General features: G+C 43.3%; 16 protein-coding genes across 26 annotated transcripts; 6 read left to right on the top strand and 10 right to left on the bottom strand.

Annotated features, from left to right (window-relative positions):
• Positions 1-8,776: 8,776 nt before the first annotated feature.
• LOC142950666 (cytosolic sulfotransferase 2-like) lies at positions 8,777-11,889 on the bottom strand. Its single transcript, XM_076092228.1, has 7 exons — positions 11,751-11,889; positions 11,486-11,611; positions 11,003-11,103; positions 10,773-10,899; positions 10,583-10,680; positions 9,017-9,191; positions 8,777-8,889 (listed from the first exon to the last, which is right to left on the bottom strand). The coding sequence occupies exons 1-7, from the start codon at positions 11,887-11,889 to the stop codon at positions 8,777-8,779; spliced, it is 879 nt and encodes a 292-aa protein (XP_075948343.1).
• A 4,637-nt stretch (positions 11,890-16,526) lies between these two features.
• Positions 16,527-19,996, bottom strand: LOC142950645 (cytosolic sulfotransferase 3-like). The gene is made up of 7 exons (XM_076092207.1): positions 19,831-19,996; positions 19,566-19,691; positions 19,083-19,183; positions 18,853-18,979; positions 18,663-18,760; positions 17,097-17,271; positions 16,527-16,969 (listed from the first exon to the last, which is right to left on the bottom strand). Exons 1-7 carry the CDS (start codon positions 19,994-19,996, stop codon positions 16,857-16,859), a joined length of 906 nt encoding a protein of 301 aa, XP_075948322.1. The 3' UTR covers positions 16,527-16,856.
• A 3,631-nt stretch (positions 19,997-23,627) lies between these two features.
• On the bottom strand, positions 23,628-27,601 carry LOC142959081 (cytosolic sulfotransferase 3-like). Its single transcript, XM_076100249.1, has 8 exons — positions 27,491-27,601; positions 26,910-27,042; positions 26,668-26,790; positions 26,481-26,581; positions 24,990-25,116; positions 24,801-24,898; positions 24,533-24,707; positions 23,628-24,433 (listed from the first exon to the last, which is right to left on the bottom strand). The coding sequence occupies exons 1-8, from the start codon at positions 27,542-27,544 to the stop codon at positions 24,321-24,323; spliced, it is 924 nt and encodes a 307-aa protein (XP_075956364.1). The 5' UTR covers positions 27,545-27,601; the 3' UTR covers positions 23,628-24,320.
• A 1,396-nt stretch (positions 27,602-28,997) lies between these two features.
• On the top strand, positions 28,998-35,897 carry wdr46 (WD repeat domain 46). The gene is made up of 14 exons (XM_076100237.1): positions 28,998-29,155; positions 29,433-29,582; positions 30,345-30,425; positions 30,526-30,638; positions 30,763-30,850; positions 30,961-31,022; positions 31,438-31,542; positions 31,640-31,790; positions 32,599-32,834; positions 33,367-33,520; positions 34,510-34,657; positions 34,792-34,982; positions 35,119-35,232; positions 35,335-35,897. The coding sequence occupies exons 1-14, from the start codon at positions 29,099-29,101 to the stop codon at positions 35,452-35,454; spliced, it is 1,770 nt and encodes a 589-aa protein (XP_075956352.1). The 5' UTR covers positions 28,998-29,098; the 3' UTR covers positions 35,455-35,897.
• A 964-nt stretch (positions 35,898-36,861) lies between these two features.
• On the bottom strand, positions 36,862-42,465 carry b3galt4 (UDP-Gal:betaGlcNAc beta 1,3-galactosyltransferase, polypeptide 4). Its single transcript, XM_076100209.1, has one exon. It carries the CDS (start codon positions 38,871-38,873, stop codon positions 37,758-37,760), a length of 1,116 nt encoding a protein of 371 aa, XP_075956324.1. The 5' UTR covers positions 38,874-42,465; the 3' UTR covers positions 36,862-37,757.
• On the top strand, positions 40,990-50,818 carry nr2c2 (nuclear receptor subfamily 2, group C, member 2). 5 transcript variants are annotated; one of them, XM_076100167.1, is made up of 15 exons: positions 41,006-41,295; positions 42,698-42,782; positions 43,054-43,130; positions 43,301-43,501; positions 43,590-43,695; positions 43,840-44,052; positions 44,233-44,389; positions 44,508-44,598; positions 45,314-45,459; positions 45,720-45,897; positions 46,314-46,435; positions 46,530-46,669; positions 47,275-47,412; positions 47,511-47,616; positions 48,529-50,818. In XM_076100167.1, exons 3-15 carry the CDS (start codon positions 43,059-43,061, stop codon positions 48,701-48,703), a joined length of 1,845 nt encoding a protein of 614 aa, XP_075956282.1. In that variant the 5' UTR covers positions 41,006-41,295; positions 42,698-42,782; positions 43,054-43,058; the 3' UTR covers positions 48,704-50,818. The 5 variants fall into 5 exon arrangements, 4 of the variants coding, with proteins under 4 accessions (XP_075956310.1, XP_075956301.1, XP_075956282.1 ...); XM_076100177.1 differs by having other exon boundaries at positions 41,056-41,295; positions 43,840-44,019; XR_012956192.1 differs by lacking the exon at positions 48,529-50,818 and having other exon boundaries at positions 40,992-41,295; positions 46,530-46,701.
• A 915-nt stretch (positions 50,819-51,733) lies between these two features.
• On the top strand, positions 51,734-53,835 carry mrps25 (mitochondrial ribosomal protein S25). Its single transcript, XM_076100224.1, has 4 exons — positions 51,734-51,961; positions 52,633-52,739; positions 52,987-53,074; positions 53,330-53,835. The coding sequence occupies exons 1-4, from the start codon at positions 51,828-51,830 to the stop codon at positions 53,517-53,519; spliced, it is 519 nt and encodes a 172-aa protein (XP_075956339.1). The 5' UTR covers positions 51,734-51,827; the 3' UTR covers positions 53,520-53,835.
• A 106-nt stretch (positions 53,836-53,941) lies between these two features.
• On the bottom strand, positions 53,942-60,322 carry rbsn (rabenosyn, RAB effector). Its single transcript, XM_076100157.1, has 12 exons — positions 60,198-60,322; positions 59,374-59,666; positions 58,856-58,990; positions 58,617-58,717; positions 58,469-58,514; positions 58,221-58,382; positions 57,867-58,129; positions 57,614-57,684; positions 57,431-57,517; positions 57,239-57,341; positions 57,008-57,112; positions 53,942-56,925 (listed from the first exon to the last, which is right to left on the bottom strand). The coding sequence occupies exons 1-12, from the start codon at positions 60,290-60,292 to the stop codon at positions 55,825-55,827; spliced, it is 2,562 nt and encodes an 853-aa protein (XP_075956272.1). The 5' UTR covers positions 60,293-60,322; the 3' UTR covers positions 53,942-55,824.
• An 8,065-nt stretch (positions 60,323-68,387) lies between these two features.
• trh (thyrotropin-releasing hormone) lies at positions 68,388-69,573 on the bottom strand. The gene is made up of 2 exons (XM_076092199.1): positions 69,384-69,573; positions 68,388-69,001 (listed from the first exon to the last, which is right to left on the bottom strand). Exons 1-2 carry the CDS (start codon positions 69,571-69,573, stop codon positions 68,388-68,390), a joined length of 804 nt encoding a protein of 267 aa, XP_075948314.1.
• A 29,630-nt stretch (positions 69,574-99,203) lies between these two features.
• tmcc1a (transmembrane and coiled-coil domain family 1a) lies at positions 99,204-139,703 on the top strand. Of its 6 annotated transcripts, none has more exons than XM_076100100.1 (8): positions 99,204-99,407; positions 100,455-100,535; positions 109,535-109,572; positions 110,644-111,550; positions 133,220-133,477; positions 133,709-134,400; positions 136,039-136,174; positions 137,453-139,703. In XM_076100100.1, exons 4-8 carry the CDS (start codon positions 110,912-110,914, stop codon positions 137,765-137,767), a joined length of 2,040 nt encoding a protein of 679 aa, XP_075956215.1. In that variant the 5' UTR covers positions 99,204-99,407; positions 100,455-100,535; positions 109,535-109,572; positions 110,644-110,911; the 3' UTR covers positions 137,768-139,703. The 6 variants fall into 6 exon arrangements, with proteins under 6 accessions (XP_075956215.1, XP_075956233.1, XP_075956243.1 ...); XM_076100118.1 differs by having other exon boundaries at positions 99,213-99,407; positions 111,270-111,550; XM_076100128.1 differs by having other exon boundaries at positions 99,213-99,407; positions 111,177-111,550.
• A 2,043-nt stretch (positions 139,704-141,746) lies between these two features.
• Positions 141,747-203,063, top strand: plxnd1 (plexin D1). The gene is made up of 36 exons (XM_076100076.1): positions 141,747-143,056; positions 145,022-145,198; positions 149,670-149,801; positions 150,335-150,435; positions 154,530-154,659; positions 158,679-158,856; positions 159,077-159,185; positions 163,924-164,023; positions 165,343-165,441; positions 167,224-167,313; positions 167,562-167,670; positions 168,765-168,922; positions 172,466-172,611; positions 177,500-177,605; positions 178,957-179,096; positions 179,826-180,005; positions 180,394-180,478; positions 182,200-182,469; positions 185,171-185,320; positions 187,334-187,448; positions 188,035-188,142; positions 189,679-189,791; positions 190,768-190,872; positions 191,964-192,094; positions 193,626-193,824; positions 193,926-194,072; positions 194,251-194,407; positions 194,770-194,873; positions 195,760-195,823; positions 197,136-197,170; positions 197,802-197,906; positions 198,095-198,258; positions 198,353-198,500; positions 200,835-200,975; positions 201,092-201,166; positions 202,052-203,063. Exons 1-36 carry the CDS (start codon positions 141,845-141,847, stop codon positions 202,166-202,168), a joined length of 5,700 nt encoding a protein of 1,899 aa, XP_075956191.1. The 5' UTR covers positions 141,747-141,844; the 3' UTR covers positions 202,169-203,063.
• On the bottom strand, positions 202,447-206,718 carry exorh (extra-ocular rhodopsin). The gene is made up of 5 exons (XM_076100088.1): positions 206,260-206,718; positions 205,977-206,145; positions 205,629-205,794; positions 204,734-204,973; positions 202,447-204,153 (listed from the first exon to the last, which is right to left on the bottom strand). Exons 1-5 carry the CDS (start codon positions 206,618-206,620, stop codon positions 204,025-204,027), a joined length of 1,065 nt encoding a protein of 354 aa, XP_075956203.1. The 5' UTR covers positions 206,621-206,718; the 3' UTR covers positions 202,447-204,024.
• Positions 206,719-207,329: 611 nt separating this feature from the next.
• On the bottom strand, positions 207,330-227,462 carry ift122 (intraflagellar transport 122 homolog (Chlamydomonas)). Of its 2 annotated transcripts, XM_076100057.1 has the most exons (30): positions 227,330-227,462; positions 226,523-226,589; positions 226,355-226,439; positions 226,193-226,271; positions 226,037-226,113; positions 225,835-225,901; positions 225,599-225,745; positions 225,297-225,425; positions 224,699-224,774; positions 223,640-223,831; positions 223,099-223,237; positions 222,764-222,966; positions 221,651-221,788; positions 221,322-221,486; positions 220,925-221,122; positions 220,562-220,702; positions 220,160-220,213; positions 219,331-219,492; positions 217,927-218,093; positions 215,953-216,124; positions 214,616-214,718; positions 212,626-212,766; positions 212,440-212,537; positions 210,835-210,935; positions 209,529-209,694; positions 209,269-209,386; positions 209,052-209,180; positions 208,387-208,463; positions 208,116-208,280; positions 207,330-207,968 (listed from the first exon to the last, which is right to left on the bottom strand). In XM_076100057.1, the coding sequence occupies exons 1-30, from the start codon at positions 227,371-227,373 to the stop codon at positions 207,882-207,884; spliced, it is 3,687 nt and encodes a 1,228-aa protein (XP_075956172.1). In that variant the 5' UTR covers positions 227,374-227,462; the 3' UTR covers positions 207,330-207,881. The 2 variants fall into 2 exon arrangements, with proteins under 2 accessions (XP_075956172.1, XP_075956180.1); XM_076100065.1 differs by lacking the exon at positions 225,297-225,425.
• A 63-nt stretch (positions 227,463-227,525) lies between these two features.
• On the top strand, positions 227,526-231,251 carry mbd4 (methyl-CpG binding domain protein 4). Its single transcript, XM_076092188.1, has 8 exons — positions 227,526-227,668; positions 228,109-228,376; positions 228,477-229,129; positions 230,052-230,117; positions 230,232-230,366; positions 230,452-230,601; positions 230,746-230,849; positions 230,941-231,251. The coding sequence occupies exons 2-8, from the start codon at positions 228,204-228,206 to the stop codon at positions 231,013-231,015; spliced, it is 1,356 nt and encodes a 451-aa protein (XP_075948303.1). The 5' UTR covers positions 227,526-227,668; positions 228,109-228,203; the 3' UTR covers positions 231,016-231,251.
• A 2,365-nt stretch (positions 231,252-233,616) lies between these two features.
• creld1b (CRELD disulfide isomerase 1b) lies at positions 233,617-238,581 on the bottom strand. Its single transcript, XM_076092177.1, has 11 exons — positions 238,365-238,581; positions 237,356-237,476; positions 237,185-237,267; positions 236,696-236,806; positions 236,483-236,574; positions 236,145-236,324; positions 235,953-236,048; positions 235,768-235,851; positions 235,271-235,366; positions 235,033-235,173; positions 233,617-234,947 (listed from the first exon to the last, which is right to left on the bottom strand). Exons 2-11 carry the CDS (start codon positions 237,470-237,472, stop codon positions 234,727-234,729), a joined length of 1,221 nt encoding a protein of 406 aa, XP_075948292.1. The 5' UTR covers positions 237,473-237,476; positions 238,365-238,581; the 3' UTR covers positions 233,617-234,726.
• Positions 238,582-240,898: 2,317 nt separating this feature from the next.
• LOC142950601 (interleukin-17 receptor C) lies at positions 240,899-248,989 on the bottom strand. The gene is made up of 16 exons (XM_076092167.1): positions 248,858-248,989; positions 246,875-246,902; positions 246,651-246,785; positions 246,273-246,389; positions 246,050-246,159; positions 245,080-245,194; positions 244,924-244,965; positions 244,038-244,159; positions 243,883-243,939; positions 243,746-243,803; positions 243,419-243,651; positions 242,766-242,813; positions 242,512-242,563; positions 242,229-242,324; positions 242,104-242,142; positions 240,899-241,692 (listed from the first exon to the last, which is right to left on the bottom strand). The coding sequence occupies exons 1-16, from the start codon at positions 248,987-248,989 to the stop codon at positions 240,899-240,901; spliced, it is 2,178 nt and encodes a 725-aa protein (XP_075948282.1).
• Between the last annotated feature and the right edge of the window lie 1,670 nt (positions 248,990-250,659).

Genomic DNA, 250,659 nt, shown 5'->3' with positions numbered 1-250,659 from the left:
TCAGCACGAAACTGCAGTGTAGGATTCTTCATTTTCAAAACGCTTGCATTATATAAAGAGCAATATTGCATAAAATACATGTAATTTGTGTAACATGTGTTTATGAACAACAGATCATAACTCAGCTGTACTTGTAGTTGGAGGCATTGGATGTCGCTGTTTTGTAGCGATTTTGTAGGCCGGTCCTAAGTTGAACAGTTATTTTTAAATAACTTAATGACAAGAAGGTAAGAGTTAGAGAGATATCAAAATTGTGAAAAATCTGTAGTCAGTCCTTTGATAATTTCAAAAATCCTCATTATAAAGTTTGATTTGAACCAGTATAAAATGCCTCATGTAAGAAAACAAACTGTGGGCCATTTGAATGATCTCCCTGTGTTATGATCCCTGTCTGCTCCTAGTTTGTGCTCCTCTGTTTTCCCCCCTGTCTGTTTTGTTATTGTGGCCCATTTGCTTATGTTTTGTTTTTGTGTCAGCCTACAGTTTCCACCCCCGTGTTCCGCCCACTTCACGCCTCTCTCATAGGCTCAGCTGTGGCTCATTCCAGTGATCGCCGCTGGCTGACTTAAATACCTCGGCGTTTCACCGGCGCGTCGTCAGTCCGCCCGGTTACCAGTCTGGTCACGTAAGTCTGAACACCCATTTCAGTGAAGATCGTCACCTGTTTGTTTTCTGTTCCTTCAGTTTTGAGTGCGGTTGAGCTTCCCTCCCGACTCCGGTGGAGGTTATAGGAGTGACTTTAATTTGCTGGACAGTTAGTCTTTGTTTTTTGTTTGTTCTTTCTGTGACTCCTCCTGCACAGTTAAATAAAGTCTTGGCTGGAGTAAACCTGCTGTGTGCTTGCGTTTGGGTCCACTAACTACACTACCACATAACACCCTGGCTTTAAATCCTAAGGAACTTATTTTCTTAACTTAATTTACTGAAGTACAATTGTCAACTATTGCTGTTGCACTTAAACAGTATTAGTGACCTTGCAGTTTTGCTCCAAAAAGGACTTCGGCAGAAACTGGACTGGAAGATGAGTCCTGATGATGCGAGGAGATGTGGAGAGGTTATCTACCTGGTCTGTTCCATAGACTATGGGTCGAGAAGGCCCTGATCCTGCACATGATAAAACAGTTTACATGTCGGTGAATCATGTGGTAAATACAACACAATACAAATACAACATTTAAATATCACAATGATTATAAATGCACCAATTTTCATGAAGTTGTTGCACACTCCCTGGCACACAAGCTCTATGATACAACACAATGAAGTGTAATTCATTGTGAGGAATTTTGTTTACTGATTTATGCAAAAGGCTGAAAATGATCACCATGGTATAAAAATGTTTGCATGTTTGAGTGACATAAAATATGATGAGTATGTGATTGTTAATTCAACCTTGCTCCAGAGAAGGGAAGGCAATCTCCAGATTGAACACCCTCGAATAGAGAGGGATGGATTTCTCGCGCTCTGGAAGTGTCTGACCAAAGTACAGCAGGTCAAGGATGTAGAGGCCGATCACTGGGATGATGCATGTTTGGGTGCTTTGAATGTAATATACCCAGAATAAAAATAACTAAAACACTGTTATACAGGAGTGTATTAGAAATTATTATGTAATACAAATGGTTGTTGACTTTTCGACAGCTGGTGAGCGATAGCCTGTGGTCCTGGCTCCTCATCCTGCAGGATCACAGCTCTTTCCAGTCGCCTGGACTTTGTTGCACCTCTTACTATCAAAACAAGACAGTCCGAGAGAGAGACAGAGCAAGACAGAGAGATACTGAGAGAGTTGTGACTTCTCACACGACTGGCCGGGGTTCCTCTTCACAGTACATGAAAATACACAGACAATTAAAAAAAAATACAGTGAATAAAACTAAGACATACAACATTTATTTTACTGCTGTAACAACGGAATTTCCCTGCTGGGGATTAATAAATGTTTATTTTATGTTAATGTTTGAAAATAGGCCAAGAATCTTTATGTACTTAGAACGTCATCTCACCATAGATAAAATATACTTTAATTTGCCAGTACAGAATGTTATATGTTATTATTGTATACTGTAAAGTATTTCTATGATAAATAGAAGCTGGACAGAAAAGCACGTAAAAGACAGAAAAAATATAGTCTGCACACTAGATAATGCTTTTACATTTCAGCATTTAAGTGACTTTTCGAGCATCTAGCTGGTCTTCAGACAAGGATTGTAAAGCAGAGACAAACCGACAAATACATAGTAGGCCAGGTATCCTAACAGAGCACGAGACAGGTCACCTGCGGCTCCCTTGGATACAATACATGATATAAATATACATAGATAAATATGCACTGAAGTGCATGAACATAGTCACCGTGTGACTCTATATAAAGACCATAATGCAGAATCGACAGGAAATGCACAAAATATACACAAGATCTGTGTAAAGCTACATACAACTTAAATGTGCGTGTATAAAGAGCATTGTTTTCATAATTTTGTAGTTGCATCAAGAGAAATCTCATATTTGGTTTGTCATTGTCTGAAAGGACACTAAAAAATTTAAATATCAATTCAGTAAAAGAGACGAGGCACAGATGTCCTCACTTTGTTTGATTATTGTAGGAAATTTAGGTTTAGAAGTGTGTTTTAAGATTATAATTAGAAGTGTTTAATGATTCATAATTAGTAATATAATTAGAAGTGTTTTTGGATTCATAATTAGAAGATTCATAATTAGAGGTGTGTTTTAGAATTTATAGTTAGAAGTGTTTCTTAGTACCACCAAACTTGTGAAGTTTTTGCCAAAAGTTGCAAATCCTTATCTTTATATAGTATGTTTACCATAGAAGTGTTAAGCCATAAAAGACCATTTAAGCCATTGAATGTATTAAACTGATGAGTAGGCAAGGGTCAGACAGGGATTTTCAGACAGGCATTTACAGGTCACACCCGTGCGAGGGTCTTTTCAGCTGGCTGATGCGAGAAGGAGGAGCCAGCTGGATTTAGCCAATAGGAACTAAGACGGACATTATGGGATGTTTTCAACTATGTAAGGGGGGGGGGGGGGGGGGGGCGTTCTCTTTCTCTCGTTTCAACGTGTGGGCGGTTGTGCTTCCAGGTTGAGGCGCGGGTAAATGCTTTTCTGCGTGGATCATATTTCTATATATTCTGTAAATAATGTACTTTAGCTTCTGTAGTATTAAATACTTTTGTTTATAATTGAAACCGGCTGACTTTGTAGCAGAGGCCGGACCATGTGCGATTTCCCCACAGTTTAAGAGGTCCTTGAATATAACATTATCCAAGTTGTACAATGAAAATAGAAGAAGGAAGTTAATTAAATTGGAACTGGCCCTGAGAATTTCATGACTTTAACGACTTGACACCTCCAAACAAACACTGTTTAAACTGTTTATACCTTTCCATAAGCATAACTAAAATATTAACTTCAAAAATGTACCATCTTGGTTCTGAGAGTGAAGCCAAGCCAAGTGCCTTAAACTTGCATTCTCTCTAGTGTCCATCAGGGGGCGACTCCTCTGGTTGTATAGAAGTCTATGAGAAAATGACTCTACTTCTCTCTTGATTTATTACCTCAGTAAACATTGTAAACATGAGTTTATGGTCTCAATCTCTAGTTTCAAGTCTTCTTCAATACAGCATGATGTTCATTTAGTAGATGATGGTCCATTTAGAGTCAAATAAAGCAGGGTATGCTTTAGGGCGGGGCTACGTTGTGAATGATGTATACGGCGTCTCTATGTCACTCCGAAGTCGATATACGGTCACTTCTGTTCACTGGTTGCAAAAAAAGAAGATGGCAACGGACTAAATCCAAGATAGCGACGGCCAAAATGCCGAACTCAAGGCTTCAAAACCGCAGTCCACAAACCAATGGGTGACGTCACGACGACTTATAAACTTCACATTTACAGTCTATAGTAGTGAAGTGAGTCTTTAGTCTGTCAAGTTAAATTGCTCTTTTCCTTAACCAACTAAGTGGTTTTGTTGCCAAAACCCAGTGGCCGGCCGTGCATTTTATACCTGGGCCTTCACTGCTGTCCTGCAGCTGAACCTCATTATGACGCCACAGCTACGGTTATTATTTGTTTTGTGTAAAAATGAAGCTCAACACCTAAAAATACACTAACTGCAGAGTGCAGATACATGAATACGCCGAGAGTGTGTCTCCTCTCTTCTCTGACTGCAGCTGGGACTGCTGCGCGAGAGAGTGGCCGCCTGTGAGTGCTTTGGGGCGGCGGAGGGGCTCACGGCAGCACCCGCTGCTCGTTCACGGCAGTAACTGTAGAACGGTACGTGCTTTCACGTCAGAGTCAAAACACCAGAAAAGTCTCCAACAACACCAGAAAAAGTCACTAGATTTGTCGCTAGTAGCTTTTGACAAAAAAAGTCGCCATGAGGGTTTGGAAAGTCGCCAGATTTAACGAGAAAGTCGCCAAGTTGTTAATCTCACAGTTGTTCAGTACATCCGTGCCTTTTAGTTCCAGTAAGAAGTCCTTCTCGATTCATGGACGCCAGTGAAGACAGTCGAGTCTCCCCAGTTGTATTTCTTCAATACGTTTTAATGGTGTGAGGCTGAAAATGTCCGCTCGACAGACGAAGCAGATATTGGGATTGTCACCGCCCAACATGTCAGGCTAGCCCACTGACCAATCACGTACTTGTAGGCCAGCTAGCAGGCTCTGGCACGTCAAAGAATACGCCCAACATGTCAAACTAAAGATCTGATTGGTTGAACACTATGACAATCAACAATATCGTCCCCATTCACTTAAACTGCACATGGATGCACTTGTGAGCATCAGGCCTCGGGCCTCTCTTCTTACTTAGGGACACAGAGGTAAAATCTGATTGGATAGAAGCTCTACTTAAAACAATCTGCACTGGAAGCAGAGCAACTGAGGAAGACAGTAGCTTCTTCTTCTTTTCGTTTCACTGAAGCGTGATGGTTATATGACAGTTTCCCATTTCTTTACACAGCCCTTTGCATTTTTATTGAACACTGCAAGGTCTTTTGAGTTGCAAGGGTTGGGTAGTAGAGGGCAGACAAGGCAATGCTCCATAGTATGGTCTGCTTCTCCACATTCACATGTGGTTGGGCCAGCCTTGTAGCCCCATCTGACCAGAGCAGCTTTTGATCGTCCCGTTCTTGTTCTGAGGCGGTTTAGTGTTTTCCATTGAGCCCATGGTGCTTCTGGGCCAGGGGGAATGTTTTCAGTGGGGGGTATTCCCATGAGAGTTGGAGGAGGGTCATTCTCAAGCTTTTCCCTCCAGAATTGGAGTCTGGTTTCTTCCCGAGACTTTATTAGGGGCTGGACATGGCTGAGAAAGCTTCTTCTTGTTTTTAGCCGTTGGGCCGGAGGGTGACATCCATGGAGGAGATGGCGTTCATCACTCGTAGATTTTGTTTTCTCGACTCGGCTGGCAACTTCCCATCTAATATCAGCAGGGGCAATACCAGCGAGGAGGTGAAGGTTGCTTGCGTTGGTCGGTTTCAAGCAGCCAGTGATCATGCGGCAGGCGTTGTTCAGTGCTGGGTCAAGTTTCTTGGCAAGGGTTGACCTCTCCCAAACTGGACTTGCATATTCCGCAGAGGAATAGCACAGGGCGAGAGCAGTAGATCTTAATGTGTGTGCTGTGGCTCCCCATTTGGAGTTGGTCAGTTTCCGTAGGATGTTGTTTTTCGGGAACCGACTTTGGATTTTGTGTTGTTGATGTGCTCCTTAATTAAAGGAGAGAGTACGATCCAGGGTTAATCCAAGGTAGACAGGGTGGGTACAGTGCTCAAGTGGTGTTCCGGACCATTTGATGTTAAGTGTTCGGTTGGCTTCACGGTTCCTGAGATGGAAGGAGCAGACTTGGGACAGTAGCTGTGCAATGAGAAAATAAGCTAATGGGGGAAAAAAATCATAATACATGTAGTGTATTTATGAAAAATTATTAAATTATAAAATAGCTATAACTTTGTGATTCTGTCTAGGCCAGCAGAGAAGGCCCTGACGGCCCACCACTGATTTCAACAGATCTATTTCTGTTGACCACAGTGAGGGGGATTAGCCTATGAATTATGAGTGTGAACACAGCATTAACCAATAGAGAGGTGAACACAGCATTAACCAATAGAGAGGAGTGAAGGTCCTGATCACGCCTTCATGTTGTCAGGTAGTTGTGCAACAAGCCACAGTATAAAAAACACAACAAACTGACTTCATTGTGGATGATTCAGACACAGACACTGTTTTGGACCAAACGCTCTCAGCAGGGTAAGTGGGCTACTTTAAACTGAAAAAGTCACAAACAATATATGTTTTAAAATGTGCTTCACTTTAAAGTTATTTGGCAAATTCTTACTGTTTGACTTGAGTTCATATTTTCTAAGCTATTTGAACTGCCAACTGGGATTAACTGGTAAAACATTTAGGCACATACCTCAACTGGACAATATTTGACAGAAGTGAACCAGAAATGCAAAGAAACTATTGGGTATAATTGCTTTTTCTTTTTTTTTGACAATTTGTATTGGTTTTCTATTAAACATATACATTTATTTGCAGCACTTGTCAGAAGTGAAAGTCTACACAACAGCTGCATTAAACCTAACTTCCTGTGAAGAAGGAAGTTTATTTTAAGAACTAATGCTGGAGGGCGACTACAGAGCATCATTGTTTGAAGCTAAGGGCCACTGCTAGCGTCTGTATTAGAGGAGTCTGGAGTGAGAATGTGTTGATTTGGAGCTAGTCATTGTTAAACGTTGTGTAATAGTGATACTCGTTACCCGGAGAGGTTGGAAGGAGATATATGTTTCTAAACTGTTATATTTTTTCGTAAAACTTGTGGAGCTAACATTAGCAGAGGACGTTGGCACATGATTAACTCACGTTAGCACGTCTATGCTACACTAGCTGTTGAAGCTACAGACACAACAAACGCACTTCATTGTGGATGATTCAGACACAGACACCATTTTGGGAAATACGCTCTCAGCAGGTTAAGTGGGCTACTTTAAACTGGAAAAGTGACAAAAAATACTTGAGTTATACTTGAGTGAATGTTTTCCAAGCAATTTTAACTGTGTGCTGGGATTAACTGGTAAAACATTTCGGCACTTACCTCAACTAGACAATATTTGACAGAAGTGAACCAGAAAGGCAAAGAACACATAGGCCAGAAATGCTTTTTCTTTTTTTTGTTTGAAAATGTTTATTGGTTTTCTATCAAACTCACCATACATTCCTTTGCAGCACTTGTCGGAAATTAAAGTGTACATAACAGCTGCATTATTCAGATTATTACAGTTGTGGTTATTTTTGCTCTATTTTGTATTTAAATGTGTATTTTATTTGGTTTTACTCTGGAACACCTTTAGCTGAAATTGAAATGTCCTTTTCTGCTGCTACTGTATAGTTCAGTACATTTTACTATTGAAACATTTTTTTGTAAATATTGTTCTAGAGCAGCATTTACTACAGCAAAGTCACTATATCAATTCATAAAGGTCTCACTGGAAACAAATCTAAAACGTCAATAACATAAATAACATCTGAGTGAAGTTTAGAATGAAGAACACAGACGTCCGTCAGCATCAGTCACTCCTCCTGTCTTCTGTCCACCTGGCTGCTTTGTCTCAGCCAGTAGGGAAGTTTACCAAAAACAAGCTTTTGGTCGATGGTGCATGCAGTGCTTGTGTAAACATATTCGATAGTTTGGCACCGGGCCCTTTTATTATCGGGTTTCAGTCAGTCTATGGATTCTGTACGCATTACTGCCTTTAGATGATTTAAAACACAAATGGCTCTCGTCAGTCAGTGTTCGTTCTCGGCTGCTGTAGAAACACTTCTGCTGTTATTACTAGTAATCGTAATGTTTCCATCATTATTATGCTTACTACTCATTATATGAATCATTTATGTCAAATGCATTGAATGTGTTGTAACTCTGTTATGTTGTTCATTCTGTACACATGACATCACACTTCTGTCCATCCTGGGAGAGGGATCCCTCCTCTGTTCCTCTCCCTGAGGTTTCTTCCTCTTTTTGTGATTTAGGGCTATACAAAATAAATTGAATTGAATTTAATTGCTTATGGCGGACTCCATGGAAGACGACCCGCTCCCTGAAGATATAAAGAGCTTTTTCTAAGATATTGAAAACACTATTCTTACTTTCTGGTTGTTATACACTGATTCAAATATAGTTATGAATGTTATATTCCATTGCTGCTTAATTGTACATTTTAAGATTATTTGTAGAAGCACAATCTTCAATGTTCTCAGACAATCTGACATAGTTTTTAAATACACAATGATCGTGTGTTTTGTATGTTTTCAGTCCTTTCTTTTTTTATCTCATATATTTTAAAGATGGATGCAATTTCTCGACCAGAACTATTTGATTTCCACGGAGTCGGGATGACACACTTTTATACAGATAATTGGGAGAATACTCAAAACTTTCAGGCCAGGCCAGATGATATACTTCTTGCAACATACCCCAAAGCAGGTCAGTTCACATGAACAGGATGTTCTTTGCTTTATACAGTAGGATCAATAATTAAACATTTGGGTTATTACATCATCTATTTTATTTTCCTCCGTCTTTCCTTTAGGAACCACCTAGGTCTCCTGATGCCATCAATTAAACAAGGGTTATACATATGAAAGTCATCAATGAACATCACAATAAGAACAGTTTAGACGTTATTTTTGTTAACCAAATTTAACATCTGACTCCGTAAACACAACAAATGAACCACAGTGACAAGGGTGCACAGGCCTCTAAACTTCAGAACGAAACTGCAGTGTACTAGTCTTCATTTTCTGCTTGTAGTCCTCATCAAACTTTTCATCCTGGGCCACAGTGAAGTGATTCTTCCAGTCACCAACTTTCCCTGGAGAAACAGAGAATCATTCACGTAATTAATAAATAAAAACAGAGATATTAATGAGCAGCTTTTGGTGCAAACTGAAATCATGTTCCCAAGGAATTTCTTTCACGGTAGACATGTTTCACTGTACCTTTTCTCATGAAAGGAGACACTTTTTGATTCATACTTTGGGCAGTGGAATAGTTGACCATCTGGTTTTGTTTCATATTGTCAAACTTCACTTCACTTGTGACTCTTTCCTTCTCCTCAGCTGAAGGAGACAAACCAAGGAAGGAGCAGAGTCTGTCTATCTCTCGTCCCGTGTCCTGCAGAAAATGCAAGAATCTCAGCCTTGTTACACATAAATTAAAGATACATAATAGTTATCTTTCTGACCAATATCCAGTCTAAAAAAGGCTACATTGTTCAAACACATCTCTATGTAACATTGATTTATGTCAGCACATTGTACTAAACGTACTAAAGGTCTATGTCAGGAGAGTAGTTTGACATTTCAGCTTACACTCTTTCTTGTCGAGAGCTAGATAAGAAATGCCACTCTCATTTCTGTATGATGAATATGAAACTGGAGTCAGTTAGTTTAGCTCAGCATCAAGACCTCTAAGAGGAAGAAACAGCTACCCCTAGCTTTAAAGTCTCTTTGTTGTTTAGCCTGGCCTGGATTTCTGTCCCTGTCTTCAGCTCTGACCCTCGTCTCACTTCCTGGACCTGCCATGCTATAACTATCCACCAGAGGCTCTCACACTGTCAGGCCATTCCTGCTCCCCTACATCCCTTCCACCTACACATCTCACTCAGCACAGTATCATGGCAGTTCGTGAAATAGTGAAGAAATGCAACGTATTGGTTTTGTACAGGGACACGAATTGTCTGTTTTTTTATGTTGTTTAGCATGAAAATAATGCCAATGGAAAGTCAAGTAGGAGTCTTATTCGTTGTGGACACACAAATTAAATGCATTCGTGTGACAATGTGAAACTCAGACCAAGTGACGTACTTTATAATATCCAAAAAGATGACTATTGGTGGGCAGGAGGGGGGGTGGATAGGTCCTAAACCTAATATTGTGGTTTTGTTGCCTTAACCAAACGTTTGTTTTTAACGTAACGTCATCCCAAAAAAAACTCCGAACAATTCGTGTTCCTGCACATGAAAGCAATAGTTTGCATTTGGTGACAATTTCACGAACTGCCTTGAGACTGTGCTCTGCCTGTCCTACTCCGCCCACCTGCATCTCATACAATGGTGACACCAAAGGTAAAGAGAATTTGCCTGCTAAGCACCTCCAAAGCTCACTAAATTACACGTAATATCTTATTTGATTAATCCGTACAATCCCTCACTTCAGCCGCTGCTCACTTCTCCCAGGCCCCTAACTTTATCTGGAACTGTTTCCCTCTGTTATGCTAAGCTAACCATCTTCTGACTGTAGCTTCATATTTACAGTACAGACATGAGAGTGGTATACATCTTTTCATCCAACCTTCCACAATATGGTGAATAAGCATAATTCCCAAAAATGTCAAACTACTCCTTTTATTATACAACATGTTGCAATGTTTCAAACAACCAACATGAACGACCAGCAAGCGTAAATTGTTTTCTTGAGGACAGGATTGATAACTCAACGATCAGGACCGTTTGGAAGGTTAGCTCTCTTGAAAACATGCCCACATACCAACACACCTCAGCTCACCTGAATCAGATCTTCATAGAACATATGGTGGATTTTTGGATACGTCTGTTTCTTCTCCCACCAGCCGTTCACATGGTCATGCCAGGATCCATACACCACTTAAGCAAAACGATTATATGTAGATGAGGTGGTGACATAGGAAATGACAAGACTGTGTGCCTCCCTTACACTAAAACTCCTTTGAACTCACCTTTTCCCTCCATGAAGTTCTGTAGAAAGGTGCTCCAGTCTCCAGGTTCTGGCATGGCGGTGCTCATGCGGCAAAAATGGTAATAGGACACCGCGCTGTCCTTTGCATTACGAAACACGTTGACTATCTACAGAAAGAGAAAACATAAGAATATAATCCGCATCATAATTAAGTGTGGTTCGTAACTCACATATTTCAAAGGCTACATATTGTATGTGCATGGCTTTCACCCTGACGTTCTGCTCCCAGAAGGACTTTGGCACAAACTGGAGTGGTAGATGAGTTTTGATGAGACGAGGAGTGGTGGGAAGTTGGTCTGCCAAGTCTTTACCTTTTGTGAAGAGAAGCATTAGTCAGTGGCTTAACTGCATGCATAGCGTACTATAGTTGCTGTGCGTGTTGTTCAGTGTAAATCATATATGTTTATGTGTACTGGCTCTGAAATATTTGATCATGTGATGAGATTATACGGTAATCCTGATACCTTCCTACTAACTATATTTAGTCATATCTAAATGATCAATAACTTCTAATTCTGTTATGAATACATTTGTTTTTAAAATTCTATATATAGTATTGGAATCAAAGGGTTGTCTCATACTGGTATATTATAAGCAAGTTTAAAAGCTGTGTCAATCCTGTACAACTGGGTTTAGTTAGCACACAAAATGTTTTTTTTCATGCGTGCGGCGACCCTGATCACATGATTCAACCTGTGGGTAGAGACGGTTTGATGATCTCTAGAAACGGCACTCTCTGATCAAGAGGGATGGACGCCTGACGCTCTGGACATGTCCCAAAATACAGAAGATCCAGGATGTAGCAGACCCATGTTGTTCCTGAGGTTAAATAAACACATGGGTACATTCTGTTCAGTGGCATGAGCATAGGTAACATATTGACCCAGGGCATTCATTAACATTAAATTATGAATTAAAAGTAGAACAATGATGCCAAAAGCTCCACACACAACCCCACCTGCTTTAGGATAAGTAGCTATGAGAATATCATCTGGTCTCGCTTTAAACTTCTGTATCTCGTCCCAGTTGTTAGTGAAGTGTTGGGACATGGAGACTCCGTGGAAGTCAAACAGTGTTTGCCGATGAATCGCCTCCATCTGTGAGAATAAATCATTTTGAATCATCAATTATAATCCATGCTGTCAGAGCTACTAAACATACTTAAATACATTAACAAAGTCTAGATAAGAAATGATCAGATTTGAACTGGTATTACCAATAACGATTAGTGGTCAGTGCAATATTTCATGTTATTCATTTTATGTTCTTGCTTTTGAGGGAAATAAATGCAGTGGTGATAGAAGTACTCAGATCTTTTACTTAAAGGAACAGTGTGTAACATTTAGCAGGATTTAATAGCAGAAATGGAATATAATATGCAATATAATGACCTGAGAATCGTTATGAAATGTAGAGTAAAAAGTACAATATTTCCATCTGACATGTAACGAGGTAAAAGTATAAAGTAGCAGAACATGGAATTACTAAAGTAAAGTACAATTAATTCAAAATCGTACTTAAGTACAGTAATTGAGTAGAATCAGCTTTATTGGCCAAGTATCCGTGCACATATACAAGCAATTTGTAAAAGGTACTGTAGTGTACAGTAGTAGAGGAAAAAAACATTTCAATTTCAGCTTAAAGTGTCCCCTAAAACCAAATAAAAAACACTATTAAATGCAAGTAAAAATAACCACAACTGTAATAATCTGAATAATGCAGCTGTTTTGTACACTTTAATTTCCGACAACTACTGCAAATAAATGTATCGAAGGTTTAATAGAAAACCAGTAAGAATTGCCAAACAAAAAAAGCAGAAGCAAATAGCCCAGGGGTGTCAAACTAATTTTCACTCTGGGCCACATCAGCATCGCGGTCACCCTCAAAGGTGTGTAAATATGTGTAAATATAACTACTCCTAACATATTGGTAAATAACTCTCTCTGCATTTGATTATTGTTTATTCAAGTGTAAAAATATTGTACATGCAGTTATATAAATGTAAAAATATACTTAAGCACATTTCTGTTATTATAACTTAAATCCTTTTAATTTAGGGTTAAGAAACTCACATTACTCTATCAAAGATCGAACTATTAAAGAAAATATCAAAGACAAATATCAAACACAATTTATAACAATAACTTTGTTCAAAGCTTAAAATCCTTTCAAGGGTGCGTTTGCACAATCCCACATGAAGTATTTCATGTGTTTTAAAGCCACGTTTAAAGTAGTCTTCAATATACTCACAATACATTTCCATTTCAAGTGTACAGTAACCAGCCAAAGAGCTGCTTCTGTGACTGTATCTCATAATTTTGACTTTCTATCTCATCACTTCGACTATGGGGTTATTTTTATTATCAAGTCTAACTTTAAATTATTATAAATAAAAAAAATAAAAAAGATTTTATCTGACGGATTCGCGGGCCACATAAACGTCATATTTGAAATAGCCTATGGTTTCTTTGCCTTTCTTCTCAAATATTCTGCAGTTGAGGTATGTGCCTAAATGTGTTACCAGTTAATCCCAGTTGGCAGTTCAAATGGTTTAGAATAACTTTAAAGTGAACCACATTTTAAAACATGTATTTTTTGTCCCTATTCCAGTTTAAAGTAGCCCACTTACCCTGCTGAGAGCGTTTTTCCCAAAACAGTGTCTGAATCATCCACAATGAAGTCAGTTTGTTGTGTTTTTTATACTGTGGCTTGTTGCACAACTACCTGACAACATAAAGGCGTGATCAGGACCTTCACTCCTCTCTATTGGTTAATGCTGTGTTCACACTGTGAATAATTCATAGGCTAACTCCCCTCACTATGGTCAACAGAAAGAGATCTGTTGATCTGAGAGCTGAGTCATCGCTGAGCAATATGACTGTTGTGAGTAGCATAAAGGGACGGCAACTATAACATTTTGTTTTGCAATCCTGTGTTTTAAAATAATAAATAAATGGAACTTGGACCTCGTACCTTGAAAATAAATGCATTATAGTCCAGTTCGCCGCCTACATTTTGTCCTTTGGCAGCTTTAGGTAGCGACCCCTGGTAGTTCAAAGAACAACTGTGTTCCTGTAAAGACGGATAGGTCTTTATTTACTTCATTTAAAGCTAAATCAGCATGTGTAGACATTAAGTAAATCTGATAGTAATGATAGTAATGTAACACAGTTATGTAGGTTGGGCTTTTTAAAGGCTAAATGTGTGGCCTTGATGTTTAGCTAGCTTAACAGTTTCCCCAGTCTGTTTTGCCCGCGAACATTTTTAAGGAAAAATGGTGGACCTATTTAATCTGTCGTGCTTTTGATAAAAGCTATTTAATGTAGAAGTATAAACTATTGGTTCATTCTTAATGTGACCGCAATATTAGTTTAGTCAGTGTTTGGTTGAAGTCGTCCGGACTCCTCTGGTCCTGGTGGTCTCTGCAATGCCTGTCTCTAAATCCCTGTCTGTCCCTTGGCTATTCTTCACAGTTTAATACATTCAATGATTGTCTTTTATGGCTTAACACTTCTATGGTAAACATATTATACATTCCATATGTAAATATATGTGACTTAACATATTTTGACATTCTCATTATTGTGACACTTCTACTCACCACTTGGGGTGTTAATCATACTAATAATGTTTTTAATACTGAAATCCTTCACACTAGCTCCAAATCAACACATTCACGTTTGTGGTGGAAAAAACTATTCAATAGTACCGAGTGAGTCCTATAATACTGAAACAAGAAACATTGAGGAAAGAAGTTTGTCTATAAAGTATTTATTCTCTGGCCAGAGAAGGCTTCATCGTCGTACAAACTGCAGCGCAGGAGGATGGGACAAGAATCCAGTTTCTGAGGCCATGTCCACACTACTCCGTTTTCCGTCCACACGGGCGTTTCAGCATCGTTTTCGAAATGATCTGCATCCACACGGCAACCTTAGAAAACGCATATCACATGACCATTAACGTACACTGGGCAATGCATTATAGTCCAGTTCGCTGCCTACATTTTGTCCTTTGGCAGCTTTAGGTAGCGACCCCTGGTAGTCCAAAGAACAACTGTGTTCCTATAAAGACAGATAGGTCTTTATTTACTTCATTTTAAGCTAAATCAGCATGTGTAGACATTAAGTAAATCTTCAATAGCTAGTGAAGCATAGATGTGATAACATCCTCTGCAAATGTTAGCTCAACAGGTTTTAACCATAAATATATCGCTTTAGAAACATATATCTCCTTCCAACCTGTCCGGGTAACGAGTATCACTATTACACAACGTTTAACAATGACTAGCTCCAAATCAACACATTCTCAGTCCAGACTCCTCTAATACAGACGCTATCAGTGGCCCTTAGCTTCAAACAATGATGCTCTAGAGTCGCCCTCTAGCATTAGTTCTTAAAATAAACTTCCTTCTTTACAGGAAGTTAGTTTTTGGCAAAGAAACCACTTAGTTGGTTAAGGAAAAGAGCAATTTAACTTGACTGACTAAAGACTCACTTCACTACTATAGACTGTAAATGTGAAGTTTATAAGTCATCGTGACGTCACCCATTGGTTTGTGGACTGCGGTTTTGAAGCCTTGAGTTCGGCATTTTGGCCGTCGCTATCTTGGATTTAGTCCATTGCCATCTTCTTTTTTTGCAGCCAGTGAACAGAAGTGACCATATATGGACTTCGGAGTGACATAGAGACGCCGTATACATCATTCACAACGTAGCCCCGCCCTAAAGCATACCCTGCTTTATTTGACTCTAAATGGACATCATTTACTAAATGAACATCATGCTGTATTGAAGAAGACTTGAAACTAGAGATTGAGACCATAAACTCATGTTTACAATGTTTACTGAGGTAATAAATCAAGAGAGAAGTAGAGTCATTTTCTCATAGACTTCTATACAACCAGAGGAGTCGCCCCTGGTGGACATTAGAGAGAATGCACGTTTAAGGCACTTGGCTTGGCTTCACTCTCAGAACCAAGATGGTCAATTTTTGAAGTTAATATTTTAGTTATGCTTATGGGAAGGTATAAACTGTTTAAACATTGTTTGTTTGGAGGTGTCAAGTCGTTAAAGTCATGAAATCCTCAGGGCCAGTTCCAACTTAACTTCCTTCTATTTTCATTGTACAACTTGGATCATCAACATGGACATCTGTGCCTCTATGGTGAGACGACCTTCTAAGTAGATAAAGATTCTTGGCCTATTTTCAAACATTAATATGAAATAAACATTTATTAATCCCCAGCAGGGACATTCCGTTGTTACAGCGGTAAAGAAATGTTGTATCTCTTAGTTTTATTCACTGTATTTTTTTTTTTTTTTTCTTTGTGTATTTTTGCCAGCTCTGTGTAACAGAAACCTCTGTGGAAGCTATTTTACATTGATTAACAGATCTCTATGAGTGAAACCTTTCATGGGGAAGAAGAACCCCGGCCAGTCCTGTGAGGAGTCACAACTCTCTCAGTCTCTCTCTGTCTCTCTTTGTCTCTCTATCTCTCTCTCTCAGTCTCTCTCAGTCTCTCGGTCTGTTTGCAAACAACTTAAAGGTTCTTTTTGGACAGTTTGGGACGTTACTTACTCCTATAAAAAAAATCAATAGCAGTAAAGGGTGAGCAACTAACAGACCTCTTGGACTGTCTTGTTTTGATAGTAAGAGGTGCAACAAAGTCCAGGCGACTGGAAAGAGCTGTGTTTAAGTCACTGATACAATTTTCAGTGGAGCCTGTTCCTGCAGGATGAGGAGCCAGGACCACAGGCTATCACTCACCAGCTGTCGAAAAGTCAACAACCATTTGTATTACATAATCATTTCGAATACACTCCTGTATAACACAGTGTTTTAGTTATTTTTATTCTGGGTATATTACATTCAAAGCACCCAAACATGTATCATCCCAGTGATCGGCCTCTGGGTGATGCCATCGATTCAACAAGGGTTAAACATATGAAAGTCATCAATGAACATCACAATAAGAACAATTTAGACAATATTTCTGTCAACCAAATTTAACATCTGACTCCGTAAACTCAACAAATGAACCACAGTGACAAGGGTGCACAGGCCTCTAAACTTCAGAACGAAACTGCAGTGTACTAGTCTTCATTTTCTGCTTGTAGTCCTCATCAAACTTTTCATCCTGGGCCACAGTGAAATGATTCTTCCAGTCACCAACTTTCCCTGGAGAAACAGAGAATCATTCACGTAATTAATAAATAAAAACAGAGATATTAATGAGCAGCTTTTGGTGCAAACTGAAATCATGTTCCCAAGGAATTTCTTTCACGGTAGACATGTTTCACTGTACCTTTTCTCATGAAAGGAGACACTTTTTGATTCATACTTTGGGCAGTGGAATAGTTGACCATCTGGTTTTGTTTCATATTGTCAAACTTCACTTCACTTGTGACTCTTTCCTTCTCCTCAGCTGAAGGAGACAAACCAAGGAAGGAGCAGAGTCTGTCTATCTCTCGTCCCGTGTCCTGCAGAAAATGCAAGAATCTCAGCCTTGTTACACATAAATTAAAGATACATAATAGTTATCTTTCTGACCAATATCCAGTCTAAAAAAGGCTACATTGTTCAAACACATCTCTATGTAACATTGATTTATGTCAGCACATTGTACTAAACGTACTAAAGGTCTATGTCAGGAGAGTAGTTTGACATTTCAGCTTACACTCTTTCTTGTCGAGAGCTAGATAAGAAATGCCACTCTCATTTCTGTATGATGAATATGAAACTGGAGTCAGTTAGTTTAGCTCAGCATCAAGACCTCTAAGAGGAAGAAACAGCTACCCCTAGCTTTAAAGTCTCTTTGTTGTTTAGCCTGGCCTGGATTTCTGTCCCTGTCTTCAGCTCTGACCCTCGTCTCACTTCCTGGACCTGCCATGCAATAACTATCCACCAGAGGCCCTCACACTGTCAGGCCATTCCTGCTCCCCTACATCCCTTCCACCTACACATCTCACTCAGCACAGTATCATGGCAGTTCGTGAAATAGTGAAGAAATGCAACGTATTGGTTTTGTACAGGGACACGAATTGTCTGTTTTTTTATGTTGTTTAGCATGAAAATAATGCCAATGGAAAGTCAAGTAGGAGTCTTATTCGTTGTGGACACACAAATTAAATGCATTCGTGTGACAATGTGAAACTCAGACCAAGTGACGTACTTTATAATATCCAAAAAGATGACTATTGGTGGGCAGGAGGGGGGGTGGATAGGTCCTAAACCTAATATTGTGGTTTTGTTGCCTTAACCAAACGTTTGTTTTTAACGTAACGTCATCCCAAAAAAAACTCCGAACAATTCGTGTTCCTGCACATGAAAGCAATAGTTTGCATTTGGTGACAATTTCACGAACTGCCTTGAGACTGTGCTCTGCCTGTCCTACTCCGCCCACCTGCATCTCATACAATGGTGACACCAAAGGTAAAGAGAATTTGCCTGCTAAGCACCTCCAAAGCTCACTAAATTACACGTAATATCTTATTTGATTAATCCGTACAATCCCTCACTTCAGCCACTGCTCACTTCTCCCAGGCCCCTAACTTTATCTGGAACTGTTTCCCTCTGTTATGCTAAGCTAACCATCTTCTGACTGTAGCTTCATATTTACAGTACAGACATGAGAGTGGTATACATCTTTTCATCCAACCTTCCACAATATGGTGAATAAGCATAATTCCCAAAAATGTCAAACTACTCCTTTTATTATACAACATGTTGCAATGTTTCAAACAACCAACATGAACAACCAGCAAGCGTAAATTGTTTTCTTGAGGACAGGATTGATAACTCAAGGATCAGGACCGTTTGGAAGGTTAGCTCTCTTGAAAACATGCCCACATACCAACACACCTCAGCTCACCTGAATCAGATCTTCATAGAACATATGGTGGATTTTTGGATACGTCTGTTTCTTCTCCCACCAGCCGTTCACATGGTCATGCCAGGATCCATACACCACTGAAGCAAAACGATTATATGTAGATGAGGTGGTGACATAGGAAATGACAAGACTGTGTGCCTCCCTTACACTAAAACTCCTTTGAACTCACCTTTTCCCTCCATGAAGTTCTGTAGAAAGGTGCTCCAGTCTCCAGGTTCTGGCATGGCGTTGCTCATGCGGCAAAAATGGTAATAGGACACCGCGCTGTCCTTTGCATTACGAAACACGTTGACTATCTACAGAAAGAGAAAACATAAGAATATAATCCGCATCATAATTAAGTGTGGTTCGTAACTCACATATTTCAAAGGCTACATATTGTATGTGCATGGCTTTCACCCTGACGTTCTGCTCCCAGAAGGACTTTGGCACAAACTGGAGTGGTAGATGAGTTTTGATGAGACGAGGAGTGGTGGGAAGTTGGTCTGCCAAGTCTTTACCTTTTGTGAAGAGAAGCATTAGTCAGTGGCTTAACTGCATGCATAGCGTACTATAGTTGCTGTGCGTGTTGTTCAGTGTAAATCATATATGTTTATGTGTACTGGCTCTGAAATATTTGATCATGTGATGAGATTATACGGTAATCCTGATATCTTCCTACTAACTATATTTTGTCATATCTAAATGATCAATAACTTCTAATTCTGTTTTGAATACATTTGTTTTTAAAATTCTATATATAGTCTTGGAATCAAAGGGTTGTCTCATACTGGTATATTATAAGCAAGTTTAAAAGCTGTGTCAATCCTGTACAACTGGGTTTAGTTAGCACACAAAATGTTTTTTTTCATGCGTGCGGCGACCCTGATCACATGATTCAACCTGTGGGTAGAGACGGTTTGATGATCTCTAGAAACGGCACTCTCTGATCAAGAGGGATGGACGCCTGACGCTCTGGACATGTCCCAAAATACAGAAGATCCAGGATGTAGCAGACCCATGTTGTTCCTGAGGTTAAATAAACACATGGGTACATTCTGTTCAGTGGCATGAGCATAGGTAACATATTGACCCAGGGCATTCATTAACATTAAATTATGAATTAAAAGTAGAACAATGATGCCAAAAGCTCCACACACAACCCCACCTGCTTTAGGATAAGTAGCTATGAGAATATCATCTGGTCTCGCTTTAAACTTCTGTATCTCGTCCCAGTTGTTAGTGAAGCATTGGGACATGGAGACTCCGTGGAAGTCAAACAGTGTTTGCTGACGAATCACCTCCATCTGTGAGAATAAATCATTTTGAATCATCGATTATAATCCATGCTGTCAGAGCTACTAAACATACTTAAAGACATTAACCCAGTATAGAAAAGAAATGATCACATTTGAACTGGTATTACCAATAACGATTAGTGGTCAGAGCAATATTTCATGTTATTCATTTTATGTTCTTGCTTTTGAGGGAAATAAATGCAGTGGTGATAGAAGTACTCAGATCTTTTACTTAAAGGAACAGTGTGTAACATTTAGCAGGATTTAATAGCAGAAATAGAATATAATATGCAATATAATGACCTGAGAATCGTTATGAAATGGAGAGTAAAAAGTACAATATTTCCATCTGACGAGGTAAAAGTATAAAGTAGCAGAACATGGAATTACTAAAGTGAAGTACAATTAATTGAAAATCGCACTTAAGTACAGTAATTGAGTAGAATCAGCTTTATTGGCCAAGTATCCGTGCACATATACAAGCAATTTGTAAAAGGTACTGTAGTGTACAGTAGTAGAGGAAAAAAACATTTCAATTTCAGCTTAAAGTGTCCCCTAAAACCAAATAAAAAACACTATTAAATGCAAATAAAAATAACCACAACTGTAATAATCTGAATAATGCAGCTGTTTTGTACACTTTCATTTCCGACAACTGCTGCAAATAAATGTATCGTAGGTTTAATAGAAAACCAGTAAGAATTGCCAAACAAAAAAAGCAGAAGCAAATAGCCTATGGTTTCTTTGACTTTCTTCTCAAATATTCTGCAGTTGAGGTATGTGCCTAAATGTGTTACCAGTTAATCCCAGTTGGCAGTTCAAATGGTTTAGAATAACTTTAAAGTGAACCACATTTTAAAACATGTATTTTTTGTCCCTATTTCAGTTTAAAGTAGCCCACTTACCCTGCTGAGAGCGTTTTTCCCAAAACAGTGTCTGAATCATCCACAATGAAGTCAGTTTGTTGTGTTTTTTATACTGTGGCTTGTTGCACAACTACCTGACAACATGAAGGCGTGATCAGGACCTTCGCTCCTGCTTCTCTGTTGGTTAATGCTGTGTTCACACTGTGAATAATTCATAGGCTAACCCCCCTCACTGTGGTCAACAGAAAGAGATCTGTTGATCTGCATCAGACTTTAGATTTGCTTGATGACCTGAGTGAGGAAGAGTCTGATGGGGGGGGTTCATCGCTGAGCAATGTGACTGTTGTGAGTAGCATTAAGGGACGACAACTATAAAACTTTGTTTTACAATCCTGTGTTTTAAAATAATAAATAAATGGAACTTGGACCTCGTACCTTGAAAATAAATGCTTTATAGATCGGTTCGCCACCTACATTTTGTCCTTTGTTAGCTTTAGGTAGCGACCCCTGGTAGTTCAAAGAACAACTGTGTTTCTGTAAAGACGGATAGGTCTTTATTTACTTCATTTCATACTAAAGCAGCAAGTGTAGACATTAAGCATAGCTTCAATAGCTAGTGTAGAATAGACGTGCTAACGCGAGTTAATTATGTGCTATAACGTCCTCTGCTAATGTTAGCTCCACAAGTTTTACAAAAAAATATAACGGTTTCGAAACATGTATCTCCTTCCAACCTCTCCGGGTAACGAGTATCACTATTACACAACGTTTAACAATGACTAGCTCCAAATCAAAACATTCACGTTTGTGGTGGAAAAAACTATTCAATAGTACCGAGTGAGTCCTATAATACTGTAGAATAGAAGTTTTTCTGTAAAGTATTTATTCTCTGGCCAGAGACGGCTTCATCGTCACACAAACTGCAGCGCAGGAGGATGGGCCAAGAATCCAGTTTCTGAGGCCATGTCCACACTACTCCATTTTACGGCCACACGGGCGTTTCAGCATCGTTTTCGAAATGATCTGCATCCACACGGCAACCTTAGAAAACGCATATCACATGACCATTAACGTACACTGGGCATGCGCGTGACGGCGTAAACAGGAAGAAGATGATCTACACACTGCAGTTGGTTTAGTTGCAGAAAATTCGGCGCTCCATGTAGGGCTGATAACGCTTCTGGACACGGGAATTGTCGCACAGCGCTCGAATAATAGCTTGCCTCCTCCGCGTGTCGGCAGTAGTAGCATTATAAAATGCAGAATTTAACTGCAGAACAGCTGCTAGTATAGACAACAAAGCAAGTAACGCTTGAAATTTGTTATCCGTGTTGAAATTAATCACTGGTAGCCCGGCTGTCTGTTTTCTTCCGGGTAAGGGTCACATGATAGGGGTGTGACGAATCAGGGAAGGACACTGCTAAGCACCAATCAAGTAGCGAACGCGGGTGTGGGCGTCATCGTTTCCAAACTTATCCGTTTTCGAACGTCCACACGAATACGCAACCCCGGCGTTGTCAAACTTATCCGGCCTCGGGATCGTTTTCAAACTCCTCCGTTTTCGGCGGCGTAGTGTGGACGCTCAGTGTAAACGTAGCAAAACATATGCGTTTTCAAATGGAAACGGAGTGCACACAGTGGGGGGGAACATCAGGTATTTACATTATAACAATTGGTCAACAGTTTCAAGCTCCCCATTGACCCCTCCAGTCATCCCCTTCCTCTTCTGAGCCTTGTCACACAAAGAGATCTGTCTTTATTACCCTTGATTACCCCTGGGAATCTTAACATCTAAACATTCTCTGGTTAAACTGCGCCCCCATTCAGTTACTTCCTCTTATCAAAGCAAAGGCAGAAATACCCCATATGGTCCTGTTACCATTCTGCTTGGTACACAATCATATGTCACATGTGTAGTTTTGTTAGTGAGTAAGGCGCATAAACTAAGTCACAGTAGAAATGTACTAGCACAGGGAAAATTCTCCATCACACACTCCAGAATCCTCTCAGAGTGCACTCATGTCCTCCACTGAGTGCACTCTGATACACACACACACACACACACACAGTCACCATGAATGGTCAAATTTCGAATACAACCAGTGATTTCAAAACACACACAAAGACGATTGGCAAAGATGATCGATCAGGTTCAGTCTGAGGCCTCTTAGTTCCTCTTGTTGGGTTCTTCTTTTGTGGATATTTCATAATCAAAAAGAGTAATCTAAGGGTTAATGAATGCGTTAACACGATAATAATGCGTTAACTTGCCCAGCACTAAATAATATATAAATCCTAAACAGGGAAATTGTTGTTACAGCAGTTTAATGGCAGTGTGGAAGAAAAAGTTGTATCTCTTAGTTTAATTAAGTGTATTCATTTTTTATTGTGTATTTCTGCCTGTAATCCTGCGCAGTGAATAAAACTCATCTGAACCAGCCACAGAATTGGACCTGAAAGAATTTCTTCTTCAACAGCAGCAATAGTACAGATAAATAGAGTAAAATAACTAAGTAATGAGGGTATATAAATAGAAAACAAATTAGAAAATATACAAGGACATTTGGAGAAAACACATCACAAAGTAAAGTGACGGTGAGGTTGAATTTAAAATAGTTTACCGTTAGTTTTAGGTGCAAGTAAAGGGGGAAAAAACAAATTAAACTGACGCGCCTACTGGTGGAAAGTAACTAAGAACATTACATTGTATTGTGTTTATAGTGCAACTTTCATACCAACTATCTCTTCAGCTATTTCCTGAATATTTTGTTTAACATCTCACACATGAAGAAAACAATAGGAACGATATGAATGAGCTGTTTTATTGCAAATATAAAGATGAAAACCTTTAGATTTCATAAATTCTAATGATCACACTCATGTAAACAGTGAAGTCATACAGCTGCTCTTTAATTACACATGAACTTTTAATGGGTAATTACATCATTGTCTAGTTTACACATTCTCTTATAAAACAAATATTCACCTTCAGACATGATCAGCCATTTCATTTCAGTCATCCTTCATAATCAACGTATCCTCAACAGCTTGTATATCTGAAGACAAGTTACTCCTCATTTTTCAGGCATTTTCCTACTAAAGCCAGCGAAATGTGTCATTTTATGCTCGTCACATGCATACAGTTAGTTTCACATGGGGAACGAATAGCAGTCTCTCTCCTGGGTCAAACTCGTCCACCTCCCCTCCGGCCTGCTCTGACTTGCATTTTGCAATCCTTATACTTCCTTGTTTATGATTACGTGAATATCATACAAAATATTTCTGTGGGATACGTATTATTTTTCGTAGGTATAGCTACGAATGCTGGATGAGACCAACCGCTCGTAATATATAGTTCTTATTCTTAATTCTGATACAAATAGCAAGAAGATGAACTCCACACTTCCACTATACCATTCTAGGCAAATTGATTTTCTCACAGGAATGCTGCATTTCCAGTCAGACCATCTCCTCATAGACACAGACATTCTTTATCAAATTTCAGTGCGGAACTGAAGAGTGACATCCGTCATCTTTTTCTTGTAGTCTTCATCAAACGTTTCACTCTGGGCCACAGAAAAGTGGTTCTTCCAGTCACCAACTTTCCCTGCAAAACCACAGAGAATCACTCGGCTATGTTAGTTTAAAGTGGAGGATCAGATTTTAGTTTTTTTCATGTCACACACACATTTATTAATCAGGTTACCTTTTCTCATGAAAGGAGAAATTTTGAAATCCATAACTGCGTTGGTAGAGTAGTTGGCCATGTCGTCCTTTTTCATGTTATCAAAATGTGCTCCATCGGTAACTCTTCTCTTCTCCTCGTCCGAACGAGACAAACCAAGAAAGCAGCAGAGTTTGTCTATTTCCCGTCCAGTGTCCTGGAAACAATCAGATATCATTGTTGCATTATTACCAGCTAGAGGAGAGAAGTAGCCTGAATAGGAAGAGCCTCACAATAACGACTAGATTACCTCGACCAGATCTTCGTAGAACATGTAGTGGAGTTTCGGGTAAGTCTGTTTCTTCTTCCACCAGTCGTTCACATGGTCGTACCAGGATCCAAACGCCACTGAGGCCACAGAACGAACCGTTAAAGCACCTCAGTATTGTTCATTGGAAATCTGTGCGTCTCATCTATTGTTATTGTGTTTGACGCATACCTTTTCCCTCTATGAATCTGGGGATGTAGCTGCTCCAGTCTCCGGCCTCTGGCTGAACCATGTTCATGCGATCAAAGTGAAAATAAGACACCATGTTGTCTTTGGCATTGCGGGCCACGTAGACGATCTACAGAAGAAGAAAACACTTCAATGATTGGAAGACCAGCATTACATGAGACATAATATACTGTTACACATCTACGTGTTTGGGTATAAAAGACATAAAACATCCTTGGTTGTTCAGTCAACCCAAAGGTTAGCACATAAAAGGGTAATGCAACACTTACTACCGTCTCTGCCAGGAAGATCATGAGACTGAGAGAGTGTGCACCTCTGTCTCTGTCCACGGCTAATCTCGCATTCTGCTGCATCAGACTGCATTAAATTTTGGGGGGGCAGTTATGGCTGCTTGCTCAAGAACACCTCTTGGTTGCTGTGACTCAGACTTTCTCAAAACCCACTGACTCACTACTCATAAGCTTAGTTTATGCTCGCCGGTAGTGAAGCAAACACGAGGTGCGCGCGCCAGAAATTGATGTAACCACGGCCTGAGGATTTTACAAATAAGGCCCATTTGTTTTTAGATGTTTTAGAAACCGGAAGTCTTACAAATCTACATTTAAGTTAATATTTTGCAAGCCAAATCAAATTGTTTACACGATATAGAACATTTGTTTCTTTATAATGTATCTAATACTTGACTTCTTTCTTTACAGTGCTTGTATAAAGGCAATTAAGATTCCATGAATACGGGTTCACAGTAATTACAATTCCTCCTCGGCATTGCGGATGTTGGTTTATAGTGTTTTGCTGGGCCTCTTCTTTTTGATTGAGCAGCTAATGGAACCGTTACAGCACACACTCTCAGCCGCTAAGATGTCTTCATTGAACGGACTTTTCCCAAATGATAGCTTCACATTTGTATTTAAGTCACTAAGTAGGTCACACTCCCTTCGCGTGAACACATTTTGATTCAACAATCCGTTTCAAGTAACTTGTATAATCATTCTGTTTGGAGGTTCCAAAACATAATTTTACTAATATGGGTCTAGTCTTAGGGAGAAGAATGTCACTTGATTCAGATTTATCTAAATTTGGCCAATATTGAACTGCAAACCCAATGAAAAAACACAGACACCGCCCCAGTTACGATTGCGGTCACATCGGTATATGGTGTAGCAGGGGATCTCCCCCTCGTGTCTCTAGCTGATTGGTCCAACCAAGTCTTCATTACATCAATCACTGCCACTTTGGTTTTGACTGCAAGCAATTTCATTTCCTCGAGTTTCCCCATTTCCTGTTCTGGTAACAGGCTTCGAGCATTCAGATGAAAGAAGGGAAACGCCCTCTGATTAAAACAGCCAAACGCACAGTTTTGCATCTCTGATAACCAGTAACTGTTGGTAGACATGCCTCAAGTGTCACTTTGTCATCTGTTTCAGCATTTTGCATGTACATTGATATACTGCAAGTAACACACAAACTACTGACCCTGCAGTTTTGCTCCCAAAAGGACTTTGGCACAAACTGGACAGGATAGTGAGTTTTAATGAGTCGAGGAGAGGTGGGGAGGTTGTCCACCAGGTCTTTTCCTGTATGAAGAGGTAAAGATGGAGTAAGCAAAGCATTGAACCTGTACAGTGCTTCAATAGTTTGACAGCTACAGTGAGGTAAATACCTGAATATGAAGATGGGAGGATGATCTCTAAGAAAGGCACTCTATCAAATATTGGGACGGATGTCTGGCGCTCTGTCTGACCAAAATGCAGCAGGTCAAGGATGTAGGAGGCCCATGTGGTTCCTAAAAGACCGGAAGAGAGAGACAGAGAGGAAAATCAAACAATCCCAACCCCTGACCTCTATACACACAGCATCTACACCGGCTGTTCATGTTTATGAGTTTATGGGTTCATGGGTCACCTGCTTTGGGGTATGTTGCAATGAGTATATCATCCGGCCTGGCCTGAAAGTTTTGAATGTTCTCCCAGTTGTCTGTAAAGTAGTGGGTCATTGAGACTCCGTGGAAATCAAAGATTTCTGGTCGAGAAGGTAACTGAAAAGAAAATAATCATTACATACAAAGCATGTGTAATTGAACTGCAGCAAATTGATTGTGTGGAAAAAATGCAAAAACATTGTTCACTGTTGCAGACACTGAAGTCACTCTTAAAAGGAAACTTCCACACATCTATTTATATCTGCATAGAGCTAGATGTATTTGTTAATTATGCATGCATTTTAAAAATACATAACAAGAAATTACATAACAAGAAATGAACCCAATGTGAGAGAAGTAGCCCTTTGAATAAAGATGCTTAAACTTAATAGTATATAATATACATATTGACATTTAATTATATGTGTACTTTTGTCTTGTTTTTTACACTAACTTATTTGTATGTATAACTCAATAGCTTTCCTTCCTTGCTTCTTTGACTACTGAGCTGCTGTAACAATTGCATTTTCCTCTTAACTTATCTTAGATTAATAGAGACACGTACCTTGCCCGGACCAAAAGACATGCTGACTGCTGCTGGTTCCTCTGCCTTAGACATTTCTCTTCTCCTACTGTAGTGTTTTACCAGACAAGCAAACTGTTTTCCTTCCTCGCTCTTCTTGTTGCGCAACACTTTACCCGTTAGCCTCAGCTCCAGATGTGATATGGAACTCCCGCCCCTCCGCTTTCCCTTTTGTCTTCTTGTGTGTAAAAGGTTTCTCTGATAAGAGTCAGCTCCAGCAATCGCAATCGAGTCTTGAAAATAAGTTTTATTACTTCCATACCCTGATTTCGTTCTTTTCAAGCATTACAAAGTGAAAATACAGTCATTTTCCCCAAAAAGCTTTGGGCTTGAACATACTGCATGCATATTCAAACAACGTCAGCCATCTCAGGAAATGTCTACACAGTGTGCATGGGTTCAACTTAAAACATATTATTGTCCTTTAAAGTGCATCACATGGGGAGAAGAACTAGAAAGCTACTTTCTAGCTATGTTATTCTGGTTTGTTCTGGCAAATGAAAGACATAGTTCACTTGGCAAACACTCCTTTCCTGATATGTGGAGATAAAAAAATCTTGGCCCATTTTCAGAAATAGTTTCAGAGGAAGTTCAAAAAAAAAAAACTGACCCAAGGGCAATGTACAGCTGTGAATGTGTTGCAACCTGTTAGTGACAAGATTTATTGTGTGTCATGACACATTTAAAGATCAAGTAAAACTGGATATCTTTCAACAGTAGCTTTAACTGGAGGTCAGTGAGATCCCCTGCAAAACTGTGTGAGAAGATGTTTGTTGACCGCTTTATTTGAAACGCCGCCTCTTTTCACAGCTAGGTTTAACATTACCTGAAGGCCCTGCAGGTACGCGGATGATTTCTCACCAGCATCTTGAAATGTATCCAGGAATTTGGCATAGAGCTCATCGCCATCTTGAACTGCCCCGTAAGCAGAATCAAGCAACTGGAGATAAGCAGCAGGCAAACTAGTAGGGCTCAAGTGTTTGACCACATCAGCTGCTGGAGGTAAGAGACTTTCCAGTATTTTCTTTGACTGGTGAAGGTCTGATATGGCAGTATTAGTTATAGTTCAACTCCAGATCGCCAGGAATCATAGTCTGGTTCATGAGTAGATCTTCCCTTTTCACAATAGAAGACGTTATTGTGCAATGTCAGAAATATGAAACAATAGAACACATTATTGTGCAATGTCAGAAATATGAAACAATAGTACACGTTATTGTGCAATGTCAGAAACATGAGCAGGAAAGAGGGCAGCTGATTGGAGACCTCGGCAAGATGGAGGTACGGTTATATATAGTGGATATTCTGCAAAAAGTGAGTGTTATCAAGTATTATTTCAATATCTTAGATTCATTAATATTATTAAGAAAATATGAGCCCGTTGTTTTGTGTTTTTTGTTTATTTTTTATTTTATTTTTGAATTTAAATTTTTATATAAGTACTATACAGCCTGATCCACACTCCATACCAGCTGGTGGCGGTAACGTACCAATTCATTGTTTGCCAACCGCCAATAAACCTCAAAGAAGAAGAAGAAGTGAAGCATTCAGAAGTGACGTCACAGGAAGTTAAAAACGTATACAACAAAGATGGCGTCTCCCAGCGACGAAGCGTTGAGTGTTACACACGTGGAGAAAAAGAAGAAGGTAACCACGATTAAATCATTATTCAGAGTTTCTAACTTTTTGTGTCACTAGCTGAGAGAGAGAGAGAATAGCGCGGTGCTTCTCTAACTGACGCACACGACGTAAGCGTTAGCTTTGCTAGCATCACGCAGCTAACGCTAGCAGCGCGCGTGTGTGCTGGGGTCCGTCAGGAGGCGAGGCTGAACCCACCGTTCCTGGGGCACAGATGGAGACACTCTGTCTTGTTGTCAAAGTTGCTGCTGTGTTAACCTGCTGCCCGTTTTCTCCTCTGCGACAGCCTCCAGCTCGTTACTGGGACGGTCCGAAAGATGGAAACAAAGTGGGGAAAGACGGAGAGCAGACTGAACAGAAGGAGCAACAGACACAGAGAGCAACGAAACGAAAACAAAGTGAAGACCAAGCAGATGGAAAAGACATCATATCAGGGGTGAGAGAATGGAAGCGCCTGTCATTAAGAGAGGTTGGAAATATATCTATATAATATCACTTTTTATATATATATATATATATATATATATATATATATATATATATATATATATATATATATATATAACTTTGTTTTTCCTGGACATTACAAAGCAAGAAAAAGTGCATGCATGAAATAACAATGAGGTGCAAATTACACGTAATGCCAAAACACAAGTTAGCAGTATGGGTCATTTAATATTAGCTGGTACGGTAAGGATCAGTCTATGTTGCATATGGACGTGTATGCACAATATCACACCTAGTTTGTGTGTCAGGTTAATAAAGGTATAGGTTGTATGTTGGTAGATGTATTTTTAACAACTCATGAAATCCACGGTTTGATGAAATATTTGTACCCTTTTGGTTTTACTTGAGTAACTTTAAGCTTGTAAAAATCAATTTTATTCCACGCCTGCTTACAGTGTTATACAAAATTCAGTTTCATCCTGTTCCAGCTCTTAATTGAGGCAATATATTAACATCGAGTGAGACTCTGTACTGTACTGAATGTACAGTTGTGTGTCCCTTTAACTGAAGCAGGCGTTGCGACCAAAGGATGATGATATTTAATCTATACTGCAATATCGCAGAGCCCCAAAAATATCTATTTTCACCCTCAGATGTTGACATCACATTAATATATCTCTAATTTCTACATTCATTTCCCTTCATCTTAATGTTTCACAAAGTAAATCCAGTGTATTTCTTCTGATCTCAGAAACCAGACCCTTTCCCTGGAACTGCTCCTATTCCAGAAGACAGGTTGCAGAAGTTCAAGAGGAAAGAAAAAACTAAGAAGGTAACCCCCCCCCCCCCCCCCCCGGCTGTCTCTTATTTACTAAGTCTAGTAGTTAGATGGAGTTGGCCAGCATCTCATTCCTTTGTTGTTCTCGTCACAGCCTCGCTGCCGGAATTACAAGCTGAAGGACATGATCGCTCGCTCAGAAGAAACTTCAGAAATGGCCCAGAAACAAGCGGCTCGTCTTGACCTCCTACTCCCAGAGGATGCTGGGTAATTTCTTCTAAATGTTGTCTGGCTGCTTCATGTCACAGTGTATGACGTGAGAGAGATTAAATGATGACAAATGTAACTTTACGGTGTTGCTGGTGGTGACGTTGTTTTCCTCTAATCTCAGGTTTCTAGAAGGAGATGAAGACGAGGACACTTGTACCATCTCACAGGAGGACATTGCAGATTCTGTTGATATATCATCTGGGACAAAGGTGGGACGCAAACTCGATGTAGAAATATGTCACTTCTGACGTATAAGTGCTGGATGGTCTTGGTTTTAAAAAAAGTCTATATTAATTTCTTCTCTCCCTCCCCTCCTCAGTATTTTAATCTGAAACTGTCTCAGTTTGGACCATATCGAGCGGATTACAGCAAGACTGGACGGTCAGTATCTCACTCTCCGTACTCGTAGAAAACAATGTGTGACGTGTTTGTTTTAGGGTTTGCTGCCATAGCTGATAACATGAGTCAGTTAGCGCATCATTGGATACAATGTTCTCCAGATTTTTCTATATTTAAACATGTACTTAGCTTTTTTTTGCCACTTGGGGCAAGAAGCCTATAAACCCTCCATATCCAAATGGACAATAATCTCTAAGGACGGAGGGTTTCGTATGCTGTACAGATTGTAAAGCCCCTTGAGGGATATTTGTGGTATCGGGCTTTATAGATAATATAAATTTATATGGTCCTTAGAGCTGAAGGAAGCGGCACACTTTATCACGACAAGCGAGTCCTTTCCTCTTCATATAGAAATATTGATTTAAATGTTTGAATCGTGTGTTTTTCTTCCCTTCAGTCAGCTGCTGCTTGGTGGGAGGAGAGGCCATGTTGCTTGTATCGACTGGCAGTCCAAACAGCTGATGTGTGAGATAAACGTGATGGAGACTGTCAATGATGTAAAGTAAGTCATCTACCACACAGCTTTATAATCACGCTTCACCTACCAGCGATCCTGTCTCTAAATAATCCCAAATCATTTCCTGTGTTTCTGTGTGTAGGTGGCTCCACAGTGAGGCCATGTATGCGGTGGCTCAGAAGAAGTGGCTGCACATCTACGACTCCCATGGAATCGAGCTTCACTGCATCCGCAAATTCAACGACGTCCTCCGTATGCAGTTTCTCCCCTACCACTTCCTGCTCGCAACGGCGGTGTGTCCATTAAAACCGTTCTCATAGGTTTTGAACACGATGTCATGAATGTTTAATATTAATGTATTATCAGCATAACAATGTCACAGTTTGCCACAAACCCCTGGTGTGACGTATCGCACGCACAGTTGATAGCGGTTGTCTTTTGGTTAAAAGATTCAGACGAAATAGAGACGGTTTCCAAGCTTATATTTGGTTGTTATAAGTTTGACAACTATCACTGAATTTCTTTCATACTGAAGAAAACTTAATGATTTTCAGGCGAGTTCTGGAGTTAGAACGTCTTCGTCTTCATAAAGGACACCAGAGATATAACAAAAACAAAAAAATACAAATCTTAGAAGAAAATCAGCGTGATTTACTGATTTAGCGTATCAATCGAGTTGGTCTTTTCAAACAAACTATTTAATGAATAAAACTTAAAGATAGTGATGGCTTCTTGACAGATTTTACTTTTAGACTTTGCAACGCTCTGGAGTTATTGGAAATGTCTGAAAAATCACTGGAATTTGATTCTTCAAATAGTGAAACAATAATAACATCAGTGTAAACCTGATCTTTATCTGCAACTGTGCAGAAAAACATCTATCTCTTTTAATAGTCTGTACACAGACTTTTGTGTAAATTATACAGAAAGTGTGTTGTTAATATTTTAGTTTTAAATGTGCAAATCAAATTTTTAAACCTCAGATCGAGAAAATACAAACAATAAATTACGCATTGACCCAGAGTGTTGTATTCCAGATGCTTTACCGCAGACTTCCCTTCACCAACAGTAATCATCTCTGACTAACCTTCCTGTCTTCAGAGTGCTACCGGTTTCCTGCAGTACCTGGACGTGTCCGTGGGGAAGGAGGTGGCAGCCATCTGCACCAAGGGGGGCCGGCTTGACGTGATGTGCCAGAACCCTCACAACGCCATCATCCACCTCGGCCACTCCAACGGCACGGTGACTCTCTGGTCGCCCAATCAGAAAGAAGCCCTCGTCAAGATGCTGTGTCACCAGGGCGGCGTGCGCTCTGTCGCTGTGGACAAGACGGGCACGTGAGTCACCTTAAACCTTTTACTCTTCTTGTGTAAGACAGCATGCATATTGGATCTCTTTTTGAGGCTGGACGCTGTGGGTAATTATGGAGAAAAAGAAAATTATAGCACAGACGGATGCAACTAAACCATTAGATACGATCTGTGTCATTTGAGCTAGTTTGGATTAGTGCCAGATTGATCGGAGCACATTTAAACGTCTTTGAGATTGTAATTAGTCGTTGTATTAAATCCCCAAATAGGTACGTCCTTTTGAAAATTACTACAAAGACAAACAGACTCTAATCTATTGATGCATGCGGTGTATCACATGTTGGTATTAATGCAGCGTTCCATTGTAATAGTCTATGAATTATACATAGTGCAAGTGTCCCCCAGGAACAATAGTGAGTGGTTGAAAGTTAACAATTTGTCGGAAGAAATCCATAAACAGTTAAGAGCTTTATTATCAGGCTGAATAACTTTTTCATAAACTGCAGTTTCCTCAGTGTCCACCAGAGAGCGATCTGTTGTTGTGTTCTCCTCTTGGCAGATACATGGTGACATCTGGTATGGATAAAAAGCTGAAAGTGTACGACGTTCGAGCCTTCAAGGTCCTCAAGTCCTACTTCCTCCCCGCCGGAGCATCCTGCTTGTCGCTGAGCCAGAGGGGGCTGCTGTCTGCGGCCACGGGGGACATTGTTCAGGTCACTATGCCCTCCTCACTGCATGATTCATGGTTTATTAAAAAACAAAAAAACATCTGGCACACAGGAAGTGGGGCATTTGGAGAACTTGCTATGATTGAACACAGCTGGATATTTACCACGGCCAGCAAAAACACCCTTGTTTAGTGGAGAAAGTGGTAACCTGAGACGCATTGAATATATAATATTGAAAAACAAAAGACACAGTATTGTATTGGTAACAATCGCATACGTTTTCTAATAAATGGCTATCTGATAAGACAAACTCTGATCTGAGACAGATGAATTTTGTTGCATCATTCATCTTATTTAACATTGAAAACTGCACAGTTGACCTGCTGTTTTGTCAAGAGTTCCTTCTTAAGACAATGACGGGCGTGTTTCCACAATACTTTCTGTCCCGCCCGTCGTTTCGTTTCGTCACAGCTGAAATAGAACCAGTGAAACGAACATCTGCTCGGGTCCCGTCACATTCCTAGAAAACCAGTTATTGAAGATGAGAGAAACTGATCTCGGCTATGTTGTTGAAACACTGAACAGGCCTCCAAGTCACGGGGCATGCTAGCAATAAGTAGGTGGGGTGACTTTACACGTTGTTTTGAGTAATATTAAATCGGTTAGCATGTTTGCTTCAAGTTAACGTGCCTGCTAGCTTGTTTTACCTCCATCTGCAGGCGTGTTTGCCTTTTTTTCCTCATAGCTTTTAAGCATTTTGGCAATGATTTCAGAGAGAAGTTGTCGCCATAGACTGCATGTCTTTTCACACTTTCCATAGAGAGGAACATATTAGTGTATGACAAGAGAGATCATTTTCAAGGAACCTGTGCTTTTCCTCGTACGAGGATTCAAAACGTCTGCAGTGACTTCTTCTGGCCAAATAAAACAAGCGTTTTGCACATTGTTGATTTGAATTACCCATGACTGTACACTTTTTCTTTTTTTTAACCTGGCGATAAATAAGACTTCTGTGGAAAACTGTCTCCCTGCAGGTGTACAGAGACGTGTGGAGCACCCCAGTGACTAAACCCTACATGGCTCACCGAGTTCAGAGAACGGTGTGGGGGATGCACTTCTGTCCCTTTGAGGACGTCCTTGGGGTGGGACACGGAGACGGTTTCACCAGCATGCTCATACCAGGTATTTTAAAAGTAGACTGAATAACGAGGTTGCACTTCAGCTCACAACCGCCGCCGTCAGAAAGCCCTTCATTGGTCTGCTCTAATTTGCATTTAGCACTATTTCCATCTCCGTCTGCCTCGTTACGTTCACAGGGGCAGGAGAACCCAACTTCGACGGTCTGGATGCAAATCCGTACCGCAGCACAAAGCAGAGACAGGAGTGGGAGGTTAAAGCGCTGCTGGAGAAGATCCAGCCGGAGCTCATCAGCCTCGACCCCACCGAGCTGGGGAGGGTCGACCGCGCCACCTTTGACATGAAGCACCAAGACAGGGTCCAAGCTCTGGTCAGTGTCTGGGAGCATCCATTTTTATTATAGGAAACAGATCTAAACATTTAGAAATACTGACTCATATATATATATATATAGGTATGTTACTGTTCACACCTTTCTAAAAGCTTCTTTTTTTTTGTCTTCCCAGGGCTTTGACCCACTTGCCAAAGAGAAATTTATTCCCAGGTATAAGAAAAAAGGTCGCAGTTCGGCCGGCAATGTTGAAAGGCGCAAGAGAAAAGTGGCCCATGAGGATCTGAGGGTAAGTAATCCAGAATACAAGATAAAAAAGTGATGAATTGTGATCTTTCTTGCCACATCGCCAGTGTTTGGCTCATCTCCCTTGACTTATTTAACCCACCAGGAGGATATCCAGAAAACTGCAGAGGACAAAATGGAGATTGAAAAAGAGAGAAAGCAGAGGGAGGAGAAGAAGGCGGTGTTATCGAGCCAGAAATCTGCTCTGGACAGATTCAAGAAATAGAAGAGGACCCTTTGTGTAGCCCAAAACCATGACATTCTGTGGGCGTGACCCTTGAACTTCATATAAAGGAGACATTTCTCCACTGGGGGAAACAAAAAAAAAACAAAATGCAGATATTCTGAATGTTGCGTGCTAATGAAGACTCATTGTAATGGGTGGCAGATCATCTGTAATCAATGTTGAGTGCATTGAAAGAGCAATTCTGTCGAATGCCTGTAGCCTGAATCACTTCCTGTCTACATGGGTGGATAATGTGAGGTGCCCTGGCTCGCGTGGGTGTCATCCACAATTTGTGTGAAGTTGTTTCCTTTTAACCGATAAAACGCATTTTTCACAAATTTATGAACTTGTCGAATGGATCGCTTCTGTGGCCGGACTGACTTGAGCGTGTGTCAAATGTTTTCTATACATATGTTCTATTAATAATAAACAAAGCCTCTGAATTCAGAGTGTTATTTAATATTACAACTGACTGTAAAATATGCTCATGCATACATTGTCAACACCGGGTAACTCAGAACAACTCTTGAGTTTAAGAAATGATTTTTGCACAGATTTTTTAATACCTCCTAAATTCGTTAGGAGGGACAATCCGTAAAAATTCCTTTCCGGTAAAGTCATATTTCTGAGTCATATAAGATAATCCGCTCCAGCAATTATAAGGGCTGTGGCAACCGCATCTTCATTGTCTAACAGAAGTTTGCAATGTTGTACAAGAAAACCCTGATTTTAATACAGGTTGCCTCTGACGGTTCCTCATACCATCTCTGACCTGGTTTCCAGTCAGACGCTGTAATTGATATGAGCTGCTAAAAAGAACAGTGAGAGACGCTCTTCATTCCTCTTTAATAAGATCTCATCACTGAAAGGCTCCTTTAGACTTGAAGCTTAATCACGAGCTGACTGCCAAACGGTCGCAAACATTTAAGAGAACAGTGTGTTGCAGTATTTTTTAATTGGGAAACGACATGGAATTTAAACACTTTCTCTAAACTGAAATTGAATCTAGATTGTTTTCGTGTGAGTTTCCTGGTATTAAAGATATCTGTCTCCCTTTCTCTCTGAAATATGGCACTCTGCTTGTGCTCAAAGCTGCAGAAAAACCAAATACATTTGAGCGGTTTCATTTAGGAACCATTTTCTTTCCACCGTAGCTCCCACATGAAACTGCTCACATCAAGGTTTTTTTGATCATCTTGAGGAAGTGGGTCATGATCCCTATAAAGAGACATTACGGTTGAGTTTAACAAATGTATTCTTGCCGCGTTGAGGGCGGTTAGGAGGCAATGGCTTCACTCACATCCTCTTTTCTGTTTTTGACCAAAATGATGAAGCCCCACCTAGTGAAACGTTGAGAAAAGCAGACCTGTGTGCTCATGTATGCAAAAAGAGGACATCAGGCAAACGTAATACAGAGCAGTTTATTTGTGACAGCGGTTGATTCAAATAGGTTTTCCTGACTTTTTCCTCTGTGCACATTGTGTGTGGAGCACAGGCATTATTTTAACATATACTCACTCTGTCGTTCACACTCTACTTCCTGTTTAATCTCACTATTACAGCGAAAAAGGGAAATAAATAGTACAATTCTAGCTGTGCATCACATCAGTTATATTTTCTCGTTGACGTGAGGCAGCAGAATAACCGAGCCTCTAAATGCAGAAGAGCAAAGTCCTGCTTGTTCCCAGAACTGCCTTCAGTCTCCAAACTGTGCAGTTGATGGCGGGTTGCTCTTATCCTCATGTCATTATTATTACTAAAAAAAAAACACAATACAGAAAATTCCTCAGTTTTCTGTTTTGAACATTATTAAAAGGTTTCAGCGAATAGATAATGTGTTATTCCTACCGGGTATATCACGCCTGTGGTTTCGTAATCTATTGTACTATTTGGAGCATCATGCATTTAGGCGTCTTAATGGACTAACATCTACACTTTTAGTACCTGCATGGTCAATAGGGCAGCAGCCTAGAAATCTCAGACTTGGTGTGTAGGTGCTCCGATGTGCGTTCATCACATAAGTGGCTATATATCCTCACTGTAGCTATAAGATCAGCATGCCGGTGTTTGTTCTACATCTACAACATGTGTCAGTAACAATGAAGGATGCTGTAACAGTCTAAAGACCACTGTGACAATTCTTCATACTGCCATCTTTTCTGCAAAAAGAAAAAAAGCTGATTAACATAAGTGTTTAAAAAAAATAAAGCTCTAAAAAAACAACAACCCAAAGAGCACTTGTGCTGTTCACAGTATTTGAAGCAAGGCACGGCCCCAGTGAGTCCACCTCTCATCAGCCCCCCTCACAAGCCCTGCTCCAGGCCCAGAGCTGACCCCAGCATCGCCCTGACCTTGCAGAGCCCCAGAGAAGCGCGTAGACTCAGCCAGGAGCAAGGGTGCGATGTGTGGACCTCAGCCCAGTAGTGCAGCATCTCCCTGGGTGGGACGTGGTGGACGGACACCATGGCCTGATAGCAGCAGCGCCCGTACGGCACACCTGGGCCGCCAGAGAAGAGCGGGCAGTGCGAGGGCAGCACTCCGGCCGTCCGGGCACACAAGCCAACAAACACGTCCTCGGGGGGCAGAGGTGTGGATAAAGGTGACGCAGAGGCTGCCAGGGAAATCTTGAGCAGTGCGGAGCGGGACAGGACATAGGCTGTGCCGCTGCAGTAGTCTGGGAAGACGGAAGGAGGGTAGGCCCCTGAAGGAAGGTAGTGCTTGCTCTCCGGGTCACGTTCCGGGGCCACATGGAGGTGCACCCTGCCGAGGTACAGGTCGCCCTGTTCGTAGGGGTTTCGGCTCTTGTTCAGGAAGTGAAGGAGGGCGCTGGGGTTGAACAGGATGTCGTCGTCCACCTTGGCCATGAAGTGGGCCTGAGGGCAGAACCGGCGGGCCCAGCCCAGCATGGACAGGGTCTTCAGGGTGAGGTTGGAGTAGGTGTCCAGAAAACGGCCCTGGATCAGATCTGCTCGCTCTCTGGCCTCCTCTATCATCAGCTTGGCCAGCCCAGGGTCAGACGCCACGCCCACCATGAAGAGGGTCATGACCCGCAGGCCCCTCACCTCCACCTCCCCCCCCCAGGTGTCCCTGATGGCCTGGCGCGCCCTCTGGTTGGCAGGCGCCGAGGTAACCATGGTGATGAGGTAAGGCTTAGCACGCTGGCAGACGAGCGGGCTGGGCATGAGCAGGAACTCCTCGGGACGGGTGGGGGGGACGCTCTGCGGGGGGATGATGCCCGCGTGCGGTTCCACCGCCGTGTTCATGCCGATGGAGGTGGCCCAGGACTCGATGAAGTCCACGAAGAGCAGAGCCAACAGGGCCGCGCTCGCTACCGCCGCGCACAGATAAGGCAGAACACCGAGCCTGCTCCCTCGCTTCCCAAACCGGGGCTTACATGCCCGTAGTCCCCGTCCGACCATGACCTACCTCCACTACCGCTGCGCAGCTCCGAAGACCGCCGCAGCTGCTGCTGTCGGCTACAACTCGCCCTTGTCTCACCGGTCCTCCTAAATGTCTCCACGGTTAAAATCCATGCGCCATCATTATACGCGTCTTCTGCTCTCGATCTCCTTTAACGCTGCTTGCTCAGACCTGCAGGTAACGCGCAGCAGCTGGAGCTGGAGCAGAGCTACCGGCCTCGGGTGAGGATGCGGTGAAAGGAGCTGGTATTCTTGTGTTGATGCTGCAGCCCAGTCTGGTTTTCACAAAAGCGGGACATTCAGCTGCGCAAATAAAACGGTCGATTCGGCAGCAGCCCCGGGGCTACATCTGCCCTGATTCTTTACAATGTAATGTCAAAGGTCGATTGCGTCAGAAAAAATAAAATGTGACAAACGATCGGTAGTAGCCTATAGATTCTGAACTTGTAAACCACGTTCCGACGCTCTCTGATCAGCGGGTTTCCTGTCATCAAGCTGAGGATCACATATAGCTCACATAGGCAAATTATCGGTTAGATATTTGCCTATGTGAACGTCGTTTGTATTTTAGCAACGTTTCGTTCACGATTTATTGAACCGGGATGTCCTAATCTGTCAATATCTTTCTAACTTTACCTCAGTCAAATTATCAAATTATTATTAAATTTATAGATGTGAAACCTTATTATTATACTCTAGCTAAAAGCCTCAGATTCTGATTATAGAGCTGCAATATGGGCAAATAATGGCGACGCATCTATTCTATACAGGGATCTAGATGATCGATGAACTGTAGCCAATAATGCAATCAATGTACAAACCTTAAATCAAATGAGGGGAAACATGACCAACCCAAGTGTTTTTTATTTTAGTAAGTGTTGGGATTATTGTTCACCACGGTCATTTGAATATGAATCTCTGCTGTGCGCCGATTGTTCTCCTGCACAGCCACACCTAGTGGTGCAGGGCGACATCTAGTGGTCATTCAGAGGTACTTTATATTTTTTGCTGAGGTTGGACCATAAAGTCCTAATATTTCCATAAAATATTAGAGATGTTTATGTAAATGCAGGCACATAGGAAGTAATTCTCTACTGCAGAGATCTAACTCAATGCACCACTGGAAATAAACGTAGAAAAGTGACTAATCTGTTTATTGAATATGTTATTTAGATGTTGATCAGTGTTAACACAACCACGTTATCCCAATTTGTTTAAATACAAAAGATCTTGAGGCAAATAGGTAAGCTGTTTTTACACATGTGAATAAAGTTGGAGACTTCAGACAGTAAATTTAGGGCGAAGATACTCTGCTTTGTGCAATGATCTGTGTCTGATGTGTTTTTCCACACACAAAAAAACTACTCTTTTACCGTCACTATTAAAAAAAATAAAAATAAAACACTATTAACACACTGATTTTTGGAACCAGATTGCATTTGTATTTTCTTAACATTTAAATGCATGAATACAAGTTATAATGTGCCTTCTTTTTCCTACTGGCATAAACATATTGTTTATTTTATATATATATATATATATATATATATTACGCTTACACTTATAGATCTATCTCTTGGAAAACTGCATGGCACAACCATGACAGAGAAATGTATGTATATATGTGTATGTTGTAGCATAACGGGGCAAATGTCTTGTAAATTAATTGTAAATTGTCTTAAATTAGTATGAATAAAGGTGAGGGTCTGTGCTTTTATTGTACTGTAAATTGCTTGGATTGAATCACTGTGATTACAAACCTGTAGCAAACATCTGGTAATTATGGAACTTGACATCATTTTTAGAATCTTTGTTATAGAAATACACAGTATATAATACGTCAAAATAACCTAAAAAAAGTGAAACTTGAAGACATGACAACATAATAAACTATTTAAATTGCATCAGAATCAGAATCAGAACCGTTTATTGCCATGTATGTTGAACATACAAGGAATTTGGCATGTGGTCTTAACTGCCAATTAAAATCCTTATAGAATTAAACAAAAATAGACTTCTAAATGAGTCCAATGTGAATAAAAAGGTATATTTTATACATCTTTCGAGTAACATCTTATCAGGATAAATGTGTCTGTTTTGTATTTTCATTGAATCATAAATACACGTCTTTAAGTATGCTATGCTTTTTCTTTTATGTTAATTTCATAAACTGACAACAAAGTCGATAGACAGTCAGACACGATGACGTCAGTCCAGTCTGGCTCGCGCCAAGGGCGGGTGGGGGGATTGTTGGAGGCGCGCGGGGATGCGAGAGAGAGGAAGGAGAAAAAAAACAAAAAAAAAACTCAACCATCATCAACGCGCTGGCGGTGCGGGGGTCACGAACTATGACCTTTAACAGAAGAAAACCAAAACAAATATTTTATAATATTTATAAATCTGTGTCCGCCGTGTCCCGGAGGTAAGTCTCAGTCCACGGATTGAAAACCGTAGAAAGCTCTCTTGAGATACCGGATGATAAAAGATCGAAGCTAATTCTTCCTGCTCGCTTGTTAGCTTGTTAGCTAGCCGATGCGGAGCTCTCTTCCTGCCTGACTCCGGCAGCTCGGGATCCGGGCAAGGACCGTGAAACGACTAACGCTGATGTGCCTTAACAGACTGTTACTAATGATGAGTTTGTGACACTACTGTCGACTTGCGAGAGACGTGTGCAGTCGGCTCGTGCTGCAGACGTTGAGAGAGACGGGTGCAGTCGTTATCGTGCTGCAGCCGTTGATTGCAGTTTGCTTGTGTTAAAGTAGCTAGTTAGCTTAAACGGCTAGCTAATGCAGGAAAGCTACAGATGAACTCGACCCTTTTACCTTTGCCTTCTCGGGGACTTAATACGTGTGTTGAAATCACTATTACTTTATTCAACAACGCTGCATTTTTTTACATTTACCACCAGGATGTCGACAGTCGTCTTGGCTCTGCCACCTGGAAAAAGAGAATTGCTCCCCCAATATATTTATCATAAGATTCGTCTCTCCAGTGTTATTATTGGCTGTCAGCCAGATTGTCCATTTTGTTCGGTGTTGTGACGCGTTGGTGGAGGGAGGAGTTGATGGGCACTCTGTTAGACCAACCCGTGAAGAATACGAGGCAGCAGGCTCCGCCCCTTTGGTCTGAGCATGTGGAGCTGCAGCAGGCTCCGCCCCTTTGGTCTGAGCATATGGAGCTGCTGCTGCAGGCACATCAATCAGTTTACTCACTTATGCTGTCAAAATGTGTTCCTTTTATTATAATTACAAACCAACAAAGACAGAGCCTATCTGTGCTAGGAGGTAATTGATGAGTAGGAGTATATGTCATAGACTCCACTTCAGGTGACATCCCTGCAGTCATGCGGAGGCTGGATTTAACAGATAAACTATTTACCAACGCTAGAATATTAAAGTAGGTTAGATGTGGGAGAAAAAATATGAAGGTAATGACACAATATAGATATTTGTTTAATTAAATTTTCTCTTTTATTCATCACAATTAAATGATGGCTTGTGCAAACTTCTGATTTGATGTTCTATATTGTTTTTATTTTGCGGTCTTGAGTGACATTTTTTTTGTGTGTTTTTAACAGTGTGTTAAAGCAATGGAGAAAAACTGTAATCCCAACAACAAATGTCTGTGCTACAGCACATAAATTCACATAAATCAGACAGAACGTCCCGTCTAAACATCATGGAGAAGATTCGTCACATACAAAACTTTGTATTTCAATCAACATCATCATGCGTCATTTCTAAAGCCTTCGTAGCGTCGGCCATGCTCCTCTGTGACAGTTTGCACCTTTTGTGGTTGATTATCTGTGGCATCTTTCCAAACAGACCTCACTAATGACCTTACATCATCATGACGACCAACCTCAATCTGCTCTCTCAGCAGAAAGTGGACTCTGAGCACGAGGCCGAGGTGAGCGGTGCAGAGGAGGACGTTCACGACATATGTCTGAGTTGTCCCATGTAACCCACATGAAGTGTACAATACTGGGTTGCTGCTTTTCTTGTCCGTGGATAGAGACAAACCTTCTATAGACAAGTTCTCCAGACAGTTAGACAAATGTTTATGCCTTACACAAACTCAAGTAAAATACATGTGCGTCGCAGACTTATTAATCATAAGTTGTATGTGTTTAAGCTTGTTAAAATGTGTTTCAAACTGTAGGTGTCTTCCTCTCCTTCAGACTCCATGATGAGCGAGTCTCCACAGCGCTTTCAGGTCGTCTCCACTGAGCCTGCTGCAACACCACAGCGAATACAGGTAACAGCTCCAGAGAACGTGACACTGACGAGCAAGTTGATGTTACGACGCGTGACGTATCTCTTCCACCGTCAATGTCACTCTCTTCTCTTTTTTACTTCGACCCCCATGTCGGTGGCTGTTGATTTCCACCTCTCCCTATCTCTCTTTCCGTCTCCATCAATCCTCAGATTGTAACTGACCAGCAGACAGGTCAGAAGATCCAGATAGTGACGGCGATGAAGCCGTCCAGCGCCCCCAAGCAGCAGTTCATTCTGACTACGACTGACGGCTCGGGGGCCGGCAAGGTCATCCTGGCCTCACCGGACAGCCACAACACCAAGCAGCTCATCTTCACTGCTGCAGACAGCCTGATGCCAGGAAGGATACAGGTACAGACGCCCCATAACATCACCCCCTGGTTCATACCAGGATGCTATTGGCAATATCGTGGTCTTGATATTTGTGTTTGCTTCTCAGATCGTCACAGATCCAGTGTCAATGGAACGGTTGTTGGGGCAGTCAGGGGACCTGAGCCGACCGCAGCCGGTGGAGTACTGTCTGGTGTGTGGGGACAAGGCCTCAGGTACCACAGCTTACAGTTGCATCGCCTGTTGATGTGAGGATCTGGGTGTTTCATTTTTGGCTCATGTATCCGGATGTGTTTTGTTTCACCCACACGCACACAGTGACTCACACCGTCTTGACTAGTTTTTCTCTCTGTGTTCAGGGCGTCACTACGGAGCGGTGAGCTGTGAGGGATGTAAAGGCTTCTTCAAGCGGAGCGTGAGGAAGCACCTGACGTACAGCTGCCGCAGTAAACAGGACTGCGTCATCAACAAACACCACCGCAACCGCTGCCAGTTCTGTCGGTTGAAGAAATGCCTTAACATGGGGATGAAGACTGACTGTGAGTTTGAGTCCAAATCCAGAAAGAAAACAGGTATTTTTAAGTTATCTGCAGGTTTTGAAAAGTAAAGAAACATTCAGTTCCCCTCCAAAAAAAACAACCTTAAAAGGTAGTCTTGATTATTTTTCATTGACAAAGTGCACTGGGGTCGTTTTTCTCGCCTGCCACAGACAGTAACAGTCGTCGTAACGGTTTCTCTTTGTTTCTTCTCAGCTGTCCAGAGTGAGAGAAAGCCCATCGACGTAGTGCCCAGAGAGAGGCACGCCAACTGTGCTGCCTCCACCCAAAAGATCTACATTCGCAAGGACCTGAACAGTCCGCTCATCGCAACGCCAACTTTTATCTCCGACACAGAGACAGACGGGTCCAGGTCAGTGGGACTCAGACCTGCAGACGAACCTCAGGATCTGTTGTTCTGTCTCTCAGCTGATGATGTTGTTGTTGTTGTGTGAACTGGTTTTTGATGATGCTCTGTGTCTGGTGTGCAGGTCCAGCCTGCTGGACCAGGGCATGCTGGTTAATATCCAGCAGCCGGTCATCCAGAGTGATGGAACTTTGCTGCTGGCCACTGACTCAAAGGTACAGCTGTTACTGCAGCTACAGTGAATATAACATCTGCCTGTGTGTTCTGCTGCTGTTCTCAGACGGGCGTGTTGCATTGTGAGGCTGTTTTTATTTGGTGCTTTCTAGTATTATGGGGTCAACAAAATAAAAGGGTTTTAGCTTAAAAATCTGTAAACCTGTTTTTATTCATCACGTACTGTGTATTAACTCGCAGTACACATTTTAATCTCTTTCTGCCAGAACATGCAACTTTTATGTTTACACTCTATGTCAGCACGGAGCCTCTAGAGAAAGGCAGCATTGCTTGCAATTCTACTATGAACAGAAAGTATGAAGAGAGGAGCTGCAGATGGCTGGAAGATGTCTGCTCCACAGTGAAGCTCAGGTTTATATCACAGCAGTCCTGAGTCATCACTACAGATTAAGCCACAACATGTAAAACTCCAATGATAATAGAATAAACTCCCTAAAGTTTATAATGGATCTTTAGACAGCATCCATGAGGGAATCAGGACCGTGGAACTGCTCAAACTGCAACAGAGACGACAGATTCCACCCTAAAATCTGGCTTAATCTGTACAGTGTTTGCACTTTTAATACATTTTAAGAAGCATCTGTTCATCCCATGTGATAGCAGGCAACACATTATTATGATTTGCCCCAGTTTAGGATCACCTATTTTGTGTCTGTAGTGTTTGCCGGTTCAGCTGACGTATTTGATTGTCTTCAGATGGACCCTGGCCAGGGGGACTTGGGGACACTTGCCAATGTCGTGACATCACTCGCCAACCTGAGCGACTCACTGAGAGAGAATCTAAACAACGGTGATACCTCAGACAGCCAGCACGAGGAGCAGTCCGCCAGCGAGATAACACGGTCAGTGAGCGGTGCACAACGAGGAGAGGAGGTCGTTGTGTGAAATATCTTTAACGCTCAATGAATTCTCATCTTTTCTTGGTCGCTCTTGGCACCTTGTGTCAAGCTAGGGGCCTCTTTAGGAGCAGATTATTTAAAATTGAGCATGTTTGTCTCTACAGAGGCATAACAACATTATTTAAGACACATTTGTATTTATGTTGCAGAGAGTTTTCTATCATTTAAAGGTGTGTGTGTGTGTGTGTGTGTGTGTGTCACAGTGCCTTTGACACCCTGGCCAAAGTCTTCAACCCGCCTGACGTAGGTGTCGGACAGAGTCTGGCCGATAAGCCGCAGTGTGTCAGTGGAACAACCATCCAGCTGATTGGTCGAGACCAGGAGACGCCCATCATTGAGGTGGAAGGACCGCTGCTCACAGACAGCCATGTCGGCTTTAAGGTGGGTGGAGTCAACTCATACGACTGTTGTTAAATAACACACACACACACACTTGAGATTTATTGTTAATGAGTTGACTGAGTTGTCCACAAGAGAGGTAAAGGGCTCAGCTTGCACGGCAGCTGGGCTCTCACGATGTCACGAGATCACACAAGATCACATTATCACACGAAATTCCAAGTGAGCGGACCAATCAGCATCCTGTGACAATCAAAACAACAATGGCGGCTCCCAAAGAGGTTAGCGTAGATGCTGCAATAGCATCAATAATATCTGAACTAGAGAATATTTCTTTATTTAAAGAAGAGCAAAGAACGACACTAAAAGCTTCTCGATGGAAAATAGGCTTCAGCTCTCCTCCCAACTCGCATCATTTTCTCTCATATGTCCTCTTTGGTCTTTTCCTCTTCGTCCAGCTGACCATGCCCAGCCCCATGCCCGAGTATCTGAACGTACACTACATCTGTGAGTCAGCATCCAGACTTCTCTTCCTCTCCATGCACTGGGCGAGGTCCATCCCTGCCTTCTCAGCTCTTGGGTAAGAATGCGTTGGACACAGGGAGACGTAACGCCGCTGTCTGTCTATACGTGCTCACACTTTTCTATTTTTTTCCCGCCTTTGTCGCTCTCAGTCAGGAGGCAAACACCAGCTTGGTGCGAGCCTGCTGGAATGAGCTGTTCACTCTGGGTCTCGCTCAGTGCGCTCACGATATGAACCTGTCGACCATCCTCGCTGCCATCATCAACCACCTCCAGAGCAGCATCCAGGACGGTATGGACCTCAGACCTCGCCATCATTTCTCAGTAGGACACACACGCATACATTGGAAACGGGAGTAAAGAAATGTGATTTTTTTTTTTTTTTTTTTGCTGTGGCAGTCTTAAACTTGCATTCTCTCTATTGGCCAGCAGGGGGCGACTCCTGTTATGAGAAAATGACTCTCCTTCTCGCTTGATTTATTACCTCAGTAAACATGAGTTTATGGTCTCAATCTCTAGTTTCAAGTCTTCTTCAATACAGCATGATGTTCATTTAGTAAATGATACGACATCTCTACGTCACTCCTCCGTTTTCCAAATATAACTTCTGTTCACTGGTTGTAAAAAGCCAAGATGGCGACGGCCAAAATGCCGAACTCGAGGCTTCAAAACGTCAGACCACAAACCAATAGGTGACGTCACGATGACTACGTCCACTTCTTACATACAGTCTGTGGTCTCATAGGATAAAATGATGAAGTTATGACATACTGCAACTTTGAGGAGGCATACAACCTCGAGGCGGTGATTCTAGTTTGTTGAAGAGACTTTCCTGGTTAGATTGAGCTTTGAGTAAATTATGAATCTTAGTACCTCAAACATTTTCTTCTCTCTCAGACAAGCTTTCGGGGGAGAGGGTGAAGCAGGTGATGGAGCACATTTGGAAGTTCCAGGAGTTCTGTAACAGCATGACGAGGTTGGAGACTGACAGCTACGAATATGCCTACCTGAAAGCAATAGTGTTGTTCAGCCCGGGTGAGTTAATCATACACACTCAAGCTTTTTATTGGTCAAATAAAAATAATTGAAAGTGATTTGAATGAATGACCTGTGTGTGTGTGTGTGTTTGACAGATCATCCCGGTGTGGACAGCAGCGGGCAGATTGAGAAGTTCCAGGAGAAAGCCTTGATGGAGCTGCAGGACTACGTGCAGAAAACGTACCCAGACGACAGCTACAGGTACACTCACACCTCCAATCCAACCAGTCAGCTCAACCTCCCACCGTACTGATGGTAGTTAAAGAGGTTTCACCATATATGTAGTTTAATCTTCACAATAATAAAGAGTATTAGATATTATGAGTTGGTAAAAATGTATCCACATATTTGTTTAAAGTGGTGTGAGGACCAATAAACTACCCGTTACTGAATACTAGCTGTACTTTATTACTGTGCTAGTCCCTATATGACATGTTTAACTTTTGTAGAAGTAGTTTCAAGATAAAGTGAAGTGCTGAAAATCTGCGGGTGTGTTTGCATTATTCTTCTGATCCATTTCATTTCTAAGCACGTCAGAAGGGATGATATCGATGTCAGTTCAGGTCTTTATCTTTAAGAACAGATTAGAATTCATTTATATTTAAAATATTACTAAATGTTTCTAGAGCAACAACAGTAATGTTTAGGATTTTACTCGGTTCTTTTTCATGATTTAACACATATGTATCATTTTAAAAACAGGAGAACAATTTATTTATAATGTAGATATTTACTAAATATTTTGTCTAGAACAGCATCGACAAAGTCACGATATAAAGTCATTAATATCTCACTGAAACAAATCTCAAGAAGGAAAAATAAATAACAATCCTGAGTGAAGTTTGTAAAGAAAGGAAAAAAAACAGACTCACTCAGTGTCACTCTTGTCCTCCTGTCCTCTAGTCCTCCACCCTCTTGTCCACCTGTCTCCTCCTGTCCTCTAGTCCTCCACCCTCCTGTCCTCCTATCCCCTGTCCTACTAGCTAGATCACTGAATATGGAAAACAATCTCTAGAAGAGAGTGAGAATCCTGCGCTTACAAGAAAACCTTATTTTCAAAAGACGAGATATCAGTCTGTCTTTGCCTGACTCGAGGTGTGCTCGTGTCTCCAGGTTGACCCGTATCCTGACTCGTCTCCCGGCCCTGCGCCTCATGAACTCGGGCATCACGGAGGAACTCTTCTTCACCGGCCTGATAGGTAACGTCTCTATTGACAGCATCATTCCTTACATCCTCAAGATGGAGACGGCTGAGTACAACAGCCAGGATTGTGACCCTGCAGAATGACCCCCCCCCCCCCCTCACCCCAGGGTTCACTTCAGGTACTCTTCTTCTTCGTCTCGGGGTTCACCGTTGAACACCGGTCCGAAACCCTGCAGAGGCCCCTTGTTTTTTTTTTTAAACGATGCACGGTGCGAAGTCCTTCAGGACTCCTTGGTAGATTAAGATAATCCAGGATCGAAAAGCCAGGCTGACGGTTGGAATGTGTTCTGGAGCGGACGCAGTGTGGTGCTCTTGAACTTGTGGCTCTGAACTCAGTCGCTCTGAGCTGAACGGAGAAGGAATCCTCTGCAGCTGTGCTCGTCTCCTTTAATGTCTTTAATGGCACTTCAGGCTGATCAGCCTTTCACATGGTTGTAGTCTTTTCTAAGCCTTCCCACGCGCTCATGTTGATCACATACATAGTTTAGCTTCAGCTTGCAGATACCCGATGAGCCGTATCAACAAGTTCAAACAGAAATCTAACACGTGGAAGTGAAAGTTCAGCTTTTTAAAGTCTCAACATTAAAGTACTTACTTTTCAAGTGTACTTTAAATCTGTAAATTATTAGTTTATGTTTGTATTTGGTAATATTGGCGCGTAAAATAAAACAGGTATTTTAGTGGCCGTGCTGTTAAAAATTGAGAATTCAGGCTTTTACAAAGTAGAGTATGACTGTTCATTCATTGAAACATCAAAATCATTTTCTCTTTTTTTCCAATTCTGAGGCCGACACCACTTCTTCAGAGGCGTTGAGACATTAATGTACAGCTCTTGACTTTAAATACGTTTAAATAATAGTTGGAATGAGAACTCCAATCAGGTACAAACACAATCTCAAACCTCAATGAATTGATCCGGAATCTGCTCTCATGGCATTTATCGACCACACAGTGCATTACGACACGACCGACATCCCATTTCATCCAGTTCCACGTCAGCCGCATGATGACATCTCGGAGATTTAAACTTTGGGAGTGTTTCCATGTTTAGGTACATTTATTTCTTGACATTATCACGGATATGTTGCTAATATAACCGGTGCAATCGCCTCATCACTTTCCCCTTTACGACAATCAGTTATATGTGTTTTCATTCTGTCCCGCCAGTTTCAATCTGCATTTTCTATACGTGTATTTATCGATGGCATTTATTTCTTTTAAAGGAACTAGATTATCTTAAAGATTTTGGTTCATAAATGTTGCGTATGTGTAGCCACGCTACTGTTTTTGTACTTTGTGTTTACATTTGTACTCCGCTAACTGCACATCAATCAGCTTCTGTTCCGCTGTGTTCATGCTGACTAAGACTTTGTGTTTTGTATGTTTTCTAAAATGTTTGATTTGTTGTGAACAAATTTGCTCGTTGCATACTAAGTGTACTTAAAGTACTTTTGGGCAGGTTTCCCCGATTTTAAAAGAAAACAAAGAAGATTTTCTGGGAAGCGTCGATGTCTCGACTCACCCGATTAATGCTTCAGAATATCTGCAGCATCGTGAATGATAACGGGAATGTAAAGAAGGATTATGTCTCGTGAAATATATATGTCTCTTGTAATATTTGGGATTTAAAACCCACACAGACTGTTTGTAACGGCGCTGTTGTGAGATGACCTTTGTACATGTAGTTTCATTAAAATGAGTGCATGATGTTTCTAAGCCGGGTTTTATAATCTTGTCGCCGTCTGCCCTGATAAGGAGCATTGTTATCAATTTTATAGTGCATTGCAGTGCATGAAGAAGTTGCTTAAGTGCATTTTATTAAATGCTGTATGACAAAATGTTAATTTAAATGTTGTGGCTTTAAAATATTAACCATGAGCAGCTAACACATTAGAGGATATTAGATGAGAAAACGTCAGCTCGGTGGAGTATCCTATGGTTTAAATTTTATACTATGTAAATATACTTTGTTTTTTTTTTGCTCATGTACAATGTCATTTCTTCAAACGTTGAGATTGAGAAACAACATCCATGTTTTGCTGAAGTTTGTCACAACCCCACATTTCTACCTCACACCGATGAAGATATAAAACAGATGTAATAACGACGGAGCTCCTGTATCAGCATTCCAGTCTCTGAGGCTGGCTTCTCCGAGGCCGCACGCTATTCAAGAAATAAACAATTAAGTATGAAACATGACACGACTGAGTCTCTTGTTTAATACCTGTATGTTAAAGCTAAAAGGAAACTATGAATCACAATCCTCACTCTTAAATACAGCTTTGGTAACAACATGGACAACATCACACCACAAAGAAATGTAGCTTTTGTAATATAGAAACTATAAACCTCTCATTCTCTCAAAGGACTCGCTGACAACATGTACTACTGCTCTCTGAACTACTCAAAACTTCAACTCATTTCAACCAGTGTAGACTTACTAGCATAAGTCCTAGTAAAAGTATAAAACTGTTGGCATCAAAAGGTACTTAAAGTACACAAAGTGAGAGTATTCAGTATGGACATCATAAGGACGGAGGACGTCGTATGTTGTACAGACTGTAAAGACCCCCTGAGGAAAATATGTGATTTGAGAAATTGGGGTAATACTAAAAAACTTTAATTTAAAGTGAATTATCCAGAATTTTTAATGTAAATTATACAACTGGATTATGATAGTTGAACTTGACTGTATAACTTTTCATTTAAATTTAATTAATTTATCATATTGTTTATTTTTATTATCTATAATTGATTTATTTTCTTATTTCAGATTTCAATAAAGGAGAGGAAACAATTTAAAGCAGTTAAAAAACAATAGAAGTAAGAACTACGAATTTTAACTATTTATTGTTCTTGTTTTTGCAACAATTCATTGTTTTATTTTGTTTCTCATGTGCATATTGTGTCTAATTGAGATAAACAAACGTTTTAAATAAAGTTGTTTTCATTAATATGAGATAACCTTGTTTTTATTTATATACTTTATTGTTTTATTAGTTTTCTGAGGCAGAATATATGTTTTATTAATAAAACATAAAAACACATGTAAGTATGACTTGTTTTATTTGTACTGCTCATGTCAACAACAAAAAAACCTGCCATTCGCCTGGTCGCTCATCTGACGTCATCAACAGGCGCCTCTCCTCTCCTGGTTCTCTGGTTGTGGTGGTTTTGTAAATACAAACTGAAAAGAGGGACTTTAAACATGCCGATGAAAGGACGGTTTCCGATCAGGAGGACTCTGGAGTACCTGCAGAAGGGAGACATCATCTTTAAGAACCGAGTAAAGATCATGACGGTGAACTACAACACGCACGGAGAGCTCAGCGACGGAGCAAGGTCAGAGCTAACGGCTAAAACACGGCTCACAAGTCCTCAGAGCTAACGGCTAAAACACGGCTCTATTATGTGTATTTTTCATATATATAAATATTTATATTGTTTGATAAATAGTGAAAAATGACCAGAATATATATAGGAATAAGAAGTTGGAACCAGAGAATTGTTTTGACATAAGCAATAAATTGATAATGAAAAGATAATTTCCTGTTATTTGACTAATAGATCAATCATGTCGGCTTCACTTTGTTTAGTTCCTTCAGATTTAAGCCTTTTTATTTATGTAATTTCTAATTTCATGCGCAAGTTCCAGCATTTTTGTTTTCTCGTAAAATAATAACACTTAAAACGGTGAACATACATAATTCTGTGAATCTTTAAAGTATAGAATCAATGTTTAGCAACTATAGCTATTACAGAAGATAAACACACGAGTCATGTGGACTTATTTCTTCAGTTTCAGTTAAAACTATTACAACTAACAATGATAAAATAGTACGGAATAGTGTAAATTAAACATTCTCATGCTTTGGTCCATTCAGAACAAGAGGAATATATAATTTAGGATTAAAAGAAAATGTACCGCCTGTGTTTCTTTATGTACTTAGAGATTCAGCCCACCTGTCTTGTTCTGTTCTTAAACGTTTACTTTCTCGTTGTTTTTTTTGCAGAAAGTTTGTGTTCTTCAATATTCCTCGGATTCAGTACAAAAACCAGTGGCTCCAAATAATGATGTTCAAAAATATGACACCATCACCGTTCCTGAAGTTCTACCTGGGTGTGTATTGTTCTGTTTGATGCACACAGGAGACGTTTTCCATCAGAGCGTTCTGCCATAAAAGGGTTCATTTTAACTCAAAACATCTTCTCTGAAAGCTAAACTAAGTATGTTTGAAGCCTAAACTAAAAGGAGAAAACCACGAAGGCAAAACCTCTCCCATGTGCTCCTTTGACCCGCGTTATTACCATCATTATTATGATGTATTGTATCACGCTTGTGCTGATATGCTTTCTCTCCTTTGCAGATGATGGGGAGCAAGTTCTGGTGGATGTGGAAGGAAAGGACCACAAAGAAATCTCACAACATGTGAAGAAGATTCTGGGAAAATCAGAGTAAGATATTCTAGAATATTCAGCAGTGTCTCCTGGTTCAGATACGTTTGACTGTTTGTGTTGATAGATTTCAATTCAGAGATTACACATCAATAGTATTTTACTCAAATGAATTATGAAAGCTGGATCACTTAACTGAAATATAGCTGATAATACTTTAACAATGGCTGTTATTTACACCTGTGATTCTCTGCCCGTCCCTGCATCGACCAGACAATCCATAAAAGTACCGATGTTATCTGCTCTGTTTTACAGAGAAGTGTTACAAGCCGAGGCTCAAGCCAAGATGCAGGCCTCCAACCCCGCCAACTTCGGGCCCAGAAAGTACTGTCTGAGGGAGTGCATGTGCGAGGTGGAGGGCCAGGTGCCGTGTCCCGGCAGCACGCCGCTGCCCAAAGAGATGACGGGGAAATATCGCGCCCAGATGGCAGCGTCACAGGAGTGAGACGCCCGAGGACCGAGGAGGAGAGCCGAGTGCTGTAGATTCACGGGACAATGCTGAGCCACGGTTTGATTTTGTACGATTGCATAAAAAAGAAGAAAAAAAAAAAAAAAGGACTACGCCGTTGCAGATTTAGCTGTAAATATGAGTAACTAAATGGATCCCGCTGTGCTGTGCGTTGTGGGAACGTCGCTGGCTGGACTCTCCAGTCCAGCGAGAGCAGCAGGAAACGACCGACACACAACAGGATGAGATTTACACATCGAGCAAAGTGTCAACACTGCAATGTAAACATTCAAATAAAACTGATTTGCCTGCCCATGTGGCTGCAGTCGTCGCTGTGTGAACATTAACGAAATCTGAACCTTAAGTGAGCATAACCACAATGTTTAATGCGAGAGGCAGAAACATCTTAGAGAGACAACTTTTTATTTCTTTTTCTTTTTTTATTGGTGCTGAGATGGAATTTTCCAAAGTTTGTGCATCAAAATAGTTTTAGCAAATTCGCTAAAAATCAACTGCTAATACACATGAAGAAGCTGCTGGAGTTATTCACGCCCACAAAACACTTAGTGTCTTCTGTGGACGTCAGACGTTAGTGTGAGATCAACAGACGACAAACACATCACGGACATCCTGACTGACTGGAAAGCAGCGCTGTGAGTGATAATACTGCATTCATGTAGTGTTCATTTATCTGACAAAACCAAAACCTGTTTAAAATGTTGCACTGATCCTAAGAATTTAGTTTGATCTTCTCAAATGCACACGGGGGTTTTAGTGACTCCTGGCGTCTTGTTTGAAGATGTGCCTCTGCAGATAGTGTTATGCTGGTTGGATGATGAATGGACTTCTTGGTTGAAACTACTGCTTCGGATTTTGGCCGACAGCACGGAACAGAAGCGATTCCATCAGTCCAAATGTATAAAAGAAAAGCAGGAAGACGGGCGTGGCCTCTAGTTCTTTAGAAGGAGCAGCGGCGTAAAGAAGCCGGACACAACTCGTGCAGCCCGAGTGCTCCGTTGGATCTGTAGTGCCTCTGTTAACCAGATCACGGCCTGGAAGGGGTCCCTCAGTCGGTCAGGGGGAAACGTTTTGCTCCACTTGGTTCAATGCTTTAAAAATAATAAAGGTCTAAAAAAAGCCAATGTGACAAGATGCACAAAATAAAAGATCACTGAACTGAATCTGCTCGAGGACGACCTTCAGACCGAACAGAGACATGGTTCACACTTAAATTCAGTTTTACAGAAAAAAAAAAGCAACTTCCACTGAAACAGAAATGAACAGTAATACTGATTCAAAGCCTGTGGTGGACATTGTATCGCAGATGTACATGTGGTTATTTATAGTATGATTAAGTATTAGAAGCATTTCTCCCTGAAACGTCATGAGTGAAAGTCACAGAACGACGCGGGGAGAAAGTCATGTGACTGATTTAATATTTCAAGCCTGTGAGGACCTCTTACTGAATGATCATAGGCTGGTCGTAAAAGCCTAAATTCATTAGTTTCTAATTAAATCATCAGATGGTGTTTGTTGTTCATGGCCCAGTTAGAACAGTAATATATGGTTCGGTTCAGGAGTTACCACAAATAAACTAGAGTTGGTGGTACAACAAGGTGGCACTAATGTCAATGAAGGTAAAGGGAGGCTCCACCGATTCTACACATCAAAGTCTGAGGTTCTTTAAGGACTACAAGTCTGAAATTTAAAACAATTCTGTAAAGTAGTGAGCATCAGACCGCGTGAGGCTACTAGGATCAAACGCACTGGTGGTGGAGTTACATTTTGGGTAATGTAGATGTTTTACTGTCCATCATGAATCTGACAATGCTATAAGAGTGCAATGCTATTTCAGTGGACTACTCTTAAGATAATTTGGCAAAAGACCCCACATAGTATTCAACTATAGATCTCTAAATGTGCATCGTCAGCTTCATGGCTCCCTTTTGTTCACAATGCCGTTTTGAAAGTGTTTGAAATCCATTCCTCTGTGTTCCTGATGCAACAGCGTTAACATCTACAGCAACATGCAAACTGTACAAATGGACTTTTTCTTGCAGTGCTTAAAAAGTGTGCATGCTGAAACAGACTCCAGCCCTCTGCGACCCTGTACAGGATGAGTGGTTTAGAAAGTAAGGGAGTCACTCCAGACTGCTGAGCTTTAGTACATATTTAATTTTGGGACTTACCAAATCTTTTTGTGGTGCAGCAGACCTCGCCCAAACTAAAACCAGTGGGCTCATTAGTCATGTAAAGTGAGCTAGCCTTGCAGGACTTGGTAAGTAGCAGGTAATCAGGGGGGTCAGTGCTTCTTTTTCTTCTGCTCTTGGAGGGTGTGCTGTAGCTCTCCGAGGTTCTCCGACAGGAGCTCCACCTCGTCGAGGCGGCCGCTGAGCTTGGCGTCAAAAATGTAGGCCCTAATGTTGTCAATCTGCTGCAGCAGCAGCTCCTCCTCGATCATGTCCACGTCGGGCAAATCCCCGGCGTCATCGTCCCTGTCGAAGGGGTTGGTCGAGACTCCCGGAGAGTTCCTGGAGGCTTCCAGGAACGGGTTACCCGTGTCTGTGTCGCCGTCTTCAAAGGGGTTACCGGCCACGGCCGGTTTGTCTTCGTCGGCCGGTTTGTCTTCATTGAACGGGTTGTACTCTTTCTTCTCGTTGCGGACCTCTTTGTGTTCCCTCTTTATGTCCTCAGAGAAGGGATTGGATGGATCCTCCTCAACGGGAGTAGAGTCCTCTTCGTCGAAAGGGTTAAGGGAGGCGTTGTTCTGTCCGTCGCCACCAGGGGGGGTCACATGCCCCCCTAAGCTCCTCAGCCTGGGAGGCGACTCCTCCTGGCTTGTGAGAACAGGGAGTGCTCTCGCAGGGGATGGACTCCTCTCAGCTTTGGGAGTCAGGTCCCCTGCTTCAGTGTTCTCCTCTCCTTGGCAGCCGACTGCCGGACTAATATCCGGAGACATCCCCCACGTGAGGGCAGGCTGAGTGCTGCCCACAGCGGGGCCCCAGTGCTCCCAGTCCTCCCTCTCCCGGGCCTCCAGACGATCAAGCTCCCCCTGCTGCAGGCTCTCCTCCTGGGCCAGCTTCTGGGAGAGCGAGATGGCCAGGCTGGTCTGCTGCTGGTCGTACTCGTCCTGCAGCTGACGCAGGTTCTCCTCCAACATGGCCACCTCGTCTGCCCTCTTGGCCTCCCGCGCCTGACGGAGGAACGACTGGATGTTCTCAATCTGCTGCAGGAGGGGGTCCTCCAGCTCGCTGCGCGTGTGGACGGCGTCTGCGGAGGGCAACCATCCTCCGGCTTTGGTCATGTGCGGAGCTCTCGGGGCCCGCGGCAGCTCTCCGTTGGTGCTGGGAGGCGGACGGTTCTTCTCAGACTCCTGCCTCCTCTTCAGGGTCTCCTGGGTTACCTGTTGGAAATAAATGATGTATAAACATTTAGTAACTAGTTCCGAATGAAGAAGAAAGAGAAGTATCGGTACACAATCTCACCAGTCTCTCTTGTTGGAGTCTCTTCTCTTGCTCCTGTTTTCTCTTTTCCTTCAGTGCTTCATATTTATCCTTGGTGGGTAAAGACATGAGACCTAACAGCTTCTCCTAAAACAAGGACGACACGGAGAATGAGTGAATTCAGGGAAACAAAGGATGACGCTGGAGAGACATATGTGACAGTGAGGATTGGAAAGACACCGAAGCCCCGTAAGTCTTTTCTCTGAACGTCACCTGGACAAACAGCGTGGCTGTGTAACGGATCATCTTCTGCAGCTGGAGGGCCTTCGGATGCGGTGGTGGATCATCTTTTGCTCCTAGTGTTAAAATCTTCTTACTGAGAAGAAAACACAGATTTGATCTTTTTAAAAACTCCATATTTGACAAAGATGACAGAAGACTTTGACATTTAGGACCGACATCTACCTCAGGGCGTCGATTAGTTGGTAGTATTTCTGCACTTCCAGTCTCAGTCCACCAGCAGTGTCTAGATTGTACGTGGTTTCTCCGGCACTGTGAGATCACACAGCCACGACGATGAGCAAGCAGTCTCTCATATCAAAGATTATTTCTCACATCAGAAATGCTTCTTAAATAACTGGTACTTACGTCAGCGACTCTGCCATTCTGATGTATTCTGGAGCCTTTTCATCCACCTTCTCCATGCACATCCTCAGCCGCTGACAGGAAGACAAGTTTGGAGCAAAGTGAACAACAGGAAACCCCAAAAGACAAACACTGAATGACGGGAAGGATACAACAGAGCAAACTGCACTACTAGTGGGACCAGAAGAAGGGACAGACTGTAAAATGTATCGAACCTTTTTGTAATTTGAACTACGACATTGTTTGATGTGCAAACCTCGTAAAGTTTCACTACATCCGGCATGTGGTCCTTCTCTTCCAGCTTCTGCTGCCTCTTCAGCAGCGTGTCCATACAGTGGCGACAGCAGCGGATCTTCTCGTCGTCCTTCTCCTCCAGCATGGACGTCACGCTGCTCAGGCTGCTGATGCTGCCTCTTCTGGAACCCATCCCACCGCCGCCGCCTCCGACCGGGGGAGACTGGGACTGAATGGGGCTTCCAGGTACACACAGGGCCTCTCTTGTCCCATTAATCAGCTTTTCTGTGAACACAGAATAGGCAGTCTTGAGACACGTACTTTACTTCACCTGGATGTCCGATGATAATTTGCAGGAGATTTGTTTCATACGTACGGGCCAGAGGTAAGGTGACAAAGTCCATGCACTTCCTACACATGATGGACCCACAGAGGCGGCAGTGGTGCCGCCTGTTCCGGATGTTGAACTTGTTTCCGCAGTCGGGACAGAACGGGACATCCGAGTCGTTCACCCATGACACCACGGACTTCTCAATGGCTGTGAAAGGAGGATGAGAACACTCATTCATTTAGAATATCAACTCATTGACGCACACCGAGAGGAGTTGTAATGAAAACACAAACCTCTGATTCTGGCAGCATCGGAGTTGATCCTGTCAAACGATGTCAACTAAAAAAAAAAAAAAGGACAAATGAGTCGGCAGAGTTACGCCCTATCTTAAGTGTGATTTAAGATTCATGGTGCGAGTGATTTGTGCTGCTGTAAGCAAACCTTTTCCAGTCTAATGATAAGCTTGTTGACCTCAATGACGTAGTGATCTATGCGAGCAGCCCGGTGTTTTTTAAAGAAGTCCAGGTGACTTCTGGTTGCTCCTACAGAAGCAAAGAGAAAGGAAACCACAAGAGTTCAGCCTGTGGTTGCTGCTTAACGGCGTTCTTAGTAAATCCCATTAATACTTGTCTAATTCTATCCAAAGATAGATTCATTTCCTCCCAGTTTCACAGACTCACCCAGTTCCTGAGGCTCCCACATGTAGGGGTCCACTCCGCCGTAGTAAAAGGACTCATAGCTGCCTGTGTCCAGCCGGTCGTCTCCATCCCTCTTCAGCAGCTTGTCTGTGGCTTTCTTTGCCTTCTGAACCAAAACTGCGCACAAAGAAAATTAGGACACCACTGCCTCCAAGTCCACGAGAACATCCAGTAATATTCAGTTCTTGATCTGAACAACGAAATACTAATCAGAGAGCAAACTCCCTTGTGTGCCTCCGTTTTCAACCAGGAGTCTTCCTCTCTGCAGCTCATCAGTTTTATCTACGTTCCCTCCCTGCAGCAGAAAATGTTGCCAATTCATCTTGGCAACAATTTCCACCAAGTCAAACACTGCAGTGCCATTATATCAAACTCAATTTGTAACCCTTAAACTGCTTTAAGGCCACACTGTCTCCTTTGCTAAACTAGTTATTTTTATTCTTAAGACTTTACAATAAAACACAAGACTGGAATTGCATCGTAGAATTAACGCGACTCACGTTTGAGCTGCCCCCTCACGTGGCGGTCGTCCCCAGAGTGCTCCTCTTCATAGTGGTCTTGGAGTTGGTAGAAGGACTGAAGGTCCTTGAGGCACAGTGGGCAAAGGAAGCCCTCCTTCACTTCACCTGTGCCCTCAAAGGGGGGTGGATAGCTGGAGGCCATGACCGAGGCAGGCTGTGTTCTGGGAGAAGAGAGACGCAAGGTGGGAGATTCTTGCTTCGGGCCACATGTCATGGGGTGTGCAACCCCCACAATGATGGTGCCATCGCACCTGAGAAAGGTCCTGGGACACCTGAAGAGCAATGAAGATTGAGGCTACTAATAATATTTCACCAAATTCACATGAAATTCAACTGTCAATAATGTGACTTTTAGGTGATTAAAGTATAAGTGTGACAGACACTAAATTAAAGAGCTATATTATGTCTTACTTGGCTATTACTGCTGCACATGTTTAAGCTAATGATTGTGCAATATAGCTCTTAACAAAAGGTTTACACCCACTCTAGTCCCTCATAAAGAGCTAACATGCTAATGCTACTGCAGACAGTTCTGTGAGTTGCACAAATCTATTATACACCTTTTAAATCAATTTGTGATGTTTGTGTGTTAACCACCCGACGGCTTAAGTTACGCTGTTTAAACAGTTATGTAAGTTTGGCCGCCTTTATGCTGTAAATGTAACGTTAGCTGCAGAATGCTAACAGGGTTAGCTTTCTTTAGCTATCGATTCTCTAATCGTTTTGTTTAAAAACACGGAGGACAAATAACTTCAAACTTCTCAAACACAAATACTACAACACGATGGATGCGGTGTACTTACAAATGAATCCAATAACAAATGTGTGGTTGACAGTCAGTGTTCTCTTTGACAGCTCGACAACACCAGCTGCAGCAGCAGCAGCCCTGCCTGGTCATGTGATTAGCATTCGACCGGTACGGGAAGAGAAGAGGGACAAACGACACGAGACACACACACGCACGAACTGGAGCAGCCTTATCAGAACAATTCTGTTTTCTTTCTTTCTTTTGTTCAAACATGTGATTTTAACGGTGGATTAGTTTAGTAGTGTGTTATGTGCATTTAGGCCACCTTCTGCTTTGGAATGTGGACCAGATTTTCAAGCCTACCAATTAATTAATTAAAGCCTCCTTCCATGCATTAATTTACTAACTAAACCAGTTCCATAAAGTTTATATCTTCAAGAGTTGTCAACATTGTGTGATACATTTGATCTTTCCCATCGGACATCGGCTATTATCTGATTACAAAGGTCTTTTCATGTCTTCTAAACTAAATAGAAAATTGACTGGATGATAACAAGGATTCAAGGATTATTTATTGTAATTATGCAACACATGGATGCACATCGAAATTCAGTTGTAGCCCATTTGCTACACAACAAACACATGACAAACAAAACAAAAGCAGTCGTAGATTCCTGTCGTGCATTTTTTTATTTTGCATCCTAAGGAATGTAAACGGCAGCAACAAAAACAATCCTCTGGCCGGATAATATGGCCGACATCTTCACATTAAAAATTCAACATGAGGAAAACATTCTCCATCAACTTTGACTGTGTTTGAGCACCAAGCATCATCACATAAACACAGAGTCCACCTCCTCTCATCCCACCGGAGACTGTTCTCTGTCCTGTTGTCCGCCTGTCAAGTGCAGCTTGATTCGGGATAAGGAGCCCTGGTCTACATCCAATGCTGGGTGCTCTCTCTCTCTCTCTCTGTGTTAATTCTCCCCTGCTTCCTTCTTCAGTCAGACATGCTGAACTATGTTGCTATCAAATGCTTTCACCATCATTTTGGATATCCCTGTCTTCAGCCGACTCACTACTTCTGCTTCAGACTCTAAAGACTTCTTCTGTTCCCGCTCATCCTCTTAATCACACTCCACACTTCTGCTATTGAGGCAGTCCTCCCAGTTTCACTGTCAACATCTCTCTTGTATGCAACTAAATTATCACATATCAGACAAACCAACTGTCTTTCCTCTAGAGAGCTTTATACCACTTCTGCATTTACATCAATGTGCCATCTCGACTGACATATACCACAACATACTCCTGACCTTCACCGTTTGTGCTCTATCAGTCTTCTTCAACAGGTTCCTCCCATCATCCCCCTCCTCCCTTTATTGCCATTAAAAGGCATGTAGCACAGTATTACAAAAATGCAAATAATGTTTCAACGAAGTGTCTTGTTCACACATCACATCAGTGTCTCCGCCATTAAAAGTATTAATCACATGGTGGTTCTTGATTTCGTCTGCAGATTGTCTCCCAAGTCAACCCCAGATAGTGAACTGCTGCTTTTAATATTAACTAAATCCGCACTCTTGCAATGAAGGTGTTTCTGTAATATATATATATATATACAGTATATGTATATATCCATGGATAACTCTGTCAAGCTAGCCATATTCAGCAAAGTGAACATCTTTTCTTCTACATAGTTGTCCTCAGTCTCATCTGCTTAACTTGGTCATGGAGGCATCAACATTTAATTGAGATGGTAAATTAACAGTGAAAACTCTTCATAGCTTAATTTAACACCAGTATTCATAATTACACTTCATGTTTACTTCTCCTGATCTTTACCTCATTATAACAAGGTCCATAGGGGCATCTCAATAAATAAACATGTTCTATTATATTATATTAAATTATATATACGTGTGTGTTTTATATTATACTGAATATTATTATATGATATATATATATTATTATATTATACTGAATTGCCTGTGAGGGTGGCAAAAATAAGATGTCCTGACGTGTTTGTCAAAGTGTTATTTACTGCTTGTTTTCGTCTTGGAATAAATGTTAAATATTTAACTGCAAAGTAGTAATGCGTGTTTGATACCTTAATTTTTTGTCTAAAAGTAATAAACCTACCGTGAGAAGGAGAGTACAAAGTGAATGTAGCATACACAGAGTGAGTCGATTCGAGCAGCAAAGCGATGTAGCAAAGACAAGGAAAAACCTCAGGCAGGAAATATGGGCATCATTTTATTGATATGCTTTATCTTTTCAGAACATCAAATCTCAACATAGTCTCCACAGGTTTTGACATGTTCAGTTAACATCCGGACAGACTTGGGTTTGTGACAAAAACAAGGTTAATTGTGAGAGGGGGCATTTCTTCTTTTGGTGTTGGGAAGAAACTCCTTGGCACCCTCAGAACTACTTTGCCGCGGTACGTTTTCACCATGTTTGGCATGAGGGTTTCGTCCTTAGCCACTGCCCTGTTCACTTGCTTTCCCACGATTTGGGACAACTCCTCGAACGGGATGCCCACTGGGTTGACCACCTGCCCCTTCATCATTATCGGAGTCAGGGCAGTATTTATGGGGATCAGCTGGGTGGCCACCACGGACTGACCGTTGAAGAATGGAAAATAAAAGGTCAGACATTATTATTGTTCTCATGGCACAGTTGAAAAAAACAATTCAAAAATGTTTTCTTAAAGGTTCTCTGTCTTTCTAAACAGAAAACTATTGAATTTTACTGTGGCTCACATTTTTGAATATTTTTTTGTGGAGCAAGAATATCTCACCTGGCTGGCTGAACTCATGTGGTCGACACAAAGGAGGACGAAAAGCAAACCGGTTAAAATAGCTGACTTCATGGCTGTGGCTGAGACTTAATTAATTAGTAATTAATTAATTAGCGGAGAAAGAAGTGAAAGCTGTAGCTGAGACTTCTGAAGGACAGGTTCATGTGCTGCATCTAATATACAGTATGTGGGAGGACTTAACCAGCATATCCCGTTTCCTATTGGCCTGAAAGTAGGTCACTGTGTCAAACCTCCTTAAGTCAATTGTAATTGCTCTCATACATCTGCCAATACATCTGCCAATCACTCCTCACGCATGCACACTTGTTGTTTGGGGCTGTTCTCAAGCTCAATAAGTTATTAACATGACTGCATCCAGCGAGCCAAACCTGTCAGGTGTACCAGCTAGTAGAGAAGCTTTGCATGTACTGCTTACCTTTCCCCATAGTCTGCTGTCTGATTGTGAGGTCAGGTTGATCTGGGATCAGCTCTTTCACTGTAGTTTCTCCGCCAAAGTTCTCCTCTCAAATGGGTCTTTTGAGCTCACGCTCGCCTGTAGAGACTAGTTCTGACGAGCATGCGCAATTTGGGGCTAAACTGCTTCATAGACCCGCCTCCTGCGGGCACTTCCTCCAGAGCCCCAGCGCTGCTGAGAGATGGAGACAGGCGGAGAGGACGTGCAGGAAATGTATATATTTTGAGCAGATATCATATTTTACACATATTACTGGGTGCATTCCATATTTCAAAAACACAAATATTGACAATTTGTATAGTTTTTTTATTCATCGCTGCTCGCAGCTTTAATTAGATTGTAATTACATTGTAATTTATCACCTGACTGCACATCCCATTGGTTGTGCTCTTTTTTCCCTCCACTTTCTTCTTCTGTACCTCACCTCACCTGTAGGGGGCGCTGTGAGCCTCTCCAACGCCTCCATACTTCTTTTCTCCCACATTCATGACTCACTTCACAACGTTTCCTCACCTGGTTACAGAGAATTCCCCATAAATAGAGATAATATCTTCCTTAGTCTATTATTCCGAGGTATCATTAATGTTTTCTCCTCGATTATAATATCACTTTCCTTTATGTTTTATTTCACTTTTTGACTTCTGTCATTATCAACCCAATCAGAAACTCCCCTCCGGTCCATTCCGGAAGTAGTTTCCTCATCTGCTGACGCCCTCATGACAACACTAGACCACTTTGTAAGTATATCACTAGCTATGTCCCAATTCAGGGTCTGCATCCTTCGGAGGACCCAGCCTTCGCGGTCTACGTGGGCCGCGTCCTTTGAGGACCGCGTAGGCTAGACCGTGCGGTCTACGGAATGAGACGGCCTACGCCACAGAGGACTTCCTGTTTGCGTCAACAGCTGTTCCCGTCCCCCTCTTGCTGCTCCCATCGCCTAGAATCCCTGCTCAACAGGATTATATATATTTTAAAATATATTTATAGTGTATATACCTGTATATATATTGATAGTGTATATATAGATGTATAGTGTGTGTGTATATATATAATCCCTGCTCAGGATTATAAATATATACACATAAATACATTAAACTAAAATATTTTCATATACTTTGAAGTTTTTAGTTTAGTGTTTTTAATCATATATTCAAAAAATAATTCATAGTTTATTTTCATAATATTGTTTTTCTAAATTAATAATCAGTTACTATGTTAAATAACACATTTTCAGTTATAGTTCTTGCAATTAAAACAATGTATTTATCAATAACTTTATTTTATTTCATTCACACATACACATGTATATATATATACCTGTACATATATAGCAATCCTAAGGCAGAGGAAATCAATGAAGACAGTTAATATTAACAGCAGCAAAACAAATGTCAGAAAACGTGTTTATTAAACTTAGAGTAACACATGTGCATATACTTTATATTTTTTTTAATAAGTTGCCCCCACCCCTGCAGGCACATTTTCTCCAAAATTGTCCAAATCACATTTAGAAAATTATGAAAAGAGAAACATTTATCAATAATGTTCACACAGGGATGCAAATTTAGAAGATTGACAATTTTTACACAGCAGAATATATACATAGTCACATAGAAATCATTTACATGGATGTCTTATTTAAATTTAAATAAATAAAAGAAAAAGGTGACATCACAACTGTCATCTCTGTGACAGCAACATGAACACATGAGAAGGATCTACTGGTTGTGTTATTAGTGAAGGCTTTGTACAGGATGAGAGCTAATGTAACTCTAACCTTAAGTACAGGATGGTCAAATGGAGATATTACAAATGGACTAATGTCTTAATTCAAGCCATGGTTGCTGAATGTTTGTCCATCGTTCTCAACTCAGCTCCTGGCTCTCTGTAACAAAACAAGAACAGAATCAGCAAAATACTCAAGTTCAGTTTATCTGTGTAAATAATCTCAACCGTATTAACGTTATTGAATTTATCCACCTCAGGTGGATGACAGGAGCTCAGGTAGACGGGTTATCCACCTGCTATTACCGCCGCGGCTTGTTAGCTTGTCAGTTACGAACGTCACGTAATTTAACGGATCATTTTAACACACATGTGATGTTATAAGATCTCTTGTTTTGTTTTAACATTAGTATCAGTGACATTCGAGTGAGTTGAAACCCAATACTTACATTTAAAAGTGAACGATGTCGATTCACTCGCTCCCGCATCACTTGCTGCCATGTTCGATACAAATAAAATCTTCACCGGCACGCAATGCATCTCGGGATGTGCTGGAAGGATACATCAGATGTGTCCTCCAAATCTGGGGTCTGAAGGCTGCATTCGTCGGCTGCATTTGAAGGAGTCTTCAGCAAACATGCGAATTGGGACAGCCTAGTCGCCGCGCTGTGACGCAACCGGTCTACGAATGCAGCCTTCGAAGGATGCAGCCCCTGAATTGAGACACAGCTGTGTTTCTTCTTGTACTCTTGCTTCCTGTCTGCTGTTTAGGCCCACGAGTGAACTCAATGATCTCAGTGTCATTGAAACAATAGGCCCCTTTCACAGCAGCCTTATCCACGTGATCGTTGCAGGACAACACACACAGGTGTAATTAATAACATTAATTACGGCACCGTTCCATTTAGGTGGGTCAGTGCCCTGGTATTGAGCATGCTGGCTCACTAGAATGGATGCGACACACAAAATAGAACAGGGCCATAATTAATTAAATTAATTGCACCTGTGTTTACGCTGTTAAGACATAAACATGGCTGCTCTGGAAAAAGGGGCCTATTATGTTGGCTATAGTGCCTCATCAAGTTCACCTTGCGTCAGTTGGTTCAGGACAATTTCATTAATTGCTGATTTGTTCAGGAATATGTGACGTGGAATGATAAAAGCTTTGGGTTTCTGCATTATCACCTTGAGGCATGTTGTAGAGTGGAGACCATAAGACCATTCGATTCGACTAACTCAATAGTTTATAGTTTTATAAACTTTATATTTTAGCCTACAGTTCACTTTCTGGGGCTCTAAAACACAATTAAGATGCCACGTGTAGTATTAAAGCCTCGAGGTCAATGGGGGCCCAAAACTCATTTATGCCCCGAGGCCCCCTAGTTAGTCAGTCATGGGCAAATTAAAGTATAATTGGTTGGACTGCCTCAGCCGTTCTCAGTCTTGTGGGTCAGGAACATGAATCTATTGAATGTAGCTATAAGAATGAAAAAAGTATATATTTTTTTGCTGTGTAAAATTATGTTTAATGTAAATCTTTTTCTCTGACTTTTGCTTTTGTATTGTAAAATCTGTTGATATACTTTGCACCTTTTGTTAACAAATTCCTAACCATTGAGAAACTAATATTGCCTGTTAAGGATTATTAATATGCACTTTTGTGTGTTTTATTTATCTTGGATATTTTCAGATTTTTTTTTCACAGTACAATCCAATGTCTAAATGTTCTTAAGAATTAAAAGTTATTAAGATGTTCTTGCATAATTATGCTATTATATTATAATTATATCAATGACATAAAATTGTCTTAAAATTGCAATAATATTTCTGGGACAATACCGTTCAACAAAAGTAGTTATTGTGACAGGACAGTAGACGCTGCTTCACTTTGTAGGGCTCACAAACCAAAAATGTTGGAAACCATAAACTAAAGACAGAGTAGTGTGTGTGTGTGTGTGTGTGTGTGTGTGTGTGTGTGTGTGTGTGTTGGGTTGTGTGCGTATCACTGTTACATTATCAATAGGCTTGTGCTCTTTATACAGCTTGACCTAGACAAAGAAACTCCAAAGCCACAAACCTTTCAGCTAAATTATATGTAAATGTCATATGTATTTTATATATATGCCTCGCCTTCTCGCCTTGAGGTAATTCAAGTTGGCTCAAATATTTTTGTGCATGAGATAAGTATATTTATTCGTCTGAAATGTCTCATCCAGTGCAGACAATGTGCATTTGTTTCCTCCCTGCTTGACGGTTTGTCAAATCCACTGCATATTACTACTGGAGTTGAAAGTTGTGTGTGCGTCCCAGTGGAGCTTCTCCACCATGAAGTCTCCATCTCTAACTCACGTGCTTGATGACTAATCTGCATATTGATCAGGCCTGTGGGCAGCCGCTGGGATGGAATGAGCCCAATTAACGTGAGGAGAGGAGATACCTGACACACTCTGTCTGCTATCGCACTTAATCATTGTTGATGAGGCTAAAGCAGAGTGACTGCTGTGTTGGACTACACACTAATTAGACCTGTTGGGTTGGATAAACAGTTTAATAGACTTTAATAGTGCACAACTGAAGCAAACCATACATTTTTACCAATGCGTTTTATTGTCCAACAAAAACATTGGTGGTTGACTTTAAGGCAAAGGCGTTTTATAATTTAGCTTAAATAAACTTAATCCATGCAATAATATAGAAAAATAATCAGACATATTTTATTTTGCGGTGGTATTCATTATATTTTACATAAGTAGAAAATAATGAAACACAAATCAAATCAATGAAGGGATTTCCTCTGCAAAGCTGTAAACGCTGGCCACTTTCATTGATCATATTTCAAGCTGGACCTATACTGGACTGAAGAGCGCGCCGCTTCACAGAGGCAACATCGCAAAAAGCCAGTAGACTAATGCTTTCATTCTTGGACTTGATAAAGTAGCCTAATCAACGGAATAAATACTAAATCATTTGAATTAATTCAAATCAAGATAGGGCACGCACTCTTGCGAAACCCATATTTACAGCGATATAACCAGTCTGGAGGACAATTACGCACAAGCTCTCCAAACAAAACAAACAGCAGATACACGTTTTTGCGACGATGATACAGTGACTGTCGGTGGAACAACAGATTAAATGGTTTAAATTATTTTTTCGTTTTTAATAATTAATTGTGGTCACTTCGTTTACACATGTATTTGTTTACAATACAGCAGTACACGCGCTCCGGACTTCTGTTTAACCTACTCTCCTTCCACTAAGTCCTCCTCGGGTGCAAACCTTTTACCCGGGTGTTGTCGCTTCTCCTCGCCATGACTCTTGTTAATGTTGTCTAAAAAGTCGAGCAGCAAACTGGTCTTGCTGCAGCTCGTAGGGTCCAATACGTCACACGGACTGTTTGTGCCCAAATCTTGACTGGAGTTATCCCAAAACCGTTTCCCGGGGTGTTGACGCTTTTCCAACTCAGCGAGGTCGTCGTCTCCTTCTCCGTCCGCATCCCAGTCCCCATCGTCGTCCCCATCGCGCTTACCTGGGTGCTGGCGCTTGCTGTGCACCACCAGGTAGCGCTTCCCCGGGTGCTGTCGTTTTGAAAGTTCACCCAGGAGCGTCACGGGGTTTTCAGAAACGCGTCCCAACGCGAAGCGCTTTCCCGGGTGCTGCCTCTTCTGGAGCTCCATGAACGAGTGCATTTCTTCTTCGCGTTTACCCGGGTGCTGTCTCTTTTGAACATCGAAGTACTGTTCATCCCCGTCTTCTTCTCTCCGCCCCGGATGCTGCCGCTTCTCCAAGCCCTCGCCGTATCTCTTACCGGGATGCTGTCGTTTTGTCATCCATTCTGTCTGAGAGGAAGATCCCTCTGGAGAAAGGAAAACATTATTTAGATTACTTCAAGTAGCCCCAAGTATAAAAATTCCCGTTTCCCTAGTTTGTATGCCGTGCGTAAATTGCGCACAAACAAGTGTAGTTGGTCGTCCATATCCCTTCTATCATCTTTTCCATTTTCATGTTTTAAAACAAATGTTTTGAAATATTATTTATAATTGTCTAACTGGAAACACCAACATGCCCAAAACTCTAGAACATGTTTTCACTTTAAATATTTTCAATTTAAAAACGAGACAAATATTCCTTTCATCAATGTCATGGCAGTGGCTAATTACATTTTATGACTGAGAAACAAAAAAAAGTGTCAACTACTTTATGTTACCATTTTGCACCAACACACGTATTTTACGCACCGTTTCTGGCGTCTTCGTTTTGTATCTTTTTGAGAATGGACCGTATCAGGAGACTTTCTGCTCTCTGTAGAATGATGTCGTCTATGGTCCTCCCGTCCGTCTCGTCCTCAGCGGGGATGCCCTGTCCTCCAGACACAGTGAAGTTGCAGACCACGAGAAAAGCCAAGATGAGCAGACATATCGACTTCATGGTAATTTAGTTGGTCCTCTGATGAAGAAACAGATTAGGGTCGATGGGGAATATATCAGATAAGAGATTAACAATTTGTTCAGTGCAACTTGGTTCACTTGAGGGCAATTTTCTTGACGACTGACACAATACATTCTGACCAGTTAAGGTTCTTATAAAATCCTTAAACCAGTAAATGTGCACGGGAGAATCATTTCACCGCAGCAGCATTTTTAAACCAGTTTTACAGAAAAAAAAGATGGAAACTGAACGTCAAGCTGTTTAAAAACTTCTGAAATTAATTTGAATAACGCGAAGGCCTTATAATAAAAATACATTTGAACTACCCAGATGTGATGAAGCAGCTCCACTAACACTAAAGACAGACATCTTTACTTAGCTTAAAGGTTTGTTCTGAAGTGCGCTAGACTCACCTGAAGTATCCAAGCTCTCCTCTCCCTCTGACTCTGTTGAGCGCACAGAGATGATCGTTGCTCTCAGCCTCTGCAGCAGCGGTTGGCGACCCGTATGGACCAAGTCTGGAGGAATGAGCAGATAACATTGCTGTGTCAGCATTTATACTTTCCGGTCACTGTCGTCACACCGACGCTGAGAGTCATTTTTCAGGATCGCTTGTCACCGCTGATGTCACCAAGTCGTGCACAACTGGATGAGGTGAACGATCGTCCTATAGGGGCCGATGTGATTTGAAAAAAACAAACCCGAGTGTGAGATAAACAGAAGGCACTAGTAGATGACTGGATAAGATGAATTCACTCTCAGAAAATGTGAATTTTAAGTTTTCTAATCCATTTTCTATTGAAGTTGAAAATCTTTCATTTTGTTGGATAAATATATTGTTTACTTAATTAGGTTTTTTAAATACACTGAGTATGAAAATATGTTTTCTTCTCAGACCAAATAAGTCGTGTAAGTGAAGGTCTCCAGAAAGGGCTGCAGAGAGATGCATTCATATTCTCTTCAGAAACACCCTCAGGTGACAGGAGTCAAAAGTGAGAGCTGAATCCATCTGCTTCTTTGAGCACAAATAATGCAACAGCTGAATGTGTCAGAGGAGAATCTAACAAGTCTTACAGTGTGAGCAAAAGAGATTTTGACTTGGTATGTTTATAAAGCAGCCAAAACCCCCAAAATGTTGTGATCTTTGGTGTCAGTTTGAGTACAAATCAACATTTGTACTCAAACTGGCCGCTGGAGTTACTTACTTTGTATTTACAATTAGAACTGATGATTTGATGATGGATTAGTCAATTATCAGAACATAAATGACAACTGTTTTGATAGTTGACCATTTTGTAATATTTTATAGTTTCTGCTTCTCAAATGTGAGAATGGTAAAAACACACAGCGTTCTCCTCAGCTGGACATCAGGTCAGTGGTATTTGGAGAATTTACTGAAGTGTTATGATGTCATGAGTTGGCTACTCGTTCCACACCCCTTTTTTGCAGGTGGCAGGTTACTTACAATTTAAACTGTTGACAACTGTAACTGTGGATGCAACTGTCTGGAAAATAAGTATTTTTTTAGGAGATTTGGCCCTCAAAAACTTTATGTTGTTGAGCACTGCGAGACTTCTCAACCCAAATCTCACCAAAACTATATCTTTTGTTCATTATGCAGAGTCAAATCACTCCACTGTCTGGAGGAACTCCTGCATATGTGGTTATCTGCTGTTCACTATGTTTAACATTTATATACTGCACTATTTCATATTTTATATATAATGTAATGTTAAGTAAGTAGTAGTAGTAAGACCCATATCAATTATTTATAGGTGCAAAAAAGGTGTTTAAAAAAATGATGGTTCTCACTCATATGACATGCAACAACACCCTAGCTTTGGTCTGCTAAGTATTAGCAGTGACAATCGTTTCAGTTGAGTAACGTCAAAAAACAGTTTTTTTGTGAGTTGCCAGCATTCAGAATTCAAGCTAAGCTAACGTTAGCTGGTTTGCCGACACGTGTTGCCATCGCAACGATAAACAGTCACGTTACCGGCTCAGGCGGGATTGAAACAAGTGCAGGAATATAAAACATTGTACAAAGCAGAGAATACTTTATTCAAATACTTGGTCAACTCGTAAATGAGAGATACGATTTACTAGTTGACACTAACTGTATTTATGGCAACCATTTTGTTTGTTTGTTTATTGTTGTCTACATAAGTGCTACATAGTCTTATTTTTACTTGTCTTCAGTCGGCAGTCCAACTACTCTGAATTTTAAAAATATTTTCTGAATAAATTCTTCTTTCAAATATTTCACTGTGAGTATTTCTACTCTACTCTCTAAGTGCAACACATACTCACATTCAATCAGTGGTGAATCTCGGCGTGAATTGAATGGACCGTGTAATTACTTGCTTTCACTGAGCTGTCATGTCCAATACTTCAAGCGGGTTTTAGACTCCTACAGAGCCTCCATTCAAAAACATAAATACCACGGTGGAAATGATTCTGTACAGTGTGCTTTATGACAGACTTTTTATTGCATGGTATCAAACATCTGTAGCTCATCTTTAGCTCTAATATGATGTGTCCTTTTTCCTTTGTGAGGAAACGTAGCAATTTCTCTCTAATGTTAAGATTAAAATGAAATTGGATAGATATTGAGATTATTAACATTGTAGTGCAGGTAAAACATTTATTTAAATAAAGAATGTTTTGGTAAAGTTCTCTTAATCCTCATTCTACCAACATTATTAACATCCAAGGATGACCCACTGGGGACCCCAAGAATAAACCCCCATCGTAGCAAAATGTTCTTCTTAAAACATTATTAGTTATGTAAGAAATGTCACCTGAAGAAAATAAAACAGATTATCATTATAATGGAAAATCAAATTAGCATATTGTGTAAAATTAAGATCAGGAAATCTGTCTGTCTCCTTCAAAATGACAGTGTGTCAGAACAAAGACCCATGGCAAACATTGAATCTATCTTTTCTATATATTGTTGCTTTTATCCAAAGTCAACATTTTTAGTTTGCATCGCTTTTGTTGGACCTAACTGTTTGGCTTTCTGTTGTTGTATTTCTTTGCTTTTCCTTTGGTTTGTCTGTCAAAGCTCTTTGTGAACTCTGTTTTTAAAGGTGCTGTATAAATAAAGTTATTATTATAACCCCTGTGACCCTGTGTGAAGGAGGACGAGTAATTCCCTGTGAGCCAAAGACGCTCTCTGTCTGGCTGTGATTTGTTTCTGCGCTGCTTTGCTTCAGACAAAAACAGGAAGTATTGAGACATATCTGATCTGATCTGGAATCCTTCTGCTTTTGTCCCGTCCTTCCTATTAGGCCAAGTGTGTAACGACATGCTCAAAGGATTGTCTTATAGAATCTATGAATGTTTGATTTTAAGCAGTTAAAAAGTCCAGCATGCAGCTGAGTGAAATCTTTTGAATCTGTTCGGTGAAAGTGGCGTCCTGATACTGAAGCTATAAGATATGTAGATATAGAACAACTAAAGCAGATGGAATGATCGCTGCAGGTGTAGCAACATCGCTGTGAGGCTGTGATTAACATACGCCCTCCTATCTCTTGATTCACTCTCACTCAACCTGCACAAAGAAAAAGCTTGCTATCAGAGTCCTTCAGAGCTGGGAAATCATAACAATTAGTATTCCGGTCAGGATGATGTACCTCATGTACTGAGGAAGAGGACAGGTTAAGTATACACCCTGTGCGCGAGGAGAAAATAATGAGACTCATTAGCCTCCGTCCATTGTTTACTCTTGCTGGTTTTAATTATATATCTTTTTTTAAAGTCTTGGTGAACTTCTTCAATGTGTGAGAGAAGTTTCTGAAATGCATGGTTTTGAAGATTAGTGCGTGAGCAGCTTTCTTTGGGTTTTCGAGTGTCGTGAAGCAAGCTTTCTCTTAACAAGGTTAGATCAACGTGGTAACCGATGCTGCACAGCTAACCAGCTCCGGAGCAGGCTAACCTCAGAGGATCAGGGGCCAGTTTCATGAAGATAGACTTTGACCAGGGGATGCAACGGATCTCAAAACTCACCGTTCGCATCGCATCACGGTTTGAGTCATGGGTCAGATCAGCAGAAAAAATAGGGAGCAAATATAACTTTTAGAGAAGCCCTGATCATGATTTATTTACCGTTTGTCGATGAGCCATATCGGCCGATACAGATCGTTGTTTTGTTTTATTATAGCAGCTGGTATGCAACACTCCAGACTTTTTTCACCACCGTCCCGAAAAATTATTTCAACCACCCCAAAGTCAGTGTAAACCGTCAACAATTGTAAATGTAATCCTTTAACTTTGTTATAGTCATCTATTGTGTTTATTTCCATGAAAACATATTAGGAAATAGTATTTTATTTTGTCAAAGCGCCATGCACCAAAGGGTGCCCAGCACACATGGGCTTACAAGACAATACAGACAGAACAAGCAGGAGCAATTACATCGAGAGAGCGAAAGAACAAATACAATACACCTCCATGCATGTCAAATATCTTCCATGTTACAGCTATTTAGACTTGTAGTACAGTAAATGTTTTTCAGACGAAAATACATTGCTGACTGAGCAACCGCGTCAAACTGCTCTGAAAACCCAGAGTTAACCGAACCTGTTTTTATCAAAAATGATAGAGTGAAGCAAGGTAACACAAAGACCAAGCAGGAACTTGTTTCGATACAAGACCCCGATCCTGTTGCCTGTCTCCCCAGTGTGCCGCTCATGAAATGGTGCTTAATGGCGCCTTCAGTGTAATCCTCCCTCCTTCAGTACACAGAAGTCAAAGGCAGCTGTGGAGAGGAAATGCCTTCAAATAGAAAACACCCCACAACAGTATAATACCACCATGAACATCACATCACACACAACCAATGAGCTGGAGACACGAGCTTTATTGAAACTTTATTGCTCTCAGAGTGGAAACTGGTTCCTACGAAGCAGCAAAAACAAGACAGAGAATTGACCTTATTGCACTCTTGTTAAATTATACTCAAATTGCTCCAAATGCTTTCTTCTCACAAACATCTGCAATATATTACTCTGATCATCTCCAGTTACACAGAGACGATATTCACATTCATCTTGGATTTCAGTCAGGTGTTACTGAGTGTCAGGCTGACTGGGATTTCATCACCTGGGATCTGAATCTAGTTTGTGATGTGTATTTTTTGTGACTCACTGAAGTGCAATAATCCAAAGTCAAACGTGGTAACGTGGGATGCTACGTCGGTGATTGGCGGACAAAAACACGTCGTCCCTGCACCAACTCTTATTATCATTCATTTAGAGTCGTGTTTCTCTCCTTTTAGCTCTGTTTTTGGGCTCAACTCCTGTGGGAAATATCTGTCTCTTTAGCTGTTAAATGCTCCACTATGTTCACCAGCTATAGTTGCTAACTTAGCAGGTCGTGTACTGTGGAATTCAAGAGCTTCTTCTCTGAAAACAGCTGCCGGCTGGACACTGTGCTGCTGAAGAAAACGACAAAATCAGTAGTTTCAGCGAGTGCCACATTACATATCTTTTACATTCAGTTGATAAAGCTCTAGCAGCCGTATAGTAATTATAATGTTGGTCTAAACAAAACAATGTTGACTCTGGGTCAGAAACACCAATCAAAGTACTTATTTTAAACCCAAATTAATGAGCTGTAGAGCTGAGGGGAACTGCGAAGTCGTGATAATTATCTGTGGGTTCGTCACAAAGAGTTTCACATCACATAGAGTCATCTGACCCATTAAAATATGTATTACAGCTGGTTTAAATGAACAGTTATGTGGTGATAACAGTGATGTTTATACTGTGAACAATGCCTCTTAGCAGCTCTGAAATCACACGGAGACGCATCCTCTCATGACTTACTGCTTGATAATTATCCAGTATTTCTTTCAGTGCTCGGAATGAAGGATGTTCTGGTTGCACAAAAAGAGATGAGTTCAGAAAAAAGACACAAAGTCCTCACAAAGTTGCTGTGAAACTCAATGAAAGTGGAGAGTGGATCTTCAGACAGGTGAAATCAAACACCTCTCTGTTCATTGACACTTCGGGGGCAAAGCAGCCAGAGGTGGCGGATTAAAAGACAAGACATCTGAAGGGGCGTGCAGGACGTCGCAGAGCAGAAGACGGACAGGATGAGGGCAGACACCGGGAAACGAGGCGACACAAACAAATAAATAAACAGATAGAGGAGTGAGTGCGTATGGATGGCGTGATAACCCCGTCCCCTAGTGACACAGGCCTGACAGGGGTCACCGGGGCGGGGACTGAGTGACAGTTTACAGGGTGCGCTGGTGGAGACGGCTGGCTGGAAGTGTGTGTGTGTGTGTGTGTGTGTGTGTGTGTGTGTGTGTGTGGAGGGGGAGTGTGTCACAGGTCAGGAAGACAGACTGGTGGCCAGCTTGCTGGCTTGGTCTTGCATGTTAATGTTAATATCGTGCAGAAATTCAAAGCCTTTCAGGAGTGATTCTTTCCAGATAAAATATTTCTTCTGTGTGCATGATCGGTTTTGAATTCATTTCTTACTACTGGAGCTGTTGGTTGATAAGCTAAGACCATGCTGTGCTTATAGGTATCCAGGGAAATTCAAATGAAGGATGAGGGATGACGGACAGTCGCAATTTGCGTCAGAGAGTGAATATTCCCGGCAATATACTGAAAGTAAACATCAAAATGGGTCCTTAAAGGGCTCACGCAGTGGGTGATTTTACAGAAAGCCCCTGCAGCTGTTTGTACAAAAACAACTCTGTCAACAGACCTCGATCCATCACAGTGGGGACAATCCTGCACACTGCACCTACAGAATGGCTGTGCAGAGGGGGTGGCATCAAGTGAACCCATGTTTGGCACAGAACAAACACTGCAATCACATGGTATGATGTCAACAATGTGGGAAAACTATCTTTTTATAAAGGCTGCAAGTGAAGCTCCTCTCGTTGTAGGATATTCATATTTTGCATATTTAGGCTTCACATGCACATTTAATCGTTTCTCAAAAGTGCCAAATCCAGAAGTTGCGGTCATGAGTGTCGTTTGATATCAGAAAATTCTTCTATTGTGATTTTTATTTTGTGCCCAAGAATCTAAAATCAGTACTCAGACTCTGAAAGCTGGGTTTGTTTCCGTTCCGATATTGACTAATGCCTTATTTCCTCATTTTTCATCACTCACAACAGTTAGTTGTAGTCACAATATACACTCACACATAGACACACACACAGCAAGAGAGAGAGATTATTTTGCATAATTTATTTTCAAATTCCATCTATCTTTAGCTGTGTGTCTGTTGCCCTGAGAATCCCATTATCTCTCAATAACCTGTGAGGCGCCTGTGTGTTTCTTCAGCCGGAGACCGTGATTAGTGCACTACTACCACATGCTACAACTCACTTATCATCACGCTCCCTCTCTCTCCCTCCGTGTCTGCCCTCCCTCGTCTTCGCAGCCCTCCATCACAGTCAGGTAGTGTCTGGGACCGGCCGTAATCCTGCTAGATTGAACTGATCTTTCAGTCTCACGACCGGCTCAAATGGCAGATGTGAGGTTTGAAATATTTCAGTCCTTCAGGAGTGATGAAAAGGAAAATATTCCAAGGGGGGGAAAAAAGTTCTATAAAGTGTCCCTAAAATATTCTCCATCTTATCCATTCATTTTGCCTATAATTGAGTCCAAAAACCCCTATTTTCTTATAAGAAATGGAGATGTATGAGTTATACTCATACTTGTAGTGATGAATCCACTGAGAACTAGAAAGGTGCACTCAGCAGAGTGCAGATCCCCTCCAGGTATGTCTGTAACAACCAATGCTGGATTTTGTGATTGAAAGAATAAAACCCACAACTGGCTAACTGGCTAACCACGCGTCTGGACATGGATGAGCTGTAAGGTGTCGTAAAACACATTTCATTCAAACTTAAAAACAAGCGACGATGAAAGCAGGCCATCGGCAGCTACGACATTTCATACAATCGTGCCTGATACACAAATATTCACCAAAGTTTTTTTGAGAAAGTGCGAGTCACCACAAGCACGAGATGTCCTTGAGCACGCAGCCATAACTGGGCCCCCAAAATATTATGCAGTTTGCTGCAGCGGAATGTGAGATTAACTCTGGACAGACACGGAGGTGCACACTCACTCCAATAACTTCTACAATATTAGTATTCATTTATGTTCATAAAAGAACATGAAAGAACGTGTTTGTGTATCTTTCAGGACCTTTCCCTCTCCACTATTTTTTGGCAAATTATTTCTCTTAAATTTATGACTTTATAATCTTGCAAACTTCTGATATTTTTTTCTCGTAAATTTGCCACTTTAATCTTTGACAAAATCCAATATTTTTTTCTCATAAATATGCGACCTTAATTGTTTTTTTTTCTCAGAATATTACCCCCTCTCCCAGCTCCGTAATTACAAAAAAGTCCCCTTCAATACGTTACAACACGCCGCTGTAGATTTCTGCTGCCCTCAAGTGGCCAAAAACAAATCTGTTATTGGAGGTTGAAAAGCGGTATTGACAGACAGTATTTCTGAGACCCTGCACTATCACTATCATGTCTAACTAACATCAATCATATTTAGATTTTGTCTTTTTTGTTTGTGAGAGGAAAATATTGTGAAATATTGCCATTGTGCTCCGAATTGAGAGATGTGATCCATTATCAAGGCTCTTATATTCTCATTTGTTAGTCCAGGTTTCTGTGTCTTCAGTCATTCCCATGTACTTCATATCTAACTTCAGATACCTTAAAGCACTAACTAATCCATCACGAGGTTGTACTACCCTCAGAATGTTTTACATGCATCTCAGTGTGATCCGGTACTTCTTAGCCTTTAGTGGTCCTCGGTGTCTGTGTGGGAATGTAGCAGGATAAGGATGTGCTGCTGGAGTATCACTATCAGCACATGTAGAAAGCTGAAGCTGTGAAGTGTTTAGTCGTTACATGCAAACCATCCATCTTGTGTGTAACCAGGAGGGATCGCAGACACGCACAGAATCCTCCTCTCGTATCCCACTCTGAACATCCTTCAGCTTACTTCATCTAATAGGGTGGAATTGTAGGCAGCTGAAAAGCATATTAAAAGATTATATATCACCGAATGTAAATGCCACAACATGCAAATGCTGTTTTCTTCCTCACCGTCGTATTCCCCTGCACAGGACAGAGCAGTTATGTTGTTTTTATTGCACACGTTCTGAAAAAACACTTAGGAAACACAGTAGTAGACAGTATTACCGTCTGGGAGCTGCAGCTGAATCACATTGTTCTCTGTCGGTTCTCAGTCATCAATTTACAATGGACTGGATGTTCAGGTGAATTGGGAAAATAAGGTGGAGAGTTAAATGAAACTATAGTCCTTGTAAGAAGACATCCCCAAAAACACATTTAGGTGTTTATTTGACTATTTGCATGGTGATATTACTGGTACTGGCTAACTAATAACTGGGGAAGTTTCATTGTGATATTAGTAAATTAGTTTCATACCCTATTCAGCTGGGGCGTCTCCCCTTCAAACCAGCTGGGATACATGATCCCTCGGTCTCTCCCAGGTTCTCCTCCTGGTTAAATGTGCCCACAATACCTGCACAGTGAGGTCTCCTGAGTTTGAGTTCACTTAATCAGTAATTGCTTCCCATGAATCATAAAGGGCAGACGATTAAAGGGGGTGATTGTTGATGGCGAAACAAGCTTTATTTTCATGCTCAATGATTGCGAGTACAATGTAAGACTCCACAAGTGAAAGTGAACTTGAGAGAGACTATTGGTTTGAGGCAGAGAGGCGGTGTGATTCAAACCCAAATAGTGTGATATATTGGTGTGGAGAGAGGTGTGCATGAGTTCACGGGCAGCACAGTTTCGGGCATGCTGGAGCTTATCGACGTACTTTGCAGGAGTCCAGAGGAGAGAGAGTTACACCAATCGCTTCTTGATTTTATGACGAGTACAGACTTGTATACTTTATGCTGTTATTCATTTTTCTAACTGCAAAACACAAAAAAAAGAGCAGGACAAGCGCACACGTCACACCTGTTTTTGTGGCTTTTTTGGAGCTCTCAATCAGAAGGTGGCTTTTAAGGAGGCCCGCTACGGACTGCTTGATTGTGTGTTTGTAGAGCAGAGTGCGAGCAGCTCTTTATGTGACACCAAAGGGTGGAGCGAAGTACAACTGAACGCTCAATGAGACATTTTTAGGCGACCAAACTGTAACAATTAACTTTCATGAAGTGAAAACACACAATGCCATTGTAGTGACCTGTCAATCACAATGTAGCCCCGCCCTAAAGCATACTCTGCTTTATGGTCTGTTTGACTCTAAATGGACCATAATGTACTAAATGAACATCATGCTGTTTTGAAGAAGACTTGAAACTAGAGATTGAGACCATAAACTCATGTTTACAATGTTTACTGAGGTAATAAATCAAGAGAGAAGTAGAGTCATTTTCTCATAGACGTCTATACAACCAGAGGAGTCGCCCCCTGGTGGACATTAAAGAGAAAGAAAGTTTAAGGTCACTTTTCAGATCACAACGTTGCCGCCTGCTCAGGCTTAGAGGGTAAAGATGTCTCAGGTTAGATAAGCTGAAGAATGACAGAAACAATCAGAGAAAGCCAAGAAAAGACTCCCATGTGAAACCAATCCAAGAAGCGAAAATGAACCTCTGGACAACCTGTATAATAAGTTCTACTCTCTCATGTGAAATCTTACATCGCTTGATAAAAACATACTGATTTGATTCAAGACAGAATTAACGTCAAGTCTTGTAACTTTCTTTTTTGGCATATAGAGACATATACAAGAGTATTATCCTCATTCTTGGAGAGACCACCTGGGCGGTGAATAGAGTGACAGAAGAACCTCCTTAGATATGTGACTGCAGCAGCAGGTGGTGATTCCCACTATTGACCTTATCCCAGGAGACAGCAGAGGGGAAGGTGCTGTCTGCTCTGTCAGTTGTGGTGAAGCCGTATAGCCGGAAAACAATACCCCACGTCTTCATTTGCTGTAACTGCAGAGAGAGACGCGCCCGTGTCGGTACTAATAGCGTTGTTTTCATTACGTTAGGGTCAAACAAAAGCACAACCCATTAGGTCACAACTATTGTTCTCCTGCTTTGTCTTTGCAAATGAGGTTGTGTTCCGTTTAGGCTCGCTGCCATTTCGTTTGCTATTGTCATTTCATCTGAGTTTGGACCATGTTGTTGTCCCATCGGACAGGTCTGTGGTCTCCTGAGACGACCATCTGTCCCACCAACCTAATTGTCCGCGTGGCATGGATGAAGATACACTGTTCCCTCTCTGCGATGTTTGGAGAGGTTGTAAAGGTCAGACTGCGAAGAGTTGATCTAAGGGGCCGAGAATCGTGTTTTGTTGCGATTGAACTTTTTGACCACAGCTCCGTCAGATGCCGACAGAGTCGCGCGGCCTCGGAAGTCAGACGCAGGCGGGACAGTATTCATCAGAAGTGCCACGCTGCTTTATCTGAAGCCATTTTCTCCAGAGTGAAGCACTATGTTTCTAATTCAAAGGCATTCGATTGTGTTGTTTTCCTGCCCAGAGGCTTCAAAATGTGCGATGGAGGAAAAATGTATCTCCTGCAAAAAAACTCAGCTTTTTATTGGCATTAGCGAGCTAGTCATTAGCAACATGTTTCTTGAAATTTGATATTAGACAAATGGAATAACATAATGGTCTTCCATCAATGGATGTTTGACTCATGTAATTGACGAGTGTTTGCAGTAAGGGCCACCACTCTGTTCTCCCTGCTTTACAGCGTTAAAGGATAAGTGGTGTTTTCCATATCTTTCTTTCTTGACAAGACTACACTTGGACTTGTATCGACTCACTTGAGAACTGACTTGAACTTGGGTGCAAAAGAGGAAGTCTGAAAGTAAACAAAAACTTTTTTTATACAGATTTTGGTATAAGTGATTTATCTATACTGTATGGAGCACCAGGTATTCAGCAATTTCCTTTTTCCTCGACCTTGTTCTGCCTTCTTGTCTTTCTGACAAGCAAACAAGCCCATGGCGTCACACCTGTTTTTGTGGCTTTTTTGAGCTCTCAATCAGACGGTGGCTTTTAGGGAGGCCCGCCAGGACTACTTGATTGTGTGTTTTGTAGAGCAGAGTGTGAGCAGCTATTTATGTCTGCCACGGGGATCGATGGGAGAGGCAGTGCCATTGATGAGCTTGATGACCTACACATAGATCTAACATCTGATGTCAGATCAGCAAAGATGTTCAAAACATTTATAAAGTCTGTATATAAAAAGTGGACATAGTTACCGTGACGTAACCCATTGGTGTGTTGGTTTTGAAGCCTTGAGTTTAACATTTTGGCCGTCGCTATCTTGGTTTTTGGCAACCAGAAGTGACATGAGAGGGTTGAGTTGAATACAACCAAATAAATACCAATTAACGTTGTCATTGACACGACATTTACATTGCCCCCGTTTTTTTTCACCATTGTGAAGATGCTCTAACTTTTGTTTCACTGGGACTATATCTCACTGATTAATTGTGCTCATAGGGACCATGTCCTGGCCGGTCGCGGTGGCTTCCCGTAGTCTTGTAGTCACCACAAAGTTACCAGGTAACTCGCTCAGACTCCTGGAAGTCTCTGCACTTGGCCAAAAAATAGTCGCCCCTGATAGAACCACGACCTGCAGTTTTTACACTTTGTTTTTTGTGTGGATCAAACGTAAATAAAATAAAATAGTTAGTGAGCTTTAGAGGTGCTGGTAGGCAGATTTTGTGACCTGAGTAATGAGAGAAACAGTGTATGTGACTCAAAATAAACAAGTTCCCATCTTAATGAAGGAATATCTCACCTAGAGCAAGAGTGTGGCTCAGTCTTGTGTTTCAATAGTTTTGGGACATCAATGGAAGTCTACGGCACAAAGGAATAAACTATATCAAGCTTTAACGACAAGGGAAGTTGTTGTTAGTAAGTACAGCTCATTGTTGATTTTCATGGGAGTATCGGTTTCCTGCTTTTTGAATTTGAACAATATCAAATCAATCATCTGCATATTCAGGACGTCAGATAGCACCTGCATGTGTGAAACAACATCATTCAAAGATGGCTACTCATAATAAAGACTGATTATTTCAGAGACGGGCATGCTGTTGTTAGGAACAGGAAGTTAAGAGGGGGACAGATGGCATCTCATCACGTATGAGTCAACTGAATCACAAAATCATTTCTACTCAGGCCCTTTGTCGCTCCTTAAAACACTATTGAGCCGCACAGAAAGTAAGCTGATTTAACTAAAGGAGCCACTAAAGAAAACATAATGGTGTGGTGATTGTAGTGTGGGTGGCTTCCTTATTGTTCACTCTAGCAGCAATACACTACAGTTTTCCACAGGCGTGCTCATAAAGCAACACACACACCATTTCGTGAGATTGATGTTATAAATGGGATCGGGTTTTTCGATCTTTTAAAAAAAAATAACCTCGGGATCAATCGGTTGGCTCAAACTCAAAAGCTCAAAATCAATTATGTCTGTGGTGTCTTGTTTACATGTGGCTGACCTATTCCCCTGTCTATGGATGATGCAGTTATTCCCATGAGGAAAAGGGTTCAAATGTCACATTAAAGATATATCCTGAATCTGTCAGAAGGACCTTTTAATATGCCTTCCATGTTTTACCTCCTTCATCATTGTTTTCCTCCTGCTTCCAAACTGAGGGGTTAAAATCAGTTTGTATTGAAGGGACATAAGCACTCCGGCTGTAAAGTTAAGGACACATAGGGCAGGACAGTTGATTCTCTGCAGTTGATGTGCTTTCACTGATAATAGCTTTGCGATCGGGTCCAGTGCTCAAAGAACGGAGACGTCCAAGTCTTTCACCGAGGCCACGCTCCGCACACACGACCACAGAGATTGACTCTCGCTCTGCCGTCAAAACTCTGATGGACTTTTGTTAAGAGCAGTAGGAGAGTTGAGATGATGGGTTTCAAAAACGCACGTAATTATTTTAAACGAATGACTGAAATAGAGAAAACACTAAAACAGAAATTGAGTATTTTCTACTAACTTTTAGTCACCTTAAAGGGACAGTTCACCCCAAAATCAAAAATACAAATATTCCTCAGTCTCTGCAGCCCTCTGCACCATCCTCCTCCTCGTCTCTGGCCTCGTGTCTGTGCTCCCTGTCAGACGCCCCTGTCACTGTCCTGCCGCCCCGCCACACTGATGGAGCTGAGAAACAACGAGGCTGACAGACGTGCTGACTCACCAGCCCCAAATGAGTTCTCTAAAGACACCCTTAACCTCTGAATGAACAGTACGAACACGATCAACACCCCCCGTTTTGCCTCCACAAATAGGAACAATACCGTATTTGGAGACTAATGCAATAGAAGGTTTGTGTTTTATCCGCCTTGTGACACGACTCACTTCATATACACTGAATTCAGGGCTCAAAGATTCAAACCTCAATATTGTTTCGGCTGTTCTCACACAGTTTGTAGTTACACTTATGGAAAGTAATGCTTTGTAATACGAATCCCATTATATACCTATATATTCCACAAAATCAATTTTTATTTATTCCACGTAATCGCGAACAAGGAAGTATAAAAAAGCGACAAACGCTGCGTAGGAATGAGGATCGGGTGGATGGGTGGCTAAACACTTTCATACAGGAGACAGCTGTTTGTGTTATTTTAACCGAAACCTTGAATGGCATTAGTGTAACGCCAGAAACATAACGTCCCTAATGTTACGACACTAGTGCAACGCAACGGCAGTAACGTAAAGCCACTAGCGTAACGCCACTAGCGTAACGCCACTAGCGTAACGCCACTAGCGTAAAGCCACTAGCGTAAAGCCACTAGCGTAACTGCAGTAACGTAAAGCCACTAGCGTAAAGCCACTAGCGTAAAGCCACTAGCATAAAGCCACTAGCGTAACGGCAGTAACGTAAAGCCACTAGCGTAACGCCACTAGCGTAACGCCACTAGCGTAACACCACTAGCGTAACGCCACTAGCGTAAAGCCACTAGCGTAAAGCCACTAGCGTAACTGCAGTAACGTAAAGCCACTAGCGTAAAGCCACTAGCGTAAAGCCACTAGCGTAACGCCACTAGCATAACGACAGTAACGTAACGACAGTAACGTAACGGCAGTAACGTAAGGCCACTAGCGTAACGGCAGTAACGTAAGGCCACTAGCGTAATGCCAGTAAAGTAACGCCAGTAAAGCAACATATTTTAACAAAACCCTGATTTCCTAAACCTCCCCAAGTAGTTTTGTTGCCTAAATCTAATTAAGTTATTTCCTGAGTACAGAAGTTTATAGACCATATGCACGTAACGAGCGGAAATTGGCACATGTTGCTCGACATTTGTTGAAAAACAACAAAAAATGAGAACTAACTTTTCACAAGTTGCACGAGGATACATTCTATGTGGATTCTGGCTTCATAAAGGTTCAGATTACCAGTTTAAGGTCTGGGATTTCAAGTACTCAAGGATTGTAATTGTTCTCCGTATGGTTTCAAATTGGTGCAAATGGATTTCCAATGGTCAGTGATACATTTCTTAAATACAATTAATGGCAAAATAATAATCCAACTCTCATATGTCACTGTGTCCGGGGCGTTTGCGTGATCAAACACACACAGATCTCACAGCGGGTGCAGGTGTACCTGAGTGTTTTTATATGAGCACATTGGGCTAGACGCTTGCGGTGCATGGGCGGAATAAAGGAGATCGTGATTTTGTGTGCTGTCTGCTGAATCATTTCACATAGATTCCCATAATGGATATTTGAAAGCAAAAGACACTTCTTGATTTTGTATTAGAATCCACTCTTTTGAATCTCTTTCTCGATGTATAAATAAATGATTAAGAAGAGATTAATAAAATAATGTAATCCTCTCGATGGTTGTGAGGTTTGTGATTACCACCAGGAAATGAAAGTATGTGACTGATTAATGCATGAGGCATGTAAGTGTGTGCGCTGCTCCTGTTCACAGTCTTCACTGTGGATGAAAATGTGCCTTTAATTAACTTTCAGCCTCCTTCAGTCTTCTACTGGCTGTAGGAGGAAGTTGTGTGTTTAAGCAGAGATGTAACATTCTGCTCACACACACACACGGACACAACAGACATCCATAAATCTGTGATTTAAGAGCATCATCTATACAAGCATGCAGTGATCTTGAGTCTCCGCAGAAGAAAGTTTCCCTTTCCTAATACACGAGCAGTAATTGAGGGTCTTCACCAATAGCGTAACTATTAATTAACAGGGGTTTGCTGACAGCTATTGCCACCCACATATCGCTTTACATTAACTACAGCGGGAAAGAGATCTCGTATCGTTTGCAGGCAGTGTGACATCTGCAGGAGAAGAGATAAAGATAGCAAGGGGTTGTTGTTCCATGTGTGTGTGTGTGTGTGTGTGTGAGTGTGTGTCTGTGGGCTGTAATAGAGAGGAGAGAGCATTAGGCACACTCAACACTGAGGCAGCAGGAACTTGCAGCAGAACTCCACAGAGTCCTCTCCATCTGTAATCAGCGGAGTGAGAGGGGAGTCACACCTTCTTTTTCCTCCACACAAACAATCCCTGCTTCTCTCCCGCCTGTCCTCTCTCATGCACTAACTGCTGATTTCCTTTTCTTTTGTAGCTCAGTTTATTAAATACATACAGCTAGCTTAAAATGTGCAGAAGAATAAACAAAAAAATGCATCAATAACAAGCAGGAATCTGCATGGAAATTCTTTATTGTGAGGCCAATTTACAAATGACTGCTTTTCCAGATGCACACATCTGTCTGCTGTGTGACATCATTCAAAAAAGACTCGTGACCGATATCTGTGGACTTCACCTTTAAACATTTAACAATAAGCCTGCCCCTTTAAACTCCTCCATGCGCTTTCCATCCCACCTCTTCTTCTCATCTAACTCTTCACCACTTGCTGAGTCCTATATAACCAGAAATGGCCCTCGGTAAAATGACCTGCTGTCTCTCCCCCCCCCCCCCCCAACCTCCGTCACTCCACTGCTCCACAGGGTTTTCTCTATTAAAGGATTCATCGCTGATAGACCTATGGTCGTCCCCTAGCCCCCTTAAGGAGCCAATTCATGAATAAATGAATAGAACGGGCAAATGATAACAAGATTGTTCATTTTGTTGCACAGCATTGTTTGTGTGCGTGTGTGTGTGTGTGTGTGTGTGTGTGTGTGTGTGTGTGTGTGTGTGTGTGTGTGTGTGTGTGTGTGTGTGCGTGAGAGAGACAGGGAGAGAAAAAAGATACTCCCAATTACCTGAACTGTACAACTACCTCCAAAATATGTGATCACGATTTTGTGTCAAAGGCACGTCTCAAACGTTCACTTTAATTTAACTGATTTAACTCCTGATTGGCAGATAAGACAGAACACGTATGTCCTCAAGTAATTATCAATTATAATATTCTTTCCTTTCTATGTATGTATGTATGTCCATTTTAACCAAAGTTAAATGTCCTGCTGGCCCACCTCGCTTTGCTATATCCACGTACCTACAGTTACCCCGGTCTGTAGGGACAAACTAGGTGGACGTTTCCATTGATTTATCTTTTACTTATCAACCGACATTGTCGTCAGGGGACAACTTTTTTTGGCATTTATTGCTTAGCTAAGGAGAGGAAAGAAAGATGGGGGATTAAATGCAACGAAGGCAACCTCCACACTTTAAGACAACTTTGTTGTGGCTTGAGTTTAGTTTTTACTAAAACATCCCTGAGAGGAGAATAAACACACGCAACCACAAGAACAAAAACCAAAGTGACTTCAAATAACAACATAACAATACTTAAAGGAATAGTGTGTCATTTAGGGAAACATCTATTGACAGAAACGTAATATATTATTAATAAGTATGTTTTCTTTAGTGTATAATCGCCTACATACGGAGCGGGTCCTCTTCACAAAGTCAGCCGCCATGTTTCTACAGTAGCCCAGGAGGGACAAACCAAACACCGCACCTCGATAGTGCTATTCATATTTTCCTGTCGGCCACCGTAGTTCTCCTACATGCTTGGCACACGGGAAAAGTTTCAGTTGGTTGCAGTCTGCAGCATCACCACTAGATGACGCCAAATCCCACACACTGCAATTTAAAGAGTCGGCAGCAATGCTAGTGGCTCTGTGTTGCTGTACTGTCACTGTGATTATTAGTGAGCTAAGCTAACTAGCTGCTGGCTGTAGCTTCTTATTCAAAAGATAGATAAAGTGGAAGGCTGTACTTGATGGCAGAGCTATGCTTTGAGCTAAATACCGACGTAAGCTTGCTATTACTCACAGCGACATCGCTAACACTCTAATGTTTAGCAGCTTACCAAGTTCACCATCTTAGTTTTGGGGGTGAGCACGGTAATATTTAATAATTGGTGCAAACCTCAAAGTACAGCTGAGGCTGATGGGAATGTCATTCGTTGTGCAGGTTTTAGTGGTTGATTTAGGGGCTGCAAATCCATTGTTTGTCAATGTAGACGTGCAGAAGGTGCGCTCAAAAGCGAGAGTGTTGTGGCATGCAAGTGTTCCCGAATGCCTATTTTTCAGTGTTCAACTTTTGGAACGCTGCAGAACGCACCACATGTCGGACTATTTTACTTACATCGTCTCAGCATTCGGTTTAAAGGTCAGACAAACTGACAACTGACAAATAGGGCAGTAAAGCTACAGTGACTGATTTACGGTGCTGGAAATCCATTTATCTTTGTTTTGACTTTGTTTAGTTTAGTCAGTGAGGCTTACTGCTCCATCGCTGCAACATCATCGTTATGGCAGCATGTCCACACACACACACACACACACACACACACACACACACCATTTAGTGCCAAAGGAATCTAATTTAGGGAGCTTTGCTACCTTCTCCTCCTGTTCTTTTCTCTCTTGTCTGTTCTTACTGCCACTTTCATGTGTGAAAGGCGCGACTGCTCTCTCCTCTTACAGATGTGCTCAGCTCGACAGATTTTTTTCGCCTCTAACTAGTTGACGCACATCGTATCGTCTGGTCACATGATCAAATAGAGACATGGCATTGGACAAAATCAACATATCATTTTGTCTGTATGGCAAAAATTCCAAGTAAAATATTTAAGATTATTACAATTAAAATTATCAATTGAATTTAATCGTTTTGTTTTGTATTGCTTTTGTAAAATAAGCATGTCATGTGTTATAGATTGCTACTGACTACCACAGGTTTATTTACTAGGTGGCAATCTGAATTACTCGCAAAGGCCCGACACATCATTGGAGTACCTTGCTCCCTCTATGGACCCCCCAACCCCACCTGCACCAGGGGAACCACATAAATAACTGTCGTCTTGATGGAAATCTCTCCTCTTTAATGTGAATCCCGGGATGACGAGCAGACTGATAGGACCCAGGACAGCCACTGTGGTGTCTGTGTAGACTTTTGTAACTCTCCTCTGGGGATTCTGGGATTGCTGTCGAATTTACAAATAAAACCTAAACTGTGAGGTTTGCAAGGTAGAAAGGTGACATAGATCTGCATGTCATTAAAAGTACAAACACACATGTAAGCACTTGCTGTAATTGCTGACTGGTGGAGCCTCCTACTCTCTTCCCATTAATTGACCAATTAATAAGGCACTGAATGTAGCAGGTGTTAGGCTGCTGTCATTGGGAAGGTCAGAGCTGTCACGCGTGTGTTAGCAATCGTGTGTGTGTGTGTGTGTATGTACGGACACATACATGTTTTTGTTGTGCTGTGTTTCTCTTTGTGTGTGTGTGTGTGTGTGTGTGTGTGTGTGTGTGTGTGTGTGTGTGCAAGAACTGCTCAGTTCTGGAGTCTCTGTATGAATTACGTTGTGAATATGAAGACAAAAGCCAGGGAGCTCCACCATCCCGATATGCACAAACTTTATATTTATTCAGAGACTGAATACATCAGAACAAACGAGATTCATGGAGAAGATATTCACGTCCTGTGAAGCTTTTCTCATTGAGAGTGAAAAAAACACAAGCCTACAGCCAGGCGCCAGCTGTATTAGTTACATAATGATCCATAATCTCTATTTATACATGAATATAAATTTTGTGTGAAGACACATTTGCATCATGCTGTCGTTCATGCACTCAGCTTGAAGCAGTAGTAGTAGTAGTAAAGAAGTCATGGTGAATGTTAGAAATAAAGTAGCTAAGACATCCTCAGAGAGGCCTTCTCCTCCAATAGACTGTGTCTTTTAATTGCTCTCACCATTATGTCCTAAAAGGACTTGCAAGACTTCAGCCGAGAACTTTAATAAGACCGAAGAATATGGCTGAAACCCAAAGTGGCAGGTCATTAGCACACCGCAAAGAGAATGTGAAATCTCAGTGTCACTGCCACGTTAAGCTTGTCGGCCTGTCGACCAGGCAATCACCCGGAAATTGTAAAGGGGACCCGAAGCAGGTATTATCCTCTTCCCTGCTCATTTCCTCAGTGTTTGACTTCTACGTTTAGCCTATATTTAATTTTATCAGTGTATGATTTAAATAAGATAAATTGCCAGCCAGCTCACAGCTTGGCATTAGTTTGTTAAAAATGCTCGCTTGCTGTTACGTTTTCTTTTTTTTAGTAAATGAAAACAGAACAATGACAAATAAGAGGTAAAAGAGGATGACTTCTGGGCGATTTGTTTTTCTACCAATGTTACCAAACATTACCAAAGTAATAGTTCGACATAAGAAATCAGCTTCTTTGCTTTCTGATTTCTGATTGAGACCAAAGATGCTCTTTGACAAAGAAGAAGCACTACAAGCTTCGCCAATGGTTTGAAATGGTACACGCTTCCTGCCTCCTCCCATCTCCTACCTTGTGTGGAGGTGTTGGGTGATAGCAGATTGGGTTATATTTGCATAATGTATTTATATTTTATTTTGCTAAAATGTGATATTTGAAAATTAGATATTTGCAAAGCCATCAGCTATTTTGCATTACGAAATTAGTTAGCGAAGGCGTTCGCGTTCGTTAGTCGCCAAATCTAGCAAGATTTTCTCCTGATTTGTGTCTGAAGAATGCCATTTTAGCTTTGAGTTTACAGGAAACTGACTCTCAGTACGTCGTCTTACTTAACTGTCTCTACCACTGTCATGAATGTCTGTTAAATCTGAAGCTACAGCTAAGCATTAGTTAGCGTATCTTAGCATAAAGGCTGGAAACTGAGAAACAGCTAACCAAAGAATCAGCCTGTTTTTAAACTTAATTTTGTGTACAGATTAAACAAATGAGATGCTGTCTTCATTATTTAGCTTTAGAGCTGCTTGTAGGGGGATTTTTTAAATTACTTTTAGACAAAGCCAGATAAAATCAGGTTGGTCTAACAGGTATTTCAAATAAGTGATAGAGAGTGTTAAACTCAACTTTTCTGCAAATTTATGCCAATTTAGATCCCTGGAATCCCTATTTATACTTAATCCTTGACCCAGGCTTGCAGATTACACCCACGCAGTTCAGTGACGTTCCCCTAAATACAGTCTAGTCTATAACTCTATGCTGATCTGTGGTTTCATATCTGGTAATGAGGAGTTCACACTGATATGTTGTCGGATTAGGTGAGACAAAAAGACCTTCATTAAAAGTAGAAGGTAATATCTGAACCTCCATCTGGGTTATGCGTCCCTAATTAATCTCTCTTTTTCTTTCTCGGTCGAATACTCTCTGTGTTGTTTCGGATCAAATGACTAAATACTGTTTTTTGAAAAGTGAGATGACTGATAACAAATGTTTGTAATCTTATACAGTCTTTTTTTCTGTTAATTTCTTTTGCTTCTCTCCATCGATTAAATAATCCATACAATTAGAATTTGACCACACCTTGGCGACCATCGGCACACAAGTTCATTATATTGGTCTGATGCCATATAGATCACTTCTGTTCTTCCACAATGTCTCTCATTAAATTATCTCAGATCAATAATGCATGCCGCTGCTCATTGTAACCCACACCAGCAACTTTTGTTCTTGCTTTGCATTTAGGGGTTAAAAGCCCATTTAAACCATGTTGGCCAGTCGCTATGTGATACTAACAATATTAACAACAATGAAACATGTTAACAAATGAACTTATGCTGCCATCCACAAAGAAAACCAATGCTACATTTGTTTTCTATAGCTTTTAAAGGGAGATTATTGCATCTTGCACATAGTAGCTTTACAGCTTCGTTTTGGTTAATCTTTCTTGTTCATCTCATGTAGTCAAAGATACCTCTGGAGCTATAGGGACTCATTAATGGTACGCCCTCTTGTCGAACTTCAGGTATAATATAACTCATACCGTGACTCATGCTGTATCGTGAAGTATTTGTATCACAGCCCACCACTATTCCCTGATGATGAGGACACCTATAAGAGCCCATGTCTGTAAATCAGGTTCAAAGAAAAGCAATTAGCCCTCATCTTTACAGCTTTTCTCAAAGTATCTCACAAGGCTCTCCTCCTCCATTCCTTGACTATCAATGACTCTACATCTACCTTGAGAATATTATAGAAAAAACTCCTGATTCCTTAGATGTAATTCATTTTCTATTTAAGCTGGTATCAATACAATTTTAAGCTATGTGTTGAATATTGTGCTTTTTTTTCCCAGAGCTAAAACTCATGCAGAAATTTCCACACATGCAGAAGTATTGTATAAAGATAGTAATGTAACACAGATGCCGCTAGCATGGCGGATAAAAATGATTCAAACATCAAAGAAATAGAGTACTTTTAGTCAGTCTGAATTGTCCTGTAATTGCCATTTCGACAGGTGTTTCTGGAGGTAATTTTGGCAATTGAATAGCTGGTGAAATGGGTCTGGCAGTGGCCATTGTGAACTGCTGTAGTCCACATTGTAGACTTGTATCAAACAGAAATAGTTGGAACATCTGATCTAGTGTTAGCATTAGCCATAACAGCTGTCAGCCCTGCTGGCTAGCTCTTCCCTCTGAATGCTAATCCAAAACTAGAAATGGCAATTAGCTCTATTAGCATGCTGATCATCGTAGAGATGGGGAAACATTGAGGGGGAGGTAAAGGGTCTTGACCTTATCAAAGACTGAGCGGCAGTGGACATGATCAGAATATAGAGTGAGTTTCTGTTTATTTTTTATAAAAAGTGAAAACTGTGCTTAGAAATGCAGTATTTCTTTAGGGGGTTTTAGGAGTCCCTGATTTCCAGGTACTTAGTGTCAAATACAATGTAATAATGGATGCATTTAAGGGATACGGCTGGTGGTATTTCAGCTTTTTGTTTCAAACAAATGCCTTAAACAAACATAAAAAGACATAGTGTACCATTTCCATGCTCAGGTATTACTCCAATATATCTTCACATAGCAAATAGTTGTTTGCAGCTATTTTCATGTTCTTAATCCTGTATATTCCACAAAATGTATGAGAGTGAATCGCAGATTTTTATTATTGCTTTAAATTGCACTTGCCATGTTTGTTATGAAACCCATAGAATGATGACACCTAAAGCAAATGTATAGCTTTTTAAATGTGTTTGTGGATGACACTGGGGTGGCATGGGGCTGTATGTCTTATGGCCCCATGGCAGCAATGTGGCAACACAGACAAAATATTGTTATATAAGTTAGAATAAGTTATAGCTGGTTTATTCAGGGTAATAGTTGTTAAAAAGAAGAGTATGCCAATGCTGAATTGCCTTAAACTTGCATTCTCTCTAATGTCCATCAGGGGGCGACTCCTCTGGTTGTATAGAAGTCTATGAGAAAATGACTCTACTTCTCTCTTGATTTATTACCTCAGTAAACATTGTAAACATGAGTTTATGGTCTCAATCATAAACTCATGATTGAGTTTATGATTGTATTCATGCTGTATTGTCTTCTACAATACAGCATGATGTTCATGTAGTAAATTATGGTCCATTTAGAGTCCAATAGACCATAAAGCAGGGGATTCTTTAGAGCGGGGCTACCTTGTGGTTTACTGGTCGCTACCAGAGCCGGAGACGGTGTCTCTACTACGGCTTCACACCTCTGCTGTCCAAATATGGTCACTTCTGGTCACTGGTTGCAAAAAAACAAGATGGCGATGGCCAAAATGCTGAACTCAAGGCTTCAAACCCGTTGTCCACAAACCAATGGATGCCGTCACAATGATCGTCAACTTCTTATATACAGTCTATGTTTCAGGATCGTGACTGACTTTACCACATTTCATGGCAATCAATTCAGTCTGGACAGACAGGCTTTGCCATAGCACTGTACTGCTAGTATGGCTATTAAAAATACAAAATAACTCGAGCTTCATCCTTTAAGTTGCCCCACATATACTACAGTCTCTGATGTACCAACAGTATATGCTTAAAACTAAAATTACAGGTTATTGACAACCTGACATTCATAGAATAGAGCTCGTTAAATCTCACTGTGAAAAGGAGAAGCTGAAATATCGCCCACTCCGGACGAACAATTACCGCTCTGGGAGGATTATTCTAAAGAAACGTAGGCTTGAAAAACTCAATTTCAGTTTGATACAACGAAGCTGGAGGCATGAGAGACTAACAGCGAGACGCACCAGCATCCACCTCAGACTTTTGCATTAATGCACAGCAGCACAAGACGCTTGGAGATCAAGAGGGGGAACAATGTAAAACATGTGAAAAGGAGTGAGTGTAATGAAGTTGAGAGGTCAAACGGGGGAACATAGACAAAGATGTAGCCACATCTCCCCCAGGGCGACCTATGTATGATAGAGGGAAGAGATGCGGTCCTTCAGTCCCCAGGCTTTCCCATGTCGGCGCCCCACCTGCGCCCTCACCAGGCTGGGGATCGATCCCAGGCCGCCCGCCTCCACTCCCGTGCTCCGGCCTCTTCATTAGTCCCGGCCCCGCTAGAATGGATGCTCTAATTGGCGAGGGCCACTGAGAGCCAGCATCCTCGTCTTTCTCTCTCAGAGAAAGGGCCGCCTGGCATCAGCCGCTCACACTAATCTTTCCCATTATCCTCTGCTCTACTCTGGGAGCAGGAAAAAAACAGCCTGCCATGTGGTCGGGTGTGTTTTTTGTGAGCCTGTATAGTGTACGTTTCTGCGTGTTTCTGTTTTGGCTAATGGGAGCAAAGGTCTGTACAGATCATGTGAAAAACAGAGAATCCTCACATCCCATCTACGACACTTGCTGACAGCTTACTCTTCGAGGACATTGCTGTGAGAAAATACTCAAGCTATTTTTTCTTGTTCTCCAGGATGCTTTTTACTGCTCTTCCTGTTTTCTGAACAACAACTCTGACACAACCATTAAGAGCTCTTACAGCCGAGTGTCATAGATACTGAAAACTTCACCTGTCTGCTATATGTGTCTCTCCATTGAACTGTCACTAGTTCTCAGTTCCTCTGATGATTCATACCTCTCATAGGGCTAATTTCAGTCCTTAATTGTTATGATTAAACATTTTAATTTAGAAATTAAAGCCATTTAAAGCATGGCAATAATCATTTGCAGGTCAGTTACGATATTTGACGGCCTAATGAGAAATTAAACTATTTTTACTTCCTCCATCCAACGGCGGTGTGATGACTCGTTTTGGGTGGAGGGTCAGGGCAAGACTCAAAGGTACTAGGAGGGACGGAGGGGGTATAAACAATGTAAAAATGTTTTGCAGATTTTGTTTCTCCACGTTTATTTGTCTTCCACTTTAAGCAGTTACTAAAATTGCATAATTTATCATAATATTTGTTTTTCTGACTGAATTCCAAGTCTCTCAAGTCAAAGACACACTTAGGATTAGGTGTTTGCATGCAGCAGTTTGCTAGTTGTTTTCACAATAATACGGTTTGCATGTCCAAATTATTATTATTTGCATGTTTCTGTAACTAGATTATAATGTTGACATTATAGCGAATCTGTGATGTCGTAACATTTGTTAATTAACAAAGTGCAGGGGACACTGGGTGTGTTTTGCAGGAATTTGGTCCTAAATCAATTTTTTTTACAGGACAAAATGATCATTTAACCTGATGACGGCACTCGCTGATGAATCAAAGTTAGTCCATCCTATGGTGACCATGATTTCTTTTGTTTTTACTAAATTTCACAGCAATCCATCCAACTAAAAAAGGATAAATCCAGTGTTTGTTGAAATGTGTCAATAAAAAATGTAACTTTCAACCTTGTGGCGGCTCTAGAGTCGAAGTCTTCAGGAGTTATCCTTTGGGGACTATGAATGTTTGCACAAACTTTCAGTTCGATCCATCCATTAGTTGTTGAGATATTTCTGGATCAAAGGGTTCTTATATGAGAACCTTATGGGATGGTAATGACTGTTCCAGGTATTATTAAGCCATGAGGGTTACCAGAGAACAGAGTGAATGGCTTGTGGAAAACTTGTTTTTAGTTGCAAAACTCCTGAAAATATGAGTTAATGGTCTTCATTTGTTTTCTTAGACAGGTGACCATGGTATAAGCGGGTTAATGCCCTTTAAGGTGTCTATGATCAGGAATTAATAGCTCTACAACCGCGTGGTCCATTGATTCCTGATTATGGACACCTCGTTGGGTATTATCCCACGCTTACACCTTGTATGGATGTCACAACTAGAGTTGCACTGTATGTACACAATAACCTCACACATCCTAATAAAAGAAGTGAAGCAGGAGTCTGTGATTTATTTTTTAGATGAGTGAATTATGGCGTCCGGCACAGTCTCATTCGAAGCAGAGGCACAGCTCACTGGTACTGAAACAGGATAGTGCAATATGTCTCCTACAATATTAAGACTGGAGTACAACTACATTCGGTATTTACTGCTATACAAAGAGGCGTTTGTTAATTTTATCCTTTGCTTTTTAAATAAGTGCTTGAAGGTTTTTTTAAGCCATGGTTGTTATTACTTACATACAATAATATGGGATTGCATAGCTTCAATCTTTTTTTTCTCTAGCTCTTTTCTCTTTCATCTGTCTCACTTTTTGTTACAGTTCTTGTCAAATTGATTTCAGCTTGTTGAATTCTCCTTGTTTACTTGAATGACAGAACATTCAGTGGCTCACACTCTCACCTTTCCTAAACTTATAAAGCCTTTTTATCATATTTTAAAATCCAAGTGATTGCAGTTAAGTTGTATCGTTTTTCTACAAAATAAATAAAGAATGTGAGAAAAATCTAAACTCTACTACTTTTTTTTCCGCCACTAATGAGCAATGAGGTTAAAGCCAACCCAATAACACTGCCTGGTCCAGCTGTTTAGGTTAAAATGGCATATACGTGTGCAGAACAATTCGTGGGATTTTGGATTATTAGCAACATAACAACAAAAAAATGAAAAGGAAAATAGTTCAAAATGATATGACAATTCAACCAAAATGTATTTTTGATGAAGGAACAGGCAAAAATCATTATAAGTCAAAAATGAAGTGCACACAGAGACGACTTGTCCAAAGAGAAAAGACACAAACACCCATCCTCACACACTCTCCCTTCTCAGACCCTCACGTATCCCTTTATTCACTTCCCTCCACTTTCCCCATCAGACTCTCCGGTTCAGGTTGTATCATCACCTGCAGCCATTCACAGGTACACGGTTCAAGTGCAGAGCAGTCAGTGTGGTTTTCATATCAGACAAAATCACAGTGAAGTTTGAATTTTGTCTAAAAGAGCTGAACAACATGAGAACAGACAAATATTTTGAGTCAGACCACTTTTAAAACCTACAGCTGCTCTGACTTCCATGTCTGTGGCAATGTTGCCATCTGGTGGAGAGAAGTTAGAGCAACACATGCCATCTCAGCTAATTTTAATTTTCAGATGAATGAAACATGCAGATACATATGGAAGCCCATTTCCGGGAAAAAAAAAAAAAAGTTAACTAAAAAAAAGAAATCCACCCCCCGAAAAAAAGAAAAAGATTAAAATGTGTTTTTTTGCTGGCGGAAAAAAGGGAAAAAATGATTATTTAAATTTATTTTACTTTTTTTCTGCCAAAAAAAAAAAAGTTACAGTTGCTGTTTATTGAAGGTCGCCACCTCAGCCACATTGGTTTTATTCTTTATACTCCAGAGCTGCTTCTTGCTTAAAATTCTATTCAAGGGTGTTTGCTCAGTGCAATCCATGTGAAACAGCAAGCAATTTAAGTATTTCATCTGTTGTAAAGCCACGTTTAAAGAAGTCTTCAATGTAGTCACAATCCATTTATATGTCAAATGTAGGGTAACCTATGAAGAGCTGCTTCTATGACTCATAATTTCGACTTTCTATCTCATAATTTCGACTTTCTATAGCAACTGGAAACATCTGGTCAGTGTTATGGTTACAGATGGATGCACCAAAAATCCTGTTTTTTTATGCTGGTGAAAAAATAAAAAATAAAAAATTTAAATCCACCCCAAAAAAAAAAAAGAATTCGAATTATTAGATTTTTTTTATGCTGGTGGAAAAAATGTAAAAAAAAAATTTAAATCCACCCAAAAAAAAAAAGAATTATAATTATTATTATTATTTTTATATATATATATTTTTTTAAATCTAAAAAAAAAGTTTTTTTTTACATTTTTTCCGCCAGCAAAAAAAATAAATAATTAGAATTTTTTTTTTTTTTTGGTGACTTTCTTTTTTTATGCTGGTGGAAATGGGCTTCCATAGCTTTACTACACTGCAGGTTTAGGTCTATATGTTTTGAGGAGTAGCAATCTATGACACGGATTGTGGAGGAATTGTGTCAAACTGGTATTTACATAATTTATTTGTGGGGATAAACAATGAATATGTGACAAACATTTTATGTTTCCTTAGCTACCGAGGCTACGAGAGGGAGACCTTGCACTTATTATCCAGAAATGAAACGCTCCTCCGAGCAGGCGAGAGAACAGGGAGACTGACGTATTGAATTAGGTTTGATGTGGAACTGGAGAGAGATTAACTAAAATGTCAAGCTGGAGAGAGTGATCTTGTTTTCAGGACTCAATGAAGCTTATTGAATTTAGCCAAACAGTACAATGTGTAAACATTTGATTATTTCAGCTAAGAAAGTAGTTTTTCATCATTTAGGTCCATCTCTTGGGTAGCTTTAGGATTAGGTTTTGACAACTACTGTGCTGTAAATCACTGGCTCACTGTCCAAACGGTATGAACTAGGTCAGCCATGTCAGTATGTTCGACCAGAAAATAGAACACACATTTTGCTCACTGTCTCTCGGTTTTATTCATTGTATTCTTTTACATTGTCTGCATATTTAGTTAAGATAAATAAAATCATTAAAATGAGTTCCTCACTGCAACTGTTCCATAAATGAACTCCCTTCACTGTTCTTTTTACACATTTGGTCTTACCCTTTTCATTTCACACATTTGTTTTCAAGAAATAATGTCTGTCTCTTACAGTAGGTGCTCTACTTCTCACTTTAGACTTTAGTTGTTAGTTGACTGACTTATGATGTGTCGTAATCTACTGTAAGCTTTAAAAGGCACATTTACCCACTATTATTGTCTGTTCTACATGTCTTTAATTGGAAACATTAATTAAAGGTCTGGATTACTTTAACAGCTGACTTCCTGATTTCATTTTAATTTCCCAGTTATCTTGCCCTCAAAACATTTTGTAATAATGTGCATACTTTAATTTAGCTTCCTAGATAGACTAAACACACATGTATGTGGTAATTACTGACTGAAAGTGTTTTTATTTTTATTTTTCATGTCTGTACCAGAGGTGTTGGTATCTGTTTTTATACACGAGTGATGCCTCTTTATCACGACACAATCTTCGGCCTCTTCCGGTTTAGCTTTTACGTCCTACGTCATGACGTCATAAACTGGGCGTTGGGCGGACCGTTTGCTTCGGAGGAGGGAGGGCACCGCTCGTTAAACGTCTGTCAAGCTCCAACAGTTTGCTATCACCCACTCAGTGTAAGTGTGAAATGTACATTTCTTCTTAGTTTGCTTTTTTTTTTCCTTTCCGTTCCGGTAGTTTAACCGTCAGTTTGCGCCTCTGTGCCGCGAGGAAGAGCTGTTAAAGAGTGTCGATGTAGACATCTCACCGACACTCTTTAACAGCTCTGTGTGCAATGACACACACGGACGGGACTGTCAACCTGAGTCCGTTATCGGACAACACTGACCGGCACTCAACGAACATTTCAACGGTTGGTTTTTTGGGGTTTCTTTGTTTTTTTTATCCCTTTAGACACATCGCTTCACGCAATTTCACAACGTGCAGGACGACTCGTCTGTTTGTTATTTAACGCTTTATAGCGCTTAAAAGTACGCTTGTTGCTCAACTTATCTTTCGTAACGGTCGCTATATTTCATCTCCCGTGACGTCATCGTAGCGCGTTAACATGCGGGTGTTTTGCTGCAGTAGCTATTTAAATCTTAAATCTTTTTTTTTTTTTTTTTTTTACAATTTTGTAGAATTTTGTATTGATCTACAACAGGTTTGTATCGTTGCTGTGTATAGTAGGAAATACATAGTAAAAACATGTATTTATTTATATCTGGAAATGTATTTATTAACTTTGCTATAGCTAGTGATGGACTCTGGTGAATTAAAGTTGTGTGTAGCTTGTTTTTTCTCCAGTTAATTCTTCAAACTTTGCTTTACTTTACTAAGATGCTTCCATAGTAATCTTGTCTCTTATGATATTAACCAGGGCCCTGCCAGTTTCAACCTACTACAAGTTTTAATAAACCTTCAGCAGCGTTTATTTCAGTCTCCACTGGCTAATGCAATCTGATGGGCTAAATACATTTGACATCTGCAGCCTCATTACATCTGATGCCTGTTATGCTTCACAGAGGAGCAATTTCTTTTCTTTTTTCCCGCAACCTATTATCAGTGTCCTGGACACAGACAGACTCCCACACACCGGCAGGAGAAACAGAGTACAATGTGCCAAGAGAAGCATGTAGAGGCTCACGGTTTCCATCTCACTCTTTCTTCTTCTTTCCTTGTAGACCTGTGGGCCTGATGGAGCAGGTTGTCGTCTCCTCTGCAATGAAGGAAATCCACTCCAGCGTCGTGACTATGGACTGAAGGTTTGCTTTTCACCCACTTGCTCATCTATTCTGAGTGTTTCCATCTCCGGTTAGACCATAATTCAATACGATAATGTACCGTCTTTCAGTGGAATCGTATCGTGATACACAATTACGTCGTCTAAATTGATAATAACAAGCACATACTAACTTGAATATCTCATAAAAGTCTCATCAATCTTTTAAACGGATTACTCCGTATTTGTGTGCATGCGTGTAGACATAGTCAGAGTATAGCTTGAAATATTTCTTTATTTTGTCTTTTAAAATTCCACTTTAAACTGTAGTGTTCATTTTGCACTATAATAATACGTATTTTTTATTTGTCATCTATTGAATTCACACAGAAGTATACAAAAATAGGCTTTATTTATTCATTGAACTACCAGAAAACGAGAGTCATCGAGATATGACATGAATTATATCGGGATGGAGGATTCTGGCCGTATCATACCAGCACTAACTGGCCATTTTTGGTAACCTGGTGGTTTTGACACTGCACTGCACGTACAGTGTATATATATATAGATAGATAGATAGAGGGTTAATTGTCCGGTATGACATGATGTATCCCACTATCTTCAGCATACTCTGCTAAGTGGCTGAGAGCTTGGCTGCCCCTTCAGGGCTCTGCTAACGCAGCCATTCATGTCTCACTCCGACAGTCAGACCACCAAGATGACGCTTCCCTCCTCCTCCTCCTCCCGCTGCACTCACGTTATGCCTTCCCGGTTGTGAGCCGAGCTGAGAATTGAGAATCTTTGTATGGGTGCAATGTGTTTATGTGTGTGTGTGTGTGTGTGTGTGTTTGCGTGCGCGGTGCTTACAAAACAGAACTCAGTGGTCCCTAAAGATGGAGTTCCCTCTTCCTCTGACTTGTGATCAGCTTCATGTAACACTTCGGCATCGGACGTGGTGAAGATGTGCTTATCCTAGATCAGATCACAAGATTAACGCAGCTCTCTCTCTCTGTGTGTGTGTGTGCCTGACTGTCACAGGGGCTGATTAATTGGCTGTAGAGGGGAGCTGGAATTTCTCTCAACAGAGCTGCACACTGACACTGGATTAGAAAGATGACCTGAAGTAGATTATAGTTAAAGGTATACATGTGATGCTTTCATGTGTTAACCAAATTGGTAGAGACTTCTATTGTATAGAGACATAAGATGTTTTGATGGGTAAAGAAGACAAAAAGTAAAGAAAGTAAGACATGTGTCTATTTGGCAATTTAGAGTTTGGCTGTGATAGATAAAGCAGTGAGATTAAGTGAAATGTCGTGCATTACGTTCTGCATGCCAGAAGTATTGTTTATGAATTTGTAATGTTTGGTTACATCTCCTTTGGGTGCTCCCATTTCATAGTTCAAAGCGGTTCGGTGAACTGGCCTCTAAATTGTCTGTGGATGTGAGCGTGAATGTCACTGTGTTTGTGGATTTGTCCGCCCACACTGTGACAGACCGTGTCCAGAACATACTAGACTTCCCACACAATGTGTGCCATGCGAAGGCTTCAGCTCCCTGCACCCCTGAATAGCATGATAGAAGATGGGGGAATAGATGCTTTATTTGGTGTTACTGTTACAGAATATGTGACCACGTTTAATAATTCAATAAGGAAAAGGAAACATTGAGGAGAAACAAACACATTTCTCTTGTTTTCTTCCTTATGCGTGGTTGCTCTGCTCTGCTGCAGATTTTAAAAAATGATATGTGTTGTAGCGAGAGACGTATACGGCAAAGACCTGAGCGGAGTTCTTGGCAGCGGTGCAGTACCTCCGGCGGTGTTTGAGACCGGGAAGGTCGATGTTTCATGTCTTTGTTGCTGCGCCACAGTCCTTCTGGTTGGTGAGGGCACCTGAACGGATGTGTGCGGCTCAGGAGGCACACTGTGCACATCCAGGTCCGACCGGTGGCATTGGCCACAGAACTAAAGGAAGCTGTGGGTGAAAGGGGGGTGAACATAACATAGCACTTATCAGCTAAATGGTAAACGGCCTTGTATTTATAAGGCGCCTTTCTAGCCTTCAGAAAACTCAAAGCACTACACTACATGTCAGCATTTACCCGTTCACACACACACACACACACACTGATTTCACAGCCTTTTTTTGGGTTCAGTATCTTGCCCAAGGACACTTCGACATGCGGACAGGAGGAGCTGGATCTCCTGATTAGTGGACTAATTCAGATTCAGTTTCTCCTTCAGTTCTTTTGGAGTTCAAACAGACAGTCTCAGCATCATTCAGGCAGAACTGACTTGGCTCTGTTCTCTCCACTAAAGGTCGGCCGTGGCTAAAGAGGAAGTGTTGTATCTCAGAGAGGAAACACACTTTTTCCTTTTTCCCTCTGTCACCCTCACCCTCTCTCTTTCTCTCACTCTCTCTCTCACCCTCTCTCTCACGTCGTCCCTCCTCCAGCAGGGCTTTACTGTGAGGTGTCATAGTGCAGCTTAATGCCACAGCTGGAAATCATTCTTTATCTCTGCTGCAATCAGAGTTGTTTTCAAACCAATGCCATTAAGAAACATTTACAAGTAAGAAGCCGTACCATCCTACGTATCTTGTAACTGTGGACAGAGTGGGCTCATTCTTTCCAGCAGGACTTCCAGAATGAAGGTGACATTCCTTTATGAGAGCTGTGGTTTCTATTGGCAGCGAGCTGCCTGCTCCTCTCTTATCCCTCCATGTTTGAAGACAGAGGCAGAAAAGAAGCAAGGGTCACACAGCGTCTCAAGACTTTCACCACAAAATAGGACTGAGGTCCATTTTATTCTTTGCCTTTGGCATCAAACTGCATCATTTCGATCAGTCCTTTGTTTCAGTTTGTTTACTTCTTCTTATCTTTTGTTGGCGGGCTTTAGATGAAGTTTGAAACTCATGATTAATACCTTCTTTCAACTTGAATCCTCTCCCAGAGCGTATAGACTTGACATCGTTGACCCACAGCCTTCGCGTTGAGCCCGATGTCTCGCTCATAGTAAGAGCTTTTAGACCAGAGCTTGGATGTGCTGATCCCCGCTAACCCCCCCCAGTGGGCTGTAGAGGTGTCTGGTTACCTGAGCTCAGAAATCTGACTGAAGAGTTATTTAAATAGGTGACGATGTGGATGATTTATATCTGACTGCGTAAAAGTTGTTCTCACCTGCTGGCTCCACAAAGAGCCAGATGCCCCCTTGCCTGATAACCTGGCCGGGTTCTCTTCCGAGTTGTGTTGACCCTGACTTGCATTCCCTTTTTCTCATTACGGTCGTGCTCCTTTAACACAATCTCTGGTTTGAGATTTCAGCCGGTGTGTAGGTGGTTTCCAGCCCGTTGACAGGTGATGATTCCTTGCCAGAGCTGGTGGAACCTGAGCTGTGTTGGCCCAGTCGGCCTAGCCACTGTTCAACACCTATCAGGTTAATACGTGAGGCTTAAAATGTATCGCATACGCTCATAACTTCCACTGGGAACCCCCCTCTGAGGACATCCGTCTTACTAGTAAACAGCAAGGGAACGAGATCCTCACTACCAACTCTCTCCATCAGCTCAGACACATTCGAGCTGGACCAGGGTCAGTTCCATGCACATGGTGAATTATTCACCGGGACACTTGCTGTGGTGTTGAGCACAGATGCAGAGACGTGCCTTTAAGCAAGGTTTAAACCTATAGCCCCAGCCGGCCGTCGGTGATGTTTGACTTCAGTGCGCTGCTTCATAGATTTGTTCTCTGTTCAAGCTAAACCTCAGAGGTACTTACAGCCTTGTGCATCCATAATAGATCATCAACATAATATCTCCTGTGTGGAGGTTAAATTAAATGTGTAAAGTCTCTCTGTTGCTTTGTCTCTGCAGCTTCCCACCTCACAGTTTGGGTAGTCTTAGATGACTCAGACATTTTTCACACCCAATATATCACTTCTTGTTCCGTTTGTATGTGTGTGTATGTGTGTGTTTGTGTGTATGCTGAGTATACGTGCACATGTGTGTTTCTATTAGTTGTTTTGTGATGAACATGTTGTGTTGGTTTCTCACAGCGTTGTGAGTGGGGAGGTAATGAGAGGTGTAGTTACAGATGGTCTCCGGTTGCCTGAGAGATGAAATAATGGCAGAAATATTAAGCCGGCTAAGGCAGGCTTCCACCTCCATAGTGGTCCCATATATTCAAGATTAAAGGAGCATTATACGACGTTCAGAGCAATAGTATATCAGCAAATGACTCTTTGCTGTGTAAAGATATATAGTGGAGTAATGTCTCCCTCTGAGTGTTGTCATTTTTCAGCTTGTCCTTGCTTTGTTGACACAGCCCGGCCGGCCGTGCTTTTAGTGCACGTCTTCGTGGAATCGTAGCACCCACCCTCTGGTTCCCCCGCAGGTAACATTTTTCACACGTCAACTTTTGAGTACAAGTCTGTGGTGTCATTAAGAAAACCCAGATATCTGGTTGTGTGTTTGTTATGTGTGTAGAAGTAAATGATTGCGTGTGTTCTGGTTTGTCTTGTTCCTGGAAAGCTGAAGGCAACTCTGGCAGCGGGGCCTCCCTGTGGGTGTCATCTTGCACAATAGGGCATTGTGGCCGCCGCTGTCAGGGAACTACCTGCCATTCACCTCCTCATTCATTCAGCTCTCTGTGCCGAGCGCCCCGGCTGAACCCGACACGGCCAGGCGAACCGCTCCGTGGACGGGATGCCTTTGATCCAGTCTGGCCTCTTTCACGCCCTCCGTCTCTCTCCTCTCACTCGCTCGCTCTCCCCGTCTCATACAAAGAGTTGTGTCTCCTATCACACTCTTTGCAGTATGCTGAAGTCATCTCCTGCACTGTCAGAGCTGACACAACTGTGCTATTCTCTGCCCGCCCTACACACACACACACACACGTATAAATACAATAACGATTGTTCCTGCTTCCTGCCTATGCTGTCATTATGCAGCTGCTGAATGAGATATGGTCCGATTTTCATCGGTCAAAGACAGCTCACACAAACGCGTAAACGTATGTACACAGATGCACATTTCCACGCAAAATAATTCCGACAATTTCTCTCTTACTCTTTCCTTTTTCTGTCTTTGTCCGATTAAAAACACACTCGCACGCATATTCGTGCATGCGCTCGCACACGAGCGTCGCTGCCAGAACTCTCTGGCCTAATTCCCCTCTTATTGATGTGTGTCTGTCAGTGAAAGAGGCGCAGCACAAAGAGCAGCGACGGGCCTGTGTGTGGCTCCGAGCGAACAAAGAGGGGTCTATTCCACGCCGGCTCTCAGACTCCTCTGGAAACACTGCATGGGCTTGTTTAAGCTATGGCCATATTTTGAGTTAAGCTACTGTATGTTCAGCAATGAGCAACAACATGGATGCTTCAGTGGCAAAGAGCACGGGCCAGATGGACCCCCACTTGTGTTGGTTAATGCCCAGTTGTCCAACTTTACTTATGTCGAGAGTAGAATTAAATAAAACAGTCAAAAAGAGATGGCGATCAGGTCATTGTGCAGTACTGTAACTATGGTGGAAATTTGCATGAAAAGACATAAATGACCTCCCGTTGTGCTAGATTGCACATTATTTGCTTCATCACTTAGCTAGTTGAGCTGTAACTCTGGGGCTTAATCTCCTCTTTAATAATCACCTTTGGTTGTTGTCTTTGTTCAATAATGATAGTGGATGTCATTTTAGAACACCTCAGTGCCACAGCTTAATCAATATAACCTTTCAGTCTGAACGGAGCTGCAGTAGTTCTCTATCCACAGGGCTAAAGGGAACATTTCCTGTTGGCTGTGATGTTGTAATTTGTTGTTAAACACTTGCAGTTAACACTTATTATTCATCACCGTACTGAATCTTGGATCTATTCTATTAAAGACGTGCTCCAAACGATTTTGGGGGGGGGGGAAGCATTTCACCTTCTCCCACCCTCCTCTTCCTCCTAAAGTACATGTAACAAACCTTGCAATGTCCTCAAAAATGTTAAGCAAACTTTCCATTCTTCCATTCTTGCCTCATCTCATAGCTTTAATGCCAAGTGGTTACAGTATAGTGTTTGACACAACATCATAAATGTTACTTCTTCACATGCTGTTGATAATATTTGTTACTTTTTGAATGTTTTAAACAGAACTTCTTGCCATATCTTACACGTTGCACCTTTTGATTCTCACATGCTTGTCACCAAGTGACAAATTGTCAGCTTGAGATGTTTATTATGCCGGCGACAGCCGAGGCCGGAGGATTTATGGTTTTGGGTTGTCTGTCCGTAATTACGTCTGCAAGTCCGTCCATCTGGTCCATTCTCTGGAATGTGATACCTCAGGAACGCCTGGAGGGTATTTCTTCATATTTGGCACAAACATCCACCTGTACTCAAAGATTAAGTGATTAGAATTTTGGTGGTCAACGGTCAAGATCACTCTGAACTCACGTTCGACCTCACGTCCGTCCCATACTCGAGATATCTATAGAACGCCTTGAGCGAATAAAATGGTGAAAAGATGACATTTTAGGCTTACATAGACGTCAACACATGATGAGACGGTAGTTCTAGTTGGTCCAGCCAGCCAGTGCCTGAGCTCTGCTGAGCTTTCACCGTCTCTCCAAAGACAATGGACGACTGGCAGCGCGCTGAATGGAATGAGGCACAGAGCTGAGGACGTGTGTGTGTGTGCGTGTGCGTGTGCGTGCGTGCGTGCGTGCGTGCGTGCGTGCGTGCGTGCGCATTTATACAAGGACACGTGTGAGGGAGACACAGCTCCAGAGAGGCCATTGTCCATGTGGTTGTCTGTAATTCACCTTTGACAGTATTGTGCCGTTTCTGAGAAACATGCTGACTCACTGAGGCTGCCCATCCCGGCTGTCACTGACGCCTGATAATCGCTGACCACTGTTTCTGCAGCTTAAATACACCAAAAGACATCCACACACTGGCATGTTTCTGATGAGTGAAGGGAGAATGTCCCTAAGAGGATCACCAAAGTATCGCGTCTTTGTTTAATTTGACATTTTTTGTTTAGAGGGGAAAAATATTTCTTGCTTTAAGTTTAAGTATTTTTTCTTAAATACAGAATACTACTAGCTGGTGCAGTCTTTCAGTATGTAGGCGCTCTGTCAGAGTCGTATAATGCGGTGAACGGAAGTAATTTGGGTCAGAACGTGACAGTCGTCATTCAGAGATCCATCTGGTGTTCTTTTGCGTCATCACCTCATCAAGGTGGAACCAAAGGCCTTTGCCTAAATTAAACAAAGACGCAGGACCTCTCACGCGTACACAAACATCCCCTACCAAGTCCGACAATAAACCGTTGTCCTCTAAAAGCTCCTGAAAGAGGATTTAGTTTGAATATAAAACCAGAGGCAATCAAGAAAACGTCCAATCCAGTGCTGGGATCATCCTGTGGATGAAGGAGGGGATTTAGAGACGCAGAGGGAGGGATGGGCCCCGGGGTCGGTGCAGGGCTTCAGCTCCAGGACAGGATTAACTAAGGTTTACCAGCGGCGAAACAACAGCACAGAGCTCCGTCGCAATCAATTACACTTCACTGTGACTGCCAGAAAATGCCACTAAGTGTGAGGGTGCATGCATAATCAAGTATACTTGATTATGATACACATGTATGCATGACTCTCCACCTTCTATGATCATACGGGAAGTTCACATCGCAGTCATCATATGTTGTCTTTTAGTTTTTACTTATTCCTACAGGAAGGAAGGAAGGAAGAGAGAAAGAAAAATAACTAAAATTAGATTAAATCAAAAGTATAAAGAAATTGCTCACTCATGTTAAATAAGAATGTTTGCATTGCATTGCTCTCAATGGTAACATTGATTTTAGAGATGGATGTAGTTGAGCATGAACAGAATTGTGTATTATAACTTCCTGTCATTATTTCATCATGATGAATTGTATTTTTACTGAAGAAATTGTTAAAATATGATCAGTCACTGCCCAGCTGTTATCAGTGAAACCACCGGGTTAAAGCTGTGTTGTTAATATTATGGAAGGTTGACCGCACAGTATCTTCACTCATCTTATTGGTGCAACCAAATGAGCACACTGCCTCTACATTAAGCACATCAGTATCTGCTGGTCTGAATCTGCCTGTTGAGCAGAAAAGATTAAACCAGATCTGATTCAAGATCAGCTTGTGGAGGAAGTAAAAGCTGCCGTGCGAATGTGTTGATGTGCATGAATGCGCCTCTTCTTGGCAGTGACAGCGTCGCCGTTGTGATTAGCGATATGCTAACTGCGAGCACCTTCATGCTCATTCTCCGTGTGTGTGTGTGTGTGTGTGTGTGTGTGTGTGTGTGTGTGTGTGTGTGTGTGTGTGTGTGTGTGTGTGTGTGTGTGTGTGTGTGTGTGTGTGTGTGTGTGTGTGTGTGTGTGTGTGTGTGTGTGTGTGTGTGTGTGTGTGTGTGTGTGTGTGTGTGTGTGTGTGTGTGTGTGTGTGTGTGTGTGTGTGTATTCTTCTTCATGACCTGACAGTGTAGCTGAAGGAATATAGTTTGAGTGTTCATCCCCAGGGCTCCCAATGTTCCCGCCTCGCTTGTTTTGCTGCTCTCAATGGGAGCAGCTATTGATGCTGCAGGGAGGCTCTGTCTGTCTCTGAGGTGATCACTGTTCCACCAATAAGGTTCCTCCTTGAGGAAGACAGCCTGTATGTCATCAGGTGTCCGCTCTGGTTTTGTCTCTAGCTTAGAGTCAGCAAGGTTGACACTGTGTTAGTGACAACGAAGGTTGTTTCTAGTGCGTCTTGATCCCGCCACAGGAAGAGGAAGGGTTGCCTTTGGGGATACTAAATGAGCCCCTGAAGGAACATGCACACTGAGTCGTATCGCACAATACAGCACATGTTCTGTTCAGTATGCCCAGCGTGTTCACAGCTCACAGAAAAAAACGATTATCGATTGCAAAACCGAATGATATGCCAGATTGTTTGAGTATCTTAAGGTCAGTGGAGATTGAAGAATGATCTTAAGAATGACAGCTTTTCTTTCTTTGGTCTCCTTCCATCCATCCACCTCCCTCTCAGGTAATCCAGAGTGAGTCACGCTGACAGTTGGGCTGATGGTAAGTGGGTTTTTTTCTTCTTCTTCTGACGTGAGTCATTATTTCTCTTCCCCGCTCTCACCCCTCCAGTGTTCTCTGCATCCTTTCCTTTACTCTACCAGCCTCTGGTGCCTTTCTGACTCCACCCCCTTCAGGCTGTTGTTTATTTTCTTACCCTTCATGTACCTGCTTATACTTTTGAATTAATTCATGCTTTGTGTTGTGATCCTGGAGCAAACCTGGATCCATCTTCTTTTCCTTTTAATCCTTTGTATTTGCTCATGAAACGTTGGTCTGTTTGAATGTAGAATGATTCAAGGGCCTGGCACAGCTGTCACTGATGATACAGTATTTATCCTCAAATATTTTTAAATCACAATCGCATATTTATTTTGGTCAGTGTGCAAAATTCCCATACTCAATGCTAGAGTATTATGCTGACGTCGTACGCAGACTCAATACGCAACAAGATTTAATGGATGCGAGCCAATCGACTAGGACACCGAGGCTAATATCGTTAACAAGAAGCCCGCTCACACAACCACAATGAATCCACACGGCACACTCGCCTCTCTCTAACCCGACACACAGACCTTGGCTCGGCTCGTTGCCGTCCTAATCCAAGAAGAAGAGAGGCGATGTCCCGCTTTAGTCCAGGTTCTCACGCATTGGATCAAATTTGTCCACCGGGGTCCGTTTAGGACCACAAACAGAAGTGAAGACTGACTCTCTTTTCGCTCAACCTGTTGGGTCTCAGGCTGACTGTGTCATATTTGTAGATCAATGTTTTGCAATTTGATTAATGAATACTGCTGCACACAGTAAGCTTTTAAAAGACATTTTTAGTGCCAATTGCAAGAGAGTCTCAAGTGTCAAACAAGGTATTTTGCACACTGATTTTGGTACCTAGGTGCAGATGAATGCTGTTTACCCCGCAGACTGTTTAGTATGCATTCACACTTTCGACCATTTGCATTATATTTCAAAGAAGCAAATGTCACGAGTTAAAAGGAAAATGAGTGATTTAATTTCACTGGATCTACGCAACATTCCATCCTCTCATAATCCATCTCCTCTTTCTGTCTGTGCTAGACCGGCAGGCCTACTTGTTCCTGAATCAAAGATGCATGCTCCCAATTTGGATTCATCCCTCTGACCGCCACTGAGCCGATCCAACCCTCCACCAGACAGTCCCATCTCCACTTCCGCTGTTCTCTACTGTTCTCTACTGTACTCTGCTGTTTTATAGTCCTCTCTGCTTCAGTCGTTGTCCTGGTCTGACCCTCTGCGTGTCCCACTGATAGAGAGGGACGTGTTTGCTGACCGCTTGATAGGACAATTCCTCCCTCAGCAGGGCCACATGCAGCAGGGCGATGACACTCAAAGGGAGCCAGAGGGGGTGGGCCCCAGTTCAGGTCCTGGAACTAGAAGAGAGGCAGGGGGGTCAGGGGCCTCATCCCAGTCAGAGCACCCCTCCTTCAGTAAGATGAGCCAAAACGCTAGGGAGAGCATAGGGGTTCTTGGCCAGGGACTGAAACAGCTGTTCCAGCAGCAGCGTAAACGCCTCTACCCCTCTCACTCCACCATCCCCTCTTCATCTTCCTCCTCCTCGTCTTCTTCTGTAGTGTCGGCAGGTGGCCCCTCCCCCCCAGAGGAAGCCTTGGAGCCCTGCTGTCCCGACTTTGACCACCTCTCTGCTCCTGTGGTTCCCTCTGCAGCTGGCCGGGGCTCAGGCGCCACGGGCACGATGAGGCGTGGGACCAGCCTGCAGAGCCGGCGCAGCAAAGGGTCGGGATCTGGGAACGGAGACCGGGATCCTCTCCTGAGAGGTAGCCCCCAGGCCCCGCACCGCCGCTACACTCACGATCCGCAGCAGCACGTCAGCCGCCCGCGCTCCTCCTCCACCACTGACACCATGCCCAGCAGCCCCACACCCGGGTACACTGGAGGCGATGTGGTGCTGTCATCGGGGTACCAGTCCACGGAGGAGACGGACAGGGTAAGTGATGGCAGCCGTGAATCAGCTGATCTCGTCTCCTTTACCCTTTTACCGGTGTCAGGCCTTCAATCACGAGCTGAGGTTCACCTTGCTGCTGATGTCATTCCCTTCTGTATCAGAGAGAAGGTCTACTGCTGTCTGTCATAGATCCATGGTGCAGCTTGCTAATGAGACACGCCAGCATGAGCACACATATAGATTCACAATAAACTAATGCACAGCGGTGCAGGCAATTTTCAGGATAGGTTCACAACTTTTTAAAGTCGGTGTTAAAGAACAGTCGGCCATGTGAACATTGAAACTAATTTTCCCTGCTTTACACATTCCTCCTGTTCACACCGGCCTTGTGTTACCATCCCTTCACTGCAGCTCAGCACTGTGACTCTGTCTGCAGAAACAAGGAAGGAATGTTGTGCTAAAACGATTAAGTTTGGAAGATATTTACTGACTCAGACTTCTGAAACATTGTGAATCCAACCTTTAAAAGCAAATATACTCTTTGAATAGTTTTGCCTCAGGCTTACAATAAATGCTGCAATATATCAAGGGGCTTTCAAAATCCAATCTTTTGTAGTGTGCTTTGATGATCATCTATTTGTGTAGTACGTATGAAGTCATATAACTGTTTTGTGAAAAGTTCTGCCTTTTTTGTTTGTTAAATCCAGAGAATGTATTAAAAGTAGTATTTACGGGGTGCTTGTGTAATGGGAAATACTCAGCATAGATTTGTATGTGTGTCGCTCTTGGTTTGTTAAAACCTCACAGCCCTTTACAACCTACTCTTTTACCTCAAGTTCATATTTTGAGCCTCCCCACCAGCAGACTTCAGCTGGTCCTGTCTGCCACCAGAGGTCACTGTCCGATCAGCTAACCTGCTGTGAGCAGCACTGGGCTTGGTTCATGTGGAGGTTGTGTTTGCATTGTGAGCTCATGATTGCTGCGGAGCCGACTGATCTTTTGGCTTAATGAAATGAGCCGTGCCAAAAGAGTCGGTATCGGTGTGTCACAGATAGAGTGATGCGTGGCTATCACTTCAGCAGTGGGAAGTAAGTCTAGACCAGTAGGCATTAATATCCAATTTCCCTGACAGCTTCTATCTGTGAGCTACATTTAGAACACACCTTCCCCCCTTTCTTCATCCTCCAGTCGTATGTGAGTGACCTCACCTGGGATGACGGACATCTGTGCTCCGTCAGTCCTGCTGCTGAGACAGACCACTATCAACCACGATAACCTGTCTCGCCCGTCTCTAGCTATCAACCACGATAACCTGTCTCGCCCGTCTCTAGCTATCAACCACGATAACCTGTCTCGCCCGTCCCTAGCTAACCCCCCCCCCCGTGGTTGACCTTGGAGGTGTGTCACATCCTGTTGTGAGTGGAGGTCGAGGGTCGCATAGCTTGTCAAAATGTGTGAGTGTATCAGGAATGGTGATTCATTTCTTTCTTTATTTCCCTTTTTGTTTTTCTAAGAATTCCCCCCCCCCCCCCCCCCCCCCACATGTTCCTCTTTCTCTCTCTCCTTCCCTGTCCCCATCCCTATGTCCCTGGAGATAGTTAGTATAGACAGTCAGCTGGTCCCTCCTCCTCTCCCATCTCCCCCTTCTCCTCCTCCTCCTCCTCGCCCCACCCTTCGGCTCTCTGACAGGAAGCAGGAGGCAACCTTGCCTCGTCCTAGATGAGTGAGAGCCGAGTGCTGAGGCTGTGTGTGGTTGTGTGACAGAGGATGTGGAGGGGTGTGTGACTAGAGGTAGCAAACTGTGTGTGTGTGTGTGTGTATACTGGAAGTCATTTGACAGCCATGTGGTGTGAGGATCTTGTGTGAGCGTCTGAGAGACGGAGCTCAGGGGATCACTGTGAATATGAGTAGAGGGCAATGCAGCTGAGCTGTCTTTATCTCTGCTTGCTCTTCCTCCCTTCTTTGTTTTCATCTCCCTCTTTCTCTCTCTCTCTCTGTCTCCTCACTTGTGTTTGCATAGTAGACGAAAGCGGTGTGGACTAGAAGCGTGTGTGCTCATGGCTGTTTGGAGAGGAGGGTAGCGTGTGTACCTTCCATATGTATGTGTGTGAATGTAGACTCTGCAATGTAAGGCGTTCTGCACTCTGAAGAGATATCAGTGTAGAGGAGTAGAACAGGGGTTCCAGCTGTGAACACATCAGTCAGGATGGTGCAGCGCTTCAATCTCCGTAGACAGTACTCCAAGGTAAGCTTAATACACACACAAGCTCGTTCAGACTGTAAAACCCATCTCCACGCTGCAGCTCCATTCATGGGTAAAGGAACAGTTGTCTTGAAGCCCTGTGTGGTGGCTTTGCATGTCATCTTTCTGTCTCTCTGTCTCCCATCTATTGTGTCAAGAGTTTGTGTCTTTGGCTGCTTGATCAGTGCTTTGTTCAGGGCAGCAGTCACAATGTTAAAGATTGACTTTCTTGTTTGCACAGCTCCTGCATATCACCTTTGTTTTTTGAGCTTCTATTCACTTTTAGGTAGTTCGATCAATACAGTAACTGAGTGGTCTGTCTTTGCACACTTTATCTCAACTCTTGTTAAACAGTAACTCGTGTTGCGGCAGTAACGGTGGTCGGTGGGAGCCGTCGCCAGGGGATGTAATTATTGGTAAATATTATGTTTTAATTGTGGCTGATTGGGGAGAGTTTATGACTCGTTTGCAATAAAAGGCTGGTTTATTGCCCTGCAGCTGTCTGTGAGTTTGATATATCCATCCTCTGGTGCTGTTAAAGAGAGTAGAGGGGCTGTATAAACCTCAGCATTAGGTCTGTTAAGAGCCCGCTGCTCTGCAGCTGGTGCTCAGCCTGTGGGATTAATTGATTGACTGCGTGCATGTTCAAATGCCTGGAAGTAGCAACATGACACCTTCAGTTGCACAGTTGCACCTTCAGACTGGAAGGCCTGATCCCAGACTAATGGAGATGAGACAGAGAGTAGTCTGGTCTTTCCTCTCTTCTCCGAGAGATGGAGAGTAAAACCAAATAGAAGAAGTGAAGCGCTGCAAGGGGCCAAATGTTTTGTGTCGGAAACGAAGACGGGAGAACCGAGGAGGAGGCTCTGGTGGGATTTGAGCTGCAGAGAGATGAAACAGCAGCTAAACCTTGAGGCTAGTCCTCTCACACCACAGCGTTGTTTGCGTGTGAGAGAGTCTGAAGAAGAGAAAACCTCCTCCAGGGCCTGTCTGAGGATTCACTGACCTCGGGTAGATTTGACCCTGTGTCTTTCCCCCAGGCTGCATCTCCACATGTCTTCCTGCTCATCCTTTGTCTTCTTTCATCTGCCACCATATTTTGTTTTCCATATCGAGATTGCCTCCCGTGTTCTCCTGCAGTACTTCCTAACAAAATGAAACAAGATGCCTTACATTTAAACAACATCCAGCCGATGCTGCGGAATCACGCAGCTGAACGCAGACTAAAACTGAAACGCATTCTCAATAAGGTGTGGTTTGATTTTCAATGCCTGCATGTTTTAAAACAAATGTTTTATTGTACCTAGAATTAAAGGTAAATCTATTATGTCAGGGCCATTGATCGGGTTGGTTTTGTAGATTTATTAGAGTAACATTTATTAATTTAGGTCTATTAATCCTAAAAATGATAGATTTTGATTATAATGTGGGTTAATGATTTGTAATTTGGGTACATTATGAAAGAATAGTATTCATTATTGCATACTGGATGCATGTAGGTTTGTTGGATGGATTAAATATATTAATTGCATTATCAGGGCCTCAAACCCGACTTAAGGTGCCGGGTTTCGAGCCTTCATACAAAGGATTTATGTTCCATCACTTACAGTTTCCATGTTTTGTGTGAGGAATTAGTTTTGTACCTTCAGACGCTTAATGGCTGATTAATAGGAGAATTAATTTCTCCCTTTCTTGACAACACCCACTCACTTATGAAGGGTTCGGTCCTCTTTGGTAATCCCACTGGTTCTGTCCTGTAAGAAGAAGAAGTGTCCGTGGGAGGAGCCGGACATCACCTGGTCCCCCGAGGCTTGTTCTGTCCCCGCTAGTTTAATGTCCTCACCATTGCTCTCGGGTCGTCTCTCACCCCCCCGGCTGCAGGCTGTGTGTTGATGAAAGCGTTTGTGCTCTTTGCAGCAGGACACCACTGCTCGTCCTGAGACTGTTAGTGACATTGAGTTATTTAAAAAGCTGCAAAAGACAACACGGGGTATTGCTTGGTCACATTCACTGAGATACAACAAACGCTGCAGATGCATGTGATACCGAACACTTCGTGACATCATTCATTGCGTTGACATTTGAATTAGAAATCTAAATTTAAACGCAGTCTGTTTAAACCCTGTATTTCTGTACAGTTTCCGATAAAGATTAGGCTACAGTAATATTATCAGAGCGTTTGTAACGTCCAAAAGTCAAACTTTATAGGAAAAAGCTAGTTAGTAATCATTTCCAAATTGATAACATGTGTCTATCTAACACAACATTCTGCTTCATTTCATATTTGTTGGTGTATGGTCTTTCAAAAACATTTTCACTGAGGTCAAAAAACGTTTTCCTCTCCCGCTCACAAAGAGAAGCAAGCACTGCCGAGTTATGTTCATTAACAAAGTTGATTTAATCTAAAAGACTTGCTCATTTAATCCAATGAATCACTTTATTCAAATTTAGTTTTGAGGATTTTCATCATGAAATTCAAAGCTTCAATCGAAAACCTTAACAGAAGCTTTGAAAGACTTTGGGTTCAGCTCTAATGAGTCCTACCAAAGCTCTGCCTCCGCAGACTGTCCTCTAGTCACATTACCGCTGTGTCACAGAGGCACACAGACAAACCTGTGTACAACCAAACAACTGAGTTTCGATTGACTTTCCACCGGGATGATGAAGCATGTGCTCTTTACTCCACACTGGAGGTGATGTCACCGCACTGCTGTGTTTGCCAACTAGCACCCTGTGTGTGTGTGTGTGTGTGTGTGTGTGTGTGTGTGTGTGTGTGTGTGTGTGTGTGTGTGTGTGTGTGTGTGTGTGTGTGTGTGTGTGTGTGTGTGTGTGTGTGTGTGTGTGTGTGTGTGTGTGTGTGTGTGTGTGTGTGTGTGTGTAATGGGTTTGGCAGATCCGCGGCTTGTGGTCTTGCGTGTTCTTTTCTAACGTGTTTGCGTCCCGTCTCTGCCGTGTAGTTCCCCCCCCCCCCCTCTCCTGTCCTTGGCGTCTTATCTACCCATTGGTCATTTTCACTCCCTGTCTTCTCTCATTAGTCTTCTATCACTCATCTCAGACAAACCAACTACTCCTTTCTTTCATTTCTTTTTCACAAGTGCAAATATCGCCTTGCCTTTTCTTTGTTGTTGCGGTGTGTTAGTGTGGTAAACAATGTGTATTCTACAGCGTTGGGATACGTGTGTGGCTAAGAGACAGCCATTGATCAGAAGAGCTAACACCATTATCGACTGTGAATTAAACGCAATGGCTCTCCTGTTCTCTGCTCTGTCCTTACTTACATTACTTTAAGCTTAGCTTAGCTTCCGTCTCAGCTTTCAGTGGCGTTTGGTCCGGCAGGTCTGGCTGGGTGGACGGCCGTGGGCGGTGATCGTCTCAAGGTCCGCTCCCCACTAATGAATCCACTCCCCACGCTTCCTTCTTCGATGTTGATGAGTGTATTCTATCAGGTGACATAACTGCTCCAGTCATGGGAGCTACCGGCATGTACGTGCTCCGCTGTCAGTCGGGTGTCAAATTAAGTTGGGTGTTAGGCCGACATGAGGCACCAGAAGAGCTTCAAAGCTCCTTGGCAAAGATTCAACAAGTATCCAAACTCTACTGAAGAGATCAAACACTCTACTTCTGAAAGACATTCCCCCTCATGTACTGTTGTAATGGTCCTAGACTTTACTGTAATGTGCAGCGGTGCTAACAATCGTCGTGCTTTCCTCTGACACACACACCGACTCCGGCTCAGTACAGCGTGAGAAACACATCATGGTCCAGTGTGGAGCTACACTTAACTCCAATTATTATTATTTACCTCCAAACTCCGATTAAAGTTCCTTTCTGAGGGAGGCGAGTCAGATCTTGTCTCTGATGAATGAGACTTGTGATATCCAGAGCTTTATTTTAGGTATTCAGTACATGCCGGCCGCTTAGTCGCCATCTGTGGTTTCTCTAGATTACCGCCTGTGTTAACCGTTCTTGACAGTTTCTCTTTACTTTTGACATTCAAGTGTCCGTACCAAACGTCCATGTTCAAAGACCTGATATTTGTACACCGTCTCAACAGCGTTCTTGCTCACCCCGAAGCCATTTAGCTCCCTGAGGAGCTGCAACCTCTGAAAAAACAAAATATGTGTAATCTATAAAACAAAGGTGCTATTGATACAAGTTAAGTTATTTTAAACAACAAACCTTTTCAACAATGTGCCCAATGATTGTTGGAGGTTGACATGAGTCTGGACTAATGTTCACTGGATGCAACCATTTCTGTCTGTCTGTCTCTCTCTCTGTCTTTGTCTCTTTCTGTCTCTGTCTCTCTCACTCTGTCTGTCTGTCTCTCTCTCTGTGTCGCTCTCTCTTTGGCTCTGTCTCTCTCTCCTCTCTCTGTCTCTCTCATTGTCTGTCTGTCTGTCTGTGTCTCTCTCTCTCCTCTCTCTCTCCCCCCCTCTCATCTGTGTCCAATGCTCAGACCGTGGAGCGGCTTGCCCATCTCCATGGTAACAGGGTGATGTTCAAAGATGGCCGTGTCGGCTTCACCCGGCTGAATGGTCACCGGTTCACCGTCTGATCTCTCAGCCTCCTCATCAGCCTGTCTGGTGGAATAACAACCTCTGAGAGCGGGGAACAAGGTGTCCTCTAGAATTAGACTTCGGTGCATTTCACCAAATGTGCCGACTTAGTCTGAAATGGAGTTTGTTCTTAACGTAATTAGGCTTTCAGTTTCGTCACAGGAGACGTGTTGGAATGGCACCTTATCGCTGTTTTCTGTTCCTCTTCACACATATGTTTAAATTACGTCCTCTGAATGATTTACAATGAGAGTCGTGAATTGTGTGCTTGAAGGTTGACAAACCTCAACGGGAATCCCGTCTTCCATTTCAAAGAGAATGAACAAAACAAAGTAAATACATGCAATTTAAATGCTTTGTTGTACCATGTAAAATCAAACGCTCATCTCCTGTATGTGTGTGTGTGTGTGTGTGTGTGTGTGTGTGTGTGTGTGTGTGCGCGCATCACGTGCGCGTGCCTTTGTGTGTGTTTGAACTCTCCACCCAACTGTTTGTGCTCCCTTTGAAGCGTAGCCCCAGCCTCTTTAATTAGGTTGTTGAATATTCATATGTGATTATACATATAGGCCAACGCCCTCATCCGGTGCTGCTTGCTATTAGCATTCACAACTACTACACACACACACTCGTACTAACACACATCAGGGCTTGACTGTTGATGCATAACAAGATAATTTGTGTGTGAAACCATTAAGGCGGGTGTGATGCTGTGAAAGGAAGAGCTCAAAAGAGAGATGGGGTGTGTGTGTGTGTGTGTGTTTGAGGGCGGCGGTTGATCGGTAGGATGGACAGAGTCACAGGGAAAGAGGGGGGGGGGATGTGTTTGAAGCTCACTCGTCCCTCTGTCACTCGTCCCTCTGTCAGTTTTATAGGTTTTTCTAATCTGGGTGTGAATGAGGAAGGACTCTGCTGCAGCGCTCTTCACTCACGCTATTAATAGACGTCTGAACCTGAGCTGGTCAAGTTCACTTTTGAAGGGCATTTAAATGTTTTAATATATTTTGGGAAAAAAATAAAAAGTCAGAGGTTTATTACTAATATTCCACCCCCTGAGAAGGTGTGTTTCCTCATCTGATCCTCTCTAAGGGAGAATACCAGCTGATTGACTTCTCTTTTTTTGTAAACAACTTCATGATTTAACAACATTCTACTTTAAGTGGTTATTATAATACTTATAATGCACTTGCATCCTTAAATAAAATTTTTTTTAAAGTTTGTTGTGTGTGCATGAGGTCATGTGCATTTAAGTGTGTGTGTCAGCAGTGAGTCACTATCGGTCATCCTTTGTGTATTTATTTTTGGCCTGCAGCTGGTCCTTCCTCTTTGGGCTGGTGTGTGTGTGTGTGTGTGTGTGTGTGTGTGTGTGTGTGTGTGTGTGTGTGTGTGTGTGTGTGTGTGTGTGTGTGTGTGTGTGTGTGTGTGTGTGTGTGTGTGTGTGTGTGTGTGTGTGTGTGTGTGTGTGTGTGTGTGTGTGTGTGTGTGTGTGTGTGTGTGTGTGTGTGTGTGTGAGAGAAAGAAGACAGTGTGGGCATGCACGTGTATCTGTGCTGTTTTCTCAGCCGTTGCCACATACGTGGTCAGCCAGTCACTGAGGATGTTCTGCTCACCCTTGACCCACATGTCTGTTCCTCCTCCGCTGGATCCATTTCTACCATCTTCAATGCTCGCTGTCAGTTCCAAGCACGAAAATGAGCTTCTTGACTTGTGTTGCCAAAGTACACAACTGTGCACCTTCATGAAAAAATGATGTTTGGTTTTCCTCTCTTTGCTCAGAGAGGTCAGCGGATTGTTTTCAAAGGGAAATTGCTCATTCTGAGTGAGGGAGAGCAGAGAAAACAGTGTGACGGACTGAGACGAGGCATCCCTGCCACTCCCTGCTCAGTCTATATCGTTTGTGGGATTCTGATGAATTATGGATGAGGCTATAGATCGCTGAGCTCAGCTCTGCTCCACTGACCCACTTAGCACACACATGCGCACACACACACACACACACACACACACACACACACACAATTCAAATCTGATCACAACCTCTAGAGAGATATCGTCATATTTTGTCTCCACTAATATCCATAACCAATCCTCTTATTCTCATGTGTGTCAGCCGGTAGGAATCCTACTGTTTGCATCCCATCAGAAAGGCTCACAAATGACCTCTAGGCCACTGAAATAACATTGGCAGTATGTTTGCAAATAATGCAGCTGGTTGAAAATGTTCCATCTGAAACAATAAAGCATCATAAATTGGCATTTTCTGCATGCTGACATCGACATGCATTTTTCATGACTTTCTCTAATCCCCTGTCTTTGAAATATTGTTCAACCACAAGAGCTAAACCGTTTTCCGCCCTCACTCTTGCCATGTCCTCCTCCCTTCCTCCCTGATCTCGGTACCTGTTAGCCTTCATGTTACTGCCACATCAGGTCTGCATTATGCTACATTAAAGGCTGCATGTCTGTCAATAGGAGTGATAAGAGAAGAATGCAATAATAGCGGGGTTATGCACAGGAAACATGTTAGGAAATGTGCAGTCAAAGACAGGCCAGTGACAGAATCAACCGTCCACACAGCAGTTGGATATTCTGTGCTCTAGCTCCCACTTGTGGATTAAGGCTGTAGTTGGTTTTTGTACTCATTTCGTGGAATATTCAGTTTCTCTTTTAATGGTATGATAATCCACATTCATCTCTGGAATAGAAATACACAAAGCCTTGTACAAGGGGAAGTCTTATGGACGGTTACACTTTGGAAGTAGATCTGTTTACCTTCTGTGTTCAGTATGGACAAAGATGCTCTATAACAAAAATAATGCATAAAGCTCTACCTATGGTGTGAAATGGTTCCTGTCTCCTTAGTGGGTGTGGTCTCTCCCTCCATCTCCCCACCTCATTTGGATATGTTGTGTGGATGGACGAACGCAGATTGGGTTATATTTGCATAATGTATTTAATATATGTTTTTCCTAACATAAGATACTTACACAACCAACAGCCATATTTAGCATTACAAAAATTTATTTTCTACAGCATTAGAACGTTAGTTGCCAGATCTCCAGGGACTTTGTTGCTGAACAACATAAATCTTCTGATTTGTGCGTTCGAAAAAAAACATTTTAGTATCGAAATGTTTGGAAGATATGTGGCTTGTGAAGAATGGGTTCATCGTTTCCTTCGGTGACTATGGAGCCAAAGAATCGGGTCATAGTCTGTGTTCACGTTCACTTCTCCCATTGGAGGTAATAGACTCAGGACCTGCCGCTACCCTGCTAAAGGGGCGGGGCGAAACCGAAACCCACGTGACACAGATACAGGAAGCTGACTCGCAGTACGCCGTCTCTGGTGTTTGATCTGGTCTCAACTCTGATCTTAACTGATCATTGTGAGCTCAGTTTTGAGCTGTCAGTACAGGAGGCAGTCCATTGCATTGTTAGATCATCTGAATGGGCATTGCCCTCCAAAGTTGTCATTAGGTAATAGCTGTCAAGCACTGATGAGAACTTCCTATTAGTGAAATAACAATCCTCATTATCTGTCCCCCTGTTATGAAATCTAGTGCTTCCTAGTGGCCTAATTCACACAGTGAAATCTTGCTTAAACTTCCCCAAAACAGTCCCCAGGCCCCCGACCATCCAACAGGTCTGCTCCATTGTGGGGTCAGCCTGGGGCCACAGTGAGTGAGTGGTGCAGGGTTTGGGTGGAGGGAAACAAGAAAACGGAGAAGGAGCCAGACCAAATAATCTTTCAGGGCCAAAACGCTTTGGTCTGTTTGTTCTAGATTCTTCATCTTCCTGCTTATGAATAGGCTGGCAGTGTGTTTGGTTCTGCATTCTGCCCCATGGTACTCTGGGTATTGTACAGCATCCAGCCAGATAAACTTGCACATTTTGGGCCAGTGCCCTTTCTGTCTTCATGTTGCATAACCAGAAGCAGCTCCAACAAATACCAACCACCACCAGTGGACGAGCATTGTCTCTGCTTATCCACTGTTTCCCTTCACGTACACACACACACACACACACACACTATCTGTCCCCACACTGTCTCTTAAACGTCACTCCATCACCTGCAAATTCATACATAGACATATACTGGGAACAAACTAATACTGGATTTTTAAGGCTGATGCGACATCACTATCAGTTTATTTTACACAAGTAAATAACATAAACAATATTGATAAACATCATATGTATAATTGATGGCACAATTCAAACAATAAAAAAAAAAAGAATATATATTTTTTGCCATTGACTGCTTTTTCTGAAATAAGCTCCCATAGGGGACACCGGAAGGGGCGGGACCTCTCCTCTCTATATTAGCTTACTGTATATAAAGGACCTATTTATTTAACATATGTACTTCATTCATTGTCAAAGGTTCAAGCATTGTACTGTACCTTAGCAAACCCTCATACTGTGCAACACTGACCTGTGACCAGCTGTACGTTGTTTCTTTAGTAGAAAGTTGTTCCAATGAAAACATTCAACATGCGGTTCTCCGGTATGTGTCCACTCCAGGCTCCTCTTATTGTTTGGGTTGTTGTTGTTGATGTTTGTTTGTTTTACTTCCTGCCTGGCTCTTGTAGATGCCAGTATTGGAGTTGGCTTCCAAGATGTTTCACGCTCTCTGCCCTCGCCAGTCATAATGGCCCCTGTGTGTAAAGCGCCCAGTGGTTTATGTAACGGCTAATAGGGCCATTGATTATACTGGAGCTTAGACTAGGGAGGACTGGACAGCCAGCGTTGGACAGGGGGCTTCTTTTTATGGGTACGGTATTGTTCTGCAGGGCCTGAGCCCCGAGTCATGGTTGTCTCCTCTCTCAGGCTTGAATTACCCTCATTCCATGCAGACAAAGCTCTCGCTCTTCTGCCTTTACATAACCCCTCACACCCACAAACCATGCCACGCCATAACGCTTCACAATTTATGATCACACGGAGGAGACTGTGCTGTTGGTTTGGTTATTTCTACACATAGAAGGATAATTAATGGGAAAATAAATCCTCAGAAAACCTTAGAACGTCACATAGTCCCATGGCAATGGCTCTGTAATTGAATTCCAGTTTTATGTTTTACTCTCACTATCTGTTACTCAATCCACCCGTTCTCCGGTCCCAGTCCAGTTACATCAGAGCCGGGCTCTTCCCTCTGTCTTCTGGATTCTTCCACAACCTTTTGGCAGCGTAGCGCCCGCCTGGCCTCAGTTCAGCACCAGGCTCTGTCCTCCGAATGACAACGAGTTTTACGTTTTATGTATTATGAGAATGTTGAGGAAACTTCTCCACACAAGTTGTTCTGCATGACTTCATGTGTGAGCTCATCAGTTAGAGCATTGTTCATTAAATAACATGCGGAGCAGCCAGGGGTGACGCTTGCTATTGTTGTGTTGCTACATGTGTTGCACAACTTGCTGCATCATCGTCGTCTTCTTAGGTCCTTTATTTGTTTATATCAGTAGTGTAAGGAAATGTTCACGTCATGTAACATAATAAATCATATTTTCTCATTCCTCATGTATTCTGAAGTAAAATGCAGTCAAACAAGGCCGTAGAACTACAATTTATAAAGAGAGTGAGAACATTCTTTGTCGTGTGCTCAAACCCATATGCTTTATTTATGTCTGAAAGCAAAATGAAGGTAATAAGATCAATGTACTATATTAAATTTGCCTAACAGACATTAGCCTTCAAAGTTTAATGTGGCTCAGTTACTCGGTTGCATTTTTGCGTGATTGTCATGCATGTTCTGTGTTCCCATTCATTGCAATAGGAGCCACTCACCTATAGGTGACATGATACTGTCGTAGCCTAAAGTCCTGCTGCCGGCTGTGTCATATAACTAGATAAGCATTCCATCTCTGGATTGGTTCCCAACATCACCAGCTCAGCAGGTCTTGTCCCCTTAACACATGCGTAAAATGCACCTGTGAGTGACAAAGAAAGATGTGTTCATCACATTGGGCCATTGTTTTGTTCTGTCTCAAACCTATTCAATTAGACACAAAAAGATCTCAACAGTGTTGTTGTTTTTACTGAACCCATTTGTATCCGCTCACAGTTGTACATGAACATTCATTTATTGTAAATTCTATGAATCAACTTAATTGCCAGTGCAACTCTAATTCACCTGTTGGAACTAGGAAGCAACTCTGATCTCTGTAGAAAATGTCTACGTTTAACTCTGTTCTTAAAGAAATGGATATTAATATATATATTAATAAGTATGTTTTCTTAACTGTGTAATCGCCTGAAAATCATTGCGTTTTTGTTACCATAGAATGAGCCGTTTATGTCTACATGAAGAGATGCTCCTCTTCACGGAGTAAAAAAATGCAAATCTCGCCCTCAAATTGGACCACAGTCTCCAAGAAATCCTATTTGAGTTTAAAATGTAATTTTGAATATCATTTTAATAACACCAGCAGAGATAAATCATGTTTTTGCAATAATTCTACCCCCATCTTAGTTAACGTGAAGCAAACATTCATTTCTGTCATTGTAAAAAAACACCAGGTCACAGCTGTTCTTCCTCTTCCCTAATTCTGACCAGCTAATGTGGCACTAATAAGGTAAAACAGCCCTGGAGGCCAACAAACTCCGTTTACTCTTTGTCCTCCGGCATCAGTCACTTGTCAGGGCATGAGTATACCCCCCCCCCCCCTCTCTGTGTGACTTTGTCATTGCGCAGCCAGTCTGCTATTCGAGGTATGTTATTAAGACATGCTACCAGTGAGTGCGTAAACCGTAAAGACGTGCTGAGTCACCCTGAAAGAGTATTCCTGGACTGACGGGAGCTGCTGGGGCCCACATGGCCTAGACTTCATGAGAGCAGAAGCAGAGAATGATTGTGATGCATTCGTGTCTGAAAGGAACTTGTCAGTTGGAAGATCCAGTGTGGGTTTCCCATAAGTGACTAATGATTGACCGTCAAGCCATCTGTAAGAAAAACGGAACTAATCAGCTGTTCCTTTTATAAGTCTTGACTAAGTAGCAATATACCCATCACTAAATAAATATTAGCTTATAGCGTTGATTAAATATTTCTTTCAAAGCACACATATTTCTCCATGTTCCTCTTATGTTCCAGCTTGTGATGCTACAGTGACTTCCTGTTTACATAGTTGATTGCTCTTGATCATACGATGTTTTCCAGCAACCAATTTACATGATATTCAGCCTTAACTTTCTTTTGCCATGTTAAGCCTGCTCAGACTTTAAATGGCTGCATGGCTGCCTCCGTGTGTCACATCGATTTGATACCGGGGTCAAACCTACGCGTCACACTTACATTCCCACCCGAGCAACTTGGGTTTGTCCTTCTTTACATAAGCAGCCTTTTCCCTAAATCCTACCCTCTCCTCCCGCGCTCTCATTAAAGCCTGTATTCATGCTCCCCTCTCGCCCCCCCCTCTCCTCAGCTTCTGCACTGAAGTCTTTAGCGGCCCTTGTCCTGCCTTACCCCCCACGCTCTCTGCTTTGCTCTTTCTCCCTAATTGGTTTGTACACTTTCGAAAGTGATGGCTCTCAAACACAATGATTTTATCGTGGAGATCAAAAGCGCCAAAGCTCCTAAGAATAGTGTTTGTTGGAGTATTTGAATAGGAATTTGCATGTGTTTTAAGGCTGTGAAGGTGACCAGCTTCAAGTCTGTGTACCACCAATGACCTCATGTCAACATGAAAATACCTGGTGGGTTGTAGTTGATATTTTATTACCTGTACGGATGCGGTCGTGACAATTTCCCTACATCAAATGGTGCTAATGAACTGTAAACAGGATTAAGCGTAAGGATTGTAGGAAACATGATCACCACGCTGTTGCTGTGAAATTGCAAGAACATTACCAAAGCCGTGTTGGACATTTGTCGTCAGTGGATAAGCAACTCTGTGACGCAATCATAAGCTAAAGTCATGTGTGCACACATATGCACAGGTTTGAATAGCAGCTTTGTAATCATCGTGTGACCGTGTGCTCTGTGTAATCTGGGATTTTTTTTTTTCTTCTTTTTTTTTTTTTGGGTGCAAGTTTGTTTTCCATCGATCAGCAGAAGAAGAAGGAAACATTTCTTGTCTAGCTCTCGGTCGTTAGCGCACACGGGCAGTGGAAAGAGATTCCTTAACATGATCACTCAGGACGCTGATTGGCTGCGACAATCAAACTGTGAGATAATTGAAAGGCGGGAGCGGAAGATTTTTCTCGCTCTCTGCCTGAACTAGCCACTGTTTTGGAGCGGAGCTGGCCTAGAAACTCAGACAGAAGAAAAGACCCCCCCCCCCACTTCCCCGCTTCCCTTCACAAAGCTTCCTCACAACCCCTCTTTCCTTTGCTCCCTCTCTCGCTCCGTCTCCCTCTCACTGACAGCTCCTGGTGGGCTCCTTTTTTTCTTTCTTCCTGTCTGCTCCCTCGCTCCCCTCACATCCGTCCTCTGGGTCTCTGCCTCTCTCTTCTCCCTCTGAGGATTCCTATCCCCGACGGACTCTTTCAACACTTAACTTCACAGTAAACTCTTCCTTCTTTTAACCCCGCCGCCATCCCGCCCCTTCGAGTCTTCATCCAATTAACCGCCTCATCTCTGACACCCCAGACCCGCATCAGACAGACCCTTGGCTCCAGAGGAGTCCTTGTTCTCCCACCAATGCACTCTGCACTCTGTCTGCAGGATTCGTGCTCAGCGAAGCGCGTATGTGTGTGCTCCATAGGCTTCTCCGCTGAGCGCGTTGTTGGCACTGAAGCGTGCTCGTGGGCTTTGAGGAGCGGCTGCTCTGTGAACCAGCAGCACAACACTCTCTAGACTCTGCAGCTATCAATAGTCACGGTTCATTGCCGCAGGAACCGCACTCTCTATGGATTCTGGATATTCAATCAAGCCACCGGTAATTCCTAAGAGTCTCTACGTCTTTGCTGTCGAGTGGAGTAGTTGTCCGGTGGACTTTGAGTCAAGTGGACTTTGTTTGGGGGAAGCGTCCTGAGTGATGACTTCTTCCTCTCTCCCCCTGGCTGTGGTCGTCTCCCGAGGGACACGCAAACAGACAGACAGACCAAACGAGCATTTCCAATCCAGGCCGCGCGCATGCGCCTCCCCGCCATGGAGGTCATCCTCAACCTGGTAACTGCTGACACCTCTCCACTTCCTGCTCCCACAACTGTGAGTCTCCTCCTGGTCATCACTTGTGTTTAGAGGTTTTGACTCATTTTATTCACTTCAATGATTCATACTAATGTCATGAATCCAGTACACGTATATCATGTGGCTACTCACCTGTTTAAAGTGTTGTTCTGTGTTCTGGAACTAAAGACGGTGCTGTATTGAAAGCATTAAAGGTGTTTCAGAACCTTTAATGCCACGAAATCTGGTAGGAGACCAATCTCTTGGTGCGAAAAGGATTTTGTCTTGAAATCATAGGGATTGAAAGTCTTTGTTATGATAGAGGGGCCCAAGAAAAGCCTGTTTTTATTTTTGTTTTTTTTAACTCTTTCTCTCCAGACCTGCACTCTGTGTGTGTGTGGTGGGGGGGGGGGGGGGGTTGTGTATGATTAGTAGCTTGTGTTGTGCTTTGTGCTAATTCATGGGTGAATGTGTTGAGTAAACTGCCACTTGTCACATGGAGTTATGTCATTTTCTATATCTGGTGAATGGGGCTTGTTGTTGCCACATTGGATCCCCTTAAGGGGAAACAAAAAAAGACATTTAAAACTAAGTCTTTTGTTTGAATTTCAGCGCTGCTTGATTTAGCACGCCTGTGTGGGAACTGAACACATGAGGAAATGAGAAGGGGTCGGCAGGAAAATAATAGTTCAGGGTTAAAGATGGAAGAGATTTGTCACATGTACTGATGTTTTCGATAACTAAATAACCCTAAATAACCCCCCATGGAGGCACATGCACTTCACTGCATGCTCACTTTGCTCTACTACCACACACCATGAACTGGTTTTATCTGTTTGATAAAAGACATCAGGATCGCTACGTAATGCCAATTTCTGCTATGACAACCGCTTTCTGATTGACTGCAGGGTTAAAGATCGAACCGACTAATCAGGAGTGTGAAGTTCAGTCCGTCCCAGATGATTGGCTTCGATGCCTCCCGAGTGATAAGGTCCGAGAGATACACCAGGTATAAATGGAGAGCGGACAGCTGTAAAATGAATAATCACTGTATACAGGTGGATGGGTCACAGACGTCATTCAGGCGCAGCACTAAGCGTACACCTCCCAACCCCGACTCTAGCGTCCACCATGGATCCGAGGTCCCGTCGCTCGAGGATATTACACGCTGTAGATAAGCAAGGTTGGAGGACCAGCACACCCAGCCAGCCTGCTGCTGCTGGTGAAACCCTGATGTGCTCTACCTTCTTCCATACTTCAGAGAAGGCTGTAATAGGAGAGGTGTAGAGCAGAGCAGATCTCCCAGAAAGAATCCTCAAGTTGTAGTGTCACTCTTGCATCTTTGGCACAAGAAACACAAGCTGACATCACAGGAATGCGAGGCGTAACGACCAACAAGGTACTGCACTTTTGCACTTTTGGGCATACAAATTGAGCTTCACCATATAGAGCATGACAGTTGTTTGTTTTTGCGTAAAAGAAAATAGTGTAACTAGACCAACAATGTTTGTATTCAAAACAATCTCAGCTCAGTGCTGTGGTTTATGCCTGCCGTGTTTACACTAAATACTGTATTTAAGAGCATTATATAAGCTGTAAGTCTTAAACAGGGAGGTGTTTGTTTCATTCTTAAACATGTGGTGTACAATTCTTCATCTTTTAACAATAAGCAGCAGTCAATGGGGTTCAAATTCCCCTCGCCCTGAACATTTACTGGACCTGGACTCAGCTGACGTAACAACAAATACATTCAACAGGACTTAAAGGAGGCGTAAACGAGGGGGGGGGACATGTCTGAAGCTATGGGGTTGCAAAGAAACGAGAACTGATAAGTTGGCCAAAAATATATCGGACAGACTCTGACAGCATCAGCCCACTTCCTGCTCTATGACCTACATTGAGCGGGCAGGAATTTGAGGCACACGTGTGTCTGCGAGTGATCGAGATGGGGCAGTACAAGATGTTCTGGTTGCGTGCCTGATGCATATCTGACGACATTAGCCCCGTAATGCTTTCTAAATGCCTGCTTGTGTGAGACGTATGGGCCGCAGGTCTGAGTGTTTAGGTCTGGCTTCTCCCAGGCACCTTACCTTACCTGACTTACCTTGGATCCAAGGTAAGTCAGGGCCGCCCCTCTCACTAGCTGTACTTGGATCAGAGGCTGTTGCACAACCCGGTCCACCAGCAGGCGGACCCAGTTTCTTTCGGACAGGGGTGGGGTGAGAACAGACTCCTTCCTGTGTGACTGCGGTGGGGGATAGGTCCTTTTTTGTTTTCCTTTCTTACTGATAGTCTAATGAGAGTGGGATCAGGCACCCCCCCCAATTACAAACACACACACACACACTCAGCTTCCCTCATTAGGCTACACCAGCTCCAGTGATGCAGTGCCTGTCGCTTCTTGCTTCAGCGGCTCAGCTTGGCTCTGTTAACACTTGCAAATTAGCCTAATCCTTCAGCTCGCCATCTTTAATTACGTGCACGGTTAGCCGCGGAAAAACTCGACCATTCGGGGACGACGCTGATCTCGCAGGCAGTGTGTTCACTCTCTTATCTGTGGCATCAGAACGCTGGGGATGACCGTGTGTGCTGGCAGTATACAAAATGAGATCATAAATGTGCAGTTAGCGGTCATAAAGAAGGTAAGCTGTAAAACAAGGTACACCCTCGTAAAACCACATGACTGAGCATCTGTGTGGGTCCTCTGCTGAGAGAGGATTTCTTTTTGATCAGTGAGAGGCCGTTGATTTGGTGCCAGTGTTCACAGATCACTCGGCCTTCTTATCACAATGTCAAAGAGCTCTATCTACTCTGTATTGCAGGCTGTACTCCAGTCCAAAGGGTGCTGCTGACTTGTCCTTTGCCCTCTTTATCTACCGTATTCCTTTAGTCAGAGGGCACACATTTTTAATTATTCAGATAATGGAGTCATCTGTAAGACCATGAGCAAACTGGGAAACCTTCACGGTTACCCCCATGGAGTGCTCATATGGATGAAACGAGCACTTAATTCATGCTCGCCCCCCCCCATGAAGCTATTAATACTGTTTTGTTTATAGCCGAGAGCAGACCAGGTGCCGCTGTGAAACGTCCCCTCGTAGTTCTTTCTCTCTTTGCCGGCCCAGCAGGCTGTTCTAGTTCTCTGATTGACTCGATCGCCTCGGCTGCCCGTCAAGAGGATTTGATCAAGTATAGACTTACAGTGCACTCAACAGTAGTTGGGTTAATTGACTCGTGGCCTTCTTCTGTTAAACGCTGTCGTACAGTGATCAAATTGATGCAAAAACATTTCATTTCTTAAGCCCAATAGCCTTAAATTTGGATGAGTTGCCGAATCACGTGTTCCCTCTACTCAAAGGAGTGTGTGTGTGTGTGTGTGTGTGTGTGTATAGGTGTGTGTGTGTGTGTGTGTGTGTGTGTTTTGTGTGTAGGTGTGTGCGTGTGTGTGTGTGTGTGTATTGTGCTGTCAGACTGGTTTTTCTTGCCCTCTCTATTGGCAGACCCAGACAGAGAGGCTAGGAGCTGATGTAGTCTCACATCAGAGGCACGTCCGCCCTGTCGCCTCTTGTTTAGCATGATTAAAGGATTCCACTTCACACATTAACTCTGATTGTCACTCCTCCCTTTAATCATTTAATGCATTATTCTTCAATGTATTGTAAAGCAAGCGTTCTCTTTTGTGGCGCCTGTATGAGATACTGATCAGCAGTCTGGTGTTGCTCATTCTTCCACGTAGTTCACTCGTTTGTTTGTTTGTTGTTAAAAGATCTATTATGAATGACAGTCTCTGGAACAACGCAAACCACCATGGTTTATGATTCATGCATTTATGTTTAAGTAGTTGTGGTTGGTTTGAGTAGAGCTTAAAGGGACAGTTCACCCCAAAACAAAAGAAATACCTATGTTTCCTCTTATCTGTATTGCTGTTAATCATTCTAGATTGTTTTGGTGGGAGTTGCCTAGTTTTTGGAGATATCGGCCATGGAGATGTCTGCCTTCTCTCTAATATAATGGAACAATATGATTCTTTAATTCTACCTTAAACGGCTCACAACAAGTTTGTGGATTATCTTGATGTACCTTATCTTAGTCTTGATTGGTTTTATTTATGTGTAAACTTGTAACGTATTTTGTATGTACAAGTAACAATAGCTGTTAAGTACATGGAGTAAATACTGTCACATTTACTCCATGAAATATCAAGTAGCTTGTGTATAAAATACTTAAATAGTTAAGTACAACTATCCCTCATTGTACTTAATTACAGTACTAGTGTATTATTCTAATAGTATTAGTGATAGACAGAGCAGTTAGTAATGCCGGTTCTTAAGAGTTGTCGCTTTATTCTTATTTGTCTGAATGTTGTTGAAATGCTATTTCTGCTCCCGGTGAGGGTGATTGACGGCTGCCTGCCGTGCAGCTCACAGGATGATGTCATCCCTCAGCTCTGAGGGGAGGAGGAAGGGGCGGGGCTTCGAGCTCTGCCCGGTTTACTGAGTTTCAGGTGCGCTTCAACTTTCACAACAAGCCCGGAGAGCTGGAGCCACAGCAGCCCGGCGGAACTCCCCGAGGAACCGGCGCGGATTTTATTTAGTTATCTATTGAACTTCAACAAAGCGCGAGGACACGGATGAAAACACTCAGTCTCTTTACTTTGAGGGGAAAATGCACTGGGAACAGTTCCTCCGTTTGACCAATGGAAAGGTGAGCGGCTTTCAGCGCGTGTTGCTCTGTGAAGAGGAGTTATTTATAAATAGATTTTAAAAAGCTAGTTTGGTCATTTGTGTTTACTTTATAAAGTCTGTCAGAGGGACTGTTTAATCTGGAGGTTTGGTTTTCCTCCCGGATGCTCTGTGGTTTGTGTCATCAGTTAGTCATGCAGGTTATGTATTAGTGGCCTGTTCTGAGTGGTGCAAGGTGAATAACTGTCTCCGTGGTCCTTCATGGCTTTTGTGTTTGTTTTTATCTGGGTGGCTTGTGAGCCCCCGCAGTGTGCTGTGAAGTTCAGCTGCTTATTTTTTGTATGAGAAGAATATTCTAGGAGAATATTTTGATCACAGTCCCCGATGCATCATCAGCTCCAGTGTCAGTGTTCTGTGTATTCGTCCCCAGAGACATCTGTGGACAAGAGTCACATTTGTGATTGAAGGTGCTGTCGCTTCATAATCTTCTCAGGGAGGGTTGATGTAGATTAAGAAACACAGGAAAACCTCCCGTTTAGTTTATTTGTTCTTTACACAAATGCTCTGTGGCTTATTGACAAAATCAGGTCAGTGTCTGAACAACCGGACAAATATTCTTAATCTGTGAAACTACTGTGAACAAAAATCTAATATCCTGTCAGTCTTGTCCTTTATCGTAGCTCCCTGAACAAATGGAAGTAGAGATTAGGCTGATGCTCTTTCAACCAAAGAAAAAGAGACCTGCTGGCAGCTGTGGATTCACACTTATTGACAAGTGTTGAGTTGTGTGTGGATGTACTGACAAGTTTCTTTTTCCACTTTCTTTTCTGTGTAAACGAATTTAAAAACTGACATCATGCATCTTCCTCCAGCTGACCGCGAGTTGCCTTTTCAATCGTCTCATTTTGCCTCTTTTTTGGCGACGGGCTGTAGACATGCAGAAGCCTTTTTTTTTTTTTTTTTTTGCCCCCGTCAGCAAAATTACATCCTCAATATGCAACTCACACTTTTTCTTCCCTTTTTTATTTTCCTCTTCGATCCCTCCTTTCACCCTCTTGACGCTTTACCTCCCCCCCCCCCCCCCCCCCCCCCCATCATCCCTTCTCCCTCTTGCAACTCTCAGATCGACCGTCTGGAGGTGAGCGGGCTCGGCCCAACACCCCTGGCTGTGTCGTGCGGGGCGGACGGTTCGTTCCCGGGAGGCGAGGACGCCACCCCCGACCCTCAGCGCACAAAGCAGGCGATCGCCCAGCTGCAGCAGAAAATCCTCAAGCTCACCGAGCAGATCAAGATCGAGCAGACGGCAAGGGACGACAACGTCGCCGAGTACCTCAAACTGGCCAACAATGCTGACAAGCAGCAAAGCACACGCATCAAGCAGGTGAGAAGAGGAGCTCCATGAAACTATTCATGTGTCTACTAATCTAGTCTTGGATTCTATTTTTAACAGGCTTATGTGACAATCAGTGCATTAACCCTAAACCTGTTGATTCATGTTGTTTGTCCCTAGGGGGAGGGAGGGAACTTGTACTACATGTATTAAAGTGGAGTGGGTTATTGCAGTGTAATGCTTGTTCCCCTCACTAATCAAAACCCGTTCTGTGGCTGTCAGGTTTTCGAGAAAAAGAACCAGAAGTCGGCGCTGAGCATCCAGCAGCTGCAGAGGAAACTGGAGCACTACCACCGGAAGCTGCGGGAAGTGGAGCACAACGGGATCCCGCGCCAGCCCAAGGATGTCCTGCGGGACATGCAGCAGGGCCTGAAGGACGTCGGAGCCAAAGTCACCGGCTTCAGCGAAGGCGTGGTGGACAGCGTGAAGGGAGGCCTCTCCAGCATCTCCCAGGCCACCCACTCCGCCGCGGGGGCCGTCGTCTCCAAGCCCCGGGAGATCGCGTCGCTGATTCGCAACAAATTCGGCAGCGCCGACAACATCCCCTCGCTCAAAGACTCTCTGGACGACCCCTCGGTGGAGGAAGGCGTGACGGGGGCCGGCAGTCGTTCGCTGGGCAACGCCGGGCACCACCTCCAGCCGAGTCCCAGGTACGGCAGCGAGGACGACTGCTCCAGCGCCACGTCGGGCTCGGCTGGGGCCAACAGCACCACAGGGGCCCCCGGAGGTCCCCCGAGTTCCAGGGGCAACACGCTGGAGAGGAGCCAGAGCTCCGGCCTGGACATGCTGCTGCAGGAGGTGCAGGAGCTGAGGGAGGGCCAGACGAGGCTGGAGGAGAACCTCGACAGTTTGAAGAGCCACTATCAGAGAGACTACACGGTTGTTATGGAAGCACTGCAGGAGGAACGCTTCAGGTACATGGAGAAGAACTACAAGAGTGTGTCATACGCTCCTAAAGCACTTCCTGTTTAGTACAGGAAATCCTCTAAAAATCTAACTGTGTGTAATCAGAAAGAACTATTCTTTTTGGAAACGCACACTAAAACACTGATCATTCATATCTCTGTGCTGCTGTTGACGCATCATCTCGGGCAAAACTCTCCCTTTTCCTGAGCAGTTTTATCAAAGCTGTAGATAAAAACAAAACGTTGACCTCCTTTACATAAACATAAAGCATAAAGGTGCTGCTCTTGTACTCGGCCTCAAAGCGTACGTATCCCGCATAACCAGTACTATTACAACAGCTAACTCTTGCTTTGACAACTTGCTTTCACGTTTACACTGATAGAAATGTCACTAGCTTCTGTCAGAAGTGACAGACACACCTGCACACAGCTCCTCTCAGTGCTTTGATCTTTAAGATCTCTGGTGGTGTCCCGGCTCTGCATATCTCGTCTCCGGCTCAGACGTCTCTGTGCAGCTCTTGTTTTGGGTTTGTCTGTGGGCAGTTGGTTTATAAAAACAACACACACACTCACTCACACACTCACATTCCTCCAGAATGTCCTGACAAGAGGGCACAAAGATAAAGAGGGCAGGACAATGGAGGGGGGGGGATGTAGTGAGCAGCTTACATAGCAAAAGAAACACGAGCATTTTTCTCCCTAAAATGTCCAGAGCCGTCTGCGTTTGTCCTCTAAGACCAAAATAATAGCGACCAGAACAGAACGACCACTAAGGAGCTTTTTTCAGCCTCCTGAGAATAATCATTCATAAAGTCATGTGTCTGAATAGCTATTCAGGGATGAATCCATCGTTTCCATTACTAACAACAGCCTAAAATATGAGTGATGAACATAGAGCTGACATGATTAACAGAAAACAAGTCTGCAACAGTTTTGATGATTAATTAAGTATTTTTCTTATTTAAAATCAAAGAAATTAATTTGTTCCAGTTTTGTTAATACGTCTTGGTTTTCATAGTCTTCTATAATAATTACTGAACACTTTTGTGTTTTGAAGACGTGACGTTCCCCTTTCTCTGACATGTAATAGACCAAAAAAACAATCGATTAATCAAGAATATTTATCGTACCGACCTAAAATATTCAGTAAAAATCAGTTGAAAAGGAAACAAACTCAGACAAACATACATGGATTTAGTCTAAAGTCTATTCTTGTCCTATGCCGTCCATCCTGCCAAAACACACAGCAGTTAGATCGCTCTCCTCCTGCTGGGTGCCTCCCACTGGCCTCTCTCACTCTGCTGACTCTCTCTGATTGGCCAGTTGGATCGGCAGATGAGTAAGCATGCTCTAATCTTGTCAGGGCGAGTCATCCGTTCAGTCGGGTGCCGTGTGGTCAGATGTCCTCAGGGTCTGTTTCTGCTAATTCCTGCTTCTTTGTCTAAGCTAATTATGCCACAGACTCTCATGTATGTGTGTGTGTGTGTGTGTGTGTGTGTGTGTGCGTGTGTGTGTGTGTGTGTGTGTGTGTGTGTGTGTGTGTGTGTGTGTGTGTGTGTGTGTGTGTGTGTGTGTGTGTGTGTGTGTGTGTGTGTGTGTGTGTGTGTGTGTGTGTGTGTGTGTGTGTGTGTGTGTGTGTGTGTTCAGGTGTGAACGCCTGGAGGAGCAGCTGAACGACTTGACAGAACTCCACCAGAACGAGATCCTCAACCTGAAGCAGGAGCTGGCCAGCATGGAGGAGAAGATCGCCTACCAGTCCAACGAGAGAGCCCGAGACATACAGGTCTGTCCTCCAGGCTGACGTCCACAAGCACGTGTCACAAATATATTAACGGCTCCCAAAAATCAGTTCAGTCCAAATCATTGTCATTTAAATTGGCTGCTTGAAAAACCAGTCTGCCGTACAAATGGAGTGTCAGAAAGTGATGATAAGAATGTTTAGAGGGTGAAGAGAAAGTGTTCAATTAACTGGTTCTGGTCCTCACTGCTGCTGAGTCATTGAAAGCTGTTGCGTAATTCCTGATAAACACACAAGTAACTGCATTACAATCTATACGGAGACGGCAATGCGCGAACATTTTTACTGACGCAGAAAGCCGCTAAACATGTTGTTTTTGTCCGTATGTGGTAGTTTTTATTTCCAAATGTCAGAAGTCTATTTTCACAGTGATGCTTTCACTTCCATAACGTCACCTAATGACGGTGGTGTTGTCACTAATGCCTATACTCTCTACCTCTTAGCACGCTCAACAACTGCTCCTGGATTTAACCAGCTAGCTCCCGTTAGCTGTGATTAATGTTTGAGTTTTAATCATAAGTACGGTTTATATCTGTAGTTTTCTTTCAGTATTGGTATCGTTCTATAGTCGTGTCCATTTGGAGGTCTTGCAAGGACGAGTGTTAAAGAGAGCTTAGCAGTCTTTATTTTTGCTTTTTTAAGTAGTGCTAAGCTAATTAAGTCTGCTCAGACGAGACGTAGCAGCTACAGGCATGATCTCATTTGTGCATATTGACACTGTAAACAGGAAGATGAGACGGAGAATCCAGTCTGTCCATCGTCCCCTCTGTTGTCTTCAAAACACAGACATTTCCTTGTCATTGACTCACATTACTTCTGTCCTTTCCTGTCGTCCATCACGGCTCAGGGTTTGTGTGTCTGCCTGCATGAAGTCTATTTACAGGCTAAGTTGCCCCTTGGCTGCAGTTCTTCTCCTTAAAAGCAGGGGGCGGTAGAGGTCTATGACATATACACCCTAACTCTTGTGAGGGACACCTGTGAAGTCTAATGCAACCCAAATACAACAGCTCAGACATCCATTCTGCCTTAACTAAGATACTAATATTTAGTTGTGATCAGGTATTAATTTAACTGTCAATGATTGAGGCTGTGGTGTTGAACTGGATTGCATTATACTGAGAAGTGGAACCGGCAGGAATACTAGAATCGTATTTTGATATAATGCAGTCCAGTGAAGTGGCCTCTGAGTGTGTTGTGGCTGTAGTTCTCTAGTCTCTAAGGTGACTTTGTTGACAGATTTTCCTTTTGCTTCTTCCTCTGCAGGAGGCGCTGGAGGCGTGTCAGACCCGGATCTCTAAGATGGAGCTCCAGCAGCAGCAACAGCAGGTCGTCCAGTTGGAGGGGCTGGAAAATGCCACGGCCCGGACCCTCCTGGGAAAACTCATCAATGTGCTGCTCGCCCTTATGGCCGTCCTTCTGGTCTTTGTCTCCACCGTGGCCAACTGCGTTGTCCCGCTGATGAGGACGCGCTCGCGCACGCTCACCACCCTCCTCCTCATCCTCCTGCTGGCCTTCCTGTGGAGAAACTGGGACGCCCTCTCGGGGTTCACGCACCGCGCCCTGCAGCCCCCGGGATGACCTGGTACAGAAAAGCCAGCAACGCGTTGCTTTTTTTGACACCAGGTGATGTAACTTTAGCTGCGATCGCGCAGGAAGTTTGAAGAGTGCGGTCGGCGTTAGAACGGCCAGCGCGACCGCGCACCGAACACTCAGCCGAGCACATTCGGACACGGCATCGAGCAAAAGTGGAAGAAGCGGAGTAAAGTGGAGAACACTCGTGATTGTCTTTTAGGAAGGACGAGACTGTTTACATTTCTGAAAATGAACTACTGTGTCGCTGTCCCTCAGAATGCAGCATTGTACTGTTTTTAAATCTTAGCGTTTAATCAATTGTAATGTAATTATTTCTAATAATATTATTTTTTATTGTCAGCGTTATTTTATTCAGCATCATGTAGCATTGCGCTCCTCTCTCTCTACATGACAGGAGCGTAAGTCAGGAAACTGGGCTGGCGATTTGCTCCAAAGGCCCGGTCCACCTGTAGAGACGTGCAGATGTGATACCGTGGAAGAAGAACTCTTTCCTTGCTGTGATTGGTAGATTTCAACCATGGCTGAAAAACCTTCCTGGGAGTTACTCCTTTCTTGCTGTGATGAAATTGGTTCATACAGAACACTTTTGAAGGACCGACCAGGACCTCTGAGAGTCGTGATGGCCGGAGACTGTTTGTGCTTCCTTACCATTTCTAATCGACGTGCTTTTACTTATTTCCTTTTTATTTGTTTCTATTATTAAAACAAGAAAAACTGTTTCATAAGGGAGATTATAACGGAAACACAAAGACAGAATGCAGCTTACCGTAGAAACGACACATAAACACACAGATCTGGGTATTGTTAGGCGTCTGCCAGATTTGCAGCACAGCTATACAATGCTGCATTTTGTTTTTGATTAAGAAAAATGACATAGGAACCAGTTTTGTGTTTAAATGCAATGACAAAAGGCCTTTGTCCAAGTAAAATCGATTAGCCAGGATAATTGTCTCCCACCACCCGCCATATTTGATGTGATCAGGTCAGAGAAAGAGAGACTTCTGGTGCTTATCCAGCTCCATCTCAGCTGGAACAGGAATGCTGCTGCTTTATATCCACAGTGCAAGTCGTCCCCGCTGCCATGTGAGTCAAATGCACACTGATATTGTCCTCTTCATACCTGCCTGTTATCTCCTCTGGCCGTCTTTTCTTTTTCTACGAGTACGCCGTCTCACGGTGGTGGTCACCCAGTGCCAAACCTTCGTCTACCCGGAGACCCCTGGGCCTCCAAAGGGTCTAAGCTGAGGCGAATGAAGGAGGAGGCTGCTCAGCAGGGGTTGCTTCTATTCAGATATGTCGTGAATGTCTTTCCTGAATGTCAAGGATGTATCCATTTGCGAGTGAAAAAAAATGTATTGGAGAATCTGAATCCAGATCTTCAGACGTGTGTTCCTCAGCTGGGCGTCCAGTCTTTCTCTTATACTCTCTCTTTCTCTCATCAAGTCAAGGACACAACGACGCGACCCGCTGCGTTCAATAGTTCATTGTGCAGCTGATTTCCTAACAGATAGCGAGATCATTTTTTTGAACTGTACAGCTGCACTTTAGCACACGGCTAGATAACATACAAGTCAGGCTGAGGCTCTGAGGAACCTCTCGATGGAGACTTTCAAAGGTTGTCCCTCTTCAGACAGAAGAGGAAGAGCCTCGGCGGGATACGAGGAGTTGACTCAGGTCAGGATCGCTGTCGTCCTCGTCTAAAGAAAAATCCCACAGAGGAACTTCTCTCAAACATGCAGTTAAAATGGTAGATTTCGTCGATCTGTTTCGATCTCGCCGCCGCGGCAGACAAGTTGAGAGTGAACTGACCTTTGGCCTCGCAGTAACACCTAATGATGTCGGGGTTGTGTGCTGAACCATTCCAGTGCCTTCTGATGTCCTTTTGTAAGTGTGGAATAAATAAAGTGCATTCCCGAACTAACTCATGAGTCATCGCTATTTCTTAAAAGTGACGTGTTTTAATTCATGTCTGCGTTTGTTGTTGTTGTTGTTGTTGTTGTTGGGGGTGCATGACTGCTTTTGGGCATTAATTACTGCAGGATGGGATGATGCTACACATATTTAGTGCTCTAAATCTCCTTTATAAAAGTCCCCTCATGCAGGTTCCTCATGTAGCCACTAGGTGGAGATATTTTGCTTTGGATGCCCCTTGTGCTCTCCCCCCCCCAACGTCTGTGAGAGGCTCTGTTGAGTTTGTGTGAATGGTCCTCCATATGAGGGAGGTGGAGGTCTGAACACAAGGTGTTGCACCTTATCAGGAAGGAAACAGGTTGAAGGAAACAGGTTGGGTGGGAGGCCCCTTTTAACCGCAGTCTTACTGCCAACAGTCAAAGTGCTGGGCCACCAGGGACAATATTTTCATTACACACAGGAGAGACCACGTCCCCACACACACACTTTATTCTACTCTCTCTCACACACACACACATTTAGATTAATTATGTTGAACGCCGCTTGATTGAGCAGCACCAAACCGCAGCGCTCGGTCACACCTCGCCCGGTGATATCTGATGGTGACAGCTTTGGCCCCGCACCGAGCCTTGTCCCCGCAGGACCTCGTGTGCGCGCGTCCCAACCGCGCGCGCACGGTGTTGAGGCTGTTGGTGGTTCATTCAGTGTGCTGTGCAGTTTTTGGGGAGGAAGGGGGGGGGGTGGTTCATTATGTTGCACTTTATCAGAGCGCGTTCCTCCTCTTCTATACACCGCCAGATTTTGATGCGCGTGGCTGTGCGCCAAGGTAAACACGGGGCGCACTTATCTGCCCCGCTGATAGCTGCAAGTGGCGGCGGAGAGCAGAGAGTGAGTTTAGCCCCCCAGAGGAGTCCACAGTAAATAGGCACAATCGATTGCGCACGATTTAGCATCGACTTTAATTATTGCGTGTATTCAGAGATAACACTTCTCGGGCTCGCCTGGGAACTGATTAATGCGGTGTCTGACACATCCGCGGTCATTCGTTTCTATTCAGAGATGTGAGCATATGCACACGTCATCCAGAGACAAAAAAAACTGCTAAATATTCTTGCATTTCTGAGTGTGTGTGTGTGTGTGTGTGTGTGTGGGGGTGGGGGGTGGGGTGCATGTGTTGCGCTTGAATATTTATGAGGTAAAGAGCGCAAGAAAGCTGTGTTGGATGGATTTGAATGTCAAAAACCGGAAAGGTGCGCTGATGTGCCCATCTGGTAGCACTTTCACGCTGCTTACCGAGCCGTATGTGCCCAAAACGGAGCCCTTCGGATCTGCAGAACTAATCTGGGAGCCGAGGGATGACGAGCTGCAGGAGGTGGGACGGTGACCCGTCATTAACCCCAAAGACGAGCGGAACCACGCTGGGGGGGACGGAGATTCAAGTGGCCCATCTTGAAGGAAACAGCGGGCTGCATGGTCATTACGACTTCATAGGATGAGCTCACATTATAACACACATAAGTCCATATTTAACATCTAGTAAATATTAGACCCATATTTGTTCTTGTAGTTGGATCAGAATGAAAAAAGTGGCATTCAGGTCAAATTAGCTCAAATAAGTGAGATACATTTAATAATTGTACAATTATAAATGGAGGTGGCATTAAGACTTGTCCCAGTAGAGTCCAAATGTTACCCAAATGTGTAGGCTACTTTATTAATGATTTATTAAGAAATACATTTTTTAATAAGCCGGACAAAAAAAAAAAATCACTCCAACAACTTTGATCACCTCTGTGAAGCATGACAATGTCCGGGAATTGCGCATCAACAAATCAACAAATAACTATTTGATCTCTATTGTTTAAAGACCATTTAATATATATATATATATATATATATATCAACGAGGTATATTGTGGCTCTTGTGCGCCTCGGGAGAGAGGCTGCTGAGCTGCGCGGTGGGAAGAGAGGGACAGAGGAGGCAGCCTGAAAAGGAAGCACGACTCGCTTATCGCGTCATTCTGGGTCCAGGCGTTGAGCAGGAAACAGCCTTTCCTCTCGGATTGTCGCAGTAGGAACAAACAACACAATTTTGTCTTTGCTCAATGCACCCCTCGGCACAGAACACGCGGAAGCCGGTCAGAAGGAAAAATGCCTCCTTCGATAGCGATAGCTGCTCTGCTCCTCGGCGCCCTGGCTTTGGAGACGCGCCGGAGTGCCAGCGCGCTGCACGTCCAACAGGCGTTCGCGTCTCCAAATCAGACCAATAACTTCGCGGTGGACCCGGTGTCCAGGAAGGTCTACCTGGCCACCGTTAACACCGTCTACCAGCTTAACGGGACCTTGAGCGTCGAGGTGGAGAAGAGGACCGGCCCGGTGGAGGACAACCTGTTGTGCCACGCGCCGCAGCTGCCACAGGCTCCGTGCGAGCATCCCAAATCCCTTACGGACAACCACAACAAGCTCCTGGAGCTGGACCGGGAGCAAGGGGTCGTGGTGGTGTGTGGGTCCGTGTATCAGGGCTTCTGTGAGCTCCGAAAGATGGAGAATATTTCGGAGATAGCGGTGGAGTTCCCGCACCAGGGTGAGAAGACGGTTTTCCCCAGCATGCTAAACATCGCTGCCAATCACCCGAACGCGTCCACGGTGGGGCTCATCTTCAGGAGCCACGGGGGGAACACCCGGCTCCTCGTCGGGGCCACTTACACCGGGGCCGGTACCCAGTTTTTCCCCAAGAACCACAGCAAGGAGGACCTGCGCTTTGAAAACACGCCGGAGATCGCCATCCGCTCCTTGAACATCAAGGATCTATCCCGACTGTTCACCTATGACATTAACCCTTCGGAGGACAACGTATTCAAGATCAAACAAGACGTTAAGACCAAAAACAAGCTGAACTTCGTCCACGCGTTCATGCAGAAGACTTATTCCTACATCGCCTTCAATAACGACGCGAAAATGGGCCACAAGGAGAGCCAGCCCAACAGCATCCTCGCCCGGATCTGTCTCGATACCGAGAACTCCCGAAAGCCCAGCGGGCCGGAGAGCAGGAAGCTCACGGAGTCCTACATCCAGATGCCGCTGCAGTGTGGATTTAACGGGAACATTTACAACCGGCTGCTGTCCGTTTACCCCGCGGAGATCCACGCGGACGACGGGCGGAGCTCGGAGCCGTACCTGTTCGGAGTGTTCACCAAGGCGGACAGAAAGTCCGCCCTGTGCGCGTTCAAGTTTGGAGACATCGACGAGAAGATCCGACAAGGCCGCCGGAGCTGCTCCAACTCTCCCAGCAGCGACGTCCAGGTGCTGGACAGCGTCATCCAGGGCTCCGGGGCGGCCTGCATCCAGAAGGGAAACCTGGTGGTAAGCGCTCACAGATCTCTTTTTAACACAGAAATATTACATTTGAAATGAGTGTAGTTCAGCTTCATTTGATTGTATGTGGTCGTGTTATGCAAAAATGTAAATTGTATTAAGTGACATTGGACATAAAAGTCGAATTTGACAGAAACAATTAAGTAATCGACTAATTGAGGCAATTTGTCTCTGTTTGAGTCTGTCAGTATCTTGATGATGCAGAATAAGTGACACTTTATTAACCTCACCAACAGTTCTTTTGCACTTCTTTTTATGTTATGATTTTATTTAGGATTTTTGTAAGCGTTTTTTGATTAAAAATGGACATTTCCTCATCAGACAAAGCCTGGAGATGATGAAGATTGGAGCTTGAGTGTGATTAGTAACCATAATAAACCTGCAACAGTCCTTATTTATGGAGATCCTTACATGAGTTCTGATCGACACGGTTCAACATAAACACACTCATGACTGCTGAATCTCTGCCAGTTTCCAGTTATCCTGCTTCGGCCCGAGGCTCATGACTTGGAGAGAGGATCTCCCGTGTCACGGGTAGAGGTCATGATATCTGGAGAGATGCTCCCGAGCTGCGCTGGGGGTTATGGGAAGGGTGAAACCACCCTCGCATCCAGCAGCTCCCTGTCTTATCAAATATGAAAAGAGCAAGGGGCCAAAAGACTTCTTTGTTTTCCAGTTAAACCTCAGACATATGTCTCTTTTTTTCTTTTTTCCCGGAGTGTGTGCTGGTAACTATAAACGAACCACAATATTAGTGAATAAAAGGGCGGCTTTGTAGTCAACACATGGCTGAATGTTATCTTGTTTTTAGGCTTTCCACTCGCATACAAAACAGAACATTTGCCCTGAAGGAAACTTTCCGTTTATACCGAGCACGCTTTGCAACCGTGTCACAGGAATGCCTTCAAAATTCCATCTTTTTCCACTGTGGTTGTTCTGACAGACGTAGCTGAGGTCAAAGGAGGCTGTGCCGTGTGACCACTGTGCTGTCAGGTCAGGAAGTTGCCCTCCACGCTGGCACTGCCTTGTCGTCTGTGGCCCCGGGGGCCACTTCTCCCGTGACCAGTTTTTCTGAATACTATCTCAATTGGCCGTCTTGAAATAGACAGAACAGCTCAGTTCAAAGTGGTTGTAGAGGGGATTACTTTTTTTTTTCTCTCTTGCTGTAATGTTGGTCAGTTAGTCATTTAGAAACAGCGTGATTGTGTGAAATTATCTTTGGCTTTACCACAATCAACATGAATTACAAATAAGATAATATAAGAAACAGTAAAAAAGCACTGGGAGAGCTTGGAGTTCAGATATGAGATCAAAAGCAGTTCAGAAATACGACAAATGTGCAAACTCAGCGAGTACTACAGTAAAGAAACCACTCACAGAATAAAGCAAGTCTTTCTTAAGTTTCACATTTATGTTGCCACGGCCGCTGAAATGTGATCTTTTTTTGTTTGTAGTCGACAGTCTGAAGGCCAGCACTGAGGGAAAGCCAGACACAATTTATGATAAGAGACACAAGGCCGTGAGCATAAGGGCCCGTGGGAAACGACTCTACAAATATCCACTCTGCTTGATTCTTTTTCTTTCTTTTTTTCTTTGGCTTTGCCTTTTTGCACGCTCTGAAATATTCAGAGAATTCCCAATAGATCCTGGTGCTCATCGAAGCATGGCACTAATGTTTTATCATTGCCTGCTGAGGATTTGACAAAAGCAGAGTCTTATGAGTGTTGAAGACCCTTGTAAGCCCCTTTCAAGTATTCTGAGATGTCTAAAAAGTGATTTGGAGGAATGAGCGGCACCGTTGTGATAGCTACTATCAGCTCTTGTTTTCCACTTTGCTTTCATCATGCGGCGCTCTTTCTGTGCTCTGTTCTCTGCCGTTCTCTAATCTGTGTGTGTGCTTCCATATGCGAGCTAATGAGCATTGATCTCACTCTCATTTCTTCTGTGTTGTAGTTGCAGCCCGAGCAGCTGGACTGCGGTGCGGCCCACCTACAGCACCCTCTGGCCCTGCGGAGGTCCCTGAGGGCCCTTCCTCTGGTTGAATACATGGGTCTCAGTTCAGTGTCTGTGGACAATGTACACAACCACACTGTGGTTTTTCTGGGAACCAGTAATGGACGACTTCGTAAGGTGAGACACATGAGAATGACCAGCAGCACACAAACACACACACACACACACACACACACACACACACACACACACACACACACACACACACACACACACACACACTAACTTGGGTGGGGCTAAGTCATTGTTTTGCAAAGTCACAAGTAGGTCTTAAGTCTTTGCCCTCAAGTATCGAGTCAAGACAGACAAGTCCCAAGTCAAGACAGGCAAGTTCTGATTCAAGTCTTGAGTCAAAACAGGCAAGTTCTGATTCAAGTTCAAGTCTCGAGTCAACACATGCAAGTCCTGAGTCAAGTCCCAAGTTAAGACAAGCAAAGTTCCAAGTCAAGTTCCATGTCAAAACAGTCAAGATTCGAGTCAAATCCCAAATCAACACAGGCAAGTCCCGATTCAAGTCCCAAGTTAAGACGAGCAAAGTTCCAAGTCAAGTCCCAAGTCAAGATTCAAGTCAAGACAGGCAAGTTCTGATTCAAGTCTTGAGTCAAGACAGGCAAGTTCCAAGTCAAGCCTCAAGTCAAGACAGGCAACTTCCAAGTCAAGTCTCAAGTCAAGACAGGCAACTTCCAAGTCAAGTCCTAAGTCAAGACAGGAGAGTTCCAAGTCAAGTCTCAAGTCAAGACAGGCGAGTTCCAAGTCAAGTCCCAAGTCAAGACAGGCGAGTTCCAAGTCAAGAGAGGTGAGTTCCAAGTCAAGTCTCAAGTCAAGATGGGCAAGTTACGAGTCAAGTCTCAAGTCAAGACAGGCGAGTTCCAAGTCAAGTCCCAAGTCAAGACAGGCAACTTCCAAGTCAAGTCCCAAGTCAAGAGAGGCAACTTCCAAGTCAAGTCTCAAGTCAAGAGAGGCAACTTCCAAGTCAAGTCTCAAGTCAAGAGAGGCAACTTCCAAGTCAAGACAGGCGAGTTCCAAGTCAAGTCTCAAGTCAAGACGGGCAAGTTACGAGTCAAATCCCAAGTCAACACAGGCAAGTCCCGATTCAAGTCCCAAGTTAAGAGAAGCAAAGTTCTCAGCCAATTCCAAGTCAATACCCAAGTCAAGACTGACAAGTCCCACGTCCTAAACTTTAAATTTAGATTCTTAAAGAAGTCTCGCTTTTTTTGCAATTCTTTTTTTGTTGAACATGTTGAATAGTTTTTGTTTGTGAACAAAATCTTTGATATCATATTTCCCAGCTTTCGCTCACTAATGTAACATTAGTTTCTTAATGGTTCTCTATTGCAACTCGATACTGTGGGATTAGTTCAAATCAAGTCGATCTGGGGAGTGAAGTGTTGTCTTGCAGAGGATGAATAGCATCAACGTTAGTTGATTCAGGAAATGAAGGGAAATGTCTACAAGTATCGAGTCTACAAGTGCTTCTATAGTGGTTGAGCGAAGAATGAAACATTTCCAAACTAACACTACCTCAGGTCTAAACACAGCTGCAGCAGATGGTCACCACTAAAAGAAGTTCATATTTTTTTAATGTGAACTAGCCCTCAAGCTTGGAAACTGTAAAAGTTGTGCTGCTCTAATGTGGCTGCTGAGTCTTTCAATAAACCAAACATAGGTGTATGATGAGACACTCATGGAGGAATGTCTGCTTTCATCTCGTAGGTTCTCAGCCCCGTCACCACTGTGCCCCCCCACTCATCCGTGACCCATCACGGCCCATTAAGTAGTCCTAATCATGTGCTCTAACGGTCCTCAGACCTGCTTACTGTCTGAGAGATCATCAGAAAGCCGTTTAACAAGAGCGGCTGACGAAGTATGACTCCGTGTGTTGGTCTGCTTCCTCAACATCTGCAGAGGTTCCGGCTTGGGAAAAAACTTATCCCGTTCAATTAAGGGCATTCCTTAATTCTGTCTCAACAACATTCCTGGTCACCCCTGACCGAGCTGAGCTGAGAAGCAGCCTGCCTGCGAGCGCCACAAGCTGCTTCTCAGCTGTCTGGGAAAAAAACAAAACATAAACTTACTCCAAAAGCTACCTGCACCTATTGTTTTGCATTAGGCCGGTACCTTTTACATTAAAACCATTGAGCTGGAGGGGTGGTCTTAAAGAGCTCCTTGCTTCCTCCCCAGATGAAGGCGCTGTTTTAGCCCCCGCTTAGCATACAGTTAGTTTCTGTATGGTTTATATCAGATGCACAACATTGGTGTGAGCGACTGTGTGTCTGTTTGCTTGATTGCAGGCTTGACTGTGTTTTTAGGTGTTTGACTTTGTCTGTAGGCCAGTGTGAGTGGTTTAGTGATTTCATGTGTTTACTCAGAGATGAACGCATACCCTGTGATTATGTGTGTGTGTGTGTGTGTGTGTGTGTGTGTGTGTGTGTGTGTGTGTGTGTGTGTGTGTGAGTGTGGCAACCTCGTTATATAGGACGCATGGTATTTAGTGTGACCTTGGGCAACAACATACTCTGTGCTTTTTAGCTTTATGCGTATTTTATTGTTTGTGTGTGTGTGTGTGTGTGTGTGTGTGTGAGGGGGTGTGTGAGGGGGTGTGTGGCAGCGTCTGTCTGTGCCTCTGTGTGTGTGTCAGCCCTGAGGATAGAGCTGTTTCAGAGGTTAATGGTGCTGTTAGTGTGTGTAATGTGATTCTGACTGTGAGTTTGGCTCAGGCTAAACACAGGGGAACAGTGGTTGAGATTAAGTTAGGCCTCTTTTACTGTCTTTGAGAGGGCCCTCAGTGAAGTAATTTGTAATTACATGCATTTCTTAATGAAGTCTCTCCCTCCCCCATTACAGCTGACTTCTATTTTTCTGCCCCTCGCAGTGACCGCCTATTATCTCACTCATTTTTACTCCCGCAGTCGATCCACTCCCTCCACTTCTCAGTTCGTCGCTTCGTTGTCTCCTCTCGGGCTCCGTCTCAAATATAAAAGGGCCCTTTGATTCATTTTTGCAAACAAACAGACTTTATCTCTTTCTCCCTCTTGTCCCACCATGTCTTTATTCTCTCTCCTTTACACCCAGGTACACATTCACACACACAGACACACACACACACACACACACACACACACACACACACACACGCACACACGTACATTGTGAATGAGCGCACAGCAGCTGAGCACTCCTTAGTTGAATAGGGCCTTTCATCTCCAGGCAGATAGACAGAGAATGGAGTCAGAGCGACCTGCCAGGACAGCAGGTGTTTTGTTGGTTGACCTGGTGGCGCACTGGGCCACAGCTCTCCTCACTCCTCCTCCTCTTCCTCCTCCTCTCCGCTCCTATTCTGCTCCCTGTCCAGGTGTGTGGGCTGTTGTTTACCAGCTCCTCACTGTGTCACTCAGCGTATGTGTTTGCAGTCTCTCGGGTGTGGGGTGAAGACATAGCACAGCTGTTTTGCTATCTCCACGGCAGAAGTGTGTGTGTGTGTGTAGATGGGTAAGTGGTGTTATAAAAACAACAGTGATATTTGGAGGTTGAGATAATGCCCCTCATCACAGGTTAAGCCAATGGTTTGCTAAGCTTCTGTCTGCTCTGGTTTAACATTAACCAGCAGCGTCTCAGTGGGTGGTGATAGTTTTGTTTGTCTGTGTGTTTGTGTGTGTGTGTCTGTGTGTGTGTTTGTGTTTGTGTGTCTGTATGTGTGTGTGTGTGTGTGTGTGTGTCTTTCTGTGTTTGTGTGCTCAGCGGATGGAGAAGTGACGGAACCCGTGCTTGTCACCAGATGCTGGTCAGTTTGCCAGTTCCTCAGGATGTCTCCATTGAAGGGAGCTTTCACTGTCTGCGTGACAGGAAGTCTCACTCGGCACAGTTTGTTTTTGCTACATAGCTCTGTGTGTGTGTGTGTGTGTGTGTGTGTGTGCGCATATCTGTGTGCGTACGTGAGAACATGCCACCCGCTTTATTATCTGGAGCTGCAGGAAGGGCAGCGCGTAGATAAATCACTACTCGGCAAAACGAGATTAGGTGCACAGCTCGAACAAAGGACCTCCTAAAATACTGTATGTTTGAGGCTTGGAAAATATTTTGAAATAGAACATAGGAGCATTTGTGATGACGAAAAGTACAATTAACAGAATCTGCCAGCTATTGCATGTAAATACATGAATCTATAAGTGCTGACTTGTGTATCTCAGTCAGGTTCAGAGCTAAAGTTTTCATACAAAAGAATGTTTATCTTCCTAAAACACCTTATTGCTCGGTAGCAGTTGCCTCAGAGTCAGAAGAGTGATCACGATGTGGATTGCTGACATGAATCCGCTGCCAAAAGCAGGTGGAGGAAGTGAATCAAAATAAAAAAAACTGCCTCTTCCGAGAAAAAAACACCTGGCTCTGAATTTGAACTGAGTTGCTTGATCAACAGAAAAACTGCTGCGCTTATTTCGAGCAATTCTCAAATATTTGAGGAGTTCTCTTTGTGAAGCAAAATGTCGCTCAGTTAACTTTTCCCGGTTGAATTAACCTTGAGGAAAATATTTACTGCAACGTTCTGCATCTGTTCCAACCTGTGTCCTCTGCTCTGATGTCTCTTTCACAGCTGACCCTCTTGCCGAACATGACCGTGGCCAATCAGTGGATGCTGAAGCTGCCCGCCAGCGAGGCGGTCCACCACATCATGACCTTCGACCCCAACGACGGCAACTTCCTTTATCTCATGACGTCTCACCATGTAAGAATGTGGCTGCCGGCGACGGCTCCGCTCTCAGGACGTCTATTGATTCTCCCCACCTCTGTCGGCACGGAGAATAATAACAACGATCAGACCTCATTTCACATCCAGCGAATCCTCCTCGCCTCGATTTAGCTGAGCACTCGCATATTTTGCGGCGCAAGATGTGTTCAAACCTTCAATAGGTTTCGGTGTCGCATCTTCCAAACCAATACGTCAGGCTTTATGACAGGATGTGGCTGCACCTCGTACAGCGCAAATGCACCTGAACGTCAGTTAAGTAGTTCTCCCACAGCTCAAGGTGACCTAACCAGTCCACAACCCAAACATATTTCAGTTGCAAAACAGAGAAAAGCAGCAAATGCTCAAATGTAGGAAGCTAGAACCACATTTTCTTCTTGAGAAATGACGATTTGATTATCAGAATTGTTGTTTTCTGTCAATTGTTTCAGCACCGGTTCTTTGTTAAAGGCCTGCATGAATCTTTTGTCTAAAATACAGTGTGTTTAAAATGTTGTGTTTGTGCTGTGTAGATGCTGAGGGTGAAGGTGGCAGACTGCGACCAGTGGAGGAGCTGCGGCGACTGTTTGGGAGCAGGCGACGCCCACTGTGGCTGGTGTACTCTGGAGAATCGGTGAGAAACACACACACAGTTTGTTCTGTTTGTTCTCCATCCATCCAGTTAAAATGCCCCGCTACGGCTCTCAGCCTCTCTCCTCTGCTGCCAGTAAGACGTATAATTCAACCAAATTATCATACGCTCCGGTGTCACGCACATGCCACATCCTTTTAAAGTGTTTCAGAAATGGTGGAAATCTCTTCTGTCTATATTTAAGCAGTGATCACGCTGCAGCTGTTCATGTGAGCGGTCGACATAAGTTACTGCTCATTCTGAAGCAGTAAAAGATCAGCTTGATTGGCAGAATAAAACGATTTGAGCTTGTCGTTTTCATACTTTTTAGCGTTTGAATCGATTAAGAAAAAAAAACACTGACTCTGGTTTGCCGGTTTTCATCACCCCTCATTCTCAATTTCAAAATGTCGCTCGGCTGAATGAGCCCTGGCAGTGAGGGAGCGTGTTTTGGGGCTTGGAAAAGCACAATTGATTTGCTTTTCATTAGGCCTCAGTCCGAGGGAGGCACGTCATAGTTCTGAGCGGTCCCCGTGGCTCCGTGGTAGTTTAGGGAGGGATTGACAGGCTGGGAGCGCCCAGCGAGGAGTGACTTGGCTGAAGTGTGAGCGAGTGAGAGAGCGCACTGTGATTAATGTGGCTCTCTCAGGGCCGACTCTCTGGCTACAACGTGTGGCGTCCGGCTATGTTTGTTTGTTTGTGTTTGTGTGTGTGTGTTGTTGTTGTCTGCATGTGCGTGTGTCAATTGCTTGGTTGCTTGGTGATTAAAGCAGATCAGGCGAGATAGTGCATTTTGTGAGGAGTTGTGCTGCAGCTCTGGAGGCTCTGGCATCGCCAGGGGCCATTCAGAGCTGGAAGAGTGGAACGGATGAGAGTTGTGTGTGTGTGTGTGTGTGTGTGTGTGTGTGTGTGTGTGTGTGTGTGTGTGTGTGTGTGTGTGTGTGTGTGTGTGTGTGTGTGTGTGTGTGTGTGTGTGTGTGTGTGTGTTTGTGTGTGTGTGTGTGGTCGGACTGTCTCGCTGTCATCTCCTTGTCTCCTATCCTTATTTAACTATGTGTCGTCTCTTTATCCCAGTCTTTTTCTCGCTTCACTGCATTTTTATTTTTTTTACCCTTGTGATTCTCTCTCTCTTTGCCCTCAGCTCTCCCACCCCCCCCCCGCTCCTCCTCCTTTCCTCGCCTTCGTATTTTCCAGTAGCTTTGAGCTAGTGCCCTTGTCCTCCTCTCTATCCCTCTACAAAGGAGCGTTGATTGTGATGATGGTGGTGGGAGGGAGAGTGCACACTGGTTCTTTTGACAAGGAAATGTCAAAGTGTGTAAGCCTGTGTGTAAGTGTCAGTGCGAGTGTGCGTCGCTGTCTGGCTCTCAGAGGCCAGGGAGCTGATGTCATACGTGTGTGTGTGTGTGTGTGTGTGTGTGTGTGTGTGTGTTTGATGCACTGTTTGACCAGTCATGCCAGCCGCTGAGCTGGCGCTGTGGCCTCAGAGCCCGAGGGATCAGGGGGTTGAAGTGTGGGGGTGGATGGACTCCTCCATCACCTTGCTGTCTGATACAACTAGAGTAAAAGGGGGGTTGAAAACAGGACCACTGGGGGTCTATCTCGCAATCTGTGAAGTTACAACTGTCTCCGTGGGTGCCGGTTTTCATTTTATTCATGGCTCTGACGTCCCTCAGCACGTCTGCATGTAGAGCTTGTCTGTTCGCTCGTTGGAGTCGGCATTGTTGTCTGAAGAACAGAGCGAGATAGTCCCTCCACCAGAGATAACGCTCAGTCCTTGATCACTCTCCAACGCCGGAGCCGGTTTAATCTGCCACATGTCACAAGAAAGCACTTAAATATCTTTATTTGAATCAAATTATGCGTCATGTGCAGTCTTTGCTATTCACAAATTATCACGCTTATCTCACACTGAATTTGTGAGTGTGTGCGCGCACGTGTGTGTGTGTGTGTGCTGTTAGGAGCTTGTATGTTCTGCGGCTGTGTTAACAGTCTCACTGGTTTCCCACCTTATCTGTCGAACAGACACTTAGAAGGTGGTGAGTTTTCTCGGGTCATATTCTAGCTGCATATGTTGACTCTGTTTATTTTAAGGAGCTGTTTGAAAAGTCAGCATGCTGTTGTGAGGCAGTTGAGTAGTGTGTGTGTGTGTGTGTGTGTGTGTGTGTGTATGTGTTAAGTTGTTGCCTTTAAGGGAGGAGAGAAGTGCTTTGAATGTACTTCTCCTCACTGCTGCACTTGATCAAAGACTTTTGTAAATAAGCGGGCAAGTCATGAATGCATTTAAGGGAGAAGAAAATAGATACAATAGAGAAAGACGAAGACATCGTGATGTGATTTTGCCAGCCAGTCGTTTCAAATCACGCAGCGTTTGTTGATGTTCATCTGAGACTGCATGTCTTTTTCTTTTTTGAGATCATAAGATGACGTTTCCTGGACGCCTGCTTCCGTTTATACCAAGTGGCATCTATGATGTATTCAGTACTTAAAGATAAAATCTGGAGTTTACTTGATAATCTAAATATATTCTTCCAGATGGAAAACAAGCAGGCCACTTTGGCCTCGTTGTAACCCAAGAGGAAGTTGTGTTTTACGCCGTGATTTCAAAATGAAATGTAAATAAATCTCAAAACGAGTGACCTAATTCATGTCACAAATGGTTGTAATCTCAAAGATAGGACTGGAACCTGGATCCTTTTGAGTGCAGATCGAAGTGTGTCTGTAGCATTGAGTACCAAAAAAATACTGAAAGTTAACATCAAATATTTTATGGGGGCAAAGCGCTTGTTTGAGAAGTTTGATATTTTTACCTGGATGAAACGTCAGAAGAACACGAACAATAATTCATCCTCTGGGGACCATGAATGTCTGTACAAAATGTAGAGAGGTAAAAAAAAAAAAAAAAAGCATCACTTCGGTACTCTCGCTGACAGCAGCAATACCCCAGTCGTACTCAAAGAACAACTTTCTAAATGAAAACTAGATCAATAGCTAAACAAGTTTCAAGTGTATTCGACTGCTGAGAGTGTGTCCAGAGTTTGATTGTGTCTTGGGGGTTTTTGTGCGGCTAGCAGAGGCACTCGGCTCTATTTTTAGTTCAGCGGCGGACCTCATGGCCCCTCTCAGTCCCTCAGTGCCGATGGGACGGAGAATCTGGACACTGGCTTTCCGGACGCAAATACTCACACTTGGAGGCACGCGGGGCACACAGACACACGCTTTATTTTAAAACAACTATAGAAGTGTGAGAGGGAAGTGGGATGTGCCAAACTCACTATGTGGCTTGTGAGGACGCTGCTAAATGGGGCCTGTTTGGTTTCTCTGTACTTTGAGGTCACTTTGTCCTTCCAGTCTGCTCTGCGGATGAACTGAGCTCTGTGCCAACGGCCGGTGAAGTTCATTAGTGAAGCAGAGAGTACGAGGCCACCTTGCTTGTTGAATGCCCTCTCACAATTCTTCTGTCCTCGACATTCATTATACTCACAGATTGGCGCAAACACACTGTATTCTCTGTGCACGTCCACACAGAAACACACTGTTAGTCCACGCGCATTAAGAATCGGCAGTGCTTTCTTTTTATTCAGCTATTGGCGACTGGCCCCTGATCCTGCAGGACGGGTTGCCATAGAAATGTGCGTGACCTAGAGTCAAGTAGTCTCTCGTGTTGAGCCGAACCAACTGACAGCCGAGGTCTGAATGTGACATTAGGAGACCGGAGCACCTCATAAATCTGTGGGAAGCGGACCGTGAAACCCAGCGGTGAGAATTCGTCAAGTCCTGGGATGAAATAAAAATGCAGAAGTTTCTTTTTCTCCTCACAAAGGATTAAACGTTGACCCTGAAGCTCAGTCTGGTAGTCCAATGACTGATTGGGTCTCGATTACCAGCTGTGGTATTAACAAACAATTACTTTATATATATATATATAACTTTTGCAGCTCAGTTTTCTGTGCAGACCAGCATGGAAAATTGAGTTTCTGGATTTAAGTTTCCATGACGTATTCAGTACAATCTCCAAATATCCCTTTTCTCTTTGTGCTCTAATCAAATCTGCACGTGGATATGACATGATGAATGTGATCGTCTGTCACTTTGTCCAGATGCACCATCCAGAAGGAGTGTGCTCAGGGGCTGCTGGCCCGCTCCTGGATCAGCATGGGTGAGGGCCCCCAGCAGTGTCCCTCCATGACCCTGACACCCCCGGAGATCAGCATCGCTGCAGACATCAAGGTAAAATCTCCCGCTGCTGTTATTGTTGTCCGTCACACCTATTTCACTCTTGCTCCTCCCACCCATCAAGGTATGCTTGTAATGGGGGCAGCGTATTTAAAGCGGATGAACCCCGACGTCTCGTGACCACCTTTATAACCTGACACCTCTCACCATTATTATTATTATACACGCTATTATTACGACTCAGCTGATGAAGTCATGCCAACACTGTTTTACTGGAGCAGCTCCCTTCACCCCAACCTCCTCCTCACAGTGTGTGCACGTTTTTGGTAAAGTTGACTTTACTGAGAATGTTAAAGTGGCTATAAATAGCATTTTCTTTATATACAGTGCTGCGGGGATGATGTATTTTTGTAGGCAAACCCCGGGAGGGATGGCGTTTTGTAGTCTCGATTAGCCACTTGCTAGCGACCACCATTTTTTAAATTCACATATAAGCTTCAAAACTCACAAGAAGGGTATTATTTACTGATGTATTTTATATTGTTAAATGTGACATACAAAGTCAGAATATAACGTGATGCACGTTGAACATCTAACGCTGCCGATGAAACGCGTCACTGTGGCTGTTTACAGTTTGGAGCGTTACCAATGCGATCAGTTCTGCAGGCGTGTTTCCTGCAGCGTACAACTGATCTGAACACGCACTTCTATCAGTTGTTCTTTCACAGTTATTTAAACTGTCGCAAGACAATGAGAACTTAGTTTACGTGAATCACTTTGCTCGTAAAACAGCAAACCAGGTGTGTGTGTGTGTGTAAAACCGGAGCGTACCGGTGGCACAGCAGGAGAGAGCATGCCATACACAGCTGCTTCCTTCTCTTTAACCAGTGATTAACGTTGTGTTTTGATACGTGCCGTTGCTCCGTGTGGCTCAGCAGGAAAGTTATCTCCGAGCCTCCAGCTGTTGCTCCAAAACACGCACCAATAGGGCTGCAACTGACGAGCATTGTCAATGTCGATTAATCTGTCGATTATAAGTTGTTTGATTTATAAAAATGTCAGAAAATGTTGAGAAATGTCAATCAGTGTTTCCAAAATTCCAAGAGGACGTCCTCAAACAGAGAAGTAAAGAAACCAGAAAATATATCATTTTGAAGAAGCTGGAAACAGGATTTTGACTTGGCTTGAATTACTCAAGTCGATTAATTGATTATTAAAACATATGCGGATATGTTTAATAGTAACTAATCGCAGCTCTACACACCAGGTTAAAGGTTTTCAGATTTGCCAAATTGTTTTAATTATGACAGATATTCAGTCCTCTAATCTGGTGCAACACCATCAGATCTAATTCAAAGGAAGTTTTACTATTTTGATTAAAGGGGCTGAAGCAAAAACGTTGCGTTTCTCAAGCCCCTCGTGGCGCAGACTAACGCACAGGAAACGTCCACATGTGCAGGAGGCCCAGAATGCTTGTTGAGTTTTCCCGTATCTGATGATGCTATGTGGAAAAATTACCTCAGTACTGTTATGCAAATTCATTGTGAATTTATTTTGTCCAAAACATTTGCAGCCAAGAAATAAAATGTCTGCTCTATTGAACATATATATATATATATTAAATCAACAGCAGCACTCTCAGGGAGCAGACTGGACTATAACTCTCACAGTTCAGGAAATCAATAACAAACCTATTCTACCTTTTCTAACACGCAATCAAATTTAACAGACTTAGAAAAAAGAGAATATCTGATTATTATCACACGTTAATATCCACTCGTGAGATAACTGTGTCTGGTTATTCATTCCAGCCGTCATGTAATTAGCTTGTGACATTCAGGAATCTCAACCTAGTAGAAGCTGTAATATAATCTGATGTGATTATTTTCATTGTTTTGAGTTTGGAGTGGCGCAGCCAAAATTGCGAGGTGCCTGTCCCCGTTTCTCTCAGTCAGCTTCAGTGGCAGTTGTAACGATTGTTAATGTCACCACCTCGGCTGGACGTGAGAGAGCTTACCGCTCAATAGAGCGAGAGTCAAAGCTTCATCCATCTCTTCTGCTCGTCAGCAAAACTCTAATCCACCAATGGTATTAACCTGTGTATTTATATATAACTGTGTACTCTTTGGCTCCGGCCACGCATCTTGGCATCGTGTTACTTTATTATTACTTCATTACTATGAGACATCTGATCTCATACACTATCAGGCTATAACATCGTCTGAGTTTGATGCCATTTATTTTTAGGCTTCTTGTTGTAATTCAGGCTGGGGTGAGAATATTGCGGCGTTCAAACCCCTTCAGCAGCCAAACTTTATTCAGCGGCTCTTCATTATGCCTCCGTGTGGGTGACAGCTGTGACCAGAGCCATTATGTCTTCGTGTTGTCCGTCCGTCTGGTCCATTCTCGTGAATGTGACTTCTCAGGAACGCCTGGAAGGCATTTCTTCAGATTTGGCTCAAACGTCCATCGTGACTCTCTTTTTAGCCATAACTCGTATGCTTATTATGACAATTGTACACAAATGTCTAATTAAAAAGAAAGAAAATGATAATCAAAAGATTAATAAGTGATGGCATTTAAGTAAACTGCAACGTGACTGGTTGCTAGAATTAGTATTGCATTTATTACAATCGTAGGATACATTGATCGGCCTGATGCTGCGATATTTACATCTGTTGCTGCATCCCGAATCCATTCCACGCAGTAAATCTAACTGTGTCTGAAAAAGTGACGGAAATGTGCTCTACTAGATCTGCTTGAGTTTTGAGGATGCTGTTGAGGAAGTTACTCGCACCTGGAAAACATGTCAGCAAATTGATGACAGTGGCAAGACAGCCCCAAAGAGTGTCTGTGAAATAAAACGTAATCTTAGGAATCTTTTGTTATATTTAATTTGAAGTTGCATTCCAATGTGGTAGTTTGATTACCATCCTTTTTTTTTAAATATGAAAGTATAGTAATTATTATTCATACTGCAAACATACTATAGTGTGATTAAACCCTACAGTATATTGTTTCACCCCATTTTCATCAACCAATAAACACATTGTGGAACAAAACGAGTAATATTATCAAGAACATAAACTGCATGATTTTACATGTTGTGCCAAATGAAGAAATACAAGTTAAACCTTCAGACAAACACAGAAGCCCCGAGATCCATGATACTCTCTTCACCCTTCACCTGTATCTTGTGTTGAATGGATTTGATTTTAATCAAACCTTGCAAATATTTTGGCAGAACGAGTCCCTGCATCACACCTTCATGTAAACTGTTCACAGAAGCATAACAACACTATGATAATTAGCTCACCGAATTTTGACACTCGGAATATAGTTGACCTTTAATTACAGCTCATAATTAGACGAGGCTGAGAGACGACAGGTCATTAATTGGTTCATTAAGTGTGGGTGTTTGCTTGTTATGTAGGTCAGTTTGGCTTTGGGCTGTAATAGATCTACCAGCTGCCCGATCCGCAGGCATCCTTCAGAGCCTCAGGAAGCGCGGCTCAAGGTTGTCTCCCCAAACAGGAAGCAGCAGGCAGGAAGTCGGGGCCTTCGGCAGGAAATGATCCCTTCCGCCGAACAATAGGGCCGATTTTTTAGACATGTTTAGCGCATGTTGCCGGCCTCTCCGGCTCGTATCTGCTGAGCCGCGGAACGTGTCATCTTTCTCTTCCTCTCTGCGTCACAATCTCTGTCCCTCCTTCTCCTCCCTCCATTTTTCTCACATTGAAATCATTTAGCTGAAAATCAATCATGTCAGTGAGGTGTTATCTTTCTCATTATACGTCTGTCATACTTCATCACATGTAGCCACATTTAGATGTGAATGTAGCACCGCGCCATCTGTTTCTTCATTGCACATTAGTTTCTCCATCTCTCTGCCTGTGCTCCTTGTAGCAACTTGAAGTAATGCCAGCGCCATTTGCCCTCCACCCAAGACTAACTGAACATACCCTGGATTTCAATTCATGTGCGTGGGAATGTGGACTTCAGTCAGTAATTGATTTCTGTTAAGATGAGCAGTAATTCATATTCATGCTCTCGTGTTTCTGTTTTCGTCATAGGATGTGGGCATCCTGATAAATGGCAGTGTTCCCGATCTGGTCGGCTCCCAGGTGGAGTGTGAATATAGTCCGGGTGTTTCTACAGCTGCCACGGTGCACCTGGATTCCGGTCCCGCTCAGATCCAGACCTGTCCCCTGCTCCCTCGAGAAAACTACCAACCAATCCTCCCCGGCACAGGTGAGACTGAGAACATCTGTGTGCCGATGCTGCCGTCCTTGTCTCTGCTCACAATACAAGTACAGTTATGTGGCTCGTCTTTGTGTGCTGTACTAGAATAAATGTAATTTCCCCCTTTTGTCTTTCAAAGTCGATGCCTCGCTGTTTGTGTTATGACAGTGATACCATCTCGAAATGCTCAACGCGTGCCGTGTTGTTTACATGCCTGTTGTTTCTGCAGATCATCTGACCGTTTCTGTGGCGATAAAGGTGAATGGCACATCTGTGGTATCTGGGAGCTTCATCATCTACGACTGCGAGAGGACCGGAGCGATACACCCCAAGACGTCGTGAGTCGCACATTCATTGTCACATTTTTTTTATTTATTCAGGGTGTGTGAGTAAAAGCATTGCTGTGATGCCTCACGTCCAAGCGACAAAACCTCCGTCGCTGAGAAACGAAGCCAACATGGAAGTGCCAAAATCTGCAGCTCCTCAAATGGCCACTTGAGGCGGGCTAGAACCGAACGTAGCAGACCTTCAGACGCCTGCTGCTGTAAAATTAGAGGTTTTCTGAAGTGACTCTGGTGCGAGGAAACAGAACCACTTTCGGACCGCCGCAATCAACAGAAAATGTTGTTGTTATGGCTTTAACTACAGGATGTGAAATTCCACCGCTGCTTAGACCTTCATCCACTGGCATCTTGATTTGCAGGCGATCCATGAAAACAAACCTCTCTAAATGAAACCTAAATACCAGTAAACTACGATTATAGCCAAGCTATGGCTTCACTCAGATGTCAGCTCGAGTCTCGGCATTGTAGATCGAGCACAGCGAAGGCTCGACCCTAACCTCCGCCTCTCCTGTTTTTTCCTCTGCTTTCAATTTAGGGCGCCTCAGTGGGTAAATATTGCCGACACGTCCTCTTGCGGCGCTCATTGTGTATTTGGCTTACTCAAGGTTTCTCAGCGCAGGATCAAATGTGGGATTAATATGCTGTAAACGTTAAGCCAAAGGAAATTGGATACGTATGTCTGGCTGGTCCGTGTTGATGTTTGTTTTTGTGAAGGACTGTGACTTGTATGGTCTGGTCACAAAAGAGGGTTTTCTCATATCTTTAGGCAATCCAGCTGGCTTCCTCTTGCATGTTGGACCATGTCAGAGGATCCACTTTATCTGATGGGCAGATCTCAGGCTCAGAGGGGCATTAGTGTGTGTGTGTATGTGTGTGTGTATGTGTGTGTGTGTGAGTGTTCGACTGATTCCCTGCGATTGAATTCGTTTGGGTGTGTCCCTTTTGTTCACTTTATGAAAACAGTCTGGAGGTGTGAACACAGCAGTTTGAAGGTACACGCGTGCAAGACTGCACCCAATATGTGCTCGGCGAGGTTCAGGAGTGTGAAATTAGACGGCGGTTTGTTGAAGGTGATAATGAGCAAAGTGCCATTCTCACAGGATGAGCATTGGGCTGCAAACTGCGGAGCTGCTATACTCTGTCTGATTTTAATCACTTCAAGCTGCTTTTTTTTAATAATCCCTAAAGAGAGTGTTATGAGCCACTTCTCCGCGATTAAACCACAATGTAGAGTCTCTCCTGTTTTGTGCCATCATAGTGTCTTTATGTTAAAGCTGAAAACGTTTTTGGGTTCAATAATCTGCACGTGCGAGAGTCCGTGCAAACCATCAATATCCCATAGGGAGTACAAGGACGTTACTGCAAACTGACATCCTGTGCTGCTTTAATTACTTTGTGATTCAGAAACACATTTTCAGCACAAAACAACGAGGTGAGACGATGTCATCGCCGTTATTATTGATTAATCTATCAGTAATTTTCTTGAATGATGATAATTAATAATAATTAGCCGCTTGGTCTATCAAATGTCAGAGAAGGGTGAAAACTAAACTAGTCAGTCCAAGGTGACGTCTTTCCAATTGCTTGTTTTGTCTCAACAAACATTTGCTAACACATAAGATAAAGACAAGAAGCAAAACCTCACTATTGAGCAGCTGGAGCTTTATGAATTGATTATCAATGTAGTCGATTAATTGACTAATCGTTGCAGGTCTCCCAAGTTTCATGAATTATTGACAAATCAACAATTAAATGGAAAATAGCTACAGAACTTTTAAAGGGGCCAATTTTACACGAGAAGGTAATTTCACTTCTCAGGAGCACAGTTGTATAATGTCTTCTTGGAGTTTCGTGGGCAGGGTCACTGGATATTTACTGTCAGAAGATGACCCTGATGATGTCACAGTGATGTCATTGAGAGCTTCAAAATTGTAACAAAAAGACGTGTGTTGAAAGATGTAAGACTTTACCAGTCAGGGTGTCTAAAGACGATATTATTAAGTTGAGAATGTTACAAATTCCAGTTTTAAGGCGTCTTAATTCATGATACGACAATTTCTGTGTTAAATCAGTTTACCTGTTTTTCTCTGTGACTGTTTCGTGTGTCTGTGTGTGTGTGTGTGTGTGTGTGGGGGGGGGGGGGGGGAGAGAGTGTGTAGTCAGTTCTCCCATGACCCATTCAAAGTGGTCACTAGGCAGAGTGTTAATGACAACCAGACGATAGCATTCCAGTCTCACCAAGCAGCCCAGTAGGACAACCACCTAACCTGCCCTCTCACACTGCTTCTCTCACTCTCTTTATGTGTGTCTCTCTCTCTCTCTCACAAACACACACACACACACACACACACACATTTTTTCTCTGTTATATTTGCTTTTCATGTCCCAAGTTTTTGGCCCTCCTTCTTTCTTTCTCCCCTCGTCTGTCTCTGTCCGTTTGCTGTCCTGTCTCCGTCTCTCCCTGAAAACTGGTCTTTTCTTCTGGACGTTTTTTCCTTTTTGACAGAGACGTGATTGAGGATGTATGTTTAACCGCTGTGTCCACTGAGAGGCCCTGAGAGTGTGAGCCCGACTGTGTATTTAGTGTGTGTGTGTGTGTGTGTGTGTGTGTGTGTGTGTGTGTGTGTGTGTATGGTCATTATGCGTCGGGGTGGGCAGCGTTACTGGGTATTTACTGTCAGTGTTGGGTCAAGCAGAGATAGAGAGAGAGAGAGAGAGTGAACAGTGTGTGTGTGTGTGTGTGTGTGTGTGTGAAGGTGTGTGTGTGTGGTAGTGTATAAGTGTTTTAATAGGACAGAAAGGGAGTCAGGGAAAACAGAAAAGCTGCAGCCGATAAGAGCCTAGAGGGGGCCGTCTGCTTCTAATCAGAACACACACATGTTTCGATTACGTCTCCACATCCCTTTACACCTATCCCAGTCTACCCCCCCTACCCCCCCACTCCCCCATCCCAGTCTAGAGACCTCCCCAGAGTGCTGCTATCACTGGAGGCGCTATCATTCCTAGTGTGGGACATCTGTCTCCTCCCGGAGGCAATGCAGTGACACACACTCGCATACTGTACAGCGGAGGTGTTCCAGTTTAGTTAGTTTATCACTCAGATGTTTGTGGTCCACGTACAAAAAAACAACCTAAAGCCCCAAAACTCTAGTTTATACTCGCCTGCCCGAGGTGTGTGTGTCAGAAAATGACGTAATCGCGGCCTGTGAGTCGTGCACGAAGGCTGCATGAGGAGTCGCTGGCCTTTGGTTGCGCGTTTGCAATTTCTTGTAACCAGGCGAGTCTTCACTGCAGAGCTCCTCAGACGTCTGTCTAAAGTAGTTCACTGATAAGAGCACTATCGACATGTCGGAGGATTTTATCGTTTTAGAAACCGAAGGTCTAAAAAAAAAATCAACATTTGAGCAAATATTTAACCAGCCAACTCAAACTGTTTACGGGAAAGTCGACCTTCTGTTTCATTTTAATGCTTTTGATACTTGACTTGTCCCTTTACAGGGCTTGTACAAAGGCAATAAAGTAGTCCATGAATATGAGATATGAGTTTGCAGGTAATTACAATTCCTCCCCGGCATTGTTGATGTTGGTTGGCGTTTTGCTAGTTACACTCGTTGTTGTTTTTTTATTGTTCACTCTACATTTTGTTTGTCATTTGTCATTTGGGAGAATTTTTGCAACGAACAGTGAGTTCAGCACAAATGCCTTTATGGAGAGGCAAAGGCGGAACGCATTGGCTGAAATGCAATCTGGGAACCCACTGGCTATCGTCTGGTGATGATTTAGCTTTTTATTGGTTCAAAATCAGTTTGTGAACTGGATACATGTGAAACAATCTGGCCGTACTCGTCGTCCCTCAACTCCATCTCGCTGATCGGACTGTAAACAATGAGCAGCGCACAGAAAAGGAAGTCTTGGCCCTGATATCCGCCGGCTACACAGGAACCCCAGAAATATAACCCTTTGCCCTTTAGAGATTGACATTGAGGTGGAGGCAGCTCAGGAAACACAAAGTAAGGCTGTAGCAGCGAACCCCCGCCCTCCGAGCCCAAAGAAATAGTCTTGAATGGTGCAAGGGTGCGTGGCCTATTATTGCATGTAAGTTCAACTTTTTATTTGTAAGAAGAATAATGTGTTTTTTCTTCTTTTACATGTTGATTTAGTCTTTTCATGGGATTTGTTGAAATGATAGAATAAAATCTAGAATATTTTATAATTTAACCTGAAGAGGAACATCTGCAGCTTTAATGCTCGCCACAAGTCACTGCAAATAACAGCTTCTAAAGGGGGCATGAATTTAACCTTTTTATTGTTGAACAAATCGAGTCTACAAGCTGCTGATGGACCTACCCGCTAATATGTCCTCACTTAGCTGGTGTAAATCTCAAAACGGTCCTCACAGTGATAGAATTACAGGAGGCAGCACTCACACACATTGAGTGTTTATAGAGAAGTGCTTTTCTTTTTTCATCTCAGCAGCTTTGGTCCAGTTCGCCCTCCTGACTCGCTGTGTTGCAACTGTGGAATGAATGTGTCTGCTGCTGTGACTAATCATTACTTCCTTTTATTAGCGCTAAACTCCGATGCCTCAAACAGTTCAGCCTCTCAAAATGGGGCCACATATTCAACTTTTGAAAAGCCTGTATTTACAGCATGGGAACAGGTCAGAGGGAGATACGGGGGACTGATCCTTGTTTCTCAACTCTTTCCATGTATGTGTGTCCATCTATGACAGATGTGTGAGCTGCCTGAGCACCAGGTGGAAGTGCTACTGGGACCCCGACAACCACCTCTGTGTCTCCAGTAAAGACGAGTCAAAGCCCAACGTGCTGGAGGTGAGCGATCCTCCTTTTTCTCTCTTTAATCCACAAACCACACAGACGCCTGCAGGGGTCTCATAATATTAACATCCCACTAGTCCAACATAATCCAGACTAAGCATTCCAACAACTCCTTGTGTGCTGTAATGATCTGTGTCCAGACGGGTTGAGCAACAGCAGCCATGTGGTAATTCAGTTTGAGGTTACAAGTGTCCCAACCACAGTATGTTGAAATCCGCTATAAAACCTCAAGAGGTTTTGGTTTAACAGACTCCTTACAGGAGTGAAGTGCCATTTTAAAGCTCCTGTAAAGTTTGGTTTGATATCCCAGCATGTGGAAGAATAGATTCATTGTGTCTCTATTTTTGTAGGGAATTATTACTAAATGCCTTGTAGAGATAAATCTATACTTACATTTCCAGCTTCGGTTTTACACATTGTATTCCCTCATGTTAAGTAGGTGACTGTACAAAGGGGTTATGTAGATGTATGTTTGGCAACGCGAAGCCCCACGAGGGTGCAAACTACTCTGACATGCAAGCAAATCAAATTGTTTTGGCACGAGCGCACGAAGAAAAGGCCATGAAACTGGGAAAATTATCCGAAACTACAGTAGCCTCACTGAAACCAATTAAAGCTCCCCGGTGTGTTCCTGACAACTTTTAAGATTAAGTCAGCCATCATGTTATTTCCGTCCCCTTTGGTTTTTTTTTTTATTGCCGAGCCAGATCTGCAGGGCCTCTGCGTGAGGAGGCGTCCTCCCAGCACACTGGTCCCAGTTAGAGGGGTGAGGATGTGACTCACAGTGCTCTGGTCAGCTGCTGGTCAAGTGGTCTTGCTTCTAGTGTTTTATTGCAGTGACTGTTTAATGTTCCGCTTTATATCAGAAGACCCCCTTGACGAAGAGAAAGAGCTCCATTTGTTTAAACAAGTGAAGCAGGAAAGTAATCGCTGGATTTTTCTAAGCAAATGCAATAAATCCAGTTTCAGATTTACAAAAACAAACAAGCACAAGAGGCCTACGGCTTTCGGTTCGTAAAATTTTAGTTTTTTTTTTAAAAGCATGTAAAAAAGCTCGATGAGGTCTTTGTAATGTGGCTCATAAAGAGATGAGGAGGTGGGCTTTCCTGTTCTGGGTTTGTTTTTCTAATCCCTCATCGTCTCTATTTGAAGCTATTGTTGTTTCCCTCAGAGCGAGACTTTACCCTCTCATTTCCTCCTCCTTCCAGATAAACAGGACAGGTATTTTGGGTTTGCGGATGTATGCAGGGGAGCCATTGTTTTCTTTAACTCCTATATGTCACTTCCTGCCCGAACATCCCATCTCTCCACAGAACGCCGTTTCCTGTCCCAGACTGGTTGCCTCAGACGTTCCTCCGTCGCCGTCAGAAATGGCCCAGGACTTCACCTTGTCCCTCAGCAACATCCAGGAGGTACGCCAGACAACCTCCAGCTACGGAAGCAGGACTTGGCCTGTGTCCAATATGCATGTTGTGAAAATGATTGGAATAACACAGAAGCATACGGTGTGTTTGCTTCAAGCCGAGTTTAAACACAGATGGATATTTGTGCGCTTGCTGTTTTCAATGAATGAGAAAACAGAGCTTGGGTGATCTCCCCGTTTGCCAGACAGAGATGAAAATGAAGAATGAGCGAGTATCTTTATGCTTATGTTGCTCCGGGCTCAGCTGTGTGGGCTCTCCACGCCTCTGGTGTCTGACTGTGACTAGCTGAGTTGTGTCCTCGTCAGCACAGTGTACAATATGCAGTCGGTCTGAGGCAGCACACGCGGCAGGAGCTTTATTTCACTCGTGTTCAATTTAAATTCGGCGAGTCCTTTTTTTTTTTTTTTACTCCCATTCTCATTCTTAATCCATGCTGAGCGAGTCAGGCGCTGATCCTGCATCACTGATAAGGACGCAAAACAGATTCCAGTGCTGACTAGTTGCCAGGCGCGGTCAGTCAGACGCCTAACCCGGGCCGGTCTTTAGAGCCCTCTCCCCAGTGTGTTGCCATGGTGACAGACACTGAGTCACATCAAAATCCACACACACACACACACACACTTCCTAAGGGCAGCCTGGATGTGACTGGATATTTATGTTACTACTATTTTATTATGATAGCATCTATAAATGCATGCTTGAATAATCTCTGGGATTTGTGGTGAATTTTGGTTTGGCTCCCACACTTTGTTTTGGGGATGAACATAATATAAATAGTTTAGACTTAACTGTGATAAACCAAAAAACATGTAGCAACAAGCTTGCAAGTATAGGGCCAAATCCCCATATAAGTCATTTTAGTATCTTAATAACGCCTTTATTAAATAACCACATGGTAAGGCCTATTCTTGTACACTCCTGTTGGAATCAAATACTTGACAAATGATGAGTATTTTCTCATTTGATTGATTACTTTAGTGCAGAATGAACACAAGCGTTTCAAGTGAAATTACAAAAAAAAAAGAAATATTTCCAGCTATGCACTGACTGTGTTTACATGCATGCAGAGTAATCCGATTAAGAAACAGTTTGATCAGATTTTCAGAGAAGTTTGAGTAAATATGTGCTCGTTGTTATTAATTAAAGACAACGATGTCCTGATATACGTGTTCAGCATTACACGGTTCCAGTAGTTTTAGTTCTCAGACTGAACATAAGTCCAGGAAACTTTTCAGTGTGTTGAAGTTTTCCAGAAGCCAAAAAAAAAAAAAAAAAGCTTCTCTGGTGTCACAAAGTACAGAGAAATAGTCCTGGAGAGGGCGATAGAAAATAGACCAATTTAAACTGGCAGGATTCGCAGACAAATGATTTCTTCCACTTTGAGTAATGACCTCTTACTGCTCTTACCTGTCGCAGGTTATTTATGGTCTTACCTTCACACACCTTGGCTCAGAGAAACTCATTCAACTCATGTTTTTATGAAGAATGAATTCATATTCATTACTCTGGCTCCCAGATGACTTGCAGAGATGTGGGAGTCCAGATGTTTATGAATATGAATTTTGAATGGATTGCATCTTTCCCTGGCAGGGACAATTATTGCGGGGTTATTCCAGTTCCCCGGTTACACCGACTCAATTGTTACCAGACACGTTTGAGAGAGCTCTTTTTGGGTTATCTCATTCTCAGAACAGCGTGATATCACAGTTTGCCTGCTAGTTATTGCTGAAATACTGCACATTGTTTTAAATAAGTGCTTTTTCACGACAGGGGGAGGACCTGGAGTGCGACTTTGGGACAGAGCAGCGATATGAGGCCACGTGGCTGAATAGCTCGACTGTCAAGTGCAGCAGAGTAACAGTAAGTACAGACAACAACCTTCAGTAAACAACTAACGAGTCCATTTACCCAAGTCAGAATGAAAATCAGTGAAGCTGAAGCTCAGTTACTGTGCACTTACTGGTTCAGTGTGTTCATTATTGTTCGATTTAAGCCTTGTTTGTAACTTGTTTTTATTGCAATTATTATAAACCCTCGTTTAAAAGTGGACTAAGAACCCATTATTATCTAGAGGGAGTGAATGCATTTGTACCTTTCTGTCCGTGTAGCTGTCCACTAACCAGAGGAGCCAGGTTTACCACCTCAACCTGAGGAGGAGAGGACGCTTTATTGGACAGCCGGAGGGTGTCTTTGTGGACAGCCCTCAGCCCATGAGAGGTGAGACATTGTTGTGCAGACATGCAAATTAAAAACAACAGATGAGAAATACAGTTTCCATTAGCTACGCTTCAGCTCTTCGCTCGGCTCTCCTGTATTTGAGCGTAATTAGAAACCGGCAAAAACAAGGAAAACAATCTGACATAGCGTGCCACTGTTGCTCCCAGAATGCATTTCACCTGTGCACAAATGTTGTTTTTTTGTGATGAGGCTGGTGGATTTAATTAAACCTGGAGGAACCGCTTACAGGGACAAACAGCGTTAGACTGGCTTTGGCTTGCAATAATAGTAGTTTGTGTATTACAACACATAATTTGCCAACGAGTAATTTACGACACTATCATATTCCGCTACCATCTAATTACACATAATGATTATAGAACACAAGGAGCTGCAATTTAAGGTGTTATCGATTCAATGCGTACAAGTGTCCGTATGTGTTGTTGCAAATGCAGTTTGAGCTCCATGACAACAGGGAGATGATGGAAAGTGGCTCTTATGTTGTTCAAACTTGGCATGTTATCCAGTGCAGCAGCTAAAAGCCGATCCTTGCCGATCCCGGTCCCAGATGTGCTGTTCACATTCCATGTGTCTAGCATGTGAACAACAGCCCTGGGCCGCAGCCAGACACTCTGCACTGTTAAGGACATGACGGCGGCTTCGTAACATGCAGAATCATCAAATTTTAAAAACACATGCGGGCATACACACACACACACACACTGACACACACCTACACACCCACACACACACTGCAATATGAGCACAAATGCATGCACAGACGCACATGCAGTGATACAAATGGGATTTCTCACTGGGAGGCACATTGGAACATGAACATAATCATCTGTTTCTCGCTGGCTTTGTTCTCTTCCACTCCTCTTTTTTTTCCTGGTTTATTTTTATAGCCCTGCATATATCATCCTGCAAATGCTTATGTTGTTATTCAACAAGCAGCCCATATGGTTCATATACAGTCAGCTATAAAAGAATGTTAGGAGTCTACAGTACAGTTAAGGCCACGGTTCAAGGATTCTGTATTAGTATAATAATTGCCTCCCTGTCTCGCCCCCCTACCTCCCTTCTCCTTCTAGTGGAGGTGTACAACTGTGGAGTGGGCAGCTCAGACTGCTCCCAGTGCTGGGGCCGCGAGGATCAGGGCCACCTCTGCGGCTGGTGTGAAAACAGCTGCAGGCCGAGGGATGACTGTCAGCCGATCGTGGATCAATGCCCGCCTCCTGAGATCCACAAGGTGAGCTCGCAGGTTAAACACGAACGCGGGCTACAGACGCTTGCATCAATCCTCCCAAAAAGCCCCGCCTCCTTTACCGTAGCCCCCAGGCTCTGTTTTCCATCCATAAAATGGTGAATCATGGGGTCACTCACACGGTGACCCCCTCCGTGCCCTGTCGGTCCAGCATCAGCTGCCGAGGGAGTGTTTGAATAGAGTCTCATTAAAGCGGTTCACTCGGTAATAACACTAACACTTACTCAGCCACTGCCCTCGGGGGACACGGCGGAGTCAATCTGCAATCACTCAGAAGGGCATGGGAACACCTTCAGCACTGTGAAACTACAGTATGAGTGTAAACTGTGTGGATTGGGTCATGAGAGTTATATGTGCAGAGCTCTTTGTGTAGAAAACCACAAAAGAAAGCAAATAAGAACCAGGATGGGTTTTGTGATTTGTTGACCACAATAAGAGCAAAAACCACACTGACCACAAGGAGTGTTCGTCTCACAGAGTGCGGTCTCGTCGAAATGTTCATCCCCATTAGCGGCAGGACCGATTCTGTAAACCGTTGATGGAGCTCATTTGCATGATCGTAGTCATTTGTTTTGTTCCCAGCTGTAATGGGGGTGTGTTTGGAGCCGTCCTCCGAGCCTTTTTCTGCCACCACCAGAACCCTTATATCAGCACAGCAACCGCAGGCGGTCATGGGAAGCACGGCTCACATGATACTCAGTCGGCTTGAACTTCCTGTAGATAAAAACCTGGTCGGCCCAGGAGAATAAGCAGGCAAAACAAAGCAGACAGACACACGCACACACACTCTCTTTCTCACACACACAAATATACTGCACACAAATAGGCCATATTGAAGCATTCACGATTATCCCTCATTCTTTGTAGTTGTCAGCATACTGTGACTAACAGGAGGCTCTGTGAGAGTCCAACTTATGTGGACTTCTTACGTGACTGAAGTTAGCCGGGCTGAGATGGCGAATGCGTGGGTAGACCATTGTTGCATTTCTCTCTCTCTCTCTCTCTCTCTCTTTCTCTCTCTCTCTCTCTCTCTCACACTCACTCACACACACTCACACTCGCACACACACACAATGGCTGTCTCAGGAGAGAGGATACTGGGGGCTGTGGTTTTGCGGGGTGTGTGATGCAACGCTTTTGGCAGCCATGTTTTCCCAGAGAATCCACAGGGGTTTGAGCCCCGAGTACTCCGGCTTAAGGAGGATAAGATCAGGCTCTCCCTAAACATTCTCACACACATATATATATATATATATACCGCAGCAGCTCTTTGTCAAATAGACCTTGTGACTGCGCGTACAGCGAACGTAATGAAGTGTGTTTTTCTTGCTCTGCTTTGTCACCTGCAATTTTCTATCGCAAGCACCAAAATACAAGTAATATTGATTTCATTATTCCTTAAACTTTGCCACATACCACCTAATTGTGAAAAATGCGCTTTATTCAGCCCGGTGACGTAAGACAATAGAGACATTTATCATCTCTGCAGGCCCTTTATTCTCTTGTTATGTGTGGGCTGGTCCACTTTTAACCCCCCAAAAGAATTGATTAGAGGTACCAAAACAGGAACTACCAAACATAGTTCATCCCCGACATGAAAAGAATCAGAGAACAGACGGATCTGGGTGAGACATAAACGGTTTTGGAGAGAGGATGGAGAAGGGTACAGCATATAGTGAGGGGCCTTTTCCTGTTTTTGTCCTCGCGTCCTCTTTGATTAGAGTGATGTAGAGGAGCTGAGGAGTGAGGAAGATGAAAGCTCTGACCTCACAGAATATAACAAAAAGAAAAACATATGGATTTTATCAGTTAGGGCGTTTAACTGGAACAGGTTGGCCGTATCTGCTCGTACAATACATTTTGAATATTTTTGAATTCAAGGGCGTGGAATACAACATTCCTTGTTGGGTGTTTTTTTTTCTTCTTCTTCTTTGCAGCGACACATTCACACCCTGTGATCTCCCTGGAGGCCTGGCAGAGTTTGCGCTATAAATCAAGACTTGTAAGAGGTGTAAATGAACAGCATGCCAGCTGATGTTGATGTCGATGCTCAACGGCACCGCAGAGACACATTAGGTGCTATAAGACTCATGGTGATGATGATAAGTAGCTCTGCTTACTGCGGAGCTCTGGGTGCTTTTAGTTTGTCTGCCGTGCTTCAGTGTGTGCGCATATGTGCTCACACGTACATTTATGGTGTGTTTGTGCGTTAACATCTGTATGAAGGAATGTGTTTTTGTCAAAGGAAGTTTATATATATGTATATAAGTCAGCACAGGGAGCACTTGATATCCAAAAGCTAAATATAACCACAAAAACATTTCCCGTGGTGTAGATCCCACAGAAATACTCCAAGTAATGGCTTGGCTTGTTTTTACACTTGCTGTTTTAATATTAAGATAAACACACTCCTTCTTTACTTAACTGCCTCCCTCTTTTAGCTGGGAAATATAAGGTTTATTTATCTGCGCTGTCACTCTTGCGGGCTTCAAATTATCTGTATGCAGCGGCAAGCCTTGTCCCCTCACCTAGACCAAACAGAAGAGCTGTTTTCATTCTGAGGCTCAGTTTGTGATAGAGCCGGAGCCTGGGCTAATAACACAGAGGGGTCACACTGACCTCGGCTCGGGGGGGGGGGGGGGGGTCAGTCTGAAAAGCAGGCACGCAGCTGGGCTTGCTGCGCTACAGTGGCAAAATAAGAGTTGATTGCAGCTGCCTGGGCGCTCGGAGATGCTATCTCTTGAAGCTGCGTCTCCGAGGTGATTGGAGAGGTGACTGTCCCTGCTCTTCTTTTCCTTTTCGGCATCTCGAGAGTAAAGTTAAAAGAGCAAAAGGCACGGGACGAAATGATGCGTGAGAGCATGCCTCTGAACAATGGCAGAAGAAATGGGACTGAGGAATTTGACAGAGCAGACACGGGAAAACAGATGAAAGGGAATAGCACTGTGCATTAATTCCCCCCCCCCCCCCAGCTTTGCTCTCTCTCACCACCACCATCAGCATTCACTCTCCTCTCGACACTCAGTTTCCTAAATTGCCTCCCCACTCATCCACCTTTCTGCTGTGCTCTCCACCTCGCTTCTCCAGCCCTTTCTCTCTCGCTCTGCCTGTCTCTTCTGGGATGTGAAGGGGGCTCTTAGGCGGCTCTTTATTTGCATGTGCTGTAGAGGATTAGAGGCTGAAGAGTCTCAGACAGGCACAGTTAAGAGTCTTCTTTGTTTGTGTGTGTGTCTGTGTGTGTGTACTCAAACCGTGTGTCTATTCTATTAGATCTCAGTCTTTAGCAGAATAACACTTGTCCTTATCTCTCCGTGTGCCACCCTTCATGTCCAAAGCATCTGCATTCTCTTAATTCTCTGTCACGTTCATTATCACCCGTCATTAGTGGAACATTTTTAGGGAGGTAATCTACTTATGAGCTCTAATTTATTGTGCATATTGCAGGGTTTTCACAGGATTTTCTCCCCCCCCCCCCCCCCCCCCCCCCCCCCACACCCTGTTCATTGTATTCACTTTGTGTTTTGTCAGATCTTCCCCCTGAGGGGTCCGGTGGAAGGAGGCACCCTGCTGACAGTACAAGGCAGGAACCTGGGTAGGAGGTCTGGAGCTGTAAAGGTCTCTATTGGAGATGGAGCGTGCACTCTCCTGCCTGAGCTCTACACTGTCTCTCTAGAGTAAGTGCTCTATAATATGGCTGTATTATGATTCACAAATGTGCATGTATTAGCTGTTTTCAACTGTTCTTTAAGTGTTTGCTCAAGCTTATCAACATACATTTTATATCATCTGCATTGTCAGAATGGCACCGTCGTGCAGTGGTTAGTACTGTCACCTCACAGCAAGAAGTTTCAGGGTTCGATCCCCCAACCTCGGCCTTTCTATGTGGAGTTTGCATGTTCTCCCTGTGTTGGAGTGGGCTTCCTCCCAGGGCTTCGGTTTCTGCCCCCACGGCCGCTAAGGAATGTCATTCGACATAACACCTATGCCAAATCATAACATCAGATTTCCATTATTCGAGGGTTAGCGATAGATAATGGTGGCGACTCCTACCTGGAACAGCCGAGAGAAGAAGAAGACTGTCAGAATGACAAGATGGATGAAATCAGCATGTCCTATACATTAACATCATTTATATTTAATACCCTGATAAAATAAGCAGCTGTGCTGCAATTAGGACTGGTGGAGATGATAGCTAACAATTATAACAATTACCCATTGTCATCGTATCCTGACATGCTGTCAGGCGGATAAGTGGCCCGGTGGACGGCAGGCAGAGATGGAGATCAAGCGATGGAAATATTTGTCACAGTTGGTAAACCTCAAGGGAATCCTGACTTGGACTGTACGTGTCAAGCCTGAACACTGTGTGAAACCTGAAGCTCAGACCACACGGTGCAGTGAGAGCTCTACCTGACTTATTGCATTTAATTGACAGACCGGACGGCCTTATCTGCTAAGAAAAGCATGAAATAAATGAAGTTTAAAAAGTCTGGGAACCACTGTAAAATCTTGAATACCTGTAATACCGCTGTTACACACACCACCCGTTTTAAACATCAAAGTCTTGTTTACCGGTCTCGGGGAGTGCTACTGCTTATATGAAGCCTTTTGTGGCTCCAGAGGGAGATTACGAGTTTGAAAATGAAAAAAACTCTGGGGGGGGGGGGGGGGGGGGGGGGGGGGGGGGGGGGGAGTAAGGAAGTAGTGAGCTTACCAGAGCTCTGGTCGCTCCTCAGCTGTGCTTTGGGCGAACAGCTCGAGGCAACATTAGCCGCTGCAGTTAACTCGCGCCCACAACGGACGCAAAAACACTTTGCATTGCGTTAAGGTGGAACCTTTTCACTGTCTTCTGCTGGCAAACAATAGAAAAATACCAAGAAGCTGCTGTGTGGTGGGACGCCCTACCTACAGGGTAAAAGAACCCACAACTAAGTGTTATCTTTTATTCAGCTAACATTTTATCTGTGGTTATTGTATGTAGATATGACGTGTTTTCTCTTGCACATGTAACGGTTGTACACACCTGGCACAGTTTGGATTTGGGCTGTTTTTTTTGTTTTTTGTTTTTAATTTGGCCGGTTTTAAGTTGGGCAGGAAACTGTAAATCTGATCTAGGAACACTGGCTTTTAGAGTATATCACGTTCTGTCTCTATAACACACCCGAATCTCCAACCGAACTGTCAGGGGTTGAGTTGCATTGTGGGTAATGGATTTACAAGAAAGATGAATGGATGTAATGAAAAAAGATATCCTCTATCCGATATCTCTGGCAACAAATAAGTGGGACAGAATTGTAAACTTTCTGTTATTGATCACCCACAGAGTGGTATGTGATCCGTAACTTACGGTACAAATGAAGCCCATTCAGAGCCAATGATCCAGTTTTGTAGTTGAAAAGCTCTCATTTAAAGAAAACCCCAGTTGAACCACATTTAAATGAGTTATTAAACTTCCTCCCACAGATCACCATCACAGATCATTACCCTCCTACACATCAACCTTCACTGCATGGTTTAGTATTCGTGTGTTCATGAGGGCTAATTTTCACGAATATCATTATGCATCGGCGTCCCTCCGTAGCTCAGGGACCATCACACTGTCACCATGGAGACAGCAGGACCCCGCTTTGACACCGGCGCACCAGAACTCTACAGTTACATCCAAACTTCCATTCAGTATCTGTAATGTTCCTTGAATGGAACTGTTTATCTGGTCTCGCTCCGCTGGAGCCAATCATTGTATTAAGACCGGTTCGAGGGTGACCCGCGGGTCTTACCTGTCACTCCAGCTGCCTGACACATTCCCCCGAAACCGCACATTTCCTGAAAACAGCGAATCGCATTTCACTCCAGGGGTGTTCTCGTCTCGTGTCGTCATTTTCCTCCGTGGCTCCTGCGGGCTGCTTGTTATGACAGCAGAGCATATCCTCGTTGCTGGAAGTGGCACTGACAAATCATAACACGTCAGTGCATCTGACAATGTCAGCACATTTGCACACACACACACACGTACATCTTTACTTTTTTATCCTTGTAGGGACCTCCCTTTTATATAATTATATGATCCTATCTTATCCCTTTAACTTAAAGGCTTTACATTTAATCTTATCTTATTATAAACCCTATTTAAAATAAAAACGTCAACCTATTCATACCACATCCCTAAATCCACTTGAAGATGTGAGGACTGTATAGAATGACTGTGTTTTACAAAAATATCCTCATTCAGACGTTCTGAAATTCTAACTGGCTCTTGCAGAAATGCCATATACTCACTGACACACGGCACATGTGACCTCATTTACCAGGGCTGTTGAGACAGGTGCCTGCTCGTGTGCTGGGAGGTGAAAGTTCACAGCTGTGTGCCACAAGGAAAATGTGCAGCGCAGGAGAGCCTGCGCTGCACTCGCGTCGGTGTCAACATTTTAATTGATGGCACAGTCAGTCGAGGCACACCTCATTTATTGGAGCACTTCTCTAGATCCCTCCGTGCTGCCCTTGCTATCATTTTCATATGAGCCTTGAGTGGCCCTCGCCCCTTTTCTTTTTTAGCTGCACCTCAGATGACACTCACACCCGAACACTCACAGACCTGATTGTTGGTGATCCTCGTCATCCACTCGAGGGAAATGATCGGAGACGTCTCCAAAATATCGGCCTCTGAAAACCATAATATCACCGCAGTGGGGCGGCTCTGGAATGTGGAGCAGGGGTCATCTGGGCTCTGTCTGCTCGGGGAGTGTGCACGTCCTTTGACTGGGATCACACTGCATCAACATCACACACACACACACACACACACAACAGGACATTTGCAAATGCCTTAAAGAGCAAGGAATTCAGTTCAGGCCTCTGAATGTAATATAAGTCTTAAATGTAATTTGCAAGTCTTTTTATATGTTTTTGTGTCTGATCGCGAGCTGTTAGGAGACGTTACTCACCTAGAAAATATATAAATCGGGAAAGTAATTTTCAGGAGAATTGTTGATGAAAATAACTGCCCTATCTGCAGGGAAGTACTGACTCCAAGGCCGTTTCCATCGTACTAATACTTTGGCCGATTGTAAAACAGCATTCTTTGTGGTTTTCAAAATGTCTGACAAAGTCTTGAATTTAACTTTAACAACCCTGACAAACCCAGTGTATGTGTACTGTTTAAATGCTACAGGCCGCATTCATCACACCTTCTGTGCTCGACAAGATGCACTGGTTTTACGTATGTCTTTTCCCCACAGAATAATCCTCAGCATTATCGTTCAGTAGCAGATATCATATGATGTCATGTTAAGAGTTTGATGCTCAGCCTGAATCCAGTTCGGCCTGGAGCGGTCCGACATGTTCCGGCTGATTCGGGCTCTCTTCTTTCCCTCAGGCTTGAATCTGTGAATAGTCATGCTTCATGTTATCTGGCCTTTCTTTTTTTTCTCCCCTCCTTAAATCAGAGCATGTGAAATGATGCATTCTCTTCAAACAGGTGCGCTTGTAACCCTCACTACTCGTAACTGACAGGAGTGTAATTCTAGTGTAATGACGTTCTTTACCTGATGCTCCTTTAATTAATGAGCACAAATGTCGACATCGCTATCGACAGATGGCTGCTACTGCAGGTTATTTTAGATTATTATTTTTTTAACCGCTATTCAGGCTTATGGAGAAAATCCATGTTTTAATTGGGCTCATTAAATGCCACAGTGGTTTGGGTTTGGGTTTAAAACACAGCATTTGTTTCAGCCTGACATTTAAAAACACGCTCGGAGGCAGCTTTCTGAGCCAGCCCTGGTCTCAGACCCGACAGCCTGACCCCAGCCGAGCCCCAATCTGTCCAGCCAAGCCTCGTCTCATCCTGCCAGGCCCTCCTACGTAAAACACAACTCCTCCGCTTATGTAAAATTCCCGACAATTCTTCTGTCAATCACCCGATCACTCGCTGAGAATTTACAACCACTGTAGCACGAGGCACCTGACTAAATAAACCGACAGGGTGTCAAGCTGGAAGAGGATCATGTGAGGTGATAAAGGTCGTGTGTGTCGTCCCCGTCCCCCCCCCCCCCCCCCCGGTATCCCATTGAGGCCCCAGAACAGTAGATCCCTGTGCCTCGGTATACCACCGTGTCATTAATATAAGACGTCCCTGTAGAGCGTGCACTGATGACACAAAGGTTTAATCACAGCCAGAAGGCGAGAGAACAAGCCTCAGCAGCCCCTTAATCTCCACTGTGGTTAAACACATCTGGTCTGAGGAGCTTTGAACCTTACATCTTCTAATATACGATATCTCAAGGCTTTATTGGATTCCATATGTAAATGTGGTCTGATGAATTAGTTCATAACCACAATTCTCCAAGATTAATTATGTGCCTTTGTTTAGCTGTCAAGATCAAGATCTCTTTCTTCATCTTCATATTGGTTCCCCTCGCTTGCAATTTGAGTCTTTTTCTTAAATGAGTTTATTAGATAAAAATTATAAGATGTTCTTTTGAGTGTTCATATCCAATATCATCCGTTTTTTTTATTAACTGATCTCTGATTATAATGTTTTGACACTCTTTTTAAATCCCCCAGGCTGGTGTGTGTCACTGGACGGTCTGCACACGAGAGGACAGATATGGTCCAAGTGGATGTGGATCAGAGCGGGATGGGGACGTCAAGGGAGAGCTTCTCATACTTAGTGAGTATATCCTCCACTTATTTACTCTCCTGCTGATCTTTTGCTCTCTGTTCTGGCCGCCTCTCCCTCCGCATTCTTCTTCTTCTGCGCTCTCTTGTTCCTTGTTCCCCACTGGGAGAGCCTTCTCGAGTGTGTCTGTTGAGCGTTAACAGATGCGTTTTATGATTCTGAGGAATTCTGAGGAGTGTGTGGGAATCTTCAAACGTCCATCTGAGCTAGCAACTGAGCACCATTGTCATTCTTCACTCGCTGCCAGCAAAAACAAATATGGCGATTGTTGGAATGTCCCTTCGCTGTGAATTCATCACTGGGTCGAGGCGAGCCAGCCAGCATTGTGCTAATTGACCTCGACCCACACAGTTTCCCATTGGATTTGGAGTATTCAGTCAGTGGAAATACCCATGTAAACCCTTTGTTTCTTTTTGTTTATAGACAAAGAGTTGTTTAATAATTCAGTGCTGGAACGGTCTATCATTTCAGCAGCTTCTAAGAGCAGCTCTGCCTGCAAGTGATCCCACAGAGAAATTACCACGATCCTGTTGATACACGAGGATGAAGAAAAATCCAGAACAACAAAGAATTAAGCCGTGCATGGGAACTCCTCCCGGGTTCTGGTTATCCCTTTCTGAGAGACGCTCGGTGTGAGAGGGGTTAATAACCGATGGGTGTTAAAGGGGAAGATGTGGGTGAAAATGGAAAACAGTTTTGGAGACAGGAAATGTGCCTCTGCTGCATCTCCTTCCTCGAGCCTTTAGACGGAAACATCTGCCTCCTTGTACCAGCTCTGACACACAAACACACAATAGGTCTCCTCCAGCCGTGCACACAGAGGAAGTGAGTCCTGTCAGTGAGGATAAGAGGTTTCCCTGGAGGCGAGGTTCACGGCGGGGATAGAAAGTTCGGAAAGAGGGGGAGAATGCTGATGCTGGTAGCTGCAGAGCTGGACAGGGATATTCATCTTCGCCCCCAGGAACATTTGTGTGTGTGTGTGCATGTCTTTGCATGTGCATATGTGACAGTGTGTGCATGCATGAAGATTATTGCCTCTTAGTATAGCTGTCCTGCAAGCTTGAGCCCAAAGGCCTGTTGGCTTCGGCAGCACGTTAACATATTGCAGCGTGGGCTGTCTTCACAGTTTCCTTCACTAATTTACTGTTGTAGTCAGCAGCTGTCTCAGCCAATCTCTAAAGACAAGATATTTGAATCTCAAAAGGGCGAGAAAAGATTTCATTCGGGTGTCAAGAAAAGCATCATAGATCACAAAACACAGTTTGAGTAAGCCCGTCTTTTCCAGTGACAGAAGCCGTCAGATGTCGAGTGATCAATCTGACGTGTTGTCGTCTTTGCTCAGGTCCCAAAGCTGCTGTCACTGGAGCCGAGGAAGGGCTCTCGTGCTGGAGGAACCATAGTCATCATCAGCGGGGAACACCTGGACATTGGCTCTCAGGTCAGAGTCAAAGTCAACAACACGCTGGAGTGTGCCATCACAGAGTGAGTACTGCTTATTTTAGAGTGCTTGTAGTCCTCCGCACTGGCGACGGCCGTGGTCGGAGGTTTTTTGTTTTAGGCTTATCCGAGCGTCCGTTCATTCGTTCTTGTGAACGCAATATATCAGGAACGCCTGGAGGGAATCTCTTCAACTTTGGCACAAACGTCCACCTGAACTGAAGGATGAAGAGATTAGAATGTTGACCTCACAGAACATGTTTCCGACCACAACTCAATAATTCATATGCTAATTATGATAACTTAACACAAATGTCTAATAGGATGAAACAATGAGGTGATGACATTTTGGACAGACGTGGATGTAAATGCCAACATGACTTAGGTTAGCAGGTCAACCACGAGGCGATACTTGTAGTTAAGTCTGTGAGGCAGGTCCAGGTCAAGTCTGTCAGAGTCTCTTAATACTGACACGGGATTGTGTCATTTAACAGTGCTGCAAATGCATAGAACTGATGATCAAGGCCACGCAAGACCTGCATGAAGCTGTCTTCTGTTTGGAGCGGAGGCCTTTTACCGGGTCAACATTTGAGAATTGAAAGTGTTTTGTTTTCAAATCTCAACTAAGAACCATGCCATCTTTGTTAAGAACAAATCAAGTCTCAAGTCCTCTGTTTTTGTTTGTTTTTTTACATAAGTCCAACTCAAAACCAAAACCAAACATTTTTTGATGTTGTGCAGCCATAATGTTTACTTCTGGGTTTTTTTTTTTAGGAAAACAGATGAAAACATTGTGTGCACCATGCCTCCAGCCTTGCAGGCACTCACTGACTCAGTGGCAGTGTGTGTGGAGTTTGAAAACCTTCCCTGTCAAAGTGCAGAGCTTAGCGCCACCTACACCTACGAGAAGAACCCCACCATCAGCTTCATCCACCCCAAGAAGAGCTACCTCAGGTGGGTAGACTGCTTTACATATCACGAGTATTAAAGCCAAGACTTAAACATCTGGAGCTGGAGGACTTTGTGATTCCCCTCCTAGAGTCACTGACATAAGTCATTACTGTAATGTCATCCTGATGTGCAGCATTTTCTCCCTTTTGTGTTCTAAATAGCACAGCATGCGTTTGACAGTATAGCGGCATGTCTTTGATGACGTGTGTGCGGATTTGCACTGCAGTCGAACTGTTTTGCATTATTATCTGGTCCCCTGTTTCTCTCTTGTTTTGTTGCAGTGTCCCAAAAGTATTTGCATACCAGTATGAATTTGACACATTTTTTTGTTTCATGGCTGAGACGTGACTCTCTGTCCGTGTCTGTGTGTGTGTGTGTGTTTGTGTTGCAGTGGTGGCAGGACCATCACAGTGACGGGCCAGGGTTTTGATCTGGTGCAGAGCGTCACCATGGAGGTGCTGGAAATTGGAGAAAAAGTGAGTAATCAGCTGAATTGTTTCCTTTTTTTATTTGATGAAACTCTGTGGGAACTCATAATTAAGAAGAACAAAAGCTAAAACTGTGTTTTTAATGTGTCATGAAGTCATCACGCCTCTAACAAATCTAAACTCACAAGACTAGTTTCACATTTTGGGACACAAATGAATAGAAATCTTTTCATATAACTCTCAAGAAAGCAAATTTATGCGGATTCACCCATAATGTCAAACTATTTCTTTAAGAGAGATATACAAATCCACGGTTTAAGGTGAATTCTGAGGCAGGTTTATCGGGTCATTAACCATCTGATAGGTGAATGGAAAAGGCATGACATGCGTGCACAAACAATGAAAGAAGTGAGAATATTAATATAAGTAGTATCATCATTCAGGAGACTCTTGTACTACATTGTGTACTAACAAGACATGCAAAACAGAGGCTCACAAATTCAACACACACAAAGCAAATAAAATGAGCGATAACTATGTTAAATAGAAATATGGATTAAAGACAAGATTATGCTGCATTGTTACAAGATTATGCTGCATTGTTAGACACTAAAAAACATCCATGTCAGAGGCACAAAACATAAAAGCATGCAGAGTATGTGAAATATATAAATCAGTCAGACACAGCTAAACAACAATAAAATAAATGCATGCAGGTAGATGAGGGTCGACTGGCAATTTCGAGACAGACAGACAGGTGATAACAGCCGACAACAGGAAGTTCAGCACGGACAGATTGAGGACAGTAAGGTGCAGTTACATTCTAGTGCTGACAGAGCTGGGTACTAACTGACCATTTCTTTAATTGAGCTTTAAATGATGTTTGTAGTTCTCTAATGGTCACTGGGATGGAGTTTCATTCTGGTGCAGCTTGTACAGAAAATGCAGACTTTTCTTTAGCACCTGTCAAGTTAGCATAGGGCTAAACCAGAAGTTCTCCGGCTCTGCCTGTCGGAAGCCTCTGGTGCGCATTTACAAATCGATTCACAAACTATTTTCTTACAACGGGGAATTATCTGTAGCCAATCAGATGTCTCCTCCGTTTTCAACCAATCACACATGAATGTGCCTCCACGAGAGTATATTTTACGTCATTACGTCATATTTTTTCGCTACAGCAGCAATTATGGTACAAATATTAAATGCAAATGTCAAATGCACGATATATACAATAATAAATTAACTAACTAAACAGTGGTGCAAAGATTTTCTAACCAACAACAAACAAACAACAGAGTAACGGTGTTATAGTTTTGTGATTGATTTGGCCAGAGGTGATTTATTGTCGAGTGTTATTGCAGTGGGCAGGAATGTTCTCCTGTATCGGAGCTGGATGAGTCTGTCCCTGCAGTAGGTGGTGGAGAGGGTGGTCCGGGTTATCCAATATGGATAATAGTTTCTTCAGTGTCCTCCTCTCCACCACCTTTTCCAGAGTCTCCAGTTTGCAGCCAATGATGGAGCCGGCCTTCTTAACCAGTTTGTTAAGTCTGTTGGTGTCTCCGGCTCCAATGCTGCTCCCCCAGCAGACTACGGCAAAGTACAGTGTGCTGAAGCTGGTGTGCACAAGTCAAAAATGCTTAAGTCAAATCATTCAAATTTGGTTTGGTGGTTTAAAAACACATTTTTCTGTGGTGTGACAAACTCAGGCAACATTTATTTTTGCTTTACCCAGACTTTAAGCTACTTTGTCTTCTCTGGTTCTTCTCCAGCACTGCACAGTGGTCTCCTCCTTCACGATCACCTGCCCATCCCCGGCGTCCAGCCAGTCCCAGCAGACCTCAGTGCAGTTTATCTTAAATGGAATCCTCTACACTGGAGACAGACCCTTCGCCTTTGATGGCGAGGTGGAGGAAGAGGAGGAGGAGCCACATAAAGGTCACTTCTTGTTGGAGTACGTGGAGGACCCTCAGTTCTTCACTGCCAGCAAGGAGAAGCTGATTAAGCACCACCCGGGAGAGCCACTGACACTCGTCATCAACGTGAGTGACACTGCTGAGACAGGAAGTTCAGATTAGTGCTTCACTGTTACGTTGGTTTCCTGATAAGTCGAGCGAATGTTCACCTTCTATTAGAAAATGTATGTTTTCGAGTCAATGCTGTCCACCTCTCATTGGATGGGATGTTGTTTTATCGATTACATACACCGTACGATACACTGTGTGGTTCAATACGACAGTGCAGCAATTGGTTGCAATAGCACTAGGGTTGTATCATAAATTAAATAAGAATTCAATTTGCATGTCAAATCGTAATCCTTTTAATTCACTTAACTATTTAGGAAAGATGAGATAATAATTTATTAGTCCACCGCCAATATCCAATAATATTTCAACAATATTTCCAACCAACTGACAATGCCATCCATAGAGCCACGCTGCTAACACGGCTAGTAATCTGACGAAAACACTGATTAGCCTAGTGTGATACTATCAGTAGAAAACACTGACTATTGACAACCTCAAAAACATATTAATATTCAACATAGAACAACTGGTGTATTCTCTAAAGGTTTGCTGCAAACTGACTGTGAGCAGCAAACAAGGCAGAGCGTTCCTTTATTCATATTCACGTAAACCAGAGGCACATAGAGCACATCAAAGGCCCCCTCCGCTGAGACATGTTGATTTCAGTTGGGGGGCCTGAGGAGGGGGGGGGGGATGGGGGGGGCGCAGCTTAGTGGGAGGTCCCGTGTTCCCGTGGTCTGGCTGATCCAAGCACCTGTCTGCATGGATTCATCTCCCGAAAAGGGCTGCTGGCTGTGACACCGTACGACATTCACATGCTAACAGCACAGACATGGGAGTCTGAACACGACGCAGCTTCCTCTTCATGTGTTTGTGAGTGTCGGAATGAGGCCCCTGCAGGAATCGCTGCCTCAGCCGGTCTACACAGGCGACTCGTCTGTTGTTTCCTGTTTTTTTTTTTTTAAAGGAAGGTGAATTCCTCTTGCGGTGGACCTTAAGGGGGGAGAGAAGAGAATGCGCGTGTTTGTTTAATAGGGCGCTTGTTAGTCGGCCTGATCCTATATTAAGGACCTGAGCAGGAATGCGGGTGGATTCAATTTGCTTTCATTCTGTTTTGGCCTTTAAAATCCATTGTTTTGGTCCAGTGAGTTTAAGTGTGAAAATCCTGCATTGTATGTATTGTATACAGTTTGCTTTACAATATGCTCAAACATATTTTGTACGATTAATGCACAGTGTGTGTGTGTGTGTGTGTGTGTGTGTGTGTGTGTGTGTGTGTGTGTGTGTGTGTGTATTACGAGTGTGTATGCGTGTTTGTGTGCGTGGGTGTGTGTATGTGTGTGTTTTGTCTGTGTTAGGAAGCATTGTTGACAGAGACCCAGGGGGTGGCATCCTGCAGTAGGGACAGGACAGGGCCCTAAGGGTATAATCAAAGCAAGGAAGCACACTGGGGATAAACACACACGCTGCCTCACTTGTCATTCCAATATTAAAGGGAAATTGCAGTTCCATACAAATAGGGTCTTTCTTATTTCTTGGCATCATTCCTATATATATATATATATATATATATATATAATAACACGGTACATAACCAGTTAACTGCAGAGTTCTATGAATGATGTGACATCCCCAAAAAAATCAGTTTGACAGGGCTTAAGTCATTTAGAAGAGAAAACAGGTGAATGGCAAAATGATTGTCCAATTTGTCTGTTTAAAAATATTTGACAGACTGACTTCCTGGTTTGGTTTTACCTCCAAATAAGGTGCTATGTAGCAATACTGGTGGCTTGTTTACAATCTGTCTGATCATCTGTCCACTCATGTGTCTATACAATGATAATTAACCCTCTAAAAATAAGAAGTTGCAACCCGAACTTTTCTTCCAAGACCAATACGAGTGACCTTTTGAACTAAACATTGAGTCAACAAACTGTATAATCATTGTGTTCTGTAACTGTAAGTTAAATACAGAGACTTGTTAAGTAGAAATCCATAGAGCCTTGCTGCTATTGACCTCAAAGGGCTATTCCATTGCTTTTGTATTGCACTTAACAAAAGCTACAAAAACAACGGATCCTACATTTCCCATGATGCAACTTAATGGCATCTTTCTTAAAACCCTCCCTGCCTGGTATATGTCTTTCAAACGTCATGCCACACAGGCTTTCTGTTATAAATCAGTAGTCTTCACTTGTCATAGGAAACAGAACTTCAAGTGTAAAATCAGAGGAGTCCCCCTTTTAATTAACCCCGTGAGTGAGAGCATAGGGCCCGCATTGAATCAGGACAGAGTTGGAGCAGTTTATTCCAACAGGCTCCTGTAAAGGCCCTGAGAATGTTATTTTAGGCAGAGGCAGGGATGACTGTCAGCGGGTTTGTTTGTAGAAACTTCCCTGGCCATGTGAGAGAGTCAGCGGGAATGTTTGCTGCTTTAAGCTGAACTCCAGCCCAAACTGGAGGATTTTTCAGTTGGCTTTCTCTGTGTGACAGCTGCAATGACAAGCCTGCCGCAGCTCGGTTTCTCGGTGTGTGTGTGTGTGTGTGTGTGTGTGTGTGTGTGGGTGCATACGAGAACGCATATACGTATGTCTACATGTATGTTGCTGGTTAAAGCTGCTGCGAATGAATGTTATCTGTGCCGCTTCAAACCAGGCCCCTCTAGTCTCCCACATCTGACCGGCTGACGGCTGTTTTTGTTCGTTTTCTGGCGCAGAAAGGGCCGAGCGTTCTGGAGCTGATGCCGGAGGAATACTCTGTGATGATTGGCCCCTATCCCTGTAACATCAGCTTCCACAACGACCAGCTGTTTCACTGCACCATCAACGGACTGCTGAGCTCCAGCGAGAGCGAGCTGCCTGTCACCGTAAGTATGCAAACATGTACAACACCACAATAGAACACAAATACGACCTTGTGTTAAAAAATTAGCCGGATAGACGCTGATTATTTAAGGATATCTCCCATCTGTCACGCAGTACTCGTAAGCCAAACATCTAGCCGGAATCCAGACCATCTGTGATATTCATTGAGACGGATTTGATCCGATCAGGTCCACGCACTGTCAGATGTGTGTGTTTGTGTGTTTGTGTGTGTGTGTCTAGGCATTATGAATGGTTTATAGTCTCTCAGCATGCCACCGTGAATCAGCAGTTAGTGTGGGTGGTGAGCCGTCAGTCTGCGCCACAGTAGAACAGTTAAATGTTTACCACTTCCCCTTTTACCTCTTTAATCCCTTATCAGCTCGTCTGTCATCACCGACTCATTCACCTATCACACACTATCTGCTCACGGTCTTCTGACTCAGCGATGATCTCGCTCATCGCTTGTGTTTTTGTTTCGTCTCCCTCCATCGCAATTAAAGGTCTTAATCAAGACGTGGTCGAGCACTGCGCAGTCCTGATAAAACCACTCTCTTTCCTCTACCCACGTTCCCCATCTGTTGTTGTCCATGCTGAGAGGGCTTTATTAAGGGGTGGGGGGGGGGAGTGTTCATCTATATTTAAATAAGAGCCAGACTGTGAGTGGTTTGCCTAAATAGCTCAGAAACATATGTTACTCTGTCTCTTTCTGGAGCTGTTTCCCCACTTTGACACAGAAATAGAAGGAAAGCTCTTTCTCGGTCTCTCTCCTCGTCTACCTGTGGCTCGCTATCATCCCCACCCAACCCCGTCTGCCTCTCAGGATGTCTGAGAATAAACACAGGCAATTAGCAAAGACATAAAGGGAGGGCAAGGGTCAAATGAGAAGTCATAACACGAACGGGTGGGCTGCCTGCACACGAGCAGTGAGGATGATTGGTGTGCGGATTCGACAGGGGAATAAACAGACATTTTCCTTAGCGTCGGCAAGGAAATGCATACATGTTGGACCCGTTGCATAGCTCATGGCCATTTATGTTTCTTCACTTTCTTTCGGTGGCACATCTATTTTTACACGCCCGTGTTTGGCTCGGCTCTGAAATGGAGCTGAGCTGCAGGAGTGGATGTGGGGAAGGAGTGTTTTTGTACCCCGAGAGAAACAGGAACACGGAACAATAGCATTTTCCCCTCCATTACACCGGGCCACTCTCTGGAAGAAGGCCTTCTCTCGCTGGTCTGGGTAAATAAATGCCTGGACCAGAAAGAGGAAGATGGAACGAGAAAAGCAGGAGGAAGCCCAGTGAAGCAGTCCCCCCCCACCCCTCCCCAAAGGGAGAGCAGCATATGAGGGATTTGGTCTGAGGATTGGAGGCTTTTTATCTGAGGCTTTTTTTTATGAAGTATGTTCGGATTGGGGAAGAAGCGGGAAGGATGTGAGGAGGGACCACAGAGGACTGCTGACTAATCAGGAGGCAGAAGTGAAAGTCCTATTCTTGTCACATCTGGGTTGCTCTGAACCGGGTGACTCCTATACAGCTCGTTGCAGCGAGAGGCCATTTTTCAAAACCTGCAGGGTGTAATTTATTTCTGTGTCTGCACCTGTGTCCATGAACAAAATGATGCGTCTGTGCATATGTGCTTGTGCACAGGTACCTGTGTTCCCACTAAGAGCTGCACATGTAATTGATACTCCAATACAAAGAACATACTTAATGCAGCTCTGCTCATTTCTTCTCTGCCTCTGTGTCTTTCTTGTCTTCTGAGAATTAAATTTGCTTTTTCAGCTGATAATTATGAGGTAGAGTATTGCCTTAGCAGATGTACAAGATTTACAATCATATAATGCTACGTTTATTAAGAAGCAAATACCACGAAGACAACCAAGTATCCAGGGAGGTATTTAACAGTAGCAGATCTACTTTAGCATGTAATGGTCATGGTGAGAACCGTAGCAGAAAAAGCGCTAAAACAAAGAAGCGCACTCCAACTTCACGTGTTGTCCCTCTTTCTCTTTCCAGGTGCAAGTGGGGAACTTCCGTCACACCATCGCCAAAGTGCAGCTCGGCGGCAGCGAGCTGGCCATCGTGGTGTCCATTGTGGTGTGCTGCGTGCTGCTGCTGCTGTGCACTGTGGGTAGGTTGTGTACACATGCTCGCCAGACAGTCCATGGATGTGTGCCTGCTGTAGCGATGGATGCTCCAGATGTGGAACAGATAAAAGGAATCCGGGGGTCATAGTTTCCCGCACTTGCTTCATCCCTCGTCAGCACTCAAAGCACAAAGACCCCAGTGTTCCCCTCGCTGTCTGCTCTGTGTGGCTGTGTGTGCGTACCGTATTCTTTATTCTTTATACGACTGAGGCAGGTGCATGGGTGAAAATTGGTGCTATGGTGGATTTTCACACATTCCTGCTGTTGTATGTGTTCTCAGATGTTCCCAGAAACCTTATTTCTTGTTCGATTTTTACGTGTGACACAACCGTTGAAATAATGTGTGCACGAGAACGAGAACTTTTTCATTTACATGTTCTCACGGTCGGATACATTCATGCACATGTTTTTCACAGGCTCACAAAAGATGATACAAACCCATTTGTGAACTTTTTAGACACATTTTTGATCCGACAGATGATTCTCTGGTTTACTGGAAGCTGTCGGTGTGTGATTACGGTCTTGTTGGTTGAAACGTGCCGTATTCAAACTGCACTTTGTCTTTCTCAGCTCTTGTAGTGTACTGCACAAAGAGCCGAAGGGCAGAACGCTACTGGCAGAAAACTCTACTTCAAATGGAGGAGATGGAGTCCCAGATCAGAGACGAGATCCGTAAAGGTGTGTTTACACAAGAACCCACACAGACACGCACACACACACACACCCTATACTATTGTACAAGCTCTGCTCTCAGAGTTGATTAGACCTGAAATGATGTTTTGTTTCGATTGACATGAAAAAAGAGCTTGTGGGAAGACAGAAATATTGATCACATATATTTGTGTGTGTGTGCATGCAAAATGTGTGTGAGATTGTTTCTAGTCTGAAGTGGGAGGGAGATACAAACAGTTGACAGATTTGTGCCGAGTAAGCGTGACTCATAAAACACAGCGTCTGATAAATGATCAGTCACACACACAGATGCTCCGAGTGGCCACATCGCCTCTGATGTGTCTACGCTGTAGAAACGAGGCCTCTGTGTGTTTTTAGTGCTCCTGCTCTGTCTTTTCTAGGGCATTAGAGTAAAGCCGTGCGAAGGCCACTCTACGTCTGAGCAACCAGATTTATTGCGTAGAGATGCGGGGGGGTGGGGAGGTGGACGGATAGAGAAAGAGGAATGGAGGGAGGAAGCGATAGGAGCGGGAGTCAGGGCCGCGAGTCCGAGGAGAAGCAGAAGCGTGGGAGGAGTGGGGGAGAGGAGGGGAGGTTATTTATTCAGAGGACACAGATAGATTTGTGGCCGAGTTCAGGGTGAGTGTGCAGAAAGCGAGGGATAGTTCCACTTAAACGATAGACGTGATAAAAGTGGAAGAAGAGGGAGTGAAGGAAGATTGTTTTGGAATTGACATATTCCAGGTAACAGGAACGGGAGGGCCTCGGTATTTTTGGGAGGTTTTGCATGTGGGCCTCCTGCGTCTATTCAGGAGTTGATGGTGTGAACTGACGGGTGGTTTAGGGGACACTTTAGCGAACAGGAGGATGAATAACCTGGAGGAGTAGGTAAAATATGTTTCAAATCCCCCGGGTCTAGTATTCCCCTTCTTTCTGCACAAACGCAGTCGGAGGAGAGTAGCATTGTAACCCAAATACGTCTCTCATCCTGTGACAGGAAGAGCTTTTCCATAAAGGGATCTCCAGCGTCTCATTAGAGGCGAACATTATCCTCTCCGAGAACATGCTATCCCATAAAGTGGCTATGGTATTAGCACGCGGATTTAAGTCAGTGTCTGCACATGCTGATACTGTTTCCGCAGCATGTAAACCTCAGCCTGCACACATGGTTTGGATGAGGGACTGGATATGGCCGCTCTGATTGTCGTGTGGTAAATATTTGCCTGCATGCCGTGCTAGACTGGCAGCGACAGAGAAAGGGGGGCAGGGTGTTAGAAGATCAGAAGATCTGTGTTTGGTACATGCAGTATTTGAACTAGAATACGAAATTTGATTTAGTAAATTACATTATACTGTAAGTCACATCTAAAATCTCTTCCACCAAAATCAGCCAGATTTTTACAGATCCCACGGTTATTGCATTAGTCTGTGAAGATATTTCTGACTCATTCTGCTTAGCAACAAATGAAACTTGAGGAGCCAGAAACAATCCAAGGATTCAAGACCTTTTGGGTCTTTCTGTTTCTTTTTTCTTCCTTTCAGGCTTTGCAGAGCTGCAGACGGACATGACAGACCTGACCAAGGAGCTGAATCGCAGCCAGGGCATCCCCTTTTTGGAGTACAAACAGTTTGTCACACGCACGTTCTTCCCCAAGGTGAGAAAGACTATTTTCCCCCTGCTATCTGATTTCGACTGGCAGACTGACAATACCATTTTTCTCAATGGGGGTTTTAATAAATATTCCCCCCCCCCCCCCCTACATGTCACATATTTCCCACCGCTTGTAATATGCAGGATGAAAATTCACCTTGAAACTTTTAAACATACGTTTCGGCGTCTAGGGAAGTGTAGCTCCGTGTGGCACCCTGCAGGAGAGTTAATGTGTTCTCCATAGGTAAGCATTTTTCTGATGTGTGATCCACCCTGAAGGTAGACTGTGGGTCTATCTGTCAGTGGGTGTTTTTCCACTAATGCAGACACACACAGCTCAGCGGGCTTTGTCTTCCAACCACAGGCATGGACTTTCAAGGAGACGGAACAATGACGGGCACTGAGACAAGGAAACTTTCCCCCTGATTTCTCAAAACATGCTCCTCACACACCCACACTGTTTTTGCAAGTATACAACAGCAGCCGCGCTGGTTTGTTGCAGTAGACACTGGACGCTGTTTTCTGTCGTGAAGGAAGTGAGTGGGGAGAGTGTTGAAAAGCTGTTTAGACGGAAACGTAAATTCAAGAGTTGTTGCTTCAGTATCGTCTCTCCGTAGTTTTTCCGCTTAAACAGCAAACTCATGACCCTTTGTTCTTTTTCTTCCACTAAAGATTACACGCACACACAAAACAGTGTTAGACACAGACTCGGACACGCAATACAAGTCAAATGCGTCTGTCCTGAAGTGACAGATACATTTGAAAGGTTTGCATTGGGTCAGGTTGTCACTAAAGCCATTAAAGCACATGACGTTTTGTGTCACGGTGTTATGTTCCTTTTCATGGTCAGTCAGGGAACTATTCTGGGTCTCAAGGCCAGCTCTTTTTGTTTGTCCCCTGTCTATCCGTGTCCCTTTGTTTTACAACTAGAGCTGACTTGGTATTACGACTGTCTGTAAGTATCTTAATGTGTGTTTCAGATGTTTTCCGATTACGAGAAGAGTCTGGTCCAGCCCGCCTACGAGAATGACGGCCTGGGCCCTCGAGTGCTGCCGGAGACTCACCCGCTGCTGCAGGACTGGAAGGTGAAGGGTTAAGCCATTAGGCTGTCCGGTTCGGCTTTCTTCTGCCACAGTGCATTGATTTGGCTCCTTTTCTTCACTCGCCTGCTTCTCAACTAGGTCACGCTGAAGCTTATTAAGGTTTCACAGTCGGCTCGTTGTTGATGAGGAGTAAAGAATAGCATATTGTGCTTTCTCTGCCATGGCGCGCTTGTTATAATGTGTGTGTGTGTGGAGTGTGTCAGTGTACTGTATGTGTTTGTGTGAACTCGCATGCTCTTGTGTGTCATTCAGTGGTTTCTAGTCAGCGTGACGAACATAATTTCAGCTTGTCAAGCAACACACTGCCCACCAAGTTGATGGCAGGTGGTTGACACACTTCCTTCCCACTGGCTCTTGGACAACCGAACAGTACGCTTTTCATCGAAATCCATTTCTAGTTGTGTGTGTTTAATGGAGGGGCGGATGGGAGTGAAAGCTATAAAGAGAGAGTGGGAGAGGGAGCGTGCACGTTCACAAAGCTCTGTGCGAATGGATGCCGTAAGCGAAAGCACACACGTGTGTGTGTGTGTGTGTGTGTGTCTGTGCGCCTTTACGAAGACAGAAAGTAGCGATAGCAGCGCCGGTTTTGGGTCGGCAGCCGGGGGAGGCTGTCTGGTGGTGATGAAGTGCCTTGGATCCACATCGTCTTCCCAGGAAGTGTTTTCCAGGTCACAGCAAATAAATCTCACAGGCGGGCATTTATCTTAATGGACACCCCTGTTCTCCTTCTGTCAGGCTGCAAACCACACCATATGGCTGCGGTCCAGAGGGAAGACTTCATCCCACTGCTGCTTAGTCGCACCCATAGATAGGCCATACTCATTAAGTCGACTCGGCACATTTAGAGGCAATCACGCACAGTCGGGGAACGGAGCGGGAGATACCGATACCAGAGAGGGAGGTGCCTGAAGAAGCAGAAGGAGGAGGTGTGATAGAAGGATGAGGTGTTCACTAGATGGGTCACCCGAGACAAGAGGCGGCAAAATAGATTAGGGCGGGCGCAGCAGGTGTGTAATGCAGTCGAGGTGAAATCACACTGAGAAATAACTGTTTCATCTCCCTTCTGACCTCAGGCCACCAACACAACAAGGCCTAATGTAGAGGAGGGCATCACTATGTTCTCCACTCTCCTCAACAACAAGCACTTCCTGGTCACGTTTGTCCACGCCTTGGAGCAGCAGAAGGACTTCGCAGTACGAGATCGGTAAATGCATCAACTGTTTTTTTTTTTCTCAATTAGTTGTTGGATCTATAAAGTGTCAGTGTTTCCCAAAGCACAAGATGACGTCATCAAATGTCCTATTTTGTCCACAACTCGTAAATATTCAGTTTACTGTCACAGAGGGATAAAGAAAGAAAACACATTTAAGCAGCTGGAATCAGACCATTTAGAATTGTTTTCTTTAAAAAAGTCGAGTCAAATCGAGTAATCGATTATCAAAATAGCTGCCTACTAATTTTAACAGTTGACAACAAATCAATTAAGTGTTGAAGCTTTAGTGTTATAATGGATTGCACCATATTTGGAGGTGTTTTGATTTTTATTAACAATGGATGAAATGGCAAGTGGGAGGCGCTACTTGTTATAACAAGTCCACAGAGAAACACCACCTGATTGCAGTTCCTCTCACCTCTAGAGAGCGTCACCATCATTCAGCTCATTGTCTTGGTTTTAAGGCCGACAGCGGTACTGTTTTCATTCACTCTCATTGCTCTCCTCAGCCTGGTCTCCAGCCACAAATGGCAGCTCTTTTCAGCAGAAAGCCTCTAAGAACCACTGTACAGTACACTACCTGCCCATGACCAAAGCAGACAGACGAAGGTAGCAAGTAGCAAGTAGTGGAATATCTGCTAAAAAAACCCAGATATGTTTCTCAGGAGCTGGTTTAGACTAAAACAGAAAAGTGGCCAAAACATCAATGAATGCAGATTCAATATTTTAACTCCTAAATAAGAAAATGTTAATGAAGCGGACTGAAATACTTCACTCATTATCACTAAACAATCAAAGTAGGAGCCTTAAAAAACTAAAGTGAATTTTTTTAATGCTTGATATAAGAAAAATGTCACAATATAGATTTCATAAAATTGTAATAGGAATGTTATAGTGTAGTATACAATAAAAATGTAATACAAGTCAAAGAGTAGTATGCCATAAAAATGTCATAGTATAATTAGTTGTAATTATTGTGTGGTTTGTGAATCACATTCAGTTGTATACGGAATGTGTCTCTATTGTTCCAGTGTTTAACACAAGAGTTTCTTCTCTTTTCATGTCTGTAGCAGCTGAAGAAATATCTTTACTGTTCAGACAAAGTGGTTGCTTCAGCTGTGTAAATGCGTAGTCATTCATCAGTGTAGCTGTTTGGGTCCTGATGTCCTTAAACTAAGCCAGTCATTGTGGAGAATCAGAGAAAAATTCCAGAGGCAACACCACATCCCTGTCCCAGCTCAGTGTCAGCACTTACTGACTGATGTCGCCCCCTTTCTCCTGGATTAAAGGAGTTTTGTTAGGGAAATCCCCTGCACCTCTGGACTCACTCACGCAGACACTCCCTGCATTAGATCAGTCCTTTATTTGGCTCTGCAGTCATAAGTGCTGTGGGAAGGATGAAACCTTGTTGTTGTTGTTTCTGTACTGTAGTTATTTTTAATCCTCCACTGACCACTGGGCACTGACGGGGCATGTTTTTGCTCATCCGTCTCCTCTGCTCATCTGTTTTCTCACCCTTCAGATGCAGCCTTGCGTCTCTGCTCACCATCGCCCTCCACGGTAAGCTCGAGTACTACACCAGTATCATGAAAGATCTACTGGTGGACCTGATCGACGCTTCGGCTTCCAAGAACCCCAAGCTGATGTTGCGCCGCACTGAGTCCGTTGTGGAGAAAATGCTGACCAACTGGATGTCCATCTGCATGTACAGCTACCTCAAGGTGACGCTCAGGGAAGCTACGAGGCCGGCTTGATTAAGAAGAATAACAGCATCTCTGATTTTTGACTCCACCTCTCTCTCTCTCTCTCTCATGATCTTCAGGAAACGGTGGGTGAGCCTTTCTTCCTGCTGCTGTGTGCAATCAAGCAGCAGATCAACAAGGGCTCCATAGACGCCATCACAGGGAAGGCCCGCTACACCCTCAACGAGGAGTGGCTGCTCCGCGAGAACATTGAGGCCAAGCCACAGGTCTGCTCTCACACACTCTCAGTTCTTCTTTCACGCCCTCGGCTTTGCTTTCTACAGCTCAGGGGTCAATGTCGAACTCGCACTTTCAATTAAGTCGACTGCCGGTAAAGTTTCGGTCATGCTGAAATTCAAAACTTTGCAGAGTTTGAAATGTTTTGCTCTCTGTTTATTTTCGCAGAACATCAACGTGTCCTTCCAGGGCTGTGGCATGGACTCGCTGCCCGTCAGGGTCATGAATACAGACACAATCTGCCAGGTGAAGGAAAAAATCCTAGAAGCCTTTTATAAAAACCTGCCATTCTCCCAGTGGCCCAGAGCGGAGGATGTAGACCTGGGTAAGAGCACATTTCCTCTGATTATTTCCATCCTTTCCTCTCCCCTGCCCTCTGAGATATAGTAATCTCCTTTGCAAAAAGGTCAATTCTTCTCATGAAGCTCAACTAACCCGAGGCTGCAATATAATAAATGACAGAATGCATCGAGGAGAGTGTACAGTCATAATCACAAAGAGTTATTGCTTTCAAAAGCTGTGGAGCCTGCAGAGCTGATTTGATTAATGGTGCAAGAATATTTCCACAGGTCGTGACACAGAGAGTTAAAGCACGGCTGCCCTCCGTCTCGCATGTTCTTCTCCAAATTTAGGATGAAATTGTCTAATATCACTTCCCGTCCCTTCTCCGCTCTCATTCCTCTCCAGAGTGGTTTGACTCCGGCAGCAACAGTAAGGTTCTGCAGGACGTGGATAGCTCCTCACTGATGGAAGAAGGCAGAAAGAAACTCAACACGGTCTTCCATTACCAGGTGTGTTATGTGTGTTTGTGTGACACCGCTGTGGTAGGTGTCATGGTGTACCTGTATGTTCCTGATGTAACGGCAACAGCGGGGGTGTTGAAGGTGAGAACTCCTTGTAAATGGTGTCACTGGTGTCCATGGGTGGGAGGACGTTTCTGTGTCGGCTGTAGGTGCCTCTCTTTGTGTTTTGTGTGCTGTTGTATGATGTTTCTCTTTATGTTCAGGTCCTTCACTGCAGCTTAGCTGTGGCAGAGCGGCTGCAATTATACCGTCGTTATGCAGATTCTGAATTTAGACTTACAGTGTATTTATTACAGCATTTAGGTAATGTTTTACAATAAAAAAAACAATAGTTGATAGTTGTAATGTGTAACAACTGCTACTGAATATTTACATTGTACATTTTAACACCTAACTTAAAGATCCACTCCAGACATGTTTTAAAAAACAGAATAACAGTTTGTGTCTAATGTGTTTGTTTGTTTACCTTCATTTGTGCGTGAGTAAGCGGTTACTTGGTGACCCTCGACCTTTCACCCGGTACCTGTACTTGTTAAGTGCTCTGTTTAGTTTTTGCTGAGCCATCGGGACAGAGCTGTGAAAGCAGTGAGCTGCAGCGTGTACTAACAGTCTGGGTTCACTGACAAGGCTGTTCAATCCATTTCACCACGGGTTGACTTTAATGAGCCCGGCCAGGCTCCTGCAGACTGGCCACCACTCTAGATGCACGCAAGACTGACACACACACACACACACACACACACACACAAACAAACACACCTCTCAACACTGCACTCCCCTTGAGGGCATGCTTAATGATGCCGTCCTGGTGCACCCCAGCTGACCCCTGACCCTGTGCCCTCTGTCATCTCTCCCTCCTTCTCTGCCTTCACAGATCCCAGAGGGGGCGTCGCTGGCCATGAGCATGAAAGACAAGAGAGATAACACCCTCGGGAGAGGTACGTCACCCACAAACACACCCACACCCTGTCGCTTTGTCACACACACTTGGATAAATACACGCACTCACTCGATCACAGGAAACGGCACATGCTCAGTTGATCACGAGAACACGATACACACATGTAAACATGCATGAAACCATACACCCTCCCAACCCCAACAAGACACAGCGGACGTCTAAACACACTCGCACCTAATAAATCACAACAACTCCTGCTTTGCATAGAAGTTACGCTTACCGCTTCATTCAGAGCTCTTTTTCTGCGTTATAGATGTTTTCCATTAGCAAATGTCAGCTTGTGGGGGAATAAAATGCAACAAAAGCGGGCCCATTGTCCAGCCTCAACCCGGAATATAATGACTGCTCTGCCTGTTGACAGATGAGTTTACATACAGCTTTTAATGGGCTTGTCTGCTCGTTCGTCTAGGGTCTACCTTACATAATCAGTACCAGGCCAGCGCTCAGTTCTGCTCAGGCTCTGTCCATCAAAGCCTCTCCTCTCATTCATACTGGGCCAAAAAAAAGGCTTATGTGGACCAAACCTGGCGCCGTCTTCAAAGCGTCAAGGGGTGTTATGAGCCTGTAGTGCTCCCTGGCTAATATAAAACACTGTCCTGCCTGCCTGTGATCAGTGTTGTGGGTCCTGGACCGAGGCCCGTCGGGCACGAGCATCTCTGGCAGAGTTGGCTGTAATGAAAGCACACTCACAATGCTGTTGTGTGTTTACGTGTACACTCGCACAAATGCCTGTCTCTGTTTTGGCTGCGTACAATAATTCACTCTATTTGTTTGTACGCTTGGAGCTTGTGTTTGGACATGCGTCTGCATGTATTCGGTTATTCATATGTTTTTCACGAATGCACACGGGTGTGTTTGTGTTTAGATCTATATATAAACCTGCACGGTTTAATGCTCTTTCCCAGCGCTGGCCCAGCATTACCATCTCATTACACCGGCTCCAGAACCAATCACAGACTCTGTGTGTCTGTCTCCCCTAATCTCTCTCCTTTCTCTCTCCTTTCACTCGTAATCTTTCTCTTTCATTCTCTCAGACAGCGCCCCCCCCCCCCCCCCCAACCGGCCCACAGTCCACCTTAATCACTTTCTCCTCTTGCATGTACTCTATCTCCGTTGCTCTCCTGTCAATCTCCCTCTTGTGTTTTTTTTTCTTCTCAACCTCCTATCTGTCACACTCCTCCGTGCTCCCTCCTCCTGTCTCCTCTCGTTCTCTCAGGTCTCCACCCTGCTGATTGCACATTGTTTCATGCTGTATATATATATATATCTTTTTGTCTCTTTCCTTTTAGTTAAAGATCTGGATACGGAGAAGTATGTACACTTGGTGAGTATCTCCTCATAGGTAATCAACATGTTTCTAAAAGTGCGCTCTGGGTTTATTAGCAGAGCTTCTCCTGTGTTTGCCACTGTCAGTCAGCCCGGAGCAGGCATTACGACAGAGAGAACTGTGGGTGAATGGAGGTGACACGGAAAGCTGCTGAGAGGACATGACAGCACTAATGCGGCTTAAGCTCTTTTATAAACGTCAGCCAAGATATGGGTCCTTTGACTTTATAATAATGAGTTTCTTGGAACACAATTTGCCGGGTGAATAGTTAGTTTAACAGGACAGTTCTGTGGTCCTTTTTTGACACAAGTAGGTGGATTTTGAAGGCTTCTTTCTGTTCCCTTACCCCTATTTAGACCTGTATGAGCAAGTCAGAGACATGATCCTGTACACAGCAACCAGAGAAAAACATAAGAATTCCCATCACTTTCCCAATTCTGTATATTATCTAGCGCTTCAAAATACCCTGATGTGGTTTCTGGATCATGTGTCTAATGACAGAACCAGAAAATTCCCTTTTGACAGCAGAGACAGCAGAGACAGTAGAGCATTCATTGAGCCTCTTATGAGGGGGTTTATTACCTCAACTTGTGTGCCGTGTGTTGACCTTTGACTTCTGGTTTTCCAGGTCCTACCTCATGATGACCAAATGGAGAACAAGAGGTCACACAGGCCGAGCCACCGCAAGAAGGTTTTGCCTGAAATCTATCTGACACGTCTGCTGTCTACCAAGGTGAACACAAGAAACTGACGCTGACACTACAAACAGACTGAAGTTACAGCTTGATATCTAAGTCATCTTTCTATTCCTTATTTCTATGACCCACATTAGCCTCAGGAGCCTTTTTCAAAATCTCCACATCCCATTAAAACCATATCTCTGTGTATGCATGAGCCGCCTTTTTTTCTTTTCCTCCACAGGGAACTCTTCAGAAGTTCTTGGACGACCTCTTTCAAGCCATCCTCAGCATCCCTCCGGATCGCCCCCCTCTGGCTATCAAATACTTCTTTGACTTCCTGGAGGAGCAGGCTGCCAAACGGGGCATCACAGACCCAGACACCCTGCACATCTGGAAAACCAACAGGTAGAGATCTAAACGCTCTGATTAAAGTCCCCTTTTGGTCACCTCGCTGTGCAAGTGCAAGGCTTTAAAAGGTTATATTTCTCTTTCTGTGCAGCTTACCACTGCGCTTCTGGGTGAACATCCTGAAGAATCCTCAATTTGTGTTTGATATTGAAAAGACGGATCACATGGATGCCTGTCTGTCTGTCATCGCCCAGGCCTTCATAGACGCCTGCTCCGTTTCTGACCTGCAGCTAGGAAAGGTGAGATTATCTGTCTGTCTGTCTGTCTGTCTGTCTGTCTGTGGAACATCAGCACCATTAAAAGTATTAATCAGCTATGAGAAGTTGCTGTCTGCATGGTACCCTAGATGCAGAGACAGCTTTCATTGAATCATTTTGGTATTGAAGAAAACTTAAAACATATCATGATTCTCAGGCAAATTCTGGAGTTATTAGGAGCTCCCTTTTTTTCTATGTTTTCTAAGCAGATATAAGGACGTTCATTTGTGATGAACACTGGAGATAATTATATTATTAGCACTCAAACTTCCTGAGATATCGTGTTCATGAGGGATGTACGGACGTGCAGACATACTACTGAAAGAAAATGTCTAAAAAAGTGTCAGCATGAGATAGAGGAGGAATAGAAACCAGTTTAGGAGAGGTACTGACCAAAACTGGCTATGAGTGTGCGACTATATTCCTTTACACAGAAAAAATGTGAGTAAAAAAGTCATAGTATCATTAAAACTTTCATATAGTCATATATGCCATACATATACAAGTGCTTTCGCCCTACAAATCAGTCATGACTTAAACCTTTTGACATATTTGTCCCTTACACTTCACGCAGTATCTTTGCCTCACGTCTCTCTGAGTTTGACCACACACACACACACACACACACCTCCTCAGTCCCCCTGTGAACCCCTATCCCTAAACCTTCAGACTGTCATCTCCATCTACCTCTCCTCATGTTATTTCAGCCGAGTCGGCGGATCCAAGGTCATGAGCACCAGGGATCTCTTTTTGTGCTATGCGAGAGTGAGTGTGTGTGTGTGAGTGTGTGTGTGTGCTCAGGCGTGCATATGTCTGTCTGTCTATCTGTCTGTGTGTGTGTGTGTGTGTGCTTGCATGTCAATGTCCTCACTGCTCACAAATCCGTCTCATCCCTCAGACACCGTGACCCTGAGCACGCTCTGCTTCCTGTCTCTCTCTGACTGGCTTCCTCCCCGGAGGGAGCTGAGGACTCATCAAATGATGCTCCTCTTTCACCGAGAAACAGTCTGATTTATAAACTTCAGTTCAGAGCCAAAGAGCCAGCGCTCTCACGGCAGAAATATTCTGGTGTCCGTCCGGGCAGGTTCATACCTAATGGAAGCAAAGACGTACATAATACAAACCTCCTCATTTACATGTCGCATCTGTCCACAGACACAGTAGGTCCTGTAGGTCAAGGAGACTGGCATGACACACCGCTACATTTTCCTCGAGTGTTGACAGTCATTAGCTTGTGTGTGTGTGTGTGATTGCCTGGGGACAGGGCAGTGAAGGGTACGGGGTCTGGATTAGCCGGAGCACAGCACGGTGAGAGAGAGAGGGGCGGGAAAACTAAGCAACCCTTGCTGTTTCCACTGAAACCCTCTTTATCTGGCGAGATGCAGACATGGAGGGCCACGGGGTCACAGGGGGGTTACCGGGCAGATGGGCGAGCAGCAGGAAGTGACCTTGCGGACAGGAAGAGAGAGAGAGAGGGTTCCCTATCAGAAGGAGCGACTACCGCCACAGGCTTTCCACTCCCCCCCCCTCCACCTTAAATGCCCATAAACATGCACACACATGCAAACAAACACGCACATCAGGTGACACAAATAACTCGTGACACACAGGAATAATAAGGTGCGCTGTAAGCACATTCGCTGATGCTGAAAGCTGAGGCTGGCCGTCTCTTTCTCCCCTGTCCTACTTTCTTCTCCGTCCCTCTCTCTCTCTGGCACACACACACACACACACTCGCTCGCAAACAGTAGTCGCCACTAAAACCCGAGTGTGCCCACAACCTCTTAGCCCCGCTACTTTTCTTCTTGCTTGAATAAGCACCAGAGCCTGAAGTGACTGTGGAGAGAGTGGCAGAGCTGTGAAGGAGTATTGTTTGGACTGGAATGTTCTTTCTCTGGCTCTGGAGTTTATGCGTCTCCTGTTGTGCAAAAAGGAAACTGTTCCCTCCCTCTCACTTTAGATCGGGTCATCGACTAATAACATCCAGTTTAACTGAACAGCTCCGTATTAGGACAGTAGCACCTCACTGCAGACTGCGCAATAATATACAAACCTCTTCATTCAAGATTAAGGTCCGGTGCTGAATTATTAATTAACCTGCAGAAGAGGGTACATTGCTTTTAGCTTCCAGCCCGCTGTAGCATTCAGTAGTACATGAATTTGTGCATGTGGTTATGTTCGTAAAATGCTGTGTGTCTTGGGCTTGGTGAGCCCGAAGGACAGTCTGTGTCGAGCATGCTCACATTTGATCCAGAGCAACAACGACCAACTAAAATAGATGAGAAATGTCCTGACTGAAATGTGTTTTTATTTCAGGACTCCCCTACCAACAAGCTGCTGTATGCCAAGGAGATCCCCGAGTATAAGAAGAGAGTGCAGTGCTACTACCAGCAGATACAGGACATGCCCCCTCTCAGCGAGCAGGAGATGAACGCTCACCTGGCTGAGGAGTCACGAGTGAGTAATGTGTTCAAAAAGTCCCCGTGTGTTCGTGACCTGGCTCCACAAAACCTTGCCATTGCATACATTTATTTTTCATGGAGTCTAATATAAGTCTATTGTCTGTCTTGTAGAAGTACAGAAATGAATTCAACACCAACCTGGCCTTGACAGAAATCTACAAATACGCCAAGAGATACAGAAACCAGGTGAGAGAAGAGATTCTTTCTGATGTCGGATCAGATATGTTACTCGTGTTTAAACCGGCCCGTCTCTGCAGCCACAACACCACAGTCAACCGCTTTTGCCGTTTTAAGTTTCATAGACGGGTATCGGAGCGTGACGCATCAGTGTGGAGGATCGTGTGCATGTTGAGAGATGTAGTACACTGTAAACAGCTGTTCAATCCTCCCCTCCAGCCCACGTATACCTTTCACTTCAAGCAAACAGCGTGCTGTTTACCCTCTCTTTATCATTCACCCTCATCTGCGTAATGACACCGTTAAGTTGTTGCTTCACATCTCCTGTTTCTCTTTGAACAAGCACTCTTCAAGCCCCTGCTGTCCTCCCCCATGTTTCCTTACTGCTGGTGACTACTCTCAGAAGAGGCTTAGTCAGTGGTGACTGTGCCTTAATGGAGCACCCTCATGATAATACCGTTTAGCTGCTCTCCTCTGTCATGCTACTGTACTGACGTGGGCCCGGGGACTTAGACTCTGATTCACGGAGCTCTGTGAATGGCCCCTGATTGCCTATTCTCTCGCCCCAGCTCAGTTCGCTCTGCCTCATAGCACACCGCCGCTAAGAGCCCATAAATCCCACTGACACCGTGACAACTATTGGGCATGAAAAACAGAGCAGATGTGGGTTTTGTAAATATGTGAAGAGCAAAGGCTTTTGTGGTGTGGAGGCGTGCGTGAAGGATGGAGGAGAGGCTGAAGCACTTCACTTGTTCCTCTGCTGCTTGTTCGCTCAACTTTCTATGTCCAGGCAGGTGGCTGATTTCCTCCCTTTCCCAGATAGATAAACGCATGAACGCTCGACAGCCGCTAAAAGCCTATGTTGCATTTTTCTTTTCTATCTCCCTCGGTCAGGTGGTGAGCGCTCTGGAGTCGAACCCAACCGCACGTCGCACTCAGCTGCACCACAAGTTCGAGCAGGTCATTGCCCTCGTGGAGGACAACATCTACGAGTGCTGCAGCGAGGCCTGAACCCGCCAGTTCTCCACTAGCCATCTCTTTCTCCTGCTGACAGCTGCCTTTCTCCTGCCTACATAGTGACTTGGGAACGTCGGCCACTAAAGGCGTAAGCCTTCATAAGTGTCATTATTATTCCCACAGACTGTAAGAAGCGTGGAAAGTGGCAAAGGACTTAAACCTGCCTCTCAAGCGCCACACATTTGCAAGGTGTTCCCCCTCTGATTTTGGAAAGCCAAGCAATTTTCCCAAATCTTTCTCCATGACATGGAAAGAATTCCAGTCTGGCTCAGCTATGCTTTAGAGGGATGGTGTAGGGGCCGTGGAGATGAGGCTTATTCTGGATGTCTTTACAGTTACTGGGACCTACAGTAAGCCCTGGTGGCGATCTTAACGCACTGAACCCTTTTCTCAAGGGAACGAGCCAATGATGCACTGTACTGTATTATAATGTCCATAGCAATATTTATAGATGTGTTAAAATGCTTTCAAGTGGCCTGTTCATCAGGATGAGTAAGAACTCCTCCCATCTACTAAAGCCTGCAATGTTCTCAGGTGTGCTTGGTGAAGATGGGTGACTCGCTGCCAATCGGTGCTTGGAACAATATGACCCAATGTGCTTTGCAGGTTTGTGATGGGTTGAGATGTGGAGAGAAATATAAATGACTAAAGTTTATGGAAATCAGATGTAATGTAGTTCACTGGGAAGAGCTGCATCAGTATAGAAGTGTTGATCAGTGTGCTTGTAAACGAATGAATTTCTTGTTGGATTCTGACCAATTTAAAAGAGGGAAATTTACATTTATGAGAAAAAAAAAAAATGTGAGCTCAATATAAGGAGAGACTGTATTTGTGATGCCAAATGATTTGTCAGAGTTTGTGAAATAAATTACAGTATTTAGGATTTTAATGTGTCTCAGGATGACAATGTGTATTGTACTAAATCTCAAAAGTGCTTGATTTCTAAATGTATTACAACGTAGCAAATTTGAACATTTGAACACCATTAAGATCTGACCCGCCACCCAAAAGCACACAGACGAGCATCTGGAACTCCTCAGTCTTGTAAAGGTTCTCATGATGCCAGTTAGGGAAAAGGAGTCATGCAGATATTTAGCTTTGTCTTTATTGCAGGATACAGAACAACTTCCACAAGATCCTAGCCTTTACACAATAATACCCCCATTCCTCATTAATACACAGGCATGTTGACAACACAAGCCTCCGATACATACACGCACACATCCACGCTCTTGCAGGAGGCGCCCTCTCCCTGCAGAGGCTGATTTCAGGTCCATCTGTTTACACTCACTGTCTCAGTCAATGCCAAGAGCAAACTAACAACCCCAGCTCCAACACCATGAAGACCAGAGGACAGCCCCACCCGATGCCTTAAAACCTCGTCTGATACATCTAAAGAAATTCATAACTAGCTTCAACTAAGTGATCAAAAAATGGATTGTTTAAAGCGCATTTTGGGGATTTATATATATAGCTGCAATTACTTGAACAAGAGTTGATGTGGATGAACTCATGCGGCATGGTGTGTTTTCACCCATTATGTGCATTTGGGTAGTGGGGAGCTTGGAATGCGGTCAGCTGGATAATCACATGGACGACACCCCCTTGATGCCGGGTTACACTCTGTGCAGCCAGCTGAACACTTTCCATGATTGAATGGATTGAAAATACACGAGCTGGCTCTTGAATACATCAGTCCCACCAAATGCGTGGTTGTGTCGGTGCAGTGAAGACACATGGAGAGGTAAGTCAAGAGGATTGACCAATAGAACATAGTGCTGCTTGGCAGTGGTAGGTCCCAAGGTGTGCAAGGGCAGATGGGACATTGACTGGGGAGGAGAGGGTCCCTGTCAAGCGGGGGCCACCTGGCTGGATGAGACGGACGAAGTCTGAGTTTTGGAGGTGGAAGCGGTGGTGCCCTCGTCGCCTCCAAATGGATTTTTTCCGCAGCATACCGTGGTGATCATGCAGTTTCTGAACTGGAGGCCGAAAAAAAAAAAAAGAATCACAGTTACACCTTCTCATTGATCCAAGAAGTACTGATGGTTTAAGAAGTTATAGTATGACATTAAGATGTCAAAGGCATTAAAAGTCATAGTTTAGTATGTCATCAAAATGTAAAAAAGTCATAGTATAGAATGTCATCAAAAAGTCATAGTATAGAATGTCATCAAAAAGTCATAGTATAGAATGTCAAAAAAAGTCATATTTTAACATGTCATAAAAAAGTCATAGTATAGAATGTCATAAAAAAGTGATAGTATAGAATGTCATCAAAAAGTCATAGTATAGAATGTCAAAAAGTCATAGTATAGAATGTCATCAAAAAGTCATAGTATAGAATGTCAAAAAAGTCATAGTATAGAATGTCATCAAAAAGTCATAGTATAGAATGTCATCAAAAAGTCATAGTATAGAATGTCAAAAAAAGTCATAGTATAGAATGTCAAAAAAAGTCATAGTATAGAATGTCATCAAAAAGTCATAGTATAGAATGTCGAAAAAAAGTCATGCTATAGCATGTCATAAAAAAAATACTTAGATAGCTAGATCACATACCTGTCTGTTTAGCAGAATGTAGATGATTGGGTTGTACAGAGCAGAACTCTTGGCGAAGAAGGCCGGAGCAGTCATGAACACTGGTCCGAACTCGGTTCCTTGATTGGCAAAGATGTACCAGGCCACCGTGGCATAGGGCACCCAGCACACCAGGAAGGAGATCACCATGAATATTACCATACGAGTCACCTCTTTCTCTGCTCTCTGGGTGCTTTCAGACTCCTGCTGCAGGGCTGCAGCCTGAGAACAGACAGAAGCAGTTATTAACTTATTGAAGGGCCAATCGTAAACACGAGGGTCAGCACATCACCGCACTGAAACACATGGGATTAGACTGCCAAACTGACGGACAGGTCCTTTAATCAACACTTGAAAATGGTTAAATCCACAGTAAGTTATTCGTGTTTTCTCATGCTGTTGAAGGTTTGTTTATATCTGTAATATATTTCAAACACAGCAGTAAAAAGCACTGAAAAAGTCGTGTTGTATCCCCTTTAAGTTTGTTATCACGTCATTTATTTGTTAGTCTAAAAAATGATGTCCTCTCTAATGATAAATGTCAACATTATTTTGTAAATATTCATGACTAATAAATTATCGATGTTCTACTATCTATTATTAATGAGGGCATCGGGGCGACACTGTGAGCAGGCAGACTGCCCTTCGGCTGGAGGACCCGGGTATAAGCTGCCATGTTGGCAATGATCTGCCCTCCTGAAGAGTCCTTGAGCCACTAAATCCCTCACATCTCCAGAGACTCCGCTCTGTGATGCTGCTAACCTCTGTGGCGGGGAGAAAGGTAAAAAGAAAAAAATTCTCTTTCTCTTCAAGGATAAACAAAAGGTATCACATCCTTATTAATAATGTGTTGTCTGACAGCGGTGTTCCGTCTTACCGCTCGCACAGTGCAGAGTAGGCGACCGTAGCAGAAGAAAATGATGAAGAGGGGGATTGAGAAATGGAGGACAAACATATAGATGACGAATGAGGTGTTGTTGATCTCGGGCTTGGGAGTGTAGTAGTCAATCCCACAGGAACACTGCATTCCCTCGGGGATGAACCTGCATCCACACACGACAACAATCAAAGGATTTCCATCAACACCATCACACTCGGTATTTGATACGAGATGTGTGCTGCAAGTACAGCAAAGGCACTCTCTGATGTGCTTTACCGTGCAAATGATATTTGTTATGGTTTTAAAGCCTGGAAAGCACAGTCTAGACACTGAAACATACAGTACCGGGACCATCCGAGCAGAGGGGGAGTGGCACAAGTCATGGCCATGACCCATGTGAACACCAGCCCAGCGATGGCATGTTTCTCCTCAAAGCGGAAGTTGCTCATTGGCTTACAGACCACAATGTAGCGCTCGATAGCCAAAACCACCAGAGACCAGAGAGCAATCTCTCCTGAGACATTCAAATAAAGCAGGTGTAAGCGTAAATACAGCACACATATACCTGATATTACACTTGTACAGACACAGTATTTGAGATTTCAAAAATATTCATCTCATCTCTTACCTCCTAAGGTGGCGAAGAAACCTTCGACGTTGCAGCCGGTGGCCCCTAAGATGAAGTATCCGTGCAGGGCCGTGTAGAGAGTCACCGTGAAGCCCCCGATGACCATGAAGAGGTCGGCCACCGCCAGGTTGAGCAGGACAAAGTTCAGAGGGTTCCTCAGCTTCTTGTTTTTGAACGTGACATAGAGGGTGAGGAAGTTGACGGGGAAGGCGGTGATGATGAGGAACAGCATGTACGCGGCCAGAAGAGAGTACTTCCAGGGCTCAGCCAGGTAGTACTGAGGGTGCTCAAATGGGCTGCGAACCAACCCGGTCTTGTTGGACATGGGGACATAAAAGTTGGGTCCTTCTGTGCCGTTCATGGCTGCAGTTGGTGATGTTCTTTTTCTTTTTTCTTCTTCCTCTGAGACCTTAGCAGTAGATACAACAATCTGTGAATCTTCTAAAAGGGGAAATACAGCGAGTGGGTCTTATAGTGCAGCCGTAGTGCAAATGGAGGAGCGAGAGGACAGCTGGAGGGGATGGATCTTTTGGAAGTGAGATGTGCTCTGGAGCCCCCTGAAGCGATGCAGCACCTTTTAACAGGCTGGTCGGATTAGGGACTCGCAGGGAGCGAAGTGTTAGCAGAGATGGAATTAAGACACTCCGTCTCCCTCTCTCACACAAAGCATTACAGGAGACAACTCCAGAAATAGCTATGCGGTATGTTAAGCATTCTCAAGGTGAGGGGGTTACAGCCCGGGCTACCCAAACCCCATCATTACTGTCACACGCATCGATGCATCATCAGAATGAGATGAGAGTGGGAGCGAACGCAAAGACGGAAGCGACCGGTTGTTTTTTTTGAGTGGACCAACGACAAATTAAATTTCTTATTTGCATCCGTGAAAGCTTAATCCCTAACCGCTGCATAATGCAGAGCTCAACTCATAGCCTTTAGAGTAATCAGAGTCAGTGGGGCATGCTGCTCATAGCATGCACTCTCTCGCACACAAAACCTGTAGTTCAGTCTGAAAGAATAGGAAGTTAATATTACCGTCTTTGCAACATCATTATGAAAAGCCTCTGTAATAAAAAGTACCAAAATATTTTATTGAAAAGTTTGAATACAAAAATACATTGTTACGACCAAACATCAGATGACGTGTCCCGTACTGTTATAAAACATACAGAACAGCTTCAGCTCATAAGCATCTTGTCCTCTACACAGCAAATACATGTTTTATAGGTTAAAATAGTCTTATAAATAAAATTATTTTTATAGTAATTTTTTTACATTGTTCAGCCATGTTCCTTTTATACTGATGATGTAATCAGTGACAGGTCAAGGTAATCTGAGCCAATCGACCCAATTGGGTCGATTGGCTGATGGTGCACTTTTCTTACACTATACTAATGACCGACACACAAACACTACAGGTATTACTTCAGTCATCCTCGGAGGACAAAGAGCTGATCTTAAGACGGAGCTCGAGGAAAAGCAACACATTCACATTAACCGGAAGATAAACAGATGTCCGTGTACATCACAGCGACAAATATATTACAATACAAAAGAATAATGACAAAAAGGACGAAGGGGAAAGGACCAAAATGGAAATGTTTTCTCTCGTTTTAAGTAGATCAGTTCTGTTCGTCGATGGGTCTGCGACAATAAGGACAGCAGTTGTGCTGAAGCATCAGGAGCTCATAATCCTCACTGTGAAACATCTACGAGGAAACACAAAGATAAGAGCGTCAGAACGGCCCAGAATAAACAGATCTGATCACAAATGCTGCGTAGAGCAACATGAAAGTAAAGCTTTGTCTGCGGTTCACACCAGGTCGTGGTGGCCGTGTGTGTTATGAACGCTGTACCTTGAAGCAGGTGGGGCACATGGTGATGCTCACGTCGGGCAGCAGGGAGCGGAAGTATTCCCATTTGAGCGGCCTGGGCCAGCGTTTGATCAGGACGTCCCTCCTGCTCATGGAGCGCAGCACCAGGCGACTCACCTTGACGGGGACAAAGGTGGAGCCCCCCTGCTGTTTGGACGCACACACGGACACATTATGGACCCCGTCCTTTCATCCTCTCCAGCTGGTTTGCCCAGTTGGCGGAATATTAAATCGCCTCATCACCCCGCCTTACCTCAAAGCTCATTTTGGCTGTAAATGGGTCTTCCTCTGCGTCATCCAAACCGTCATCCATCCTCAAAGTCTGCAGCTCTGAATTTGGTGTTAAGAACGAATAGCGCACACATTTCAATAACATATTTTATCTGTTGTGTGTTTTCTGTTATATATTTTCAAGACGGGGGGAAAACAAACTATATGAAATGATCCCTCAGAGACTATTCTAAGAATGAATGTTCAAAATGCCGATCAGTCGTGCCTGTCAGTCACATCGTGGCTCTGGAAGAACAGAGCAGACCTCAGTGCCCTTGAGTGTCTGTCGGCTAATGCAGGTTAATCCCTGCACTAGGGCTGTGGCTACGGCTCTTGGAGGGTTAGTGTCATTAAGATGAGACAGGAGAGCCTCACTAACCCTATTAGCTCAAGAGCTGAGATGACTTAGCTCTGACAGCTTACCCCACCAGCACAGAATCGAGGCCAACGCAGACTAAACAGCTTCTTAGAGCTGTCACAAGGCGGAGGCGTGTCACGTGCCCTCGCTTCCAAGAGACGTGTGAGGGCAGGGATGCAGCCTCTCAGGACCAGCAGAGCGGGGAGTTAATAATTGATACAGAGCATGCGAGTCATCTGTTACCGCATATGAACACACGGAGTGACATAGTCTAGCTGATCAAAGGATACCGCCGTTGTCCATATCCTGCCAGCGAGCATCCCTCTGATCCGTGTGGGGAACTTCCAAGTCAATCAGAGACACGGCCTCCTCGTCACTTATGCCCTCCTCCAGGTAGAACTGCACCAGAGGCAACACCTCTGCACACAAGGAAGACACGCCACGTTACAAAAAAGGACTCCTCTCTGGCGAATATACCGTGCACCAATGCGTTGGCGTGTCACTGACCATATGAGGAGGCCGAGTAGATGAAAGGCTGCCTGCAGTTGATGCACACGCTCCCCTGGTTGTTCAGCAGGGGGTTGTTGGTGGAGCAGCGGTAGCACATCATGCCCTCAATCAGGTCCTGCAGTAAACACACGAGAAGTTAAAACAGACACACTGGAGAGCGCAGGACGGGGGGCGGGGCCGCTTTAATGATCAGAGAGTATTTATGAGCGATGTTTCAGAGTAAGTTAACACGTATACATCCAGCATCTTTAACACACCTCGCTGTCGTGAAACGGTTTGGAGCGGATGTTGAGGCTGCCCAGCTCTATGGACTCCTGGAAGCGAGAGGGAACGTGCAGCTCCTGGAGTTTCTCGTAGGAATACCTGGCAAGTTTATACGCACCCAGCCTTCGACTCTGCTTGGCCAACGCATACAAGGTGTTACTGATAATAAAGGTTAAGGATATCTAACGCAAGAGGAGCAGCTGGAGCGGAATGCCGACTTCTAGATATCTAATTCAAAACAAGTTATTTTTCTATGTGGAAACATTTATACTTTTGTGCATTTATAAATAGACATAACTGCATCTTCCCTCATTTCTACAACTTAGTGAGTAGAACAAGAGACATGCTGAGCCAGCAACATTGGCTGAATGCCTTGGAAGTAATACCTTGTGTGTGTGCGTGTGTGTGTGTGTGTGTGTGTTTTCGTGTTTCGAGTTGAGGGAGTCGTTGCTTATTTGTATTTATATGGAGACGGATTGCTAAGAGAGCCGCTCTGAGAGCACCAATGACAGGTCAATGAGTTGCAGCTGCAGCCGCTCTACGCTGGCACTCCTCCATCACCTAAAACGTAACACCACTCCTCTCCTCTCCACTCAGCGACTCGCCAGCTCCACCCACACACCCAGATCTGTTGATAAATGCACGTCCTCCTATTGTGAAACTTGTTCGGTGCGGCTTTTCTGTGACATTGTGTTTTATTGTTTAAATAGAGTCCAACGCATCCCCGCAGAACTCTATCAAATCTAAGTTCAACATTTTTTGTAACACCTCAGTTCGGCCGCACAGGATCCAGGCTGCTCAGCCCGATTTCCTCCTCAAAGGCTGGGCTTTCCTTCCTCATACTCTGCCTCAACTCTGTGTGTGTGTGTGTGTGTGCGTGCGTGTGTGTGTGTGTGCGTGTGCGTGTGCGTGTGCGTGTGTGTGTGTGTGTGACTGCATGGATTCTGTCTGTGTGGCTTTGTGTGAGTGTGTGTATTATGTCAAATTAAAGCCCATTGTTTAGTGTGTGTATCCGTTCACTAATCACAGCATTTGTTTAGATAACGGAGAATGTGCCACTTGCTGGCATCTCCTCCTCCTTTCCCATCATCCCCCCTTTTCTTTCTCTCAGCAGCAGCGTGGTTTCCGCAGTGTGGTTTCCGCAGTGGCAACTCTTCCCCCCCCCGACACATTATCATCACCATCTCTGCCAGTCTTGATTTCAGAGTGGCATGTCTGTTCTTCCCCACACTACTTTCTTCTAAAAATATATGTGCTTGATATTTTTCGGAAGGACTACTTTCTCAAATGGAAGGATACACTTTAGAGATGCCTGGCGGTATGTCCTTGGTGAGGTTGTTCAGAAGGAACCTGCAGATGTTGAAGAGCGTCTCTGGCATGTGGGAACTGAAGGGCTCATCCTGGAGATAAAAAAACAGATTGAAATATTAGTCTCGACTAAAATTTGGGTGGTTTGAAGTTGTTTTTCCGAAAAGCTCCATCTCTGCTTTTCCTCTGCTTAATTTGTTCGGAGTGTCCATCTGCACCCGGGTGAGAATAGTCACACAGCAACTATTCAGCTATTTACACCCGGCCAAGATGAATATGCTACTTAACTTAGCGATAGTTAGCTGTCAGAAACGGTAGTAACAGTAATATTGGTAGTATGTAGAGCAGCAAAGCAGGTCTAGGGAATAGGTTGTGGTGGGTGAATGGATCAAATTTAGGACTTTAATCCAGGAGATTGGTATTTGAGTCCTGTGAGAAACCTATTTTTACACATTCTTTCATCATTATTTTCAGTTTTCAGTCACAGTTTGATTGGGTTTAGGAAACATATACATCTAGTAGGCTACATATACACACAGCATTGTCGGCTACGGACACCTAGGTGCTTGTCTCTGCCGTGCTTTATACACCCGGGTGTAAAGGCAAGAGCAATCGTTAACCGCACTTTATCCTAAAGGTTGATCAGTCAAATCATTAGTGCCTGCCTGGGAGAGTTAAGGTGAGGTATCGAGGGTTCCTGCTCTGGTCTGGATCACAGCGATGTGCCTCTCTAAGCCGGGCAGAGAGCTGAAACAACAAACTGAGGACGCTGACACAGGCCAGGTTGCCCATTGAGTGCTCATAACCACAGATTGCTTGTTTGTAAGTGGGTTAGGGCTGTGGGGGGGGGGGGGGGGGGGGGGCTTGGAGAAGACCACTGGTGACTTCACCATGATCATCATGATGACTACTTAGTCATCATGATCAATGAAGCAGCTGGTTACCACGCTGATAGGGATCAGGGAGGTTTCAGGAAGTGAACCACTATGACTGTTGCATGAAGGGCGTATCCATAGCTATGATCAGCTATGATCACAGCTATGATCACAGCTATGATCACAGCTATGATCACAGCTATGATCATAGCTGTGATCATAGCTATGATCATCTCAACTCTTATGTGAAACATTTGCAAAAACGTTTAATAATGGAGGTTCTTGAGAAGTTCAATGGTCTCAACCTGAACTTAACATCCTCAGCTCTCTATTGTTCGCCTTACCCAACAACCACTGTGCACATTTTCTATTTGTCCTTTACCCTAAGTCCCTTTCTCTTTTTTTGGGGGGATTGACATAATCTTGCAGAGCCAGACCTCCTCCTTGTCAAAGCCACAGCGGTCTCAAAAGTTGATTAGAAAATGGGCAGAAACGCAGTGGGCTGTCAGTATCCTTCCATGTTCAAAAAAAAAAGAAAATTCTAAATTTGGAACATGAATGTGTTTGTGCCCAAACAGAAACCTGAACCACATAGCAGGTACTGTTTCCAGAGCTTTCAATCTGACAGCCAATCACATGGCTGCCTCCTGATCCCCCCCCCACAGACTTTTGTCTGGTCTGGCTTTGAAAGATTAGGGCTGACAAAGTATCGCGTTCTCACCGTGTAGCGCTGAATGGAGCGATAGACGTGGTAGAACTCTGCAAGATGCTGAAAACGCTCAAACTTCTTCAGCATTTCGTCCTTCTGGTCTTCGCTTTCTGCTCCGGGACAAACATACAGAGACAGACAAAGAGGAAACAAATGCATTTAGCAAACTAACCAAATTGCAGTGAAGATGGGTCTCACCTCTGGCGATGTCCAGACACTGCATAGACAGCATCCAGTAATAGTAGCCTGCATCGTTGAACCTGTTCTCCACCACTGCATTGTGGGTAAGCTGCTCCAGGACTTTAACGGCTTCGTTCTGTCGGCCGGCCTTGTGAAATGCTGCGGAGTGAAAGAAAGAAAGAAATAAAGAAAGAAAGAAGTGGTGATTGATGGATTGTTTATGATGTGCCCCTTGAGGCACAGCTGATATTTCAGGAGCCAATCTAAAACATCCTTCTTCATGGATGGATCTCTGGGGCGACGCCTTTGGTGCCAAGTTGTCATTGTTGTGTTATTTCACAACCAAACACTAAGCAAGTGTTATGACAACTTTGTTTCCTAAATGACGTTTCAGTTCGAGTATGAAGTGCTCTTTTTCTTTTTTTAAGATGTTCAGCAATGTTGCCTCTCGTGTCCCGTTTGGCTTCGGCAAAGATTTTACACGTTAACAACATAGCTTCCATGAACTGGTTTTGGGTTTAATCTTTATTCTATCGTATTAATAATATAAAGAACAATAACAATCGTGTGTTTATGAAAGTGTAGGTCACAATGTCTGATGCACACTTCTAATATATTCTGTCTACAGTCACATCTGGAAAGAATCACTCGAGATTAGCTGTGATTTTTGATGCAATCGGATTATTTTACTACAGAACTTTACTGTACCTACCCACACGTACACACACACACACACACACCGACTACATGCCACTACGAGCAATTTACACATAAAAGACTACGTTTTCTGTATGTAATAACTAACATAAGTATTTTCCAAACAGGGAGGTTGCTCCTGAATATCAAACACTGAAGCACTTTGACTGTAAAGCCCTAATAAGCACGAGCACTATTCTTCATGTTCCCATCGGAGGGTAATTAGAGCCCCCCCCCCTCCTCCCTCCACTAGTGACCCTGCTCCTGCAACCACAGTGGAGGTCAGGACATATTAGTGGCAAATATTTATCAGTCTACCTAACTGGATAAAAACCACATTCATCTGCTGTTGGTTATTGTGAGGAAGTAACCCCCCCCACACACACACACATTTATAGGCCCATAACAGAAAGCAGGTCATGTTCGTAACATTATGTAGATGGAGGTTCGCAGAATGGTATCCTTTTTATTTAAAGTGCATTCACTTATTCGATCAATATGTAGCGATCCAATATGCAGTTTTTGCAAAAAATGTCAATGAATGAAACAGAAATATGACGACTATTAAAAGATATCTTCAAACTGAAGACGTCTGTAATGAGCAAATAGTGAGTAAGCCTTTAGGTGATGGTAAAAAATGCAGCAGAGCCAATAAAATCTCTGGACGGAACCCCGGAGGCCGAGAACCACATTTTAGCTTCAAGCCCCCAAAATATGTACCCGACCAATTCAGCCTTTAGTGCTGTAAGCTGTTATTGAGAAGTACCAGCGTAGTGGACGGGAGACAGACTGGAATCCTGAGACTCAATTACAGTTAATCGAGTAACACAATACTGCGTCACTAAAATACACACAATCAGCAAAACGCATGACCATAAGCAAAGTCCAACACGATGAGGCCTGTTCAGTCATGAGTTCACTGTCGAGGCAGGCAGAGGAAGATTATGTACAAGAGGAAATACGCCTGCTGAGATCATAATTATAAATCTATGAGCTGATTATAACTATGGTTACAGTTGGTAATCATCATCAGAGCCGCTTGTAGGACTGGTGATTAGAGGCACGCATGCATGTCATTCAGCTAACAGGCAGCTCGGCTCTGTGCTGCTCGGCTCCAGCAAAGAGGATCATGTTTTACAGTGAACACGGAGAATGTCTGCTTCCAGAGCTGGCCAGACTTTATCACTTCCATGTGCTGTGGGCTTTAATGAAACGTACATTTTTAACAGGAACGTGAATGTGCACACCGGAGAATCCCTAATAGGCTGACTGAAAAGGGGAAAGTGGAGCCCCGCAGGCGACGCAAACTCACCTTTTTGCGCCTCCTCAAAGCGGTCGTTCTCCGCCAACCACTGGGCGTAAGGCACAAAGACGTCATTTCTGAACTGGGGGTGCTTCTCCGCGAGCGAGAAGGCCTGAGAAACGGACGGGCGAGAGCAAAAGCAGAGAGTTGTAACGCGGCATTTGTGACACGTTGACTGTAATATGAAGCGGACAGCATCAGACTGAACTACTGGTACCACACGCATTATTCAAAGAAACACACATTACTTCCAGTCAAAACATCGCAACGCGGCATTATTAACGAGTTCAGCTTAGGAGCTAAATTGATTTCACGCTCAATTAGAACTACAACTGCGGCTCTTGCACTTTTTTTTGAATGACAGGATATAAAAGAGCTGTTGCAGTGCGCCGTGGACACACATTTGCCCGTCACAGTGACTGATTAATCTAAATGTCCTGTGGTAAAACCTGAGCCAAGAAACACACACCAGTCATAACATACAGTAAAAGAGCGAAAGTGTGTGTGTGTCTCCAAGGCCTGTGAGCCCAAAGCCATTTAAATAACTACTTTGTTGTAGAGAAGAGTGGGAGCAGTGAATAGCATCCATATGGCACATGTTGTAAGTCAGTCTGCGCTCCGTCCCGTCTTGGTGTCCACCTCCCCCAGTGAGGCACATAAAGCCCAATAGTTCCTTCAACCTCTGCCTCCCTCCCTCCCTCCCTTTTCTTTTTTTCCTTCTCTCTGAGGATCAAATAAATATCCAGGAAGCCCTCCTCACACACTACAGCAGAAGCATGTGATCGTGATTTGATGTTCTGTTTTTGGCTCTTCTTGTTTCAGCATGCAAATCGCCAATGTGCATCTCTGTAACGCCTTTAACTCGATTTAAGACGGCAGATGGATTAAAGAAAGGCTACATCTTATTCTTGTCTGAGCAGCATGATCCGCCCTGATGGAGGAATTTGATTGGAAGCAGAATGGAGCCTTAAGCTGATGCTCTTTCAGTGCGGTAGAGCGTCTTTTGTGCTTCTCACTCAGTAATCATCATGTGGGCATGGATTCAGAGAAATCCAAAAGCTGGATGATTAGCGGGTGTGTGTGTGTGGTTTGTCAGTGCAGCATATCAGGCAGATGTATTCTTATTGTTCTCATTGAGCCGTGGTTAGTTGAACAAATACAATATGCTTTTCTGTCCGTGCGCATCGAGCGGTTTATGATATGGGTTTTCTGAGTGCCACAGCAGTTTATTTAGCGCGGCCCTATGTGGTTCACATTATATTTATGCGATCGTCTCGGTACATTCTATATATAAGCCATGATGAGCGGAGCAGGTGTGCCTCCTGTGTGCATTAAGTGTGTCAGACCTCTTCCCAGTGCCAGGTTTCCACATGCAGCTGCACGAGGGCCTGCAGGTCCCCCATCTTGGAATAAGTCTCTGAGGCATAGCCGTGGTGCTTCAGCCTCTTGAAGTGGAGCGCACACTTCGCCAACGGTTCGCGTTCAGCCTTGTCCAACTTTCGAGCGATGTCGATGAGCCTGGATTAAGAGGGGAGAGGAATGAGCGCACGCAGAGAGTGCAGATAAACCCTTACATGGTGGGGGGGTCCGTCGTATTGAATTATTCTGATGAACCCAAAAAGAATAGAAGCTAGTCGGGGTCACTAGCTGAATCAGAGTCAGGTTACAGAGGCCTGACTCTGCTCTGCTGCAGTGTTTGTAGTGCTGACCCACTCGTAGCACCACCATAGCATCTCTGATACGACCACCAGACCACGGGCTTATCAGTTTGCCTGGTTTTCAACAACACACCCCACATTCCCACTATGCATGTATGAGTGAAAGCTAATAGAAATGTAACAGTTCCCTTTGCACCGTCTTATCTATCGTAGCTTTCACTCAGCACATGAAATATAGCTTTTACTGATCCTCAGAGAGACGCATGTTCTGGATATGTACTTGTGGTGCCTCGTGCTGCTGCTATGCAACACAGACTGCAAGTTAATGATCCTCTTTGGACATATCTTAAGACAATGAGTATCGGATATGTTTGGGGGTTCTTTTCAGAAAATAAATTAAGTGGCCTTCTTTAAATTTCATCAACTATTTCTCCCTCATTGAAAAACTCTTTTGTTAGTTAGTTTGGCTTCCAAACTAGTTGTGATGTCACAGCAAAACGATTCAAGGTGAGCACAGAGAAAAGTTTCTCCCTTCCGCCGATGAATGTAAAAAAAACGGCCTTAAAAAAATTGCAAATACAACATTCTGCACAGCGAGGCTCAATCATCCAGATCAAGTAACAATAAGCAACACGTATTTTTGAGTTGGGAGGAACTTTAAACGTCAACACATCAAATCAGGAATCTGAATTGAATCGGAATCTACATCTGGGTTCAAATGTGGCTCTTTGTTTTGTTTCCCAAGCTTTTAGGGATTTTAAAATCTTTACACCGGTTTACCTGTTAGTTTGCCGTATTGATTTTGAAGTTCCTGTATTAGTTTATAAGGCTCTACACGGCCTTGTATCAGACTAACCTCTTAGTTTATGAACCAGTGCGGCTCCTCAGATCCTCTGGTTCTTTTCCACAAAGGAGAACCAAAACATTTGGTGACACTGCTTTTAGCCGTTATGCTCCGAGCCGCTGGAACAGCCTTCTGAGAGGAGCGGAAAATATTGATTTTATTTTTAAACCAGTTTATTCAGTCTGGCTTTTTTATATTTTACAATTTTATGTTTTTTATAATTATTGCTTATTATTAAGTCTGATTTGATACAGTGTCGTGTGTGTTTTTATGCTATGGTTATAGTATTTACACTTATTTTATTATAGCTCATTCTTTAGCTTCTTTCTTTACAGTTTCACCATAATCCATTTATTCTGTTTTATTTTTGTATTTATCTATTTTTCCCTTAATTTCATTTGGTGTGCATCAGTCTCTTCATCTCTCCATTTTCATATTATTTTCGTCTCGTCCATCATTTGTAAAGCACTTTGAGCATTTGATTTGTTTTAAAAGCTACTAAATAACTAAAACTTGATTATTATTCCACTAATGTTAAGAGTATTCAATTAAAGTCTGGACTGTAGATACCTAGAAAGAATGACATTTTAGATAGAGTGAAAAGTGTGAACATTTCTAAATCATATTAACTTCTTTTGTTCAGTTATTAACTAGAGAAAGTGATCATTTCCAATATTCAAAGAAGTATTCTAGCTGACATTTGATGATTTGGAGAAATCATGCGCACAAATCTAAAAAGACGGTTTGGAAAAGGTTAAACCGGAATAAGAGTGTATCTTGTGTGTAAAGGATTGTTTCATACAGTGACTGGCACCTACATGTCTTCCCAGCCGTGTTCCCCGATGATGTCTATGGCTTTGAGATGTTCTCCTGCTGACAGGTACATCTCCGCTGCTGCCCGGGGCTCCTTGCTGCTCTTAGCCCAGTCTGCCTGCTTGGTCATCAGGATCCGAGAGCTCTTTGGGTCTGTCGCTCCAACGAAATCCTGCGAGAAAGACCCACACAGTTACAAATGTATTAAGATACCAATGGATAACTGGGAAATCCTCATTAACACTGGTTATAAGCAAGGACTGTCATGTGGAAGGAGAGTGACGCTGATATCGAGGCCGTTCTAAAACGATTCAGAGTACCGAACAGAACTCTGCTTTGATTGTTATTTATTAAAATGTGTTATTTACTTCCGTCTGCTACGAGATGCCGGGTTGCGACTGTGGCAGATCTTCTTTTTCCGTATCACGGTCACAGAATAGACGCCGGGTCTGTATGGGAGAACTACCCCGACATCTCTGAATCGTTCACTTAATGGCGTCGTATTTGCGTTTGGGCTGCCGAGTAATACTTTTGAATTTGATACGACTCCCTTTATTAACATATTAATATAACATTTTGTGGCATGTCTTCTCAATAGCGCCCCTGACATCGTAGGCTAGTCCTGTTTTTTCCTCTTTAACGAGTTAACATTCGGTCTGATATCAGGCCGCAGGAGGAGTCCAGTTCAGACAGCCAGAACCATGGGGGTCGAGGCCGAGACAGGAGGAAGAGAGTAGCACAAACAGCAGGCGGCTAGCCCTCCGGTGTCCATCCTACCTAAAACAAACAGCCTGTAGGACCAGATGGCCACACAGCCACATAAATATACAACAGCCACATCAAACACACATACAATCTGATACACGCGCGCGCGCACACAAATATACATGAGCGAGTCATAGCGGTGTCGTCCTCGTCCGCTCCAGCAACGCGAATGTAGAGCTTGACGATCAAAGTGCCCGTCCCCGCATGTAAACACAATAAAGCAGGAATTTATTTTGCCTCAACTCCAACTGACCTCATCAAAGTGATCATGTGAAAAGCAGACGCTCGTCTTATTTCTCTCCCTTTGTGCTCCATTTCCAACTCTAACTATGTGTGTAAGTTACCCATGTGGAGTACACGGATATGTCTGTACGGTGTGTGTGTGTGTGTGTGTGCACTGATCAGATGATATATGTGGAGATTCCAGTGATATACGAGGAGATGAAAGACAGACGGTAAAGGGAGTGGGGGGGTGGGGGGGGGGGCTGTTTGAACACAGTGCAGGGCCCCAACTTGGCTTAACTGCGCATAATGAGGAAAAACATATATTCTACAACCCCGAAAACATGCAGCGCTTTCTAGGTTGCTCTACAGGTTTGTTGTACAGGCGCGCGTGTGTTTTTGTCAATCAATGATTCAATCACCTTGGCGTACTCAAACATGCGCAGGTCAGTGTACATGCTCAGGGCTCTGGATTCGTGGCCGGTGCGTTTGTAGAGCTTGGCTGCCTCGTGGAATTTCCCCTGGTAGGCATAGACGTCTGCCAGGAACAGCTCATTGTCGTTCTCGCCCCGCTTCTTCCTCTCCTGCAAATCAGTCAGCACAAACACTGGCATGTGTGCAGAGATAAACACTCACATGCATGTACACAGTCACAGTCACAGTCACACACACAATGAGTCAAAAACAAAAGAAGGCACTAAAAACTTTTGGCTTCCAGGATGCAATCAGCGTCGTCTCTGAGCGAGCACTAAACCCCATCAGTCACAACGAAAAAACAGAACAAATAGAATGTTTATATAATACAATAAACATTTATTTCATATGACTGAACAAAGATGCTTTTACGGGAGAATATTTTCCCTTTTCAAAAGAGAGAGCAGCAGAAACTTTCTCCAGGCACAAAGCTGAAAAAAGACTTCTCTTTGCTCTGCATGCATATTGTCGAGGAGTGTGTGTGTGTGTGTGTGTGTACGTTATTTGCTTTGTGTATACTGGGCCCGAGGAGGTCATTCGGGATACAGGTTCCTCCCTTGCTCAAGAGGTTTTTAAGTGTAGCTCAGGGCAAAAGCCCTGCAATTAAAGGTATGACGACCATTAATAATTGTGATTGACCCAGCATCCCCTCCGCCTCCTCTAAACATAATGACGTCAACTCTGGTTGGAGCAGAAATCGGCAAAAAAAAAAAAAAAAGAGCTTGGCTTTACACAATATTTATGTTTTTTTGTCCCTTTCTTAAGAGTAAGTATTACCTCGATGCTATTGATGAGCTCCAGGTAGCGCAGGTCTCTGATTCTAATGAAGGCCTGAAAATTGGGAAGACAAGAGATCATTTAGAGTTTGTTACGTGTTTTCTTTTTGCAGTACCAGCTTCATTAAAATCATGCCTTATATATGTGAACATCTACCGAAGAGTCTGCAGAGGACATGAAGTCTAAGAGTAAGGCGAAAAGCAAAAGTAACAGCAAGGTACTGCCACCACATTTGGAGGTAGTTGCTGCAATTTATACGCTTTTATGATTCTGGGAAGATAAAAGCAGTAGAATGAGCAGGTCGATGACACTGAATGATGTGTGTGTGTGTGTGTGTGTGTGTGTGTGTGTGTGTGTGTGTGTGTGTGTGTGTGTGTGTGTGCGTGTGTGTGTGTGACTGGCCTTCTTGGCGGTGTCAAAGTCGAGTCCCTCCAGGGCATCTGTGGCTAAATCCCTCCAGTCACTGTCAGTCACGCCTAGACAGGCGATCTGGTAGGCCTCCTTATACATCTTCCTCTCCAGGTACTGGTACATCGGCGCCGACTGAGCAGAGCAACAACGCCGTCAACAAGCATGACAAGCAGCAGCAAACTAATCAATAAATAGGAAAACACATATTCACCCACACACTTATGTCAATAACTGTAGCAATCCATGACAGTCATATTTGTCTTTGTAGTACAAACAAATACCATGATATTTAAGATCCATTAGATCTTGTGTCAGCGCCTCCAGACCAGGACGGGCTGACAACACGCTACACACCTGAGGCACCTCCACAGCCGACATGGAATAGACGTGGAGACAGAAGATCTTAGAGCCGTTGTAGCCGACCATGAAGCCCTGCATCTTCTGCTGGTGAACGGGAAAGTTGCTGGCCTTGATGTTGAGGTAGCCATTGCCAGAGAAGCACAGCATGTCCTCACACTGGGTGTTCCAGGCCACGCTGTTCGCATTAGGCTCCTACAGGGAGAGCAAAGAGAGAGGAGGCAGGTGAGGGAGGATAGGTCTAGAGGCGACTGTGGGACACGGAGCAGACAGGAGTACATGAGAATATGTGCCTAATGCAAATTATTACACATACATGTTTCTATTTTATCCCATCCCACTGCACCTCGTTCCTCCAGCATCCCCCCTTAACCCTCTCCACCGGCCCGCTGACCTGAAAAAGCAGCTCTTTGCTGTTGATGTCGTAGACCAGCAGAGTGTTGTGCTCGTCCACCACAGCCAGCTTATTGCGTGAGGCGCTCATGTCCAGGCAGCGCACCGAGGTCGACAGCTTCAGCAGCGTGATGGGAAACAGGTTGTCGACGAATATCTTCAGGATCTACGTCACAAAAAAACGACGACAAGCAGAGCAGAAATGGAAACCTTCCTCCGAGAAGAAAGACCTTCCTTTTATGTTTAAATTCCCGGAGCACTGGCTTGTGAGCATGGGAGTCATTTTGTAAGGTTACTTAATGTGGGGCTGTATTTTCCCAAGATACTCACAGCACCATTCTTTAGGCCTACTAATAGGCCCTCTCTGCCCGGCGAACCACCAATCACTTTGATGTAGCGAATTAGAGACTCCATCACCCATTCTTTTTCCTTGACGCTGGTGAAGGACAGACACTGGAGCCTCTTCTCCTGCGAGAGCAGAGCGGGAAAGATGAGACCACGATTACATTCAGCACACGGAACACTGACTTGTTAAGTACGACCAAATGATTCTGTTTATTTTTATTATTTCAGAGTCTGTTAATCACGCCCTGTACCTTATTTAAACATACTCAGTAATGCCGAACAATTCTTAGCACGTTGTTCTTTTAAACATTGCAAAGTGTGGCTCAGCGGCAGAAAGGGATGCAATGAAGATAAACAATGATTTGATTTGACACAGCCGTGCACAAGCACAGCCCATATATATGATATAAAAGCTGTCTGAGGCATGAAACACAGGCCCGCCTGTTCGAGAGAGATCTGAAGCACCTCTGTCTCTCACACAGGCAGATTTAAAAGGAAATAACCTGAGTGTTATGGCTGCTCCTCCTCCCTACCAGCCTCTGTCAAACACACAGAGACAAGAAGCAGAGAGGAACCCCAAGAGACACCCACTGGTTCAACAGACTGTGGTCCTTCCCCTCCAGTCTCGCTCTATCCAGTTTGAAGACGGTTGAGAAGGGGAGAGAGAGAGAGAGACGGAGGCTGCAGAGCACATGCACAGCTGGAGCATTCTGCAAACTAGGCAGAAACATCTGGAAAACCAGCAATTGCGTGATATTATCATTCTTCACTGGGCTGTTTGGGCAGAACACTGACTCACTCTGCTTCCATCATGTTAATAGTTCTCAAATGTCTCTACGGCCTCATGCGCATTCTGTCAAGTGTGCATTAGTGTCATACAAAGAACCGGAGTAACACTTCAGGTCAGCAGAATGTAGTCTGAGAAGCATAATAAGAAAAACTGTCTCATTACGTGAGGAAAGACCCAAAAACACAAACAGGCTCCAGAAGAAGCAAGCGAGACATTTTAAGTAATCAAATTGAAATGAGTGTTTTGAATGGTTTGTTTTTAATGAGCATTCCACCGCACAACCACCGCGCAACCATGTCTCCTCTGACCTGACACAGGATGATGTGCTGGGAACAGACCACCAGCAGGTTGCATTCAAACTTCCTGCAAATCTTCTCCTTGATCCGGTAGTGCATGTCTGAGGAGTCGTCCGAGTAGAGCTCATAGATGAGGATCTTCTCGGGCAGCTGGATCGCGAGGCGGTTTCTGTAGATGGCGATCTTCTTCACCAGCTCACGGCACTTTATCCGTACTAGGGAAAGAAGGAAATGAAAGCAGAGAGTGGACATTTTAAGTGTTATTTATCTTAGCCGATGCATCCTGTTGAATCACAACAGGTCCTCTATGATGAACTCAATATCCTGGAGCTAAAGCAAAAGTGCACCTTTTTGTTCAGTGATGAGGTGCTGGACAATGACATCAGTCATGCTGTCCCTATAAGCGTAGCGATCCTTGTAGAGGCCGTGAACTGTACTGAAGATAAGTTGGTAGCAGGCGATGGTCCCATCCTGGCAGGCCAACACCTAAAGAGAAGAGATAACAATGTAGCAGTACATCCTATTAACACCTCTAAGAAAAGACTGAACGAGTGGGAAAATGTTCCTGTTGCTAAAGCATCTACACAGCAGAACCGAGAGAATCTGCCAGCAGCCATTTCTCTCCTGTATAACCCATCACTTTCAGCTAAATATAGTGAAAGGGGAAAAAAAAAGTTGCTATGGTGTTAAATGAAATTAATATCTGTGTAGCTAAATCAGATCAAGAAAAGGTACCAAACGCAGACTGACACTCTGAATAGAAGGTCTGAGCTTCATCACTGTTTTGCATTACATTTGCTCACCTCTTTTCTCACTCTGACATGCACAATTATTTAAGGGTAATGATCATTTCTCCAGACGTGTAGCTTTAACAAGCTGCGGACCCACCACAAAGTTGGAGTCAGGCTTAACCCGGCACGTCCACACCCAGGCGTTCTGCTCTCCAATGGTGCCAAGCCGCACGCCGTCTTTAGTGTAGAGGGACGCCTGTTTATCGGAGCCCCCCATGACTATATACTCGCCCTTGGAGAAGTAGCTGACGCAACAAGGGTCATAGGTGAGAGTCCTGTCTTTTCCAATCTGACAGAGACAAAGAAAGAAGAGGACATTAACCGAAGAACAAAAGTATCATTGCTCATATTTATTGCCCGGGGGCTTGGGCCAACACCTCCCACTGTCTGGGCCGACACACATCAAAGAGTACATTCAACCTTCCCTCTGTGTGTTTGATGAAACGATAGACATAAAAGTTTTTTTTCTCCTCTGGTTTTAACAACCTCTATTGTATTAATGTTCAAAGACAATATGCACAACGTATCAGTCCCTCTCAACTCTGTGCATCTGTTCCTCCTCACTCTACAAAAAGAAAAAAAAGCTGTCGGACACTCGGCTCTTTTCTTTCATTGCAAACAATTCCTGGTGTTGTAATCAAAACAGAATGTTCACTTAAATAAATAGGCCAATGACAATATAAGAGCCAACGGCAGAGTAATGAACAGTGCATATTTGTCTATAATTACGGTAATGCCCACAGGGAATTCAGGAGGAAAGAGGGACAGTGAGGGGGCAATTATAGCATAGCCGGATCACTTCCAATGTACTGTTATGGTTCCAATAGAGCCTGACAGTTTTATTACAACAGGAAATGCTGCTCTTAAACTCAGTTAAGTGTTCCCAATACCATGTATTTTGGGCAGATAAACAGACTTCTTATTGCTATAGCCAGTGATGGCACATACAGTGAGCTGATAGCGTTAGTCTTCGGGTATTTTCCATGCAAGGTAATGAGACCGCCTATATTTAGTCATCTAAATGTACCTTTGAACAGTTTGAAGTGGCAAATGTGCTTTATTAGAACATGTCGCACAAGTAAGAGTGCGTATGCTTATGTACACTTGCCAAGTCACCGTGTTAGGCATATGATGTACATAGACCTGTGGTGCTCACCTGCTTTCCACTGAGCTGATAGAAGGACAGCTTCTGACCCCAGTCTGCCACAGCCAGAATGTCATTGTGCTCATCCCTGTGAAAATACAACAGAAATGACTTTAGCCATAAGCCGTCCTGTCAACATACTGTACTAGTGGGGCTTTGGTTGTTTAGGTAATGATGACGGTGTTAATAAAAGTACCCTTCAACTAGGGGACGAATGGTCCAGCCCTTTCCCCTGACATCTGACAGATTTTTAGCTTTACCATGTTTGTATGCTGATGTTTAATTTGCTTATCGTGACTTTGCAGTTGTTTTTATCGTTGCCACGATATCTATCCACGCAAGCCTGTGTGCTGAGCAGAATTCACCCTGTGGAAGCGTTAATGAGCAATGCATCAAATCCCTAGCAGCAGAAGAGACTATTCACTGGCTGACCTCAAGCTCCAACCTCCCTGTTATATTTCATAACTCCTTTGGAAGAGAGATTTTCAATTCTCAATGGGACTATCCTTGTTAAATAAATATATCTGGTGCATTGTCTCTCACCAATGCCCTGTTTCACCTCCCTCCTGCTAATCTCCATCTTCCTGTGTGCCCTTCTCTCTCAATTAACCTGTTCAGCAGTCCTCTGTTATGGCTACAGCTGTGCTCCTGGCTTAGACTGTAGGGGGCATCAAAGAACATGGTCAGCGGATCCGAGGCATCAAACTTCCAATACTCGCTGGTTGACCGCTGCCACCTGCTGGCCCCACACAAGCTATTCACTTAAAATGCAAAGTACTCTCAATAGCACATCAGTTCTTAAGATCTTAAGTGTGTGTGTGTGTGTGGGGCATTAAATCAAATAAAGTGGTGAAGATAAAGATGTTATTTTCTTTATTTCGTTGTATGCTGCAATAGTGAATTAAGACTAACTTGGAGGGGTTCCAGGCTATGGACCAGACGGGAGAAGAGGAGCCTCCTGGACGCTCGATCTTCACCTTCTCCTCTCCGTTCTTGTTCCGAATGCTCACCACTCCGTTCATCATGCCGAGGGCGAGGTACTGCCCGTCGTTTGTCCACCTTCAACCAAATGAAAACCGTCACCATAAACGTGTCACATTTAAAGCGCACCGATGTTGCAGACAGTTAGAACTACAAACATCACTTACCCACAACATGTTATTTTGCTGCTCACTTTATGTTTGTTCACAGATTTTTGCTCCGGGGACCAGAGACCTAAGAATGTAAAGAAAAGATATACTCAGATGTCCATGGGGACAATTTCTCTTTTTGAAAATATTCATAGGTTCATAGTTTATTATGCACAAGATCCTAAAGTGCAGTATGGACTCAAACTCATGGTGCACTTACCAAAGTCACCAGAAGAACAGGAGGCAAGTTGGTGAGTGACAGGGTTGTAGGCAATGCACTGGATAGAGTCATTGTGACTACAGATAAAACAAAGGAAAAGAGAGATGAAGTAATACATTAAATACATGTAGAGGGATGAATATAAGCGACACTTACGTGTATCTCAAAATACCCTCCAGTTTAGAAGTCCAGATGATGATGCTTTTGTCAGCTGACCCCGAGGCAAACCTTTTACCTGCAGAAGAATATAGTTAGTATGATAACGACGACGACTGATAAAGGAAAATGTAGTGTACGAATGGAAAGCCACTTGAGTACCATCTTTAGCATAGGCCACGCAGTACACGATATCTTTGTGTCCTTTTAAAGGCTGGATAATGGCTCCATCAGCTACGTCATAAACCTGCAACGGAAGTTGAATACATTAGATGTAATAATAACGCATGTATTCTTTAGATATGCGTTTAGAAAGCAGGAAAGACTTACGAGGACACGGAGCCCTGCAGCGATGATGAGCTGGGTGCCATCTGGCTTGAAGGCAAGATCATAAACACTGCAAAAAGGAAATAATGGATTCTCACTCATCGATGAAGTCATATTAAGGAAACATGATGAATATTCATGGAGTCCAGCTTCTCAAATTAGAGGATTTTTCTGCTTTACTCAGTTTCTTTAATAATTGTAAACTGAATATTTTTGGATGCATCTCTGGATTTTGGACCGTTGATCAGACGAAACTAGAAATTTGAAGAAGTTGAGCTTTTCTTCATTATTTCATCTATCTATGGGGTTTTTTCAGAAGCAAATAGTTTATAGATACATTTATAAAGTACACATGTTTATCAATAATAACAAAAACATGAGTTTAAAGGTTCTCGTTTACCTTGAAAATAGCATACCCAAATAAATATTGCCTGTTAATTAATAAATCTGCTATCTTGTGGTCAGATAGTTCATCTATAATCCAAACTAGTTTACATGTAAATGTACGTTACGTCATTAACAGCATGCAAAGATGTACGTTAGCTTCAGAAACAACCAACTAACTAGCTAGCTTTACATTAGCTTCAGCTTAATATTGTATCGTAACAAAGATGACATGAGACACTATTGGTAGAGCAAATATTCTGCACGACAAATACGGCAGAATAATCATAAACCAGCTCTAGTATCTGACATTTAGCTAATGCTAGCTAACGTTAGCCTGCTATCACTAGTTTACATAGCAACCGCCGTTGCTAACCACCTAGCGTTGCGTCCCAGCATCGGGCCCCGGGTCGGACAGACTCTCACCATTGTTCACGAATAGTTTCTTTCCACGCTAGAACGGCTCTCATCTCCACCGGTTTTTTTAAACAACAAACCGGTACCGGTGGGGTTTGTGTCAACAGGTTGTGGTTGTTACTCGGGTTTTCGTACTAAGCTCCGTTTTCATGATTCGTTCTCACTGCGCAGACTCGGATCTGCTCGCTACTTCCTGCAGCAGAGACACGGCTGCTGGCTCGCTGGCTCCAGTGTTGACATCAGAACATATCCGGGAAGACAACAAACAACACATCGATGGAGCACACACACGAGTCTGCACCGTATCATCTGTGGTCTGCACTCCTGTGAGAAACGAAGGAGGACGAGGTTAGTCCACTCTTTATTTGAATTGCTGCTTATCATGTCAACATCTGCTGTAAAGTTAGATCAGAATCACAATCAGCTTTATTGGCAATGTATGCATGGAATTTGACTTCGGTTTACACATTGCTCTCAACGTACATACATAGAATATACAAATAAACAAGAAAAATATAAAAGCAAGGACATTAAAGACAACAAAGTAGAACAGAGAAACTAAGCATAAACATTTCACTACTGTGTACATATAAATATATATCGAAGAATATATATGAACACAAACAACAACAATGACAATGGATTTGGGATATTATTGCTGCTTATGTCAACATCTGCTGTAAAGTTAGATCCATGATATGTTTACTTGCCTACTTTATGTTGCACTGCATTACGAATGGATGTCATCACTTTGACCATAACAACAATGTAATGATTTACATTTTTAGGTAAAGAACCAGGAATAGCTGCTGATGTGGGAGGCAAAAGTCAGCTTCTGGATAATGATTTGAAGGCAGTGAGCTTCAACAGCACACCTCTCAAAATGCACACCAGCTGCGATGTCAGGCTGGAAACCAGCGACACAAACAACCAAAGTCACAAATGTGAGGATGACGACTCGTGCCGTGCTTCCACATTGCCCCTCGGCTGGATCAGAGAGGTTCGGCAGCGGAAAGCAGGCAAGACAGCGGGCAAAATGGACATCTACATTACAAGGTGACTCATTGTTTTCTTGTAATCGTACCTTCCATCATGACTAAGTGCTTTTGCAGATTCAGTGTCTGATTTTTTTTTTTTCTCTCTCGGTTGTGCAAAGTCCCCGAGGCCAGAGGTTCCGCTCCAGAGCATCCCTGTATGCTTTCCTCCTAAAAGATGGAGAAGGGAGCTTAGACATGAAGCTCTTTGACTTCACAGCATCCAAGGACGACGTCGTCAGCCCTTCGCAGGTACTCGCCTCCAAAGGGAAGCGCAGGAGAAGAAAGAAAAGACGCGCAGACGGACAGCAAGAGACAACAGAGGATTCACCTCCAAATAAATCTAAGAGAGCCTCTTCCTGCCTCGGAGGTGATGCTAAAGACGGAGAAGCAAAGAGTTGCACACAAGCTGCACCTTCAGCTACAGGGGATGATGTCAGACTGCGGGAGACTCCTCAGAGGGCGGGTCAGCTGAGGGAGAAGCTGCTCAGACTGGCTCCTTCCAGTGAACAACAAAACACTCCCGTCGCTCACGAGGACGAGGAGGCCGACTCGAGGCCTCCTGTCCCGACGCTGAGCGTTGAACCTGCCACTGAGAGCGAGAACGAGGGCGAGGATGAGCGAGGCGGAGAGGAGACGCAGGTTTACAGCAAAGGCGACAACGAGACTAATTCTGAGCAGGAGGCCGACGGCAACAGTCATCAGGATGAGGAGGAGGAAGAGGAAGAGGAGGGAGCTGGTGGGAGCTGCGCGCCAGTGACGGATTCCCAGAATAGTAAGCATGGTCTCCACTTTTCTCGGGATCTACTCTTTTTTCTTAAAACTCACTTTCATTGAATGATCTCATACAGTGCAGCACAATCACTACAATTTCACATTTTAACACGTCAGTTTTTCTTTACCCAGCTGCCTTCAGATTTCTTTGTCACTTCCAGTCATGAAATAAATGAAAATTCAAAGAAACCAAAGTCACACAAAGAACCTAATTAAAGAAAAGGGGGGCGGAGATATGTTCGATAAAGAGGGAGGCAAGAAGAAATGTATATTATTACTGGATATATCTGATTTGCTCCATTTTAGTTCCCATGTTCCAATAGTTGCTTAAAACTTCAGATGTGACCAAAAAATGTTGTCTGGATCTCATCACTTTACAGTTGAATTACCAAGTATCCTAAATATTCACCAACCGAGCCACTTAACCTTCATCTCTACTTTATTTGTGAGGTGTTTGGGTTCATGCACATAAATATTTTAATTTCCTCATTTATAATTCTGCTAAATAATACATTTTTTTAATTAGATTCTAAGTCTAGGCTCAGTGTGTGTGAGAGACGCGCAGAGCAGTTTTATTTTATTCTCATTTATTTGTAGATTTCGGTCTAAATCTGCGCGCGTGCGCTCTGGAAAGAGACGGTAATATTAAAAACATTAAATCAAACATCTCAGCAGAAATTATATGCAAAAAAAAAAAGTAAATCAAATATTACATAAGGTGATTCACTTACAGGACAAACAACATGTCTGCGGTCAAAAGCAAAGCAGAAAGATAGCAAAGCAGCATCTATAGCTTCTCATTAAGGTGAAGTGATTGCACCTGAGGGGGGAGGGGCGGGTCTACCTGCCACTGGTGTGATCATGTGATCTCCTTGATGACGATGTGTGTGTTTTTAAAAATATACTGTTTCCTGTCTGCCTAGAGTCCAAGAGTGTGGAAGACAAACGGAAAACAAGCCCTTATTTCAGCAGGAAACTCTGCAGAGACGGTAACGTTTAAAATGTCTCTTTTTAAAACAAGAAGCAAAGAGAAAGCTCGTGTGTATGTGAGACATAAAACATACCTTAAACATTAAGGAGACATGTCCACCGTCTGTACACAGGCCTGAGCCCACCCAGGAGGAAGGCCTTAAGGAAGTGGACGCCGCCTCGCTCGCCCTACAACCTCGTACAGGAAACCCTTTTCCACGACGCCTGGAGGCTCCTGGTGGCCACCATCTTCCTGAACAAGACCAGCGGTAAGTGAGATCCATACACACACACTTTGCGTTGCAACAGCGTTGTACCAAACGGCACTCAAGTCTGGCATTTTCAACAATGCAGGCAAGATGGCCATCCCGGTGCTGTGGCAGTTCTTTGAGCGTTACCCGTCTGCAGAGGTGACCCGCGAGGCCGACTGGAAGCCCCTCTCTGACCTAATGAAGCCACTCGGCCTGTATGAGCTGAGAGCCAAAACACTCGTACGCTTCTCAGGTGAACGTGCTCGTCTTTAACACGTGACGTAATTACAGCGTTAATATGTCGCCAGTGCAGATTTGTATGGTTTTAATAACAATATATGAAGCGATATGATCAGCCAGAAAAACCTCGCAATCCCCCTTTTTCTGTCCTGTGTAGATGAGTATCTAAGTAAAGAGTGGCGATACCCCATCGAGCTGTACGGTATCGGGAAGTACGGCAACGACTCCTACAGGATCTTCTGCGTGGGAGAGTGGAGAGAGGTGAGTCTGTTTTGGATTGCATTCGTTTTGTAATGTCCATGAATGCCATATCACACCATATTTGAACACTTTTTTTTTTTTTACGTCAAAGGTGAAACCCGAAGACCACATGTTGAACAAATACCACGCCTGGCTGTGGGAGAACCACGAAACACTTGGAATCTGAAACACAAAGCATGAGGATCACATAAATACATGTTACTTTAGTATTGTGATGAACTTGATACGTCAAACCTGAATCCCTTTAGAATTATGCAGTAATATTCTTCCTTCTTCCTTTTAAACTGTTTTTATGTGTAATGTGTAATAAAATGTTTAAAGTGGTTTAAAAGTTGAAATGATTCATGAGTGATGTCTTTATACGTGTATATAAGACCCGGAGACATCTTGTGACAGTGTCTGGTTCGTCTGTTGTCACAGGCCAGTGATCTGTCTCTTTAAACGCACTGATGCACGACCTTAAACTCAAACAGCAGCTTTCTTTTTGACGAGGAGGGGGGGGGGACCTGATTCCCAAGGCAACTGTTGCCACCGCAAAACACTCAGTGAACACACAGGCATGTCACAGGTTAATGTCTAACTAGTGCCGGCACAGTAATTTGCTATATTTACATTCGGTAGCTGTGTGATGATTGACTAGAAATCTTAATTGCAACTTTAAGGAGATAATTAAATCGTGCAGGATTTGACACTTTGGAAAGTTTCATTCCACCGAGACGAACGGAAGAAACGGCTTGAACTTCAAAATGAGACTACGTAAGAAAACACCTCCTTTTTGGGTCTTTTTTTTAGAGCGACTAGTATCTTAAACATGCGCTGTGATTCATCTCAATCTCCATCACCACAGCAGCCATCTCCATAGCTTCCACACCAGTGTGGATTCCTCACAACACACTTCCTGTCCGGCAGAGTCGCAGCCTGGCGGTCACCCCCGTGACATTTCCCAGCATCTCGGACTCTGCTCGGCTGTGGACGAGCTGTCAGGTAAGCAGAGTCAATGACACTTCATCCATTGTCTGACTGTCCTATTGTGTAATGAGGAAGATTGTTTATTTGAGGTAAAAACAACAACAAAAATACTCCCATGAATCTGCTCTCTAGAGTATTCCAAGACTGAACCCTTTGCATCCACCGTTGGTCCATAAACGCACCGTCAGTCTGGAGACGCCAGCTGTTCACCACCACAACCACCAGAGGTCAATACTCATGCAGAGGAGAGAGTACCACGGGTGAGGCCCATCTGACGGATATCTCACTAACTTAGAGTTCACTGATGCCATCTTTGCTTTGGTGAGCTGTGATTGAAGTCCCTAACTTCTGTGTCAGGTATCATCAAGTGTGGAGAAAACCTTTTTATGGAACCAGCAGTGAGCGAGAGGACTACAGGTAAAGCAATAAACACTTCACCTGAATGGGGGATTGCATTACATACTGCATAACTTAACGTTCATTGGTGACAAAGAAAACTCTTTCCTGCAAGGAAGGAGACGCGTGAGCAGTTAAAGAGGCAGATGGAAGAGAAACATGTAGCACTGAAGCTGCAGCTGGCCGGCAACGCGAAGGAAGCAGAGTATCTACGGGAAGTGGACCGCCTCGCCCTGTCCGGTGAGAGAGAGCTGAGGACCCAGCACAGCAAAGCAATGACGGCTTACAGAGACGAGAACAAGAGGGTGAAGTCCCACATTATCAACCGCTTTTGTGTTCATCTCCCTCACAATGGAGTCCATGTAATGCGGTTTTAACTGGATGCTCTCAGGTTACAGGAGGGAGTGGTTGAGGTTCTTCTCCTGTGTGTTTTGCAGCTAATGGAGCAGAGCTGGAGGGACAGAGCACTAACGCGCTCCCAGGAGACCCTGAAGGAGAGAGAGCTGCTGGGCCTCAACCCCATTAACTGGAGTGGAACACTGAAATAGGATGAACCTCAACATCCACAGTCAAAAGCTCGGTTTCACGCCTCGCTGGAGCGTGCATGAGTGACAACATGAAACTGGGACGCAACACATTTAGAACATGTAATTAGTGCTGTGAAAGCTACGGAGGGAACTTGGGATGTTTGGAGGATGTTATTGTAAACTGGGAGGAACCAGATGAAACCGTCCAGCATCCCTCTGGATATACAAGAATGGTGATTTATCTCCTATCTTACATTATAAGGGTTGTTTTAATCACTGCTGTGGGTTTCAATACAGTGAATCCGTGAGTATTTATATATTAGTATTACACCAATTGACTGTTCTTTTGTTGTTAAGTATCAAAATCGATGCAGCAGAACCAGAGATAGTCATTTTTATTTTGTGCCTTTTTTCTTCATCATCAAAACCTGGTGCCTACATTACCCACAATGCAACCTGACCATCAACAGTTCTGTTTGAGATTAGAGCGTAGCCTTGAGCTGCTAGCCTCAAGCAGAGATGAGGAGCGGACTACAGAGGTCTAGTGAACTCACTTCCTTCTAACTCAACATCCTCAGATATATGTTCATTTTCAAACTTGTAGTCTTCAGCCTCAAACAACTTTTGATGTAGTCATAAAATACTTAATACAACTATTTCCACGTGTGGAGTAGTGCTCCAAAAGACCTGCAAACAGACTCTGATGTGTAAAATCCTTCAAGAGTTTCTCCCAGTCACTGATTTCCTTCCTGTCCTATGATTTACGATGCATCATTAAACTGTAGAAAATCATTTTCAACAAGCTCAAATGTTTTCCTTTCTCTTTATGTGAAGAGAAAAGGAAACTGGACAAATCAATACAAAATTCAAATATAAAACATGAGTGACAGACGTTTTATTGTAAAGCAAACGTTTATAACGAATGACGACTGTGGAGAACTTTCCACACGAGGAAAAAACTAAAGAAGACAAAGTAGATGGTTGGGAGTACGAAGTGATGCTTCGGTGGCTTTCTAACATGGCGCTACTTTATCTGCTAGAATAACGGTTGAATTGACAAAAAAAAATACATTGAAAATACACACAAAGGGAAATGTCAAGAGCAAAATATGATAAATATCTTTCCCAATAAATATTGCTTTCAAAATAAATTAAAAGGCAACAGAAAACGGCTTTAATCATCCAGATCACAGCTGGTATTTAAGCACAATAAGCAAATCCCCTCACAGCAGTAGTGCTGGTGATCCAACACAGCTGTTGAAGTCTTCCATGCCAAAGTAAGTCAATAAATAAATATATAAGGTGTAGTTGTACCCATTATTTAAAATCCTATTTTCATGCATTATTACTAAAAATAATCATTCAGTACGTAAGGAGGTAAAAAGTCATTCTGTGAACATAAATAACCAGTGGCTCGTTAAGGAAATATCCCAGAGTTTCAATGAGCTTTCTTTTCGGGGGGGTGAACCACCCGCCACCACTGCAGGAATCGGGAGATCCACAACCCAAACCGGTGTAGCCTTCAGTCTGTGGGAAAGCTTCTGCTTCACAGCATCGAGATAATGAGAAACATGATGGACGTGATGACAGGAGGTTTTGATTGTGTGGAAGAAAACGACATCATTTCAACATCGAGGCCAGATGAGACATCCAAATGCATAATAGATTTTAACAATCAGTAGTGGTCTTCATGTCACCCCTCGCTCCCAACAAAGTGGAGGCAGGGGATTAAGTTCAGTTCCTTTACGTCAGTGCAGTTTTGCTTCGTTATTCCTCTTCAGGATTCACGGCTTCATAGCCTTCAAGTTCTCACTCTCCTCCCGCGTTCTCCTACTCATGAACATAAATTAACCCCGAGCCCTTTCAAGTAACTCCCTGAATGTCTAGCATTGCAGGGATGGTTTCCTGCCCCCCCCCCCCCCTCGTTGAGTCTCATTCACCTTAAGTGGCTGGTGTTCCTTTCTCAAACCGAGGCTCCAGACAGTCTAGCGTCCCTTCAGAAATCCATCCAGCATGTAGTCTCCCTTTTCCGTCAGCCAGTATCCGGCCATAGCAGCAACGCCTCCGATGAAAATGGCCGTGAAAACCATGTCGCCCTTAGCGGCGAGCGTAGCTATGGCGCAGATTACGACGCCAAAGAACATCTGCTGCAGTACGAGGACTTCGTCGTCCGTCATGTCGTCAAACAGACCCTTCTCTGGGCCTACTGAGGAAGAGGAAAAGAAAGTTAGCCATCAGATCTGACGAGCAACAATATACGTGTTATAATTCTCTTTCTATGCTCTGCTTACCAGGAGGCTTATTCTCAACACAGATGCTATCTCTTCTGATGAACCCGTCAGCACAGTCACAGTGGAAGGAGCCCTCCTCATTGATACAGGCCTCATTGAGTCCTGGGCACGCTATCGCACGATCACTACATTCATTTACATCTGTGCGAGGAGGCAAAATAAAAAAAACTTCAGTTTAAGGAAATCAGGGAAAAGGAAAGGTGCAGAGGAGTGGCACAGAAGTAGAGTAAATACTTACCCAGACACTTCGCTCCTCTCAGTTTGTAGCCGCGTGAACATTTCTTACAGCGGGCAGGACCACTACCCATGCAGCCCACACACGCCTGGTCACAGCCTGGACACGACAAAAGCACCGTGGTCAACATTACGCGCTAAACTGGGCAATAAGCGCGATATTGTAGGAATAACTGAATTTGTCACGCAGTGGAAAATGTTTCCATTCCCACAGAAACTGCATGTGATGAAGATTACAACAACACAACTAGACCTTTCTTTTGTTATTTATAGCAATAAAATGGCTAATTGTTTTAGCTCATGCTGTGGTAAATAACAGGCAATAACATATAACAGGCATTTCTCTCTACTTTCTGGCATTTTATAGATAAAGAAAACCTAGTGTTTTATTATAACTTCGAAAAACAAGCCAGCTGCAGAACATTTATGGAGGCGTACTTGCATGATTTCATTTGGTATAATAAAGAACGCTGACCACAGCTACTACACGAGAGAACGTACCTCTGCATTCATACGATCCTTCTGTGTTGTGACAGAAGGTGTTAGAGGGACAACGAGCTAGCTCTGTACCGCACTCGTCAATATCTAAGAGACACACAAGGGCAGTCAAACAACACTCGATACTCAGACAACTGGCAGAAAGAGTCGACGAAATGTTTCCACATGACCTCTGAAGCCAAACTCACCCACGCACTTGTTGTCATGAAGGATCCAGCCGGGTTTGCAGTCGAGGCATTTGTAGTCCTGCGGCCCCGCGCATTTCTTACACGAGTGGTAGCAAGCTACAAAGAGTGAGAGGAGAGGAGTCAGTTCAAGATGACCTCAAACAGACTTAAATACATGTGGAGGTTTGTAACAGTGGTCTGAATCTCAGGCACCTGCACAGGCTCCTATGCTGGCGTTGGAGCTCTTCTCTCTGTAGTAGCCATCAGCACAGCTCTGGCACAGACGGCCCGAGTATCCAGGATCACAGACACACTCTCCGTCTCCGAGGCGAGTCCCCTCCCCCTCGCAGCGGCCCAGACCTCCACACACACCGCCGGGGCTCGAGGGACACTCTGTGTTTGATAAATATGATATTAGTGGTACTCTGGGACTTTTAAAAACTAAAGCATGGGGATTTTTTTTACATCTTTATGAACACTCAAGGATAAATAAGGTTTGGTGAGGTTTTCTACACTGATATCAGGAAGCTTCTGCTTAATGTTTTTCACACCTTTGCAGTCAGGTCCAAAGCGCCCAGGTAGACAGCAGACTCTCAGCTGCTCTATGCACAGCCACTCAAACAGGTCCGGTGCCTCCTGCTGCCTGCAGGACACACACATCGGTCATAAAGTTAAAACAGGGGCATGGTATTACATCCCAACAAAACACTTTCCTCTCTCCGATTCACCAAAATCACACAACATAATACACATATCTCGTTTACCTGTGGAACCACCATGTCTCCACTTGGTCCTCTATCTGCTCCAGCAGCTGGTTACAATCAAAATCTGCTTTCTCACAAGCAGCTTCTACGATCTCCAGGAGCCGAGTCTCACTGAAACAAGAGAGCAGCGACTAGAGATGTGAGACAGAAGCAGAGTAACAGAACAGATGCTGTCTCAGCCCCAAAGAAGAGAAGGAGCCTCGCTGTGGTCCACTGAGAGGATTCACTCCCCTCAGCGGACTCTAACATTAGAAATAGATCATCTTATGTTATATTATGATACATATTACAAAATATCATTTAAATGCAAATGTACGGAGAAGACAAAGGACGACACACAAGTGTGTGTGTTGTTATATATTACCCCCCGATTGCCTCCGGGTATTTCCAACACTGATACCAAGTCAAGTATTGACTGACTCCACAATCCCCATATATCAAGTAACTCAATAAAGTGTACGTGTGACTCAAACTTAAACTTTCTCTCACCTGCTCGCATACTTAGCCAGCTTCTCTTCTTCCCAGGCAGTGTTTCCTCCCCCAAAGTTCTTGGTGGCTGTTCTCTCCAAGCCCTAAAAAAACAGGGAACTTTTCAAGACTCGGGTTATACTGAAAGAACACGAGCACGAATGTGACGGCACATCGGCCCAACTGCAGTACCGTAATGAAACTCTCTGTGAGTTTTCGGCAGGTCTGGCACGGCGCGGTCTGGACTCTCACCACCGAGAGCTCTGAGAGAAGCACCAGAGCAGGCAGGAACGGCCAGGCCCACCACATGGTCCTTCAGAAAACACACACAAAACCAGTGATTTACGGCTAATTAAAAAAAAGAATTGGGGTATGATATACTTCTTAGTGATAATCCTAGCAAATACACGTATGGGTAAAAAAGCTTTACCCATCACGAGTCTCCAGAGACCCTGACATAACTTCCACTACCTGGATGCGACTCAGTATTAGCATGCAGAAGACGTGGACAAAACAACAAGAACATCTGTACAACACAGTAATACACAAAGCCATGCCATATATATACTTTTGTGATTACTTTTGTAGTTATGTGTCATACAATACAAAGCAATCGTATACAAAGCCAAGCAATATTAGTATTTATTGGGACAGTGGTGATGATTTATGGTATTTTTAAGCTGTATTTTAGTAGATTAACTGGATAGCATTACACTACTGCCCTGATATTAAGCTCATCCTACTTTGTGATGTCAAACATATTAATATTTTCATTCAGATTTAAGTTATTACCATAATTTGGGGGATATGTAAACCTACACACAATGCAATCCTCAAGTATGGCGACTACTCTCCAACTGCTGTTTTATTAATAAAGTATTTAGTCTTAGTTAGACAAGCTTTTAAAAAACACTGGTTGGGATGCTCCTCTTTCACCGTTAGCATTAGCATTAGCTAGCTCAGCATCAGCACCACACAAAATTAGCCACAGCTAGCTACGGTCGCTAGCTAGCTGCTAGCCGATGCTAACGCTGTCCGTCATTGTCAGCTAATGTTTCCGGTGTATCGTTTAAAGTCCACGAGACTCCGGCGACAGCGTCCTCCCAACGTTAAATATCTGATGAGGTATATTTTATTGCAGTTGACGTTACTCTGATATTAGCTAGCCAAACTAGCTAACTCCTGTTTTTTTTTTTGTTACCTCTTTGCAAAGCCACGACGTCCTGCGACGCACCACTGATGATGAGGATGATCGTCTGATTCACACAACGCAGGCGGAGAGTTTCACACTTTAGACGGACACTTTTGATGCTTCAAGTGGGCCATTGTGGTTGGTAAGCCAGCCGAATGACTAGCTAGCTAGCTGCTAGTCACTAACTTGGTGTAGTAGAAGCTAGAGATGGCTGGAGATGAATGAATGAGCAGCTTCCAGTTGGTTCTGTTCTCCGAGCAGCTGAAGACACACAGGATGTGGCCCCGCCCAAAGACAGCTGGGATTTAATTCATCAACCAATCAGTCACCTTCACATTTTACATCATCGCAGCTCTTGTTAAGCTCTTTAGAAATACATTTAACCACCTAGTAATGTAATGTTTTTGTTTTTTTAAGTATGCTGGAATCAAGGATACAAAACTAGATTTTTACCATTTGCAGATATCTGCATTTACTAATTAAAATTGACAATTCAGAGTAAGTTCAAATTCATTTTTACTTGTCAAAATACCTATGAACTGACTGAAAACTCCCACAAAAGCTCTTTTGTTTTTTACCTCCTGCTGATGCATTTTATGGATCAGGATTTAAATTTCACGCGTGTCAAACAACAAAACACAGATCTCAGGCCATGTTTGCATTGAATAATAATCCACAATGTGCTGTCGTTAGAAAAGAGCCGAGAGTTCTTTATTCAATCCCACTTTAAACACTATGACAAAACACTGTATAAAAACAGACATGCCGGGACAAAGCAATTGAATGTACAAAAAGAAAGGAAATAGCTTATTTTTGTTTTAAAATAATCTTCATGTCAGAGCTTTCCACAGTTAGCCTTTGCTGTTATTTTTACAGTTAAATACCACAAAATACACAATAAAACTACAATACAACATCTTTACAGTAACTGTCATTTGCAGTATAGTGCAGAGGTTACATGTCATTTACAGTAACTGACTAGCGTTATTATTATATATAAAATGCAGCAATTTACTGTTAACTGCTACTGCTACTGTACTACCATACAGGATTTGATTTTATGTATTTCTTGTATGCCTTTTCTTCTCTAATTCAGTGGTTACAATAATTCTTTACATTTTAAACAATACCAAATTTACTTTAAAATAGTAAGTGATGAGCAAGAATCATGAAACTATTATTATGAATTTCTGATACATGGAGGTTTTATATTTGTAAAACTTTCCTTGAGCTGGGAAAAGCTTAAAGTCTATGAACCGAGCGTTAACGCACGGAGGGGACCAGCAGCAGAAACATGTATTCAGTGGGCGTCATACCCTCGACATGCATTCGATTGTAATAGAGAATCTTTGTTATCAATAACTAGTCAACCATCAAACTGTTAATGTTTACATGTGCAAGATATGAGATTAGGATCATCTCGATTGCCTCTCTATGGTTCTCAACATGGCGACACAGGGACTGCGGCTCACAGCTAACGGTGCTAACAGGGAAAGTGCTGACAGAGCAAACAGTGTTTACCTGAGGGAGAACCAGACGGTGGGCACTACTCTTCTGCGATGACGCAACATTTGATAAGCCCCGATAAATCTGGACTTTTATACCAGTACTTGCAAAATGTGAATGGTGCAGTAATATTTAGTGTATTAGCTATGTTTAGTACATAGCATTTACAGTATCTTACTATAAAACACACGTACAATATCATACACCAAAACATATTTACAAAGATTTTTAATTAATGTTTAGTCTTGTGCAAAAACTGTAGTAGTTAGGGTTAGTTAGTTTTTAGGGTTTTAGGTGTTTTGTAGTTGTGATTACTGTATAATACACACTTTTCTAAAAACACTGGTACACATAGATATTAAATACCATCTGCTTAGTGTTTGGGAGCTCTTTCTCAAGCTTCACATAGGTTATCATTGTCCCATTTCCCATATCTCCACTATGTCTTATGAGTGTACTTATATACTGTATCTTAAGTGAACTGAAGCTGAAGCACACTGACGGTAATGCTGTTGTACTATAAAACATCTTTAAAGTAAAGGTGCTGTTGAGGTAACTTAGCTGCCTTTGAGTCACAGCAAAAATACAATCAAATGTAAAGCAGTATATGCAATACGCTACAGGTCCATGCAGAATGTCAAATATTAGTAAATATGTCAAACACAATAACCTGGTTTAAGACGGATAAACAGAGTCAAGACAAAACAATGGAGCAAATTGCTTGTTTGAGATAGTTTTGCATTTTAGTGTAATTTTAGTGACCTATAGGCTTTGTTTTGGTTTCTTGGTCTTCGACTTGGTCTCAACCCCTCAAAGTCTTTTTCGGTTTTAGGTGGTCTTGACTACGATACTGGTGTGTGAGCTTGTATTTCTCCGGAGCTGGAACTGTAGCTGCTGTTTCCACTGACACATGACCCCAGATGTTTATCAGCAAATGCAAAATCTGCAAAGGGAGCATCTCCCAGAGGAAATCCCTTCAACTTATTACCGGCTGCTCATTCCTAAACTGAAGCTCGGTCTTGTGTCATCGTCTGCTGTCAAACCCATTCCATGTCACTGATATTGTGGTTTGAGGCAGGACTGGAGGGAGGCGTGATAAGACAGGGCTGCAAGGGCACCGTTTCCCCAGAGTCTTTGACTCCCACCCCAACACAACTCTGGGACACTCCCGCGAGCCGTAAAACAGTTGTCCCCGCTGTGAACCCTGACAGCCGCCGTGCCAGAGCTCGGGATGCCATCCTGAGGCCCCCTGCTCGTTTCCGTCTGGCCGATGCAGTAGCCATTTGCCGAGCCCCGGCCAGTTCAGTCAGAAAACCCAGGCTCTGGGAGGGGAGGCTGTACACATGAAGGCCGCGGAAAAGTTCTGGCAGCGGCCGCAAACCACCCGGAGGCTCGGGTGGGAGTGCTTCAAACTGCACCAACATGAACCGCTCACCGGCGCGACCCTGCAAATAGTCTGCTAGGACACAGCTCAATGAAGCGGTAAAAACATCTCCACAGGGAGAAGAGCCAGTGTGGCGTCTTCTTTCCTCCTCTTCCTCCGTGTCTACGCTCCTCTCCCAGCTGCGAGCTCCCCATTCTTCAGCCCTTATCCAGGCGGCCTGGGATAGGACCAGCACCACTTTGCCCCCCTGCCTCTGCAGTCGGTTCAGTCTCGAGTGGAGCCAAGGCACGGGGCCCAGCGCGCCGAGCTCGGTCTGGCTCCACAGGTCCAGAGACACACTGAAGCCCAGGGCTTGGAGGGACGAGCCCAGGTGACTCATCAGCTCCGGCAAAGCCTGGTCGTCACCAGGTGGGTACAGCAACACCACATGACCACCACCCACAGCACCTGGAATAGAGGAGGGTTAAAACCTTTCAGAGAGTTCAAAGGAACAATTTGACATTTTCTAGCAGAGAGGAGATGAGAGGATCGCTATTACGCTCATATCTGTCTGCTGCTGGTGCCGGGAGATGGTTAGCTTAGCTTAGCACAACAATTTGAAACAGAGTTAAACAGATGGCTCTGTCCAACACTTAAAACATCTTAATACCTGCAGGGAAGAGTTTGTCACACTAGCAGCTTATTGTAGCCACTAGAAAAGATTCAGACTATGAATGAGATACAAACGTGTGAAATTTAAACATAAGAACATCTATATTCACACATCTCTACAAATGTATTAATGAAAATGTAACAGGATAAAGGGTATGTGGAAAATAGTGGTTGGCCAGTGTGAATTAGATGTTGGCCTTCTCATACCTTTAACATCATCTTCTTTCAACCATCTCCACATGTATCCTTGAAGGGAAACAGAAGTAGAAAACGATTTATTTTTGCTAAAGTGCTATTAATATCTAATGACCAACAGATATCTAAAAACTGACCTTTTAGGACCCCTTGTATAAGATAGGCTCCAAGTATGGCCAAACACATCAGTATTAGTCCGATGAGGATTAGGAGGCTCCATCTCCACCGAGATGCTGGGAAATAAATGAATTATTAAGTACCGAAGTCTTTAAAAAAGAAGTTTCACAGACTTTGCCAAGTGTACAGAGAGTGTGTCACAACGTATCTGCCACATTCTGATGAAAACAAATGTAGCTTGTTTTAGCTGATAATAGTTAAACATTAAACACACTTAATCTGGACAATGATTAATAGTCTTACTTGTAAATGGACACTGGGGCTCTAAATATGTCTCCATCCCATGTAGCTTTATCTTTAAAAAAAAAGAGTGAGAGAGTTATGGTCAGCCCTGTATGCAGCGCAGGAAGAAGCAGTGGAACACATGTTTACAATTGTGTGCAGGGGCCGCGGACAGATCGAGCCTTTGGAGGTCATCTTCTCCTGGTCACAAGCAAGACACCAAAGGGCCTGATTGTATGTAAAGATTATATTCAATGTATCAAGTCAAAGATCACCTGAACACAAAGCAGCGGATGTGACGACACATTGAACTCTCCTGCTTTCTGAAAAGAAAAAGTAAGAAATAAAAAGGAATGAATGAATGAATAAATCATGACCAATAAGAAAGTGAAGATTTATTATTATACATAAACAATAATGCGAAGCGGTGGTTCCTAAGGCTGAGGGTTAGGTCTGTGGTTGCAGTTAGGATGTGCAGAAGTGGATCAAGTATTTGGATTCTTTACTTTAAAGTAGTAATGCCACGATGTAAAAAATACTCAACTAAAGTAAACTTAAGTAAAAGTACATAAACATTGTTGGAAAAATGTACGACTTTAAGTAAAAGTTGTCTTTAGCCAGAAAATGGTTATATTAGTGTTGTGTTATTATATATTGGATTAATGTTACTGATGCAGTAATGTGTAAGCAGTATTTTAATGTTTGTTGTTGAGATGAAGTTTAACTCATTTACATTGTGTTGGTTTTATTTATAGCTGTCACATAAATGTAGGGGACAACTCTGAAATGAGTACAAGTAGTGAAATTAAAATGCAAATAAAAGCATGTCTATATTCTACGTAAGTAAGTACAGTACGTTTACTTTCCATCACAGAGGGTGTGACAGCTTGCAAAGAAAGCAAAAGTTTTTTGTTGATGTTTTCTTTACCCAATATCCACTGCGTGTTGCACTCCAGCCAGCACGTCTGTCGCTGTGCAGTCTCTGCCTGGAGCCCGTCACCTCTTCACACTGGCCTCCTGCCAGGTCTTTCTTGCACAGCCTCACCTCTGCCTCCAATCTGCAGGGGGCAGTCACATTCCAGATCAGGTCTGGGCCACCCTCCCACATCCGGGACTCCTCCAGCGACACTGACACACTGTGCTGCATTCTTTCCAGTGCATCTGAAAAAAAAAAAAATAATAGAAACATAGTTATGCTGTCAAATCATTTACCGTGCTATTTACTCTTAGGTTGACTTTAATGAAGGTCCTTCACCTCGTTGGTTTTTGAAAGGGCAGAATTCACTTCGGAGTGCCTTTCCCTTGCACCATACCTGAAGAAAATAAATTTAAAAAAGTAAATAAAATACATTTGTAGTCGTCTTTTTCTTGTACAATGAACATGTCAGCTACCTGAAGGCACAGGCATGGTGTAACACGGTTTGATGGAATTTCCCTCTTGCCTTTGGGCTGCAAAGGTTAAAAAGAAAGTTTAAGAGATATACCCAGACAACATTGGCTTTTGACTAATAGACTAGATTGATATAAGTAGTTTAGCATTGACTGACCCACACAAGAACCTCTCCAGTTTCATTCAGAACTATCCGGCACTTGGACTCGTCATCAATGTTTTCCATTTGGAGGAGGACCACATTTCTCTTATGATCAGTCACAGCTCGCAGTCTGGGAGCTGAGACATCAATCATCATGATTTGTAATTGAGCTGTATCACTCTACATGTATGTAGAACTGTTTGTGCTGACACTGCCTTGAGCACACTCTTCAGCATGCACACAATACACGTTGGTAGGGATGCATCGATAGGGAAATTCTGGGCCGATAGCCGATGTTGTTGCAAAAACAGCTTGTTTTTGCTGTTGCTTATTCCCCTTTTGTGCAAGGGAAACAAAGACGCGTTCATATAAAATAAATGACTGAGCTGTTTTAAAATCATTCAGTAATTCATTACACTGTCTCAACCTTTTAAAATAAACTTTCACATCAATTAGATTCTTTAAAAAGTGCTTCAAAAGCCCTTTTGGTGACTAAACATCTACCTGCTCAATGAGAAGAATGTTTCAGTACATAACCCAACAAACATATTTGTTTTGTGATACATAAATGAAATCTAATTAAACGTAAAAGCGATTAGACACATAAGCGGTGTTTCCCACTCATATACTTGGATCAGGTGTATTAACGGCTACCAAAGCATATTTGGCAACCCATTTTAGCAATTTTATTTTTTTATCTGTCTGAGAGAACAATGCCATCCACGATCAATTAACTAGTTGACTAGTAGCTGCTTCATTTTTTGTTGACTGTGACAACGTTCTTGTATTTGCCGATTGACCGATGGCAGTCCTCGGGCAAATATCGATACCGGTGTTCGGCCGATAAATCGGTGAATGCCTACATGTTAGTCTATAAACATGTTTATAAAACACTTCTTACCATCACATTTATTTTCAGTCCCCTCAAGGTTCATGGAGCAAACTGTAAGAAAGAAGGTTAATGATCAGCGACAATAGTAGTCTGCAACTTGAAGTTACGCCCCTCACTTCCAGTCTGCAGGCAAACCCCACTCTACATTACAGCATTTGAACTCACCTTCTTCTAATGATGGGATTGTGATGTTTTTTATGATGAATATGATTCCGTTTGAATGTGCGTAGACGAGGACCACAACTGGACTGCCAAACGTTGTTTTCTCTGTCAACAGCAGCTGCAGGAAGGAAATATATATACAGTATATATTGTAAACTTTAAGTATTTGAAATCACTCAGTTAACAACAAACACACTAACAGATATTTTGGTAACTAGTCTTTCAGCACTTTAATAGATTTACACAGCAGTGGAAGAAGTATTCAGATCCTTTACGTGAAAGTACCAATATAAGTAAAATCTGTATTACGTTTTGTATTTTTCTCTAATCTTATCTTTTTTGTGTCAAATTGGAAAAACAGTGATTTTAATTAAGAAGTTTAGAGACGTCTCTTTGGTGGAACTGTAAACAACTCCTGACATCTGAAAAGTGCCCCAACCAGATACAGATTTTTTGGCCAAGAGCCACGAGCTGAATTGTTGGTTTAAGCTTAACAATGTGCTGCAGGCCTCAGCACTGGAAAGCAGATAAGCAACTCAATATTTTGACATCTAACTGTGAGGTTGCAACCAGCTGAATCATGAAGTGAGCAGGAGAACTACGGTGGCCGACGCGAAAACATGACAATGTGAACGGCCCTATCTAGAGCCAGTATCTGGTTTGTCCTTTCTGGACTACTGTAGAAACATGGCAGCCGGATCCATGAAGAGAACCTCCTCAGTATGTAGAAATAAACAGCTCTTTAAGGTAACAAAGACACAGACATTCTTATTCTCAGGTGATTACAAACTAAAATCAGCATACTTAATGATATTCCTTATCTGCCAATAGATGCCCCCTAAATGCTGCATACTGTCCCTTTAAGCACCGTTCTTGAGTAAATCTCCATTGTTACTTTGCAGCACTGGCGATGAGTTAATTAATGAACAACAGAAACAACCACAACATGAGGTAATTTCCTCACACCTGCTACCTTGTGCGTGGGCTGTTCAGAAGAAGCTGAACCGGAGTAGCTTGATTTAAACTGGAGCGTTTTGCAACAGTCAATGGAGCCTGGGGAACTGATGCACACTTTCACCAAAGCTGTAACACAGAGAGAGTACAGAAGAGGAATGGAAAAAGTATAAAAAGGCAATCTGTATAAAACAATGTGTGTGACTTTAAGTGTGTTGTGGGTTGAGTGTATGGCTCTATACCTCTTGGGTCAGGAAGCACGAAGTGACCACTTCCACCTGCCAGTTGATCCGTGTCAAACTTCTCTTCATCATTACGGTCATCAGACTCCTCAGAAACCTCCCTTGCATTATTCATTTCTGCACCTACAATCACAGTCAGTAAATAGTCTGCTACAGTGGAGAACCCAATGTGTTAAGACCATAACGTCTGACAAGTCAAACAACTATGATTAAAATGCAGGAAACAACTGCTCAAGAGATGGGATGACCTGACAGTTTATCAGCAGCAAGAACATTTCTTGTTGTAAGGACACACAACGAAGAAAAGATAAGAGAAACATTCAAGGTATTTGACCCTAGCAGACAAAGTCAAAGACAGAAGATTTACGACAGAGCTACCTTGGACGGCGATGAGGATTTGCAGGTACGGTTCACATTCTTGTGTGGCTGAACAGCGCAGAATCACTTTGAGCTGCACATGTGTAACGTTCACCGTATCGTCTGGATCGGGCAGAGCAGCAGCGAACGGAGAGGCTGCGGAAACAAAGAGCGTTTCTGCTTCAGACAAACTGTGAGGTTTATTACCGTGATATTAAATGCACCCGTGCTGATCGTGTCGCTACCTGAGCTCACTTGGCAGTCAGTCAAACCCTGAAGAAAGAAAAGTTGTGGATGAGAATTGAACGCAATCAACAATCAACAAAATGGCCAAAAATGAAACACACCTCTTGAGTGGCACAGGTGTCAACAGTGGTGAAAGAGGTATTCAGATCGTTCACATGAGTAAAAGTAGCATTCTTAGAAATAAGGGTTCCAAACGGTTCTTCCTGATAGCCTGAGTTTCTACTTAGAACCATTGTTATGAAGAACCCTGAAGACTAAGGGTTCCATTAAGAACCCTTTTCAACTAAAGAACCCTTTTTGGAAGAAAGAGTAAATCAGGGATTGTTGAAAGCATAAGTGTTAAAAGCGAACGCCCACAATCCAGCCAACAGAACCTCGAAAACTGTGGCTGTGAACCATGATTGTTGTGGGTTACGGTGCACCACATCAGCTCCGGTCCTTTAGGGTTATAGATGAAACCCGTAGAATATAAGAGAGTTGTTAGTAGAACCCTCTGTTTGGGTTCTAGATGAAACCCTTGACATATAATAGGGTTCCCGGTAGAACCCTCTAGTTGGGTTCTAGATGACACCCTTGGAATATAATAGGGTTCCCGGTAGAACCCTCTGGTTGAGATCTAGATGAAATCCTTAGAAAGGTGGAAAAGTTCTGTAGAGATCTTTCAGAGAGGCTTCTGGATGGAACCATTACAGCCTAGAAGGGTTCTGGGGGGAACCTTTCATAGATGGTTCCAGTTATGACCCTTTAAGTTGGGTTCTTGGTAGAACCCCCTGAAAGACTTGCAGGTGGAACCTTTATAAAATGTTCTACCAAGAACCCCAAATCGTCCATAAGGACAAGCTGAAGAACTCTATGTGGTTCTAGTTAGCACCTTTATTTCTAAGAGAGTGCCTATATCGCTGGACTGCAATTCTTTTTCATTTAAATTTCAAAGTCTTATTAATAATAGAAATGTAAACTACAGACAGGTGACGATTTAAAGTAAATATTTAGTATTTCAGTAGGAACAGTGACACAAGTGACATCGGCATTTAATTCTACTTGTGACGTCAATGCGTTTGGACCACTATTATCAAAAACCCCAAATGAGGGCCAATCTTTTAGTAATAGACGCTCCATTCCCAGGAGGGTTCCAGAGAGAGACCTTTATATGGCGTATACTGTATATACACTACATAAGTAGTCTGCGATACATAAGTACGATTTTACAAATCAATAGGCCTTTTTCCCAGCAGACATTTAGACTTGTCTTGGTTAGAAAAGCCGCGGTGCAACTGATCACACTAACCATGGCCCCATTATATTTAAGTGTCCCAGTGATGTGAGTGTGTGTGACAGTGAACCTGCACACACACTCAAACACTCTGAGACTGAAGCAGCTAAAAATTAAATGACTTTCAAATAAAAAGGTCAAATGTAGTTTAATACTTGTGTTGATGTTGTTAATGTTTTATGCTACTTCATATACTTCTACTGCATATGTGCTTATATGTATATTTGATAGTAAACATGTTGAAGTTCTCTCTGGTTGATTTATCATCTCTGAAACAGAGAAAATTCCAGCACCAACAAACCTCCTTGGAAATGGAGCGGTGGAGTAAGGTGTCAGGCACGATAGTAAATAAGTAATGGACATTAAACTCTGATAGCTCTCTCTCTCTCTCTCTCTGCTGTCTGTCTGTCTGTCTGTCTGGTCTCACACAACATATTGTTATTCTGCATGTATGGATTGACTAGATTACAGAAGCCTTTATTATAAAAGTCACCTCTTTATGATTTGACTTGGTGGGTTTACATTGTACACTGTACCTGAATACCATGTGCACCAAGACTACATACAGCTGAAAAATGAACAAATAAAGTAACTGTCTGAAAACGCATGTTGCTATGTTGTTGAAAACTAAATAAAAAAGTGAGTTCAAAAAATAAAACAGTATACAACTCAAAACCGGGATGCTCGTGCGCATGCTTTGACTTGTTACCTCGGTACAGCTCAGTTCAGGTGCGTCTCGGTCGATCATCTCCAGCGCTCTTGCAGACATAAACAGCCAGAAGCGCAGCAGTGGAAGCAGCGGGAGAGAAACACGAGGCAACCGGAGGCGCGTAAGAGCCATTTCTGCGCGTGGAAACAGGGGGATGTATCTCCGGTGCGCCTCCGCGTTCGAATCCCCTCATCCGAAACTCAGAGAGTAAGAAGCCCGTTATCCTTAAATCTACTCAGCAGCACACAGCGTGGCAGGGATTTCCTCGGAGAACCCAGTTGCCATGGCGTGTCCAACACCAAACTGCTGGGAAGCACAAAATGCGCAGGAGCGTGGGTAGTTTGACAGCTCGGTAGTTGGGTGTGTCCCAGTGCTACCTCCTCAGGTGGGATGGATGAAACTTGTCACCTGTTGAAGTTCCAGTTTGTGGAATGCGGATTAGGAAATAAATATGATTCAATTAGTCAGACTTAACAATGCAGATTGTTATTATAAAGGTGTTGTTTATAAAGAGCAGGTGTGTCGCAAGGTGTGTCAGGTGTGTCGTTTATTAAAAAAACATAATCTGTGCGTGATGATGCACATACTACCATACTATTTAGAATGACAGAAAAATATACAGTATAGAAAAAACGTGTTAAGGTATTCTACTAAATCTAGTCGCATTTTGCAGTTTGCAAGCCAGCATGCTTTTCTAACTATTCTGACCCACAATCCCCTGCGCAGCGGATATATGTAAGCGAGAGGGTCAAAGTTCAAAATGCCATGTTATGGGGAAGTATTATGTCCCAATTAAATGGATACCGCATACAACAGTACATACTTTGTACGGGCAGGTGCATCGTGTACTAAAAGCAAAATGAGGTTTGGTATGCGGTTTGGAACGCAGCTTTTGTTTTGCAAACTGCATTGGATAAACTATGTTTTAGGAAACTATGTTTTGGGACATACTACATATTTTTCTGGCACACTAAACAGTATGGTGGTACGGGTATTGGCACGCACAGTTAGTGCCTTGGACCAAGGTGTGTTATTTGACGCATTGGTGTGAGAATTTGTTGGGAAAGGGCATTATACCTCATGTCTGTTCGCTGGTCCATCAACGCATACCAACATTAGGTATGACCATGAATCTCCTCCATTTATTTTAAAGCATTTCACCAAAACTTTAAAAAGAGAAAGTGTGTGTGGAGGTTCAGTTCATGTGTTGCCGTAATTTAACCTGTGACATTCTGGTTTCGTGGTTGGCTCATTCACTCTATACCTTTGCACCCAGTTATGAATACAGGCTGAATGTTTTCAGTTAGAGTGCTCAAGTTGAATTATTAACCTCTAATCAAGTGAATAGGTCAGTTAAGTCCACTGTTGCAGATTGTAATATGTATTCTTTCTTATCTGCTGTACATTATGGAGAACCTCCACCTGTGTTAACCGTGTGCCTGTGGTCCTTTGGTGTTAGCAACCATAAAAATGCTAAATCATTGTGGATCTAAAGTACATTTGGCTGTTTCCATGATGGCCATGTGCCAAATGGAACACACTCTAAAACTCTACAGTTCAGCTCTACATTTTATGACCTAATTTCCCCATTAAACTGACCAGCCGACAGTGATCTCTGTAAGGGATCCTAGAATTCAAATTGAGGCTGTAAAATGTTCTGTTCTTGTAATAATTTACCCCAGTTCTGTTACTTGTGATTCACACCTTATATTTACATCATGTATATTTTGTTTTGTCAGCCCAAGAAAACGTAGGTCTGTGTTGGTTCATTAATCACATCAGAGGAAGTTACTGTCCTACCA

This window comes from Anarhichas minor, unplaced genomic scaffold (assembly GCF_050575085.1).
Source record: "Anarhichas minor isolate MPS153535 unplaced genomic scaffold, ASM5057508v1 ptg000003l, whole genome shotgun sequence".
Taxonomy (NCBI): Eukaryota; Metazoa; Chordata; class Actinopteri; order Perciformes; family Anarhichadidae; genus Anarhichas; species Anarhichas minor.
This window is presented reverse-complemented; position numbering and strand designations above follow the sequence as displayed.

What these genes read in the sequence shown, in the direction of transcription:
- LOC142950666 (XM_076092228.1), bottom strand. Translation starts at nt 11,889, where the DNA reads ATGGAGGCGATTCATCGGCAAACACTGTTTGACTTCCACGGAGTCTCC. An exon ending in AGCTACTTATCCTAAAGCAG is followed by an intron (nt 11,612 to 11,750) that starts GTGGGGTTGTGT and finishes ATTTAACCTCAG; the next exon opens with GAACAACATGGGTCTGCTAC. An exon ending in TCTGGGAGCAGAACGTCAGG is followed by an intron (nt 10,900 to 11,002) that starts GTGAAAGCCATG and finishes CTCTTTCTGTAG; the next exon opens with ATAGTCAACGTGTTTCGTAA.
- LOC142950645 (XM_076092207.1), bottom strand. Translation starts at nt 19,996, where the DNA reads ATGATTCAAAATGATTTATTCTCACAGATGGAGGTGATTCGTCAGCAA. An exon ending in AGCTACTTATCCTAAAGCAG is followed by an intron (nt 19,692 to 19,830) that starts GTGGGGTTGTGT and finishes ATTTAACCTCAG; the next exon opens with GAACAACATGGGTCTGCTAC. An exon ending in TCTATGAAGATCTGATTCAG is followed by an intron (nt 17,272 to 18,662) that starts GTGAGCTGAGGT and finishes CATTTTCTGCAG; the next exon opens with GACACGGGACGAGAGATAGA.
- LOC142959081 (XM_076100249.1), bottom strand. Translation starts at nt 27,544, where the DNA reads ATGTCTAAGGCAGAGGAACCAGCAGCAGTCAGCATGTCTTTTGGTCCG. An exon ending in TGCAACATACCCCAAAGCAG is followed by an intron (nt 26,791 to 26,909) that starts GTGACCCATGAA and finishes CCGGTCTTTTAG; the next exon opens with GAACCACATGGGCCTCCTAC. An exon ending in TCTACGAAGATCTGGTCGAG is followed by an intron (nt 24,708 to 24,800) that starts GTAATCTAGTCG and finishes GATTGTTTCCAG; the next exon opens with GACACTGGACGGGAAATAGA.
- wdr46 (XM_076100237.1), top strand. Translation starts at nt 29,099, where the DNA reads ATGGCGTCTCCCAGCGACGAAGCGTTGAGTGTTACACACGTGGAGAAA. An exon ending in GAAAAGACATCATATCAGGG is followed by an intron (nt 29,583 to 30,344) that starts GTGAGAGAATGG and finishes TTCTGATCTCAG; the next exon opens with AAACCAGACCCTTTCCCTGG. An exon ending in CTACTCCCAGAGGATGCTGG is followed by an intron (nt 30,639 to 30,762) that starts GTAATTTCTTCT and finishes CTCTAATCTCAG; the next exon opens with GTTTCTAGAAGGAGATGAAG.
- b3galt4 (XM_076100209.1), bottom strand. Translation starts at nt 38,873, where the DNA reads ATGGTCGGACGGGGACTACGGGCATGTAAGCCCCGGTTTGGGAAGCGA.
- nr2c2 (XM_076100167.1), top strand. Translation starts at nt 43,059, where the DNA reads ATGATGAGCGAGTCTCCACAGCGCTTTCAGGTCGTCTCCACTGAGCCT. An exon ending in TGCTGGCCACTGACTCAAAG is followed by an intron (nt 44,599 to 45,313) that starts GTACAGCTGTTA and finishes GATTGTCTTCAG; the next exon opens with ATGGACCCTGGCCAGGGGGA. An exon ending in TCCGCCAGCGAGATAACACG is followed by an intron (nt 45,460 to 45,719) that starts GTCAGTGAGCGG and finishes TGTGTGTCACAG; the next exon opens with TGCCTTTGACACCCTGGCCA.
- mrps25 (XM_076100224.1), top strand. Translation starts at nt 51,828, where the DNA reads ATGCCGATGAAAGGACGGTTTCCGATCAGGAGGACTCTGGAGTACCTG. An exon ending in GTTCCTGAAGTTCTACCTGG is followed by an intron (nt 52,740 to 52,986) that starts GTGTGTATTGTT and finishes TCTCCTTTGCAG; the next exon opens with ATGATGGGGAGCAAGTTCTG. An exon ending in AAGATTCTGGGAAAATCAGA is followed by an intron (nt 53,075 to 53,329) that starts GTAAGATATTCT and finishes TCTGTTTTACAG; the next exon opens with AGAAGTGTTACAAGCCGAGG.
- rbsn (XM_076100157.1), bottom strand. Translation starts at nt 60,292, where the DNA reads ATGACCAGGCAGGGCTGCTGCTGCTGCAGCTGGTGTTGTCGAGCTGTC. An exon ending in AGAATGGCAGAGTCGCTGAC is followed by an intron (nt 57,518 to 57,613) that starts GTAAGTACCAGT and finishes GTGATCTCACAG; the next exon opens with TGCCGGAGAAACCACGTACA. An exon ending in CAACTAATCGACGCCCTGAG is followed by an intron (nt 57,342 to 57,430) that starts GTAGATGTCGGT and finishes TTTTCTTCTCAG; the next exon opens with TAAGAAGATTTTAACACTAG.
- trh (XM_076092199.1), bottom strand. Translation starts at nt 69,573, where the DNA reads ATGAAGTCGATATGTCTGCTCATCTTGGCTTTTCTCGTGGTCTGCAAC. An exon ending in AAACGAAGACGCCAGAAACG is followed by an intron (nt 69,002 to 69,383) that starts GTGCGTAAAATA and finishes TCCTTTCTCCAG; the next exon opens with AGGGATCTTCCTCTCAGACA.
- tmcc1a (XM_076100100.1), top strand. Translation starts at nt 110,912, where the DNA reads ATGCAGCAGGGCGATGACACTCAAAGGGAGCCAGAGGGGGTGGGCCCC. An exon ending in AAAGCACACGCATCAAGCAG is followed by an intron (nt 133,478 to 133,708) that starts GTGAGAAGAGGA and finishes TGTGGCTGTCAG; the next exon opens with GTTTTCGAGAAAAAGAACCA. An exon ending in CTGCAGGAGGAACGCTTCAG is followed by an intron (nt 134,401 to 136,038) that starts GTACATGGAGAA and finishes GTGTGTGTTCAG; the next exon opens with GTGTGAACGCCTGGAGGAGC.
- plxnd1 (XM_076100076.1), top strand. Translation starts at nt 141,845, where the DNA reads ATGCCTCCTTCGATAGCGATAGCTGCTCTGCTCCTCGGCGCCCTGGCT. An exon ending in TCCAGAAGGGAAACCTGGTG is followed by an intron (nt 143,057 to 145,021) that starts GTAAGCGCTCAC and finishes TCTGTGTTGTAG; the next exon opens with TTGCAGCCCGAGCAGCTGGA. An exon ending in GGGAGAGCTTCTCATACTTA is followed by an intron (nt 177,606 to 178,956) that starts GTGAGTATATCC and finishes GTCTTTGCTCAG; the next exon opens with GTCCCAAAGCTGCTGTCACT.
- exorh (XM_076100088.1), bottom strand. Translation starts at nt 206,620, where the DNA reads ATGAACGGCACAGAAGGACCCAACTTTTATGTCCCCATGTCCAACAAG. An exon ending in TTTCTTCGCCACCTTAGGAG is followed by an intron (nt 206,146 to 206,259) that starts GTAAGAGATGAG and finishes TGAATGTCTCAG; the next exon opens with GAGAGATTGCTCTCTGGTCT. An exon ending in CCTCTGCTCGGATGGTCCCG is followed by an intron (nt 205,795 to 205,976) that starts GTACTGTATGTT and finishes GTGTGGATGCAG; the next exon opens with GTTCATCCCCGAGGGAATGC.
- ift122 (XM_076100057.1), bottom strand. Translation starts at nt 227,373, where the DNA reads ATGAGAGCCGTTCTAGCGTGGAAAGAAACTATTCGTGAACAATG. An exon ending in AGCACATCATCCTGTGTCAG is followed by an intron (nt 221,789 to 222,763) that starts GTCAGAGGAGAC and finishes CTGCTCTCGCAG; the next exon opens with GAGAAGAGGCTCCAGTGTCT. An exon ending in AACCGTTTCACGACAGCGAG is followed by an intron (nt 209,387 to 209,528) that starts GTGTGTTAAAGA and finishes TGTTTACTGCAG; the next exon opens with GACCTGATTGAGGGCATGAT.
- mbd4 (XM_076092188.1), top strand. Translation starts at nt 228,204, where the DNA reads ATGCACACCAGCTGCGATGTCAGGCTGGAAACCAGCGACACAAACAAC. An exon ending in ATGGACATCTACATTACAAG is followed by an intron (nt 228,377 to 228,476) that starts GTGACTCATTGT and finishes GGTTGTGCAAAG; the next exon opens with TCCCCGAGGCCAGAGGTTCC. An exon ending in CAGGAAACTCTGCAGAGACG is followed by an intron (nt 230,118 to 230,231) that starts GTAACGTTTAAA and finishes GTCTGTACACAG; the next exon opens with GCCTGAGCCCACCCAGGAGG.
- creld1b (XM_076092177.1), bottom strand. Translation starts at nt 237,472, where the DNA reads ATGTGGTGGGCCTGGCCGTTCCTGCCTGCTCTGGTGCTTCTCTCAGAG. An exon ending in TCACAGAGAGTTTCATTACG is followed by an intron (nt 237,268 to 237,355) that starts GTACTGCAGTTG and finishes CTGTTTTTTTAG; the next exon opens with GGCTTGGAGAGAACAGCCAC. An exon ending in CTGGCTAAGTATGCGAGCAG is followed by an intron (nt 236,807 to 237,184) that starts GTGAGAGAAAGT and finishes CTCTTGTTTCAG; the next exon opens with TGAGACTCGGCTCCTGGAGA.
- LOC142950601 (XM_076092167.1), bottom strand. Translation starts at nt 248,989, where the DNA reads ATGGCTCTTACGCGCCTCCGGTTGCCTCGTGTTTCTCTCCCGCTGCTT. An exon ending in GACTGAAAATAAATGTGATG is followed by an intron (nt 244,160 to 244,923) that starts GTAAGAAGTGTT and finishes TTGATGTCTCAG; the next exon opens with CTCCCAGACTGCGAGCTGTG. An exon ending in CCCTTTCAAAAACCAACGAG is followed by an intron (nt 243,652 to 243,745) that starts GTGAAGGACCTT and finishes TTTTTTTTTCAG; the next exon opens with ATGCACTGGAAAGAATGCAG.